The sequence below is a fragment of the Uloborus diversus genome, chromosome 1 (genome assembly GCF_026930045.1).
Source record: "Uloborus diversus isolate 005 chromosome 1, Udiv.v.3.1, whole genome shotgun sequence".
Taxonomy (NCBI): Eukaryota; Metazoa; Arthropoda; class Arachnida; order Araneae; family Uloboridae; genus Uloborus; species Uloborus diversus.
The window spans coordinates 46,686,249-46,974,606 of record NC_072731.1 but is presented as its reverse complement, the minus strand read 5'-3'; the positions used below and the strand labels follow the sequence as shown (position 1 = coordinate 46,974,606).

Here is a 288,358-nt window from a genome sequence, read left to right as displayed (position 1 = left end):
TAGTGCCTTAGACTTGGAACAACCACCGAGTTTTCGAGTTATTAAGGTTTTTAAAACATTACACTAGTAACTCTCACATTTACACACACGTACGCTATATGCATTTATATATGTACTATGGGACCACTTCGAATTACAATCAGTACAGTAGTCTTCAATATTTCACTAGATTTGAAATTTTTTAACTGTCGAAAGTGCACAGGATGATATTTTGAAATGAACAACAATTTGAACTTGGTTTCTTCACGTAAAACTTTAAAAAATCTCATTTTATCTTTAACCAGTAATCTCACATTCAAAAACTTCTCAACAGCCATTTTGTAGGAGTTAAAAAAGCTGAATGATGAAAATGAGGAACGCATTTTCCGTTTTCAATTGAAAACTGACGGACGAAAAATCGAACCCCTTTCCTCAAAGTGGACAACATGTTCGAGAGAAATGCACAAAGATTCTAAACTCGGGGAAAACACAGCACCTCCTTTATACCAACACTCCCCTATCATCTTGTCCTAATCCCCTATTCACAAAATTTCCAAGAAAAGGGATGAAAAAAGTTAAAAGCAATTGTCTCTAGAACTGGATTTACTACAAAAATTGCCAAAGCAAAACGACAATTGAAAATTGCTTCTGTGCAAAAATTTCGTCATATCAAAGTTTTGAAAAATAAATTTCGAGATAACTATGGAAAATACATAGGGGTTTTTATAGTAAATGCTGGGGAAAATTTTTATTTCGAGACATCGAGGGTTTTGAGATAAGGAGGTTCGAGAAATCAAGGTTTGACTGTATCACCAAAAGTGACCAAATTGAAACCAGATTAAAAAATAAATCTATCTTCTATACATATAATAAAATAAGATGTTTGTGTGTGTGTGTGTGGCGCGCATCCCGGAAAAACGGTAAGGCCTAGGAGGATGAAATTTGGTATACAGGTGTAGTTTTTGCTGAAGTTGTGAACCTCGGGCTTCGAATTTTGATATTTTAATTAGAAAAAAAGTTATTTAATGTTTTATGTGATTTTTAGCACTTTTTATTACTTTTAGCCTCACAGACCCCGAACCAATCACGCCAGACAAATATTTTTGGTACTATAGTGTCGGAAATTTAATTTTAAATATGATGAACAAAAAAATTTTGAAGATAGAGCAATTTTTGTATTTTTTATGAATTTTTGAAAAAACCTTTAATTTGCATGTTTTTCTGGGTTTTATTTTTTTCTAATATCATCCTGCGAGAAGTATCAAAGCCTCATTTCTGAAATTTAAGTTGGTAATAGTAAAAACATTTCGCCCTCTTCAGAATAAAAAAGTTCTTAAAAATACGCAATAGTTTTTTTTTTACAATTTTTTTAATGCTGAACACATCATGTCCTTTCACGCATCAGTCGAAAAAAGCGTTCTTCAATCTTTTATGCCTGTGACGTCACTACTTGGGTTTCGATTCGATATTTACGATGGAATCTTAATCGCAAGCAATGTTAATCTTTTTTTTTTACTATATAGCTTACTTCTACATTTTCTGACGTGATGAGCACTTGTTTTTTCGGCAGCGCTTGCTTTTTTTCTTTCCTTTTTTTTTTTGTTTTATTTAGGGATTGCATTTATTTCTTTTTCCATCCCCTCCCCCCAAGCTGGACCTTTCGCTGTATCTATATTACGTTACATTTCATAGTTGTGCGCATTAATTCAATAAAAAGAGCGAGATTTTTTTAATCTTTTTCAAACGCTACTTTTTGCACACTACGGGGAATTTGAACTTTTTTTTTTTTTCTTTTTGCTCTACTTAAATAAAAAAAGCGGTTTTTTTGAGTGTTCTTTTTTTTATTAGGAAATGGGTGAGGAGGTCAAAATAAATAGAGATGGATAAGAAAATGTAGAGATAGATTGTAAAGGTAGATAGCCGCCGAAGGCGCCAATCTTGGCGTAAAAATGTGAATGGCACAAAAAAAAGATAGAGATGGATTGATTAATACTGCTGCCAAATTTATTTAAACAACCGCCGAAGGCGGCAAACTTGAAGTAAAAAGGTAAATGACAAGTTAGCCAAACAGCCGCCGTAGGTGGCTGCTTGCACATTGGATGTCAATGCCCCCCTCCCTCCCCCACATACACCATGACTTTGAAAAAACAATGCTTTCACATAAAAGTGGGAGTGCATTTTGTTATTTTTCGACCAAATTTGCATGAAGAGTACGTCGTTTGTGTCTCCCCTCCCCCTCCTTTAAAAATATTCCAAACGACGAAACTGGAGACAGATCTAGAAAATATTTTATTCAAATTATTAATTATATAGATAGATATAGATTGATTGACACCGCCACGAAATTTATTTAAGCAGCCGCCGAAGACGGCACCCCTGGCGTAAAAAGGCGAATGGCGTAAAAAGGCGGACCAGCTGGTCGCCGCAGGCGGCTAGTTTTTAATATAAGTGTCAGATTTCAAATTTATACTTAATGATTTTGATACATTTTTGTCTATGGGATCATGTTTACTTAGGGATCAAGTATAACTAGTCTCCCCTACCGTTCTTGAGTTATGCGACATACATACGCACACACGCACATACATCATACATACATACGTACATACGGACGTCACGAGAAAACTCTTTGTAATTAACCTTGGGATCGTCAAATTTGATATTTTGGGTGTCTATACGTTCTTAGACATAAATCCGCATGTAATCGGGTTGAAAAAAAAATAATAAACTCAATATTCATTGGGGGCGAGCAAAGTGGAAATTAAGGTCGATTTTTGAGGGATTTTTTTTTTTTTTTTTTTTTTTTTTGCAAATACAATAATTCCTTCACTGTGTAAAAGAAAGTAAAAATGCATTTAACTGACACAGTTTTCTGCCTAAAAAATCCATTTAAAAGCAACTTCAACTTATTTATGAAAAGATGTATAAGGAGACGCTTTTTACTTTTATTCTCCGCTGCCTCCTTTCAAGAGAGACTGTGTCCGTTTTTGCCCTTGTTCAAGATTCCTATATGACAGAAATAAAATACTCGAAAAATTCTGTAAATTCACCGAACTTCAATAATGTTACAAGGTTCCTTCCTCGAGCAAAAGCTATGGTAGAATTACGAGCAGCTAACAACTAGCTGCAGGGACTAAAATACCACCTCCAAGGTAGCACCATCCTCGACTGGAGTAAATAGTACTGGTAAGAATTATCTTTTAATACAATGGCTATCTTGTCTTCACGCTTTTAGCTAAAATAGTAAGGTAAATGAATCTTATTTTGCATAAATATTATACTTAAAATCTATTTAAATGTTTTTCTAACTATATCACTAAAACGTTTGGTCATTTTAATATCAGACTGTGTAAATATTAATTAGAAGGGCAGAACATGTTTGAAAGATTATATAAACATGCGTAAACCCTTCTTCTCGGGTTTGAACCACATACTATTCCATACCATTCACAGTGTAACATCTTTATCTTTACTAATAATAAAGCTCAAAGTCTCTTTGTCTGGATGTCTGAATCTCTGTGACGTGCACAGCGCCTAAACCGTTTGACCAATTTTCATGAAGTTAGACACAAAATTAGTTTGTAGCGTGGAAGCGTGCACCTCGATGCGATTTTTTAAAACCAATTTTATACTTTTTCTATTCCAATTTTAAGAACATTTTACCCAGCAAATTATTATAACGTGGAAGAGTAAACTACGAAGTTGTCATAACGTGGAACCGTAATATGGGTGAGCAAATCAACATAACAAATTGGCGAGGAATTCATCATCCATTATTTGTAAATATACTTGTGAACCAAATGACCTTTTAAATTTCTACTACGGGCAAAGCCGTGCGGGTACCACTAGTTATAAATAAAATTTCTATTATACTGCGCTTACTTACTCCTGCTGATGGTACTTACATTTAAGCTACAAAATATTTTTAACAAATACGCTTTGCATTAAATGAAATAAAATAAAGTTATATGTATACAGTTGAACTTTCTTAATACGAACACGTTTAATACGAAATCACGGTTAAAACAAACATTTTGTTCGTTAAGTTTGATTTGCTATCTCATTAGATTAAAAATTTCACGTATAACACGTAGGGGAGACCGGGGTAAGATGACTATACTAACAATTGTCGTGGTTTATTAATTTATTTTTAAGGATAGTAAAATTAATTTTGCATGAGCTGTTAGAGTAGTCCTTTGTAGTATTAAATATATTGGCATTTACTTTTTAAAAAATAACGAAGGATATTTTTATTTTTTCATAACCTTAACAAATCGTCATCTTGCCCCAGTACTGGGGCAAGATGACAACGTTGAAAAAGGTTGAACATGTTTTAAGTTTTGAATATGTTAATTAGTTTTACAAATGATAACTGTGTTTCTACATCTAACGTGTTAAGTTGTGCAGCTAACAATAGACACAAATAAAAATACCATTTTCATGATTGGAACATTCCTCATGCCACCACTCTTGGCTTTTGCAGCTCTGGGTTCATTCTTCTGTTGGAGGGTCTCAAAACTTGGAGGGTCTTCCACTTTCCAAGCAAGGCATCTTAGAACACCATTCTCTGAATTTGATGTAACTGCCTTGTTTGGCATGAATACGGGTCCACAGTAATAGACTTGGGCCTACAGGAACTTGGTCTGAGTTTTTTACTCCCTTTTTAGCTTCACGAGCTTATTTTCCGTTTTTTTAAATATTTTTTTATTCTGCTTTGCTCCTTGTTCTGACATTTTTTTGATGGGTGTGCTTGTAAGAATGTTTCAGCTTCAGTTTTTGTTTTCTCGCATTGTGTTGCTTTAGGTAATGCATTAAAATCAAAAACACAAACATGCTTCTTTGGTTTATCGGAATCAGCATTTGCCATAACTTCTGCTTCGTCTGGAGGGTTTATATGTTGGTTTTCTACTCCCAAGGTCTGAGGATTAGCACTATTATTTAAGTTTCAGAGTCAACAATGTCATAGTCCGCTAAAAAACAGGAAAATTATGAGACTTGATACCTCATTCTTTAAACCCTTTATCGGCATTTCCAACTGTAGCTGCTTTGAAGCAAGCGGTGCTCAAATGCTCACCAATATTTTTTTCTGTGATAGTTTGACCTTGATGAATGATAAAGTTGTCACATGCTTGTCTATAGTAGGTTTTTATTGGGCAGAAAATTGACGCATCAGGAGCTATAGACGATGCGATGTGTGAAATGGCAACCCAACCATGATAATGTTTTTTCACGGCAATATAAGATAGCCAGCATTGCTATGTGAGATTTATGATTGTCAATAATCAGCAGAGCAGGAGATTCTTTGCTTGGTTTAATTCATTCAACTAGTCATTTGGCCAACTAGTTTATAAATAGCCCCTGGTCACCCGCTTTCGAACGATACCTACCTTGATTCAATGCGTCCCTTAGCCCCAGAAAAGAAGGGCAAGGTCGCGTGGACAAACAGACAGCGTTTACATGAATTTAATAAAATGGACAACATAGTTAGTTTAATTAATTCCGAAACCCGGGCAATAGGCAAGCTCGTCATCTTGCCCCGCGTTGCTGCCCGTCATCTAGCCCCAAACTGCCTGTTTGAACGGATTCTTCTCCATTGCCGTAAGAAAAGGCGATTAATTGACATTTATTCATGGTAATAGGTAGTATTTAAACTAAGTTACTAATAAATACTGAAGAAACACGATATACCCTATATGTATATGCAGCAGAGCTTATTTACACATGCATAAAAGTTATAACTTGGCAACGGTAAACAATCAGAGCATCAGAACTAACAAAAATATAGCGATTTCAGCGTCTCCATACCATTGCTGAACGAACAGCGGATATGAGAACCAGTAGCATGCAGTTATTGCAGTTACCTAGTTTAAAACGGAAAAATTAAGGCATTCGTCATTTTGCCCCGGTCTCCTCTACATAAAATCGAAAGTCTCGAGTAAGACGAAAAAAAAATCTGATCTCTTCACCTAAAATGTTCGTGGTTGAATAGTGTTATTTTCTTTTATAGATTTTTAGAAAATTTTCATCATTTTTTTAGGCAGTAGAAGTCTTACAGTGATTGCGTACAGCAAAAAATTTTTTTTAGTATTTTGCATAGAAAACAAAGCCTGTACATTTGTTTACCTGTGGACATTTCAATTTCTCGGACTTAAAACTGTTTATCTTACCTTGTGGGTTACAACTTATTCCGTGATCGTCGATATATTTTTCCTTTTTCAATATTTTACAAAAACATTCAGTTATAAGAAATAAGTGATTTTTTTTGTGATTGTACTAATTGTTTGATTACAACGTGTATATTAGAAGTAATGTTTTTTTTAAATATAGGTAAGCATTTCTTTGTTTTTTCTGAATTACCCATTCACGGTTGTAACGAATAACGGCTACTTCGAGCAAATTCGTGAATTTTTGACATTTCGTATTAACCGAGTTTTTTAGAATAAGTAAAAACGTACGATTTATTTTATCACGAAACTTCACTTTCTTCATTCCAAACAACCTCTTAATAGTTTTTTTACTTGCAGCATATGATTTGCATCTTTGAATTCTACTACTTTACATATGCAACATTTTTAATCCCAATACACTTTCTGTTGTTTTAGCATTTTTGGCACATTTTGTATTCCAAAAAAAAAGAAAACTATTTTCCTTTTGTGATGACAAATCCTTTTATGAATCTCATTTACAACTTAAACAATTTTAAATTTTTAAAATGTTTCGTGGTTTTGGAATTTAGGCGTAAAATAATTTCCAATCATTTTTCTTAGTAAACAATATTCACTTATTCACCTAAGCGTCTATACAATGAGTAAACATGTCAAATTGCTTTAAAGCAAAAATGCATCAAACTACAAGTGTGTATATTTAAGAAGTGCTTACTTTCGATTGTGGAAGATATTAAGAGAGTACCTTAACAATTTCAAACAAAAGATCTGAATATCTTAAAAACCATTACTTTCGTCGACTTAAGAGTTTTCTTGTAGTAGTTCACTTGTTTACTTGTAGCAAATACGACAATAAAAACGGGCAAGTTGTTTACTAAAAGTAGCTATAATTTCTTAGAATATAGTTTATGTAACGTGACTCTTAAGGTTGTGTAACACTCCATTTTACTTGAAAGAAATTGCAGATCATGCTACTAAAACACTCCAGTAATGAAAATTGTTTGTTTAATTTTTCAAATAATGCTGTTTTTTCAAGGAATTTGTTATTAAAATAGAAGGGGAACTAACTAAAGCTTTAAAATGTATTTTCCCCCATACTTTCAGCTTCGTGGATATAAAACTGATTGGTACTTTTATAGTAAGTTTTGGTGTAAATATGTAAAATTATTCGAAAAAAAAAAGAAACGATCACTAAATGTTTATTCACATGAAAGCAATACCTGTGTTAAGTAAATTACATATAATTTCTTATCATCTCTCACGTTTTCAATTGCTGTATTTTATGAGATTGTTGGCGTTAAATTTGTTTTACAGCACGTTTTTTCGCTTTCTTCCTATTATTATTTTTTATTTATAACTTATCTCAATGTATATGACCTCCAGAATACATCTAAATTTCTTCTATCCACTTCAGCATGAGAAAATGTCTCTGGTTTAGAATTATCTATCTTTGACAAACTTCTCATGATCTAAAACTATACTTTATCTACTAAACTATGTTTTAACTATGAACAAATTAAAAATGATAAAACATAGTACTAAACTATGTTTTATCATTTTTAATTTGTTTACTGTAACAGAATTATTTAAATATGTTCAAGAAATCAAATACTTCATCCAAAACGACTGTCAACCACTTTATTACAAAGATTCTGAATTGAACAAAAATATCCTTTTTTCACATTTTAAAGCTTGATAATCTGGAGGTTGTTTACTGTGGACGGCCTACCCATTATAGACAGCAAGTCAAATTTCCCTTTTCCTTCTCCGCATCATCTCTACACGCCTCCAATCCAGAAATATATTTTTTAAGCATCCGGGAAAATCGATTTTAGGAGCTTTATGTCTATCTTTTGATTTCAGAAAATCTAAGCGAAATAAGCGTAGAGAAGAACAGTGATAACGGAAATTAAGAGAGAAAAAAAGTTAGAATGCCAATTTTCTCCCACACAGTACAATACAGTACAAATAACTTTTTTTTTAGTTGTAGACCTTTGGTACATTGTTTGTTACATAGTAAAAAACAGTCAGAGCACTAAGTACTCTTGCAGATCTTGGGGTGAACTTCAGATTCAAGTTTACTACGCTCCACTAGAACATGGCAGGACATGCCATACAGTTTAGTAACATTCACGTCATGTCCTGGTGTCGAACCCGGTTTCTATTCGCTAATTTTTTATATCCCACGCATCTGCCTCTCGATGTTGATAATTTTCACAACATTTATATGGATTATAAACAATACATAGACAGTCAAGGCCAGTAATTGGAATATCGTTTAAAAGAAAATCCCGCTTAATGTAATACCTTTTCAACGTACCAAACTGTTTAATTCTTTTATTTTAATCCCGTTTAATGGGATAACCCGCTTATTAGAATTATTTTTGTTGAAAACTGGCTATTCGAATTAGCGAGCTGGACTGTATATTGTTCTACGACGTGCGTGTAGGACAGCCGTATTCTTTGAACACAAGATCTCAAAACATGTAGTTAATGAAGTCGTTTTATATATTCCAGATGAATTATTGTAAACTTAAAGCGAGTGACGGACAAATAATACTGTTTAAGTATCGTGATTTTTCAGTTTTCGAATTCCACTACATCTGAATGATAATATCTACTCGTAATCTCAAACAAAAGTCATACTTCTAAAAAAAAAATTCAAAATTTAAACTTAAAAAATAAGCAAAAACAGCTTTGGGATAAAGGAAATAGGCAATGTTACGATTGGCTAGTATTAAGTAATATAATTAACGTATTGGAATGTAACGTATATGTGGGAATGCGCGAGTTGTGCGGAGATTACACAATATTATTGCGGTTGTCCTAACATGTCCTTCTTATGCTTATTTTGCTAACAGACAGTGATAAGGATTTTTGTTCACCAGATACCATCTATGGTAAACTGAGTTTTAGATTATTTTCCATTTTTTTAAATAATTAAAGCTTATGATAATGATTTAAAATTTTATTGAAAATAGTAATAATATCCTAAATTGATAAAAGCATTAGTTGTATTCTCAATAGTAAAACTTAAAATTGACCTCAGTTAAACTGCAAAACACTACAACTCGTAACCAAATACCTTTCGACGTATACAAAGCCGTTCTTTACAAAACAATCAACTTAAAATGAAGCAGAGAGAAAAAAAAGGCTTTTTTTTTCCTTCTTAAGGAAACTTTCTCCCACACTGTAATCTCATTGCGGAGTCTTAATGAAATTTATCGGTTAATTCAGATAAGGGAACTGCATTAATCACAGTCCTAAGACATTGTTTCCAGATAATAGATTGCTTTGAAAAAATACCTATTAAGGCGTTTTTTTTTCATTAGAAAAACGTGAATAAAAGCAAATACTCTCGCATTTGATTATTTAGTTTTATTTGTAAACTTTTTTTAATGAGTTTTAAGTTCAAACAAACATATTGTTCGGAAATTTACTCAATGCGTAACAAAATTAAATTCGCATGAAAAAGTAACCCGCTGAAAAATTTAGGGGATCGCATTGTCTTAACTCAATCGCTGAAATAATTATGCGAAAAATTCATATCTTAGTACTGCTCAGAAAGCTAAAGATGAAAATCGTTCTTCAAACGAATTTTCCTGACTTCGAAAAAAAACAGAAAAGTATTTAAGTACATAATTCTTAATTGCACAGAAGTTTTTTTTTTGCTATCTATGTAATAAACTTCAACATGTCAGAAATGGTCTCGAAAAATTGACTGGAAAATGTCACAACAACGTGATTGACCGAAACACACTGCTTTGCGTTTTAATGGGAGATTGGAAGCCTGGAAAACATCATGTGCAGCAGACGCTGTTGGATAAGCGAGAATTGCCTTTGGAAGAGTCTAGAATCGAATCCAAGAAACTGGAGACATAAATCTTTACTATGTGAGGCGTCTAACAGACTGAAAGCGTCGTAGACTTGTAAGGTGATCCATCTAGGTGGTTTGTGTATACCAGAGCCCGTCAATGTGTCTTTTTGTCTATAAACCTATCTCTTCCGACAGTCCCGCAAGTCAATACAGAATAGTCGGTGAAGTCCATTCCGCTTTGTTTCTTCCATTTAAACCTTGTCGTGCCCTAGATTTGCAATATTAAAACAATCAACTATCATCCTGGTTAGTGCCAATTTTGGTGACAGGATATGCGATTAGCGAAATGTGTCAACTTGAGTATTAAAAAGAGAAAATGACTTTCAAACAGGGCATGTATTATTTTTCTCTTCGTGGTAAATCAAACAGAAACCTCCAAAGCTTTTTAATAGTAGTAGTAATGCCCTGAAAATAAAAATGATCGATTTTTAAAATAAATAAATAAAAATAAAATGCTTAACGTTCCTTGCCATAGATTTTGGACAAAAAGCGTGTCTAATAAATTTCAAAATCCCATATCTATGTGCACTGATGTCCAAAATTAAAGTCACAAACATGTTTTTCAAAGTAATTCTAAATGTCTTCCGGTAAAATTTAAATAAATTATATTTTATACATTGTGAATGGCCGGTAACACGATTTTAACTTTCGTTTTGGAAAAAAACGAAAAGTCGCTCGGTATTAGTTGTGGATGAACAACTAAAATTGGTCCGTTTATACATCAGATAGTTTTTCCTGCTAGTTTGTAAACATTGCATTAAAACAATAAAATTAACCTGTTTCCAGTTGGAATGAGTTCTCATAATCATTTTCACAATTATTTGAAGTGGAGAGCCCTTGGCAAGCATGCAGATGGGTAGTCTCAAGCGGAGGAGCCACGATGGTTACAAGTGACACCGAAAGTGGTATACATGTTTTGGAATCAATTCCAAACAAGTGATACTGTAACCAGGAAGGCCGAAAGAGGCCGTTACAGAGGAACAACGCCTGCACAAGATCGCTATTTGGTTTTATGCGCACTACTAACAACGGCTCCTCAATTTGCTCGTGACGTTGCTCCTGCATCTGGAATAAGAATTTCCGGACAAACAATATACGGAGTCTTGCAGTGAGGGTCCTTTAGACCCTCACTGCAGTTCAGATTGTCTCTTTGACTGCATCCAACAGAAGTTTGGTTGTTGTGGATATGAACACATAAGTTTTCACAAATCAAGAATGGTTGCGTGTTCCATTCAGTGATCAGTCGAACTTCACACCACACAGAGTGACAATCGTCGATTCTTCATTTTGAGAGAGCGACGAGCTCGCTATCACGTACGTAAAAGAAATCCACATATTTGGAGGCAGAGAAACCCTTGTTTGTGGTGGCATGATGTTGGGCAATCCTTCACCACTGCATGTCTTTATTTCGGGTACTTTAAATGCGCACCGCTATAGGAATACGATCCTTGAAATCTATGTGATGAGGTTGTTCCCGGATGCTTTCGGCTCAGATTTCATAATTATGGACGGTAACTCGCTTCCACACAGAGCCCAAATCGTTGACGAGTTTCTTGAAGATGAGAATATTTGACGCATGGATTCTCCCTTAGAGATCTTCGGATCTCAGTCCTGTTGAACATGTTTGGGTTGGTCTCATCAGAACCATTTCACAGCGTAATCCCTCTCCTGATATATTCCAAGAGCTTTTGAAAGAATGGGCCTGTTGTCCCAAGCATTTAGTGACAACCTCACAAACAGTGTTAAAGCTCGTTGTGGAACTTGTATAGCAGCGCACGGTTGTCACATTCCGTATTCGACACGCTTTTCCCGAGACAAATGCGTTATCTCTGGTTCATAAATATTTTTCGATACACACTGTTTCTGAATTCAAAATTAAAATATTTTCCATTTCGTTATGTTTTTGTGTTATTTCTCTTATTTTAATTAACCTCTGTGCCAAATTCCGTCAGAGCACAGTGAACAACTTTTCAGTTTTCTCAGATTTTATGTTTGTGACCTTAATTTTGGACATGAGTGTATTTTACAATCGTTTTATATATATTTTTTCAATGCCTTTTAAGAGCATATTTATTTGCATTTTTTATACATTAGAGAAATAAGTGGAAAAATCGAACAGCAAGTATTGTCATTTACCTCAGGCTGCCTGATGAGTTTATCTTCAAAGGCTTTCCGTAGTAAAAACCTTGCTGTACAAATAGAAGAGTTCGATTTTCGCAAAATATTATTCGTAGAACCAAACATGCCGAGATCTTTGCCAAAAATTTTGCACAAAACGAATGCCTCATAAATTTCGGGAACCAATAAATTTACCTTTTACCAAATATTAGTATTACATTGCAATTACACAGTTAATATAGGACATACATTTTCAAATAATTCTTTATTCTACATGTTAAGATGGCATATCTTTTTTATAACAGGTTTGACCAGAACAAAGTAAAACTTTTGAGAGTACTAAGCTTAAACAGAAAAGAAATGTTTCTTTACTAAAAAGCATCAAGCGACCAACTTTTGCTCTGGCGCATACGCGTGTTACGTGCATATCCAAGCTTGTTTGTGTGGGCTGGTTTTATGACACCGATCTTGCTCAAAGCTCTTATTATCAGCATTAAAATTTTTAGATATTTGTGCATCCTGGGCCTTCAAATGCTTTACTCAACAGACGTGATCAACAAATAAACAAACAAATCATTCGTTTTATCATTTAAAATTTGATCCAGCCTTAAGTAACCTCCTGCATCACGATGACTTTTACCCTAAAGTTGATAACCTATCTTAATAATAGATGGGTTTCTTGTGGTGATAAAACACTTGCCATTTTTCTCCTTGGCACATTTGTATTTTTAAGCAGTAAAAAGAAAAAAAACAATATTGGGGAATTTGGCACCATATACAGTTAGTTTTAATCATAAAATCATTCTTAAAAAACTAAGTGCTTTTTGATGTTTTCTGTTGATAGATTTGAAAACAATGCGATAAAGTAGACAGACAAAACTCTATCGGAGTCACATCACAATTAATTTAATTATTTAGACTTACTTAACTTGAACAGATATTGCATTTGAAAATAAGCACTGCAGTAAGACACAACGTTAAAACACAGACTTTGAATGGGACATTTGGATGATATTAGTTTGTTTCTTGGAAAAATGTATTGTGAGATATTTCTACAAACATCATTTATTTCGAAACAATGTTAATGAAACATATCGAATAATTATGATAAGGAGAATCATTAATCATAGACCATTACGTAACGAAATCTATTAATGGAAACTGAAAACAAAAATTCTGTCAATTTTATGGTAGCTACCGAGGGAAAAAATGAAGATTATGCAAATTTCCTCGGAAAATTTTTCTTAATTTAAGATCATATATTACTGAGAAAGAAATGAAAAATAATTGATTCCAATTTCATGTCAGTTTTAGGTACATGAAACATGCATACAACTACTAGTAATGAGATAAAAAAATAATGATTGTAGGGGAGACCGGGGCAAGATGACGAGCCGGGCTAGATGACGAATGCCTTAATTTTTCCGTTTTAAACTAGATAACTGCATCAACTCCATGCTACTGGCTCTCCTATCCGCTATTCGTTCAGCAATAGAATAGAGACGCTGAAATCGCCATATTTGCTTTAGTTCTGAAGCTCTGATTGTTTACCGTTGCCACGATATAACTTTTATGCATGTGTAAATAAGCTCTGCTGCATATACATATAGGATATATCCTGTCTCTTGAGTATTTATGAGTAACTTAGTTTAAATACTAGCTATTACCATGAATAAATGTCAATTAATCGCCTTTTGTTATGGCAATGGAGAAGAAACCGTTCAAACAAGCAGTCTGGGGCAAGGTGACGAGCAGCAACGCGGGGCAAGATGACGAGATTGCCTATTGCCCGTGTTTCGGAATTAATTAAACTAACTATGTTGTTCACTTTATTAAATTCCTGTAAACGCTGTCTGTTTCTCCACGTGACCTTGCGCTTCTCCTCTGGGGCTAAAGGACGCATTGAATCAAGGTAGATCGTTCGAAAGCGGGTAACCAGGGGCTATTTATAAACTAGTTGACCAAATGACTAGTTGAACGAATTAAACCAAGCAAAGAATCTCCTTCTCTGCTGATTATTGACAAACATAAATCTCACATAGCTTTATAGGCTATCTTATATTGCAGTGAAAAAACATTATCGTGGTTGGGTTGCCATTTCACACATCGCATCGTCTCTAGCTCCTGATGCGTCATTTTTCTGCCCATTAAAACCTACTATAGTTAAGCATGTAACAACTTTATGGTCATTCATCAAGGACAAACTAACAGAAAAAAAGTATTGGTGAGCTTTTGAGCACCGCTTACTTCAAAGCAGCTACAGTTGGAAATGCCGATAAAGAGTTTGAAGAATGAGGTATCGAGTCTCATAATTTTCTTGTTTTTTAGCTGACTATGACGTTGTTGGCTCTGAAACTGAGAATAATAGTGCTAATCCTCTGAACTTGGGAATAAAAAACCAACATATAAACCCTCCAGACGAAGCAGAAGTTATGGCAAATGCTGAATCCGATACACCAAAGAAGCATGTTAGTGTTTTTGATTTCAATGCATTTCCTAAAGCAACACAATGCGAAAAAACAAAAACTGAAGTTCAAACATTCTTACAAGCACACCCATCAAAGAAATGTCAAAACAAGGAGCAAAGTGGAAGAAAAAAAAAAAGAATTATTTAAAAAAAACAGAGAAAAAAGCTCGTGAAGCTAAAAAGGGAGTAAAAAAAAAAAAAAACTCAGACCAAGTTCCTGTAGGCCCAAGTCTATTACTGTGGGCCGTATTCATGCCAAGCAATGCAGTTGTATCAAATTCAAAGAATAGTGTTCTAAGATGCCTTGCTTGGAAAGTGGAATTTTGAGACCCTCCAACAGAAGAATGGATCCAGAGCTGTAAAAGCCAAGAGTGGTGACATGAGGAATGTTCCAATCATGAAAATGATATTTTTATTTGTGTCTATTGTTAGCTGCACAACATAACACTTGAACATTACGCTACAACGCATTACGCTTAATTTGATACTTAGTAAGATGTAAAAACACAGTTATCATTTGTAAAACTAGGTAACATATTCAAAATATAATATATTTCAACCTTTTTCAACGTTGTCATCTTGCCCCTAGATCAAAGTCATCTTGCCCCAGTACTGGGGCAAGATGACGATTCGTTAAGGTAATGAAAAAATAAAAATATCCTTCGTTATTAATATTTGAAAAAATAAATGGCAATATATTTAATACTACAAAGGACTACTCTAACAGCTCATGCAAAATTAATTTTACTATCCTTAAAGATAAATGAATAAACCACAAAAATTGTTAGCATAGTCATCTTGCCCCGGTCTCCCCTACAGAACATGTCTTTGAGTTAGCGAGAGAGATAATAAACTGTTTTGATATTTTGAAGGAAAATATATTTATTGCTAGATGATGCTCCACGTACTTAAGGAGATTCAAGTGCAAAACATCAATGCGCTGAACTAAAACATCTCTAAATGCTTCTAAAGCTGTTTTTGCTGATTTATGTAAAATCTCATCCTAAAATGAAATATGGCAGTTGTTTTACCTCATCATACCCACCCTTTATTGAAAATGATGCCCCACAGCGATCCATTTTCGACGGTTTCATATCCATTATTTTTATTTGGAATTGGAGGGGGGCATTATGTCAACCATTCAAATTATTCTGAGCGGTTAGAGGGGTTGAAAGTTCAGAGCAAAAATATTTGTAGCCAAGAAGGAAACGCCTCTGGTATCTACCTAAATATTTTCCTTATCATGAAAAACGATCTTTTTCTTCTGTAATAGTATTTCATAATTTCTCCTTTATTTTATGGAGTCAGTCTTACTTATTACAAGCCCCATGTGCATGAAGAAATGGCACGTTGTATTATTACATATATATTTTTTTACAATTTTGCAAGCATTGCTGTTGCATCTGAGCTTCATCACAGTCCTTTGTAAAAAGCATTCCCGTATTATACATCGCTCGTTTGGAAGAAGAGTTAGACAATACGAAATTTTTAATTTTCTTTTTTTTTTCTTTCTTTTTTTTTTTTTTTTTTTTGCTTAAAGGGCTTGATTTTAGAAGAAATGATGACAGATTTTTTTGTTCGAATATTAACCACAGGAGAGCACATTAAACTTATTTTTCTTAATGTAAATTGCCTGAAGAGTTTAACTTCAAACGCTTCTTCGGTAAAATTTCATTTCTTCGTATTGTAAAACTCTTCTTCCAAATGAGTAATATGTTGAAGTAAAATTCGCAGATCAAATAAAACTATAAAAAATGAAATTGAGTACGTGTTTATATGAAAGCATTAGTATATTATGAGCTATTCCATTCATGCAAGCAAGTGTGAAAAGTGTCATAGGACTTTTTTGTGACAGTAGTTACGAGTTAGGGAAATATAAACTGTCCCCCCCCCCCCGAAAAAAAAATTGCAAGAAATGTTGTTCTTCATTATGGGCCATTTGAAAATTCCGCACAAATCCGACATTTTGAAGGGGGAAAAAAAACCCTCTATTTGAAATGAAGACTATTTCGAAAGTAAAAAACCTATATATGAATGACTGTTTTTTATCGACAAATAAAGAAAGATCAAAATATCATGAAGACACCGAAAATTTAGGTAGGTCTTTAATAATATTTTTTCAAAGAAACGTAAAGACATAAGGATTGAAAAAACAGTCTCAAAAAATTCCTTTTTAAATAAGAGAAATTGTCTCCAAAGCGTCCCAAAACTCCCCTTGGAATAAAGACGCAAATTCTCTAAAATTGACATCAGCTTAGATTATTCTTAAATTACGTTAAAACTTTAAATTTTAGATTCGGACTACATTTAATGCAACAGTAATTGACAGTTCAATTAAAAATTCAAAATAATTTTTTTTAGCGTTTGTCTTCAGACTGCACAAACAAATTAATAGTTAATTAAAAAAATCACTATGGTAAATAAATCTTCCACTACCGGAGAAGCCAAAAAACATTTGAAGACTTTTATTTCTCCAGATTTGGGCAACAAATGAAACCGATTTAAATGTCGTGTTTAAATTTGATTTCCCCTTACTTAAAATGCTTATAACATGCATCCTCGTTATTTAAGGCCATAGCTCCTTTAACCTTAGGTAAAAACTCTTTGATAGGAGTTTTTTTTCCTTGTTTGACGGTAAAACTAAAGATATTAGGATACAATAATTATATCGAGTAGATAGAAACATTTTTAGAACTTAAAATAAAATTTCCGACCCCCCCCCTATGAATCCTTTTTTTTTAAATTTTTTTAATGGTCTATAAGCCATCTCAGCATTAACCGATACAAACTGAAAATGTTAAAGAAATCGGTTTGATAGTTTCTGAATTTACCCCTGACGTACAAATTTGTAGTTATACTATCTTAACTAATAATAAAGTTGAAAGTCTGTGTGTTTGGATCTCTGTGTTACGCGCATAGCGCCTAAACCGTTAGGCAGACTTTCGTGGAATTTGACACAAACTTAGTTCGTAGCATAGGGGTGAGCACCTCGAAGCGATTTTTCGAAGATTCGAATTTGTTATTTTTCTATTCCAATTTAAAGAACATTTTACCGATCAAATTATCATAACTTGAACGAACGAATTACCATAACGTGGACTAACAAATTACCATAACGTAGGTGAGCAAACTACCGTATGCGACTATGGGTGAGCAAATTAACATAACAAATCGTGAGAAATTCATTACCCATTATTTGTAAATAGGCAGGCAAACCAAATGACCTTTCAATTTTCTACTACGGGCAAAGCCGTGCGGGTATCACTAGTGAGTAATAAAAGTGGATAAAGAATACAGGAAGGGATGGAATACTGAGAGTACCTAATTTTGTTCATAAATCAATCAAGAAAATCTTATATTTTTAAAGTTTAAATAATAAAATAAATAAATAAATAGTCCACTGAACCTTCTAAATCCCCTCAAATGTTTACATCAAATCCTTATCTTATGAATAAGTTAAGAAATCACTTTCTAGTGATACATATATAATTCAATTGATAGAGAAATGCATAAATAAAACCCTCCTTTGCTCCTTTCAATAGGTACTTCTGAACCGCATCCATTATCAAGCATTGTAGTAGTCAGCGGTCTAATTAGGATAACAAGTACTACACATTCCCTACTGCTAATTTGATCGTATAAACATAACCTCACGTACATCGAACATACTTGCGAAACATAATAGATAATTTTCGATGGGTATTGAAAGTGGTTTAGCTGTATGGATTGAGAATAAATCAGAGGCATGTAGAAAATACGACGAAAAGAAGGAACGATAACAAAAATGATGCTCTCCTTGCGGTAAAGAAATGAAACATCTAATCAACAGCAACACATTCCCTTGAGGGAATTTATTTTTTACCCGATGGATTTCAGTATGTGCGAACGCGGTTTCTAATGGTCGCAAATATTTTTTGATTAGAAAGTACTAAATCATTTGATTAATTAGTTTCTGCAGTAAGGAGTTTTACTGTTTTGCTGCTTATTCAAAAGTTTTCAGTATAAAATTATTTTAAAAAAAATCTGAAATCATACCGATGTGTAAATTTTAACCTTTTGAACACATTGTGAAGCGATTTGGAGGCATGCTAACGTAAGTGACAGAGCTTGAGTAATTTCATTGGTTTGAATATAGCAACTCTGAAGTTCATGAATTTTGTAACATTCATTACAAATGCACACTTTTTTTTTTTCCAAAGAGAAAGGTTCCAAAAAGAAAAAAAGGAGCATTATATGGATTCATAATTCTTTTACCCAATAAAGAATGAAATCTAATGCTCTACATAACTAAACACAATTCTTTATACTAAAAACCTACTTCTTTCTTTCTCTCATAAATTATGTTTCTGTAAAACTCTGTCCTACAAGCAATCAAAAGGATGAAATCAATATAAAATAATTAGGAGTCCGTGTTCCGATAACATTAAAAGTCATACAATCTAAATACAATACTTGAACATTACTCCCTAACAGGCTGTCGACATGATACATTTTTTATAGCTTCTGGCAGAAAAAATATACATTGACAACTGACATTTTTATTTCTACTGTAATATTAAACAGAAACTGTAAGAAATATGGATAGATAATTCTAACATATTTTTCTCTATTTCTGTACTTCCTCATAATTTTAAAAATTGTATTTAATGATGTTTTATCTATAGAACGATATTTTTATTTTTTACCATATTTTTCTGTGACATTTTAATGTCTGGCCCACAAGGAGAGTAAAACTAAAAGCATAATACACCGGCCATAAAAGTAAAATTTACGAATTTATGGCTTTAATTTTGCGTAAAACAAATGGGATTTTGAGAAAAATTAATTGTATTTCAGTTTAATTTTTTATGCCTGAAGTTTATACTTGAAATTTACTTTCACACATTTAGAGAGAGAAAAAAGAGCAGAAATTCTCTTAAGAAACCACACGTGCTACTAATGGCTTATTTAATGAGAATCGTGAAGAATTTATAATTTTACATCATTGTCACAATTTCGGCACCTAATTTTAATGTGTTGAAACCACCTGACGAGATGGAGTATAGAAATACTTTCTTCGAAAAATATTTCAATGTAATGAGCGTTAACGCATGCAAATGGATTCAAGAATGCATAAATGAATTGGTGTATTGCTTTTCTGAATAGGAAGGTGTTTTTAAGAAATACAACAGTCCTTGTTTGATTTTATGCTTTTATTAAAATAGTTTTTGAGCATATCATAGAAATATATGTTTTGAAAGTAAAATCTCGAACTGCACATGTAAATATGTAAATGATATATATATATATATATATATATATATATATATATATATATATATATATATATATATATATATATATATATATATATATATATATATATATATATATATATATATATATATATATATATATATGTGTGTGTGTGTGTGTGTGTGTGTGTGTGTGTGTGTGTGTGTGTGTGTGTGCACTGAGGAGACCCCACAGTACCTACCGACTTGAAATTTGGTACAAAATTGTGTGAGCATGTGATTGACGTGTTTGTGTAAATATGCATGTGGATTTTTTTCCGTGTAAGTTCCGAATAGAAATTCATTCTACACTGGTACGATGCCTTGAAAGGGAGGACGGAAAAGGAAAGTCACGTAAGAGGAAGGTTGGACTTTTAATAGAAACCCAGAGTGTTCTATGTTTGAATATATAATTAAAATCAACGTAAGGGACATTTCTTTACGAACGAATTGTTACATAATTTTGAAATTTATGTCACGTTACTACCCGTAAAAAACACATCAAGGTTATTCGTCCGAATTCTAAGTGGTAATTACGAATCTTAGAATATTTATTTGTATATGCTTAACCCGGAAAAACTTGGCCGCGAAGAGAAGGCCGAATGACCTTGAAACAAACACATCATCTGTATTGTTTGTAATAGGTTGATTGTTATTACGTATTTTGTAATATACAGGATCAGTGAGAACGACTCTTTCTTTTCGGTGCTTTCTGGTTGATTTCATCTATTACAAATGATACAAAACAAGTTTTATTTCAAGGTCATACACCTTCGTTTCGCGGTCAAGCTTTACAACTCGCGTGTAAACTGTGAACAAAAAGTCGCGTGGAGTACCTGTATGACCTCGTCTAATTATGTTTGCTTATTGTAATTTATGAGGGAAAAGGGTACATGTGAACATGGTATGTTTTACAAAGACCACTTCAAGCAAAAAATCTGGAAAAAATTTCAAATAAGGACAGTACCAGTTGTACTTCTTGAACAAACATTTAGAGCAGTTGGCCATTTTATGTTTCTGTGGTAGCAACTTATTTATTTTAACAGGTGTTAAAAAAGTTGTATCACTGTCTTCTTCACGTGAAAACATTTTTAAATCTAAAAACTTTGAACCTAACCAGGAAACATCACGATCAAGGAAATTCAAAAAAATTCCAAATTGGTGGCATTCGAAAGAGCATTGGAAAACATGTTTATGACACTGAAACTACGTGCCCTCGTGACCACGTTATCGAAATAAGACGTCTTAAAAATTGCCGAAATTTTTAGTAAAGTCGCCAAATTTAGCGAGTTTTGTTCAGAAATGGAAGGTACGGCGCGAATTCAACATCTGCATCTGACAAGACATTTCACTTCCATATTTGGTCACCACCAAAGCACGTGAGAAATATCGCATTAATTCTTCACTCGGGGTGACTACCATGGCGCGGGGTATCGTGGCACAGACTGCGGCATTGAAATTTTTAGGGACTTGTGTTCCGGGATATTAACGTGCAACTGTATAGGGGAAAACGCCACAGCCCGAAATATTTGTTTTATTTTACTGTAAAAACAATGGAATTTTTTGTTATTCTTAAGACTGTCTGTTAAAAAACTGATGTTTAAAACTTTTATGCTTCTGAGGGTGAAATAGTTCCACTGAAAGAGTTTATTCGATGATGAAACTGTTTTGAAAAAAATATGATAACCGTAGAAAAACGGTAAACACACTTTAAAGTCTTTTTTTTTTTAAGTCGTAAATCTGAAGTCTTCAACAGTATCTAAATACGAAGAAAACGACATTTTTAAAGATTTCAAACCATGTTCTCAAATTTAAAAAAAAAACGATTTCTGTCAGTTATTTCCAGTGTGCTTTTCGTTATGTGTATCGTTTTCAAGTTATGTGTAAACCCTCTAACAAGTCAAATAAAAAAAGAAACTGTATTAATTTTTATTTTGCTCGTATTTGAATTCCCTTTTAACGTGAAACATAATTGGTAAAAGTGACTTCAGTATTTTTAAAAATGACTAAATAACAAGCAATATGATGTGCATTTACGTTATAGCGACTTTCAGTTGCAGTGACAGACTTTTTCGAACTACAGGGGTTGTTGTAATGAACGTCGACTATAAAATTTTTGATAAGAATCTGTTATGAAGTAATTTCCGACATCGTTAGTTTTGCTGTGCAAATTTTTGACATTTACTATCCTTTGTTTTCTTGTTTTTAATTATTATTTTTTTCGTATTTTAAATTAAAAATTAAACATTTTCGCAAGCAGTGGTCAGACAATAACACTTCATGAATGATAATACCTTTTGAAAAAATGAATAAGAGCTGGGATACTACAATCCATGATCATGTTCTTTCAACATCAAAAACTATCCATTTTATTTTCAATATATAAGCTTTAATAAGCATGTTTTTTTTACTTATTCATATAAATTCTCGTACATAATTATTAATTGCTTACAACACATTTCATTACAAGAGTACAAACTTAAATTAGTTAAGTAAAACACACTTGAAATCCACTTAAATTCTGAAATGCATTATTATCACGATTACAAAGTTAAATCCTACGTTCAATTTCGTTATAAAGTTGTAGCTCCTCTGGATAAAACTCTCTAGTTTCCATTTCACAGGCTGCATAGTTACTTTTTAATTTTACCCACACAAGTAAAGGGTTAATTCGAAACATCGTTTACGCGCTTTGCAGATGACCAGAAATGGAAATGAGAGTCTTGCTAGACGCAGGCGATGAAATCACGTGGTATTTTCCATTTCTTGCCAAGTCTTTAAATTTGGCGAATTTTCGTACGATTTCGACAGACTTTGACCCCCCATGTCTCAAAAACAAAAGGACGAGGGCACACAATATTTGGGTCAAATTTTTTTCTAAAGATACTCTTTCGAATGCGACCATTTTAAACTTTTTTCATGATTACTGAACTCGTGATGTTTCCTGGTAAGTAGTAGACAGTCGTTTCACGCGGGGGTCACGTTCCACGGAAATGCCGCCTAAATCGACCTCGTAATAAAATCTCGTAAATTAAAACTCAATAATAGTGTTAAAATAGGGGTTTGGTTTCATACATAACAAATACTTCATCCTAGAGATGACTAATTGTATAATTAGTTTAATGTGTACTTATTTCGACTTTTATGCGCAACAAGTATAAAGAAACCGTAAATTAATTTCGCATACTGTTTATAGAAAGGAGCTGACTATGATAGTCTTTTGGCAGTCATTAAGAAAATTTCTCTGTAATTATTCGCAGAGCATTAACGCATCCATGATCGCTTGCGTCATTTCCATGATAAAATCTTCCTTCACTAACAAATCAGAAAGATAATTTCTGTTGTCTAGGAATGGCTCAAAATTTTCAATGTGAACGTTTTTGGTTGTGCGTCACCGACGTTGGTACCCTAGTTGGTTTTGGACTCCTTTGTCACTTCTGAAAGCTTTTCTTCCAGTGAGTTCTGAACTGTGTGAGTTTAATTACTTTACTTGTGGAAAGAGCTCTGGAACCAATCCCATAAAATGTCTCCAGTGGCCTAAGCTCGATTATTAGTACGTCAAAATGCAATTGATTAAGCGTAGTTGCAATCTTTAGGAGTTTTGATTTTGAAAGATGATTTTGAAAGAGATATGATCTCTTTGCATTGCCGCATCCGAGTAAAACCGAAACTCATTCGCGTAAAATAAAGTAAAGGTGTCAGATCTTAAACCGCGTATAATCGAAACCGCGTAAAACGAATGTCAACTGTATTACAAATCATTGTAGGAATATTCAATTAAATTTATGTATATTTTTTTCAATTAAAAATTCTTTATTTTTGCACGCTAGCTCTTAAGTAGACGATGGGGCACTTGTGAACACAACATCTAGGGGCACAAGTGAACAGTTCCCATAGTCGCTCTCCTTAATATTACTATTAGTGCAGGATATTGTAAGTGTTAAAAAATGTATAAATATTTATATTTATTATTATCTTATAATCAGTTAGTGCATTTATTTTTAGTTTTAATGATTGATGTCAAATATTTATTTATTTAGGTTTATAATTTTAATTTTACTTTTATTTTTTTTTATTTCTTTTGTTATTAAATAGTTGGTCAATAATTTAGTTTTATATAATACTTACCGAAAATGAAAGAAGCAAAATATTTACATTTGATTAAACACTGAAGTTCAAAATCATTCTAAAATACATTATCAAACAATATATGAAGCTTAAAAGCCAAATATATATATATAGGATAACCCTTACATAGTAAAATATTTTGTATTATGTAGTCATATAAGTATTTGTCTGGTCTATTTAGTGATCAGAACAGGCTATGATACTTCAAAATTCGACAGTGAGTAGTTATACACTCTTTGTGAAAATTGCAACACCATGACGGAAGCATCATAGTTGAACGAAATTTCATACACAGTTGTGTGCTAATGGTACAAATAAATGATTACATTTTTAAACCAAGCAAACAATAAAAAGAGATAGAAATTAGCATCTTATATGGCCACCACGCGTCGCAATAAGATCTGCTACATGACTCGGCATAGAGTGAAACAAAGTTTGAATATCTTCCTGCGAAAGAGTATTCTATATTGTTTGTATGCGCAACCAAAGTTCTTCTGTCAAAGGAACAGGATGAGGATCACGAGCAAGACGCCGCCCAACAAAATCCCACTCATGGTCAATCGCTGACATATGCGGGGAAGAAGCTGCACCTGCTGCGAACAGGGTAGGATTTGACAGTCCTGGCGAAATGTGGACGGGCATTATCCTGCTGGAATACAGCCCCTGGCAATCCTTGCAGGAAAGGAATAGTTTGGGGCTGTAAAACTTCGTTTATGTATCGGGTACTGTTCAAATTGCCAACAATTCGTAGCAATAGTGATCGTCCATGATATGCTATGGCACCCCAGACCATTACTCCGGGTGTTCGTCCGCTGCGGCGTTCGATAATGCACTTCGGAATGTGCCGTTCACGGGCATAGCTCCTGACACAAATTTGGCCATCATGGTGCCACAAATTGATGCGGGATTCGTCAGAAAAGACGATCTGCCGCCAATCAGCACGCCAGCTCCTATCAGAGTAGAGCATGATATGCAATTATAATCATTTGCATATCATGCTCTACTTTATATTTCCTGCAATTTTCAGCTCACTCGCGTTAGTCCTTCGTGGTGTTGCAGTTTTCACCAACAGGAGTGTATATTCGGGAAAAAGATCTTCTTAGTGGAATAATTACTGTACAATTTAAACTGGTGCAGTATAGGTTACAAACCATTCAACGCATTTTTTATTTACAAATATGTTTTATATTGCAGAATTTTTCTTTAAAATATAATGCTTCTTCTGCATTTTTACCCGTGTTCATATGTGCCGTAAGCCTGTTAACTTGTCCCCCACCCTCTAGGGGCACATGTGATTAACTGCAGACGTTTTTTAAAAATACCATAAAGTAAAGAAATATATTTTTTAAAAAATCCCTCCCCCCCCCCACAAAAAAAAAATCCATGACACAAAGAAGAGCGTATTCAATCCTGAAGACACTTTTGCGTTGAGAAATTCATAGCATTTTTTAAAAAAATAAAGTAATGAAAAAAAAATTCATATGTGCCCCTTTTTGCCTTATATATTGACGCAGTACATTTTACAAACCCTTCAACGTATTTGTTATTTAGGTATATGTTTCATATTGAAGAATTTTCCTTTAAAATATGATGCTTCTCCTGCATTTTACTAGTGTTACATATTACTAGTTACATATGTGCCCCAGGCCTGTTCACATGTGACATGTTCCCCCCTCTTGGGGCACATGTGAAGAACTGCAGACGTTTTTTAAAAATGCCATAAAGTAAAGAAATATTTTTTAAAAAATCCATGAAACAAAGAAAATTTTTAAACAATCATGGGGACACGTTTGCGCTGAAAAATTGAAAATATTTTTTTGAAAAATAATGAGATGAAAAAAATGTTCACATGTGCCCCCTTTTTCCCTACATGTAAATTTTAACAACAGTTTATTGTCAATTTGAAAAATAGATAATTTTACATCCAAATAATAATATAAAAAACTTTAAATAGATTACTACAACAAGTTTTTTTTCTTCAAAACTTACTATTATTGAAAAAAAAATTTAAAAAAAAAAATAAACGAAACAAAGAAAAACTACTAAAACGACACATGCATGGTAAATAAAAATGTGTTTATCACATTCTTAATTGGATTGAACGTTGCAAGTAAGTTGTTCACGTTTAACACAAGGGATTTAGTTTTTTTGACTTTGACTATCCGAAGGATCTGATTTTCAGTTGCAGATGGCCATATCAAAGATGAATGTGGTTTCTTAGCAAATAAAAAACGCCAACTACTTGACCGGTGCTCTTGATAAAAATCACTTAGAGATTAAGCTACTGAAGATCTGGTTAACAATAGTTGAGTTGCACACTCAAAGTAGAAAGTCTCAGGACCCCGCGTGAGTTTTCCTGGGTTTATTTAAAGATACTCAGCTTAAGTGGTTTCAGATTATCAACAATATTAATAACATAAATGAATCGTAATTCAGTTAATGAATAATGTTTTAATAAAGAGTCATTTTAAAAACACTATCGGAAGATTATTATAAGTATAAATTTAACAATAGGAGGTAATGCAATATTTTTTTCTTAGTTGAATAGAAAAAAATGCTTTTTTTTTTACTGTCTTAGTTTCTGTGGAAGTGTGGTTTTATTTTAGACACCGGGGGTTGCCAGGAAATAACTAAGCAATTACTTACAATTGATATCCAAACTAATAACTTTAGAGCAACTAATTAGTGTGGTTTGGTGGAATATTACACTCATACAATTTAAACATACATTAAATAATCAAATAAAAAATCTAAAATACCGAAACATTCATAAACGGAAAAAAAATATATGCTTTCTATATTTTTAAGCATTTTATTAAAAAAATTATATTTTAAGTAACACACTCGATCTCAACGAAAAAACTAGTTGACTTTAATCTTACATGCAAAGTAGAAGAAGATTAATTTTATTTCAATATCTTTGGAACACATGGTGCGGGGCGAATTCTCCTGCTCAGAAACCAGTAACAAATCCTTCCCTTATTCAAGATTCTAATTCAAATCCATGAAATTTGAAGAAAACAAATTAAGTCGGGAATACTTGAACAAACATAAATCGATTGTTCTTTTCCTTTTAGGATTTGTTTTGGAACAAATGAGAATTTCATTCTAGAAGATTTTAAGGTTTCGTTTTGTTTTCTGACACGAGCTGAAATTGAAACTGAAAAGGAAATCAATTTTCTTTCCTGTTTTCTGTCTTCTAGATTTGTGTCTTCTAGCGAAGAAATTATTCATGGTAGTCTCTCGCAGAAGTTTATCCCCTAAACAAACATGCATTGTGTTTTACGAAGTGTGGTTTAGATACTACGTATATGCACGGAAACAAATTTAACTGGGTTTAGCTTCGGAGCATTCAGGGCGGACCGACCAGTAACTGAACACCTATATATAAGCCTAATGTTATCTTCATAAATTCTCATCATCGTTACATATTATTGTAGTAGGGGAGACCGGGGCAGGTTTTCGCTCTTTTTTTAAATTACTTTTTTGTCTTTTATTTATTTACCTAAGTTTGAAAAAACTGTACTACACCATTCAGAGAAACCTTGGCTACAACGTGAAATTACTTACATCAATTAATTAAGCTTTGTTTTACAGAAAAATAGTTTTAAGTGTCGTTATGTCATGTGCGAAAATGTGCCCCGTGACCGGGGCAAGTTTTCGCATACCTTATTAATAGACAGGGGCAAGTTTTCGCATGCACTTATATCAATATAATTTAGAAAATCAAACAAAATGTTTTCAAAGTAGGTTATTTATTGATTTTCAGTAAATATACATTTAAAAAAACTCATCACCAACTTGGCTACTTAATAATTTTAATACATGTAGGACTGTTAAAAACACTAAACGTCATCGTCACTGTCACAATTAATGTATACAAGAACACAGGGTTTCCCTTGATGCAAGACTCGGGGGGCCATCTTTTGCAGCGAGTGCACTTTACTCATATCTCTTTAACCTTAGATTTACTGTACAACTCTAAGCAGTAAATGCAATCAGAGTCTTCTTCCTCTTCATCACTTGATTCTTCATTTTCTTCGGGCTTGTTAGGTTTTCCAATTTGTCTCTTAAATAAACTCTTTTTACATTTTTCTTATCTTTCTTTTCATTCTCATTTTTCATTTTTTTTCTCTGCTTAGCTTGTTGCTGCTCTAGTCTAAGCTGCTCTTTGACCGGAGTGTCGGTCAAAATGGCCGACTCTCTCTTCTTTCTTCCTTTGCCGGTCTGTAATCTGGGACCCTTTTTTTCCAGAAGTCTCACTTCTTCTGGGGTGGAACAACCAACGTTTTGCTGTGTTTAAACTTGAGTATCAGTCTCTTCGTGCTGCCCTGTTATAGGTCTGTACACCTCTGCCTGCACTGGGGCAGGTCTTTCGGTGAAATAGGCTGGCATGTAGTCGGCATCTGTAAAGATATCTGGGTTCAAGGGAAAAATCCCTGACACCCTGAAGTCAGATATTATATTGTTTGGCGTTAAAGTCAGAGGCGTTGCTGTTGCCATAATTGATGGGACATCATATATTTTCATAGGCCTTTTTTTTGTGCAAACCCAAGCATCACAGGCAGTATTAACGTGCTTCTTCAATGGCCCATACACGCTGCGGTCCAACGGCTGAAGTTTGTGGCTGCAGTGAGGTGGGAAAGAAAGCAGGGTGACACCATTATCTTTTAAACAGTCTAAAACTTCAACAGATAAATGGGACTCATAGTTGTCTAATAAGAGAAGACAAGGACATTCTTGAGAACATCGAGCATGGGCTACAAAGTGGTGAGCAAAATTTAAAAAGTTTTTTCCATCATCCAGCCTGAAGGATTTGCGGCCCTGCACTACCAGAAGGGCCATCACAGATGAAATGTTCATGAAAATGAACCCTCGGAAAAAAAAGAAAGGCGGTATACTATTTCCAGCTGCATTTACAGGAAAGGCAAGTGGACTAGACTACCTCTAAATATTTAATTATTTATGCTTCATTTAGAAGTAAATATTCTAATAAACATCGATAAATAATAGCGGTCGAAGGGGTCGGGGCATATTTTCGATGTGACGGGGCACGTTTTCGATGCGAAAATATGCCCCGCTTGGTATTCGAAAACGTGCCCCGTCGCCATGTTTTTCCTTTAACTTCACGCAACCGGTCAAAAAAGGAATTTTATGGACAAACTATCACATTACTGGTAGCTCCTAAATGTGCTCTTTCGAAACATTATAACAGATAAAAACTTAACTTAAGACATATATGTTTGTTTTTAGGTTAAATGAGGTCATCAAAATTTACTTCCCTGTATAAAAACAAGTGAAAATGACGTTACGCAGCGATGTGAACAGCCATCCAACTGAAACTCTCGTAGTTGTCGTCTAGTGGCGCTGCCTTTCAAACAGTGTGGTCGGTGCTTCGCTCTACCGGCTCGCTAACGGGTTAAAGTCAAATCGAAAACGTGCCCCGCGCGAAAACCTACCCCGGTCTCCCCTATTTGGTACATGGTAGTAAAAATATTTTAGTTTCTAGGGAGGAGAATGTAGGGCAAAGTGAAATAACTACTCAGTGTTTACGACCACTTATCTCGTACTATTTTAAGTATGTGGTAACACTTGTTTTCTAATCTAGGAAGGAAAAAGTCACTTCTAAAAATAAAAGGCTACGATAAAACAAACATTTTTTTTTAAACATTTCTATTACATCGATTCTTTTAAATTAATTAGTCACTTATTTTTACCCCTTTTTACATTTACTATTTTTCGCATGAATTTACTGTTTCTCGAGCACTAATTTATTATTTTTTATTTATGACAAAATAATATTATTTTAAATACTCATTTTAAATTCAGTTATTCATTTTTGACTTTATTTACACTCATTTAATTTAAAAAAAAGAACATTAAATAGAAATATATATATATATTTTCACTTTGTCCTATAAAAAATGAAAATGTTCCACTTTCTTTCTTTCTTTTTTGAAGACACATAATTAAACTGAAATGAACTGAATTTTAAAGACTGCAAAATTTTTTTAAAATAATGTTTTATTGTTTTATATAATTATTAGATTGTTCTTTCTTTATTGACTGTCATATTAAGAAATTCTGTCATTTCCAATTCGTTCAATATTAAAAAATTAAATTTTATTAACCATTTCCTTTTTCCCACATTGCCTTTCAATGAAATTAGAGGCACAATGAAAATGCGTTTTTCATAAAATACGCTTTATCGTAAAATTCTTGTTTTTTTTTTTTTTTTTTTGGTAGGAATCTATGTGTGGGTTCAATTGATCGTCATTCAAATGGACTGAGTATTGACAAGATTTTTTCTTCGATAATAATTTGCCTGCTTTGTAACTGTAACAGATATGAGAAATAAATTCCTTTGTGCTGAACAGTAAAGTAAGAAAAAAACATCAAAAAGCACAAATTGCTGATTACTGCAAACACGTGTTTCGGCGTTACAGGGAACGCCTTTTTCAATGCAAAAAGTAATGAGTTTATGGATTAAAATACATCCGAGACAAAAGCCAAGAGCAGATAAGCATGCAGCTTAAAAGATAAAAATAGCGGGTTAGAAACACCAATGAGAAAATCATAAACCGATAAGGAACCAATAGGAATGTAAGATTTTTGTTTCTCGTACTGAAATTAGTTTTGGAACTACTGTTTATCGCAAACCTTTTGCTGTTTCTTTACCTCCTCATATACTATCGTCTCATCCTCCAAAGCAAGAATATTCTGCTTTCAATTCTTTTGTTTATTGTGCAATTAATATTTGTTCTTCATCGGAACTTCTTAAAGTGGAACTTAATTATCTTAAAGCTGTTGCAATTGATAGAGATTTTCCGCAAACTTTGATTGATTCATTTTTAAAAATATTCAAATAAATCCCAAACTAATGTTCTTAACCAAACCTTCATCAGAAAGAATGGTTGTTTTGCCATTATTTCCATCTGTAAGCTATCAGGTTGCTAACATTCTAAAACGTGTCCAATTCCAGATGGTGTTCTCTCCTATTAATAAACTTTCATTCTCTCCTCTTAAATATCCTATTCACTTACTTAATTGTTGTGGAATTTATAAAACTAATTGTAGTTGCAATCTTGCCTACATTAAACAGACTCGGCGTGCTTTAAAATTTCGCTTGAAAGAGCATCAAAATTATGTGAAAAAACAACAAATAAGTCTACTATTGCACAACATCGTTGGGATTCGAATCATTCTTTTGATCAGATTATTCAAAAATGCCCCAATTCATCAGATCTTGACTTTTGGGAATCTTTCCCTATTTTGGGAACAGTTATAACTTATTTAATGATCTTAAAGCAGTTCCATATTTTTTTAACTTTTGGCTCTCATATCTTTAACACTGTCCTTTCCTCATACACTTTTTATATTTTGCATACTTTTTATTTTTAAATTCATTTTTATCTATCTTGCTTTGTTTATTTTTACCTTTTTGTCTTGGTTGACATTCCTCCCTTTTTCTTCTGTTTATCTTTATTTTTCCTTTTTCGGAATATTTTTGTTCCTGTTTATTTTATTTCATGGTGTTTTTTTCTTCCATTCAGCTTTTCCTTTCTTGCGGTTCACGGTTATTGACATTTTCTTTTTGTTTAAGCTTTGGCTTAATCTTTGTCTAATTGAATTCTTCCTTTCGAGTTTACTGTACCTCAGAGACAACTCTTAGCCTTTGCTTGCATTCCTATTGGTTCCTTATCGGTTCAAAATTTTCTTATTGGTGTTTGGTTAATCCGCTATTTTTATCTTTTAAGCTGCATGCTTATCTGCTCTTGGCGTTTGTCGGATGTATTTTCATCCATAAGTTCATTACTGTTTGCATTGAAAAAGGCGTTCCCTGTAACGCCAAAAAAAAAGGATCTGTAGTAATCTGTAATTTGTGCTTTTTTTGACGTGTTTTTTCTTACTTTACTGTAACAGATATTTCATTGAAATACCTTTTTACCAGAAGCGGCACGGATTTTCATTTGGGTTGGGAGATTTTCCCTTGATTCTGATTCAGCAAACAAAATTATTCGTTGTGGTCACATTGTCTTATGTCTTACGTTTGTCAAAATCTACATTCCTTGCAATTGGTAGATAGCGAGTAACGTGATCATTGTCTTATATCTTACGTTTGTCAAAATCTACTTTCATTGCAGTTGATAGATAGCGAGTAACGTGATCATGTCTTATTTATTTTTTGCATGTACACAATATGTACGGTTGACCGGGGCACGTTTACGCAGGGACCTTTTTTCAAAACAAATTATAACTAGAGATGCAACAGTCATAACAGATTGATGCTGCTCTCTAGCACATGTTCTCACAAGTTTGAGCATTAGTCGAGCTTCGGTCTAGCATGCAGAAATAATAATTTGTTTTATTCCAAGTCGAGTAAGTTTTGTGTTGAACTTTGAGTTCAAATATGAATTTAACCATATTGCAAAATGGGTATTAAAGGCAATAATAATCGCAAGTGTTTCATCTTTTTGTTAATGTTCTTGAAATTTTGAGATATTCGACTTTTGCATTTTACTTTTAACAGAGTTTTTATATACTTTTCTAAAGAATATTTCAAATGCACGGCTTTGGTCGTAATAGAAAAATTAAAAGGTCCTTTGGTTAGCCTGTATATTTACAAATAATGTATGGTGAATTTTCTCGCCAATCGGCTTGTACCCATGTTACGGTTCCACGTTATGATAATTTCGTATCTCGCCAATTGACTTGTGCCCATGTTTTTGGTTCCACGTTATGATAATTTCGTAATTTACTCGTCCATCTTATGATAGTTTTGTTCTTAAAATTAAAATAGAAAAAGAACCACATCGAATTGTCGAGAAATCGCTTCGAGGTGCACACCCCCATGCTACAAACTAACTTTGTACCAAATTTCATGAAAATCGGCAGAACGGTCTCGGCGCTATGCGCGTCACAGAGATCTAGACATCCAGACATCCTCCGGACAGAGATACTTTCAGCTTTATTGTTAGTAAAGATAAAGAAGACGACATTTTAATGTTAAAGTTAGATAACACTTTTATTTTATCCTCATTTTCATGCATGTTCATGAAGTCAAACTTTAAGTAAAAAAATAATAAATAAATAATTAAAAAACATTCTAAATTTCATAAGGATCTTCTTAGCTCTGCCCATCGCCTGTTTTGCTTGCCCTCTTGGTTTCAAAAATTCTAATGTAATCTTTACGGAGATTCAATAAGTTATCTTGTATTTTTACAATCATCACTTGAGTACAATTTCTGTTCAATGTATTGCTTCATTCTGTAGTTAACAAATTTCGAAAATACAAAAGCAAGGCGAGGTGTGAAATTATATTTTCGGAATAAATCGCATGTTGCTTTCTGCTTCTGAAATTAAATTATTTATTTCAAAGGTTTTCTCAGTAAAAAATAGAAGAAAAGTAAAATAAAAATTCTAGTTATTCTCCTCTTTCTGACTTCCTCGTAGGTCTGATATTTTTTTTCAAGGAATGCAATCGAATTTTCAGCTTGCAGCAAAACAAGTCTCCAAGGAATACAGGATAATTTCTAATTCATTTTACTTTTCCTTTACTCCAAATAGAACTCAAAGAATTTTTACGACTTCTTACATTTCGTTTTCATTTATTTATTTATTTATTTTTACATTTTTGAAATCCGACATTACATATTTAAAAGGAAAAGGACTCTCTCTCTCTCTCTCTCAAATACAATTTCACTGGATAAGGAAAATGAAAAGTGTATAAAGCAAACAATTCATGCATTTTATAAACTTGAACAAACGTATTTATATTCGTTAATTTGCTTTAAATTTATTCAGTTTTCCGTGTAGTGAAAATAAATATATCTAACGTTGACTTAGATAGGATATGTAAATTGCATTACATATGATGGATAAAATTGTCATATATATTCATTGTCACAACAGAAGTTACATTGTTGTCAAGACTTTTAATGCAAATCGCACTTTAAAAGGAATAATGTGAAAATATACATGTGTTTTTAACTGCCTTTTGTGTGCAAGATTTTTATATATTTTTCTTTCACAATTCATTTTATAATAAAGGCCATGTATCTAATGTACATATATATATATATATATAGCACACACACACACATATATATATATATATATATATATATATATATATATATATATATATATATATATATATATATATATATATATATGTATGTATATATATATATATATATACATATATATATATATATTAGGGTGGTCCTTATTTTCGAAAGTTCATATTTTTTCAAAATTATTTGTAATTTTGTTCAGTTACACCAAAACATTAAAAATACAAAATTTCAGCTCAATCCGATAATATTAACACGTGCCGCATTGGCCTTGAAGTTTCATGCATCTGACTGTCTAACATGCTACGACGAGTCGGCGCCAAGTGCGTTCGAATTCGCTACAAGCGCGACTACAAGTCTCGACAAGTCAATTTTGTTTTTACATATTATTTGTTCAATGCTACATTCGTTTTAGTTTCGTACTTGAAGTGCATAAGAAAAGACGTGCTATATAAGTAATTGATAAAAGTGCTGAAATGTCCACTTTGCGGAACAATATTTATCTAGTTGGAGTGATGAAAAATCAAATCTGCGGTAGTAAATTACCATGTAAACGAGATGTTTTGAGTGTACTTTTTTATAACATGAGAGTGGTAAATTTAAATCTTAATGACAGCAGTGCTTTAGTTATTGATGAAGTGGTCGTTTTTTGGAAAAAAGCAAGAATCCCAGTTCAAAACCGTTCAAACTGTATTTCGAAATTAAAATCTTTGTACGATAATGTCAGAAATTTAGAAAAATCTAAAAATAGAGATACTGAACGGCAGAGAGAAAAAGAAAATGATTTTAAAGAAGCTTTAGACAACCTTTTCGATATTGCCACCTTAAATGCGTTAAATGAGATTAAAATCGCCGAAGATAGAGAATTTTTAATTAAGCAAAGGGGGAAAGGTAGAGTAGGTTGTATGTTGGGAGTAGATATCAAATTATTACGTAAGGAAAAGCGGAAAGAAGAACGCACAGCTGCAGAGTTGAAAAGAAAAGAAGATTTGTTGGAAAATTCTAGTTGTTCGATTGGACATTTTGAAATGGAAGATAAAGAACACGAAGATTCACAGAAAAAAGTGATAAATCAAGACAACAGTGAAGATGACATGTATTTCATATCGGAATCTCAACAGGGTCCATCTTCAAACAAGAGAGGACGAAAGACGTTAATGACACCTCGCCTGGCCGCTGCCTTGGACAAATGTAAAGTGAGTGACAGGGATGCAATGCATATTATTTCTGCCGTCCTAGAAGCTCTTAATATAGATATCACCGAGTTTGTTCTCAATAGATCGTCTATCAAAAGAAATAGAGAGATTTTGCGGAAAATAAAATATTCATCAATAAAATCGGTAGGAAATGATGCAAATTTTATTGAAGTGCATTGGGATTCCAAATTATTGCCTGATATCACAAAAAATGAGAAAATTGATCGGCTTCCTGTGATCGCGGTTGGTTTAGATTTTGAACAATTATTAGGAGTACCTGGAATTGCATCATCAGGAGGATCGGAAGTTTGCTCTGCTGTGTTCCATATCACTGATGAATGGAATTTAACCGAAAAAATTCAAGCCTTTTGTTTTGATACTACAGCATCAAACACTGGACGTATAAAAGGAGCTGCAGTTCTGCTTCAACAAAGGTTAGGGCGAAATATTTTGTATCTTCCATGCCGACACCATATATTTGAGGTCGTTTTGGCTGGTGTATTCACGAGGACAAAAGCAATTGTAACATCCGGCCCTGAAATTGCTCAATTCAAAGCACTTAAAGAAAACTGGAAGAATATTGATAAAATGAAATTTTTAGATTATACCAGCGATGAAGCCGTTTATAATGCACTGAAAGATGTAGCGCCCGAAATCATTTTTTTGGGAGATAAAACAAATGTGAGTTTTAGGGCCCCCGGTGCATATCATTTAGCGAGATGGATGTCTAAAGCGATTTATTGTTTAAAACTTTTTTTATTTCGCGATCAAATGAAAATGAGAAAGGATAATTCCAAACTGAATGCAGAAATTTGCGTTTTCGTTGTATACTGTTATGTAGAGGCCTGGTTTTCAGCAACGAATACTACAGGAGCTCCCCTAAATGATATATATTTTTTGAGAAAATTGGTTAAATTTAAAAATATTAATGAAAACATTGCAACCATTGCAATAACAAAATTTTTAAACCATTTATGGTATCTAAGTGAAGAGTGTGCTGCCATGGCAATATTTGACGATAGAATTGAGAGAGTTGAAAAAATTAGAATGGCTCAAAAAATTATGGAATGTGCAAGTAAAAACATAGAAACTGTGAATGAAAAAGAAGAAGAAAATGAAGAGACAGAAGTCATTGAGAAAAAACTATCGTTGCAAATCCGAGATGTCCAAAATTTTGTTCAAAAAGATCTACCAACTGAATTATTGTCCGCCAATTCACTTCAGTTATTTAAACGATTCGGTATTTGTGTTGAATTTCTTCAGGACGATCCGCTGAATTGGGAAAAGAGAGAGGATTATCGCACAGGAAAAAATATCATTTCAACCTTAAAATGTACAAATGATATTGCAGAAAGAGGAGTCAAGTTGATTGAGGATTACAATGAAAAAATGACGAAAAATGAACATCAAAAACAATTTTTGATACAGGTATGTATAAACAAATTTAATTTTTTGTTATTTTTTTCTTGAACACATTATATAGGCTAGGTTTAGAAAACACATTCAATATTATTTTTTTTTATTCAGGTTGTTCAGGAGTACCGGAGAGAGTTCCCAGTCGCCACAAAAGGAGGCTTACTTAAATCCAAAATATGTATCTGAAGTGGATGTATCATTTCAATAAATAAAAAATATAGTATTAGGATAAACTATATCTTTATTTTACGTTTTCATTTTAATTAGTATGTTTTTATACTAAAATTTAAAAAAAATGCGTAATTTTATGTTTACAGTCGAGCGTACATTGTCGTTCTTATAGGTAATAACTGCCTTACATTGAATCTCACAACTTCAGCGTCGATGCGGCACGTGTTAATATTAACCGATTGAGCTGAAATTTGTTATATTTTCATGTCTTATATAAAGGTACATTCTGGCAAATAATTTCTAAAAAATTCGAAAAAAAATTTTTTTCCTTATAAATAAGGACCACCCTAATGTATATATACATATATATATATATGGTGGTATTGAACAAAAAGGCTCAACTTTTTGGCCCGAAAAATGGATGTAGTAATTGTTTGTGACTTCTTGAAATTGGTGGATATGTTACGGCCAAAGCCCGAAATCGGCCAGTTCGCGAATTGGCTGGCCAATTCGCGAACTGGCCAACATTATCGAAAACGTACCGGCCAAAGCCCGAAATTTTCTTCATTTCGGGCTTTGGCCGGCCAAATCGCGAAGTGGCTATGGACGATCGGCCAAAGTACGAAGAGAGAAACCAAGAGCAGATTGTGTTTCACTGTTAAAAATGTAGCATTTTAAAATCAGTTCTTTTGTGTTCAGTTTTTTTTTCTTGAAGTTCACTTGTTTCACAAACGAGTTCAAATATAAGTGATACCTCTGTGTTAAAAATGAACTTTTAACACATAAAAATATGATCTGGCGTCATTCTGTTTCTATATTAAAGTCATAATAGATATAATTCAATGACAGTAAATGATGTAACAAAGTGATTGCGTAAAGAACATTGGATTTGCCCCCTTCAAATGAGCGAATTACATCTTAAATAAATGCGTTGTGTAAACTGTGTGAATACAAAGGTAAATTGAGGCAGTGAGAAGCATGGGATGTAAGTGAACATTTTCTTTGAGTAAACGGACTATAAAGATAACGTCCTAGGTAGGCTTTCATTGATTTTTTTTTTCTAAATCATGCTATACAGCAGTATCTACCAGGGCTACTATTACTATCTCTTGCCCCAAGACAGAGGAGGGGCTCACCTACCATTTGTACGCGTTATCTCCAAATTTTTCATTTTGTCACTTATATCAGTTTGTTTCTTACTGCCTCTATTGAATTAAGGTCGATCGACAGTCTTTTTCTGCTCCATAGACCTAATTTTAAAGATCCTAGATCATATTGTGCCAAGAAATATTGTTTCAAAAGATTTTAAAGTATTTTGCAAAGCCTCAATACTAAGGGTTCATTAAGACAAACATAAAGGAAAAATACCTTTCTTGTTAATATTATTTAAAGACATTACTTTAATGCCGCGTTTTCTCGAAATTCCCCTACATGTCCTTATTAATATTTTATACATAAATGTTATTATGTTTATTTTTTAATTTACACTTAGTACTGTTTTTTCCCTTTGTAAAACAGTTCGTATTTTTATGAATCAATACTTCGGAAGGGAATTCAATCTGGAAAACTTAGCATATTTTTCTTACTTTTTTCTTTTTACATTAAGGAAAGGTTGTTTTTACTGTCATAGCATTCATTTTAATACTTCCTTTTTTTTTTTTCAAACGTTTTTACTCCCGTTTTACTGCATTTATTTTATGCTACTCTGATTGTGTGTATTTTAACTGATTTTCCTTTCGTCTAGCTGTACTTGCAATGCGCATTTTAATTTAAAATTTTTTCTTCTAGAGGATGCGGAATGATCATTTACATAAATTGTGTTACGTATTTGAGCTAAATTCTTTTTTTCTAAGGGGGATGGAAGATTTTCCTTTTGTTCTAGATATAACGTGTTTTTAATTACCCTCTTTTTTCCTGCGAGGAAGGTGGAAGAGCGGGATTATCGTTTAAACGCTTTCGTAAGAAAGGTATCATTAATCCATGCGAGTTCGCTTCGCTCGCTAATCGACAGGGTTACGGTAGCGTTGTTATTTGGCGAGTTTGGAGAAAAAACTACGGAGTTTTTTCATTATTTTACATTTTAAAACAACTGTTTATGTAATTTAATGTCTTTTCATTTAGTGAAATATTTTAAATTTCAGATATATATTATAATTTTTTTAGGTTCTCTTAAAAAGAGGACGCATTTTAGTATAAGAAAATTATTATTTTGCATCAGAGAGATAGGATGGGGTGAATTTTCATTTATTCAAGTACCTTCCTTTAAATTCTTTGTACAGGCATCGTCATGTAGATATAGCTCGTAATTAATAAAAGTACTCGCATAATTTTTGAAATGGCTATCGCACCAACGCAACGGTGTGAATAGCCCGTGGGTACATACTAATTTCACGCGGACTGGGCGAAAAACAGGCTAAATTTCTCCTCTTCACTATCTCGTTTTTAAATTGTCAATTCTACAGTGAAAGCATTAAAAGTTCTAAGTGAAAGCATTAAAAAAAATAATAATAATAAAAAAAACATTTGTAGCTTTCCAAATCTCAAACTCTTTACTTCCAACAAAGTATATATTTCAAGAAAAAAAATCAGACATGGATATTTAATTAATTTCTAAATGGAAACAAGTCTATATTATTCATGCAATAAGTCACTTACAAAACTTGTGCTACCGACAATTAAGTATATATAGCCGAATATTTGGATTTTTATCACTATTTTATGGCTTTTTTTTTAGTCATGATTGATTTTGACTTGGAGATTTTCTCTGCGATATGGTTTTGTAGAGATTTTTTGAAGTTTCTAGAGTAGTAGAAAGTAATGATCATACATCTACCGTTATTGGGGGTAAGGGTGGTAGAGGGATCAGAAATGGAATTTATTTTAAATAGAATTCTGAGGAGGGGAACACACAATAAATTAATTACTGGTCATTAGGTTTGGTTTCGGAATGAAAATTATACTATTTAAAATTATTGTCGCAAACACTGAAAGGTTGAGAAACAGGGCCTTATGTTTAATTTTAGCTGGGTCGGTCAAGTATTATGTAAGCATGAAGGAAATATCCCGAGGGCTACTTATTTTCTCTGACAAGAGGTGAGGGGCCACAAAAATTCTAAGGTAAGCATTAAATAACGAAGCAGTTACAGTGCAGCAACAAAAAACGTGGGGAAAGAGCATCCTGCGACGTACAAAATGTCATAAAATCTTACGTAAGCAAAAGGGGAAGGGAGTATAGCGTATGTTTATTTTTCTCACAAGGTGAGAGTGGGGGGGTACAAAATGACCAAAAGTTGCTTAGACAATACTTAAATGACCCCTCATTAGCTATCAAATATGATATCAACTGAAAGTATTCAAATATAGAAGTGCAAATACGAGAAATACACACTCATAGCTCAGTCGAAGAGCTAACGGCAAGTAAAAAGCGATCAAAGTTTTTAATAACCATTGGCAGGACCTTCACAGGGACGTGGTAGCACCCTCCGAGCCCGACGAGATGCCATCATGTCAGCCTAGTCCGAAACTAGGGACCCAACTCGGAATCAAAGTAGTATTAATTTTCCTAATGTTGTGAGGGGGGGGGGGGGCAGGTGACGATAATGACAAGGGGGTCGATTTGATTCTCGGCGGCCCTGGACTAACCTCCTTCCTAGTTTCTATCACTTGCACGTCCCGCCGTACCTTTGAAAGTGACAGATGTGTCATCTACCTGTCAACCTAAAATCTACCGTAATCATTTCGGGCTTTGGCCAAGGATTCCTGACCACTTCGCGAAATGGCTGGCCAAAGTAGAAAATGCAATATTAATTGCAAGTATTTCGGGCTTTGGCCAAGCCTCTTGGCCAGTTCGCGAATTGGCCAGCCAATTCGCGAACTGGCCGAACTTCGGACTTTGGCCGTAACAGATACAAAATTCAATTTTGTGCTATCTTTGGATGCGGTAAATAGATGGAGTTATAAAGCGAACCATGTTTGAAATTACTAGTTTAATATTTGACTTGTTTTTAATGTTGTTTAAGAACTGTGTCTTTATTTGAGGGGTGTCCGTTTGGAGAAGTTTTACTGAAAATTATAATTTTTTGAGACTTAGAAAACAAATCGTTCAGAAACCCTAAACTATTTTTTTTAATGTATGTAAACTTACATTTGCTTTTAATAGTATAGTTATAGTACAAACAAACCTAGCAGTACCAGAATGGTGTGTTTAGCATCACTGTAGCTGTCGTAAAGCTGCCCGGTTAGGTTTTCCCAACTATAGCTATCTTTACAATCATTTTAATTATTATTGTGTTTTTAATTATTATTATGTTTTTAACTATCAAAATTTATTTTGCCTCTTTATGAAATGACCAGAGTAATTGGAGTAAATGCATTATTTAATTCATTTACCCATCAAGTTAAATAACGTTTTTATATTAAATGTTAATTTTGCATAAAGATACTGATGTTTAAGTGCACAGTATGTTCTAATTATGCTTGAAAATCATGAAATATTTGCGCTTTAAGGAATTTTATCTTTAAAAATAATTCAATAAGAAGGATTTTAATTAACACGAATCAAGATACTCAAACACTTAACTATAGTATTATAATATCAAGAAAACACTACGGAAATAAGATATTAATACAGCAGAAACAACTTATTTTAAAATTTATGAAACACCTTTGAATCTGCAATTGAAATTACAATTGAAGTGGAGAGACAGGTTTTCTTTTAGATTGATGTATCCATACTTGAATACACTCACGCGTGAAGCACTGATGGTGTAAAGCCGAATGTTTAAAAATGCATCTTGAAAAATGAGGGTATGTATTACAGCATAAAATATATTTCAAAACTAATTTACTTCCTTTCGACACAAAGTGCATTATTTATAGCGCAGAGCTTTTGAGAAAAGCCTTTGTTTTCACTTATATTTTTCTTTATTCTTAGCACGTTATTTATCGCAGCTAAAAATACGAAAAAAAAATATTTTTAAGCGTAGAAATACACACAAAAAATAAAAGTACATGTAAAGAAATTATGCAAGTTGGGTTACGTAGTGAAAGGTTTTTCTGCTTCGTTTGAACCGGAAAAAAATCATTCAATCTAAGAGATATTTACCACCATCGGTAGCTATACCATTTATTTATATACTAACATGAAATCACAAACGAAATACAAGTTAAATTGTAATGTGCGATCCAGTTATCATAAATAATAAATGTCCAGTAAATTCCGCGAGCCAGAGTATTTTGCAACAGTTTAGTTATTTCTATTAAAACACACACAAAATTCTATTAATTAACGTGGTAAAAATAAACTTTAAATATAGGTAACTATAGGTTAAGCAATAGGTAATAAAAACAATACCTATCGTTTCAGACTTCACATTTTTATACTTACGACTTACTTCGCCTTTTTAACCTACACTAACGACTTCAAACAAACTCTGTAACCTATTTGTTTGGGTTAGTTTATGCTGGAACCTCATTATATTCATTGTAACTTAAATACTTGTACAGACCTCTCCAATGTTGAGTTTTGTGATGGTCTCCTTACCACCCTCAATAAGAAAGAATGTGTTCCTGAATTTTTTAGACAACTGGCCTTGGAAGTCATCAATAAAATATCTCCAAATGATATTACAATATATTCAGAGGGCAGCAGAATGAATATTCAGGCAGGTAGTGGAACTTACATTAAAACTCCTCAAGAGAAGTTCTTCCTAAAGCAATGAAATCCAGATTTTTGTTCAGTTTTCCGAAGTGAATTAATTGCTATTCACATAGGACTGGAGAAAATTATGTGCGAAAACAACTTCGGAGATCTTTGGATACTTTCTGACAGTAAAAGTTCAATTCAACGTCTCAGAAACTGGTCCCTCATAGAAGACAAAACTAGCCTATCAATCCTACGTAAAGTAAAGCTCATAGCCCTTCAACATAAGGTTCACTTTTAATGGATCCCTTCCCATGTCGATATCTATGGTAACGAGCTGGCCGATACTCTTGCCAAAGAGAGTCTTGCCCATCCAACACCTTTCACCTCGAAGCTCACCTATCTAGAACTGTTCTCCAAGCAAAAAGCCAATAATAAAGAAAAATGGTTAATACCTCCATCTCACAATTAGTACAAAGGCAAAAGGCCAGGATAATCTCTTGCCCTTCCCTGTGACAGGCAGACTAACACCCTTCTGTCTCGCCTCGCCAGTGGACATTTGAAAAGTCTCACTTTCTCTGGAAGCATCAAGAGGTTCCCCATCTGCCCTAAATGCCAACAAGACCAGGCATCACCACAGCATATCTTGAGCTGCCTGGGATTGGACTGGAACGACATATTCGACAGTCCACTGCAAGTGTCAGATTTCATAAGGGTCAACGGCTTCATCGATTTGGTCTAACTCCGTCAGACCAAAGGGAATTTAAAAAAAAAAAAAAAAGTTTATGCTGTTATAAACTTTTACGCCAAAAAATATGTCGTCTGGATTTAAAACATATACTTCAAAATCTTTTACATCACTTCCATTACAAAAAAAAGAGCGATAGACCTGTTTATCGGTGAGCTTATCTGAGAACTAATCATCTGCACTTTGTCTTCATAATTAAAAACTGTAAAATCTGCTATTACAGCTTTTAGTTAAGTGTTATTAAATTTCAAACTTCCAAGTCAAACTAGTCAAAAAATATCATATGTCATAATATCACTTATTTTAAATTTTTTATTTCATGTTTTTAAATGGTTTGTACCAATATAACCAACAATTAAAAATATATTTTACCTTTTTTTAAATCTTAAATACAATTTAACGGTGTTAGAACTTTGCAAACAAGAGAATGCATAAATGGAAAAGCGCATTTAAGGTTAAAATAAAATTCTATAGAAACTTACTCCGGTTAAATGTATTAGTAGCAAATGTGGGTCAGAAATGTGGTTTGAACGATATTGAAAAAAGGGTAGAGTGTGGCTTTTGTCTCGAAAAAAAAAACTATATTGCCATGGGATGGAAAAGCGCAGTATCTTCAAACTTTCCATTTTTTATAAAACATTTTTTTTTAATACAGTGAAAACTCTCAGTTCCTGAAAAAAGTGGTCGTTAATGGAGGTTGGTCGCTCTTAGAGGTCATTAGGTCATTTTTTAACATGCAAAGGTAATGTAACACTTATGGAAATTATTCATATTCTTCCTGCAGGGTAATCAAAAACAATATAATAAGAATGTTTAAACAAAGAAACTTTTTTTTTGTTGAAATTTTTAATGTAAAATATACTTTTTACATAATTTTTACATTTAAACACTATTTAGTAGCGCAAAAATATGTAAAGAGCCTGTTTCAGGCTTTTTGTTTTCTCTGAAACAACTTTAGATTCTATTTTAGCTTTTAGTTGTAAAAATAAATTATTAATGTCCTTATCATTAGTGCAATCTGAGTGCAACATAAGATTATCTATCTCTGTTAAAGTTTGTTGAGCTGACAGCCTTGGTCGTACAGCATCCGTCAACTCCACGTTTTCATCACCTTCATTAAATGTATAACATCAATACGTTTCTCGAGCGTGAGATAAACTTGCTTTTTCGACATTTTTACTGCGATGTTGATCAAATGCAGATCCAATGCAACACTGAAACCAATACTTTAGCTATTCGAATGAGCTGTAGATTTTGTTCACTCTAATGACCTAGGATTGGACAGTTCCAACACTCCTCTCCCGTAGTAACCAATAAATTCCAAGAAGCAATCCTTTAGAGAACTTCTATTCTTATCACCCTTCCTCAATGATAATTGACGCACCGCCTGACTTGACTGGTGATATACCTGTGCAACCTTTTAACTTTCCAAGGATCCGAAAAACTACGCCTTCCTTTTTGTGACATTTTTGAGGTTTAGAACAGGAGAAGACAAGAAAAAAACGTGTTTGAAACCACAGGAGAATAGATTTTAATCCCTTATTCTGGTTTCTTTCCACTTTTGTTAACAAGAGAAGACTGATATGTGTGTAAACTAAATGTTCTATTGCTTTTCATTTGTTCTCTCTCTCTTTTTTGGTTTCTAACGAAAAATTCCTAGCATTTGTTACAGCTGAAGTTTTCGATATGCCGGTCGTTGTGAGAGGTTTCGATGGTCTTTCCCAGAGGTATTTTAACATTAGGTATATACGGGGGAAAATCGGTGCCATAGAAAATTGGTCGTTAATAGAGGTGGTCGCTGTATAGAGGTGGTCGTTCATAGAGGTTTCACTGTAGTACAAATAATATTTTTTGTCAGGTTATTCTATATATATATTTTGCTTTCAAGCTTCATACTCTGTTTAATACTGTCTTATAAAATGATTTTGAAATTCAGTTTTTAGTTAAATGAAAATATTTTGTTTCTTTTTATTTCCTGTAAGCATTATATAACACTAAATTATTGATTTAATTAAAAATTAAATTAAATTATTAATTTAGCAACGAAAAAAATAAAAATAAAAATAAAAACATAAAGAGATAAATACGTAATAGTATTAACAACAATGAACAAAAAATTTACGAAATAATTATAGGAAAATAATAATTAAAAATATTTACATGGGCATGCACGGGGGGGGGCAGGGGGAGGAGGGAAACCTGTTGGCCCGGGCCCAAATCTGAAGGGGGCCTAATATTTTTAAAACAAGGAGTGAAATAGAAAGGTAAAGAACATGGAGGGGGCCGGAAAAGAAATTTGTGACGGGCCTCAAATTAGGTTCATACAATGTTTAGTAATACTTACGTTTTGAATTGCAGTTAGTTTTGAAAATGTTTTCCCGTGAAGAAATCAGTGAAAAGTTTTTTTTCTCAACACTTGCTTAAACCAGGAAGTTACCACCAGAGACACATAAAATGGCTCATTGCTTTAAATGTTTGTCCAAGAGGTACAACTGCTACTGTTAGAACCCCTATAACTGGAGAGGCCGACGAATCCGCCATTTTCGTGCAACAGGGAAAGCTACCTTTATTGGCAATCATTCGCCAAATAGGGAACGAGAGAGTCGGAGAGCGACGGTTAACATTGGTGAAATTTTGGAAACAAATGGCGTCGTTTCTAGGCTGCCAGTCACTTCGCGGGTTATTATTTATCCATTTCTTTTTTCTTTCTGCATCTGTTGGAAATCTGAAGAGCTGAAATCCTTTTTTGGAGCTGTTTGCACAATTAACAGCCGAACAACCACCCATTTGACTCAATTTAACACATGCTGAAGAAAGGCAAACATCAGCAGCAATGCTATCGATACGAAGCACTGGATCAAATTTGATCCAAAATGGCGGATGCGTCGGCTCCTCCACTTTAGGGACCTTAGGTACTGTGTTTATTTGAGAGTATTTGCTTGAAGCGATCTTAGTAAGACACACCATGTTCACATGAGCCTCCTTTTCCCCTATATGCTCCTAGCTATTGTGTGTCTTCTCTATTTTTCTTTCTTGTTTTTTATTTAGAAACTTACTTTTATTCTGAAACTGAAGTATTTTGATAATAAAAATTTGACTCCTTAAAAATTTTTTTTCTTATAATTTAAACAACATATAAAGGCCAAAAAATGAAATGCTTTGACAGGGTTTCAATTTAGATAGAGCTATTTTTAACATAGAGTAAGTATCACAGTAGATAAAACGATGAGTCATTTTATTAATTTTTTTCCAGATCATTTTTTTCAACTTTGGGAACTACGATACGTTGTATTTTCTTTATTAAAACTGCAGAAGAAGAAAGTACAGGTGTAAAACAGCAACTGTAATTTAACTATAATTATGACTAAACAATATTACAAGAATATATATATATATATATATATATATATATATATATATATATATATATATATATATACACAAAAGTTCACGCTATTTTATTTAATTTCATGATATTAGGTTAAAAATACGAGATAATAAAAAATAACCACTTACCTTGCGTTGAAACAATTTGATATTTTAATTTCCAATTTCTAAGTATTGAAAATATTCGAAATTACGTTAAGCATATCATCTTGATACATAAAACTATTTTAAAAAATCCCGTATTTTACATCTTATGAAATAAGGCAGCTTTTCTAATATATCTGAAAAAATGGATATCGGGTGCATCAAGGAGGAAATCTAGCTACTTAATATCTGATTACTTACCCGAGGACGATGTAAAAATTGTTGATATAAGCCAATTTCAGATTTTTGAGTTTCATCAAGAACAATTTTCAATCGATATCCTCATGTGGAGAAATATAAGAAAGAAAGCTGGTCTTATTATCTGTCTAGCTCTTCATAGGAACGATTTTTAACTTTTTACTTTTTTTTTTCTCAACTTCTCGACTTCTACATTTTTGAAACCAATCTGAAAGCAGTTAATATCGTCTTTCTCGTAATGTACGGAAATGTTCCAGATCAGGAAATTAAAGTTGTCTAACCCCAGGGTTTCATGATTGAGGTAAGACTGGTACTAAAAGAAATTGCGCCGAGTTCCATTTTACATTTTTAACAATAAAATTCATTCCTTGGTAGATTTAGAATTTGATCATTACGTGGAATATATTACTAAGATATTCCGATTCAGTTACAAAAAAATACTTTTCTTTTGACTTTTAGTGCATCAATATAGTTTGTAACAGGCGAAAATTTTATTTAAAATTGGTGTAAAAATAATAAGTTTTTTAGTCGATAAATCTGGAAATTTAATTTAAGGGAATTAAATACTATACTTTTCTTCTTATTGATTCTAAAAATATGCATATTATCATAGGATACAAAATAAGCTAAATTTCAAAATATCCCTGAGATTACAAATGCATTATTTATTATTATTATTATTATTATTATTATTATTATTATTATTATTATTATTATTATTATTATTATTATTATTGAAATAAAACGCTGTTTACAACCTAAGCAAGCATATTTTTAATAAGTTTTTCCATTTGTAATTGAGGCAAACTTAAATTAGCAGCATTGTGAATTCTCCGCGGATCCTAATTAGAGCATTAGGACATTTACAGGTTACTTTTGCCGTTATATAGTTGCTCGTTTTCAGACGTTGTGCAAAAATATAATAAACTTAAGAACGGTGTCGCTAGGCCTAATATACACGTAACATATAAAAAGAAAAAGTATTGTGATGCGTTTGTATTACTTTGAGAAACTATGTATTGTTTTTCTACCAGGAAGCTTTTATAATGCAGTAGAGATCGAACTGTTACTCAACCAATTGTAATCTTTATTCCCTCTCTCTAAGAAGTCTAAAAATTTCTTTGCAATAATCCCTCCCACCCTTCATTGCGTATTTTGAATATCAATCAGCGCATGACAACTTTTTAAATTTCAGACTCAATTTGTCAATCCCATTGGTTGATGATTTGATTGAAAACGAATCACGATTCAACACGAGATGTAAATATGATATTCCATAGCATATACTTTTAATGGTTTTTTTTACTGTCTGGTATGTATAGCTTTTTCTAGCGGAAGAGAGATCCCTGCAACACAAATTTTCCTAAAGAATTGCCGCATCATAAAATCACAGTCTCTGCATCACATATTCAAAGTAATGTTGTAATTTATAAGAAAATAAAAGTTCAATTCTAAATATATCTTCGATATGGTCGAAAATGTAAATGCAGGCACCGTTTGTGCAACAAAATCTTTTTTTTTCTTTTTTTTTTACTAAAAAGAAAATCTACAATAAAAGGATTTTTTTTGACTAACTACCTCTGGTGGAATAAAAAAGAAGCCTTCAAAAATATAAGAAAAAAATTTTTGGATAGGCCAATTTTCGATTTTTTCAAGAGCTTGCCTATTAGTGAGAAATTTTACTGAAATAAATGTCCTTTAAGGAGCCTCTACCGGTAAAGTATGTAACGCTCTGTTTAAATGACCTTCGCTCGTAAAGATTATAAAAAAAAGCAATCCATACAAAATAACCAACCCTATAACAAAATAACAGAACCGACTAAAAAGACAAAACTAAAAATCCCGAGTAAAAAAAAAGAAAAAGAAATCATTATCTGAACAAAAATAATCCCAAACTGCGTACTGCTAGCAATACTGCATACATCTGTTAGATTGCTGAATATTTTATTACTTCAGTAAATGATAAAAATGCTGATAATGTAAAATAATAGTAGTTAAATACATGAAAAACTCAACATAAACGTAAATGTGGTATTTTTATTTACGTATAAAAATAACTTTGCTCCTTTATGCGCAAATAGTGAATTTTCTTTTTCCATCTCTATATCAAATAGCTGATATAAAGAAGAGTTCTTTCGATTGTAAAGAATAGAACGGGTGTCAAAAGACGAATTTTATGCAAATATTTTCGATATCAAATAACACACTTTAGTTCGTTTGGATGTCCGTATTCATACGTTATTCAACATTGCTTTTATACTAGAAAACATCAAATATTTGATCGCGCCATAAATATTTAGAGTTCGTGTATGCTCAAAGTTTACATTTTTCTATCACTGAGATATGCTTGCGGTGTAATTCTACCAAAATACCTAACGTTATTATATGAATTAAAGATTATATATCAAATTATTTAAAAACACAGTATTGTTACATTGTTGCTATTTTATTGTTGACGTAAATGAACGATATGTATAATTTTGGTTTGAATTTTATCATTTCCACTTACATTTAAGATTTTCTACGCTATTAAATTAAGTTAATTGAACAATATTGAATATTTTTCATTGAATACAAGGCATATATTTAAACCATTTCCTCAAACATTTTTTGCACTATTCATTAGAATGGGAGTGTCATTGCCTTCGAAGAGATTGTGCGTCTGCATGTTTGAACCACGGGAGGTATTTTATTGCTCTCCTACCACCAACAAGACGATCCTGTGGAGGCACTCCCCCAACTGAGGACGCTCTCAGTGTGGGTTTCATGCTCTACAACCAGCATTTCAGTAAGGCAACAGTCCCCGACCTTCACTGCCCAGGAAATCTCCCTTCTACAATAGCTAGGCTACGTACTGGACATTTTAAGGGCATGAAAACATTACCATCTAATATTAAATCTATCCCATCTGCAAGCACTCCTTATTCACAACTAACCTTGGATTATGTTTTTTATTGCCAAGCAATTATTCGCTTCCTCTTCCAACTTGGAGCACCACGAACTGAAATTTTCTACAGCCACCGGGCTCCAGAATTGGCAGATCTTGTCATCAATACTTTTGAATTAATTGTTAACCAGTACTTTAGGGTGGTTTAAAAAAAACCTTTTTTCAGCTAGAGTCCAAGAACCCCCTATTTTTTTACACTTACTAATAGTATTATGCTGTAAAAGTTTTAGCTTCTTACTCAAATTTTAAGACGGTGCTCAATGACCCCTTTATTTAACATTAGCCGAATAATAGGGAATGCCACAAATTAAGAAATATTTTATCTCCCTAGCTGTGTTTTCTTTTTCTTTTTTTTAATAAATAATTGTTTTATTGCAATGTATATTCACATTTCTAGTGTATATTATAATATGTAAGATTAATTGTTCAGTTCGAAATATTTTTTAAAACCCCTTCCCATACTATTGAAGTTTTTTTCAAAGAGAGTGTACGTATTTCAGTTTAAGAATATTATTTTGTGTTACTTGTAAGAAAGGGAAGGGTGATTTGTTGATTTGTGTTTTCTTTTATAGCTTTTTTTCGTTTTTTTTTTTTGGGGGGGGGGAGGTATTTCCAATTAAATGTGTTCCTTAAAAAATAAATAAATAATAAAAAAAAATAAATAAATAAAAAGCACATTGCTAATCGGTTGGGGTACGATGACCTTTTCATTTGTCAACTTGGGCAAAAACATTGCATTTTTTAAATTTATTTAGTGAAATGTGATGCATCGCAGTAGGATTTTTTAAGGGGTGTGTGCATTTCAGTTAAATAATGATTATTTTATATGAGAGGAGAGGGCATACAATGTCGGTGTTCAATATTAGAAGCTATCACAGGACATCAGTCGAAGTACTTTTCGCCCTTTGCATCTGGCAGTAACTTATCCCAAACTACAAAACAAACAAAACTTAAGTTCATTTCGAATCGTTCATCTCCGAACTTTACCTTATTGCTTTCTACATTGGGAAGTACGATGGACTAAAAAATTTTCGGGATAGATAGCAAAGTTTAAATTATCTGCTTCTACACAACTGTTAATAAATAAAGACCCTCTCGATAAACAATATAATATGTGTCTAAAATATTTATTGTTATCAATTTTTCCTTGACTATGTTGAGAAAACGCAGATGTGAAAGCAAATATTATAACCAATTTGGAGCCATTAGGTTATTTCGCAGATGCAGCATCAATAAAATTAAAAGTGAAAAGTCAGAAATGAATACCAAGAGTTTAGAGTTCAAAAATCAATACCATGTCTCTACATAAGATTATGGGAATGATGTGCGCAATAGTTTAATTGATTTTCCTTTAACGTATTTGCCTGAGTGTGGATTGATGTATTACTTAATTTTTGCATAGAAGAAATGGATCAGATCATCACTGATGGTAGCAATTTACTACTGTTATTAATGAAATTTTAACCCAAAATAACAAAATGCTATAACAAAAATAGATATTCTTCCTTTTCTTTTTTTTTTTCAGTTTTTGTTGTGACTTTACCTGGCAGCTCTGATTTTTTTCTCTCTCAATTCATGGATTTCTTAGAGATTCGATAAACGTCGATAGCCCAATATTTTAGAGCATAAACATGTAAACCTACCAAGCACCAAGATGACTGCAAATAACCTTATTAAAAAAATAAAAAAGCAAGAAATTCGTCCAGAGCTTAACAAGTCTGATTTCCCGCGTACCAATATCGACTTTCTAGTATCTGATCGATATTCTCTAGATTTGCCGAGGCTGCAAATTATTATAAAAATTCCTTTTAAACACTTTCAACTGATTTTTTGAAATAAAATTGGACTCGTTCATCTATTTCTTTAATAACTTAAGAAAAAGTTTAAATTAATAAGCTCATTAAAGAAATACATTACATCAAAAAATATATTTTGATTTGCTCCGTTGCCAAAAACAAAAAAATAAACAAATAATGAATAAAATGTACATTGAAAAATAAATTAGAAAGTATAAAATGTCTACTTAAAGAAATAATTTTCATTTTTAAAGAAAAAAAAATCGTCTGCATTTTTTTTTTAAAGATTGAATTCCGAATTTCGCTTTATTAGACGCTGTCAAAAAATTTTAATACATAAATTAAAACGTTGGAATGAAAAAAAAATATGTCGTCAGGGGTCGAAGGCTTTAAGTTCAAGTACTTGAATTCTGATTCGGATATTTTCCTTTAAGTCCGAAGTCAAGAATCGGTGTTAGTCATTCTCCCCAACGTCGAATTTTTTGTCAAAGCTACGAAGTTGGAGTTCGATTGATTTTGCGATACAGGAGTCAGAGTCAACGGCCCTTAAATTCCAGTAGTCGGAGTCGGGACTTGGTCGTAAAAAGCTATTTCCAACACTGTTAGTTTGAAGCGAATTCACCTTTAATTTCGGCATCTGTATTGACATTCCTTGTAGGTACCAATGTTAAAGTAAAGTAAGACAAAACAACGTAGAAGAAGATGTTAAAGTGTTTGAACTGTTCAACATTGAGAGGAAAATTGTTCAAATCAAAAAAAAAAAAAATAAATAAATAAAAAATACTTATACATGTTCTCCAGTAAGAGCTTCATTAAGATCCAACAAAGTTTGTTTGAGGCAAATTCGCATCTAAGTTCGGGATTTATATTTGCCCTAAATGTCCCCGTCAGCGCTAACGTTAAGTTATTTTGAACTGTTCAAAATTAAACAACAAATTCTTCAAATCAAAGAGTGAAATGTGGAAATGAGTTGTCTTCGCCGACATCTTTCGAACGAAAAAAAAAGTTTGTTCAAATCAGATTATTTGGTATTAAGGTTTCAGGAGGCGTGGGAAGACATACAGACAGATGGACCGAAGTACATATTTTCCCTAACTCGATACCCTATTTCGCAATAATAAATTTTCCATTATTTCTTTCACTATTTTTTTATGGTGGATTTTTATTTTTGTTTTTAGCGATATTTTTCAGATGCATCAAGCCTTCTTTCATGCTTTCTTCTTTTTTCTCGTTGTTTTTATTTTTACGGGAACGTAGGCTAAACAAAGATTTTACTTATATCCCAAAAATTATCACTTTTACATTGGGAAAACACGTTTTTGAAACTAAATGACTGATCTAGCCTAAATATATGCATTTAACAAACTTCATTCGCATGGCTGAAGGAATTTAATACGAGTATGGTACCGTGTTTTATCGAACATCCCTTAAGTATTGAATCTTGAATAACAACGTTGCGCCAAAAAAAAAAAAAAAAACTGCTATTTGTTTAAAAATTTTATATTTTACGTAAATTCTAGAACTTTTTAAACATGTATTTAAGCCACTTATATTAAGTGAAAATGCGCTGCTTAAATTTTCACTCAAACAAAATGCTATTAGAAAGGACATAACTTATTCCTTTGATCAACTTCGTCCAGCACTGTTAAATGTACAAAAGCTGTTCTCGGAAATGCTCCGTATGTTAATTTTATTAGCATTTACTCCTATGGAGTATCTTCTGTCGCGCTAATTTAGTGCAGTGAAGTAAGAATGGAATGCTAAGGGAAATGGAAAACGTAATGTCTCATTCAGTGCTATTTTATTCAAGTAATGTTTATGCAGTAAGTGATTTTTTGATTTGCTACCATTACACATTTTGATAGCTTAGCAAGAAATATGGAGAACATTACTGACTTAGTGTTATTTGAACAACAAAAAAGAGTTGACTAAAATTTTATACAGTCAAAAAATTTAGAAGAGGTTGGGAGTTCCCAAAGCCTCTTTCAAAACAAGTATTATAAGATAAAGTTTTTAGTATCTGTATTTAACATCTAAGAGGATTTTTCGTTCTAAAGGCTTAACTATTTTGATTAACGAACGTTACATTTCTTTAATAACGTAAAATGTAGACACACACAAAGTAAGAGTTTGAAATAACTGATGTTGTTGGCTTTACATGAAATAAATTTAGAGCAATTCAAGAGTGTTATTGAAACATTATGCTCGAAAATTTGTGAATTTTAGGATGGAATATACCGTATTTGTTAAGTAGGCAGAACCAAACCATGAATTTTCTTTAAAAAAAATATGTTCAGGTGTTTTTTCTTTCATTAAATATTTTCATGTAATACTTTCAAAAATATCTAAATGTAGCTATTTTTTGAGCCTTACAGCAAACATGGCTTACTGTTATAATCCAAGAAAATATGACTACTGAAATATGGACTGTATGTGAATATGAACCATATTTTAGAAGATAAAAATATTCCATTTAGTGCTGAACGTAAGAGGTAGTTTAACTGTAGGTAAGTTCATAATAAAATTAAAATTTTATTGATACATTTAATAATAATTTATTTCTAAGGTTTTGGTGCTGAGAAAAACAACATAAATGCAAATTTTAGAAACCTCAGAGTTCTCACAAGACTAATAATGCATACCTCCAATTAAAACTATTGAACGAATTTAAACCAAGGAAACGAAAATTAAAAAGACCTTTCGCCTTGCGGCACTAAATGTAAGATTTGTACCCAAAAGCAACAAAATTAAAGGGGCGGTAAAACATTTGGTTACTTTTAAAGAAGTTTCATCCCGGAAAGGTGTAATTTCTCTTCAAGTCACGTACATGTTAAATCTTAAATTAAGGCAGCAGTTTAAAGATTTATGAGTTACTTTTTTGAAAAGTTGTCGAGTAGCAGAAAAAATCAAATAAGGGCTTGAATAATTTTTACTTCTTAATTCAGAACAATGCAAGTTTGAATGAAATTTATATATATATATATACATATATATATATATATATATATATATATATATATATATATATATATATATATATATATATATATATATATATATATATATATATATATATATATATATATATATATATATATATATATATATATATATATATATATATATATATATATATATATATATATATGAGATGGCGACCACCCCGGGGTGGTTATAAAAAAACCTGAGCTGTTTAGAACTCTCTAGTAAGTGAAGTATAGGACGAAACATTGCCAAATTTCATGGGCGTACACGCTAGACCATGGGATTTCGATTTCTAAAGTTAAAAAAAGAGTACAAGAAATCGTCACCAGGGTAAATTTAGGCGTTTAAAAGGTGTATTATTGTGAATATTGAAAGATTGAATGCGAACGATCAAATTATGCATCAATTTTATTCCCAAAATATGATTTTTACTAACAAATGAGGTTCAAAATGACCAATATCGCGGTACTTTCCATGTACTGCATACAATGCACAATATTTTTCGCACATCCGGGAGGGAGGGGGATTAATTTCATCTACCTACAATGTTATTCGAGTTTTCAAAGTTGAGACATCGGGAACATGTCGTAGAAACACACCATTAAGAAATCCCCATGGCGGAACGTCATAAGGTGAAAGATAGGGCGACCACGGTTGGCCATACCGTAGGAAGTGCATGACTAATAAATCTGCTATCAAAGAAATGTTGTTGCCTTACACTTAGTACCTAAACCTCAACCTAGAGCGGAGGGGGGGGGGGGTACCATTTAATATAAATATTATTCAAGAAGAAATTCTTGCTTCCGCTCCAAAATTTCTTCGTGACGACTTTTGGTATTATTTTTCTCTCGTTACGAATTGAAATTTCTTGTTGGTTTTATTGAACCTTATTTGAAAGCAACAAACATTTGTACTTAAAACCTTAATGTATAATGATTTTTTTTACCATTTAATTCTTCAGTATTTGCAAGTAATACACTTTTGCAGCACCAAAATCCCCCTGGTGGTGAATTTTGGTGTTATTTGATTTTATTGCAGTAATCAAAATCCCATAGTCTGCAATGTACGCCTATGAAATTTGGCAATACTTCGTCCAATGCTTCACTTGCTAGAGGGCTCTGAACACATCACGTGATTTTATAACCACCCTGTATGATAGCAGGTAGCTAGTCAACTATTTTAATCATTTTTAACTTCATATTTGATTGGCAAAGGTACTAAATCACAATTAGTTGAGCTGATCCGCTTTGGGCTTCCTGGTAGGGCAAAGCGGGTTTTTAAGTATATGTAAAGTTTGATAATAAATAAATATTGGGTTTTAAAAAATACAAACATATCTTTTTAGCCTACTTTCCCAGTAAAAGTCAGAAAAAGAAGAAAAAAGCATTAAAGAAGACTTAATGCATCTTAAAAATATTGCAAAAAACAAAAAAAAGTCAAAAATAAATAAAACAATTTAATAAATATCGAAAAATTAAAAATTGGAAAGTAGGGTATTGGGGAAAAATGTCTGTCGGTCCGTCGGTCTGTCGATCTGTCTGTCTGCCCCCCCCCCCCCCCAATAACCTTTGAATGAATAGTCCGATTCGAACAAACTTTTTTTTGTTCGAAAGATCTCGGCGAGGACACCTCATTCCCATATTTCACTTTTTCATTTGAACAATCTTTTGTTCAATTTTAAACAGTTCAAAAAAACTTAAAATTAGCGCCTACGGGGAAATTCAAGGCAATTCCTCACTGTGAGGCGAATTTGCTTCAAACAAACTTTGTAAGAAAAAACTTTTGATGAAAAACTTGTATGTAAAATATCTTTTTGATTTGAACAATTTTCCGTTCAATTTTGAACAGTTCAAATCCCTTAACATTAGCGCCTACGGGGAAACTAAAAATCAATGTAGATTCCGTACTTGAAGGCGGATTTTTTTCAAGCAAATTTTGTTGGAAATAGCTCTTGACGTCAAACTCCAGACTCTAACTCCGAGAATTTTGGGGCACTTGACTCTGAATCCGACTCCTGTGCCCGACAGTTAATCGGACTCCGACTCCCCGACTTTGACTCTGACTTCGTAGCTTTGGCAAAAATTTATACACGTAGGATAAATGACTGACTCCGATTCTTGGATATTCGTCTCTGACTCCTTTATCACAAAATGAGATTGACTCCGACTCCGACTCCGCAGCTTTGGTTTTAACTGTGAATTAATTATTTTTGATATGATTTGTTTTTATTTTCACACTAAAATTTTAATTTAGGTATTCAGTTTTCACGGATAAACTCGAAATCATTTATGTTTCTACAATTTAAGTCATTTATGTTTTTTTGACAATGAAAAGTATTTCTTTAAGTTGACATTTTATTATTTTTATTTATTTAATTAAGTGCATTAATTCATTTAAGAAATTATTTTTGACAACAGGAGAAAAAGAAACGATTTTTTTTCTTGATATGATGTATTTATTTTAATGAGCTTATTAATTTTAATAATTATTTTTTCGTTTTGAAAGCTGTTAAAGTTTTCTTTTTAATGGAAAAAAAATGCTTTGTTTAAAAGGTGCTGCTATCTTTTTTCACGCATCTAATTTTTTTTTCAGATGAGTGAGGAACATTTTATCTCTAGAAATAGCTTAAAATATTAAAAAAATATATTTGAAACGATTTGCGATTTTAATTACTTTTGAGAATATTGATGAGGTACTAGAAAGTAGTATGGGTATACGGGAAAGTAGGCTCGTGTAGTTCTAGACGGAACTTCTTCTTATTTTGAAGTTCAAGAACTCTGCTAGGAAAAAAAACAGCGATTGCTGCGATAAAAATTCGAAAACTACAATTTTCGAACGTTCTTTGAAAACCTCCCCGTTTTGGGCCGCCATTCCCTATATATATGCTGAGCACTTTCATTCGTACTTCAGTCATGTGTTTTTAAATACTAAATCACTGATTTGGTTTTATTGTTTTCTTCTTTAATGGACAGTTGACGCATATACAGTCAAGCCCGCTTAATGGATTAGACAATTTTCCACGAAAAAATATTCTAATAAGCGGGATATTCCATTAAACGGGACATAATAGAAAAAAACGGTTTGGTACATTGAAAATGTGTTACATTAAGCGGGATATTCTTTTAACCGATATTCTAATAAGCGGGTTCGACTGCACTATTGCATTTGCATAACTTGAAACTTAGTCATAGCCATAACTATTCGATTGTAACATCTATAACATATCACTACCCATTTAGAGTTCAACGTTGACATTTTTTTAATTTGATATGATTTCATTTATAACTTATGATTAAAACGTGTTTAAAATAAGTAAACAAAGGGTTTGTATAACAAAGGATTAGCATGCAAAACGCAGTCATTTACGGAACATATGAAGTGCGATACTTATCTTGTATATTTGTTCTCAGAAAAACTGCAAAAGTTCGAATGCTGCACTCTGCTGCGTAATTTTTAAACATTTGAAATCTTTAATTTTCTGATTCAAAGTTCAACTATTTTTTTTAAACCGAATGTAATATGTATTCCACTTCTCACATGGTTTAACACTAGAATTAGGAAAGTCTTTGTATACCTAGCACTACGAGTTTCACCTCTGAGAAGAAATCTTTATAGTTTCCTACATAATGTTATGTATTTGTAATATATAGTTAAATCTAAACATAATTGTAATAAATTCAGTTTATTTTTAAATAATGCTTACAGGGGAAGGATAGCTAATAAAATATATAAACACTGCTCGAAAAACCCTTTAATTAATCAGCGCTGTTTCAATTAATACTAAAGTGCAGTTCAGATACTAGCGACTAATGTTCTAAGTAAGGTCCGTTTTGTTCTAGACACCAGTAGTTCACGCGCGTACCGCAACAAACAATTGTGTCGTGTACCGGCATGCCTCGGGAACAACTGTGCACATTTTCAGCTCTTTATAGTGCAGTTCTGGTTAGTTGAGCGGTGACCTTGACTATGTTTACCTGTTTTAGGGGAGTTTAGAGTGAAAAATAGACATGTTTTGGCTCGGATTTTAGTAGGAATATTTTTGAAAAACTACTAAGAAAGTTTCTGAACTCAATTTAGCGTCAATTATCCCTCCCTATTTACCAAAACAGAGGTAAGCATTGTCAGAGTTGGAGCTCAACTTCTCAGAGCCTCACAATAGCTAACCTGTACGGTTCTTTTCTATGATTTCATAATGTTTAAGACTATCAAGGCTCCCGCGCATATGAGGTTCGCTCAGTGACACGCGTTTTGTTAGCAAGAGACCTCTCTGCTTCAGAAGTTCATTGACAGATTGGCGAAGTATACGGTGATACTGTTATGAGTGAGAGCAAAGTGCGTAAATAGGTAAGATAATTCAAAGACGGCCGTGACAACATCCATGATGAAAAGCGCTCCGGTTGTCCTTTTGTGATTACAGACGATTTGATGGCTTCAGTGGTAGTGAAATCTTCGCAAATCCGTTGTCGAATTTCTGCAGCAGACAGGTTCCTTTCTGACAAAAAGCGTGTTACTGAGCGAACCTTACATGCGGCGGGCGAGTTGATAGTCTTAAACATTATAAAAGCGTAGAACAGAACCGTACAGGTTAGCTACAGAGCTGAAAATGAGCACATTTGTTCCCGAGGACACGCCGCACGTGTTCGTTGTAGTATGCTCGCGAACTGCTGATGTCTAAAACAAAACGCACCATATTTAAAAACATGCCTCGTATTTTCATTTTCTTTTCTGAAACGGGTCAAAATACATATGCCCACACTTCTGGGAAAAGACCATTCATTAGTTTGGCCTCTAAAAAATACAATTTTCTTCAAAACTTTATAATGATGCACAATACGATGATTTAGGAAAAGTCAAGGAATGATTGAGCTTTAAATTAAAATATACAGAAGCAATTAGTAAAAAAAAAAATAGTTCGGGTCAAAATATAGCCAGTAGTAATTATAGTCTAAACGTTGTCTTAGTTGCAGGTTAACGTTGATCCTAGCTACTGTTTGACCACTGATTGTATGGAAAGACAAATAGCCGTTTTACAGCCGGATATGGCCAAATCTATTATTTTTAGCGATGTCAGCTTTTGCAGAAGCAGAGTCTCATTGAAATAAACGGAATACGCTCATCAAATTTTTACTTTTCCCCCTCATTCAGATAGATTCGTCTCATCTGGACGTTTGATAATTCCATACAATCCGTGGTTGGACAGTAATTCTTCATTTACACGAACGTTATTATTTCTCAATTGCAGATAACACTATACAATGCTTCAGGTTCCCCCTCCCCCCAATATTATGCCAATAGTTTATAAGTTTATAATAACACTATTGTTATAAACAGATAATTGGATCAGCAAAAAATAAAGAGATTTTCAGGTTAAATGCACCTATGACAACAGTACATAATGTGCATTAAATTCCTAAAATGCAGTTGAATTCGTAAAAATAATTGAGTTTAATAAATAATGCACTAAAAGGATTTCAAACTGTTAAAATTTCATGTTTACCTGATGTTGAAATACTTCATGTATTACGAATTTTTGTGTTAGTATTATCATTTTAATTTCATGATCAAATTTGCAACAAAATTTTCATTTTGTTTCACATGTTAAAGCAATGCAACTAAGGACATGCGTAGGAGAGTACGAAGCATCCTAGCGGAATTTAACTGTCATTTTCACTTTTCTTTACAGCTACAGAACTTTTGCATTAACGATGCGTTTTTTTTAAGTACTCACCTTTAATTGTTTATAAAGCACCAAGTGAGTTGAAGGGTTTTTGAAGCAATGCAAAAAAAAAAAAAATCTGAGCTACAACTTTTTTCAAACTAGAAAAGTAAGATGAAACGAAAGTTTCATTTTATGCACCATAGTCTAAAATATTTAGAACATGTTTCATTAAGTTGCAAAACGTACTTTCATCTATTGAAAAAGAGTAAAAATAAAAACACTTCTATTCAACATTTTTCACTATATCTGTCGATATGCAAAAATATTCGTAGGGGAATTGAAATATATTGATCCATTAAAAATTCCAACAAGATTCTTCTCTTTTTTGTGTTTTTCTTTATTTCTTTTGAAAATATTGATTCCAGGAAACAAGTCTATTGTTATTATTTATGACCTGGAAAGTTAGGGCGATTTTAAAAGCATAAACATGTCCCAACCCATGAATAATGCATCGTTGCATCTTAACTTGCATGATAAAATCAGTACAGAGCGTAAAATATAACAAAAAGTATTCAAATATTTTGCTCTTTTGTAATCCCATAAAAGAGATAAAAGACTGAATGTTTTTAGATAATTTCAAATGTATATTATAAATACAGATGCTTTTCTTAACTTGGCACTGGTGTTTTATTGCGTTGTTTACCTATGTTAAAGTTATATTTTATCTTTACACTAAAACACCTTTCATCAATTTTCTTAAAGTTTGCGAGGAAAAAAAAATAAAGAAAGAAAGTTTTGATTTGTACAGCAAAGGTTCTAATTTCATACTTTATTATTGTAATTTTTGTGCATAGAACATACAATAGAAATGCGTTAACTAAATACAACGTAATGTATTCATGTATTTTGCTCTTTGTTTAAATCGCTAATTCTATATGCATATTCATTATTTTCCCATTAAAAGCTTAAAAGCGCCTGTTCCGTATTTTATGCTTTTTGGAATCATTTACCTAATTAAAATTATATGCCACACACACTCAAATTTGAGGATTTAGTGTAAATGAATAAAATATAAAATCAAACACTTATTATTAGCTAATACCGAAAATACCGCTATTTTACCTCAGCAAATACCGGTATTATGAAATTGCAAAATTTCTCGAAATACCGGTATTCGGTATACCGGTATTGCAATCCCTAATTAGTATGTATTAAGCAGATTGGAATTTCTTTTGTTTCAAATATTTCAATAGCATATATATTTTTAGCATATTACATAAAATACGTTGATCAATATAAATATTTGAAAAAAAAAATGGGTCACAAGCGTAATTGTGTTTTGCATCACGCTGTAAAATATCTTGTAATAACACGTTCACTTTAATGTTCAGTATCAGTGGCTGATGTTTCATGGAACTGAACATGTTAAGCGCACTCATGCCATTGTGCACATTGTGCATAGTAGTGTGGCTAGTGTGCACTTGGTCGGAATGAAAAAATATTTGTTTTCAGGTCCCCATTGAACCAGTTTAACAACGCATATGATTAATACGGGGGACCCAGGAGTGTATTGTGATGCTTGTCAAGATTTCCGAACGTGTAATTCTTGCCGTTCATAATGTTATCTACATCTATGAATTAATTTTATGTAACTAATAAATGTCTTTTCGGTAAAGAAGAACACAAGATAAGTGTCAAATCTGCGAGAAGAGCAAAATACGTTTTTTAATTGTTTTTGTCTAAACTGGGAAAGTAATTTTAAATACATGTTTACTGTTGTTGTTTTCAAGGTTTGCCATTTAAGGGAATCAAGAAGGAGCAATTGCCCCTAATAAAGAAACCACGCAACTCCGTATGTGTGGGAGTGGTTTTCTTGTTAATCTATATAGGGGAGACTGGGGATATTTGATCTCTACTTTAGTTTTCAATTTTTTTTCTCTGATACAAATTACCACTTAAAAAAAAAAAAAAATACATCAAGAAAGGTAATTTTTTTCCTCTATCTGACAGTACCTTTTTAGTTGAAATGAAACAGACAGTTTTGGTAAAAAAATTTTTTTCAAAAGTTTCATAAAGGGATCATGTATCCCCACATCTAGGGATCCATGATCCCTTCGTGGGGGGATACTTGATCCCACTGAAAAAATACGTAGACTTTTTATTAGATCGGCAATTTATTTATGGATTTTAGTTTTCTACATAAGTATAGGTACATAGTTATAGGTTTCTAAAAAAACACAATTTCTAATTTTCCTTATTAGATTATAATAATGTGAACACAAAATTCCATAGTTTCAAAATTAACTAGGCATTTGTAAAAAAAAAAAATGTACACAACTTTCATGAACTCATGATGCTTTCGATCAGTTACGTATTATCCAATACAGTTGTGAACAATACTATATTTCATAAATAAAACTATTTTTTTTTTAAGTAGCGTAATCAAAAATTACAACAAATAAAAAAAATAGGATGACAAGCACGAAAATCATTTTATTTGCTTCTTGTCTTGCAATAATAAAATTAAGTGTTTCATCATTTGAATTATTTTTTTTAAAGAGGAAAGTAAATGTAAGTATCAGTGTACTCATAAAAAAGAAAGCCTAGCTTACATGTTTTCAAAACCTGAAAAGTCAAATGCAAACAATTCGTTTGTTGTAGATCTTTAAGTTCCACTCAACCCAACTGGATGTGTACAGTTTAACACATTTTAACATTTTTTCAGGAAAAATTGATTGATTAAACATATTATCTTTCCGCTTCAGAAAATTCATTTCAAATTTTAGAAATTCAACTTTACATTCTATCCGCTAATGCGTCAACATAATGGGCAAATCACTTTTTTTTTGTTTTAAATCAAACTATATTAAAATCATTTATTTTTTCTTTAAAATAAAGATTTAACATCGATTTCAACTTGTTCAAGCTCATTTGTAGTAGTTAGTCTGATAAACCCGTTACTATTCAAGTAGCATTTCTTTAAACCCTTTCTAATAAATGAACATCTTTCCTGAGATAAGAAGACCAAAACCGAACAGCATACTCCAAAGGATGTCTTACCAAACTTGTTTAAAGTCATAAGACCGTATGTAACTAAATTCTCAATAACAAGTACATATACACGTTAAGCAAACTTGTTTCAAGGTTTAAAGTACAAAAGATAAAAGTACTGTACGAATTCGTTTATCCGATCGCCTTTTTATCCGGCCCCGTTCACCCGGAGCTCTAGTTTCTCGGGAACAAATTAGTCAAACAGTTATAATATATATATATATTCATTTAAATAAAACTAAATCGTGATTCCAAGATCAGAACTATACATTTTCAAACCGTTTGGTCTTCATTTTTATTAAACGTACAACTCATACTTACACTGTAAAAAAAATCCGGAAACGTTTTTGAGTATATCGTGCAGCTGTGGTTCATGAAAGTTTCAAAAACGTTTCTGAGTATTTCGGAATCCTCTTTCTGTAATGTCCAGAAACGTGTCCGAGTACAACGTTTTGTCCAGCCTGCTCAGAAAACTGGACGTTATGTCCTAGCTGTCCAAAAATGTGGACGTTCTGTCCTTGGACCTTTTGTCCGTCGGACATTGTGTCCGTTGGACGTTATGTTCATTGGACGTTATGTCCGTCGGACGTTTTGTCCCTCGGATGTTTTGTCCGTTGGACGTTTTGGTCATGGATGTTATGTCCGTGGACGTTATGGATCTGGACGTTATGTCCGGTTCCCGAGTATTTCGGAATCCTCTTTCTGTAATTTTCAGAAACGTTTCTGAGTATTTCGGAATCCTCTTTCTGTAATGTCCAGAAACGTGTCTAAGTATTTCGGAATCCTCTTTCTGTAATTTTCAGAAACGTTTCTGAGTATTTCGGAATCCTCTTTCCGTAATTTCCAGAAAAGTTTCTGAGTATTCTGTGCAGCTGTGGTTCATGAAAGTTTCGAAAACGTTTCCGAGTGTTTCGGAATTCTCCAAACAATTTTCAAAAACGTTTCCGAGAATTTCGGAATCCCTTTTCCGTGATTTTTTCTAAAATATAATTCTTTATTATAGTATTGCATACCATATCAGTTTCAATTCTTTCATATCTAAGAGCAATAATACAAGCAATTTTAGAATCATTCGTGGATTTTTTTTTTTTTTTTTTTATTTCTAATGACAAATAGCATGGTTAACAGCATAACATATGCACAGTTATAAATTTTTGAAAAATTATGAAATAATCTAGTAGTTTCATTCCTAATCACAAAATCGTCGGGGAATTGGAGTGGGGGTACCTTCTGAAAAGTGGGGATTGTTTGTTAAACAATCTTAAACTTCAGTTTTTCTCTCAATATTTTCAAGACAAAACTATCAACATATTGTATTTTTAATGCAGAACTTAAAAACATATCTTGTATCAAACTTGATAGCTTTTATCTTCGGATAAAATTTGACAGGACTTACCTACCCTTCGCGTTCCGGAATTCGTTCACCTCAAGTCAATTTCTCTGACGAACAAAGTGTACCGAAAAGTACCAACAGAGAAATTGATGAATTTAAATATGACACCAAGTCTCCCTGCTGGAATCATTCGGGTTGATTCTTCTGTTCTTGCCCTTTTCCAGCTCATCACAAATATAAATACTTATTCAAAATAGGTTACTGATTTTATTTTTACAGTGTGCGCAAAATGCATTATATATTTCATTTATTAAAACATTGAACTCTATTACATGATTATTCCATTTCATATATACGAGAATCCCCCCCCACCATAAGAGTGATGGTGCACCCATAAAATGCTATAAAGTGCCCCCCCCCCCTTGAAAAAGCAACATCATATACATTATAAATCAATCATATACATTATAAATCAAAGTATCATATAAATTATAAGTCAAATACTTTAATATGGTGTAAAAATACAAAATTATTTTATTAAGTCTTTTTTTTTTGCTTTTGGTAAAATTGAGGCTTGTAAAACGAAAACAATGAAGACACTTTTAAATACATATATGTATCTATTTGTTAAAGAAATTAATACACATTTAACTAATTTAAAGCGTTTTGCTAATGCAAATATTTAAAGAGATATCGTCATTTAAATAATACTGAAGCACTATGTTCCTAATTACAAGAGATAGTTTTTTTTTTACTTCATACAATCTAGCTACACTGTTTACAAGAGAATGAAAACATGCAACCTTAAAGACGAACTATCAAACCTGACAATTTGCATATTAGAACATTTAATTCATAATGCTTGATACATAAATGTTCAACCAAATATTAACTGAGATTGACACATAAAAACAAAGTACACAATAACACTTATTTAAAGTTTTTTATAATCTTCTATTCATAAATTTTACAGAATAAAACTAGACACACTTGCACTTTAAATATGTGTTCTATGTAATGTAAAATATTTTCAAATTGCAATAGTTCACAACGAAAAAATGATACTGAAGAAAATAGTTTTTTTTAACGAGATTTATATGAACTAAATCTCTTTAAAGTAATAGAGTTGCAAAGCGACTTACCTATTCGTCGGTGGTGGTCTTTTGCAGGCTTTGGTCTCCAAAAAGGGGATTTGTATGACAGAATAAAATTCTGCCAACAAAAATTACCCATTTGGTAGAAAGAAGAAAAGTATCCAAGAAAAAAGTAAATTATCTACACAAGTTATGCGACGCAATGAATTTACATGGCGTCCTCTCGGCAGTTATTCGGTTTTTAATTTTAGTTTGTATTCCTTCCGCGAGCATGCGTCGAGAATTTGAACTTCGTACTTAAAAATAAGTGATATAGCTTCAAATTCAATCTCATGACGATACATATGCAAGAAAATATAAGACTTTAAAATTATCTTCAGTGAATTCATGCGAGGAACAAAACTTCTACTAATCCCCTTGATGAGTGTTACTTCGCATACATGAGTCAGCACTTGTTTTCATTGCGTGCTTTCGAAAGTTTCAGTTTAGATTTGCTGCTGGACTATAAAATTGCCGTGTGAGCTGCGCATGCGTCGACTCTTACTTTTTTGCTAAACGGGAAAGGTTTTTGATTATAGCAGAAAACTGCGGAGGGCGTACGAATCTGTGTATTACAGAAAACTTTTTTGTATATTCAGAGAGTTTTCCGACATTTTTTACAGTGTATGTCGTCCAAAAAAGTATAGTAATTTTGTAAACAACATGGCGCATTTAGAATGTCAGTCAGATTCCACTGTAGCTGAACTTTAATTAATTTTGTGTTTGTGCGTAACAATCCTACGTAATGTTGCTACAAAGAATCTTTTTTGCTGTTATAAAAGGTATGTTTACTTATTTAAAAAAAAAATGTATTACTTATCATACCCAGACTATCCGGGTTGTCTTTGGTCCCAGTTAGTCCGGATAAACGAGGCTTTTCTGCACATTTTGGTAAAAGCCCGAAATTTAAATCCAATACTGAAACACTGAAATTTCAGAAATACTGTACAAATAACAATACTTTCTGCTTAAATTAATTAATTTACTAAGCAAATTGAAAATGAAACCACTCTTTTTTTTTTTACTTTATCAACATTATCAAATACTTTACGGACCGTTACAGTTTGAGTGTAATGTTTTTAAAAGGTGAAAATTTAACACAAGAAAGTCTGAAAATTTCTTGTGAACTAGAAAGACTGAAGGGGCCAATGTGACCCCTACCTATTTTTTGAGTTAATTCTTTTAAAAATTCTTTCTGAGTGAGTCCACATGCCCGATGCACCTTCTTATATGACTAAATAAAAACTTAGTACGTTATTATTTTCAGTTTTTCTGTCGTTACTTGCCAAAAGGTAGAACTAGTTTATATTCCCAAGTTTGTCTAGTAAGCAATCAATACTGTTTATAGCATTTGGATATTCAACAGGTTGTTTAAAGACAAATTCACAGGCTAAACTAGAATAAATAGCATTTGTATTATTGTACAACAATTAGGTGGAAGATTTAAGAAAATCTCTTTTTTTTATATAAAATAGCTTGGGGGGCCACTGTGGCCCCTACCGTCTTTCTAGGAATAAAGTTCAAGATTTACAAGACTATACAGTCTGAGTAAAAACTTTAAGGCCAGTGAACTTTTTTAAGAAATTAGACCCATCTTTAACTTAGGACCAAAGAATCATTTGAGGGATAATTATTAACCTTAAATACAAGTAAAAAAGGCCAAAAATTTCGTTTGTAAATATTTCTTTATCATAAAATGTTACAAATCAATATTTGAACTTGAGTAAAATCTTTAAAACCAACACAGAAAAAAGCAAATCAAAATAAAAGTTAAAACATTTCTGAGCTTTTTAGGAGTTATTTCTTCAAATTGCTTCAAATATTCTTGTTTTCGTGGATGAAACTAGTTTTTGACAACGTTTGGATCTATTTTATGCCATTCATCTTCGATAGTAAATTTCAGTTCTGTTTGACGAAGCAAAATGTCTCCCATTGACATAAAATGATCTTTTCAAGTCACCCCATAAGTTCTATATTGGGCTAAGATCTGGAGACCTCGTTTCTCATTTCAAAGTTTTAACATTGTTGACTTGGAACCAATTTTTTGCACTCTTACTCGAATAGGTGCACTGTCTTGCTGATATTTCGAATTTTCTTTCGCAATAAGTTTAGCATTTGGTAAAAGATGACTTGCGAGGACATTTTGATTTGCTTGTGAATTCATTTTACCTGTAACAAACATAACCGAGTCCACACCATTATACGCAAAGCACTCTCAAGTCATGCTAGAGTCGCCATTTAATGTTCGCTAGGAGAATATTTCCATTTGTTTTCGTAAATCATGCCAATAGTGCTTGCATCTGTCTTAGCCATCCAAATTCCACTAATTTTCGTCAGAGAAATTATTTATAGCCATTGGTTACCCCAGGTTATGATTTCCTGGCTCAAGTTCAGATGCCCTATGTTGTGCGTAATCAGTAACTTAGGTTTAGGCAATTTTGCTGCATAAATAGAACCTCCACACCTGTATCTGCTTATACATTGTTCTTGACAAACATTTTTGTGTGTGTGTGTGTGTTTTTTTTTTTTTTTTTTTTACCAGAACTGGGTTTTAATTTTAAAAAGTTGTTGACTTCAATCTTCAATCTTCGTTTTTTTTGCAATAGTACGGCTAATAATCGCCGCTGAAGAAAAAAAAAACAATCTGATCTCTTTCATGAGCCGTTAACTTTTTACCTTTCGATAGCTTCATTATGAGAACCAAAATTTTGAAGAAATTAGTGACAAAACTACAAATTGAAGTATTTCCATAATTTTGGTAACTGCGGTCATATTTTTTCCAGTATAATGTACCTGTAGTTTAAAAAAAAAACTAGTTTCCTTAAAGTTTTTACTTAGGTTAAAATACTAGCAATGAATATACCACTGTTTTTTTTTTTTTTTTTTTTTGATAATTGCATACTTTACAAATCCTGTCTGTTGAGCTAATTCTTACCAATGAACATTAATAATTAATAACATAATAGTATTAAAATGCATTTAGTTTTATTTTCTAATTTTCACCAAAAAATGTGCTGGCCTTAAAGTTTTTACTCAGGCTGTATATAAGGCGAATGATAAAATGATTAACCAATCATTCAAATAGTGGCATATAATGAAATGTCAGAAAGTTACATTAATATCCATTAGATATTAATCGAGTTATTGAACAGCAGACTACGTGAGGGGCCAGATAGGCTTCTTCTTTCTAGTGTCAAAATATTTTTTCAAATTTTGTAATTATGTATGTAAACTTCTAAATATATTAGTAAAAGGCCCCGCTGCAAAAAAATCTACCAACGCATTGGAAATAGCAACTATTTTGCAGTGTCTTAAAAAAAGCTTGAGTTCCAAAAAGACTACGTCCATTTAGAACTTTGGACATTATAATAAAGCAATTAAGCATGCTTTAAAGAGAACTGCAGTTGTTTTACATTTATCTGACTTAATTAAAGTAACATACTTTCCTGACATCCTAAATTACTTGGCATCAAGTAAATCTGCTCTCAACAAGTTCAAATTATTCACAATAAATGAGCTTGGAATTTTTGTTGCTTTTGCAAGTCATTTAAAATAAAATGGAGGACATTTTCTAAGAAATATATTTAAGCAAAAAAAGATAATTTAATGCATAATAATTAGTGGCATCCTCTTGTAAAATAATAGTATAAATTGTAGTATAATCATAAATTGATCAAAAAATAAAGTATTTAATTGTATCAAAGGTTGGAAGAAAATTTAATACTTTTGAGAAGTTCAGAAGAAAGACGAGAAGGTCAGCGAAATATATTTTAATACATAAGTGGATTTACTTCTGGACACTTTTTTTTCCGCGATAATGGAATATACCGCCTAGTAGAATATTTTTTTTGTGGCAAATTACATATTGCATTAAGCGGAGTCGACTGTATTTGACTAATAACTAAACTTTAACTAATATATATATATATATATATATATATATATATATATATATATATATATTTTATATATATATATATATATATATATATATTTTTTATATATATATATATATATATATATATATATTTTATATATATATATATATATATATATATATATATATATATATATATATATATATATATATATATATATATATATATATATATATATATATATATATATATATATATATATATATATATATATATTAGGGTGGTCCTTATTTATATGGGAAAATTTTTTTTTTCGGAATTCAACAAGTGACGCCCCTAGTTTTGTGACACTATAATAAAAAGTAATCGGTGCAAAATTTGAGCTCGATCGTTCAATAATAACACGTGCCCCTAGGACGTTGAACATTAACACTTTTGATAAATTTCTCACAAATCTTCGAGTTTTTACTTCAGACCCTGTACATCGTTTCTCCTATGTTTGCAAAATATTTTTACAGCGAAGTAGCACTAAAATTAATCTTTTTAATTACTTCATATCGTCTAAAGATTTTGCGTTGAATAAGAATGAAATATTGCTTTAGAAACTTTACCTTAATCGTACGCTTTTCTCAATGTATCTCTATCGTGTGCATTTTTTCCCAATAGTCTTGGAGTGTCTGTAAAATCCCAGATTGCTTTTGTGACTCATATTTGGTAAATTGATTGTGAAATTCTTCGATTAATTGTGCTCCTCTTTCAGTTGTATCATTCACAACTTTCAGCATTTTAACGATATCTCTTCCCTTTAAATATCTTCCTTCATATTGCCATGAATCAGGATCAAATAGGAAAATATCTTTTGGTGTTTTTAACTTATCAAACAGTTTTATTGACTTGTGGTTGATTCTATAAAGAGTAGGACTCGACAGATGCATCGGCCTGGCCGATGCATCGGCGCCGATGGTTCAACGATTTAGCCATCGGTATCGGCATCGGCGGCCGATGCTAACTTGCAGGAAACATCGGCCCATCGGCCTTAAAAACATCGAAAAGCCGATGGAATTGGCCGATGTTTTTGAAAAAAAAAGACCTTCGTTTTACTTTTTAATGCAAAGTAAAGGGAGTTATTGTTTTCAAACAAAATTGTTTACTTAAATTTCAGTCTGAATTTCTATTTTAGTCACCCCTGAAAGAGAGAGATTTTAATACTGCATTCAGGTACCAAACACGTTAATTAGTGCGTTTGTTTCTTGCGGCTGGATGTACGTATGTATCTCTCATAAGTCATAACTAAAATATGGTAAGCTGTAGAAGGCTAAATTTTCGCCTGTGGGAAGTGCGCACGTTCCAGTTGTGACTTTCCCTTTTTGTTTTCGATCGGGTGTTCTAAAAAGCCTATTAACTGATTTTTCGTGGCTATTAATTACTTATTTCAATGCAAAACTAATATAGCGTCTCAGACTGACGATCATTTGGTGATATATTGCCGAATTGGAGACTATGGAAACAAATATGAGATGGCGAAACCGGTTTTTCGGTAATTTTATTAGATTCCCGTTGAACCGACTGTAATTTTTAATTTTTCGATATTTTTAATATAAATCACAGTAATGCAGTCTTTTCTGTATCGCTTCGGCGGAGTTACAAGTTTGGGGCCCGTCGAAATACATTTTGGGGCCCTATTTCTCTATCACAGAAGTTGTAAAACATTTATCATAAGCATTTTTGTAACTCCTACGATGCATCTATGGTTATGGGTCCTCTCGTGCAATTGTAACATTTGCTATATTTTAAATCCGCCACTGCACGTCAAAACAAACTCGGGTGCAAGTTTTAAAAGGGTTTTTCCGCTTAATGTTTATGATTATTTTGAACTCTATTTTTTACGACTATTTTTTGTATTTCCGAGAACACTTGCGTGCTCCTCCTCCCACTCCCTCAATTTCTGAAATTAAACTAAAGTTGTACTTCCGAGTTGTTTAAAACTAACACCATTCATAAAATTAGAGATTTTTTTTTTCAAGTTTTATCTATTGTTTAGGAAGAATTTAGAGCATTAATTAGAAATTGATTAAAGACGTTTTGAATGGTGACATAATTCGGAAAACAAAGGGATTTTGAATTTTTTCTTCGGAAGTGCTGAAGTAGATTCATAAACTCTTCCGAGGCGTTGGTGGTAGCGGTTTTGAACTAAAAAAATTAAATTGGGGCCGAAGTTTAACATTGTGAGTTACTCCAAAATCAGAGGGTGACCCCCTAATCCACCCTCGTCGTTTCAAGCATTTCTTAAATATTTAGCGATTATTTATTTTGGTCAAGAAATGTCATTTTGCGTATTTTTTATACTTGTTTTACCCATATTTTGTAATGCGCCACCTTTTCTGCATCATTAATAGCGATCGATTTTTTTTCTGTTGTAACTATTTTTATGTATTTATATAAAATCAATGAATAAGTTATTTTCGTTTTCATCATATGCTTAATAATATGTTATAGAAAATTTTCAAGGATTTTCTACTATGCAAATTTTTAAATTTCAGAAAATTATTGTTAAATTGAAAAATTTAATTTGAACGTGTTTGTACTGCTTCATAAAAGATTAATCAATCAAATTGTTCAATATTACGTGTGCAAACATCAAATCAAGTAGTATATATATGTATTCAGTTATTAACTTGGTGTAAATATTAAGTTTGTTTATTGTACCTGCGTTTTAAGAACCTCGCTCATTTCATGGCTATTTCCTTTTTCCGAAAAATTTATGTCACTGTTATATATTTTATGAAAAATGGCAACTTTTCTACTCATAAATTTTAAATAAGTATAAAAATATTCCTATTATGATTTAATATTATAATTTATCTGTTACCTTTTTTGTTTAACTTGATGACTAAAAAATGTCTACGTGCAATCTTTCCACTTTAATAGCGTACTTTGTTGACGGTTTCATAGTTTTTTTTTTTTTTTTTGAATGATTAAACAACATAATTTAATGCTTTTTAACTATGTTTAGTTTACCTAAATCCAAACATTATTACAATAATACTGAAATCTTAGTTATATGTTCAATTTAAAAAAAAAAAAATCAATTGGTTAAGACTGTCTCTTTGTTTCCCCTCCATTTTTTTTTTTTTTTGGCTGTTGTTCTTTGTCTTCCATCATACAGTAGACAAAAAAGGAGAAGCATAATTACACCCTATACAGATAGTACGTAGTACGATCCAAAAGTTCGAGGGAGAAAACCTTATAAAACCTTACCTAGAATAGTTCACATTACCGAAGCACATCCACCTACAAAAGGTCATCTTGAGGGACTATGTACTTCTGCCAGTGTTCATAAAACTTTTGGAAAAACTCCTGGAAGCAATTTTTCGCTACATTCTGTGATGCAGCTTTATCTTCTTCTGACGGAAGAAAGCGGCGTCCATGCAAATGTTTTTTTTTTTGCTGGGAACAGGTAAAAATCACACGGAGCTAAGTCCGACGAAACGTGATGTTATTGGTTTGTCATATCAGAGTATTGACCAATCGAACCGTGCATCCTCAACACGATAGTCGCCTTCTTCCCCACGATGAAGTCAAAACAGCAGCGAAAGAGGCCTTACAGGAGGTTGCGATAAATGTCTTCCAGGAGTCCTTCTAAAAGCTATACGAACGGTGTCAGAAGTGCATAGTCGTTCAAGGTGACTATTTTGCAGATAGATTCACGGTAAATTTTTATGCAACTTGTCCTCGAACTTTTAGATCATACTACCTACGTATGAGTTTTCAACTTACTATTTCATAACGTTTTTGAGTGACGTAAGTTTACGCGCATGAAAACATCACAAGAGAATTTGCGATAATTAACTAAGGAGACTTTCAAAATGGATATTTCGATCATCTATATGTTCTTAGGTACATATGCATGTACATATGCGCAGAAAAAACTTCTGAAGTTTAAATTGGATGATCGTAAAATAAAAATTTAGGTCGAAATCTGATTTTTGGGGAGGGGGGGATTACAATTCCTTGTTCGTAGAAAGGAAGTAAAGTGAAATGAATCAATAATCCTTTAAATCCCTGACAATCTTATCAATTTATTTCTGTTAGATTTTATTTTATTTATTTTTTTTTTTTGCCATCGGCCAACAGCATCGGCCATCGGCCATCGGCAATCGGCCATTTGGAGGAAAACAATCGGCCATCGGCCATCCTTGAACAATCGGCCAACAATCGGCATCGGCCCATCGGCCAAAAAATGCCATCGGTCGAGCCCTAATAAAGAGGAAGATCTTTACTAAGAAAGTATTCCAAAGCATCTACTGTTATTTGAAATTTTTCATCAGACAGGTCTTCTTATTCAGCAAGCATTTTTTTGAATAAGTCTTTTCTTATCTTCAAAATTAATTCCTTCATAGAATGTGCACAAAGCTACTAGTTCATCCCCTAAGTACCATAAGTGATTTATGAATTTTTCAATCACTGCTTCTGCTGAATGTTTTTCATCATTTTGTACGCTGCAGGTTTTTTAGACACTATACATATTAATTAAAAAGGTTGCGAAAAACTATATCTTCATACAACATTTAAATGTAAAACAGCATTTGCGAGCAATCTCTTCATGTAAGGTCAATTTTAATTGCTTCCTAAATATATGAATTTTCAAACAAGAAATTTCTTTTGCCACTCCTCTGGGTCAGGGATAAGCTCCAGGTTGCCGAAAACATATTAGATAAGTTATAAATAAATGATTTAGGGGAAATAAAAAATCTAATAATTTACTACACAATGTTAAATGATAAAATCTTTAAAAAAAATAAAAAGTGTCCATAATTAAGTCCATTAGTGTATGGAGATACATTTTTGTTATTTGTTTTCATACAATCTTTTGAGTGTCCGTTGCATTAGTATTAATGACACACAAGCCTTAATAGCCTTTACTACGATAAACAATATTTTAATTGCATATATTATTTTAATTAAATTAGTTATATACAACCTTTCAATCATTGAAGGAGACCAGGGTATGGATGGACAGTTTAACCTGTAAAAGTTTTGCTTTTCATATTTGATTAATTAAATGCTCGTTTTCTTTGAAAATACATTTTTTCTCGTATTCAACATCAACACAGTAACAAATGAAAGGGTACCATTCTTTTTCAGGAAAAATCCTATTATCCGAATTTTTGATTATATGAAAGGGGCTTGGTCCCAATTGTTTCATATGATTGGAGTTCTACTACAACAGCTGTGTGTTGTGTGAGTGTTTTTTTTTATGTTCAAAATTGAACAATTGGAACAATTTGGAAAATAAATCTATTTTTCTATAACTTATTGTAACCTGTAAGGTATATTGATCACCTGTTATATATATTTGCAAGTTACGCATTGATTTTTTAACTTAAGAATGTGGTCCATTGATGGAAACTCGATGGTCCACCCATAGCAACCGGCTGCCAAGAATGGACCACATGCTAAGGTATTTATTTTTAATTTTCATTCTTTTTTGTGTATTTTTATCATGAAAGTGAATATTATTATTAATAGAGAAATATACTGAGAAATTATAAATATAATTAATGTGAAATTAGAGTTGGATTTCCTTTTTAAAAAAATCGAAAACTGTTATGTGGTTCATTGACGGCAATATTCCCCTAAGCTAAAAATAAATTGGAAACACTAAATAGCTGCGTCTGTTTAAATTGTGCGAAGGATGAACTATCATACTGGAATTCATCCTCAAATATAACTCCAATAGCCTCTGCACCAGGCTAATAAAACCTCACCATTTCTATTCGTTCTTGCAACAGTATTTTTTTTTTTAATTGTACCATCAACTAATACTGAACGGTTTACTTATGATGTAGGTTTCACAAATACATAATCACCAACTTTAGCAGTTTTTATTGTTGAACTATCAATTCCTACTGGTCATCATAGTTCTCTTGTATTTCACTAATACAAATATTTAATCAGAGTTGCTTTTGATTTTGGAATTATCTTAGGGGGGCCTTTTTTCCTCCATAGTGAGGAGATCATCTTACTCCTAATAGCAAAAACTTACGGGTTAAGTGGGACCCCTCCTCTTAAACACGTACTAATGATATTTAATAGAAAAATTCTGGTTACTGTATAAACTTTAAGTCAAATTATACGGGAAAAATTAATTATCACAAAAAATAATAAAAACTAACCTGGAAACACTTTTAAAAAAATGTTGCTTGAACTCGCAAAAATAAATAAATAAATAAATAAATAAAAATTAAATGTTATAACTTAAAAAAAAAAAAAAAAATCCACGAAACCCCCAAATATATACAAAACCAATAACTCTGATGAGATTTAATATGATCAGTGTAAAAAAGTTTGAAAACTTTATTCATATTTCAGTTTTAGGGAGGTGACTCACCTACTCCAACGAGCCCTGTATTGATTCAGTTGGTTAATGCGCCGTTTTGTTAATAGAAAAGTCGTGTGTTAATTACCCAATGTGCAGTCGAGTTCTGATAAAAATGTCTATGAATATATAAATTTAACTCATTGCAGGAGTCTGAACTGCAATTCTGTCATAATTAAATCTAGAAACAAAACATTAATTTCAACATGATAGATTGCGATATTACTTTTTGAAAAATACCTAACAAAATAGAGCCACTGATTTCATTTCTGTTATTTTTTTTTTTTATTTGCCTAATGATTTAGTATATAAATATCATTCTGATATTTTTGCACATTCGTTTGGTTGGTAAAGAACTCATAATACTGCAGGGTTTTGAACCGCAGTTTTGTCGCTACATTGAATTCAGAAAAGAAAAAATTAATTTTAGCATGGTAAATTGCAGTATCATATACAGGGTGTTCCGGTTTAATCTCCAAGACCTATGTTTCCGCAACTGTTATTCCTAGATGCATACTTCAAATTTCAAAAATATTCAAAATCAGATGCAGAGTTAATATATTAAAAGTTTGAAGCAAAAAATAAAATAAGTCGAAAAATACAAAATTTAGCTTTTATACGGAGCTTAGGTCCTCTAACATATTTTTCCGGAAATAATCTTCATTGAAAAAAAATTCCAACCCAAAAAGTTTGACATTAGTACGACCAATGTTCACCGAGGTAGGAGACACAACGTTTTGTGACTTACACCTTTTTACACTCGCTATCCATAACACCTTTTAAGGGGGAAATATAGCGGCGAACAAGGTTTTAAAATTATATGTGTGTCTAGAGTCTGGTTTTCAAATTCTCCCAGGTTTGGCTGGATGATTTTGCGTATCACGACATAACATTTGCATGAATTTTTAAATAGCAAAGAAAAATAAAATACCTAGTTTTTTTTTCTTCTGAAAGGGCAAACGTTTCAATCGCATCTTCTGTACGGACCATTAAAACTTCGAACTAGAATATCGTCTTGAATTTTTGTCGAACAAATGCCAAGTTTTTTATGTTGGTAATATTTTCAATGGAGGTTATTTCCCTAAATATAAGTTAGGGGACCTAGATCCCAAATAAAAATACTTTCATTAACTAAACTCTGTATCTGCTTTTGAAATTTTTTGCAATTGGAAGTATGCATCTAAGATTAACGGTTGCGAAAGTAGATGTCTTTGCTGGTTAAAGCGGAGGACCCTGTATATTGTTTCCCATTGATGCCTGCCGTTAAACGCGAATGCTTCGCACTATTAGGCTATTATTAAAATATAAAACGAAATATTATTAACTAAAGTATCATTGCTATTTCTTTAGGACATTAAATACCAAGCTATTGTATATATTTATTTATTTTTCAAATTCTAAATCATACCAAAATATATCTTACCATTAAAAAACATAAAATGAAATAGCAGTAAAAAACGACCGGAGATTGAATTTATGATACTGAAATATCATATGTCAAGATAGGACATATGCTTTTTGATATGACTCTTTCTTTATAGAACCCGATAGCTTTATCACAGAACTACAGAAGATGCTAGAGAAATCAGAGAACTCTTTTCATAGGAGAATCCATGTCATTCTATTCAAATGACATTCAACAATTCCATTTTCACGCAAGATATAGAGTTTTTTGGAAGAACATAAATATTTAGCAGCGCTTCTAGTGCATGCATTTTTTATCCTATTTTGTAGGTGAGAAAAAGCGAATATTCGAAGCTTAAACACGCGCTTGGAAACGGGGACTTATCATATTCTTTTGCGTATTACCCATGACAGAACAAATTCTCGAGGATAATTAGGTATTGAATGTATTTTTTCCAGCTTAAAAAATATTTATACAAGAACCGCAACAGTGAAAATAGGAGGAAAATATTACTAGTTTTCAAAAGTATAGTAAAGTTAGTTAAAAAAATATATCTGACTAAATGCTTGAAACGCAATGACTATCAGTTAATATTTTTCTCAAGAATTTAACGCATATGGGCGGGCGGTATTACTGATACGTCAATATAAAACTATAAATGAACATCAAAGATAGTCTCGTTTTGTACCTATTAAATGTTTATAAATAGTTTTTTTTGTCCATAAACTCATGACATTGTACTAAATTCAAAGAATGACCTGATTTTGGGTAATGTGCTATACTCTAGGGCTGGACGATATCGTAATTTTAATACAGCGATATATCGCACTCCAAATATCGATATTTTCGATATATCGATATATTTAGGTCGATAAATTCAACATTTTATGAGGGGGGGGGCAAGACACAAAAAAGGTAACTTTTGACGGTTTTTTTTTCACTCTTACATGAACGTGTTACCTACTAGAAGTAATCATAAACAATGGCTCAGCTAAGTTCCAATTATATTACTTATAAATGAAAAAAAAGAAAGATTTTTTAATATTTGAAAATAAAGGCCAATTCAATATCAAAATAGTAATTTTTGTTAATTATACAAACAATCAGCTATTTTAATGATCAGTGGGAACATAACACTCTCTGAATTTAAAGTACGATTTAATTAGTAGTTTCAAATGTATGTTCAAAAATAGTATCTAGTAAATTTGAGACTATACTGGCAATTTATAATTTTGGTTGTATGTCTTTGATTGACGTTTTTCTCCTCCATCATTTATTTTCACCACAGAAATAATGACATTTATAAGGTCTGTCACGGAGGTAAAATTCACGGAGGTGAGGAATGTTCCATTAGTATAGGGCAAATAGATACATTTTTCAGGGAAAATGTTTTTTTCTTCGTTGCTACTATGCGCACATGTTAAGCATATGAAAACATCTTCACTTTTTGTTTACATTAATTTACATCTTTAAAAATTTAAGTTCACGGAGGTGAGAAATCAGAATAACCACACTAAGTTCTTAAAGTAAAATCTATCTTCTTTTTTTTTCGGCAAAAATCTCACAACTTCAACAAGGGCTGAAAATAAACAAGGGAGCTCCCTTGTATCATGGAAAATAAAATTTGATGGAATGACGCCTGCATAGAATGACGCCGCCTGACAATGACGCAGTACTGCCACGTGCTGATGAGGACTGGCATTTTGTGTTTAGGTAACGGAGGGGAGAATTTATTGTGTAACATGACTCCTTGTCCTCCTAAAACGAACTAAAACACAATATTAAAGAATTAAATATAGTTAAACAATTTAGTATTTGAGACACTTATGAAAGGAACGATAAATAAATAAGTATATACTTTTAATCAAACAAGTTATTAAGCAACATAAACAGTCACACAAGGTATGTGACATGCCACGGAGGTGAGAATTCACATGTTGTAAACATGTTTTTCACTTTTACATGTCACAAAATGTAAAAGTGAAAAACATGTTGATTTTCACTAAAATGAAAATTATTATTAAAAAAATATTGGAGGGAATAAATAGATATATTTTTGATGAAAGTAACAATCATTGTTAAATGAACTGTTCCTTAACGTTTTTACTGTAAAAGGCGTGTGACAGAAAAGTTACACTTTTTGAAGAATGACCCACAAGTATATCTGCAACAGAAAAAAGCAATCGGCCCTCTTGGTGGGTAAATATTTCAGCAATTTATTCTACTAATAATAGCGACAGCAAGGATGCTCAAATGTGTGTGCGGCGTTGGGGGAGTGGGTCATGAGGCAGATGGTACCGCAGAAACTTTTGGAGAAATTACTTTAGAAGAATTTACGTATTTTTATTAGTGGGTCACAATTCTTGTGGGAAAGTGAGGGGGTGGGGGGCTTGGTAGAATCGAGGGATTCTGCAGTTGCGGGCCGGGAGGGATTCCCTAGTTACATCATCTGCATATCAAGATCTGCAACAAAGAAACGCCATCGGACATCTTGATAAGTAAATATTCCATCGATTTGTTCAAATGATAATAACTAAAAGATGCGTTCCCATTTCGGGGGGGGGGGTCATGATGCTGGAGTATACCATTGAAATTATCAGAAAAATTATTTTAAAAGGTGTTTAGTTTCTTCAATAAAAGGTCACCTTTAGGGGAAAGCGCGATAAATTTGAGTGTGCCATTCCGCTTGGGCGGATGAAGCAATTCTAGCTATAGCATCTGTTTATTAACATCTACAATAGCGAAAAGCCATCGAACATCTTACAAAGTAAATATTTCAGCTATTTGTGCGATTAATAATAGTAAAAGCAGGAGACCCCTTGTAGGATAAGGTACGGGAGCAATGAGGGAAACAATGCCATTGAAATTTTTTGAGAAGTTTTTAAAAATTATTTTAATCTCTATAATAGATTGTGGCGTTTTTCTTTCAGGAGGTATTATAAATTTGAGGGGAGCTACTGCACTTGAGGAGGGAAAAGGGCACTCCTACCTGCATCATATACATAAGATCTGAATGACAGAAAAGTTATCGAACATCTTGGTAAGCAAATATTCCAGCAATTTAGTAGAATAATAATAGCTAGAGTAGGGTACCCAATTGGGAGGGGGAGATCCTTGAAGTTGATTATACCATTGAAATTATCACAGAACTTTTTTTTAAAGGATTTTCGTCTGTTAAGTAGGGAGTCTTTTTTGGGGGGAGGGGGGATGTTTGGTAAAATTAAAAATAAGGGGGCCATTTCTGTTATTGGGGGTTGACAGTCCTAGCATTATTCTCTATACATTAAGATCTGCAATGGAGAAAAGCCTACGAAAATCTTGGGAAAAAAAATATTCCGAAAATTTATTCTAACAATAACTAAAGCTAGGGTGCCCATTTGAGGAGGGGGGGGGCATGAGGCTGACTACACCGCTGAAATTATAATATAAGTTTTTTTTTTTAGATTTTAAACTCTTCAATTCGGGAGCCCGTTTTTTGGCCGGGGGGGGGGGGTGGGGAGACTCGGTAAAATTCAGGGGTGTCGTCGCACTTAAAAGGATGGGCTTCCATTACTATGTTATTTGTATATTGAACTCTGCAATAAAGAAAAGTCATCGGAGATTTTGAAAGGTAAATATTAAAACAGTTAATGCCAATAATAATTGCTAAAGCAGGGATATGCCCATCGGAAGGAGGGGGGGATGAGGCAGACTATATAACTGAAATTATCTGACATGTTATTTTAAAGATATTTTATTGTCTATAACAGAGGATCCTGATTTTTTTGGGGGGAGGGGGAGGGGCTGGGTAAAATAGAGGGGGAGAACGCACTTGGGGAAAACTGGCACCCCTAGCTATGAAAGTCATCAAAAATCCTGATCAGTAAATATTTCAGTATATTTTTCTTATAACAATAAATGAATTAGGGATACCCACACATGGGGGGCGGGGGGTGGTCATGACAGTCTTTACCATTGAAATTTTTAATGAGGTTATTTTAAACGGATTTTAATCTCTTTCATGAGAGGTCGTGTTTATTTTCGGGGGGGGGGGGACGTTAAACTTGTGGGGGTCATCTTTTTTGAGAGGGAACTTGGACCTATATCTATGCATATCATAATCTGCAATCTGCAATTGATAAAAGCCCTCGGACATCTTGATATAAGTAATCTTCCAGTAATTTTTTCGAATAATATTCGCTACAGTGATCCTCCACCGGCTCATTTGGTGAGAGGAGTCACAGCACAGACCAAATTGTTGATTTTTTTACAAATGGTGCTTGAAAAATTTCAAGTGTTTATGAAACAAATCAGTAAATCGCATTTTTAGGGGGGAGGGCAGTGTAAACTTTCGAGAGGGGTAACACCCACATTTGAATCATCTGCACATTGATTTTTTTTTTCCTTTACATGATTCGCAAAAACCAAACAAGCTCAGAAATGCAAGTTCATTTTCGGTTTTCTACGAAAATCGAAGTTTCCCCAAAAAACCGGAAATCCTAGTATATGTTACCCAATTCCGCAACCTATGTTTAATACGGCCTATAAAATAAACTATCATATCTTGAACGAAAAAAATATAACTCCGCTAGTTCAAACATCATCAGTAAAAAAAAAAAAAAAAAAAAAAACGCAATCGGTATTTCCTTGAAAGCAAACTCGCAATCGTCGAAATTGAAAGACATGCAAACGTCTTTTCTTCTCGAACTCCGTAACTAACCTACAGTTTCGGAAGTTCTCAGATGTGCGGAGTTATTCATTCAATCCAACCAATTCCGTCTCTTGGATTCTATCATTTCTAAACGCAACAAGTGAATTCTCTTATGGCAACCCTGGTTTTAAGGTTTCCACTCGGCGCGGTGCTGCATTCTAGAAAACGCTTGAAGCGACAATATTGGCGAGATACAGTTTTTTTTTTGTTCTGCAAAGCACGAAAATACTTGAAAATTTTCTCGTAATAAGAACAACGTGAAAAGACATAAAAATCCATAAAACTGCTCGGAAATCTGAAAGAGTTGGCTGGTATGATCCATTTATTAAATACAAAGAATTATGAATTAATATAAATTTTTAAGTCATTATTTCAATTAGTTTTAGGTAAGTCCGGTCTGACGATATATCAGACAGATTCAAATCTGAATATCGTTAACACGGTAATAAATATATATCGATATATTACGGTATATCGGTATATCGCCCAGCCCCATTATACACTTATCTGTACTGTGCATTTAACGATTTAGGCTATGTAGAAATCTGGCAACATTTTGTGAAATTTGGTGTAAAGACCATTTAGTTCCTTTAATAGAGGGCTTGTGAAACCTACTGTGGATTATTCCAAGACAAAGAAGATTCTAGTGAATAATGCTTATCCGATTCCATCACAAGAAAATTGCAGTAATTTTTGTCCCAATAATGCTTTTTGTGTTATGCCTATGTTGATTGGAAGCATATGATATAGTGGCTTTTACACGAAAAGAAATATGGTGGAACTTGTGAAAATGACTAGTTTAACCGAAACATTTTAGCATGCTTTATATTTTTCACGACCACAATGCTTTACCTCTGACCATGATTAGTTGTTACTTTGACAAGGTGAAAGGTACAACACGCTTTTAACTTTTAGGTTCGGTTGCAATATATATATATATATATATATATATATATATATATATATATATATATATATATTGGACTCTTCTTTCTTTTTTTTTTTTGCTTCAGATGTTCATAAAGAATATAATTTGATAAATTACTATAAGACTTTTTTAGTTTTATTTTTAGTTCCAGAAAAGTCCAAACGGAATGCCAAGAAGCAAAACAGGCATCAAAAGAAACAAAATGATAAAAATTTGGATAATAAAGGTGAAATTACATGTTGTATTTTTGACCAAGATACTATCATTAAAAAAATCAAATAGATCATATTAAAATAAAACTAGAACCTTGAAAAAATAACTATGAAAAAAATTTGAATATTAATTGCAAGAAAATACAGACTTGAATTTACTATCAATATTCAAGAAAAGAAAAACTAAATTTTTGCAAAGTGGTCAAAGGAACAACATCTTTTGCTATACTTACAGCTTTCAATTACAATAGCAACAACTACAAAAAGTTACATGAATTATGCTCATTATTAGTTGCTCATTAGTCATGAACTCTTTTAACTTTCATTATATAAAAAAATGGTAATGTGTCGTTTCATAGTTGAAATGACCATCGGGCTACAAAATTTAACTTCGTGTACCAAAGTGTGAACCAATCCAATAAAAAAATATCATTTACAGTTTTAAACATATAAATTAAGAATGTTTTCATGACTATGATATTAATTTTCTCAAAAAAAGACATTATTTAAAAATATATTATAGTTCAGTAAAAATGCAATAAAACGAAATTCTTTTAAGCTCTTGTATCAAACTTTTGAGTTGAAAATAATCATTAGTTTTAAAAATATGCACAAGACTTGATTTTTAAGCAGTGTAAGGTATCTTACGTCTTTTTGAAATCGGCTTTTCACACTTAAAGATATAGTGAAACATGAGGATATATAAACACATAAATAGATATACACATAGAGATAGACATATTAATCGCTTTCTAGAAATGGATTTAACATACATATATACAAGATAGATATAAATTTTCCTATTGATAGTTTGATATAGATTAAAAAAAATTTCCAAGCCTTTGCAAAAATGTATTTAAACGGCAAACAAAGGCGGCATTCTTGATGTAAAAAGGTAACTGGCATAAAAAGCGAATTGTAAAAACACGCACCATCGAGCCGCCGATACTACATGACTAAATCAATAACAATTTCAAAAGAAATAAGTCTAAATTGTCTTATCCAATTGGTTTCAGTCAATAATGTTTTGTCAAAATTTAAAGTTCACGGTTTTTAAAGTTTTTCGGTTTTTAAAGTTTCTTTTCTTTCTTCTTTCTTTCTTTTCTTTTTTTTTACAATCGGCATGATTTTTTTTCCGCTCAAACACTTTTATAACTTAAAAATACATCACGTTTGCGGGATGTTTCACTTCAGATAAATTCAATCTGCGCAAAAGACTGCTATGAATTGAAATATTGATCACGATGAATAGAGCTCGGTTACGATATTTTGTCAGTATTTGATTTTGATATCCTTTCTGAGAAGCAAAATATTAGACATCCGGTTCTTTTTTTTCATGCTATTGCGTTTGATATTTGATCCCTATCATTATTTATACGCATGACTTATTTTTCCTTTTGCCTTTTTTTATAACTCACAAAAGAAACAATATATTTTCTTTGAATGTACACATGTATTGAAGGGAAAACATGTTTGAAGAATTTTCAAGAAACAATAATTTCTTGCATACACGTTTTTTCAAACTATTGCGCATTAGGTTTGAAAAAATATGTATTTAAGCCATGATATTAATACAAGTTTCAAACCGAGTAATTAATGGTTGAAAGTAGTTAGTAGTTATCGTTGTGAAAGTTAAGAAAAATTAACTGTACAGTATTGTAAGAATCCCGGAATAATTTTAAATAAATGTTGTAATATTTTATGAATGAGTATTTTTAACGTATTCACTCATACAATAATCCAATTGATTATTAGCATTTATGACTAACAAATTACAATTAAAACACCAACTATTTGGTTTTCATTATCAAGTAAACATAAATGAGATTTTCTAAGCTACGGATTACTTCATAAATTCGCATTTTGTGCATTGTTGATTTCGAGCTTTTGCGTCTAAACGTGGCGCTGATTCCGCAGTTAATACCCATCTAAACTTAAAATGTCTGTGGCTAGATTGTTCGTCAAATAGAAGTTTGTAAGTGTAGGATTAAGGAAATTCTTGTCACGAAGCATGTCACTATAGCATTTTTCAGTTGACTTTAGTTCATGTAACGTATGTAAATTTATAGAATATATTTAGTTTGGTTAAAATTCAACAATTCGATTTCAATTTTGGGAAGTGCTGTATGCTCTAAACTCTAAGAGAATGCATTTGTTTTCCAACCATCACGATTTTCATATAATAAGTATTTTCGGCTTAAACTTACAGTACATACAAATTAGACTTGAGTGATGATATAACATATTTTTCAAAGGAAACAAAATAGTAAAAAATCATTAAAATACATAACATGACAACTTCTTTACCATGGTTGAAATACAAGTTGTGTTTTAGGTAGTAATAATAAATGAAGACGATCTGTCATCCAACTTGGTTTAATAATTTAATTTAAATGTTTCAAGAAAGCTTTTCTCTTTAACTTGCAGTAGAAAATATGCAGATTTTTAATATGTTACTAAACAATTTCGATGATATTGATAGATTTCTCTCCCATTAGATTAGGTGTCAAATTATTGCGTACAACCTAAAAACTCTACAATTATTAACGTTTTATTGCTTCAGTTTGTAAATGCAAATATTTAACGCAATTAAAAAACCACGCAATCTTTAGGAGCATTGCATTTTTATTTTTATTGCTGATTTCATTGTGAAACACGTATTATGTAATTAGTTTAAATGTTGTGTCGTACTTTTGTCATAATTTCCAGATGTTGAAATTGTTTTTTTGGTTTCAGAACAAGTAAGAAAAGAATCATAGAAATATGACTGTTGTCAAAGGTTCATTTTCTGTTTCCCTTCCACAACAGGAGCATATTGTTACGAGTCCGTCTGCCCTTCACTTGCTCCTGAAATGTGTATGAATCAGGGCTGTAAGCGACTCCATAGTTGCTGAAACTTTTTTTATCTAATCTGAAACAGTGCTCAAGCATTCAGAAATGGAAATATAAATGTAAAAACACAGAGAAAGCAACGATAAATATATTAGTTCATCCAAATACTATAAAGCACTACGAAAATATGCAATACTGAGAAAAAAACAAAACGAAAAACCACAACTTAAACATCACGTATGCAATAAAATACTTACAACAAGCATTTACTGACTAAATTGTTTCATATTTGTACCAGCAGAGGAAAATACTGCAATTTTCCAATAAACTCAAGGGTTATTTTCTACGTTCGAAAAATTTCTCGCAAATAATTAGTCGTCTCAGCAATATCTCACAGATCTCCATGCACATAAGACTATTTTTTTAAAACTGAAGTAAAGCTGTGAAATATTACTTACAGGCAAATCCTTCGAAAACTAATCTACGTTTTAGTGAAAATTACGTGATAAACATCAAATTTAGCAAGAGTAGAATCTTAAAGTCAGACCAAACAACGTAAGTAGAAGCACAAATTTGTAAATTTGTGCAGACACGTGTTTCGGCGTTACAGGGAACGCCTTTTTCAATGCAAAAAATAATGAGCTTATGGATGAAAAGAGCCAAGAGCACATAAGCATGCAGCTTAAAAGATAAAAACAGCGGATTAGCCAAACACCAATGACAAAGTTATAAACCGATCAGGAACCAATAGGAATGCAAGCAAAGGCCAGGAGCTTTCTCTTAGGTACGAACCCAGAAAGAAAGAATTCAATTGGACAAGGATTAAGCCGAAGCTTAAACAAAAGGAAAAGAAATTGTCAGTAACTGTGAACCGCAAGAAAGGAAAAGCAGAATGGAAAACCATGAAATAAAATAAACAGAAACAAAAATTTTCGAAAAAAGGAAAAATAAAGATAAATAGAAGAACATTGGGGGGGGGGGGGTGTCAATCAAGACAAAAAGGAAAAAATAAACAAAGGAAGATAGATAAAAATGAGTGGAAAAAAAGGGGGGGGGGAATGGGGAAAGGACAGTATTAAAGATATGGGAGCCAAATGTTAGAAAAATATGGAACTGCACTAAGATCGTTAACTAAGTTAGAACTGTTCCTCAAAATATGAAAGGATTCCCAAAAGTCAAGATCTGATGAATTGGGGCATTTTTGGATAATCTGATAAGAGTTAAAATCAAAAGAGTGATTCGAATCCCAACAAGGTTGAGCAATACTAGACTTATTTAATTGTTGTTTTTTCACATAATTTTGATGCTCTTTCAAGCGAATTTTTAAAGCACGCCGAGTCTGTCCAATATAGGCAAGTTTACAACTACAATTAATTCTATAAATTCCACAACAATTAAGAGGGTGAATAGGATCTATAAGAGAAGAGAATGAAAGTTTATTAATAGGCGAGAACACCACCTGGAATTGGAAACGTTTTAGAATCTTAGCAACCTGATAGCTTACAGATGGCAAGAATGGCAAAACAACCAAATTCTTTCTGATGAAGGTTCGGTTAAGAACATTAGTTTGGGATTTATTTGAAAGTTTATATTTTATCATAGATTAAATTTGTAGCGTTTAATTGATGGTTCATTTCTACTTAAATCTAAAATCTAGTTAAGGTAAGTATTTTACAGATTAGTTAAACTGCGTTAAGTTACCTTGCGAGACAGCTTTTAATTTCACTTATACATTAATTCGCCTGAAACTAAGCAAAGACGCCTGAAATTAAACAAGAAGTTTTAGCAATACTATCGCATTTTAATGAAACAGTTTTGTGCCTCTAGCGGCGTTATTGTTAAATATCAATTTTATAAGTAAGCTTATTTTGTTGAATACATTTAAAATTTACGTATATTATTAAAAAAGATAGATTAAAGCAAGTTTTGGTGTTAGTGTACACAATATATATGGACAATACTTGCCAATAGCACAAAATTATGTTTCCGTGCATTTATCACATGCATAAGTATCATTTTCAAAAACGTATATGAGGTAGATAAAGGTATTGAGCTCTTCCCTTGACATTGATGTGTAAGTTTAATTAAAGTAATCCAAATAATTCTAATCACGAACAATTAAAATAAAAAGTTATTCTTCTTGGGGCATTTTATTTCGCCAAAGACAGAAAAAATCGGATAACCTTTCACAGACGTTTAGTCCCAGAAGATGCAATTTCTTTCCAAGTCACGTATTTGTGAAGACTTAAATTAAGATTTATTTAAAAATGTATGTGTTACTCAGTATCCACGCTGAAATTTAAGTGCGTCCCTGAATAACCCCCGAGCTTAAAAATAAAAGAAGAAAGTCTTATTTATAGGTAATGACCTACCATTAGTTTAATATTTTGTTGGAACGTTTTTGATATTTACAAATGTATCATTTTGTATTTTTACCCACTTTGGTACGTTATTTTATTGAAACTTTTATGAAGCAAGTATTGTTTTATTCTTATTTATTGTTGCTCGAAATCTCATCTTGTACTTGCTTATATACTTCATAATGCGTTGTTCATTCAGTTGCACTCTGATGTTTAGGTGAATCCTAAATGAGCTAATTCCTTTACTCTGCGTTTATTCCTGTTCAATATATTGTCGCCTCAGAGCAACAGTAAGATATCTTACCGTTATTTCTGGGATTATATATCTTACTGTTGCTCTGAGGCGACGATTTTAATTTTGTGGAGCTAAGTAAAGAACTAGCTATTTTTAACGGAAATATGTTAATTAATAAATACATTTTGGTTAAAAATAGTTGGTACTTTAAATAGCTCTAAAATGTTAATATATTGAACAGGAGTAAATGGGAATTGTGACAACAGTTAGTTTATAATTGTAAGTTTATAAAACTGTCAAGCACAGTCGAAATATATTTGCCAGATTGTATTCTATTGCTAATGCTTTATATAAAAAAGGATTAGTATAGTTTTTTTTTAATAAAGAAATTATGAACAACTTTAGAGCATTACTCTTAATGATTAATTTGACAGATAGAAAAAAAAATGTTCGAAACGAGATAAACGTCAAATGTGACACAGCGTTCTTATACTTTTAAAATGCTTAACACTGCCTACACTATTATAAATTTCACTTAAAATTTGAATTAACATGATGTATAGCCATGAATCATATTTAAACAACAGCATGATGCACAAAGAATGTTAATCTAGATAGAGGAATTCGAAAAAAGTGAAATGAGCTGTTTGAAATGCAATGCTGTATTTATTAATTTTATTACCACTAGCTGCACTCCCCGGCTTTGCCCGGTCAACCATGTAAATAAAAATTGTGTCAAGTGACGTACATTCAGCAGTCAGGCATAAATAAAAAGGAAAAACTTAATGAAAATTTCCCCTACAAACATGGAAGATATATTAAAATACTTTTAAGAAAGTAAAATGAGAAAGATGTATTTAAAAAGCATAACCATGGAAACACAAAATACAATAAGTTTAATTAATTAAAATGAGAAACATGGAAATAAACAATGGATTAAAAAGGCTAAAATGAGATGATTATTTACCAAAATGAAATGGCAAATAACTTGAAGAAGCTTAGTTTTTTCGATCATAGCTCAAGATAGATCTGGAGTAAAAAATGTCACGCTTTCCAATGATGTCAAAAATAAAATTGTGGGTCAATTCTTTTACTATTTGTTGATATATTTAATGAAGAAAGAAGTGCCTAGATTTCAGTTCAGCCTAAAACAATTCGAGCTGAAACGCAAATAACTCCCGCCGTAGTTAAGTTAGAGCTCTGAAACAAACTGCGTATAACGTGGAAAATTCTACCCTTTACATCGATATGTCATATTAATATGTGCAAGCAATTTTTCTCATCCAAATTTGGGAGCTCATGTGAAAATTGGGCCTAAATTGGAATAAAAGAAGAACTACTCATCGTTTTGTTTTCGAAATGGTCTGCAAACCGTTTCGGTGCTGAAGGAAATAGACTGCGAAAATTTCTGCGAAATCGGCCTGGTAGTTCTCGATTTTCGCGCATTCAAACAAACAGACACATTTTGGAGACATCTTTTTATATTATGTAGAGAGGAGTAGGGTTGTTTTATTTCTTTACACGCCATGTCAGTCTTCTGATTTACGTGTAGAAATGAATTCTGTAAAACTTCTGAGAGCGAAACAGAATGCTTATGACGATGAAAAGCTAATACCCTTTGAAAAAGGTCCATAGGGTATGTTTCAAATGTTAAAAAATAAAGCATGTTTAAGAATATTTGATAAATATTCAAGCAGGAAAATGTTCACAAACAATGGATTTTTCCAATGTCTGTCTCTTATTACAAATTGTCCACTCAAGAACTACGAGATAAAAAAACTAATATCAAATTAACTGTAAAAATTCCTTTTCTTCTTCAATGGCCTGAAAGCCGAAGATGGGCCCATATCACTGGCTAGGCACATATAGTTTGCTGCTTTCAGAATGGTGAAAAATGAGAAGTTGGGTCTTAAATTTTCTCTGAATAAATGCACTTATACTTACGAAGTTACAATACTATGATCGATTTATGTACGAAAGTCGATCCAAAAGTAAGGTTCGCATCAATTTTACAGACCGGACTGTAATCAAGAACAGAGTGTTTTGTTGACTGTCATGTCCTACTCTGGCCGTGGAATTCTGTGACATTTGATATAGAAGTCAAGGCACCGTCAACAATAATGCACAGAAAAAGGTGGCGGTCATGCATAAAAATTGGGAAACTTTTTTCTTTCCAAAGATATAAATTTCAATGAGAACAGACAGTGCAGTATATTTGTCAAATTGATGAAAATCTTATTTTTGGGTCGACCCTCGTACATATGTATTATAAAAAATGGTAATATTTGTTTTCAGATGTTTTAATTTGTACCGGTTGGCCAGTCGACACTTTTCGGTCCTAAAGGAACATTTTTATGTACTTATCATACATCTCAGTGTGGTAAGTACACAAATACATTTTGAAAGCAGTCTCGCTGCAGTAAATAATAAAACATTGTTGCTATAAGTAATTGAAATCAATATTTTAAGAAGTTTCTCTTTTACTTTACGATAAAATGCCTGACAGTTTTCGTGTGTCTTATGACACTCAAAGCTGTCATTATATTTGCTATAAAAATAAAACAATCTTACGGATATTTTCTTGAAAAACAAAATTGATGTTCGTAGCGAAGTATTTCATTTATCCTTTTATAAAAGAAGAAAAAAACTTTACAAATTTACAGAACCATGCTTTTCTTTGGGGGAGGGAGATGGTGCGTTCGAAAATGTTAAGCAATATTTTAAAAACGTCACCATTTTCGATTTTCTCTCACATCTGCGTATTCTGAAATTAATACATAATACTCTTGCTCTTAAACTTGAAAACATGCCACATTCACTAAAACATCTTGACTAGACTCCGAATGCCGTCAACAGCTAGTTGGCATTTGTTTATTGTTTATTTTTACTCAAAGTTGATTTTTCAACTTTTGACTCTTCTCAAAGAACTGAGACTCAAAAATATTAGGGCACATGCTGGGGAAATACATTAAATTTAGCTATTTATACAGAGGCAATCTTTGCTTCAATGAGAAGATTGCTTCTTGAAATAGCAATCTCTGAATGCCGTAACGAGTTACGTAGCATTTTCTTGTACATCTGTCTTGACCAGCTTAAGGAGAGGTAACTCTATGGCTATTTAGTTACTAGGTTTTAGTTAGAAATTTATTTTATCAGGTAAATAAGTACTGTAAGTGTATTTTTTCTTAAATTCTTCCAGGGGGGGGGGAGCCCCAGTCTCCGGAGGTACAATAATTTATAACTAAAAAAAAAAACTTAGTTTGTAATTTTTTTCAGTTTTCTTATCTTTACAAGGTAAAATGTAGAATCAGTTTATCTTTCTTAGATCAATATCTACTGTTTGGCTGGGAAGCAATCGGTGCTGTTTATATCATTTGCATATTCAACCAGCTGCACACAGTGGAAGTTACAGGTTGAACTAGAGTGAATGGCATATTTCTTATGCTATAACAGTAGGGGACAGAAAATTGTATATTTTCTTACTGTAAAATAGCTAAGGAGCCACTGCGGCACCTCCCGTATTTCTAGGTATAACAATCAAAATTTACAATTATATGAGGCGAATGAATTAATGATTAAACCAGCAATTAAATAGTTTCACATGAAGAAACATCAGAAAGTTCAATTAAGCTTCATTATATATTATTCGAGTTACTAAACAACAAACAACGGGAGGGCCCACACAGAACCTCTGTCTTTCTAGTGTTACAATTTCAAATAAGAGTTTTAACCATTAATACTAACGTATTGAAATTGTTTCAAATGCACTAATGCACCGCAAACGGCAGTTAAACTGACAAGTCGGATTCAAGAGCAACTTTTTTTTTTCAACTATTGCATTAAACTCCCGATTATACACGGAATAGGGTGCACGTTAACTGCAGATAAGCGAAAACCACGGATAATACGAATAATAGGTAAAAAACGATACTTAGTGTATACGATAGCTAAAATATATTAATAACACTCACTGTATAACTAAAAACATCACTATATTGCACATAATAACATTAAATATAAAAAAAGGAAGGAAAAATCTACAAGCGAAATAATACATAAACATAAGTTTCAGAGAAAAAAAAATGTGAAAATACCCGCGTGTAATTCGATTACCGATAATCGGGAGATTATTGTATTCACATTTTGAAAAACAAATTATGTAAAAACTGATAAGATTTTATTTTTATGCAATTTTATTTTGAAGCATTTGAGATTCAATTAAATAATTGATAAAACTAAGTAACTGAATATTTTTAAATTCGTACTTCATTCGTGGTTTCTATTTGAGTCATTCCACGTCAAGTGAGTTAATTTTTCAAATCGTCCCACCTCGACCATCTCCGATTTGGATGAAATTTGATGGAGGTGTAGTCCTTTGAAACTAACCCATGCAAACTTTCAGCTTCGTAGATTAAAATCCTGATGATCTAGGATATCCGAAAATTGTGATCCAAAATGGCGGATCAGCTTTTTGTGCCAAATCGGCAAGTTTAGACTAAGTTTACAAACTATTTTATTACACTGGGAACCTGAAATTTTAGGCGCTTAAAGTACGTTTGACCGCTAATCTCTTCAAGTATTTTTGTGAATATAAGCTTGTTAGATTTTGTGTAGCATGAGCGTAAACTTGTGAAAAAGCGCGATGTAAAAATTTTTCTTGGATTTTAAGTTGTCAGAAAATCTGAACAAAAATAATTTCTGCGCTCGTGCTTCGTGATTGCATTGTAAAAATACTTGTTTTAAATAGATTACAGTTGCAGAGTTTAATAATGTATTTTATAAAAGATATTGTCATCCAAACTGGCTATTAAAACCGTTCAAGTGAAAAATAGTCTAATGTCAAAGTGCTATAGCTCTAGTTTCCACCTCGCATCTTCGTTTCGTTAAAACCATTTGAGCGAAAGATTTTTTTCGATGGTGTTTTTTCGTTTAAGGAAAAAAATGAACTCGAAATTCTGTCTGTCGGTAACGAGTTGCTATGTTTAAGAGCAGGTTGCGAAAAAATTTTATCATACTGAAAGCCTTAAGTTTTAGGAGCATACAGTTCTTTTGTTTTTCAAATCCAAGAAAAATTTAAACATTGCGCTTTTTCACAAGTTTACGCGCATGCTACACAAAATCTAACAAGCTCATGTTCAAAAAATACTTGAATATATTAGTGGTCTTTAACGGTTCTTTAAACGACTAAATTTTCAGGCTTCCAATGTGATAAAATTGTTTGTGAACTTAGTGTAAACTTGGCGATTTGGCACAAAAAGCTCATCCGCCATTTTGGATCACATTTTTCGGAGTTCCTAGGTCCTCAGGATTTGGATCTAGGAAGCTGAAAATTTGCAAAGGTTAGTTTCAAAGTGCAATGAAATTTTATCCAAATCGAAGATGGTTGAGCGGGGACCCCTAGGTCAATTGGTATGGAATGACTAATTTTGAAGTTTAAAATGGTTATTAAACTTATAATTAAGATGACTAAAATAAAAAAAAAAAACTTTCAATGTCATATTAATTTAAAAATTATGAACATCCCCCGTTATTCAATGCAATATTTATTTGCGATGTCTTCTTTATTCCAAACATACAAAAGAAAAAAAAGACTAATTTTGTTTACGTTTTTCACATCCCAGCAATATGCTGTCGTGTTTTAATATTTAACTTTGTTTTGTTTTTTAAACTCATGAAAAGAATTTCACATAAACAATTCATTTAAAAGCGACGTTAAAGAAAAAATAAATATTTATCTAGAAAAATGCAGTTTTCTGTAAAGAAGAAGAACTCTTTAATTTTAAATTTAATGCTTTCAAATATTAATTCCTCTCTTTACTATCCAGTAAAATAAAATTCCGAGTACAAAACAAAGCATTTCTCTTGCCTCATTTTTATCATCGTGCGTCGATATGCAAAACTGTGCCCAGGGGAATGGAAATATATTGGTCCATTAAAAATTCACACTATCCTTTTATGGAGCTGCGTTTGACATTTTTGTTCATGCTTATTCAAGGAAATTCTTTTATTCCTAATATCATTTATGACATGGGAAGTTAAGTAGAATGTAAAAGCGTAAGTATGCATCAACTTATAAATAATGCAACACTAAGCTTTAGCTATATAATGAAAAAGATTTGCTAAGTGAAACACATAAAAGTATGATAAATTTTCAAATACATATATTAGATTAAAAATGAATATTCGTTGTTTAAGCAAAAAAGGAGAGATTCTTCAGAAAAAATGAGCAAATACTTTGGACTACGTAACATTAACTAAATTTTCACTTAGTGTATTTAAGCATAACCTGCAAGTACCAGTACTTTTGAATCACTGTTATGTAAAACATAACGTAATCATAATATGAAGAACAAACAAATCAATTATCCGCTGCTAAACTAAACTACTTTGGCTTGAAAAAAGTTAATTTCCTATTTATTGCGATACAATATTTATTTTTGAAAACAGAAAGTTTTTGCATATATGCACTCCATGATACAACATTGTTTTCTTTTTTTTTTTCAATATTTCATTATTGATTTTTTTTTTTTTTTTTTTTGCTGGATTATATTGGCAACGTTTTTTTTTTTTTTTTTTTTTTTTTTTGTACAATTTTTTAATAAACGATTACTACTGCCTTAATATATTTTTAGGAAAAACCTATATTTGTATCTTAATTGCTCCTAATTGAAAAATGCCAATAAATCCGACTGAAAGTCGGCAAGATTTTATACGTGCAATGTGTTTAATGAGCAATTCCAACTCTGTTAATATTTTTTAAACAGACGCTTAGATTTGTATCAAAAAGTACTTGCAGTCGCACTATTCCTTCCCGAAAAACGCTAATGAACCCGACTCTCTACTAACTAATGTATCCGAAATCTCTTAAAAACGCGAATGCATCCGACTGAAAGGCAGAGTAGTAGAAACACTAAACACAGTTGGTTTATTTTTCACTTTAAGATACGTATGCTTGTAAAAACTAATATATGTTATAGACTAATCGACATTGTCATGAGTTTACATAATAAGCCGTTGAGATACTTTGGTAGAGAAAATTTAACGTATCATATGTTTAACATTACCAAATATGTTTGATATACATTATATATGATGATATATATTATATATGATGATGATTGAAGTATGATTACCAAATATTGCGAACAAAAAAAAAATCTTCCGTATTAGAGGAGTTTTACTGTACTTGTTAAAAAATGTTTTAAGGATTTTTTTTTCCTTTAAGGTACATTTTTATGTATGTTTCTAACATGCTACACATTTTTATCACTTTCGATTTTAATGACGAAACTTTTTTGCCCTCACTTTAAGTAATGACTTTTTTTTTTGTAACAATTGTTTCAAGGATTATTTTAACATGAATTGTCTGAAGAGTGCAGTTTAATAGATACATTAGATCGTGGTTCATTAAAAGGACAAACTGTTTTAACTTTTAAAGCAACTTCTATTACTCTAAAGTACTGTACTCCATTATTGTAAGGTACACATTTTTATTTATGTTTTTTTCATGTTATACATGTTTATTACTTTCGATCTTAATGACGAAGCTTTTTTCCCTCACTTTGGGTAATGATTATTTTTTACAACTGTTATTTCAAGGTGCTTTTTAACATAAATTTTCTGAAAAGTGCAGTTTCATAGATAGGAGAAGGTTGCCGTCAATTAACCGGTTCCCATGACTAAACCGCGAAGATATTTCCCGTACCAGAGTTTGAGCTGAAGCGTAATCAGTTTAAGAACCTTCTATTATTTGAAAACAATCTACTGCCGAGTCGTCCGTCAAGTAGCTAAAATTATTTAATCATATTGTAAATCGGTCAGAAAAAAAATCTTACCATTATTCCACTAATTATTGAGCTATGTCTCATCATGATTCGTCACAACAGTAATACCTATAACAATATTCAAAATGACGCAGTTGCTATCATTGGGCCCCTAGAAATTTCCATGAATGAACCACCATACAAAGTGTTTCATTCAATGGAAAATCTCAAATATTACTGTAACTTCAGCTCAATTACCTTGAATTGTTTTAAAATTAAAATTACAACGAAAAAATTAATATCAGTAATTTATGGAAACTATTATACTTTATTATAATTTCAAGAAACATTTTTTTTATAAAAATGATAAAAAAATTAAATAATAATAATACAGTTTCAAATAATTTTGCTGTTCCAAAAAAAAAGTACTAAAATATGGATGCCTTAATTCCTAAATCGATTAACTCCACTTTTAAAAAAAAAATCCTCATTTCTGCTTTAATAGTGCTTTATCATTGCTTAGCATGTCAATTTATGCTAAATTTTTGGTTCAGTACATTTCTGACCATGTGATGGCAGAAAATGTAACACGAGGGCCTATTCACTCCTAGGGATAACACCATCTTCTTCTTAACTTTTCTCTACTTTTTGTTTTATGGAGTTAATCGATTTGGCAAGTAATCATTCATAAAACCAGGGGACAAGTGAGAACATGTAACGTGCTACAGTAGCTTTCAGAAATGGTGGTATGGATCTTAACGAAGGCGAAGTCTGCCGACAATATAGGGTCCGGAAGGCAACTTTAAACAGTCGCATGGAAGATAAAAACCAGTCTGTTGCTACCTTAGTCACATATTAAAAATTTAGGCGGTAAGCCCTCCAATATAGGAGTGTGATAAGTGAATCATAATATCATCAAAAAAGGTTTTGGAATTACTTCTGAAAAATCGGAGGAATTGGCCTTTCAAGAGGCTGAGAAAAATAACATATCCCACAGATATAATTAAGACAAAAAGTCTGTTAGAACTATAGTATCTGGTAGTTTGAGACTTAAGTTTCTGGTTTCAGTAATTAAATGGTCAAAAATGTTTTCTGATATTTTAGAGAGCTAGCACAAGCTAGTACAATCTTGCGTCAAACGAAAATTTTCAAAATCGATTTAACAAAATTCACTTCAGTTCAAAATAAGTTGAAAAGATGCTAAGTGCTACCTGTGCTAAGAACAGTTTTGCACAGGTTGTGAAAATATCAATATTATTTTTAATTTTACCAGTTTAAAATACTACACATTAGAGTCTACAGAGAAATGCTTATCTTATGTAAATCAATATAGTAGCGCTGGCTGATTTTTTTCCGACAAGCATTATCGAAAAAGGCTTCCATACGTGTTTTTTTTTTTTTTTCCTTTACCTTAGAATTTTTTTATTTTCAAGACATTCTTTAATATCTAAAAGCTAAAGAACACGAATGACTACGGGGAAATTAAAAAATTTTCTTTTTTAACACTAATAATATTTTTGCTTCAATAAATTAAAGAAATAGCTGAGATTTTAAACATATGTTTATTTCTTTTATTTTTAAGAAATCGAAAAAATAATAATAATAACCAACTTTTATTTTATTTTTTTAGACTTGATCCAGGATGAACCTCGCGGGACAGAACACACACAAAATTAAAATATATTTGATTTTTTTCTCTATATTAGATGCGAAAATGCACGGAAGGGAGGGAAATCACAAACCAAATATTAATGTAATCATGCTTTTTTTTGTCCATACAACATTTCAATTGATTTTTTAGAAACCAGTTTCTGACTATTGGCTTTGAATTCGCAGCCATACTTATTATTAATGAATAAAGATGATCGGTTTTCTCGAAAAGTTCAATATCATAGTTTCATGTTCGTGAGATTAGACAAAACAACAAGTCTTATAGATTTGCCTTGCGGACCACATATGCCACGATTGCCGTAGGTTTGAAAACCACCGTATTGTAGTTGCATTTACAACTAAATTTATGTATTATGCTTATAGAATACCTTTCAGTTGCGTGTATCTGCTTAAATAACACCGAAGGTTAGTCACGTGTAAGTTTTTAAGTTACGAAACGCATTTTTTGCAGTAGCATGACACTTGTTCACAAGGCATTCATTGAAGTATAAACTATAGTGGAGATAAACCTACCTTAGCAACGTGGTAATGCTGTGATTATGATGTACTTCGCCTTAGCAATGTTGCCAGGTTAGGAATGCCCTAACTATGGTCAGTTTGAGTAGAGGGACGAAACTCTAGTGCTATAATCCTTTTGCTTTTTGAAACAGAACTATTGTTTTATGAAGGCTAGCAAGCATGAAAAAATCACTCTGATGGCTCTGCGTAATTAAACATGATGGAGTCGTTTCCAAAATTTTAAAAGTTTTTTTTTCTGAAAGAGCATGCTGAAAAACATAGGATCTGACCATTTTTTAAAATAATTTATTTAAGTTTAATACTTAAAAAAAATACTTAAATCGTTGCGCTTTCACTGTTTACACTTCTGTCGTGTGACATCACAAATGATGAAATGCCATTCACAGAACAAAATATTTAATTCGCATATTTACTCACGTGCATTGGCAACGATATGGTATATAGCAAGCGTAGAACGCAATTTGAATTCGCTGCTTGATTGTCATAACGTAGAAACGTAGTAGAAAGATGCGCCAAATTGCATCATTTGTGACGTCAAAAAGACCACGCCTTGTTTGAAAAATCGGACATTTTAAAAAATTAATTTAAAAAAAAACTGTAGGGAAAATGAAAGTATTTTCTAGGTCCATGATTTTTTTTTTTTGCTCATTCTATCCATTTCAATGACTAAAAGTAGTACTTTTGACTGATTGGAATCACACTATTGTATAGATGTCATCATTGTTTGTGATTGTTAAACGTTATTTTTTAAAGTTTAGTGATGACAAATTTTTCTCTTTAGCAGGTCTACAAATAGAAATTGTTTTCTATTAGTTTCCGTTGTCATGTAGAAGGTTACTAAAACTTTTAGTAATGAACTTTAACTTCCCTGCCGTGTTGGTGTCCCCATAGTTGTATCATTGAATTTTTGCTACCATTTAACCCAATTCAATTAACAGGTTTTTTTTTGTTTTTCGTATTTTGTGCTATATTTTCTTCTCTTTCTTTTTTTTATATTTCAATTATATTTTCTTTTATTTCTTCCTTTTTTATTCTTCCATTAAAAAAATAATTTAAAAAAGCATGTGAAGTTTAGGGAGTTAAAAGCTTTTAAACAAAAGAAATTTGATGCAAGAAGCCTTTGGCAGATGCAATGAATAATTTTCCAAGAATGATTAATTAAATGCAATACTACTTTATTTCCTTTCCCCAATACATCCAAACCAAGAAATTCCTCACAAACTTAATATCTTCGACTTTCAGGGAACGTTTCCTTTCAAATTTGATGATAAATATAAAAATGGTAACCCTTTTATTTAAATTACAATAAAGCGGATCAATATATTTTATGAATTATTGATAGCTTACTTCGCTCCCTCAAGAGTCTCCGGGAAAATTTTTCATTACTCATACGTCTCTGGAAAGAGTGAAAAGTATATGCAAGTACATTTGTCGAAGTATGCATGAGAAGAAAAACATTAAAGTACATATTTGGTATGCAAGTTCGGCTATGTGCAGTACGTGGCACTTTATTTGAATAGCTAAACCGAAATGCAGGCCAGAAACACGAAAGTCTTGTTTGATATCTCGATAAACAAACTATTCCCAGTTGTGTCACGTGCTCTTTGAATGATGTCACGTTTGGAAGGCCACTGGTGTAGTTTTGACAAATTTAAGGGATACTTTCCTTTATAAGCCCACATAATAAATACGTGAATTGGGGAATACTAAGCATTTAACTTGATTAGAAGAAATTTATTTTAGGTAATTTCGAATGCTTTGAAATAAAAATATGATATATTATATCGTAATAGATGCAGTTGTTACTTATTACTTTCTGAGCACTTAGGTATATAAACTAAAAAGCAACTGTTGGCAAGATAAATTATTTTACTATATACAGTTGTGAAAGTTTTTATTTATTTCTTTAGAAGTAGTGTTATGAAATGAACAAATACATTTGTGCTCTATATATACATTAGGAAGCACAATGTTGAAAATAACGTTTTAGCAACTAATTGCTGGTACGTGTTACAAAGTTTTAAAGAGCCTTTTTCTGATGAAAGAAAGTATTTTTGTGGGTTAGAGTTTCTGGCATTGCATTAAAGAATTATACTTTTTGCATTAAAAGTCAATCCTGGATACCTCAAAACATTCTTTCTGGATTTGTTACTCCGTACTGTTAGTTCAATCGCACCATGAGAAGGTTGGTTTTCTCCTCTTTTTTATTTGTTATTTATTTATTTTTTTTTTTACTTTTTTATGATTGAAGATAGGGCAACTCTTTGAATGAAATAATTTTTAAGTGTGATAAGAAATGTAATTTAATCGGAAAGTACTTTTAGTGATTCAGATATTGTGTTTTAAAAAGATGACATGCATCAATCGTCAAAAAATCTTTTCAACAGTGCTCTGAAAGTGTGCGAGTATGTGCGTTAAAATAAATACGTGCTCTGAAAGAAAAATCTAAGAAGTGTTCCGGAATCTGCTTCAAAAAAGTGTTCTTACACAGATTGACTAATGAAAGTGCTAAGAAAAAAAATGTCTATAATCAAAACTTGTTGTAGAATTTGCAATGCATACGTTAAGAATATATGTTTTTTTTTTTTTTTTTTTAACATGATTTGAAAAAATAACTAATAAATATCATTCAGTATACTTAACAAAAATCTTTAAGAAGAAAAAGTAAACATTTTAAACACTTAAACTAGATGAAAACTGCACTACTTTATTACTATTGCTAAGCGATTCATTTAAATTATTTTTTGGCCAGTTTTTTTTTTCTTTCTGCATGTTGTATTTAAAAAATCAAACATTTGAAAAGTCAACTAATTTGAGCAAAACTTCTTTTCAAGCTGAAAACTTCGTTACATATTTTTGTTGATATTTCTAAATCTGCAAAATGCTAGTAAAATCACGACTAGTGAAATGAGCTGCTACAAAAGTCATGTTTTTGCGAATACATGATTTTATTTTCCTACTTTTCAGCAACAATAAGAGTTCAGGAATGCAATGTGAATACATGTAAAAAAATTAAAGTTGGTAAGATTCTTAAAGAGAATTTTAAAGTTCAGAAAACATATCGAACAGATACATACGATACTTTTAGAAACAAATCGATATGTAAACGAACAAATATTTCAGACAGGATATTGAATTCCTAAAAACTCCAAAGGGATCGTACTACTAAAACCGTGTTTGACTCCACAGGGTTCGTTCGCTTTCTTTTATGTTTATCTAAAATGTTTCAAAAATTTGAAATACTTCAGGAGTATACAAAAGGACGTAATATTATTATAAGTTTGATAAAAAAAAGAAACATTATCCGTAGGTGGGCATTATACGTAGGGTGTATATATATATATATATATATATATATATATATATATATATATATATATATATATATATATATATATATATATATATATATATATATATATATATATATATATATATATATATATATATATATATATATATATATATATATATATATATATATATATATATATATATATATATATATATATATATATATATATTTTTTTTTTTTTTTTTTTTTTTTTTTTTTTTTTTTTTTTTTTTTTGCTCTACAAAACTGGTACACCTCTTACTGTTTTTTTACATTGTACCTTCTTAAGATATTACCAAAATTGAAAGTCCCTCCTTACATTAAAAGATGGTGATCTTTGCTGAAATAGTATTGTCAAGATATCTATTGTGCAAGATTTGTCTAGAAATGTTTAACTAACCAAATTAATTAACCATATTAACATAATTTATACCATATGTGTTCACGGATTTACAATGTTTGGAAAATTAATCTACATTTAAAGTTTCTTTACATTTTTAGTTTTTAGAGACGTTTTGCAAGAAAATGTTTCGTTGTCTGGGTAGGTACAACTTTTCAATTTGCTTCGATAACTAGCAAAATAAACTGCGTATCGTCCTGCTTATGGTTTTGTTGAATTCCTCCTAGCCGAACGCCTTTTTCAGCAGTATCATTTATCACTCGTATTTGTTTTATTTGCTTTCCGTCCGTTTTGCAGTTGATATTACCATTCCACTGGTTAGGGGGGGGGGGGGGGTGAGTGAAATCTCCAATGCTAGAAACAAGATTTCATAATTCTATTTGCATTAATACTCTTGCATTTTGCAAAGCGTTAGTTTCCTTTGTCTCCGCAACATTATCCCCATTTTTTTCAGCTAAAACTTTGTCCCAAAATAAGGACACCACCTAATTAGTCTGAAAGTCACCACAGGTGAGTTTCTAAAGCTTTCTTCGCTGCCACTTTAATTTCCAAATCAATTATTTTATATCCTAAAATCTATTTTTAATGTATAAGCGTTTTTACTCTCAATACATTCTATCATACATACAATACTCAATATTTGAATTGTAAAAAAATATAAAGTGAAATTTTAGTAATTTTAAGACAAAATTGTATGTTTATCTAATATACAGATAAGGTTCCTCAACAAAACTTTTTAATTTCAAAACACAATAAAACCTTCTTTTTTTTTCCATCGGAATGATTACAGTGAGCTATGTCTGAGTAATCCCCCGTATGTGAACACCCTTTTAATTTAAACACATTTTGATGGTTGTAACGAATGCATTTGCAGTCTACTGACTATCGCTACAATAAACACTTACAAATTCTTAGCACTTTTGTTTAGTCCAATGAGTGTAGAGTAAAGAAAATCTGCTGCAAGCCCTTATTTTTCATAATTTAACCACATATCCAAATTTTCGTTTTCAACAGTTTTCTTGCCTACCACATTTCCGTACAATGAAATATCCTCCTCCCTACCTAGGGCAATGAAATGTATGTGTTTGAAATTTTTTGTCCTCTGAAGAGAATAGCGGATCACACTTTAAGGGCTATAACGGCTGCTTTCTGGAACCATTTCGCAGTAAATGCGATTAAGAGTGCTCACTCCTCCGTTCCGATTTGACTTCCTGTATTTTCTTGTTGAACTTTTTGTAATCCTACATCATTTAACGGCCAACAGTTAAAAAAAATAATTAAAATACCAGCATACCTGATGCTACGTATAGAATTCTTTAAAAACGACATAAATATGATTAATAAGTGAACGAACAATAGTAGAGTTACCTGTTATGATTTTAAAGGTTGCAAAAAATTTAAAAAAATGAATAAATAAATATAAAAATGAATAGATATATATACATAAACGAAAACTTTCTTTTTCGTTTTGAAATCAGAAAGCCATTTCGAAGTAAATTGTAGCAAACTAATTGTATCAGGCTTTGATGAAAATTCAATGCAAACATATACAATCAATAGACAGTAATACACACATATTTTTTAAAATCAACTCCGAAATTGTTTATCAACTGGAACTATGTTTACATTTACACGGAATTCATATCGATTGATCAAAATTATGCTAAATACTTCCTTGTAACTGAAACTACGTATATCCATGCGTTCTTTCAGTGAATTACATTTAAAAGAGAGAATTTCGACATGTTTGAATTGAGTTTTAAGAAATACAAACCGAATAATGTACAAAAGCAATGGCTCGAAACTATGTTTGATGCGCTGAATAAGAATTTTAAATTTTACTTTTTATCGCTAATATGAACGGAAACTAATTTAAAATTCCATATCAAATCAACAATACTTAATTTACTGAAATAGACTTAGAAAAATATTTGATTTGAATAATCATAAGGTACTCCTATAATGTTTCAATTAGAAGAAATTTTAACGTGATACATATATTTTACTGAACATATTTGGCCAGAAAATATTGTATGATTGCGTTTCTTAAAAAGGTGCTTTGTGATTAATGGGGGGGGGGATCTGTTCCAGTAAGAATTTTCGCCGTAATTATTGAATTACATGTGAATCACTAAAAAGTATATGGTATAAGCAAAAAAGGGACTTAAAAGGAGGGGGGGGGTCTACTCTTTTTCAATCATTGTTCAGCATCTATTTTTCACAGATATGTTTTTTACCAAGTAAATGTTTATGTTATCAAAACGTTTCTGGTTCACATCAAATATTTTTAACCGACTTCTACGCAGGTTATGTATTTGTCTGAGACTTTTTATGTATGTTCTCTGATTTCCTCAAGATGCTTGGAACGAATTGAAAGTTTATTATTATTGTTTTTTTTGAAAGTGTAAACTTTCCAGATATTCCCATTGTAATTTCGTCCGGACGTGATTAGTGACCCCGGATAAATTTAAGAAACTTACAATATCATACGTTGTGGCTCGTTATCTAACTTGTGTTAGCCGAGCGATGTGTCACAGGCCACGTGGTTTTGCCATGAACGATGCATTTTCTAAACGGGAGGGTCTTTTCTTGAACAATATTTACTTCTCACGCCACCGGAATGTTTGATTTTCACGGCGCCGCCTGTAAGTTTTAATTATATTTTTACTAATGTTTCTATTATTGCTCATATATTAAATCAAATGTGTTTTGCTATAAAACTAGTTAGATTAATTAATTATTTTTTCTGTTAAATATCTTTATTTATTCATTAAAGTTTTTGTTTTTTAATGTTTTTGTATTTAAAATATTTGCGGTTTAATTCAAGGGGAATTGAATGCAAAAAATCCCCCCCCCCTTTTCCGATGAGGAAATTCATATTTCTTAATAAATATATCGTAACTGTTGTACGATTTATAAAGTTTGACAAGAATTCTAGATTTAATATTTCATGCTGCTGTCAGTTTAATTTTTACAGTTATATCAATACTAATTAATAGACTTCATCGGAATTTTTTCATCTAATATGCTCCCCAATTACTGGAAGTCGCCTGGACCGATTAAAACAATTATCTTTCTGTTTGAAATGGTATACTTCTCCCAGTCGTCTAATCGTCATCAAGTCCGGGTATGAGGGATTCTGAAGAAATCGAGGGAACTGTTCAAATTTCATACTCGCGCTTTATTGTTTGTAAATTCATAGCGTCTTAATTCGTGAAAGGATTTTTATGGTTTTTCAAGTTAATTGGATATGGTTAGTTAAAATTAGGTCCCAGACCTTTGCTTTACCATATTTATTCTTTAGAAAAATGTTATAGGCAAAAAACAATAAAGATTAATCAGGAGTGTCCACCTCGTGGCAAGGGGAGGGGCTGTTTTGAGGATATTTTCCTTTTTTTAGGTGCGCTCTTCTTTTGGTGTAGTCTTCAAGGAACATTGCGGGTTGTGTTATTTGTAAATATCGCCTCTATTAATCATTACTCGTCACATCAGAAATTTTTAATAAAGAGTTCTCTGAAGCAAGCAGGAAATTCATTCAATATCATTTTCTAGTAGTATTTTGATCTTCATACGTAAACCCTCACAGTAGATATTCTGTTTCTAGTGTGGTGTTGATCTATAACGGAGCCAAGTAAACATAAATGTGACTTTTATCACGAGCTACGTGACAGGTATTAATGTGAAATGCAGATTAGTTTGGGGAAAGATTACATTTTAATGGTTCTAATTAAATTAACACACAAATAAATCCTGGAGAGAAACAAAGATCATTTTTTAGTGCCAATGATATAAAATTTTATGCGCATTCAGATTTTATTTATTTATTTATTTTTTTTAACCGATTTCAAAAAAGGACGTTCTTAATTTGTCGGAATATTTTTATGTATCTCCTCCTATAGCTCAAACACGAATAGACCAATTTTAAAAACTCTTTTCTTTTTGTGTTTGAAAAGGTATACTTACCAGGTGATCCCATGGTCATCAGGTCAGCATCTGAACATGGAATCATTAAAAAGTCGAGGAAACTCTTTGAATTTTATGGGCAAAGTCGTTATGACGATTACTGTTGTTTTTTTGTGACTCGTGCATTTGCTTTCGGAAACATACTTTAATAAGCTCTACGTACTTATTTGATATTTACACCACTAAACAGCAAAAAAATAAATTATTTTTAAATAAAAATAGAAGCGACTTCGAAAAACGAAGAGGAACTAAAAAGTAAAAAATAATTGGGCATACATACATGCGATTTCCTACGCAAACCTATAAATCAAAGTTTTTTTTTTACAATTCCAGTACAAAAATCAACTGAACTAAACACCCAATTATATATCTAACTAATTATGTACTATCTCTTAATTTTTAATACACTTTTGAAGTCGGGGCTACCAACAAATTGCTACCTAACGTAACTGAGAACCCTCTACCCACCAAATCCTTAGTTGAACACTAATTTAACTAAACACGAAACGCAACATTTAAAGGTTATTAAAAATTAAGAGATCGTATATAATTAGTTAGGTATTAAAAAAATTCATTGTATACTAATTAAAATCAGTGTTTATTTCATTATTGAGTGTTTAGCGTAGTTGATTTTTGTACTGGAATTGTAAAATAGCTTTGGATGGGAAATCGTTTGTAAGTACTGCAAATTATTTTTTTTTACTTTTTACTTCCTCATTGTTTTTTGAAGTCGGTTTTTTTAATTTAAAAATAATTTGTGAGATGGTAAAATTTTGCATTTACACGTTGCATTTTTTACACGTATAGCAGTATAATCTGTTTTCAATAATGACGAAAAACTTGTTTTGGAAAAAAAAAAAAAAACAATCAAACAAACAAAAAAAAAAGATTTTGAGTTCATAAAAACATTTAATTGACTCTATTTATGTAAGAGAAAATGTGCATTTCGTACAATTTAATGCAGTAACGTTGTTCAAGGTAAGTACACAAGAAGAATTCACCGCTAGAGGGAGGTTCGTCGACGTATGCTCCGCAGTAACTATATTTCTGTCTCTGTGTCGATCTCGTTAACAAAACCTAATGTAAATACTCGTGTGTGTAAATATAATCGTTTATGTTTCTAATTTGTTTAATTATTGTGCCCACACCCCGCATGTCACCGTACATATTTCTGGTTCGTCGACAGCAGCAATAAATTAGTGGATGAAGCGCAATTCAATTGTCAACCAGTAGAACATTCAAACACTATGGATAACCTAAAGAAGAAACGGAGCTACCTCAAAAGTAGAACCACTCGATTAATTAATATTCTTAATGAAAATTAATTAAGATACTATTGATGAACTCGAAATATATGGCTCTGATTCTTGGGATTTATGGCATGAATTGCATGAGTTAAACACGGAAATTATCCTAGCTCAAAAGGATACGGAAATCGAGGCAAACGACAAAGAATATGATGAAATCGCATCTAAAATTGAGAATTTGAAGGTAACAATTTCTAAAGAAATTAAAACCAAAACAGCAGGGGAGACCAGTACGAATAATACTTCTCACGTATCAAATCAGTCTAATTCAGAGCATCATTTGAACTCTGTTAAATTACCAAAAATAGAACTACCGACATTTTCAGGTAATTTTTGTGAATAGCTAAGTTTTCGTGACTTATTCATTGCAACCATTTATGACAATTCATCTCTTTCTGATGCTCAACGTTTGCAATATCTCAAGCTTTCGATTATAGGTCAAGCATCTGTTCTAATTCAAGCTTTGCAAATCACGAATGAAAATTACGACAGAGCATGGAGATTAATCAGTGATAGATATGAAAACGTTTCGGAAATAATTAATGCAACTCTAGACCGATTATTTTCGCTACCAAATTTAAATTCTGAGTCATCTCATGGATTGAGAAAGTTATTAGATATTATTATATGTATATATTACTAATCAGTGTATTGACACTTTAGAAATACTAAAACAACCAGTATCTCATTGTGATACCATTCTAGTTTATTTCCTGAAAAAGAAATGGATTCTGAAACATTACGTCAATTTACATTGAGTTTGAACAAATCGGAAGTTCCAACATTCAAATCATTTTGCGAATTCATTGAAAAACGCGCTGCAGCTTAAGCGTGTCTGATTCATAACACACATGGCACCGGATCATTTTCGTCAAGAACACCGATTGAAAAATCTTTCTCATCAAAAAATAAAATTGAGTCAAAACATATCGCTGTTACGAACACTTGTTTATTCTGTAAGGATAATTCACATGCAATTTATCAGTACGATAAATTTAAAGAAATGCCAATTAATGCGAGAAAGGATTTCGTAATGCAAATGAAAATTTGTTTGAATTGTATAAGACCAAATCATTTTGCTAATACTTGTAAGAGTTCAAAGTGCAAAAAATGCGATCGTAGGCATAACACTTTACTCTATGAAGCGGAAAATTCCAAAAATGAAGAACATAAAAGTGATACGTTAGTATGAAATCATTATTCGGAATCGAATTTGAATGCACAAAATGTTTTGCTTCCAACTGCTATTATTAATGCACACGACAAATATGGAAATGTGCATGTTTGTAAAGCTCTAATTGATTGTGCATCTCAAGCAAGTTTTTTCAGAGAGGATTGTTTACAGCGGTTAGGTATTCCACGGCAGCGGGTTAGTGTTACAATTGCAGGGTTAGGTTCTAATGAATCAAATAAAATTTCGGGTGCAGCTCAAATTAAAATATCGCCAGTCTCAGATATTGATTTGACACTCACTGTTGATGCATTAACCATCCCAAAAATTACAAATAATCTTCCACAGAATAAAATTGATGATTCGAAATTGAAATACTTCAAGCATTTGATACTTGCAGATAAAAATTGTAATCAACCTAGCACAATTGATGTCCTACTGGATGCTGATGTGCTAGCAAACATAATGCTGAGTGAGCATATTGTTATTCAAGGAGAGAATTTGCTGGCTCAGGAGACAATTTTTGGATGGGTTATCTTGAGAAAAGTATCAAAATCTCAAGGCAACTCAAATCACGTTTACACTCACTTCACTCGTTGCGAGGAGTTTGAAGTTCAGAAATTGTGGGAATTGGAAGAAATTCCAAAAAAACCTCTCCCCTTCAGAACAGGCGTGTGAAAACCATTTTCACTCCACATTTACACGTAATGATGAGGGTAGGTTTATCGTAAGGTTACCTTTTTACAATGATAATTTAAAATTGGGTTCGTCTCGTGAAGTCGCAGAAAAGAGGTTGATTCAAAATGGGAAGAGTTTTGTCAGAAAACCCGAAAAAAATGTAATTATACACAGAATTCATACGCGAATATGAAATGTTAGGTCACATGGAACTGTGTTTAGAAAATTCTAATTCAGGAGAACATTTCTGTCTTCCGAATCACTCTGTTATGAAATCATATCAGTCTTCTTCTAAGTTTCGCGTTGTTTTCGATGCGTCTGCTAAATCGTCAAGTGGAATATCTCTCAACGAAAAGCTTATGATAGGTTCAACTTTACAGAACGACATAGCAACCTTATTATTGAGATTTCGCAAACATAGAATCGCTATGACGAGTGACATTGTTAAAATGTACAGGCAAATTTTGATTCACCCGGACGACACACATTACCAAAAAATACTCTGGAGACAATCATCCAACGAGGAAGTCAAGGAATTCCGCTTGTTGACAGTCACATATGGCACAGCTTCAGCTTCATATTTGGCCACGAAATGTCTGCAACAACTTGCAGTAGAAGAAACCCCAGTAGCACCAGAACGTTCAAATTTGGTACAGAAATCGTGTTATTGGTCAAATGACGGTGTTAAGTGTCACTTGTGCGTTATATTCGACGTACAAAAACAGTAATATTATCACGGTGCCATTCCCGTGCTAATATAACGTAATATTTGACGGCATCAAACCGGTGTTAACTGTACCGTTTAATTTTAGTGCTGATGCCACCTAATTCGAGCGCCCTCTATCTGTGTTTACCTCGGAATAATGTAATGAGCTAGAAGTTTCCTTGGGATCTTCTGTTCGATCGAATACATAAAATTCTGTAAAATTGGATGTTTCTTTGAAGATTAAAGAACACAGTAATGGATTAACTTTTGTCAAAAGTAAGTAAATCGAGTTAAATTAAGTTGAGGTAAAAATCCTAGCTACTTTGTAATTATTGTCATAGGTTAGGCCTATGCCGAAAAAAGCTAGCGACCTTCTCAGTTCTATTTATCAAATTACGTGGCAATTATTATAACTTTTTAAAATCTTCAACATGTAAATTCAAAGTCTAGTTTTATTTTATAAATTTGTTAAAATTTGGAGATGAGTGGTTGTCTTTTATATGTACTGAACTTTATCCATTTTTCTGACCTTCGAATATTCTGGAAAAAAAAGTTTATTCTGTTTAAAAAAATATTCATTACAAATAACTTATTTGATTAACAGAAAAAGTTCCTCGTTCAAATAGTATTTAAAAAAGATAGATTTATCTCAAAATAGTCAAGGTTACAAAAATGAGATTCATTGAATAAAATTTAATTATTCTATTCTAAAGCAAAACAAAATGGCGAGTAGCCATATGTTGCAGATTTGTCTGATGTTAACGATATCACCTGCCGCTTTGAATTTCCTCCTGCTCATGCTTCAACGGACAGTAAAAACCAACAAATTATGGAATTTTAAATAGATAGGTAGGAAATTAAAATTACTACTTTGAAAAATAGAAAAAAATCTGCCTATTATTCTACCGTTTTGGTTGTCGAATCGTAGAAATGTAGTAAAAAATAACCATTCAGGGAATAACTTACAGATATATTACTGCATTAATTGTTATTTTTAATGAATTAAGTTTTTGCTATTTATAATCTATCGTATTTCTGTGATCAGAACTAAAAAACTCGAACCCTCTTTCACGTTTTTTTTTTTTCCTTCCCTTCATACTTGATCAATATTTAGCAATTTATTAATACGATTAATTAAAAAAAAATCTTAAAAGAGCATTATATCACTTTCCGTGGGGCGAGTTTCATTGTTGGTGACACCAGGAGCGTTACTCGATCATTGGTTATTATGTATATATGCGGATTAATTGGGAATTTTGTCTTCTTATTTTCATTTTAATTTTAGGCAATAAAAGCCGTAAACGGGACAGATATGGTTTTTAAAATTTGGTTGTTCCAAAAATATGTGTAAAAATCTATCATGTAAAATAAAGGATATTTAATAATTAAATTTTGGTATTGACTTTATGTGTTTCTTAATTAATTTTTGTGTGAATATGTTATTTTGATTTTATTTAGTAACAAGTATACGAATATAATTCATATGAGTTATTTCTGAGGTCTAAGAAAGTATGGGAATGTGGGGTAAAGTGAAATAGGAGGGCAAAGTGAAATGGTGAAATATTTTACTCTGGCTTTTACCGCCATCTATCTGGTGTTATTTTAATTATGTAGTAGCACAAGTTGTCTATTCCAGTCGGAAAAAAAACCCACCGGAGATAAAAACAGAAGGTAATACATTCAATTTTGAAACACTGATACTCGTATTGTAATACTTTGTAGCAAGTAACAAATTATTTTTGTTGTTCTAAAATGATAAAGTAGTTCTTATTAACATTTAACATATTAATTGAGACCTTCTAATATTCAGTGCTGTATTTATTAGTTAATATTTAGCTTATTTGTATTTTGAATATTTTTTACAATTAGGCAAGTACATGCTGGGCAAAGTAGATGGGGCAAAGTGAAATAGTTTATTTCGTTTAGTCGCTCTATCCTTTACTGAGTCACTAACGTATTCATTTCTTGATAAACTCATTTGCATTCCTTCATTTAGTAATTCGATTATTTATTCATTCATTCACTTATTTTCTTATTAATTCTCTCTCTTTTTTATTTATTTTTCTTCATACATTAATTAATATTTAATTATTCGCTTTGCAATCCTGACTTTTATTTACGAAGTTATTTGATCAAAAATATTTTTTATAATCGAAAAGAAAATAATTCATTACTAAAATATTTTTTTCACTTTGCCCTATGAAAAAAAAGTGAACATTTTCCACTTTTCTTTTAAAATCACAAATTTACTGCCAAAAGTAACAAATACTGTTTTAATAACAGATTTATTATAAAATACAACGTTCTTACTTTATATACTATAATTTTCAAAACAAATCACCAATTTGTTCATTTTGTAAAAGCTCAGTCATCTTAACTGTGTCCCTGTATCCTATATTCCCCTCCTTGCATTTTATAGAGAAAAAAAGGAGAGGTAGTAGGAAACTAAGGGTTTTAATCAAAAAATTCTCTAAGGGCTATTTCACAGTATTTTGTCCAATTGTAGAGTTCGGAATATGATTTTTTTTTTTTGCCATAACTATTTAATTTGCTCTTTCATTGCACAAAATTTTATTCTCAGTTAATCCTAACCAACATATAAACTCAAAATAAAGCAATGTGCTGATCAAACAGCAAATTGAATAGCTATGGCAAAAAAAAGTTTTTTTCAAACTCTGTTCACGTATTCATGGGAAGTTACTATTGAAGTTCAGTTGTAATACACATTGCCTAAACCCAAGGGTCGAACCGTGAACCTATGGTGTGGCTGCATAAAGCACTGCTATCCAGTGTGCTAAGGAGCTTTATTGTATAGCAGTAAAGCCTTTACAAATAGTCATTTCGTCAGAATCTATGAAGTCATAGGTGTATTATTCATGTCTGCTGAATGCAGGCAAAAATGAATACACTACACATTTTACAGATATTGTAAACAATAGGTTGAAAAAAAAAATCTACGAAAAAAAGTGCACAAAATCTGAACATTATGATTCAAGAACGCATTTAAGAATGGAGCTGAAAGAGCCGTAACCACTCTAAACGCACCAACTTTGGCAAAAATCTGACATAAACTGGATTTTATATAAGGTTAAGGGTTTTACGCTCCATGGGGGGGGGGGAGGGGTACTCTCCTTTGTGAGTTCCTGAGCATCAAAGGACCTATAAACCAAATAGGCAAATATCCAAAGCAAACTGCATTTATAGAAGGAAAAATCCTCTATGGGAGCCCCCCCCCTCCATTGAAGTTAGCGAAAATACTTATGTTAATTCTTAAGTATCAAAGGATCTATGTGGCAAATTTAGCAACGATATGGGCGTAAAATCGATTCGCAAAAAGGAAAATGAGCTATGGGGGTTTCGCCCCCCTGGGGGGGGGCGGACGAAAACTTCCTATGTTAAGACTTGAGCATTCAATATGTCTTCTTTGCCAAATTTGGCAAAGATACAATATAAACTGGGTTTTTGTACATGGGAAATTTCTCTTTAAGGGCTTCCGCCCCCATAGGGGAGTGAAAATTATCCATGTGAATTCTGGAGTATCAAAGGATACCTGTGCGAAATTTTAAGAAATTTGAGGAAAACTGATTTTTATGAGAAAAGCCGACTTGGAGGGTTAAAAACACAATTATTGCGAAGATTTTACCCGTGAAAACAGAATATTCAGTATCGTGTTGTAAACACCAAAATGAAACGTCTTCCTAGCACTTAAACGTAACGTAATATTCCACGTTCAAAATTGGTGCAAAAGCGGTGGCACAACACCAGATTTAGACGTGCTATACGACATCGATCGATGAGACACATAGACGCTTTTTAGACCGTTCTGCGAGAACGTAATGTGAACGTGCCGGATGGTGTGCTCAGAACGTGTAATAGAACGAGCTTTGAACGCGTGTGTGCTGCTTGGGAAGCGAGAAATTTCCGCACGAGTCTCAGGTAGTTAAATCAGATTTTTATGTAGACGATCTCATTACTGGAGCCGAGTCCGTTGAAGAAGCAAGTCAATTGCAACAAGAACTAATTGAAATGTTGAACAGTGGAGGATTTGAAATCAAAAAATGGTCATCGAATGAAGAATTGGTACATGAAAATATTCCCCCAAAAAATTGTGCAACATCTTTGCCGCTGGAAATTAGAGATGATGTCAAGACCCTTGGAGTTCTGTGGAACCCAACAACAGACACTTTTTTTTTTCAGGTGGAATTTACCTCCTATGTCAGAATTTTGCACCAAACGTATCGTGCTATCCTTCATATCTACAATTTTCGATCCTTCTGGTTGAATTTCTCCCGTTGTTCTTAAATTCAATTTGCTTATTTAACACCTCTGGAAATTAAAGCTCAGCTGGGACGAAAATCTTCCGCCAGATTTACAGCATAGAATGGAAATCTCTAGTCGAAGGCTTATCTCAACTAAAAGAAATTAAAGTACCCAGGTACATTCTTCAACCTTACAGTAACATCATAGAATTTCACGGATTTTGTGATACGTCCGAAAAAGCATACGCGGCTGTAGTATACATACGAACGATTTCGATGAGTGGTATAGCTTGACCACGAAAAGAAGGCGGATGACCTTGAAACAAAAACATCATTTGTATCATTTGTAATAGGTGTTTTGTTATTATTTTGGAATAGATAGGATGAGCGAGACCATGCATCTTACTATTCAGTGCTTTCTGGCAGATTCTACCAATTACAAACGATACAAATGATGTTTCGCGTCAAGGTCATCTGCCTTTTTTTCGTGGTCAAGCTTTAACATTAACGTGCGACTGGTTACTAGCAAGACCAGAGTATCACCTATAAAATTTGTTTCTCTTCCTCGAATTGAACTCTGTGGTGGCTTTCTGTTCGCTAAACTTATTCATTTTACGTCTCGAGCGCTACAATTCGATTCAGTTAAGACATTATGCTGGGCAGACTCCACAATTGTTTTTTGCTGGCTAGCATCAGACTCTAGCCGGTGGAAAACTTTTGTTGCGCATAGAGTAGCAAAGATTCATGAACTTGTTCCTGAAGCTCTTTGGAACCACGTAGACGGCAAATTTAATCCAGCAGACAGTGCATCACGGGGAATGACTTTTGAACAGTTACAGAACTTCCCGCTGTGGTGGCAAGGCCCTGATTTCTTGTATTCGCAAGAAGATATCTCGCACAAACCATTCCAGTACATTGAAACTGATGAAATTCGCGCAGAAGAAAAGAAAACCGTACCTGCAACCCACGTCGCAACAGCGACAGCAGAAAATAAAGACACTCTAAAATTATTGCATAAATTTTCCTCGCTCTCCAAACTGAAGAGAGTTACAGCTTATTGTTTCAGGTTTATTTACAATTTCAAAGGTTCAAAGGAAAAAATAAAATTTAGAACTGCTGACATCACAAGAACTTGATCATGCACTCAAATTCTGGATCAAACAAGTTCAAGAACATAATTTCCACCCAGAAATAGACTGTTTGAAATATTCTCGCGCACTACCTACAAAGAGTAAGATCTTGTCTCTAAATCCGTTCCTTGATAATGACGGTTTGCTCAGGGTGGGCGGTCGTCTTCGCCATGCAAACCTACCGGAAAATCAAAAATGTCCCGTTTTGTTACCAAAACGCAGTTTTTTCACAGACCTGTTGATTTCTTCATTACATGTAACAAACTTACATGCCGGACCTCAGTTATTTCAAGCGTGCATTTAAGGTGAATACTGGATGCTATCTGCTAGAGATACTATTCGACAATGCATTAGGAAATGCATGACTTGTGCCAAGATTAAAGCTCAAAGCGCTCAGCACATGTTAGGCTATTTGCCAGCTGCACGAGTAACGCCATCCCAACCATTTCTTAAATGTGGCGTTGACTATGGTGGCCCTTTCTCCATACGGATGTCAAACAGCTCCAGAGCAAAAACCTGCAAGGCATATCTATGTCTATTTATGTGCTTTTCAACTAGAGAAATTCACTGTGAACTAAATAGTGATTTGTCAACAAATGCCTTCATAACTGCCTTTAAACGTTTTATTTCACGTCGCGGTAAATGTTCTGACATTTACAGTGATTGCGGCACTAATTTTATTGGTGTGAAGAAGAAACTTGACGCACTTCATGCATTATTCAAATCACCAAACCATAACGAGAAAATAGGTCATTACTTACCTGATGAAGGTGTCAACTGGCACTTCAACCCACTAGCTGCTCCTCACATGGGAGGCATTTGGGAAGCGGGCATCAAATCTGTAAAATTCCATCTTAAGCGCATCATATCAAACGTAATATTAACTTACGAAGAGTTGTACACGATCATAGTGCAAGTTGAGGCATGTCTCAATTCTCGTCCTCTCTCACCTCTGTCAGGTGATCGAAATGATCTTTCAGTGCTCACACCAGGACACTTTCTTGCTGGTGGTCCTCTAAACGCTGTTCCAGAAACAGATTTTACATCTTCTAAACGCAACCATCTGACACGCTGGCAGTTGACGCAACGTCTATTGCAGCACTTCTGGAGACGTTGGAGTTCCTAGTACGTGACCCGTTTACAGCAACGACCAAAGTGGTTTTCCAGAAAACCCAATTTGAAAGTTGAAAACCTCGTACTGGATCTGGGAAAACTTACCCCCGCTAAAGTGGCGTCTGGGACGCATCTCAGAGGTTTTTCCAAGAAAAGACGGTTGTTTTAGAGTAGTAGCAGTAAAAACTTCTGACGAACTGCTTAATAGACCCATTGTTAAGTTATGCAAACTGCCAATGGACAATGATTGACTTTTAAACTTTATTTTACATTTTATTTTAGTTAAATTGCTAGTTTTTATATTCATAATTGCATTATTCATATTTTAATTACTTTTTGTATTTATAGTAACATTTAAATATTTCATATTGAAACAGCAGTGTTTCAAGGTGGGAGGAATGTTCGAGGTAAATACACAAGAAGAACCCACCGCTAGAGGGAACGATCGTCGACGCATGCTCCGCAGTAACTATGTTTCAGTCTCTGTGTAGATCTCGTTAAGAAAACCTAATGTTAATACTTGTGTGTGTAAATTCTTCTAACGTTGTTTTGTCTTACTTTATAGTTGTTTATGTTTCTAATTTGTTCAGTTATTGTGCCCACACCCCGCATGTCACCGTACAAATGTTATGTTCTTAATGTTCAAAAGTCAGCTCCAAGTTACTTTAAAAAAAAAGGCTAAGTGTTCACACACAAAAAACATAATAACAGAACATAGCATCAAAGTAAATTTTTCCAAAATATAAAAAAATATTTTATGGCAAGTAGTATTCTATAATACATTGCAATTTGAGGTAATTTTAGAAACTAGGTAGTAAAATTGTGAAGAAATAAGGTACATACTTTATTTTAGAGTATTGCTCAATTTCAAGAACAATTAAATTTTGGTATATTTTATAAGAAAATATATTGTTAATTAATATAAGGACACACACACACACACACACACACACACACACACACATATATATATATATATATATATATATATATATATATATATATATATATATATATATATATATATATATATATATATATATATATATATATATATATATATATATATATATATATATATATATATATATATATATATATATATATATATATATATATATATATATATATATATATATATATATATATATGAAAAAAAAAACAAAAAAAACTTTTATTGGAAACCTACCTAGAACCGGAAGTTAAAATCCGTTTTGCTTAAATGCATTTTACTCATGTCCACTAACATCCCTTTGCTTCTCGCAGCTTCAAGTATCGATTAAGAAAAAATGGTTCATAAAACCGATTGAACATAAAAATATACACATTAGTAAAACACTTAAACCAAACGGTTTTTTCTTTTCTTTGGCCTATATGTGTACCCATCTTTTTTTATCACCAGATTTGGCATTTAGTTTTGCAGTTTTTTTTAATTTTTTTAGAATTGAATGCCCCTCCCCCCCCATCATCTTTTTTTACTGATCCACATTCTATAGATTATCTTTTTACCGAATTAGGTTTAGCAAACGATCGAAAACACATTTATCTTTGGTTTTCTTTGACTCTACGATCGAGAAAATAAAATACATAGAAGTGATCATGATTTCTTATTATGGTTACAGTTTACTGTATTTAATCTCGAAAGAAAACAATTGATATTTATTATTGATACTCGCCGACTTCCAGTAACAATAAAACAAGGGCTACGCAGCTGGGAGAGCAAACAAAATCAGAGAGAACGGAGAACTGGATGAAATCGCGTTGCTGAAGTATATTTATGAGCTTTCAGCAGGGAGTTAAATTATTTAGTTTCAATTTTCCAAGTCAAATACGAACTTTTCTTGTTGGTTATTCTCCCAGAGTATTTCTTCTTACGCTTTATGCTATTGTAAACTTTAACAGAAAACAAAGTTCAAGTTTACGTCTCCATTGCATTTTGTTTATTTCCGTAGTTATCTTTTATGTTTTTCTCCCTTCCAGAACCTTTCAGAACCTGAATCAAAGATAAATATCTTGAAGAGAGTATTTTTAAAACTCTCGCAAAAAGTATTAATTTTTGATTTGTGTACTATCTGAAAAACTCATAATTTTATATGTGTGATGAGTTTATCAAATTATAATTCATTAGCATGAATTGCTCATAATGTAAAAAACAAATTTTATATCTTCACGCATATTTAATATGCTTGAAGATATGAATGGACTTCTTTCTTGAACAGATGGACAATGGGCTATGTTGTCCAAAGAAATTGGACCTCTTGGACAGCCGTTGTATGAAAAGTTAAGCGAGGTTATGCTAGGGATACTGACAAACCCAAATAGTAATGCCACCTGTGAGCGCATATTTAGTCTTGTTCGGAGGAACAAAACTGTTTTCAGAAGCTCTATGAACATATCGACCCTGCAAGCAATTCTCATTGCAAAATCTCAAATTACTGATGCTTGTTACTTGCAAAATTATGATAAGGAGTTTTTGAACAAAGCAAAATCAGCTACAACAGTTGCATAAAATTTAAACAAATAATTTAATTTGATTAATATTTTTTGTGATTGTGTGTTTCTTGTGTAATTGCATAATAATTTATTTCAAGTTAAAACTGATTTGACTTCAGGTAATCAGATCATTGTAATTTAAAAATCTATTTATGCAATAGGAAAATTAATAGTGCCATTAGAATTGTGTTTTTATGTTTGGATTTTTTGCTGTGGCCTATTATGCAATATTACCTTAAGTTAACAAAATTCCAACCATTTGAATTTTTAAAATGAAAAATTCCAGACTTGCTTGTAATTTCATGGAATGAAATTAATTCATTTAAAAATGTATGTAACTGCATAATCTTTTTAAATGAAAATTCTTTTTTGATTTTTCCGAGTTGTAGTTTTGTTGAAAATCGAGCAGAAATATTAAAAAAATACGCATTTTAGTACTTCAACTTCATGCTCCTATTTTAACCCTCGGTGCTCCTATTTTTTTTCTTCGGTGCTCCTATTTTTTTGTCTTAAGGTTGGCAGCTATGATATTAAAACAAGTAAATTGTTAGAACTTGACAAAAAAAAAAAAAAAAAAAAAACAATACATCTTAATAATAAAATGTGGCTAGTTGCGTTTTGTGATAAAGAGATAGTTGAAAGCAGAGCGGTTTTAACTGGAGGATCCTCAGGAAGTGGAAAAGGTTATGCTTCGCTCCATTAGTCCCAATTAGTGTTGAAGTTGCTTACTTTTTCCTTCAAATTTCACAGTAAACATTTTCTGCAGTGTAAACGTTATATTTTACAGTAGAATTTACCACTTTTTTTTTTCTGAAATTCTAAAAGTGTCGAATCATGCGCATTAATTTGCTTATAATTTTTGTTTAGAAAAAAAATAATCGAAACATTGTGCATCCTTATTTGGAATATCTCTGAACCCGGAGTAAGTTTTAATATAATTTATATTATTGTTTTTTTTTCTTTTTTTAACCAACGATAAAAATACAAGAAATTATTTTTAAAAAATAAAAGACAAAAGCTGTTCTTCAAGAAAATGTATTACTTTTTCTTCTTATTATTTTTTCTTTACATTTTTTTTCTAAACATAGGAATCAATATTAAACACAATTTCGAAAGTTTATTAATACTTTAATTTTAACAGCCTAACTAAAGGCGACGCATCTAATTAAGTATAGAACTTTAGCAGGAAGGGTAGATACCGTAATTACGGTCAGAGTATAATAAGGCGCTTCACATATGATTTAATCATTATTTTTAATTATAATTGCGTTATTTTATGCACTGTTGGCACTTCCTTCGTAACCTCTCTAATTAAAATGGGTGTCTACTTAACATCTCATTTCCGTCATAAACTATTTCTCAAAGCGGTGTTTAAATTTATGACATATTTCATTTACAATAAAGAACTTGCCTCTTGAGAATTTTAACACTACTGTGGGCAGAATTTTCCGTCACTTGCCAAATTTACCTAATTGGTATTATCCTTTTTTATAGCTTACTTGCTGATGGAAAGCAAGGGCACAATATATTCTCCTTCTATTTAGGACTGTATAAAAACTTTCGAATTCTTTTCAAATGTTCAACTATGTTTTGTAAGTGGACGTGAATATTTCGAAATTTAAATTTAGGTAACTAGTAATATTTTAAAGAAATCGGTAATAATTCAGTCCTATTATTGTTTTCCGAAAATTGGAGAATTGAAATTTCTATTTTTTACTGTTCTACTTCAAATCTAATATCATTTTTCACATAAATTTAATAATATGGCAGATGAAAGGGTATTTTATGCACTTTTTAAAATTTAGTCATTTGAAAGCTGGGAATTTTTTGCATTAGATAAAATTTCTTTCTACGTGCATTAGCAGAGCTGCAAGAATTGTTTTTAGAAAACCGGAATCCGAGGCATAACATGAGCAAGTCAATTGATTTTTAAATAGGGTAAGTGCTCCAGTAGTCAGAAACAAGGACACAAAACTGTTTATAAATAGGATACATACAAATCAAAATCGGATATGACGCATTCCCACATTCCTTTATCTGTCCCCAATTATCATCCAATAACAGTGAAGTTGTAAGTACTTTTAATCAAGTAGTAATAGGTCATTTTATTTTAAATAGTGTGCTCATCATCCTTGTTTGCGATTCTGCTTATTTTTTTGTTAAGAAGGTACATCGTCTTTAAATGTTAAGAACCGTTCTTTTGTTCGTTCTACTGTAAATTTGCTTTTTCTTATGTTTTAATAGACTATATAACATAACGAAATGAAAAATTATCATATAAGCTTTGTGCTACAATATGATTAAGGTCAAAAAACAACGTAAATAAAGCACAAATATTCAAGAAAATACAGCATATAGCTATTTCAAGGCTACAATGGAGCCTCTTCATCAGTGCAAAAAGCTCACCAACACAACCAGAATTTGCGAGAGTTCTCTCGCAACTCGTCTTACTCCAGTTCGTTCAAATCAAGCATCTTGCTTTTTAAAAAATTATTTTAGATATGCCATCGCTTGCCAATCTTTTAAGTTCTGTTCGAAAGGATTTTTATTTGTTTTGTTTTGAGGTGAAATTGTTTCCGAAAGTACAATTTTAAATTTATGTTAAACTAGTGGTACTCGCACGGCTTTGCCCGTAATAGAAAAACTAAAAGGTCTTTTGGTTCGCCTGTATATTTACAAATAATGTATGGTGAGTTTTCTCACCAATTGGCTTGTACCCATGTTACGGTTACACGTTATGATAATTTCGTAATTTACTCGTCCATCTTATTATATTTTTGTTCTTAAAATTTGAATAGAAAAAGAACAAATCGAATTTTTGAAAAATCGCTTCGAGGTGCAAATCCCCATACTACAAACTAAATTTGTGCCAAATTTCATGAAAATCGGCCGAACGGTTTAGGCGCTATGCGCGTCACATAGATCCAGACATCCAGACATCCTACAGACATCATCCGGACAGAGAGACTTTCAGCTTTATTATAAGTAAAGATAATGATCACGTTGAAGTTTCGTACGAATGAACATTGACCAATTTAGTATCAATAATATCGATCAGTAATTCACTCTTCATCGATCATGAACTCGATCAACTTTTTATTGAGTCCTTATTTTAGCAAACAGAGTTATTCAGATTTGGGGGGGGGGGGAGGACGAGAGGGGGAGGGGGAACACAGTTTTTTTCTCATGCTCTCAGAATTCCTTTCCCCAAAAGCACGGGTCTTTTCCATTCTTTAATTTATGTTTTTGCACTATGTGATACTACTGTAGTAAGTGATGTAGAAAGAAAGTATTAAAAAATGTATTGCATGTGATGCACATACAAACTTGTTGCTAAATGAAAAAAAAAAAAAAAAAACATGAATATTACGAAGACATCAAAAATGCAGAATTATATCGTAATTATGGGAAAAAATAATTTTGTAAGTACAATGCTGTGCTGTAAGTTTAGCATTAAATTTTGTTTAAATTAATTCAATCATACCCATTAGGGTGGTTCGAAAAAAACGTTTTTTCGAATTTGGTATCCGATTACCCCTCAAAAGTTGCAGTTTTGTACCCTGAATTCGGGAAAAATAATAAAAAAATTCTAAATTATCATCTATAGTTCGCGCATGTCGCCTAAAGTTACGAAAAAAATCAATTTTTTTCAAAAATTTTCATAATGTTGAAAAAAAAATTCTAATTATGTTTTTTTTATCCAACACCAAAAAAACAACAGTATGTAACATACATTTTATTTTAAAAATGGTTTTATTGCTGTTTTAAAATAATTTTGGTTCGCAAAAAAAGTTATAAAATGGTAATAAATCGGTGAATTCGGACATTTTTGACTATATTTAAATCACATCGTTGTACCAAAATTAATAGTTAAAAGGTTTTAACTCCACTTAAAAATGAAAGTGTGATCGATGCATGTATGTGTGCAGCAGCTCTTAGCTCGTCTCAAAGACATTGAAACTACCCAGAACTCACCACGGGGAGGTGGCTGCACTTCGAGTTCCACCCACTCCCTACCAAACCATCCATCCAAATGTAGGGGTGTTTTTTACAATATTTACATATTTACATTCACCAATTCTTGGCTAGCATGATAGTGAATTTAAGTTTACTTATCATCTTTAGACATTGTCTTGAATTCACTTTTAAAGTTAAACGATGGCATGACTGATCTTGAGAGCAGTGTTGCTCTTATGAAACCATCTCTATTTTCTTCCCCGCAAACTTTTGTACAAGACTCAGTTACCAGTTTTACTATTCTTTCCACACTTTGAGTATGGCAAGGAAATTTCATCGGGTCAAACTCCGGAAAAACATTACTACCAATCAGTTGTTCTAAGCTCTCATTTGACACATGGTTCATTGCTGGAGGAGGTGAAAGTTTACACTGAGACCAGTCAATCAGTTCAATGTAATCTGAAGCAGCAAAATTGATGGTCGGAGGTTGAAATGTACGCACGGATTTCCTTTTGGGCTCTTGATTTCTAGCTTTTAGCAACCTTCGAAAAGCTAACTGCCGAACATGGATTCTTTCGTCTACTGCCATTATATTTTCCGGATGACAAAAGAAAGCATTCCTCTGCATCACAGGATCAATGATATGCTTTACACTATCGGGTAGTTGACGTGACCACTGAATAGCTTTGAAGATGTGCTTGAGTCCAAACTTCACTGATGGATGCCTTTTGATTTCAAACCAAACTGGGGCGTATACTTTCATAATGTAGTCTACAAGCATCTTAAGTCCTTCAGAGGGTGTCACTTCAGATATGTATAGCCTTAGTGTCCTATTTGCACATGTCAACCACCTAGAATGACTAAGAGGACCAGGATCTTTCACAGCAAGATCTGAAGGACACTCTCCTGTCTTCACTGCTTGATATATGTCAAGTAAGTACTTTTGGTCCTTGCTCAAGTCAGTTTTTGTTATGTTTATATCTTCACCAGTGATTGTTTCAAAATTAACAACCGGGCGTTTTTCACAGTTCAATAAAAGTCTGCCAATTGTTCCCGAGAAACTTGTTGGCCCTGAAGTCTCACCATCTACACTTTCAAACAAATGTCTCAGCGGCAGTTCATTGAAATGAAGCAAGAATATGAACCATTGCACTGGGCGGCCAAGTTTAATCTCAAGATTACGTATTGCACCGTTTTTCCAACCTGTATTTGTTGCTGTGCCGTCACATCCAACAGCAACAAGCTCATTATGGTCAAATTCCTTACTTTCTAAAAAACTCAAAATGGTTGATGCAATTTCGCTTCCTGTGCCACTTACTGGTGTCAAATGGCCTATGTACGTTCCACCAGGCTCTTGTACTAAACTTATGTGCTCTTCCTTCTTCAGTCTCCGATACATTTTATTACCAATTTTTTCTTGGAAACAAACATTGTCCTTCCTCCCATCAAAATATACCCCATATATCTTAGCACTGTTATTTTCGGTTTGTAAGGACTCTCGAACTATATGTTTTTCACGTCTGATCTTGCTCTTGTCTATTACAAGCGATAAATCTCCTTCATTGATTAAGCCGATGTCTTGTAAAACACTTGAAGCGATAGCGGCAGTGGCTCTATCTGATATCCCGTATCTATCACTCATCAATGCAGTCGCAGGAAGTTTAATTCGCATTTGAGAGGTCGATGGTAAACTGTCACTGTCATCTCCGCAATTCTCGATTAGAATGTCATGTAAAGGTTCAATTGTAATATCTGTTTTACTGGCATTAACATCAGGTTCATCAATTTTAGGTTTCTTACAGATTTGTAATCGTTGATCTCTTTTAATTAACTCATTTGTCTCTACTCTGTCCAAGGAACCAATATACCTTAACTTCATATTTCGTTGGTCATAGATAAATTCTCTCTCAATAATAGGGATTTTCTTTTCCTTATCACACCTACAATCCATAACTATTTTACAATTACAAGAGTTTGGCCTCTTACCACATGAACACGTAAAATGCATAACACATTTGCAGAAAGCAATGTCAAAAAGTTTGTTATTGGCTTCACTGACAAACTCGTTAAGCTTTTTCTTAAAGTTAGGTTTTTGTTTATCACGATTGAATGATTTTTTCAAAGTAAAATACTTGTCATGCAAATCTTTAATTAATTTTACAACACGTTGATGACTTACAGTTGGTATAGAAGCTATACTGTAAATTTTTTCTATTTGATTACCAGCACAATGAGATATCTCGGAAAAGGGTACATTTTTCGCAGAATTTGATGTTTCCTCAATGCATGCTAACAAAACATCTTTATGTGTGGGGAAAACACTTTCACTAAAAGGTTTTGACTTACCAAGAATTGGACAAAGACTCAAACGCTTAGAAGTTTTGGTAGACGCCATGTTGATTGTTTAGGACTGACTGACTGACTGTGAGGTGAGGAACGGGTGCGGTATGGTTTCATGTCAGCACAAGCTCGGCCAGTGTGCTGCATGTCGCGACAAGTAGGCGCGGTGGCTTAGTGCGTGGATCACGGCCTTGGCGAATAATTTAGTTTAGTTTTGACTTTTATAGAAACATACATGCATCGATCACACTTTCATTTTTAAGTATAGTTAAAACCTTTTAACTATTAATTTTGGTACAACGATGTGATTTAAATATAGTCAAAAATGTCCGAATTCACCGATTTATTACCATTTTATAACTTTTTTTGCGAACCAAAATTATTTTAAAACAGCAATAAAACCATTTTTAAAATCAAATATATGTTACATACTGTTGTTTTTTTGGTGTTGGATAAAAAAAACATAATTAGAATTTTTTTCAACATTATGAAAATTTTTGAAAAAAATTGATTTTTTTCGTAACTTTAGGCGACATGCGCGAACTATAGATGAAAATTTAGAATTTTTTTATTATTTTTCCCGAATTCAGGGTACAAAACTGCAACTTTTGAGGGGTAATCGGATACCAAATTCGAAAAAACGTTTTTTTCGAACCACCCTAATACCCATAAGAGTAATGAAAATAAAACGGGTGATTACTGTGCTCATACATGGCCGAGCACTGGATGTCTATGGCCGACTACTTGAGCATTTTATCTTCTCGCATTAACAAAAGTTTAGTTTTTAAAATAAAAAAGTTTTTATTTCCGAAACAATTTATTGAATCATTATGAGAAAAGTATACCCTAAAGTCTTACTTGTTTTTTTTTTTTTTTTTTGATTGCTGAAATTTATAGATTAACGAAGAACAGAAATCTCTCTCTTAAATGGCCGAATACTGAAGCCTTTACCCTATTTAAGCTTCAGAAAAATAAAATGAAAAATATAAAATAAATAAAAATCACTTTTCCAACTAAATTTCGAATTTTTACTTGATGTATTTTAGTCCCGTTGTTCGTTTCGTTTCCTTTTTATTTATTTATTTTATTTTATTATTATTTGTTTTTCTCAAAATTTTTAAAGAATGTGCGTCATTTTCTGCGATTCCAGTCCTGTTGTGTCATAAAAATAAATTCATTTTGAACATTGTCATTTAAATTGCATTCGCTTTTATTTCTTGCGGAACTATGTTCAGTAAATCATTTAAATATCGTGTCAAATAAGCTCTATTGCAACGTTCTTTCAAAAGTGTTACATTTTGAGAAAATGTGTTTCCTTACTTTTTAAGCAAGGTAGGAAAATTTTATTCCACTTATGAAAACATTGTAGGGCTGCTACTGGTTTGTGTAAGAAATTTCTTTCTTTCTTTCTTTTCTTTTCTTTTTTTTTTTTTTTTTGCTTTGTCTTACTTTAAACTTTTAATGAAAAAGGGCAAAAGTATAACTAAAATTAAAATTTCTTGAATTGTACAATATCGGGTTATTACTACTTATCACTACTTGTCTGTATACATTAAAAAATAATTGGGTACAACGGGGCACGTTTACGCATTGGATACGTTTACGCAGTGCCCTTTTTACCAAACGAGTTATAAATGGAGAGCCAACACTCATACCAGATAGATGCTACTCCCTAGCAAATATTCTTACATGTTTTTGAGCATCAGTCGAGCTTCGGTTTAGCATGCGGATAGAAAAATCTGTTTTCTACCGTACCAAGTAAATTATGTATTGAGCGTTTTGAAGCTAATTGTGAATAAATAATACTTTGCTATAAACAAATGAAGATATAAAAAATAGCAGAATGTTATCCTTTTTTTGAGAATTGTATTTGTATAGACAAAAAAGTTATTAATTTTTTTTGCACATTGAAAATAAATCCAAACTTGCTGACGGGGCACGTTTACGCATTTTCATCTTGGCATAGTTACGCACGTTCTTACTGTGTCTTACTACTCTGTCTTACTTCTAAACGGGCCCGGACGCTTTTTTCGCTTTGTACTGTCTCAAACGTTTAGTATTTTCAGGTTATTTATAGGTTTGAAAATCACCATTCATTTTTAATTAAGTAGCAGATTCGTAGCTTATAGCTTACAATCATATAGTGTTGTCTTTATGCCTGTTCAGCTTTAACTTTATACACTATTCAGCCAGTAATATTTTCTTTTATCTTAAAGATGGTAAAACATTGCGTTCAAAACACTAACAGAATCACGTTAGATGTCAAAATAATAAAAGGGCTTATCGATAATCCAAATATTTATCCCCATAGGCCATTCACATCACCACCTATCGACTACGCCAACTGAGACCATTTGAATAAGTAGGACCAGAGATTAGGAACCAATAAGGATTGTGAGCATCCTCTTTTTTTTCCTAACTGATACTCTAAATAAAAAAACTCTCAGACAAGAGCACATAAAGAAGCTACGAAGAAAACGAGCTGATGACTTCCTTAACGAGCTGATGACATCACATGACTTCCTTTTACTCCAATTTAATATCATTTCTAAATTACTGGCCATTTTAATGTGATTCAATAGTTTACTCTCTAAATATCATCAACAGTGACCAAATTAAAATCAGACAAAAAAAAAGTTAAATCGCCAAATTTGTCGCCAACTTGGCGACAAAACTTGGCAGCCAAAAGACTGCAATACATCGTCAAGTGTCCGCCAAATAATAACACCACTTGAGTTTACATCGAAATTAACAATGATTTCCCACTAAAAAGGGGTAAAAGACCCCTTTAGAAACACACGAATGCAACCAAAAGAGGGGTGTGGGTTGTACAATTAGACCCCACTAGGAGTATACGTACCAAATTTCAACTTTCTAGGACATACCATTCTTGAGTTATGCGACATACATCCGCACATGCAGACGTCATTAGAAAACTCGTCGCAAATAACTCGGGAATCGTCAAAATGGATATTTCGCGTGTCTGGACGTTCTTGGTCACTTATCCATGGGGGTCGAGTCGAATAAAAAACTCAACATTCATTCGGAGGTGAGCAAAATTGAAATTAAGGTCGATTTGAATGAAAGGTCGATTTCGAAATAAAGGTCGATTTCGAATGAAAGATCTTGTTCTTGAAGTAGAAAATTGCTTGCATCTATTGTTTGAAAGCACACAACCAAACGAAAAAAAGGACAAGACAAGGTTTAATGTCTTCGATGTCAAAACGCAATCCCGTGAGAAGTATGCGAAAAGGTTGTTTGTATAATCTAACACTGATGAAGAAGGAGACTAAATATTTTCTGTTTTTAATTAATAATAAGTCCAATGATTTTAGTTTAGCATATAAAATGTTCTTTAATTAATTATTTGTATTTATAATTTTCCAAGTGTTTTAAGAGAAATAAAACATTTAAATTTGATTAAATATCTACATCACTTATTTCTTGTTATCATTTTTATAATGCGTAAGCGTGTCCCATTAAATGCACAAGTTTACGCAACCGACTTGGACTCAGAAAACATTTTTTTTTTTTTTTTTACAGTTCAAAATCCAAGCTGAGCAACAACTGAATATACAAATTCTGACTTCATTAACTGCTTTATAATGTCTAAAAATGTCCACGATGTCTAAAATTTCTTATGTTCAAACATAAAAATTAGAATATTCATTGAAAAAAATCCTCGTAAATGTGCCCCGGCCTACCCTACTATTTTTTTTCCTATGTAAAAGATACTTTTAAACTTACATTAACACATGCTGCCATGTTTTTTTTATTTCTTTGACTTTTTTTTTGTTAATTGTTCAAATGACGCCCTGTTCCCCTTCCAATGAAAACGTGAGCTATGAAACTGTCAGAAATTTAAAAAATAAATGAATAAATAAATAAGCAGCATGAATAGTGTCAGAAGCATTTTGAAGGTTTTTTTTTTTCTTCTACCGCGTTCTATAATTAGTATGTTTTTGGGTGCAATACGTTAGTGAAAAAAATAATTTAAAAGCTCAAAATTGGAAAATATAAACGTTAAGAAATAAATTCAATTTCTTGTATCTAAGAATCCACAAAACTTTAAAACCAAAAAAAAAAAAAAAAAAAGCACCGAACAACATAGAAACTTACATATTTTAGTGTAATAGCATCACTTAACAGACAAAACATAATATGGATAAAAATACAATTGCACTTTGTCGTTTTTCTCACGTTAGCGAGAGCAACAAATTATTTCTTTAATAATGTTTTTTTTTAAAGATATTTGATTCCATTATTCACAAGAAAAGATGTATACTCTTCTATTTTTTTCTTTGCAATCACATCAAAAACTGGTCATTTTCATTTTTTAAAACATTTTAATTTAATTGCCGTTTTCAATTGTTTTTTAAGTTTTCAAAAAATATATACGATAAATATACTTTCTTTTGTGTGTGAGCTTTCTGAACTCCATAGTAGAGTATACTGTTTATGCACTGTTTTTTGAACATTACAAGTTTAAAATACTCTATTTTGTGTGACTCTGGAATGCTTTTGACTGTTTAAGTACGTCATAATACGCAGGATTTTGAACTCTGCTGAGCACAAAGCAACTTGTTTGTAATGCTTAATTTTCCAAATTTGCAGGCATATAACACTATTTGACAGAGCAAATTTTGTTATTGTCTTTGAAAAACATAACTTTTATAGAATATAGTTGGAATTCAAGAAATATAAATCTATAAGATATTTTGTTTGGATTCGATGACTGAGGAGTGCGTAGTTTGTGGGTTTTCATTTATATTTACTGAAGCGTACGCTATACCAAGTGTACAAGTATGAAATGTGGAATTAAAACAACAGTCGATGCACCAATGCAGTTTGTTCAATAAATATTTGATATTGCGTCATTGTTTCGCGCCATTATAAAGTTTTAGAGATGCATAAAGGATATATTAGAAAAGTATGTGGATAGTGTTGTATTGTTTTATTTAATATGGAGAAGTTCATACCGAAAAAATATTATTCACGGACATCAACAATTTCCTTGTGTACATTTAAAGAACATGGCTGCCGAATCATACCGATTACTAGGAGCTTATGACGAACATTTTAAGCGTAAGATAGGGGAAGACCGCCTATATTGGACCACTTCTTAAATTGGACCGGGGGCTTAAAATCTAGCGTAGAGGTTTGTGCTACAGTCTACCGGTGGAAATACAAAGATTTTTGTCTGAAACCTTTGAGGATGAAGTTTCGTCACATTTCGATCTGCATAGCTTGAGTTACGATGTGATTTGTGTTGAAAGAGTGTTTGATCTTATTTTGAGAACTTGTATTTAGTAGAATAATACGAACATTTGTGAACGGATAAAATTGTTTTTATAGTATTATAAACAGTATTTAATGGGGATTACAGCATTGTATTTACATTCACGATTTGGAAACTCGTTGACAAGGTATAAATAAAATAGTAAAAACAAAATTGCCATGTTTTCCCTTATTGGACCGAAAAAATATCCCTATGTTGAACCGGTCGTTCAATTTTTGAATATGAAATTAAGCAAGCCTATTTACTTATCAGGTTGTAAATTAAGTAATTAGTGCATTTTAATAGCGTAGTTATTATTTTAAGCATATTTTAAGACTAATTCAGGAAAAGTTTTGACTTTTACTTTTCAAGCACACTTTCTAGAAGCTGCCACCCATAATGCTAGGTGCGTATTCAATAAGCTTCAATTTCAGTTTTTTTTTTAAATATAGTTTTTCAATTTGACTGAAATTTGCGCTTGTTCACGTTACTTATTGACTGATTACTTTAGTAATTTAAGGACCGTAGTCCAGTTTAAAAACATGAAATTCAAACAAAATTTTATTTTTTTATCAAAAATAATTTAGTGGTGACATTTAAATGCGCATTTAGAATTACTGAAAATATAAATTAAGGCTTAATAAAGCATTCACACTGATTTTTATTGCGTAAATTGCTTAGAAGCTTCAATCTCACAAAATTGATAGTTTTTTTTTCTTTCTTCTTTTTAACCAGGAGCTTCAATTTCAGTTTAATTAGGTAAAATTCCGCATTATTATTTCTTTTGTTTAACTGAAATTTGTGCCCGTTAATCATTTTTTTAAGCTGATTCCTTTATTAATTACAATCTACGTTAATTTCTAACATTTTTGGTTTAAGAAGATGTCTAAAAAAGGAAATGTGATTCTTAAGCGGGAAAAATATTTAAAAGAGCCTTAGCTGTTTGTAGGAATAATGATATGTGGCTATGCTCAAAACTTGGCCAACGATAAAGATGCTTCTTTTTCCGCTACATACTAAGCATCGTTTACAGCCCTTAGACGTGGCCTTTTTCATGATTCTGTCCACATATTTCAATTGAACTTGTGATACGTGGATGCGATAGCATCCAATGAAGTCCATTACCCAATCTATACATATAATAAAATAAGATGTTTGTGTGTGTGTGTGGGGCGCGCTTCCCGCGAAAACGGTAAGGCCTAGGAAGCTGAAATTTGGTATACAGGTGCAGTTTTTGCTGAAGATTTGCACCTCGGGCTTCGATTTTTGATATTTTAATTAGAAAAAAAATTATTTAATGTTTAATGTGTTTTTTTGCACTTTTTACCTCACAGACCCCGAACCAATCGCGCCACACAAATATTTTTTGCACTATAAAGTAGAAGATTTAATTTTAAATATGATGAATGAAAAAATTTTGAAAATAGAGCATTTTTTGTATTTTTTTATGAATTTTTCAAAAAACCTTTAATTTGCATTTTTCCTGGGTTTTGTTTTTCTTTAAATATCATCCTGCGAGAAGTATCAATGCCCCATTTCTAAAATTTAAGTTGGTAATAGTAAAAACATTTCGCCCTCGTCAGAAGAAAAAAGTTCTTAAAAATACGCTATATTTTTTTTTTTTTTTTTTTTAATGCTAAAGACATTATGTCTTTGCACGCATCGGTCGAAAAAAAGCGTTCTTCAATCTTGTATGACTTTGACGTCACTACATGGATTTCGATTCGGTATTTACGATGGAATCTTAACCGCAAACAATGTGTATGTTTTGTTTTTACTATACAGCTTACTTCTACATTTTATGACGTGATGACCACGTGTTTTCCGGCAGAGCTTGCTTTTTTCTTTCCTTTTTTTTTTTTTTTTTTTTTGTTTTATTTAGGGATTGCATTTATTTCTTTTTCCAATCCCCCCCCCCCCCCCACAAGCTGGAACGTTTTGCTGCATCTTTATTATTTTACATTTCATAGTTATGCACATTTAATTCAATAATAACATATTTTTTTTTCTTTGTCAAACGCTACTTTTTGCACACTATGGGGAATTTTGAAGATAACTTTTTTTTTTTTGCTCTACTTAAATAAAAAAAAAGATGGTTTTTTTTGAGTGATCTTTGTTTTTATTAGGAAATGGGAGGGGAGGTTAAAATAAATAGAGATGGATAAGAAAATTTAGAAAAAGATCGTAAAGGTAGATAGCCGCCGAAGGCGGCAATCTTGGCGTAAAAATGTGAATGGCACAACAAAAGATAGATATATGATTAATACTGCTGCCAAATTTATTTAAACAGCCACCGAAGGCGGCAAACTTGAAGTAAAAATTTAAATGACAAGTTAGCCAACCAGCCGCCGTAGGTGGCTGCTTGCATAGAAAGGCGAATGGCGTAAGAAAGCGGACCGGCTGGTCGCCGCAGGCGGCTAGTATAAAATAAGAGAACTATTAGGTGACTCTTATTTATAAACTGCAAGCATGACCAATATTCTATGAATGGAGTCTCTAGAAAAGGAGTTTGACTTGTTAATACCATTATGTTAAATGACAGCAACTTTGCAGCAACCGAGTCAAGTTTGTAGTCCAGATGAGACTACCAAATTACACATGCTACGTGTACGGTGTCAGCTGTTCAAGATGCACAAGAGCAATGTACAGATAAAATTTCCGAGGAATCAGTGGTTTGTTTTCATCAATTTATGATCGTCGGTTCTATTGATGGTTTTGTGAACGTGGTACACATATTATCTTTAAATAAAAAATAGAAGCCAGAAGAATGACTTCGGCAAAGATTCTAACGACAACGTCACAGAAAAAGGACGCAAAACAGAAAAAGCCGCAAAAGAAAAAACAAAAAACCGCACAAAACTACTGGTATTGCAATATTTGCAATAGTGATAAAGCGCAAAGCATGATTTAGTACACGAAATGCCACCCATAAGTTCATCAACACTGCCTAAGTTAGCCCAAAGCAAATTGTATTGCAAATCCTGTATAAAGACTGCACAATTCAAATGCAAGTTATTATATCATTTACTGTTCCGGTCCAATTTAGAAAGCGCATGGTTCAATATAGGTGCACATATTCCTAAATTGAACTTCTGCAGGTTTGCTAAAAAAAATTCAAAAAAAAATATCGCCATATTTACAAAAAAAATGTTATTACCTGTAGCGGTTCCTAATTACATTTGGCCTTAGATGCCCTATTTTTTATTTAAATTTTGCTTCTGATTTAGCGACACAGGCCTCTTGTTCTTAGGAGATCCAATATAGGTGGTATTTCCCTACATGTAAAGACGCATCGTAAGATAAATGTCTATCGTTAGGTACACGATTTCGAGATCTCAAATGTAGTGAGCAAGAAAGAAAGCCGATCTCTGTGTTTGGTGGGATAAAAGGGGCATGATCTATGATGAGCTGTTAAAACCCAGAGAAACTGTTATTACTAAAGTTATAGACAAAACGTGACTGATATAAACACACGACCAACCCGAGAGCTTAGGGAAAAAAAATGATAGAGCTGAAACAAAAAACTACAACAGCATAATATGATAACTAAGATATTTTCAGCTTTACAGTTTGTGCCGTGGTATTTATGTTAGTTAAAAATCATTTGAACTATTACAATTTCATCATACTAGGATTTTAGACCCGTAAGTCAGATTGTTATTGAATCATCATCTTAAAATAAAAAGTATTTTTGACGTTAAAAATACATTATAATTTTCAAAATTAATGCTTAAATTGACAGTTTTGCTATTACTAAACATCGGTTTTTATATCGATGTAATAAGTTCATTAAAATTTAACACTGATTTCGAGGACAAATAATTTGCGTTTTACATATTTTTTTATGGAATGCGAGTGAAATACCCTTCTATTTAGTCTGTGAAAAATCAAAGGTTCAAGAAAAGTATATTTTTATAAACGTTGATACTTTGTTCATATTAGTAATTTAATATTCAGTATGTTCACAGTTTCGTTCCTAAAAAATGCAAACCTTTTTTCCATTAATCAAAAAATATAAATAATAGCAATAAATAAACTATATTTTAGTTCGACAAATAAATGCAGTAAACTTTTACAGTAATCAAAAAACATAAATAATTACAATTGGTAAACTATAATTTATTAGTTTTTAATCACCTACCGTTATTGCTCATCTATCTGGCAAATCGAACGAAACAGAAACACTATCGACACATTCTTTATGAAAATATCACCTATTTCACTTTCAGAAACTCATTCAGTGCTATAAAAGGGGAACCAGAAACTAATTTAATCTTAATACCAACGTATCCAGTTGTAACAATAGCAGCTCAATTTCACATTAAACCGATCAATGTTCTTGAAAGTTTGAAGTTCTAGTTGAGGGGGAGGGGGGGGGAAGGCGTAAGAGAATACTTCAAACTGACTTATTCTCTGAATAATAGCACATACGCTTAGTGAGTGACTTACCGTTCCCTGCCCAATCAATAACTCAGCAACTTTAATGGTTCCATTGATCTTGCGAAATGTGTTATTAATTACTCACAGCTGGCTAGGAAATTAAGTTTGTCTATCGTGGCAGCGGTCTGCTATGTTCTTCCTATCTTTCTCATTAAGGCTTCGTATTTTAATGACTTCTTCACGCCTAAAGTATTCCTGTTATTCCGTGTTTTTTTCCTTGCCTTTTACTTTAAAGAAAATTCATTTTTTCCCCTGCTTTCAAATTGCTTAGGCAATTTCGTTTTCTTTTTCGTTCTTCGCTCGGTATTTTTTTAATGTTGTACTTGGTTCTTCTTTAACTTGATTTACTTCGATTTCAGCGTAAAGTGATGCAAATCTTTCCTCCTTCAGATAGTTTTAAAGTTTATAATTCCCATTCTTTGTTTACTTATGCTTTTTTTAAAAGCTTCCTTATTAACTTAAACGCTCTTAGCTAGCTAGTAATTGTCTGGAGAAGTTTTATCTCGAGCTTCGATTTTAAAGAAAAATATTACTTGATATCCAATATGGAAAAAGTCTCTTTGACGTGTCTCGCTTTTTCTCGAAGCAGATGCTCGCTTTTTTATTGTTGTTTCGTTAATTATTTCGATAATAAAATTGAAGCTAGCAGCAGTTAAAGTGTTTTTTCGCCTTTCTTATTTAGCATTGAATTTAATGAGAACAGTTTTACTTTAATTAAACCGGATTTACGTCTCCCTCAATCGTTCGGTTATTAGAAAGACGAGAAGGCTGCTGCCAGATTATGTTAGTTGAGATCTTGATTTCTTTTTCAGTTTTTTTTTTTAATTTTTTTATAACCACGCTAACGAAATGTTATTATAAGAAATCTAAATCTTTAATATTTCAAAGAAAAGAAGCTAAAATTCATAAGTAATACAATATTCTCGACTATCTTGAGTTTTTGTGAAAGAAGACAAAATAAAATAAAACGTTTCAGCACTCATGTATAAGTATTGAATGTTTTTCTTAATGTATTTATTTATTTTATTTTTTTAAATCGTTTTTACTGGAAGTGAATATGCGATGCAGAATTGTAGGAAAAGTAGTTTTTTTAAAACCGAAAGATAATATAATGGTGACAAAAAAAAATCATACGCAAAAATTTTTTTAAACGGCATCTTTATCTTTCTGATGTGCAAATTGAGTTGAAATTTCGCAATTTAAATCATGCATAGCGTTTTTTAAGTAAAGCGTTTAATTTTGCACAGTTACCTTAGTTACTGTGCACAATTAAAAATAAAACACGTGCTTTTAAAAATTTGAAAATCCTAACATAACGATCTCTTTTAGTTAGTAATTTTGCACAGCAATTTTTTCAATTTTTTAAATCACGCTTTGAAAATATAAGTAGGTATGTTATTCCTCAAAGTTGTGTTTTTGTGATAGCGCCATAACTTCCTCAATAAATCAACTCATACGTCAGGCATCATTTTTAAAATTTAATTCACTGCTTTCAGAAAATAATAAAGATAAAATTCACAATTTGTTTATTTATTTATTTATTTATTTTTTTGCAGATAAACTGATTTATTGTTTTAAAATCCGCATTGATTTAACGCATATCATTTAATATAAGAATTTATTGCCGGTTTAATAAGGAAAAATATTCCATTTTTTTATGCTTCTAATTATATTATGTTAACAAGGTTCCTCACCTAGTATGTAAATATATCAATATAATCCGTATTAAATACCCTTTATAATATAACAATAACGATTACTTCAGTTTCCAAGTGTTTGTTGTATTCAATTAAAAAGAAGTAACTGAAACCAAACTTTAAAAGTTTTAAACACAATCATGTTGTAACAACATACTCAATTCAAACTCATATGCAACTTCATTATTAAAGTCTTCATACCTAAAGAGTTTTTTTTTTCGGTGACAAAATGTAGCCCATGTCTTTAGGATTTTGCTGAGCCCAACTTTGGTAATGGTGTTCTCTACAGACACAGAGGCAAAGAAACTGGTGTACTTAAAAATGGTAAAATGTGGTCATCATATTTCAAAAGTTGAGATTAGAAAATTGAAAGTAGTCACAAATGCATTGTTTTCCGTTTTTTAATTTACGAACGCAGAAAAGTAAAACCAAGATAATAAAGTGCAAAAACTTTTAATTAGGTTAAAAACTAAGCATTTTTTAATTAAAAAATAGGGTAGCATCAAACCAGTTCGCGGTTTTTTCGAATCAATAAATTTTCGCCTACTTTGTGAGCATACGTGTGCCATAAACAGGTTTAATGAAACAAATCGAGAACCCAGAAGAAGAAATCCATAGTTGAAAATAGGAAGCAATTCAGCTGTTCGCTTTTTTGAATTGTGTTCATGTTAAAATTTATTGGAGTACTGGAATGACTCTGCGACGTTTGTACTGTCTTTGGATGTATGTACCAGAGCGATTGCGTGCTAGAGCAATATGATTATATATGGCTTCTCAACATCGGAGTGGTTCAGAAGAAGTGATTTCCCAAATCGTGTAGTAAATAACACCTTAATAATGAATTGCTCCCTAGGTTTGGAGTAGAAGACATTGAAAAAGTAAAAAATAAAAAGCAACAACAGAAACAAATTAAAACATGATCCCAACCGCAATCGAAAAAAATACATCTCCACAGATCGAGATCGTTGATGGAGAGCATGTGGATCTACTTTTTACTTTCTTCTATATCTAATGTATAGAAGAAAATATTGGATTCGTGCAAATTTTCGAATTTCGAATTTTGACGGATTCGAAAGTTTTGAGGTGTGCTGAGTCCATTTCGACCATTTTTGGAAAATGTCTGTCTGTCTGTGTGTATGTGTGTGTGCATGTGTGTCACGTCTGTGTGTGACCGGTTTTTTGTGGCCGCTCTACAGCAAAAACTACCGCATGAAATTGAACGAAATTTGGTACACATATGTGCCCCTATGTGCCCCTATGTGAACTTGTGCCCATTGGTTTTTGGCGCGAATTCCTCCAATAAGGGCGGAGCAATGGGACGTTTTTTGAGTTACGCGTGCTTGCTATTCCTCAGGAAGTAACAGCCGGAATCAAACAAAATTTGGTCCACATGTTGCCCCTAACAGGAGCAGGTGCTGATTCAATTTTGGTGTTAATAGCTCAAACGGGGGTTGAGTTATAGAACGTTTTTGTCGTCAATTGTGACTGCTGTATCTCAAGAAATAACGAACGGAATCAAACAAATTTTTTTTTTGACAAGTAGCTCTTAGTGGGTATAAGAGCTGGTTTTATTTTGGTGTCAACAGCTAAAAAGGGGGTAGTGCAATCGCCCGTTCGTTTTTTTCCATTGTGAGTGCTCTATTTCAAGAAGTAATGCTACGTTCTGGTTGAAATTTGGAATATATGTGAATCCATACGTAAACAGGCTTTGGTTCAATTTTGACTCCAATCGCTCCAAGAGGTGTCGATTTTTTTTTTTTTTTTTTTTTTTTTTTTTTTTTTTTTTGCGAATAAAAATAGCTTTATTAATGCAACAATAAGAAAGATAAATCGTAATAGATTGTCGTCTGCGTATTTCTCGTGATTTTAATTGTATGGAAATGATCGGAAATATTATCTCAATGATTTAAAATTTTTAACTGTTGCCATCTTATGTTTGTTAATAAATAAAATATTTGTAATTAATTCAAGCAAGGCTTTTAAAATAACTTTCAGTTTTCGCTCTTTGCTTTGCTTTTACAATAATTCAGACATTGGGATGGTCGTCAAGTTTTTGCATGTGTAATTTTGTTTTTGTTAGGAATATTGCTTCCTCGTCAAGCATGGGGAGGGTTCAGAAAAAGGAAAAATATAGAAGAAAGTTTCGTGATGGCCACAACATACTAGTTTTTTTTTTTTTTTTTTTGCTGTTTATATCTTAAACATTCAAAATATTTCCTTTTCAACCAATAAAAAATAAAATAGCTCTTACATTCGTATTCTTTTTCACAGTTTAGTAGTTAGTGGATGCGGTACCACATCTTCGTACGTCTGACTAAGAAAAGGAAAAAAAAAGCTGAGCTGTGTTTTTCAAACGAACCGGTGTTTGGACGATCAGGCCAACATAGCTTTCCTTCTTGAAGTAAGCCACGAAGCTGTAGAGATGGAGCTAGTTTATCTGTATGGATATGAGGTATCCACCGATATCCTGCTACAGTATTCAATTCCAACTGTTCGTCAAAGTATCTTGTAATGCAACTGTGAACCGTCTTGATTCGTCTTCAGCCAAACGAGTAGCTTCATTCTATACGTAACGCAGGTACCGACAAGTAAACAAGTGGTTGGCAGAGGAGAAGGATGCTTCAGAGTGAAAATTGTTGAAGACCAACATAAAGTTTGAGATTGGTTCGTCACCAATCGCAACATTAAACGAACCAACCTCACCCGTCTTTTTCAGATTTCTCTCATGTTTAAACAAGAAGTGATATATGGGAGTATGTTGTTGCTGCATAGCTGGTCTTAGCAGCCCAGTTTTGTGCAATCTGTCATTTCAAAAGACTTCCCACAACATATTTGTCTTCCAATTGACAAAAATGAAAAAAAAAAAAAATAACAAAATGAAAAAAAAAAAGAAACATCACAATCTTTTTTTTTTTTTTTCAGTTTATTAGTAAGATCGTACCAATCAAAAACACCATGAAAGCAAGGCATTAAGTGTAGTTAATCATTAAGATACGTAACTAACATGGAAATACAGTTTCAAACTTTTGAAATCATTCTATTTTCTTTCTTTTGTCCAGATCTCTCTTCTATTCGAAAGTTTTTAAATTCTTTTGTTCAAAAATATTACCTATTCAAAATCAAACTCGGTAGGTAAATTTCAAGTCGAAAAACGAAATACGGCCGAAAGTTCTTCAATGTGAAAGGAATATAGGTACGTAGGGGAAGGAATGTTTGCGCTACCTGAACAGAGTAGTCAAGTATTGCCGTATTTTATTTATTTGCCATAGTGTTTTTCCAACACACATAAGTTAAATAAACACACATTAGAGTCTTATTATACAATTCTTTGCCCCGTTTTTTTTTTTTTTTTTTTTGATAAGGATCCTCAATATTGTCTTGAAAATTGTTTTGTCTCATTTCAACCAAAACTGAATTTTCAGATAATGATTTTATTTTTGCTACTGTAAAAGAACTATTGAATCTACAGACTTCGTTTTTGGGCTTGAATGAGAACCCATTAAATTTTCTGTAACAGTGTACCCAGTTTTTTTTTTTTCTCGTTGAGTAGGAATTTATGTCGATACTTGGCCGACAAGATCGAAGCCTACTTTTTTTAAAATTTTTTCACCAAAAATGGTCAATTTTTGAAGAACGATATCTCCTAAACTATTTGTCGTAAAGAGTGCCACTTGAGCTTTAATTGATCAAAATTTAATGCACTTTAAAACGGTTTGCTATATTCACGATCAAAAGTTGCATAGCTTCGGAGTTGGAAAGAAAAATCTAAAAAAAGTGCGAAAATTTTGCAGTTTTTCGTGAATTACGCAGCGAGCAAAGGTTTTTAAAAACTGCAAACTTAGATTTACACTACTCTAACTGACCCAAATAACATATTAAAAAAATCAGAACTACATCGTACTTTGCGATTTTAATGTCTAATATGACTGGACTAAGAGTCATGTGACCGCGGAACGCAAAGGTGAAAAAATAACACAGAGCATAAACGCTTTAAAGAGATGAGTACAATTGGAGGGAAACTGAATACTTAATGGATACTGCCTCAAAACATTGTGAGCAACACAACAAGTTGGATTTATCAAAAAATGCATCATGTACGAAAGCAAAGATTTAAATGTATATTTACTACCTAATCGTGCCATCTGTTATGTTTATTATTATTTACATGGTAGAAAACAATAGTACATATTTGTTGAATTCATTTGAAAACATAAAATGAGTTTCGTGTAACTTAATTGAACTTTAGTGGCAAACAGTAATTGCAATACATGATTTAAAAATGGAAAAAATTCATTAATCAGTTTTTAAAATATTTCTCCCTCGTTGTTGGTTAATTAATAAAAAATATAATTAACTATTTAGGGTTATTTTTAACGTATATGGTAGAATTCATGTCAATTCAACAAGGGGCGTAACATGATGGTCTCGGATTTTTTGAAATTTAACGTATGTTAAAATTCATAAAAATTTTAAAAAATCCGTTTTTTTTTTGGCTCCCCCCCCCCCCCAAAAAAAAAAAAAAATCCTGAGCCGAGATGCAAGCCGCATAAGATGACGGTGATGACATGTTTTCTCACTTGGGATTTTCGTCAAAATTTTTAGTTCAATTTCTCAGGAACGGTAGAACATATTTTGCTTCGATTTGTTTTATTTAAAAGGATATTTTTTCTTGTTTAAATATTATGCAACTTTTTGAAATGTGTGCTTTAATTTTTTTTCCAGTCTTTTGAAAAAAAAAAAACTAAAAATAATGTTTTTGATTTTTCTCAAATATATCAATTTAAAAAATTTAGTTAATTAGTACCACTGAGCACTACGTTCTTTTAGGAGAGCTTCCACTTTTTTGTTTAACATATTTTAGAGGCATTTGAAATAATGAGAGTTTTTAATGAACTTTTAAGTAAAGGCAAATCTGAAATTTCATTTTTTTTTCGCAGTAATGGCCAGAAAACACTTTTAACTCAGTCATATAGCGAAACTTTCATTTTGAGTTGCCATTTTATCCAGGATGTTGAATTTAGTGAGAACAAGATGGCATTGCGCTTAGTGATTCTTTCGGCACCACGCTAAAGGATTGCGTGGGGAAATCCAGCGAATCGGCTGGAGATCGGCTTTGTTTTCATAAGAAATAAAATTTCTGGATAAAGTGGAGATTCAAAATTAGAATTTCGCTATATAACTTAATTAAAAGTGTTCTCTGGCCACTTGTTGAGATTTTTTTTTTTTTTTTTTTTGAATTTTCAGGTCTGTCATTACGTAAATAGATCCTCAAAAACCCTTATTTTTTTCAAATGCCTCTAAAATCCGTTAAACAAATAAGTGGAAGCTCTCTTCTTCAGGGAAAGTAGTGCTCAATGGTACTAATTAGCTGAAAAAAAATGAAAATTTTTAAAACTGACATATTTGAGAAAATTATTTTTTTTTCTTCAAAAGACTGTAGAAAAAAACTGAAGCACACATTTCAAAATGTTGCTGTATGTTTTTAAACAAAAATAATATATCCTTTTAAATAAAACAAACCGCTCCAAAATATGTTCTACCGTTCCTGAGATAATGGCTTTTAAAAATTTTGACGAAAATCCTAAGTGAGAAATCATGACAGGACCGCCATCTTTGGCGGCCTGTATCTCGGTCCAGGAATTTTTTTGGTAAAAAAAAAAATCTTAATTTTTTATGTACTTTGATATATGTTAAATTCAAAAAAATCCGAGACCTTCATGTTGCTCCCCTTGTGGAATTGACATGAATTCTACTACATAATTGGAAATGTGTAATAATAAAGATTTTAATATCAAAAACAACCTACGTTTATATTTGTTTTTTTTTTTAATAATATTTATTGTATTTACCAAGGGAAATCGAAATCATTTTATTATTTACAGCATATTACAACTTAGTCTCCTGAGGAGTGTGTCTAATCAGAAGTCTAGACACATTTCCTTTACTAACGTCGCTAACAGGTTGTGAAACAAGAATTACGCCTGATATGTGTTCCTATCATCTTGTATTAATTTCAATATAGTGTAATTTGGTTAGGAGTATTTCTTTTAACGTGACGAAATGTATTTACTAAGATACGATGCATGTAGTTGTTGACTTTCATTTCCGATCCAAATCTAAATTACTCTTATATTTATCTACTAGCAAAAATACCCGGCATTGCCTGGGTTAGTAATAATTGTGAGAAGCATCCTTACTTTCTTCCGTTTTCTGTTTTAACTGAATGAGCTCAAAACACATCACTTTGACGTGATAAAAAATCGAGCTTCTTCCTTACGCGCAAAAGTAAAATAGCAATAAGTACAGAGAACGAACGAGTATTCATTTAGAAACGAAAGCATGAATTTAAGCATATAAAAATTTTAAGAATTTCCAAAACATGAACTAACAAAAACAAAGATCACTAAAAAAACCGTGCGCTTTATTCAATTAAATAGTACACACACAGAAAAAGAGAAAAAAAAAAGCTCTCTAATTTGTTCCTAAGTGTGCAAGAAGTAGAGATTTCAAATGTTTAAATGACTTTAAACTAATATTTGCTCCGAAAAAGCCTTTAAATTTTCATTATTATTACTTTTAATACTGCTGTTGTTAGCAACGAATTTTAGCTAAGTTGCTCCCTGATAATGTAGCTATCTAAGGTGAAAAAATGGTTAAAATCCGTCTAGTAGTTTTGAAGTTTATCCCGGACATATGCATACTTATAGAAATAGCCATTTATCTATAAAGATGAGGATACAATTCGTAAGAAAGCAATAAATGTCATGCTTGCATCAGCGAAGCCTTGATTCAAAATTTTCATTATGATTACTTTTAATATTGCTGTTGTAAGGCAACGAATTTCGTAACAGTGGGTTTTATATTTAATCATTCTATGTGGAAATTACGTGGCATTTACTGTTTTCCATCATGACGTTTTTGAACGTAGTTTTTTAGGAATAAATTATAGCCTAAGTTGCTCCCTGATGCAACTTATGGTAAAAAATGGTTAAAATCGGTTCAGTAGTTTTGAAGATTACCCCGGACATACACTCATACATACATATAGAAGTAGTCATTTATGTATAAAGGTGAATAAGTAAATGCTCATGCTTTTAACTCGTCGCAAAAAAAAAAAAAAAAAAAAAAAAAAAAATATAGGTTTAGGATATCTGGTGTATTCCAGGAAAAAAGGGAGACATGACACTTGAATTTTTAAATTAATATTGTCACCTGCCATATAGGGGAGACCAGGGCTAGTATGCGAAGGGGTAAGTGTGCGAATTTTAAATAATTTTCATGATTTTGGTTTGACAGCTCTGAGTGAGCTGTCACGTAACCACGTAGATGGCTCGCTACTTTCACTGTATTTTAAGTGAAATCTGCGAGACCAAACGTGTTGCACAAAAGAAAGTTGGTTTTCCCAGAGTCAAGTAACTTTTTTCATCCTTAATTATTTTCTTATAAAACATATAATAGTAGAGTAACTTACCAAAACTTATTAACATTGAATAGCCCATGCTTCTGTGCAGGAAGTGATGTCTTATTCGGATTATTTAATGAACCTATTTTAAAATCAGTGTAACTCAATTTCAATACGGCAACTTGGGGCTAGTTTTCGGCGACTTTTTTCGGGGTAAATGTGCGAATTCGCATACTTGTCCCGAGAAAAGATTTTAGAGTCAAAACATTAAACAATTGAAATTGCAATTCTGTAAAATATCAAATTAATGAAATAATTGCATAAATTACACTTTCATTCTCTTTTCATTTCTTATATACATTCCTATAAATACCCAACATGCGTGCTCTTCTTTCAAGAAATAAGAAATTACAATAGAAAAACCAACAACGGGAAAACCTCAACAGATGTAACTCTGCATGTACGGTGCATTCTCTAGTGGGTAGATGGCATCTGAAATGTTTCCAGATTTCTTAAAGTATTTTCTAAAAACACTAGATGTTCAAAGAAAACCCTCTGGTTTCCTTACTAGACATTTACGACTTCCACGTCAATAGAAGTGCTTGATTTTTGAAAGGAAACTATTACACTACTAAAAGTAATAATAACACTAATCTCTTTCCCGCCGTAGCCATAAGTTTCTCCCTCTTCATCACGGGACGCGGGAGCGTCCCGACCGCCAAGAAAACCAAATGCCTAACGCCAAGGAAACCAAACGTCAGCAGTCAACAAAAGCAAATCCACCGCCAAGAAAGACGAAAAAAAAAAAAAAAAAACGCGACTAAGTACAGTTTACACGACAGAACTAGTTAGTTTTTTTTCTGGGTTTTTCACCCCTCTGTATCTCAGCCCCATGACGACCCCCGGAGTTGACTTTTGGTATACTCAATCTCTAGTGGCCCCTGATGACGTAAATCAAAATATAATCCCCTGGACAATCAGGGGGAGGAGGAATTTAAGATAAAAAATCGATGTTTAAAAAAGTTTTTGCTTTCTTGGACTGGACTACAGCCCAGACGAAAAGAAGAATCAAGATGAGATTTCGCACACACATTCCTTGTGCGCTACTGATGTGGCATTTAGCCTCCTCTCCCCCCCCCTTGTTTTTACCCCTTTAATTGTACCTTCCCGGGGTTCTGTCACAGCCCCCGGGGGGGGAGGGGGTATGGGAATGATTTTCTGCATGTATATTATTGGGGGAGGGGCAGTGAGTACATGTACAAAAAGTCAACCCCCAGAGGCATCGTGGGCCGGAGTAATTAAAGTTTGAAAATCACTAATTTATCCTAAATTATTAAGTACTTTCTCATAGCTCATAGGGTTTGTTAATCTCTGAGTGCAATTGCAAGGTTAGAACAGATCTAACAGTTATTCAAAAGCTGTCTTAGGAAATGAAATTCAAGCAAGACTAAAACATATCAATTAGTAGCAACTGGACGTTAAATCGCGGATAGCTCAAATTTACCGCAGCGACTCCGCATGCGCGCGGACTTGGCTCATCGAGCTTTCTGTTTTAAGATTCTATGTTGTTTGTTTATATTTAAGCAGAGAAACAAGTTAACGAATGAGATTATAATGCTATCCTCCCCCCCCCCCCTCCTAGCTTTGCTGATACAAAACTTCCTCCACCCTGTTTTATCAGTTTTGATATATTTAAGGGGGAGAGAAATATTAAATGTTGGGGCGAAACTGGAGTTAGAATATTTTGCGTGACATATTATATGAAACTATACGCATATGAATATGATACATCTAACTTGATAATTGAAAGCAAAAAATAGCACTGTTTTATGGGTTTGCTTATTTTCTAAATTAATGCATTTTTCACAAACATAACACATCGCGAATTAAAAATATATGAAATACGTGTGGATATCCGTGTTTTGCAGTAATTTGTTAACAGACAAAATTTTTGCAATTAAGTTAAGCAAGACTTTTAATGAGCTAAGTCTGCGCGCATCATGCGCAGTCGCTGTGGCAAATTTGGGGTTTCAAATTTGACGTCGAGTACAGTTGTATGGATCTTCTGACAGATTCAAAGTTTAAAATATTTAAGTGCTTAGATTTTTTTTTTAACTTGGTGATAACATGCGTTATTTTGTCTTTTTAATGAACTTTTAAACAAAACTAGGTATTAAACAAGACAAAGACTTCCATCAAAAGAAAGATAAATCACCAAACAATTGAAATAATCCCATTAAAAGTAAAATATTCCACGATTTAAGAAAAAAAATCATTAAATATAAAGAGAAAAGCTAGATTAAAACATTATAAAAAGAGCTTTCATGAAAATGTTAAATAATCCGTCAAATAAAGAAACTAATAGAATTTATAGCGAAATCGTAAAATACTCGAAAACAACGTAATTTGAAATATAGTATTTTATTATCCAAGAAGTTTTCTTTGCAGCAGAAAGGATACGGGATTGCAATAAAATGTAAACGGCCCAATTCTCACAGAACGAACATAGAATGTTAATGGTCAAAAAATAACTGGACGAAAATTTGGCTTGCCACTAGTGTTCCTTAAAAACACAAAACAGTGTTGTTTCAATTGAAAATTTTCTGACTTGAAGTTATCAATTCCAAAAATACAGACAAAGTAATAATACCAACGCAAAAAGATGTGATATATCATCAAACAAAACCATGTTGTAAAAATTTTCCCGCCAAGAAAACCTTTAACTTTTCCGCACAAAAAAAAAGGCCTTAATACTAAACCCAAAAACCGCCAGCCTTAAAAAGTTATGATATCTTGTTTGTCCGCCAAGTATTTGCCAAACTATCATCTTCCCTCTTCTCTTTTTTTATCACACCTACTTCCATTAGAACCTCCAACCACCTTCAACTAGTCAGAAATATGTATAGATCCTCAAAATTGTTTATCTTGTTTGGTGGGAAGGTTTGTGCTCACCAAGCAACCACTTCACTTTGAAAAGCTTTCCGCCAAAAAGGATACACAACTTAAAGGATCTATCAATACTTCTGAGGAGTTGAAGGTGAAAGGAGGCTCTGATGGAAGTAGGTGTGATGAAAGAGGAGAAGAGGGAGGATGATAGTTTGGCAGATACTTGGCGGGCAAACTAGATATCATAACTTTTTAAGGCTGGGGGGGGGGGTTTATGTTTAAGATGAAGGCCTTTTTTGTGCGGAAAAATTAAAGGTTTTCTTTTCGGGTAATTTTTTACAACAGGATTGTTTTTGATGAGATAAGAGTCAACATGGCTCATTGAAAAATTGTGTTAATTCCGCCTGTGATTCGTGGATTGTGAGTAATTCAGGAAAGCCAATGACAATATGACGTACAAACGGTGGCGGTGGTAACATCCGCTTTTCCACAAGAAGCAATCCCCATAAATATTGTTAATGGTTTCAAAAACTGGTGTGTGCTTCCCTGCAATTCAAACAGTTTTCAGGTCTGGCTTCATGCCAAGTTATATCACAGTTTTGCCAGACTCCCAATCTCCTGGATCTATGATTGAATCTGTTTGTTACAGCATCAACCATGTTGGAAGAAAGAAATAAAACTGAATGTACCTGTCTTACAGCAGTTTCAGTAGCTACTTTATTGAATAATTCAGATTTAGAGTTTCTCACTGAAGATAGCGCTATATCTCAGCTAAATGTCTCCGAGCATTACTCCCGATCATATACGACCTTATCCTAAAGCTGGAGATGGTCAGATCAAAAACGGATGGAAACGGAAGAGGTCTACAGCAATACTCTTTAATACTCCAGTCAAAAAGACTCTTCAGGCAGAAAAACGCAAATTATTACAAAAAAGTTCCAAAAAATTAGAACAAATCTATGAATCCAAGAAAAAAGGGACGTAAACCCAAAATAAACATTAAAAAATAAACAGAGGTAAATACTATAATTCATTTCAAATCATGTTTGTATTTTTCAGCATTTACTTCTAAAATCAGTTAAACCTTTTATATGGTGTAACGTACTTACTTTTAAAGGAATTTCAGTACTAATTTCGCATTTTTCCCATTCATTGGTATGATTTACTTGCTTATTTAAAGCATCATTGAGGCTTTATGTGAAATTTTCTATGTCTATTATGAGTTTTTCTAAATTCGCTTACTTACCCCAAACGGCTAACCAGCTTCCCCGTGGCAGGGCAAGTGTGCGAACTCTGCAAAGGCTCACAAAAAATTATGTAAAAAATAGACAAAGCATAGTACTGTCAAAACAAAAATACGACTTTATTTACAACCTTTAAAAAAATGAAGTTTGAAAAGTTCGTCAACCATCCCTGGTCTCCCCCACCATTCTCTTCAGAAATAATCGAATGTCATGATCCTTAATCTGTTTTTTCCCAATAATTTGATGACTTTTAGAAAATCAAGTGCAAAATCAAGTTTTCTCCTTGTGTTTTTACAGAGCAAAAAAATATCTTTTTTTGATCATACTGTTATTTCAATATACTTGTTATCAGCATATAATATTTAAGTTAACTTTTATCTTTTGAATGTCTTGTTAAACTTTTTTCGGTAAGCAATTTAAAACTTTATTTTTTTTTCAACCGTGAAATTGGTTTATTACTAAGATGACAGTTTGCTGTCCCTTCGTTACCAAAATACTACATCTCAGTTAGTTCACCAAGAACCTATTGGGTATAGAAACTAATGTTTTTTTCTTTTTTTTTTAAATTTAAAGCAGAATTACGTTCTATGTCAAGGAGGCTCAGTTAAAACTTTAATATAGATTTAATTTACATGGTTTTTAATGGTAACGGAAGGACACAAAAATACGGTAACGGAAGGACATTTATCTATAAGCTCATACAGAGTAAAATTTTAGAATGCTAGTGGAAAACAAACTATTGTTGAAAGTTAGTAGTCACATTTAAAGCATATATAAGTAATATTTGTACAAAAATAATGTGTGCTTTCATTTAAAAAATAAAATTTTATTTATTTTTTTTTAAAAACGTTTTGTAATTTTTTAAATTCTATTGTATGTGATAAAAATCATTAAAACTACACTTAAAAGTTCCTAAGCATGTGAAAATATTGAAACTGCTTTCAGATTTGTTAACACTAGTCACAGGAGAGGACTCTTCTGAGCATTAGTTCAACCGTTAAGCATACTGAGTAGAGATCAATGAATTCAAAGATCAATTTTCAAAAAGGAATGAGTAATATGCATTCTTTTCCTGACACACAAAATATGCGCTATTTGAACCCTGTAACAAGTTATGTTATTGAATAAAGTCAGTATTTTATCAAATCGAAAAAGATTTCACTTCAGGCTCACAGTCAATAGACTAACAGTTATAAAAAGTACATTATATTAAAAAGAAGATACAGCTGAATCAAAAGCACCAAATAATGAAAATATGCGCAAGGGTTCATAACATTTGGACAAGTTTTGTTAGTTCAATAAACGGGAAAAAAAAACAAAGGGCAATGTTGGACAGGTACTTCATATAGAAGATGAAGGAATAGAAATATCTTATTTGAGAATGCATAATAATGTGGGAATAATCTTCGTATTCCCTGACAAATAAGATAAATGTTCCATGCATTCCGATAACATTTTTGAGTATTTCAAGAATTCAGAAGTGTAACAGATGGCTCAGGCATTAGATGTCATTGTTTCAGGCTGCTGTATTAGCTGAATAAATGTTTGTAAGTGGAAATTTACTAAGTTATTTTTTTTTCATCTTGTCCTTCCGTTACCCATAACAAATACATAACTTATATGCTTAAAATAATTATTTTTGAAAACTAGAGGTGAAATTGTAATGACTGAATACTCCCGTATGTGCTCTAATTTTTATAGAATTTTATTTTTTATAATTTCGCTGAAGTTTTGGGGAGAACATGATTGCGTAAATATCATGTCGCAAAAATGTCTTCCGTTACCGCTTTTTAAATTTATTAAAAAAAAGTTACTTGCAAAAATTCCTGGCTTTGGCTTTTTTAGCAACTTACTATAACGTGTATAAAAGTCTACGCATCAGTTTTTGAAAATATATGTTTTTTGAAATGCTCACAGACAGAAATACATCGATATTTTTGTTCAAACTGTCCTTCTGTTACCGCTGGAATTCACCATCTGTAAATATGACCCAGACTGATGTAAGTCCAAATTTGCGATTTTCTGTTTATTAGTACATTTTATGTAAAAGCCTATTTTGCATCGGGCCATGTGAACGCATTTCTTTAAAAAATATATTTAAATTTTTTTTCCTAGGTTAAAAGAGCGCGCGTCCCATCCTTTTCATGCGGCTGAAAAAAGTGTTCCTGTAAAATTGTCATGATGTGACTTACGTCCTTCTGGCTCTCAGGAACAAATGTGTTAGTTAATATTAGATGTTGTTAAAATATTTCTAAATTTGAATGATTAGATTAACATGATAAAACTGATTAATAGCTTAGTGACATTCACTGAAATTTCAAAACTTTATGATCATCTTCACAATTTCCAATGAACTCGTCTGAAGGATTTGAAGGTTCATGTGAATACGTTGGAATGCTATTTAACTCATGTCAAGGAATGCAAGAGATAATTTTTGGATTTAGATTTGATAATAATTTCAAAAACAGCCGACCTAAATGATTTTATGAAGGGCATATTTCCGTTTCGAAAATAGTTAACATTTACCTTTAATTTTTGGTTTTATTATCCCGCTTAATCATTAAGAATATTTTGCTTTTCTTTAGGTAAGCCTTGTATTAAACGATGCCTACAGCTATTCTAATCATCGTAGAAACGTTGAACAAACTTCGTCTGATGCAAAAAATTCCGAAATATTGCATGAAGTGAAATTTAAAGGATGAATGAAATATTTATCTCCCATATTATCAAATGTATCGAAGTGCACACCTCTAAGCCACAAACTAATTTTGTGCCACATTCCATAAAAATCGGCCGAACGGTCCATGAACGTTACTGCGATCCAGACGTCCTGAAATCAGGCTTTATTATAAGTAACAATAATAAAGATTGCAGTACAAATAATGTACCGTTTAGAAGAAATTTATTTATGTGTCTTTTAATAATAATAAAAACTCACTTTGCCCCTAATATAGATGCTAGTAATTATTTGAGATCTCCTGTTTAAAGGTTGTCCGTAAATGTAACATCCAACCTCCCTTTCATCAAATTTTCACTTCTTTTTACTCCTTTTTCTGTTTTCACATGTCCGCTGCTGTTTAAAAGCGCATTTTTATTTAAAAGTACTAGAAAATCGCCCGTCAAGGTAGGGCGGGTGAAAATTGCTTTTACATTTGAACGAAACCATTGCATGTTTGGTGATATTTTGATGGTTGAAATTGTAATCTTAACTCCAGTGGATTGCTCCAGTAGGTAGCGTTCATTATTGACCATTTTTTTCGTTTTTTCTTTCCCCTGAAATGTCTTACCAGTAAAACAGTTAAGTGACCGGATCGAGCTCAGCCTTCACTGTAAAAAAATTCCGAAACGTTACTGAGTATTTCCGAGTTACGTTTTGGGATTTTAATGGTTTTTACCCACTTCCTGGAAAAATCAAGTATCCGCATCAAAAAGTTTCCTGAATTGCTACACGTCGCACGAATGCAGACTTTTCACTGTTGTCAAAAATATTTTTAGCTCCCAGTTTAAAGATTAACTGAACGTATTTATAAAGTGCATCGGCTTCAGTTCAATTACGGCCTATCCATGCTAATTAAGCTTCTAAAGGGAGCGATTAAGTGTGGACTACTTTGCTCTGAAAGAATTGCTGACGGGTAAAATTCTCGTCATTTACTTGCAGTTCTGGCTTAGCTTTGGCCATGTTTCCGATAATGCTCTTGGAACTGCCTTGGTAAATCAGGAAGATGCCGAGTTATTATACTATACATTCCTAAGTTTAATCTAAAGTTTCAGAGACTCGACTGGCTTCTAACGGGAAGATTTCTGAATTTTTCAGGAAGCTTCCGGGATAATTTCAGGAAGGTTACTGAACTTTAGCAAAAAACGTTCCTGGTCTTTGCGAGTTCTGCTATTGGCAGAAATTAGGCACATCACCTGCCCATTATTTTCCAGGAACGTTTCTGAATCGTTTTTACAGTGTTGTAACAATAAAGCCTATCCCAGCGCGTTACTCGACCATCGGCTATTGCATATATGAGGATGCGATGTCGCAATTCTTGTTGGTCACAAACATTCATAATTTTACGAATATTTTCCTCTCGAAATGGGGTATCCTTTGTAGGAGATCCCTAATAGTAATAACATGGTGACTATGCTGTCTTGAACCGCTTAACTCACCACACTGTAAAAACGATTCAGAAACGTTCCTGGAAAATAATGGGCAGCTGATGTGCCCAATTTCTACCAGTAACATAACTTGCAAAAACCAGGATCGTTTTCCGCTAAAAATCAGTAACATTAATTAAAGTATCCTTGAATCTTTCCGAAGAACATGGAGATCACACCAGTTAAAGTCAGCTTTCAATTGAACTACCGTAGGTTTAATACAACTGGTTAGAACCTTCTAGAGTTACTAAGAAAGCTCCAGAAGCATCAAATGCAACCATGGCCAAAGCAGAATTGCAAGTAAGAGTCAAGCATCTCCCTTGCCTGCAGTTCTTGTCTTGCAAAGCTGCAGCTAACCAGAAACTTATTTGCTATTATTGAGAGCTTGGTCCCCTGGAATGGCCGTAAATGAACTTAAGACGATAGACTTAATAAGTATACTAAGTCAATCTTTAGACTTGTAGCTAAAAGTATTTTCCACACCAGAGAGGAGTAATCGTTTGTTCCACTTGCAGCAATTCAGGAAACGTTTTTGCGAAGATACTTGATTTTGCGGGGAAATAGGTGAAAACCCATGAAATCCTATAACGTTTCACGGAAATAATCAGCAACGTTTCGGAATTTTTTTACAGTGCATGAGTATTCCAAAAATACTCAAATTAGTTTTGACAACAAGTTTTGGTTGCTGGTATAGATGCTTAAAGTAGAGAATGAGAATGCTGTCAAAATGTCACACACTTTGGAAATTAAAAATGGCAGCTTCTTAGCAATAGAACTCCTTACCTTATTTTTTCTTCTTAAACTAACGATCTTTTAGAATAATACTATTTTTTGTGTGTTTAGATTGAGCTTTAAATTTAAGAAATAAAATATTTAAATAAAATCAAATACTTTAAGATTTTTTAATAGATGATTTTTATTATGTTAAATTTTCAAATAGTCCTTAATCGCACACTTTACGTAATTTTTTCACCATAAATATACATTTACGAGTAAATTGAATTTATTTTCTAACAGTGATGAATTATTTTCAAACCATGTTTTGACGCTCACATACATAATAAATATAGTAGAAAGAGTTCCATTATGTAAGGAATATTTATATCGAAATTCCAAAAAACTTCAGAGCCAAAGCTTCAATTGTTTATATATCACATAATAAAATGCTTAACATGAGAGTTTAAAACTTTTTTTTTTTTACAGAAAACAGAATTTCCGAAAGGTGGTCAGAAAACTCCTTGGTCCCAGATGATTTGCTCTTGAGAAATAGGATCACATTAAAAGCGAGGGATGTTAGCTATGGAGTAGTGGCAAGAGAACTAGTTCTGTGTCAGCGAAGTCCAAGGAGCACGAGCCCATGGGGATTTCTTTAGTATATGGCCCGTTTCAAGCTCTTTTAATCCACATCGCAGTGAGTGGACAAGGCAATCTATTCTCATAGTGAAGCAAATTGTTGTTTTGTTCTTCGAAATGGATAAAAGCTTCCGAAAGAACCTTATGTGGAGGATTACTCTTCATTCAAGCGAAATTAAGCCAGAAGATGGTAGAAAGAGATGTAGCATTTAAGAAAAAACGAGCTGGGTAATGCATGAAAAGTCTTATCTCACACACAAAAGTTAAAGCTTACCACCGAATAATTATGTCTAACTAGTTAATAAAGTTAAAGTTCTAAGACCATTATTTATAATAATAGACGAATGCTTTAACTAAGAGTTTTTGTTATTAGTACTGCATTTTTTACAGTAGTTATATATATATATATATATATATATATATATATATATATATATATATATATATATATATATATATATATATATATATATATATTTATTTATTTATTTATTTATTTATTTATTTATTTATTTAAATTAATGGGCAATTTGGCTGTTTTAATTCGTGTATATGTGTATGTGAAAATCGTCTTATTATTTTTACTGATCATATGCATACTACATTTTAAGGACTTTTCTAATACTTTCAAAGCATAAAAGCATTAACACATCTTTAAAAAAATAGGCAGTGTACTTCTTTCAGATAGGAGGTTTTTTTTTTTTTTAATGTTTTAAAGTTTTTTTCAATAAATTCACATCTGCTCTTTAAAAAGAAACCCTTTTCACATGTCGAAGACGTTAAAAACAATCTAATATTTTTTGGCTAATATTTTTATTTTAAATCTCTTCTGCTGTTTTCGACTGTTTGTCTCTCATCCTATCTTATTGAGAATCGTCGGCCAATAATATTGTGTTGACCCAGTATCGTAAAATTCATTTAGATCGATCTCAGCTTTTTAAGTAATTTGTAAACATAGAGACTCAATAAAACTGCATTTTGAGTTTATAAGATGCTCTTTATACATGAAGTAATCGCCGCATAGTTTTGAACAAGGTGCCATTAAAAGCCCATTAAACATCCCCATTTGATTACATGCAATATACCAGACAGCCCTGTCATCGAATCCAGAGACTGTAGCTTCGTTCTTATTAGAACTCATCAGTCTGAATTAGTGATAAACCGATCTGGAGGCAGATGTCATCTCGTTGAAACTCAAGTGACAACATACTAGTAAATAAAAGAAATATATCTCACCAGCGAGCGTCACAGCATGGTGCGGTTCGACTCGTGAATAGGAGGCAAAGCTCAGAAACTTAGCAGTAAGTCACCGCCTCCAAGCCAAGGCAAAGGCAGAACTTCATGCAATATACTGTCAAATATCGATAACTCAAAGTCTTATAACTCGAATATTATTTGATCTCGAAATTTTCATTGGGTCCAAAAATTATTAGTTTTTTTTTCCAATGCAAAGTTCTGTCTATATCTCAAAGGTAACAACTTTTAAGAAGCTCTTATGAAAATTTTGTTTTTATTTCATGCACGACAATCAATTAAAAACATTCGAATTTTCTTTTTCTTTTTCCTTTTACACAATGGTTTGTTTTATCAGTTTTTGCATGAGAAAGGAATTCATTCACAAATACTATAGTGCAACTAAACGATCCCCTCCCCCTCCTCCCTAGACGAGTGTCAGAGTCGTGTCTTTTCCTCCAGATGTTGATGAGAAAGCTATCTACTGCCAGATTAAGCGAAAAAGTGCCGATTGGGCTACATTTTGCGATCTAAAACTTTGTTGAGTAGCAGCTGGTTATTTTGGGGCGAATTTGAATAGACGGTTTTGGGCGTCAAAATTTGAAAAAGGTCTTGATGACTTTTTTCTGAACCACGAAAATAATTGAGCGTTTATGACAATGCAATGTTTGAAAGTAATGTAATCACGAGAAATCGGGTGACCTTGTATTATCTCGGGCTATTTTCTCAACAATTTAAGTTTTTTCTAACAAAAAAAATATAGCAACTCTGCTTGGCCATTTCCAATCCAGACTTCAAGATTGAGATTTTTCTGTATGGTTATTAATTAGACTGATGTCAAAACGAAAATTAAATACCAAGCTTCAAATAAAATGTCGATTTCTTAACAAACTGAATGAATTTATCTGATAAAAATAAGGCAAAGAAGTAGTAAAGTGACAAAAATAACTTACTCTTTTTAAGTAAGTGTGTTAATATATATATATATATATATATATATATATATATATATATATATATATATATATATATATATATTGTACTTTACAAATAACTCTTTTTTATTCTAAAGTATAATCGTTATAGTCTACTTAACATGCAGAATTTCTAGGGGGGGGGGCAGTATTCTAAAAAAGACTAAGAGGGGATTTTCCGATAACTCGATCTTCTGATAACTCGATGCTTTTTGCCGATACTTTGCGACTTTGAGTTTATCGAGAGCAATGTGTACCTGGCAGCCCGGTCATTACATCTAGAGATTGCAGCTTCGTTCTTATGAAAACTCATCATTCTGGATTATTGAGTAACCGATGTTCTTACTGCAATGATATTTATTTAATTTTTTTTAGGATTAATTTTTGACTTTGTTTAGAAAATGCTGTTTTCATCCCAATGGCAATGTTAATGAACAGTTTTATTTTTCTTAAAACTGTCACGTGGTTCTGTTAGTTAATTGTAGGAAAGTAAAACATCAAGAAACAACAAATAATAATATGGTCAACGATCTTTAGAACGGCCTCCCACTACTGCGACCCTTTCGTTACAACAACCGATGAATGAAATCCCGTTTTCTATTCCATAGACATAACAGATTTAACATCCGTTAGAACATCCAAACAGAACCGCTCATTCCAATATAGCCTCTAAAATTAAATTTCGACTTTTTTGGGATTCTCAGGTTTATAACTTTGAAAACTGATAATTGACAATTTCATATGTAAAAAGTAAAAATATGACAGCCTGTATGCATGTGCAAATAAAATCATTAAAAAACGCTACACAATTAAAAAAAAAAGTACAAACTATATTTTTGAGAACAATCTCAAACAAAGCAGAAGCAAACCATGGTCTATAATTTAAAAACTAACGAATTTCTGTTAATTATTTTAGTGTACATTTCACTTAATGTATTTGTCCAGATGTAAGAAAGTATTTAAATATAAATATAAAAACATAGTTTTAAGTGCACTCATTAAATAGTTTCTTGGTTCTCTTTTAAAATGAAGAATAACTGGTAAAAGTTACTTCAGTGTTTCAAAAAATATGGCTAAAATATTTTTCCGCACCTTCTTTATTTACGTTATTGTGACCTCTCATTATAGCGACCTATTTTGTTCGGACGACAATGGTTGATATAACAAACTTCAACTGTAATAATAATAATAACAATGATAATTATTTAAAAAAAGCTCAAACATATTTGAGATCGTATTAATCCCTTTTAATAAAATTTAAATCAAAATAATATATTTCTTTTTGAATTGCACAATCATAGTTCTCTTCCAAAATAAAGTAGTTCTAGTATTTATTTATTGTGTTTTTCGTTTTAAAATACACAATATTTAAATTTAAAAAAAAAATCCGTTACCGCGCCTTATCCGGTCTTACGGTGTTTCCAGTGTACTTATTTAAGCAACTTAGAACGTAAAAAAAAAAAAAAATAATTAAATGAACGATAAATGTAATATAGTTGTCTTTTTCGAAAATACTACAAGCGCGTAATCCCGATTATCAAGAAACTCAATTATCAGTGCGCAAAGAGAGGATAAAAAAAGGATTTGCAGAATGAAAAAAAAAGGGTTATAGTTTTGAAATTTTAACAATTTTCTCGGTATTTTAGTGCAAAAATATTTTTTGGTTGATAATTTTTTATACTGAAATAGTTTACTTGCTGCTGTTGACCGAAACATAAAGCTTATGTACATGAACTGAAAAAAAAAGCCCTTAAACTAAAAAATAATGTTTTGTACCTCGGCGTAAGTTTTTACCTTTTTTTGCAGGATTCAAACTTTCTCGAAGAGTAAAAAATCAAAATCTTTCTGGAAAACCCATTCAAAAAAAAAAAAAAAAACAATAAATGAACCGTTGATACGATGTTTTGATGCCTACATCTCTGACACAAAATATATTTTTTTTTTTTTGTCAAATAAAATGATTTTTCGCAAGCTGTGAAATACGGGATCTTACAGACAGACGCCGTGTTAGTGCTATGTGCCACGATATGGTTACAGCGATATCACTACAATTTGCCCTGGTCATACGTCACAATGTGACGTCTCATATGAGTTACCCTATGAATTATTTGTGACATGTATCCTGCGATTTACTGCCAAGTCGCTGCTATAATTAAGTTGTCACCAGTCACTTTGAATTTCAATAGGTCACTGCAAACTAAAGTTCTTAAACTACTGCAACCTGTTGAAGGCTTTACAGTAACTATCGGTTATCGTCACACAGCTGTCACATTTTAATCACAGCATAAATCACAGCATAACTGATCCGTTTTCATTAAATTATGTGTTTAATTATTTTGTTTTCTCTTTTAGTAAAGATAAATAAGTTATTATTTTTCTTTTTTAATCAGAATTTCATTAGTGCAATGAAAAAATATGACTATATTTTTGTTGAATGCAGTTCTTGGCGTATCATTTTTGAACACTTTGCTTTATTCAAATATAATCGAGATATTATATTTCTGAATCTGGCTGTTTCTGAGACGTACAATCAAAAAATAAATGAATAAAAAACCCTTGGGATCCGTATGAAAAAGAAAAAAAAAGGTTTTTTTCTATGCAATATTTTACGAATATCAGGCATTCCTAGAAATGTAATATTTGGAGAGAAGAAATTAGAATATCTAAAATGACAAAAATATTCTCTGGGAAAAAGGAACTCTCCCCAAGAACGCATCCACGCTTAGTGGCAGAGACAGAAAAGAACGAAGCTACTTCCATTGCGCAGACTCTACATCCCCACTCCGAACATATAAGCACGTGCATTCGCAGCATCGCCTTTCACCCGATAGTCTTCATCGAACCATCCGGTTGCGTTTCTTAACGCTCCCCCAACAACTGGGGACATTCACAGCATATCACTTCACTTCAAACCGTTTGCGCGCTCCGCCTTTGGGACTGGGAAGTGCGAGTTAGTTTTATCTCGGAGTAACATTTTTATGGCGGGAGCCTACCGTTAATAAAATATGGTATAGCATAAGGCCGGGAGACAAGAAGGATTTCTCGTGTTATGTCAGAAATATAACTCGCTTGAAGAAATTGAATTTGCAGAGATAAAGTCCCAGAAGATGAATATTCAGACAATATTTCAATATTTATCATAATAACTACACAGCAATATGTAAATAAGTTGATCATTTTTCAAATATATTTCTTCTAATGTGAAATCGTTACTAAACAAGTTGAATGAACGGTTAAAAGTGTAAAAGTGAGAGATTTAATTACGCATTGGATCATGTTTTTGGAAGACTAATATTAACTAAAATGAAGATACTTTCGTAAAAATGGACACATTTGATTTCCATGGGATCTAATTGAAAATAACAAAAGGATCTTAAATATGGTTCTTGATTTTGGACTTCGTCAAAGTGGACTTTTTGGACTGACGTTGCTGGTATCCATAGGAATTGTGCAAGGTGGTAAGATATTTCTATTACACATTTTTGTAGATACTAACGATAAAACATGAAAGTTATATATATTATGTACTCTTAAATATTAGTGACAGTCACATCGAAAAGTTTAAAGTGTTTATAGTTTATCTCTTTGAACTGCAGCCATCATCTATCACATTCTTAAATAAATCACTATAAAAATGACGATTCATGCTTAGCATTTCAGTAGACTTAGGCCCTCATGAGTTGTTGAGCCGCTTTTAGTAATATGATATACTAGATTCTATTTCACAACACTAATGAAATAATCGTCAAAATTACTTCAGATTTGAGGTTTCTAATTTACTAATAAGTCAACAATTAAAACGCGTCTTCCAAAAAAAAAAAAAATAAATAAATCAGCATGCGCAATAAAAAAAATAATTACAATTAACTGTATCACACTGAAAGACAGTTCAGTATATTAAAGATAATTTCTATTATTTTCTTCCAAACTATTTTTTTTACTGACCCATATTTTCTAAAAATATATAAATATTGTTTTAAGGGCACTAACGATGAAAATATAATTGTCACTTATTTTTGAACCTTTTGATAAATAAACATAGTTATGATAACTTCATTTGTTTAGAACTTGAGATACCTAAAATTTTTTTTACAACTTTATTGACAGCTCAATAACTGTTGTACACACATGTTATTAGCTTGACTAGCACTTCAAATTCATTTGTATTACGTTATTTTAAATATTTGTTTATCTCCTGCGTTATTATGCCTCAAAGTACAACTAAATTACCCCAAAATTAACAAAGCTAAGAAACACCAACAAATTAAGTCTTTATCGACTAGTCCAAGAAGAGCTGTTTAAAAATTGTAAAGGTATGTATGTAAAAAAAACCTTTAACTCTCCGAACTGAAAATGAACTGTGATGAAATTCATTTACGCTATAATAATGTACTGTACGTTATTTTCGAATGAAGGTGTTTTGAAGAAGTAGAACGTCAATAATTAGAAACAACCTCTTTGATAAAATATAATGTTTTATTATTAAAAGATAAATGACCGTAATTACTCAAAATTGTCCAAAACTTAAGCTTTTAGCAATTCAAATACAGATAAATTTAGTTACTTTTTTTCTCTTAAAACTCGTTTGTGGTGATAAGTTTATAAAATAATCCATAAAAGTTTTTGTTTTCATTTTTAAAAAAAAATTAGTCGTTTTCAAAACAATCTAATCACACATAATATTATTTTAAGTTAATTTGAACAATACAACTATTTATGAAACACCTAAGAAAATTCTGACTTAGATCTTCAATGGCTAAAGACATGTTATATACAGCAAAACTGAACTTTGCTATTTAAGAGCTGTGACTGTAAATATTTAGGTGCTAATCTAACTTTTTGTAATAAACTGAGTTTAAAACTAAATAAATAATAATAACTTACTAATTAAGTTTGTAGAAAATATTGTTATACATATATTTTAGCATGGACTTCTTTGAATATTTAAATTTAGGTTTTATGAGTATCGACGAAAAAGTTTGCTTTAAGAAAACTAAATAAAAACACAATACATTTAATGCTTACTAATTTGAGTGGATATTTGTTCAGCCAATATCAAAGTCTAAAAACATAAAAAAAAGAAAATAGGATAGATGGATTCATTAAAACACGAGAAATACTGAAAGTAAATATATTCTTTTTCCTTCCATATAAATGGTACGAACATTATCTCACATTCAGTTTAACATTAAGATGCACGTAAGAACACAATGAAAATAAGCTTGCTTTGTTAGTTGCCTCATTATTTATTGGTAAAAATAAGGATGTGCTCTGCGATTTTAATATGAACCCACGCTCATGTTTTTATAAATGATAATTATTGAAATTTTCAAACAAACATTCATCGTTTTTGCATCTCATTTATTTATTTAAACATTACTGAAATATATTTCAGAAAAACACGAACTGTTACGCTTTACTTTTTACATGTTGCAGCTACTCCTTTAGATAAATAAATTAGCTATTAAATTCATATTATCTATAAAAAAAATTGTTAGAAAATGGTGTTCATTCACCCGCAAGTAAAATTACTCTCCTTTCGAATTGCTGTGGGCGACTTGAAAAAGAAAAAAATTACTCCTAAAAATATCCCGGAAAAATTTTTGTTGCATGCTGCGAAATGGTTCGTCCACGTTGGTATTCCTGCCGTCAAAGTTTTCATGCATGAAATATTCAAATAATCTTATGAATTTCAGCTTTTATTTTAACATCATTTGATGTAATATCACTTTGTAAACGACTTTTTTTCCGTATATCTTTTCTTAATGCTCAAGAACAGTGTTTCCCAACATTTTGCTCTTCGCGACACTTTTTTTGGCCAATTAAATGATCCGCTATCCCATATGTGCCCTCTGTGTAACGCAAGAATCGTAGAAATCAGCAAAACATAACTAATATAATTTTAGCGCATATTTCACGTTCAGAGTTATTGCACTCAATTTACTTTCCAGTTTACCATGCGTTTGTGGAGAGTACGAATCATGCAAAATCAATATTTTTTTTATTTACAAACACATAATACAATTATCCATTATTGGAATATGAACTGTAAACATACTTCGATTAGTAAAATAACCAGAATCGTTGCGAAGGAAAATAAATGATTCTTAATTTGTTTCCTACGTAGGGGTTTAAAATGTTTTGTAACATTATACGCTTTTTAAAAGTAGGAATAATGCACTGAATTTGAAAACTACGTATATTTAAAAATACACGTGCACGCATACGTATACAATGTGCACAATGCACGTTCAATATGTGTGCAATACTATTCTACTATTATGCTGTGGAGGTAGTTCATTTGTTTGTCTTTGAAAACGATTCCTAGTAATTATAGATTTAAAAACAAAAGACTAACTTAGAATGAGCAAAGTAAGTGCTTTTACAGTTATCAAATAAGTATTCATTTCAAACGCAAGGTTTTATAACAATAACATAATATGTTATAAATTACCTGCATTATGCATTAGAACTATAAGTCAAACAATAGATGTAAACAACTCTAATTTTCTCGGCTATAAACTAATCCAATTTGAATAAAGTATTCAAGACAATATTTATTCATGGACAGTTTTCTAATTAGCACGAATCTGATAAACGATTTCTAAAGATAATAGGCGTTGTTCTTGGAGGAAAATTAGAGCTAGGAAGCGGAAGAACTAAAAAGTGTGAAGGCTAAGAAACACTTTGGGTAGACAATAAGGTAATGCTGGATCAAAATATATTATAATCTCGAGTAAACTTATTTTTATCTCATGTAATACATGTATTCTAATTGTGGTAATTATCTAATAGAAATTATATTTCAATAAAACTCCTCTTTTTTTTTTTTTTTTTTTGAAAATTTCGTTTAGTATTTATGTAAATTAATCATAAAATATGAATATTTAAAAAAAGCACGATAGATAAATAATTTTCCGCACACATTTTCTGTTTGGAGATATTTCTATACCAGTTCAACCAATCATTAAATACTGCGTGTTTTGTGAGCATAACAAGTTTTATTTGTTTTGCGAGTAATTATAGTTTATTCACAATTTTTTATGTACGGATTAAAACGCAAATGTAAATTAAAGACGTTGTGCTTCACATTTGTTTCCGTACTAAAAACAAAATGCAAACTAAAAGGAAAATTTATACTAGCTAATGACTAAATAAAATGTTTGCAATTTTAGAAAAAAAATACAAATTTTAAGATGACATTTTTTTTTTTGAGCAATCACGGTTGCTAATGGTCCTCGTTTGACCGTCTTTGATGTCCGGCTCCTTTTTCAACCCGACCGTCCTTTGCAGGCACGGCTCCTCCGGTTCTGAGCACTGTCTCCCGAGAGCCGCTGCTCCTGGTCGGTGGCGTCCATGTCCAACACACACGCACGCTCATACACACCCACACACGCCAACGTGCATACACACAGGTCTACGCACACCCACAGACCTGCACATACACATGCATAACTGTATACTCGCAAGAAGAGGGACAAGAGCCGTTTCTAGAAAAAAGTGGGTAGGTTAGTAACCAACGAGTAGGGTCCTGTCGCAACTCGTGATTGCGAAAAACATAATTTGAATTCAAAACTTCTAAAATTCGAAATAATTTTGAAAATTCGAAAGTTTTTTTTTTTTCTTTTTTTGTTCTTGTTTCAGAGTAGAAGCTCAAAAACTTGAATCCCTGCGAAAGATTCATGACGTAATCTGGATGAAAAACAAGATAAAACAAGCATGATGTTGATTGCTTTAAACTGATGAAAACGGGAGGAAATTACTGATACTCCTATATATCCCACAAGTAGATAAATTGTCATTATTAGAACTTAATTACTATTTTTAATGCATGTCTTCCTTTTTTTTTCTTTTTAAAATAATTCAAATTTCAGAAAGCAAAATAAATGAGCAATGGGAAGTAATTTGCACATTTCGGAACTTTTTTAGTAGTGCAATCACGCGATCATATTGAAGATTTTTTTATCGCAATGCTCTTATTTTTCATTTATATGTTTTATTTTTTTCTAAAGAGTGAAAAATGACTTATTTAACAGCAGCGTACGCTACTCAATGGCAATACATTGAAATCACGTTAGAAAGAACTTCAAGGAACTGCAAATTGAGTTCCTTGTAATGGCAATCTCGTTGTAATGAAATTCAAGCAAGGTAATCAAATCAGGACTAAAAATGTCTTTCGTTAACATAATTTTACTCTATGTATATATTTCCGACAAGTACTTTCCGAATATGATGTGTCACAAAAACAGGCTGGCTACATTTTTCCGACGACGTCAGTCTTGTTTTCACACCAGAAGAACGAAAAGAACCTAAGTGACCTTTGCATAGCCTGTTGTTCAATAAACCGGATAGTTAAATAACTGGACGTAATGAAGTTTTGTCACAATTTGACCCTATTTGAATGCCCAAAAGCCAAGGACTGTGAAATTCTGAAAAGATGGGTTGGACTTGTGTGGTCCTTAAGGGGCCAGCGTAATTTTTCAATTTCGCTACTCGTTGAAGCAAGAAAAATGCTGTTTACTCTGGTTTTTAATTTGCAATCTTCTTTACAATTTTAAATAACTCAGAAAGTGCCACACTGACCTATGCAGCATTTCTAGGTATAAGGAAATCTTCCGTCTTTTGAGTGGTACAATTAAATCGTTTGAAATTTCACTGTAAAAATTGTATAGGACTTTTTAAAACGAATGTTGAACGGACCATTTGTAGGTTTAACTGGAAATATCCAACGTTGTTTAGCACAAATAAGCTGGTTACAGAATACACATGTTTCAGGGTTTCAAGAAGCCCCTTTTTCAATTCAAAGGTGTGAGCTTCTAGATGGAAAGACATCCAATAAAAGGTTTTACTGGAAACTACGGGAAGTTTCTTTACTGAAAATTTGCGATTTGACTTGCATGCAACTTGAAACACTTTCTGTTTAGTTTTATTTTATTATTATTTTTTTTTAAACTTTTTAAACCAGGTGAACATATTTTCAGATAATGGGGCTTATGAAAGAATAAGGCTATAAATGTGGTTCCACTCCGAAAAATAAATGAAATAAAATTATAAAGCAAAATTCTTTTGGTGGCTTAAAAAGTATGTTGATGGGATAATTCCCTATTTCTCCCTCCTTGCTACAAAACCGGAATTCCATGAAACGAATCGTTTGCGGTTAGGTGACTGAAATTTAAAAAAAAAATAACATTTTAAAAGTCTAAAGACTGAACTTTAGTTTTTGACGCATAACATACCTGTTTTCTACACGTTAATGGGAATATTTACACAGTGTTTTCCTTTTTATTTAAGACGCATTGTTAAACATGTATCACTGGACAAAAGTTTTTTTTCGGAGTGCAACGTCAAGCAACATAGGTAGATACATAAAATAAATTGTTCGTCGACACGTTTAAAGTTTAAACCTAATCTAGGACCAGATTTTTTTTTCTTGAGGAGAATTACAAATTTTGTGCTATATTGTGGCACTGTAGATTTAACTTACATCGACTTAAAATTTTGAATTTCCAAAAAATATTTTTAGTTATTCATTTGTTAGTGCATTAGTTTCCAAACTTACTAAAATGCCGTAAAAACTAACTTTTTAGCATAACAATACTTTTATCCGTCATTATATGAACTGCACAAGAAATGATTCAACAAAAGTTTTTTACATTGTTATAATGCCAGTAATGGTGATGTGGAGTTTTTTTTTTTTTCAGTTCGAAATTTTATCTCCTCATTTTAGTTCCTTAAAATAATTCAGAAGCTGTTTTCGCCTCCTTTTTTCGGTTCATATGATTGATAAAATATAACAAATCTACTTCTTCCCACTAAAACATCCCACAAACTGAAAGATATATTTATAAAATTGCTGAAATGAAAAGCGGAAAGATGTAATGAGAATAGACAGAAGAAGTGATAAACTTCGAACAAAACAAAGGCATTTGAAAAACAATCTCAGATAAAATTGAGCGCATTTTCTTCAGAACTCCTTCTCCAGAATGAAAGCATGAAAGCATTTACACTTCCTAAAGCATCAGCATTATATTATTCTTTAGCTCTCGAAAAAGAAAAAGAAAAAAAAAAACTTTTTGAACGTAATCAACTTTGTGAGGAATAAAGGAAAAAGAAAGAATCAGAATAAAACTTAAATTCGGCGAGAGCAAAAAAGACAAGCTAATGAGTGAGCACCGTTCTGAATTACTGGTTTCTGGAAGCAAGAAAATTCTTAAATTATGCAGATGAAGTTTCAAAAATTCCAGTCGCTGACCACCAACTATTGTAAAATTAAACTAGTACCTCTGGAAACTTCATTACTTGATTTTACGTTCTCTTTTTATTTAATTCAAACGGATAATTATTGGAATTGCATACATAATCAATGGATACTTAGAAAAAAAGACATAGAAGTTTCTCACGGCTTCCGTTTTTATTTTTTCTTATATATTGCATAATGCTCCCAAATCTAAAATTAGGCAATCAACACAAGATCAAGCGGGGTAAAATTGTAAACTTTTATCTCCCCCCTCCCTCTTTTTTTTCAATTGAAACAACAATGTTAAAAAAATACATGGGAAGCCTAGTATAAATAGTTAAGTTATATAAATTATAATATTAGTGAATGCTTCTCAAAAGTCTAAAACAATATGTACTCGTACAACTAGAAAATCGCCCGTCAAGGTATGACGGGTGAAAATGTCTTACACGAAGCAATTACCAGTGTAATGATATTTTGATAGTTGAAATTTTAACCCTAACTTCAGTGGATTAACCCTAAACTCCAGTAGATAGTGTTCATTGCTGACCACTTTCTCGTTTCTTTATTCTTCTAAAATTAGTCTTACCAGTAAAATTGTTAAATTACTATATCAAGTTCAGGCTTTCCAAAATAAGCATTTCACTGCCATGTCAAACAGTATAAAAACATATCTAACTATCATGCTGTGGCGCGTGTTTCATTGTTGATGACATCAGCGTTACTTACTCAGTGAATTCACTATTATATATATGAGGATAAGGTTTTGAGAAAAAACAAATAAGGAAACATATATAATTTATACACTAGGTAAAACTTGATTTGAAATGTATTTTGACTGTTTGTTTCCGAAAAAGCTAAAGAGAAGGCTAACATTTCTTTCTTTTAATAGTATTGACTGATAAAGATTCCTTACATGGCATTAAAACATGTATAAAAAGGTGAATATCATATTATTAAAATCAAATAAAACAAAGCATTATAAGGTTAAATGCCTTATTAGCTATGGAATGTATGAACAACCAATACAAAAAAACTGGTGTGTTTTTATCCGGGGGGGGGGGATTTAAGAAGAATAACAAGAAAAATATTAACTAAAAGATAATTTAGTCAATACTGCTGACATATATGTGAACATTTTAGACATATCTCCCCTTTAGGGGGCTTTGCTGTTTTAATCTAGTGCAGACCAGCGTTTTCTTCCGCACTGTGAATCTGAATTTTCAGCATCCTTATATAAAAAGCATTATTAAGTCGGCTAAGATGAACTGAAACTGACGTGAGGCTTACTTTGTCGCAGTTACAAGCCAATACTCAAAAGCATGTTAAGAATAAGCTTCGATGGTCCTATATGAATTGAAAGTTACTGGTTTTAAAAGTAACTAATCATGCCAATCCCACCTGCGTCCTTAAGTTAATTCGCATTCTTCAATACTTTGACTTCGTGTGTTCTACTAATAACATGTTCAAAAAAAATTTATGTAGTTTTTATGAAAAAAAGCACGTAATTATTTGTATGTTCATTTTATAACACACTTGAGTTTCAAAATATGACTGTGTCGAGTTTCTTGAACATGAATTTCCTCAGTATGATATAAAGTACATAGTGGTCAGTAAGAAGTGATAATAAAATGATTTCAATGTCAAGAATAAACAGGTTTGTTAAGAACATTTAAAAGTTTTGTGGACGAAGCTTTAAATTTATTCTGTGTAAAGTTATATCAGAAAATATCTCGGGACTAGTTTTTATTTTTTAATCAAGATTTAATCTGCTACTTTTGGAGTCAGGAGGAACAGAAAATATTGTAATTATATTTAATCAATATCCAGAGTTTTACTTTATTGTCAGTATAGTTGGAAATGAAGGTCTTGCTTGCCTCATTGCGCTTCAAAGGTAAAGATGTCAAAAGTGGTTGACCTTCAGTTCTGCCACGGCTTTCTGGTTGTTTTCACTGATGGAAAGACTCCATTGTAGACTTGAAATAGCTATGTGCTGTATTTCGTTAATTTGTGTTTTATTTACGTTGGCTTTTCAATTTAATTACAAAAGTCATCTTTCAAACGACTGACCTAATTGAAACATTCAAAAAACAACGGAAGCAAAAAAGTTATGTTAAGAAACACATTTACTTCAGATCAGTGGTTGGAAGTAGCGCGCTACAAGTATCGACACTACTGTAGTAGCTATATTTTTTTAGTAGTTTGTAGTGTAGCGTACTACTTTAAAAAAAAAAAAGTGGAGTAGCGAGTAGTTCGCTACAAAAAAAAGTAGTTTGTAGCGATTTCAAAAAACTACTTTTAAATAAAGTTTCAAAAAAAAATGTGGTTTCAAACAATTTAACTAGTTTAAATCTAACGCGAGTAAAACTTGCATCAAATCAGACTCGTAAGACTCTGAAAAATACGAGTTGACATCAGACATATTTTGACGCCATACTTTCTATCTGTTTGACACCATTAGTTTGTTTGGCATCGAAATGTTCGCATTTCCCCAATATTTGCCTTGAGTAGAGCATGGATTAGAAGAAAAAAAAGAAAAAGCGATTAACGCGTTTGTGTTTTCTGTCAGCAGAGATTGTCCCGTGGATGAACATTTTAGACGTCAATGAGATTATTGTGCCAATATCCTCCTAATATGGAAGCTACTGCAAATGTTATGTAAGAGGATAATATTGAACTGCCTTGGCCGGCTTACAATCTCAGCTAACGTGAGGGATGAGTTCCAAAACTTCTCGCGCAGGTTGAATTTTTGCTTTGTGGAAAAGGGTATCTATAAGATGTTTTTGAACATACGAATTACTTTAGACATTTGAAAACATCCTTCAAAATGTTTTAACCCATTTCATAACTTCCTATTACTGAATTTAAACATAGAGAACTGAAATTTCACTGCTCTGTTATTGAATAAAAATATGGTCAAAATGCCCAAAATCAATGGAAGAGCAAGGCATAAAATTAAACAGACGGTAGACATAGTATGTAGCGATAATAAAATGCAGTACTACAATAATACTGTACAGTAAATACAGTAATTATATTCGACACACTTTTTAGTTGTTCAAGCATATCGAAACTCTTTAAATTTCTTTAGTTACCTGAAACTTTCCATTTTACTTCCATTTTAAAAATTTAGATTGACAGCCCGCTTATGAGAAATTATGCTTCATCAACTTCATATTCAAAATGAAAAAGATGCGGAGTGGCGATTTGCAAATTAACAAAGCAATGTGTCGACTAGTACAGTGCCGGCTACTTTTACTTTCAGTGATGGTAAAGGGAAAGGGAATTTACGAAACTAATATTTAGTTCCCAATAAAAAAGGTGATACCTAAGTCTTGCGATTCCCTTCCGAAAACTTTCGTGTTGGGGGATGAGGTATTCGCATAAGCTACAAAATTCGTTACTCGAGAAAAGCTCTCTATTTAGCCATTTCGCGTAAGTCGGAGCGCGAGTCCACTGTAGTTTAAAATTGCACATTGAAGTAAAGTAAGCGTTCAGTTACGTTTCACATTTCGGATATTTATTAATATTTGATTATAAATACTAGTGCCGTTTGGGATATTTTCATTATTTCTTTATTTTCCTTTTTTACTAATTGAGCGTTGATAATATCAACAAACTAAAAGTCAATTATTAAATATTGTTAGTTTTTGAGGTCATTCGGTAAAATTGAAAACTGCTCTTATTTCATTTTATCAGTATCGTAAGAAAGGAGATGGTGTCCAGGTCCCAACCACTAGCTTGCAGTTCAAAATCAATTAACTAGTTCCTACAAAATATAATCTCCTATAAAATCAATTCCTATAATGAAAATTAAATTTTTTCTTCTTTGTTTAAAAGATGTTTTTCACCATCCTAAATCCATTTTATGTACATATATGTATGTCTTTCTTTGCACTTCTTGAACGAAATATTCACTGTCAGGAAAGGATTAAAAACATGAAGGTGAAAGTCCTTCAACTTTTTCAATCCTTTCTCGCAGCGAATATCCGTCAAAATTGTAAAAAATGTTTGGAATGATAAATTGGCTCAGTAAAGGAATGAAAGAATAAATAAGTCTTAGTAATATTCCATGTTCAAAAATGAGCCAATTTATTAGTATAAACCACTTTTTGATTTTTTTTTGTTTAATCTTCAAACGGTGTGCATGTGTATGCTTTTCACTTATTTATTTTTTAAAAAGTAGCGAAGTAGCGACTACTTTTCAAAAATAGTTTGTAGCTGCTACGTTTTGAAAAAAGTAGTTGTAGTTGTAGTTAACTACATTTGTAATAAAGTATAGTTGTAGTTGTAGTTAACTACATTTGTAATAAAGTATAGTTGTAGTTGTAGTTAACTACATTTGTAATAAAGTATAGTTGTAGTTGTAGTTCGCTACAAAAAAAAGTAGTTTTTCCAACCACTGCTTCAGATTCCTCTCTTTAAAACAACCAAGAAAGATTTTTAAACAGGGCTAGAATTTATTTTGCGTCATTAAAAGGTATAGTCGCAATTCACAAAACAATTCATCTTCCCTCATGCTGTAAATTTTACTTATAAGTGTAATATTTTTCTTGTTATTCTTCAATCTACATAATATTAAACTTAAAACCAATGATGAATATATCTCTTTAAATCCTGTCTCAATTTCTAGAGAAACTGAATTGATCATTTTATTCAAAATATTGATTTAATGGCACATTGTTAAAACTGTTATGGAAAGTTCTGTCACAAAGTTCCACACTTGATTCAAGAATGCATTTTGCAAAAATTACTAAGAGTTTCAAATGTCAATCCAAGATTAGCGGATTGAAATTTTTATGATAGAGTGCAGCATTGTTCAAAAATCGCTCCGCAGTACAAATAAGTAAACACAAATTTAAACAAAAGTCATACATAATAAAATGACATCAAATTTACTATCATTGAAAAGGTCGCATTCCAGTAACTCTTGAATACCATCTTGTGTCACTCAGAGAATGTCAAGTACAGAGCCTCAACCTCAAGATTATATTTGTTGATGTGAAGGTATTTTTTGATGTGAGATGTTTTTTTAAAAATAGCATAGCTTTACAAAAAATTTCTAGAAAAGCATATAATCCACCGAGTTGCTAAAATGTGTTTTTAGTACACCAGCTATATATTAAGTTATATTATGAGCATAAAATTTATGTAAAATGACATGGAGTTGACGCGTAAAAATTGCGCAGTCTCAATACTGTACAAGCATCTCATACAAGATTCACTGGCATAACATAGAGTACACAATTTTGAAATATTTAGCCCATATGAAGATATTACTTCTTCAGTTAAGGAAACCGTGGACCTTGAAAGCTTTTTTTTTATTTATTAATTTTGAAATATGAAACTGGGCACAAAAGTTAGCAAGTTTATTAGCATGCAAAATATCAAGCAAAAAGATGCAACAATATAAAAATTTAACTAAAATTAAAAATTTTGAAATTTAAAATAAAAATTTTAAAATGCTCCATGCGACTCAATTTTTGCTTTTTTCTCAAACAATTTGCATTTTATCAGACAACAGAACATTGCCAAGAACTTTGGGGATCCATTTAAGGATCGGTCCATTATTAACTGCACAGTATTTTTTTTCGCGTAAAGCAATAGTTTTTTTTTTGCGAATAATTACATAAAAATCAAAACTTTAATATTTTTAAGCAACATAAAATTCTATTAAACCTTAATGCATACCTATTTTTATCAAACTACTACCAGAGTTGCATATTCTGAAATTTGAAGCATATCGAACAAAAATTAAGTCGCATGCAGCTTTTTTCAATCTGTGTCGCATCGAATTTTCCAATCCGAGATAAATGACGTTAAAGTCTAATTTCACCTACATTTCATGATCTTCGTATTTTAATACCTCCCGAAAGATATTTTCATGATGACTAAATATTTGACATTAATACCAATGTAAGAATTTATTGAAACTTAGTTTACATGTTTGACAATTAGTTTTATTTAGTTTTTCGACTTTGTTTACATGTTTTACAGCCATTTTTATCGAAAACACGCTCTGTTTACTTTTTTTTTTTTAAACGCATATACCTTCGCGATAAAACATCAGATCAACAAGAGGTTTTTTTTTTCATACGATTCAGCACACTGCATATATTGTTACTTCCACGAAATAAAAAAATCATATTTTTGACCGATTTGAGCTATTTCGAAGGTCCACGGTCCCCTTAAGGCGAACAATTATTTTCCATCAGTTTTTTTTTCTTTCCTTCTGAAAATTCAGGCAAGTGATTTTCTAAGTTACCCGTTTTTTTATTATACTGTGTGAAAAATTTGAGGGTGCATCCTTCCCCTCTCTCCTCTCCTATTTGCCTCCCCTGGGTGAAGGGACAAGGAACAAAGTCTGAGACATGAAAACTCTCCGAGATAAAATAAATATTAAAACGATAAGCGACAAGTGTAACTGTCTATATTAATACAAATACAAATGTGACGAGCAGCAACAGGCTCTTGGCCCAGAAAGGCTGGTGCTACTCAATTTATTAGTCCTTAATGAAGATCAATGGCCTCAATTACCACTTCTTCCGGTAAGTGCCCACAAACCTACTAACACTAGAACGACTGACATTTTCTGTATACCTAGAAAGACTGAAGGGGCCAGTGTGGCCCCTACCCATTTTTGGGGTGAATTATTCTAAAAATTCTTCCTGAGTGTGTCCACATGCCCAATGCACCTTCTTTCATGACTAAATAAAAACTTAGTATGCAATTATTTGTAGTGTTGCTCTCTATACTGGCCAAAAGCTTGGATCAGTTTTTCTTTTCAAGAGCAATGGCTACCATTAGGCTGGTAAGCAGTCAGTACTGTTTATAGCATTTGGATATCCAACTGGCTGTATAAAGCGGAAGTTACAGGTTAAACTATACAGAATGGCCTTTTTTTATGCTAGAACAATTAGGAGAAAGGAGAAAAAAATAATTGTAAAAAAGCTTAGAGGCCACTGTGGCCCCCTCCCGTCTTTCTAGGTATAAGGATCAATATTCACAGTACTATGAGGCGTATGATAAAATGATTAAACAAGCATTCAAATAGTGTCATATAATGAAAAGTCAGGAAGTTACATTACGTTCCGTTAGACATTATCCGAGTTATTAAACAACAAACTATGCGAGGGGCCACACAGGCCCCTCCGTCTTTCTAGTGCTAAAGTAGTAGTTTTTCCTATTTCCAGGATAGCCTGAGATTTGAATAGCTTAAAACAATGACCACTCGTCCTGCTTTCGGGGCAAAAATTTAATCCATTAACATCATTCATTTTGATAAATTTAAACAACTGAATCATGCCCCCTCTGATCCTCTTTTGCTCCAGGCTATACATATTAAGATTATTAAGTCTGGTATCATAATCTAAATCTGAAAGTATCCTTACTAGTCTAGTTACCCTTCTGTGAACCCTTTCCAATACACAAATATCTTTCATCAGATAAGGTGACTAAAACTGCACAGCATACTCCAAATGGTGTCATACGAAACTCCTATATAAAGGCAGAAGAAATTTCTTAGATTTGTTTGAAATAGATCTATTGATAAACCCAACCATTCTGTTTGCTTTGTTAATTGCAATGCTGCACTGTTGATTAAACTTGAAGTCCTGATTTATTAAGATACCCGGATCTTTAACATTTTTTGCCTGCCTAATGATTGAACCCTGTAAACGATAATTCGTACGCTTATTTTCATGTCCTAAGTGTAACAATTGACATTTCCATACGTTAAATGCCATACCCCATTTAGCCGCCCATTTAGTAATATAATTTAAATTCTCTTGAGGCTGTTTTAACTGTTCCTCATTTTCTGCAACCCCCATAACTTTTTCATCATCAGCAAAACAATTCATTCTTCCAGAAATTTTCTCATGAATGTCATTCATGAAAATAATAAACAAGAGTGGCCCCAGGGGCGACATTTCAGCACTTCTTTTGGGGGGTCGAGTTTCTTAAATATGAGTTTCTTCAGTATGGTACAAAACACATACTGGTTAATAGGAGGTGGTCATAAAAGGGGTCTAATATTAAAAAAATAGTGTTTAAAAAATGATAACTTATTAAAAAATGAATTAAAATTTATGACAAAATTTTAATTCATTTTCTATAAAACACCCTACATAAGACATCTTAGAAATAACTGAAAACACTTGCTCGTGCCTGGAAATGTCATCAACTATTTCTGAAAACTAGAGAGATTTTTTAAAATGAACATTGGTTTGCGATTTACAAAAGTTGAATTTACCTATTTTTTATCATTCGGCTCAAAAAATTTGGGGGTGCGACCGCCCCCTCTCGCCCCTCCTATTTGCCGCCCCTGAGTGGCCCTAAAACTGAACCTTAAAGAACTCCGCTTAAAACTTTACTCCATTTAGAATGAATTCCCCTCATAACTACTCTTTGTTTCCTTCCAGTCAGTCAATTTCTAACCTAAAGTTTTTCCTCTTATTCCTATTTCAGTTAATTTGCTGAGAAGAGCAACATGCGATACCTTATCAAAAGCTTTTTGAAAATCAATATAAACAACATCCACACACTTTTTGTTATCTAAATCCAAGGTAATCTTGTCGTAGAAGTGCAATAAACTAGTAACACATTATTTACTATTCACGAACCCATACTGCAAACTAGTCAACGGACTATTAGTCTCTAAGAAATTCATAAAATAATTATTTTGATCAAATTTTGGAAAATCTTACAAACCACTGAAGTCAGACTTACAGTTCTATAATTCACAGCATAACCTTTAGACCCTTTCTTGAAGAGCGGCATTATGTTAGCCAGTTTCCAGTCCTCTGGCACTGTCCCTGAGTTCTAAGAAGCATTGAAAATATTTGAAATAGCATCCACTAATTCCACTCACATTCAACTAAAATTTTTGGATAAATATTATCTAGTCCCGGAGCTTTAGTTTCTTTATTTTCTTTAATTAAATCGAACCTCCTCCCTGGAAAACGCAAAATCCTCAAGTTGCATAATAGCTTGTGTCTTGCTAGTGCTAACTGTTGAGATACAGTTATCGTTAAACACACTGGAAAAAAAAAAGTTATTAAAAATATTTGCAATCTCCCTATCGTTTTGGATTAAAATTCCATGCTCATCAACCAATGGCCCAACTGGACTATTTCGTGCTTTCCCAGAATTTGCGTAAGCAAAAAATCTTTTAGGATTCCCATCAATGTTATCCGCTAGACTTTGCTCCAATTCCTTTTTCCGAATCCGTACCAAATACTTAAAATTTCGTCTTGCCTTACAATACTGGAGCCTATCTGCACTCTGACCAGTTTCCTTAAACTCACGAAAAGCCGCTTGCTTATAACTTAGAGCTTCTTTAATCTCCCTGGAGAACCACATGGGTCAAATTTTAGTACTAACACCTTTTTCTCCAAAATGGAACATAGTCCCCAAACGTTTTTGTCAGTTTTTCCTCAAAGTCCATTATTTCCTGATCTACGTCGCTATTTTCTAATGCTGACGAAAAAACTTCCTTAAAGCTCTGCCTAAGTGCAACAAATCAGTGTTAAGTAATATTAGTAGCATAAACTTTGTATTTTTAAATGTCGATGCATATCCAAAATACATGAAATGCGTTTTTTTTCTTCTTTTTCATATAATGTTTATAACTGAAGCAGTGAGAAGAAAAGGGATGTAGATATCAAAATTTAAACTTTGGAGATTACCACTACACATAATAGGGGAACTTCTCCCATACTTTGGGGCAAGAGATGGTACTAGTAGCCCTGGTGGGTGGTACAACATGATTTAGAACAAAAATAATGAAAACCTACCTAGGATCTGAATTTTAAACGCCTTGTATAAGGAACTTTCAAAAAAGTCCACTTACATCCCTTTACTTCTCCCTACCTCAACTTTTTTTTTATGTTTGTTTGTTTTTTTATTTTTCAAATTATGACCAACATACCCGTAAACTAAAATTCATATAGATTACTCTTCTTTACTAATAATGAAGCTGAAAGTCTGTTTGTCTGGATCTCTCTCTGTCAGGATTTCTGTCACACACATTGTGCCTAGACTGATCGTCTGATTTTCATGAAATTTGGCTCAAAATGAGTGTGTAGCGTAGGGTTGTACACCTCGAAGCGATTTTTGAAAAAATCGATTTTTTTTTCATTTTTTATTCCAATTTTAAGAACATTTAACTGAGCAAATTATCATAACGTGGACGAATAAATTACCAAATAATCATATTGAGGAACCGTAACATGGACGAGGAAATTGGCGAGAAATTCGCCATCCATTATTTGTAATATACAGGTGAACCAAACGACCTTTCAAGTTTCTACTACGGGTAAAGCCGTGCTGGTACCACATTAGTGTGAAAATAAATCTTACTATGCATGAAAAACGCATCTAGTATAGGCTATTTCGGTGCGCATTAATATAACAATAAAAAAGCGAATCCCTCAACATTTTGCTAAGTCATTTGATTTATAAAATCTTAATCAGCTAATAATGATGTCAAAAAACGGAATGTCGACCTCATATGCTAAAACTTAAAATTAAATTTAATTTAATATATTTAGCACAAAGCATTGGTCGTGTACATACATCGTTATCATTGCTTATTATTTGGAAAGTTAGAATATCGAGAACAAATTCAGGTAAAACCAGAACATAAGAGTGAACTGGACGTTATTCAAATTCCTATTTCCGCGTGAGAATTGCATTGTGTGAAGTGATCTTAATTAACAATAACGATCCCTGCATCAAAACATCCGTCCACTGAAATTTGAAATTAGACAAGACCGAGATTCCGTATGAAAGCCTATCTAATAGCTAGTGGTGAGAGAATTCATAAAGCTTCCTTATTGGAAATTGAATCTATTCTTCGCTTTCAATAGATTCCGAATGTCTTAAAGTTGGAAAACTTCGCGTTTCGATTAACATATAATTGATTAATTTTGTAACTACATATATTTCTTCACTTTTTGAGCCGTTGTCAAGGTAAATATAATACACTATAATGCACAATTTTGTTTTTCACCATTTGTAGCCTAATTAAAAAATAAACAGGTGATCTTAAACTGCAGTTTTATTAAAAAAAAAAAAAAACATTCACTTAAAACAAAACTCACAAAAAAAAAAAAAAAAAAAAATCGGTAAGACTTCGGAAATTAACATATTGTATATCTTATTACTTTTTAACAAAACGAAAGTTTAGACAATTGTTTTAATTTTTATTTTGTTTATTAGTAACAAAATAAACAATTTTACTCTTTTACTATTATTACCGGCCTGCTCAGCGTCTTGAACTAATAAGATAATGCATGTATCAAACATACAAATGCAGGAAGTAGAGTTATTCTCCCTTAAAATGGCTAGTATCAAGTATTATTGTTGTTGAGATTGGAAAACAAGAAGACGCGGGTTTCAACTGACAAAACGAAATTTTTCCAATAGCCACCAAATTTAATTTAGCATTAAACAACGGAATACTTCTCTATCATAGCACTAAACAACTTCAATTTCTGAACAAAGACCATAGAATAACATTTATTAATTGTGGTCTGTCCTTTTTCTCAACTCGAATAAAATCACTCAGTTCCAATAAATAAAATTTAATCGTATAAGAACACGAATCAACGACAATACTGAACACTGTCGTCACAAACTCAAAGCAGTTTAATTAAGCTAATGTGAATTTTAATTTGCTTGTGCAAATCATTATTCAAAATTACACATGTGCTGGATTTAGTGACGGATAAATATTCAACCTAACAAAATTTGCAAGGACAATGAATTAATAGGTAGTTATAAGTCGAAGCAGTTTATACGAGTGTCTGAAGTATATATGTCAGGGGCCAAATTTATTTGATTTTGGATGCTGTTATTCCTCAAATGTTGGTACAAAGAGGTGAAAGTCCAAATACATACAGTGATGTTGCAGTGAAGTTCAAAAAATTATCAGCTGAACAACTAAATGGACAGTGCAAAACAAAACAAAAATATGAACAATAACAGTAGAGAACAACGTTAGTTGAGTGCAAATCAACGATTTAGTGCAGTGAAACTCTGAAACAAGTGTCTTTATTTAGAATTATTTATTATTATTTATTTTATTTTATTTGATTTTATTTTATTTTATTTTATTTTATTTATTTATTTATTTATTTATTTATTTATTTTTTTTTTCATTTGTACTTTATCAACGTTGTTTAATGCTGTACTGTTTCGAAAAAAAAATATGTTTCTAAAATCAAATTATATTAGTTCCTCTTTTACTGATCAAAATTTGATATTTTCCCGCAGTCATAGAAACTAAATTTCCATTAAATATTTGTTGCAATTTCAAAGAACAGTTAGGGGAGGGTGACCCAAAGCGGGTAGGCCTTCGTATGCCCCCCTCATGCTTTATAAACGGCGATGCATACGTATGTCGCGTTTATGTAAACACCCCCGAATTTTAATCAGTTCCTGCGAAACAGCAGTGAAGCGGCATGGCGCAACCAGGCTTAAAATTAAAAAATGATACATATATATATAAAAAAATTAAACTTTGTAACTTGTGATTAGTCGAAGACCAGCTTATTTTGTTGCTTGTCAATAATATTACGTTATTCTGACACCATTCACCTACAAACTACGATAGTCATTTCGTTTGTTTCTTTTTTAAATTTAAGGTTACAGTTATTGAAACAAAAAAGTACCTTCGGGCAAAGCGGGTAAAGCATTTAATCATATATTTATTTATAATTTCTTGACTCGTGTGCTGGCTTAGATTTTCTATTTTAACAGGATAAGTATAACTTTAAAAAGTTATTTTTAGGATCGCAATTAATTAGTCTATTTTTTAAATCAGTTAGCTCTTTATGTTTTATAAACAAATGTGCTGACTTTAAATTCGAGTATCCGGATGACTGAGTCTCGCTCGGCTTTAATATATCTATATATATATATATATATATATATATATATATATATATATATATATATATATATATATATATATATATATATATATATATATATATATATATATATATATATATATATATATATATATATTTTTTTTTTTTTTTTTTTGTCAACTCGTATTTTTCTAAGGTTTTATACTTTTTCACATATACTTGAAAAGCACCAATTTAACAAAATATTATTGTCATTGCTAGTCGTTGGATATGCTCCCGAGAAACGAGAGATATACATGTAATTACTTCATTAGTAATATAATCATTTCAGCTATAAGAAGCCAACAACTGAATATAGACATCCCCCCCCCACACAGACATCCACCTAGGGAAACTTTGAGCTGATTGCCTGCAACGCACGTTATTGCCAAAAAAAGTGGTTTCTTAGACCAAACATAGCGACAGTAAATATGAAAAAAATGATTGGAGTGAAAATGCGCCGCGAGCTTCTTATAACACTGAAATACCAAACAAAGAAGATTCTAAATGCAATTACATCAATATTTTGCTTTAAACTCTCTGATACATTTTTGTTTACTTTGGTGAAATCGACTCTGAACCATATACTTCCTTCTATTCTATGTTGCGATTGACAATTTTAACCGAATCGAGATTTTCTTTCGGAATAAGTAACTTTTAGTTTAGTTGGTCACTTTGCGTCAGAAAACACTACATACAGCATGATATCCGTAAAAACTGATGATCCACAAACCACTCCAATAATTTCGAAACAGTCTCAAGACATATGTTTTTTTTTTTTTTTTTTTTCGAAATAAAATTTAGATGCGTGATTTAAAAAAACATATGAAACTATTTGAAGTAAAAAAGAAAATAAATAAATAAAATAAACTAAGTCAGTAAATCAATAGTTTCTCTTTAAAAAAAAAGAACACCTAACAGTGGCTTACATAATGCTTATGACTTTGTTTTTACCAAAGTGTGACTGAAATGAGCCAAAATGGCTAATCCAGCCAAGCCTGGCTACCCTAACCAAGTTGGAAATTTTAAATCGAGAAGAGACACATTTTTATTGTTATGATTGCAAATCTTCTGAATTATGTTCCAATTCACAGTTTTCTTAAGGCATAACTTAATTAGACAAAACATTAAAAACTATTTTTGTTTTGTAAAAAATCGCGGTTTTTTTTTTTTTTTTTTTTTTTTTTTTTTACAGAAAAACACTGATGTATCTGAACTTAGAATGCAAAACTACAATTAAATCCAAATTTACATCCAAATGGTTAGAGCCATTTACTATATAGGCTCACTATATATGATATATATATATAGTCTCACCTAACTATTAGGTAGCTTCAAAATTATTCCACAGTACCGATGAGAACAGAAAAAAAAAAAAAACGCGACAGTTTTTTAGATGGGGAAAATATAGACAGTAATAATCCTTATTAAAAATCTCTGGATACTGAATGTTAAATATGCGACTTGAAAGTCGCCAATAAAATTAAAAATAAAAAAAAGACAGAGAAACATGAGAAGAATTTTAACACGGAAGGGTGCGTGGGACTGGAAGTGTAAAATCCAAACATTTTGTTAGTAGCCTAAACAAGTTACACAAAACATTACTAATGGATACATTTTAAAATTGAAAATGAACTGCAACGGGTAAGAAAAATAAGGTAAGTAAAATGGTTCGAAATGAATATATTGTACGCACAAAAAAAAAAAGGAAATTTCAGATTGATTGATAGTTAAAAAATTACAAATTTGTGAATATATTTTTCTTTTAAAAACGCAGATTTATCACAAGTGCAACAGTACATTGTTCCAAACTGCTCATCGTTCAAAATAACAGTCGTTCATTTTTTACGTGAACGAACGGATCCGTTCATTTTAAAGATTCGTTCTTTTGACCCGTTCGTTCCAGAACGACACATCCCTAGTTTAAAGCGACACCTATCTATCAAGATTTGACTACGTCTTATGCATAGTGTTGATTCCAGTCAAAAAATATGTATTACTAAATATCAAGGAAAAAAATGGAAGTCATTTTCAAGAATTAAAATTATATTGTAATATTTTGAGGCTGTTTTTTTTTTTTTTTTTTTTTTTTTTTTTGTTACTAATAAAGTGGTAATCTTTTGTAACTAACATTTTAAGTATTAATTAAATGCCATTGATATCCAGTGTGGTACGTTTTTTGGTAAAAATTACGCATTTTTAAATATTTAATATTCAATACAATTTTTCAACTGCACGGGGACAAAAAAAATGGACCATTATAGTATGAGTTCTTTACTCTACCTTATTCATTCATTTTGTTTCATTACTGAGGTCATCATTAAATATATTCATTTATTTACGTTCTATCACTTATCAATGCAGTTTTTACTTCATTCATTTTTCTTCCGCATCTAATAACTATTTTATTTACTCATTTTTCATCATATGTTAATTACTTTATTTACTTTTTAATATATTATCGTATCAGTATTTATTAATTTATCCGTATCTTTATTCATTCGTTGGATAAAAATCATTTTAGTTTTTAAAAATGATAATTTTTCGTTAGAAAAAAAAATATTATTCATGTTGCCTCATACAAAAAAACAGAGAACACCCCTTCCCCTTTTCCCCTAATTTAAAGGTACACATATACAGCTAAAGGTGAAATATAATACAGTGAAACCTGCGTAAGTTGACCACTTGCGGTGTACTACTTTAGTGGTCAACTTAAATAGGTGGTCAACTTATAAAGGTTGACTTACATGACATAGATTAATTATGTGCTTGAAAATAGCGGTCAACTTAGACAGGTGGTTGACTTACATGGGTGGTCAACTTTACAGGTTTTACTGTATATAATTGCAAGTTTTATTTGTGTACTTTTTTTGGAACAAATCTCCAATTTGTTCAGTTTGTTAAATGTAAGTTATTTTAAGTACTTAACTAAGTCTTTACTTTGCCTCATATTCGCCTACATTAAACACTAACTTCTTAACAGGGTAACATATTATATAGTTCAAGAAAAACTCCACATCACATTCAGAAATATCTTCGATGGCATAAGCATAAAAACTAAATGACTACAATTATTTTAATTTTAAAATAAATCATTTCTTTCGAAACTAAAGTTTATCTATAACAGATTAAACAAAGAAAAATAAAGAAGACGTCAATTATAAGCAGCGCGAAACGATATCAAGTTAAGAATAATTGTCAAAACTGTCATTTAACTATGAAAAAGTGAAAACGGAGGATAAAAACGAAATGACATTTTCTATTAAACTTCGTTACACCGATAAACAGCAATTTTAACATACGTCAGGCATTGACTGTCAGAAACTCATTCAGCTAAATAGTTTCGTATACTGTTCCCCACAGTACAATTTTTAAAACTTTTTACGACCGAAAAATTGATATATTCATACAATGTTTTATTTGTTTCTTTGTTAAAAGCGAGACGGATCTTTAAAGTTGGTGATTTAATTTGATTTCTTCATTAAAAAGTGGAAAAAATAAGTTTTTGTTTTCTTTCACATATAAAACATTAACTTAAGGGGATATTCTAGTATAGATGCTTAAGTTTAAGGTGGTTTTATGAAAAAAAAAAAAAAAAAAAAAAAAAACAGCAGCTAATTTCACTTTCCATTTTTATCAGTTTTTTATTGATACTTTAAAAATATAAAAATGCATAGTAGATGAAAAAAATTCAAAAATGTAGTTGGAAGGCGGCTGGCAAGGTGGAGACTCTAAAAAAAAGGGGGGTGAATCCTGATTGACGTGATTCCAATCCTCCAGGTGATTTGAAACATAAAGTCAAGGTTATTCTTATTAAACAAGGATGTAAAACTGTCTGGATGTTAAATTGTCTCCAATTTAAAAAAAAATCCACAAAAAGACGTCCTTGTGTAAAAAAAAAAAAGTTCATTTTTGGCTCCTCTTTTGAAATTTGATATATTTTTTTTTAAGTAATAAAAATCAAAAATTTTAGAAACCCCTTCGTATGTATAATTTCCATAGTACTAAGAAAGTCTACCAAATTTCAAGTAAATCGGTGTATCATAACTTGAGATATCTTGTCAACCGTATCGAAAAAACTAGTTTTGAGAAAAACGCTTGTAAAGTTTGCAGTCTCATTTCAGCAAAAGAGTTTATTCCAGAAAAATTAACTGTAACTCCAAAAATAATTTGAATTTCCATAAATCCTCTTAGAAACTTATACTTAAAGGTCTAAACTCTAAATATATGAAGGAAAAAAATCTATTTTTATGAATTTCTATACTAGAACACTCTCTTAAAACTGTATCAGGTCTTTAAAAATGTGAAAAAAATATGAAAATACTTCAACTACTCAAGTGTTTAACCTAAAAGCAAAATAATTTGAATGTTAGGATTAAAGAGGTTTACCATAGACGCAAACTGCTGAACTCAGTCTTGTGTGCTTAAAACCATGCAGTCTAAACAATATAGGTTCCCTTACATAGAAATAGAAGACTATAATTTTATTAAATATTAAAATAAAAAAAATAATAAAAATAGTTCACGCATTCCTTTTTTTTTAGTTGAGAATATTTCCAACAAACAGAACACAGTTTCAGGAAATAAAGGACACATTTAAAACGTTTATTTTACACAGAGGAAGCAGAATGCCTGCATTAATAGTTACTGCTTTAAACATCCAGGAAATTAAAATTATCCATGTGAGATATATAAATATATTTTCGTTGATACGTTTTACGTTTATGGTCACCCATTCTACTAGAATGCACAATTCTAGTGGTGCATTACTGAAGCTAAGTTACTGATAATTTTATTTTGTTGGCATAAGTATAGTCCGACCGTGAACGAATGATACTTGTTAATCATTTAAAAAATCTAGTCCGTTCTTGAAAATAAGTAGAGAAGGAAAAAAGAAGCTTGCTATATTTTCGAGTTAAGCGTCCTCCTAGTATATTTTCGTTATGTAATTATTTAGATCTGAAATGTTTAAGTTTCAGCAATAGCTGCATTGAGTCGGAGAAAAAAATATAAATGACAAGCTTTGCCTACTCTCGCCAATTTTTTATTGAAATTAATTATAGGAGGCTTGGTCGAATATGACCAATGGCTGCTGAAAGAAGTAAAACCAAAACGCAACTAGCAAATTTCGTTTTTCAACTTTCCTGTCCGTATCATCCCTTCATAAAAATGGACACTTCTGAAACAAGGCGGAGCCAAAGGTCTACTTTTCGCAGTCACATTTAACACAAAATTATTCTTACATCATTTGTTGTTGTTGTTGTTTTCAATCCTTCATTGATCCAGCATCAGCTAGATCAGATTCATGATGCCATGAACCCTAGCGAAGTCAAGCACCATTAGTGGGCTAGCACATACATCTGCCAGAGTGAACCCCACCGTTTGATCATGTCTGTCACCCTCGAAATCTAACGAGCCTCCCGGGATCTTCCTGCAGTACCAGGGATGGGCGGGAGGGGTGATCCAGACTTGCCTGTCTCCTTGTTTCTTCATAGAGAAAATTTCCTTATAAGTTAATGTGAAGTCCATGTTGGGCAACTCTAAACAACCTCTTTTAGCCAAGATGTCTGCGGCTTCATTGCCATGGATGTTTACTTGAGAGGGAATCCATTGAAAGTGGACTTCCATTCCCTTGGTTAGGTTTTTGAGATGGGTGATAATCTGAATACCCACAAGGTCGCACGCACTGCTCCAGTTCTGTAGGTATTGAATCGAGCTCCGACTATCAGTAAGGATCCAAGTGTCACCATATTTAGTGTCGTGAAGGATGGTATTTAATCCTTTATTTATGGCAATTAATTCACTTCTGAATACCGAACAGTTATCCGGGTTGCGTCTGGAAAGCTGAACAGAAAGACTTTCGATAAAGACACCACTCCCAGTGTTATTCAATTCATCTTTACTGCCATCTGTGTAAATCAAAATGGCATCACTCGGGATGGCACTATAACTTCTAGAGCCAACTGTCTTAAATAATCTGGAGCATCTGTGTTTTTGTTAGTGACGGACATAAGTTCAGTATGGAAATGAACTCCGGGTAGGCCTACAATGGGGCTCACACAAGGTCTTAGAGAGGACTGCTCTACTGATTTAGAAATTATCTTCATATTATCAGCCAAACTAAATGGGCTATATTTCTTTAATCTTTGATTATTTATCCAAATACAAATATTCTGATGTTCTATTATGGTTTCCATAGCTGCGTAATTTGTTAAAATATTTAACCAAGTTTGAGTTTCTTTCACATCATTTGAAAAGTAGTTAAGCGAGTAGCTGAAAAAAGTAGGTAACTCCAATTCAAATATTTTCGCTTTTTTTTTCAGTTTTTTATTGCAATACTTAGGCAGAGAAAAACCTGAGCCAGTAAAATAATTTCAAAACGGTCTCTTAAATTATTTAAACAAAACATGAAATTTTTGCAATCATACGTTTTATATCTGTAAATACGTTTAAGATTTATTTGACTGATGCCACCGCCTACTAGAAAATATACACTACTCACATTTTTCCAGAGCAAACAAATCGATAAAATTCTTTGAGTAGCCTAAATTATATCGTTTACAGTTATGTTATTGGAAATATTGATTACTTTAATCTGAACTTTAATACGAGATGATTGTAGAGCGGGAAAAAAAATAAGTGCCATTTTTTTCATGTCATAATTTAGTTCTTGTTTTTTTTTTTTTTTTCAGCACACATCGTAATTGAACGTAAAATATCTATGCTCGCAAACACGCTACTTAAGAGAGCAAGTTTTTAACATTTATTTTCTTTGATTTGATACATAAAATATGATATTTCTTAATTATATGTGATTGTTTTAACAGTTATGAATAATTTCTACTCTTTAACACAACGTAACGTGACTATTTAAATAATTCAAGAGAAAGAAAGAAACCATTCTAACAGTTATCAGTGCTTGGTGTGAGAACAACATCTCTCTCGAATGCATTTCTTTAATGTCAATCACCTGATAAATATACTGTACAAAAACTAATTGTTTGTTAAGATATGTTTAGTATTTCATTCAAAAACAAATGTTCATTTTTTCCCTAAGCATTTCCTAGTATCATATGTACTTTTGAGAAATTTCATCACTTTTACGAATCATCTAATACAGTAGTGCTCAACTTATGGCCCGCGGTCTATATGAGGAGCAGGACGCTGGCCCGTGTTGCCCGTTGTTGTACTCAATACTACAAAACTAAAATATACAAAGTGTTTCTGAACTCTTGGACAAATCTTTAAGGGATGATAATACATATCAAAACAAAAAATATAATGGTAAAAAAAAAGGTCCCAAACGTCTTCCGAAGGAGAAAGGCGCCTTTACAATTTAGGGTCCAAAATTTCAAATAAATAATAAAAAACGGAAAAAATCAATCGATTCATTTGCGGTTTTCAGTAAGAATATTATTTTTATCAGTATTTTCTTGAAAAAAAAAATTGTTTTCAAATTCAGACCCAATAAAGGAAACAAAATCGTAAGTTTTATAGCAGCCTCTAGCAGCTGTACAAAACAAAACATATCATGGTCTGGAGTGAAATAGGTTACCTATTTCACTACCACTGGGACTAAATCGGGATTCATGGTTGAAGATAACATGGCTCCTGTCTGTCACAATCCAGTTAATCAAGTTCAGCGAAAATCCAGTCGAGGAAAATCCAATTCATTGCAAAGGGCGCCGGTTCGAGGATACCAGCATCTTTCAGTCTACTCAGGATTGTTTTTCTTGATACCGTCAGTTTCTTGGAAGGTGTTGCGCGGCATGGGACTAATGTTAGCGACCTTGTTGATACGGTAGTTGCCACTCTTATGATGTGCGATCTTCACGCTCATATCTGTTTCGAGAATGCCTTAACCGACCGCAATGGAATGGTTAATTTAAGTCTACCTACACTAAGATACTACCATATCGCTCCGACCAAGGTGGCGTCAGATACACACGTACAACCAACCTGCTTCTCTGATACCTACTGTACGTCCCTTTAGAAAGTCCAACAATTGTCCGTATAATCTAAACGATCGTCCTAGTCACAATAGCGTCCTTACAATTCGACATTTTCGTTTGCCTTTTGACACAATTTCACACTTTCAATCGTACCTATCTGCGCAACTTGTATTCGCAAACCTTTTCGTCACTGGCAACGAAATTTTAATCATCTCTTACCAAACTATACATTCCTGCCGAGTTCGTTGGTTGCAGCTTGATTTATTCTTGATGCATATATATATATATATATATATATATATTTTTTTTTTTTTTTTGACAAAGTGTTTTCATCCTATGAATACAGTTAAGTTTTCGCTACTTAATCACTGACAACAAATCAGATTTTAATCTTAAAATTTAGGTTTAAGTCCAAGCATTAGAAAACATTTAATGAAATTCAAAAACAGCGGTAGAAAGCAATTGTCTGTTACTACAAAGTCTAAACCGCCCTCGATCGGCATTTTTCAAACTACATCTTCAACATTTATATTCAAGGAAAAAAATGATAAAAAGAATAATTTTAGCGAAAACCGCAAACGAATTGACAAATTTTTCCCTTTTTTATGATCATTTTGGTCTAAACTTTAATGTCACTTATCTCCTTCGGAAGAAGTTTTTGACCCTTATTTTTGCCAGTATATTGTTTGTCTAGATACGTTTCATCCTCCTTAAAATTTTGCCCAAGAGTTCAGAAATACCCTGCATTTTGTAAACTTCCAAAACTACTGATCATTAGTTCTTTTTAGTCATTGTTGCAAATTTGAAGCCAAGTAGTCATACATTGGCTTTAATACAACGTAAGCAAATTTCGTCCCAATGAAAAAAGCAAGTAGTAATGATGACCGAAATTTTTGGTTAGTTTTTGTCTTTCGCTCTTGGTTTTAAATGCTATCTAGAAAAACATCAATGTAATAAAATTATATACTTGTTCTGGCCAGCGAAATATATCTCAAAATGAAGTACAGCACAAGCGTAAAAACAGATTGAGCCCCACAGATATAGACATTCAAATTGTAATTCCTATCTTAAACAGCAACATTTTTTGTCACTATAGAGTGCAGGGTGAGTACAAGTGATGTACCCTTCCTTAAAATAAAAAAAAACCCTCGAAACTAATCTGGATACCACAATAAGTGCTACATGCGCATAAACATATAAATATACCAAGCATTTTCAGTTACAAATTCTCGATGTGTAAGCTTTTCGTCACATGACAGACGTCTAATTTATAATCGTATTCGCACCATAAATCATGCGATTTCTTCTTAAAAGGGTGCGTGAGAGATGCCAAAAAAAGTTGCTTAGCATTTCTATAACGCCTTGGGTGACACTACATGTGGAGTACGAACTGGTTTACTCATTGAATGTTGTCGTATCACAGAACATAAGGCAACAGCATTGATAATTTGAATTAAAAAGAATGTGTGCGCACTCATTGCACGCTTGTGTAAACCGTGATTTATAGTTTCGGACACATGTATTTTTTTAATCGGGTCCATTATTGATCCCCTTCCATATTTTCTTACTTTTTAGCTTCAGCTATGCAAACATAAAGCATACACAAAAATGAGATAAATGCGCAGTCTATCATCAATAGGTATTTGAACACGTTACTTTTTTTTTGCAAATTTCTCGAAACATAAGAGCTATGGTTGTGCAGTTTTTGTCACGCTAGCCTCCGCTGAAACTTTCTAATAAAAAGGATTTACATATGTCCTTTATCACGCATGTCCTTATGAGACGAATAAAATATTAAATACTGATAAAAATGTTTTCAATCCTCCTTCATCGTCAACAGCATAGACTAAGCTGTCAATTGCAGAAATCAGTTTACTTAATATGCATAAATATTCTAAAGGGTTCGTGAAACAGAAATTCGTGGAAGTCTAATCATTTCAAACTGTTGCTGTATTATTGTATACTAGTGTATGTATTTGAGTAGGGTAGATTGGGACACGTTTACGCAGCGCCATTTTTTCAAAACGAATTATAACTGGAGAGCCAACAGTCATACCAGATTAATGCTGCTCCCTAGCACAGATTCTCACAAGTTTTTGAGCCCAATCGAGCTTCGGTCAAGCACGCATAAATAATAATCTATTTTCTACCAAGTTGAGTAAATTTTCTGTTGAAAGTTTTGAGGCTTTATGTGAATAAATAATACTAATATAATAAGGAAAAACAAATATATAAAAAAATAGCAGAATTTTTTCCTTTTTTGAGAATTGTATTTGTATGAGCTGAAATGTTATTAAGTTTCTTTGCACGTTAAAAATAAATCCAAATTTGATGACGGGCAAGTTTACGCATTGAACGTCGTAGCACCTTGACGATCGTTTCTAATGTGTCTTACTAAAACGTGTCCTTGACACTTTTTTCCCTCCGAACTGTCACAAACATTTTTAGTACTTTCCAGCTATTTAGTTTTGAAAATTACCATTAATTTTTTTAATTAATTTATGCATTCGTATCTTATAGCTTACAGTCATACAGTTCTATCTTCTTTGCCCTTCAGCTTTAGTTTTATACACCATTCAGTCAGTAATAAATTTGCTTTTTTTTAGATGGTAAGACATTATGTTCAAAACACTAACAGAATAGTTCCAATATTTTGCATATTAATGACAATAGGCTTTAAATAACATCTTGATCTCTGAAAATTAAAACAAATTATTAATAAAGCAAACGTATAACACGGTGGCGTAATTTCTGTACTCGAGCTACCTATATTGAAAACTGCTCAGATCGGTTGATGTAACGATGCTCATTTCATTAATCACGTGTAATCAAAATCACTGCTGTGCTAATTTAATTTGTAAAGCTTTGCTCAGCAATCGATAGCAAACGCAGATGTTAATCGTTATCGCAGTGTTTCTGAAAATCTAAATGCGTGTCAAAGTAGAGTACTGAATCATTTATCACCACGTGCTTATTATGTGTTAGATAAGGCTACATAGGTTGATGGGAAACAGATAATTTTAGCTATAATTTTGCTCTCATTGAAAATTTATAGATTTAACTGTCATCAGCTTTATTTATGATAATTTTTCATTAATGTTTTGTTTAATAACTGTTTTACGAGAAGTAGGATATTATTATTATTATTATTATTAATATTTTGTCATTATTTCAATAATTTTTACCTTTTGCAATCTGAATTTTACATGTAAAGCAGTGAGAAGCAAAGGCATGTGAGTGACAAAATCAAAAACTTGGAGACAATCAGTACAACTGGTAGGATAATCTCTCCTCTGTTTTAGGTCAAGAGTACAAGTAGCTCTGGAGACTTTTGCTACACAACATGATTTAGAAAAAAAAAATGAACGCCTACTTAGGATCTGATTTTAAATGTGTTTTGCTCGAAACTTTAAACATTCCACTTATATATCTTTGTTACTCTCGGCTACATAAGTAGATAACTTTTTTAAAGAATTTATGCATTAGATATTTTTTAGACATTCCTTAATTTTAAGCATCATTGCCACGTGCAGTTGAGAACTGAGGCAGTGAGAAGTAAATGATTGTAAGTGCCAAAATTAAAAATTTGGAGATAACCAGTACAAATGGTAGGTGAGCCTTTTTTCAGTGTTAAGATAAGAGGTGGTATTAGTAGCTTCAATTGGTGCTTCTATACGGCACGATGTAGAAAAACTTTTCAATGAAAATCTATCTAAGACCGAAATGGTAAACGTCTTTTACTCAAAACTTGAGACTGTCCACTTACACCCCTTTCTTCTCAATGTTTCAATTGTGTATGTATTTGATTGCGGTTTGTCAAGATTTTCACAACAATGTGAAAATACGCTTGATAACAGTTTTGGAACATCCTTTTAACTAATTCAATAATAATTCCTTCAGAAGTTTCGTTAGTCCTGAATTATGTTCAGCTTAATGGTCAAATACTTAAATTGTCCATGACCACCGTGTGCTAAAACAAAATATGATCATATTGTAAAGCAATTTGTAGTATTTTTATTTGTGATTTTAACTGAAAGGTACAAACAGACTCGCAAACTTGGTGTATGTGTGGTGTATTCTAAAAATATTAAAATACGGCAGGCAAACTTATGAAAAAAATATAAATAAAAATGAAAAGCGTTCAAAGTTTTCGAAAAATCAGTCTAGCATTTTGCAGATAAGTTTCCATTCCATAAAAATTGAACTTTAAAATTCCTCACTCGTTTTAATGAAGTGCAATTTCGCAGAACTTTATGGCATGGATAGAAAGCAATTGGGCCTAAGGTGAAACTACTTGAGGAAAACTTCGTTTTCTTAAAAGATACTTTCAACATCCGTTTTTTCCCTAACTCCGTGATAAAAATCCCTCTCCGAAATCATCGTGCAGCGTTTTATTTATAAATGTTTTTACATCTTGCGGTGCCTGAGGCGAGGGATATTTGGACAAAAGTAAAAATAGCAAAAGATACGGAAGCAATCGTATAACCGAATAAGATCGAAGCAGCAGCATCGTATAAATATTTGCTCAAGAACTAGCATTAAAAATTCCTGGCAAAATAAAATTATGTGAGAAAATATGGATTGAGGTTTCGCCAAGATTATGTTAAACAGCCGTAAGAGATATGAACGTTTCAAAAAAGAAATACTCGAGAAATGTTCTCCTAAGTTTCAAACAAGAACATCAAGAGCGTTAAGTAGTCTAAATTCTGGCATACTATACATTTCCTTAAATAAATTATAATTATACATTTATAGACGGCTAAGTTAAAATTTCTATTAAAAATAAAGCTGAAAACTGGAATGTATCTCTATATATTTGTGATGAGTATAGGACTCAGATCGCTCAGTTGATTTTCAGGAAATTTGGCTCAAAATTTGCTTATAGCATGGGGGTGAGAACCTTGAAGCATTTTTTTCTCAAAAACTAATTTGTTCTTTTCTATTCCTAGTTTAGGTTCATTTTTTACCAAAAGAATGATATGCGGGAATAATAACACTGTGTGGCAAAAATACTTTCAAAATGCTTTTGAGATAATTCTTGCTAATTTTTATGTAAAATGACCCCCCGGAATCCAAATATGACCACTGTTTTCCCTCTACATGTTCTACTTTTCGGAAATGGCACCCCCTATTTTTTTTCAGTTTTCGACCATTTCATAACAATTATTTTTATTTGGAGGGGAAGGCATAAAAATAGGCATTAATACTCTTCTGAGAGGCTAGTAAGAAGCGAAGTTGAAAAGTATGAACATTTATACCAAGCTAAAAGACTCACGGGGGTATTCTCCCTCAAAATGTTTCAAAAATCAGCAAAACCAATATTTTTTTTTTCTAGGGGGCTTGTTTAACATTTTTTTCACTGATTTTTTGGCATAAAACTAAAGTATAGAACTCACTTCTGTAAGCTACTTCTTTAAAAAATATTTCAAGTAAAAAAATGGAAGCGTCGCATTTCGCGTAGTCAGAGTCGCATTGCAGAACTTCATTAAAGAACCTTCCCGTATTATTCAACTTGCATTCCCTGAAATAATTATGAATAAGAATCAACTTTGGCATGCTTATAAAGTAGTATACATTTATATTTCTGGGGATGCACCGGCTCCATTGTTTATTACTTTTTGATGTAATCTAATATAATGGGATCAGTTCCCCATATACTTTTTTAGACATGGTTCACCATGTCAAGATTTCTAAAAATTAATTTTTTTTTTCCTTTCATAATTTCGGTTTACAGGAAAAAACTGAATCCCAGAGATCAAGTTTTTTTTCTCCAGATTTCTAATCGATTTTTTATTGTCGAGAACGATAAATAGCTATATTTGTTTGCGTTTAACCCAGAAAAAACATTATTTGTATTTAATTCCTTATTTTCCCACTTAATTGGTTCTGTGCGTAAGTTGGTTTGACTGATTGGCCGCATTCCTACCAATACATATTGTCGTATCTAAAAATTGTCGCATTACTCTTTGATTTAGCACGAGAGGAATCGCACGGGGCACACATAATCACCCCATTCTTATCCAAACGCATGTCGCAGGGTAAATATTTATCTGTCGTCTATCCCCCTTCTGTATCCTCCTATCTAACACTCCCTTTGGTAGGTGAAGTGTAATTTTTTTACTTTTTTTTTCCTTTATGCACGTGAAGCAATCATTTCTTGGAGTTCAAGAGTTAATGGGGTTTTTTACTCCACCCACGCGACTGTTAATGCTTCAAAATGTATCATTCTAAGCAGCATAGTTCTCTTTTGTATTTATATTGCTTTGTGCTCTCAATAATGGCGTGCAAACGTAAACTTACAGAATATGAAAGAATATAAAATGATGGTTTATAGATAATTTTAGGTAAAAACTTATTGGGATGACTCAGTCATCTCGCGCGATCTCTTTTGCCCCATTTAGGTGCGCTATCACTCTCGGGTTAATCAAGTTCTCTCACGTTTGAATACTGCATACAATTATACCATAAAATTTTCTTCGGGTACTTTAATCTAGTATCCATCCTGATTAGTAAAACAACGAAATGTATTCTTGCTTACTAAGAAACAGCTTGATATAAACTCTTCAACAGTGTTTTTCCAATTTCATTATTTAAAAGCGTTTTTAAATATTTTAAAAGCACTTAGCAGGATTTCCTATCAACTAATTTCAGAATTGTTCATTTCTTAACAGCAAACAAATACGAGAAATACACTTTTTTTTTTCAAAATGTCGAAAAAAATGCTCTTCTCTTAAATTGAATATGGATAATTTATATAATTTCCATCTGTTAAATGAAATTAAATGAAAAATAATTTTTTGTCTTAAAGATTAAACATTGAAATTTTATTTTTAAATTATAGAACAATAGATTGTTTGTTATATTTAAATCATAACATGTTTCCCTGTGTTAGAGTAAAATAAACATAAGAAAAAGAAAAATATTTCGTTTACAAAAACAACAGTGTGTGCATTCAAAAATTTCGGGTTTTGTCTCCGAAATCCTCTCTTCTTTTCATCCTCAAGCTCACTTATTTTGCATTGAAAAGTGGGTTCCCTGTGAACCCGAAACATTGTCATACACTAATCTGCATTTTTGAAAAATAAAACGTGTCAAAACTTTTTTTTTTTTTTTAAACAGTAATATTTGTTTGCAAGTAAAATAAATTCGTGTTAAAAGTAAGAAATCCTCATAGTGAGCAATCTTCATTGTATTACTTTCTGCAAAACCAATTTAGGGTATCTTGACCAGTCACTACTTAATTGTATCCTGTATACAGCAGTGACATGAAAAACAGATGAGCAATAATGCATCCAAAATTTATTGGCCAAAATTATCTTTTAAAAAGTAAATAATAAAAACGATGCCATAAAAATATTGTAATTGCTCTTATTTCAACGCTCTTTTTATCTTCGCTGAGATTTAAGGACCCACAATCAATCAACGCAGAAAAAATTGCTATCTGATCCATTTCGCATACTTTATTGCATCCCATTTGTTTTTAAGAGTCCTTAAGTGCAGAAAAAATCGCATTAAGGACATTTAAGAACAAGGATTTTTTTTTTCTTTCTCTTTTTTGGTTTCTGAAACGATGGAAGCAATCATATTGTGCGTAAAGAAATCGTTAATTATAATTACCTTCAGCTAAAAGAAATAATAGCTTAAAAATCCAACTAATTGCTAGCTATTCAATCGCTTCTTTTTTCTTGAACATTCTTTAACAATTGATTTTTTTTCCTATTATCTTCAGCATACGGTACGGCACAGTAGCGATTTCTGTTTCTTCTGAAATTTAACAGCAGTTACAAGAAAAATAATTCAGCAGCTATTTGTTATGATAGTGATTAAATTGACCCTATGGTAAAAGTTGTTTGAATAGAGCGTTAGGAATTGCGTGTAGTTTTCAAGGATAATGAAAAAACAATTTAAATAACATTCGCATTTAAATGAATTGTTTCTTTTACAAGGAGATTTTTTTTTCTTTCCGTTTCGACTGGTAGTTCTGTTTCTTATAATAATGATTTTATGGCAATGTGCTTTGTTTCAATGCAAGTTAAATTGGTTTCACTTTGTTTATGATAAACATAATTTTAATATTAAATTTCACAAATTATATCCCCCCCCCTTGTTTTTGGATTTTAGAAAAAGTTTGCATTTTCAAAATTTAAACACAAACTTAAGATGTTTCTTTAAAATTATTATATATATATATATATATATATATATATATATATATATATATATATATATATATATATATATATATATATATATATATATATATATATATATATATATATATATATATATATATATATATATATATATATATATATATTATAGACAAAATCACTGATCGAGTAACCCGAGCGTTTCAACAATGAAACTCGCGCTTCGGTACGATAATTTGATAGTATGTTTTGGTAATCTTTAACATGCAGGAAAAAGCTTTATTGCGACAAGGCTGAACTCGATCCGGTAACTTAACTGTTTCACTGGTAAGACTCATTTCAGGGGAATGAAGAAACGAAAAAATGGTCAAATGTGTGCACAATTTTATGTGTAGTTCAATTATACATTAAAGAAACATTTTCTGGAAGGTTTTCATGCGTGTCACTTTCATCTTTGAAATACCATCGAAGCCTCCGGGAAACTGATTCTTGTAAAAATTAAACCAAACAACATTTTTCGTAGAAGCAACCTATTCCGTAAAAATCGAATATTTGTTAAGTTTCGAGCTTTAAATATTGTTTTTTTTTCTTCTGTTCTGCCCTTTTTTCTTTTTTTTTTTTGCCTTGTGGTGTTCTAGAAAGTACACTAATAATCAATTTTACCCGAAAATTTTATCTCGATAAAATATTTTTATAAACCTGCAGTCATAACTGATTGTGAAAAAAATAATAAATTTGAACTATTTTATTAGGCCTAATATACCTGCCTTTGCCTTCAAAATTCGAGTCGAACCGAACCATTGTTTCGGTCACTCGTCTGGTCAGTGCTAATTCTGTATTAGCTACCAGTTTGTTCGGCACTCTTGGCTTTCTTAGAGGTTTTCCACCTCCAGCTCAGTCACTCCTATGCCGGGCTGATGAGTGCTAATAAGCACGAAACTGCAGTCCTCGGCTGGAGTTGACTGAGCTGGCGGTGTATTTCATATAAATTTGAACTAGTTAAACAGCATAATGTTCTTAAGAAAAATGAATTTTAAAAAAAATCAAAATTTTCTTCCTAGTTCCAATTTGATGATTTAAGAGAAAAATGAATAATGAAAACATGTGACACAAGTCCATATATTATATTTTTGAAAAAAAAAAGAAGATATTTTTTAATTGGACACTCTGAATTTAAATGTTTTGAACATTTTTTTTTCTTTAAACATAACTTCAAAACATTTTATCTCAGAAAACTTGTTTCTAAATCATGTTGTTTCGAAACAGGACTGTTAACATGGAGAACATTAACCCGTAACAGGGGAGGTGAAAAATTAGGACATAACAGGGGACGTGAAGTCTCAGAGACCGCTCTACTTTTAATTTCTTTAATAATTGAGTAATTTAGACACATTTCTGTAATTTCTCTTAAGTGCTCTTTGCACTTTTTTTGGCACAGGGAAAAAAAATTGAATTTTTAATTAAAATATTCCTTTTCCAACGAAATTTTACTAGAGCCTTCAGGTTTTTCAAGATAATTCATATGCTGCAGTAAATAGTTCGCTACTCGTAATAAAAATGAATCTATTATTTATTAACGATTTTGTTTTAATTGTTTAATATATACAGGACATTTTAATACCAGAAAATTGATTATATGACGTTGCGATAAAATTTTGACAGTCGTTTAACTTTTAGTATTTTGCGTCCTATTTCCAGGAATAATTCAGCCCTCATTGTTCCTAAAACATCATTGCGTACTTTTTGTGAACGTTTCAAACAACTCTCAACCTCAAGTAGAATATTTTCCATTTGTTCCGAAAATAGTAGCACTGAAGTGGAGGTGCGGTCTCACAGATCGCTCATAAAGAATGCAATGAAAGTTGCCAGATGCACTTGCCAGAATATGCTGATACGCAAGGGGGGTGTTCAAGGTCACAAAACAAAAAGTTATCGAGAAAAACCATTCATTTGGACTGGAAATGAAATAGGGGTAGTGGGATAAACTTTTGAATGGTCTGTGAGACCGCACCTCCTCTGTTACGGGTTAAAAGGAGTTCACCAATCTTTAAAATGTAAAATTAATTTTTGATGTAGGAGACACAATTTATTTGAGGTAATTGTGCGCTTTTAATTCTACTGATTACTTTAATCTTTATCAGGAGAATTCTTAAAGCAAACACAAAATGTGATGCATTAGGATCCATCAATTCAAATTCGTTGCTTTATAGTTTAAAGTTAAATAGATTAATGGCCGTACATTTAATAAGATCACACTAAAATACTGTCGTTTTTCCAGGATCTATTATAAACCACATTATGACAGCTCCTTTTAGAAACGTGAACCATTTTTAACTACGGTAAAAACAGTTTTAGTACAGTAAAAATAGGGGTCGGACCCAAACATCCAAAAAAAAAAAAAGCTAAACCTGGTGCAAATTGTTTATTACCCTCTCAATAAGAACAGGTAAAAAGTCCCACCCCATTGTGCGTCGGGTTTTTGAATGGGGGGCATCTAAAAATTGTTGTTTTGGGTATTTTTCCAGAATTTTTAGAGTAAATTTAAAGTGAGAATATTATGTTATACTAAATTTAAAAGCATGAAATTAAAGGTGTTTGACCCCCAAGAGGGATGACATAACCCACCAATGCTACAGAGCCCCCCTATCCCCGTAAAACGAAGCAGAACCCCCGAACCCCCCTCCATACATTTCATATGGAAACATTATTTTATGCTAAGTTAAAGTTAGAAATCGAGTGCGTCCATCCTCCAAGATCGATGGTGCACCTCAAAGCTACATCACCCCCCCTCCGTCAAATAAAATAAATCCTCACCCCCCCCCCCTTTTATTTCAAGTAGAAGTATTATTCCATGCAAATCTAAAATGCATTAAATCAGGACTGTCCACCCCATAAGAACATAGCTCATCTCCCAAAACAAAATTATATACTAAAATATTATCCTTAACCCCCCCACCCTCTCTGATGGTGCACATTCGATTAAATAACCAGAAAAATTACGCTGATCTGTTTTTTGCTTTCAAATGATTTCTCCTAATCTTGTAACAAAAAGTAAAGATGTTTTTTGGAATCTAGATCCTCAGCAAAATCGTTATTGTTGCAGCTATGTCTAACACAGTTTGAGCATATAATTGAGCACTTCAGTCCATTTTCAGACTTTTCAAACATTCACTATATCCAATGAACCCTTCAGAGCAAGCACAAGATTTGAGACGCAGAAAGTCTTCTAGAGCAGAAGGCTTGGCTGTTGTAACAGGACGCAGATTATATTTCTGTGTTGCTTTCTTTGCATCCATCAAAAATGACACAAGCTTTCTCATACTTACAAGTTACCTATACACTGCATTCCTGGAATATTTCCTTGAAGTTTACAGATCATTACCAAAAATATGACCAAGCAGGTATCTTCCATTTATTACATATGAGACAGTGAGAAGCAAAGGGATGTAAGTGACAAAATTAAAAATTTGGAGATAACCAGTACAAATGGTTGGTGAACCTCTCCTCTATCTTGAGGCAAGAGATGGTACTAGTAGACCTGGTAGTTGCTTCTATACAGCATGATTTAGAAAAGAAAATCAGTTAAAGCCTACCTAGGATGTTATCTTTAAACGAGTTTTATTCAAAACTTGAAAATGTCCACTTACATCCCTTTGCTTCTCACTGCCTCATACATGACACCAGCTGTTCGTTCTGTGATGGTGGATGAACCTTTTGCTTCAGATAATAGCACTTTAACGATAAAAGATTCCTTTCCTTCTGAAACCAGATTCATCGAATACTGATGGAGGATCAGCGCATAACTCGTACCAGAAGTTTTTAACAATTTGTTATTCCATCTTTACTGTTCATACCATTCGGTGTAAAAGATGGTTTGGGCTTACACATCTTTACAGATAGTAACTACTCTCGCAACAGAAGCTAAAGACATAACTGTTTACCTCCTTTGCAAAGAAATGCCACAAAATTGTTTCCCTTCAATATCCTTTGTACCCGTACGTTAAAGGTATCATCGCAACTCACCTTATCACCAGCGAGCAATACCACTACCAACTTGAGAGGGAAGAAACTTCTGGGGGCTTTTGAAACGGATTGTGATTTCCAAAATGGGAGACAAAAAGGTGTAAATATTTAGCATTCTATTGTTGTATTGCTCACTGCTCTCATCAAGACTTGTTCTATCGTTGAATCACTACAGGTTCTAGACCACCTGAATTTGTCACTGCGTTAGATCGTTGGATAGCTGATGTTTTAGCTGATGTTTGATGTGATCAAATTTTTTTTATCGCATAATGTACTCAAAAGTTTGAGATAGTTTTGCAAGTATATGTCTGCATATTTAGCATCATTCACCAGCTGCGTAAAAGAGAGGTAGCTCGGTGTTTGTCAATGAGAACCCCCACCGACTTAGAGGGTGCAGAATTGCAACATTGCCCGTCTCACTATTGGTAATTTTGGTTTGTCCCCCCTAACGGTGATGGCAAAAGATTGTAGAAAAGTTGAAGTAAGTTAATCAAGAAGTAGGGAAACTTTGGTCAATTTGGACTTTTTTTAAGCTGCACAGGAATTTTGTTTTCCAGCGCTCTAAACAGTTTAATAACTCCAATCACAAATAATTTGGTTATTGAGCTCGCTCAGATCTTTTAGAATTATCATTCTGACATTACCATATCATTGTGTGGCATTTTGTACTTCGGAAAAGTTTGAATCAGGGAAATTTTTTCGTGAACTTCACTGCAGCAGTTCATTTTAGAATTCAAATTCAGGGTCCCCCCCCAAAAGCGATGGCGCACCCCTTAATTGTGACGGAGTATCCATCCAGAATAAAAGCCCTCAAAAAAGAAAGAAATACCCCTTGAAAAAACTGCCTTAAAAATTTCAATGACGCAAAGCTGATCCATGAGCCCCCCCATTCTCTCCCCGCCTGTGCACCCCTCTGTTAATTAGAATTTTTTTCCGGGAGAGTTTATTATTTTACTATTATAGAGTGTGATTTCTGCGACTTTTGAATATTTTTTTAAACAATAGAAATTATTTTTATTTAAGTAGAGGATTATTTCGCCCCCCCCCTTCCCCCCAAAACCCGACGCGCAAAATGCTGGGACTTTTTACCCCTTCTTGCTGGAAGGGTAAGAAGTAATTTGCAACAGGTTTCACTTTTTTTTTTTGGATGTTTGGGTTTGGCCATTTTTTGGCCTAATTTTACTGTACTATTTCTGTTCTGAAACGATTAGTAACGAGCTGCTGTGTGCATCACGTGACTTCCTTTTACTCCAATTTAATTCGCCAATAGTTTACTCTCTAAATATCACCAACAATGGCCAAATTAAAACAGATTTAAAGAAAAAAAGCGCCAAATTTTGTCGCCAACTTGGCGGCGAAACTTGGCGACCAAAAGACTGGCGATATATCGCCAAATGTCCGCCAAATTAAAACACCAGTTGAGTTTACATCGAAATTAACAATGATTTCCCCCCAAAAAGGGGCAAAAGACCCCTTTAGAAACACGTGAATGCAACCAAAAGGAAAGGTGCACAACTAGATCCCACTAGTAGTCTACATACCAAATTTCAACTTTCTAGCTCTTACCGTTCTTGAGTTATGCGACATACATACGCACATCCGCACATACGCACATACATACATACGTTCATACAGACGTCACGAGAAAAATCGTTGTAATTAACTCGGAAATCGTCATTATGGATATTTCGCGTGTCTATACGTTTTTAGGCACTTATCCACGTGTGGTCGAGTCGAAATAAAAAACTCAATATTCATTCGGGGGTGGGTAAAATGGAAATTAAGGTCGATTTTTGAGTGAATTTTTTCTCGCGAATACAATACTTCCTTTTTTGTAAAAGTAAGTAGTAAAAGGGTATTTTTATACTCCCTAGCTTAAAATTGAGTTTAATCATTTTTATATTACATCTCAATAAACCTAGTTATGAAAAACACACTTCATTACTTAAATACATGAAATTCACAATGAAATGTATAGATTCCTATTTGTAGGACTTAGCCAAATTAGTAGGGTGGAAAGAGTTGGTAATTATGTATATTTGATGTCCATAACATTTCATCAAAGTGAGACTTTTTTACGTAATATTATGACAATATGGTAAAAATTCTTTAATGTTGATAATGTTTTTCAAGAAGTTTATCCAATACCGATATGTAAGGTAACCAGCATCAAACAACCAGTATAAAAATCTTTACTCACAGATTGATTTCGATATAAGAAGCTTTACTCACAGATTGATTTAGTAATAAGATTAATGAACTTTGTTCTGGAGAGGAAATATTTTCCTTACGAGTGAATTAAAAGAGTATCCATATTATTTCAAAAACTGTAGGTTTTATTACATTGTATTATGATAATATGATACAAATTCTTGAATAATGGTGATCATCTACTTCAGGAAGTTTACCCTATATGAACATGCAAGACAACCAGCATCAAACGGCCAGCATAAAAAGCTTTCATCACAGATTTATTTAATTATTAGATTTAATGAACTAGAAGATATCGAAAATGAAGTGCAACATTTAGTTGGATGTTCTGGAGAGGAAATATTTCCCTTAAGAGTGGGTAAAAAAAAAGTTTTGTATTAGCAATCGATGCAATGGGAGTGCATTCCAATTATTTACCCTCACCAACACTACGTAACGCTGGCAGGAAAAAGGACCATCTCTCAAGAGTCAAATTAAGTCCGCTCTTCGTTTGGCTTCGAAAGAATGCGGTTATTTGTGAATAATTTAACCCTCAGGGTAAAAGGAAAATTTTTTAAAAAGAGCTGTCTCAAGATAGCTAGAAATAACAAATTCAAAGAGCTCAACTAAGAGTGAAAGGAGGAAAAGCTAATGCGTTTGCAAAATGTTATCGATTTTATTTCGAGGATGGGAAAAAATGTTTAAGAAGCATCGAGAAATTTTTAAAAGAAATGTTTTGAAGCGGAGGAAAACATCGAAATATTTTCATGGATGGTTTTATGTTCCTTTTTCCGACTTCTGTGAGGCTTAAGTAATATTTTTAAAATGTAAGTATGAATATATATGGAATATTTCTGAAGATTCACTTATGCATGAAAATGGTTTTAGTGTGGTGTTGAAAATGTTTAACGGTTTTACGTTAAAATGAAAATTAAAAATTACTATTCACAAATACTTTAGATAGCTTATGGATACCATTAAATTTGAAAATAAATAAATGATATGCATATTATTTTTTCGTTACCAACGAAGCGTATTATAATCAAATAGGAAGATTGATTGTGCCAAAATACCTGAGTGTGACCGAAAAACATGAAAGGTATATTGGTGAAGTTTTTTCCTGTGTTATGAAACACAATGCCTTATTTTTGATACGTTACTTAGAAGAAAAAAGTAATGTGTCATGTATGCAGTGTTAGATACTTTTGCTCAAAAGTAAATGTTGTGTTATTCTTTTGTTTTTACTGTTATAACGGGTGAAACTCAATTTTTCTTCCGTTTTAATTGATCGGAATCTGTAACAATGAAACTTTATCTAAGAATTTTGTTAAAACTAGAATTACATGAATATTGTCTTGAGTTATACTATGTATACATGTGATACTGTAAAGTTAAAATCCAGAAATATAAAATTTGGTACACAAGTGTAATTTTTGCCAATTTTGTGCACATCGTCAAATATATTTTTTTAAATATTTATTAGGAAATAGTTAATTAAATTTCCACTCGATGTTTAGTACTTTTCACCCAACTGACCACGGACCAGTTGCTCTGCTTTTTTCAATGTATTGTTTTAAACAGCTAAGAAAAATTTTGCTAGCGTTGTAAGTGGTAAGAGTTCCAAAAATGTAGTTCAAGTTGAAAATCAATATAGGGTAGATTTGGTTTAAACTTCGTATTGTACGAGATTCCGTAAAACGTTGATCATCCCAACAATGTAAGAAAAAAACAGCTAGCCGATCAGTTGGAGTGAAGGCGCGTGCAAATTGAACGTATAATTACAGATTTGTTTGAGTAATAAGATTTTAGTAGTGTTTTCAAATGTGTTTGCCTTCTAGATTGCTCTGAAATATACTCTACCTCATACAACAACATACTTTACAAAGTCATTTTAGCCGGAGTTTTTATAGAAAACAGCTCGGTAAATATTAGTAAGTTCTAAATGCGGTTTACTATTGTGTAATGGAGCTCATCAACCTTTGTTGCACGATGCTAGGCTGATCGGCGTTTTGTCAAATGCCTTTGGGGAAGATTTTTTTCTTGGGGGGGGGATGGAAATATGCCATAGTTTTCTGAGAAGTCCTAAAGAAGAAAAAGGTTCTACTCCAAACAAAATCTTAAATAAAATTGCACCGTAGCCATCTCACAAGAAAATAAATCCAAACAAGTGGAGACAGAATGCGCAAGAGCTGACATTCTCAGCTGTAAGAAAAGGAAGACTTGAGAAAAAAGCAAAACGGACCGACGGAAAGAAAGCCGCGAAGAAAAAACGACCATGCGAAGAAAAAATCATACCAAAAATCAGAGGGTGAGGTGAGCGTAAATGAAAACTAGCGTTCTGGGGGCCTTGAAGAATACAACAAATTTTCCAAAAGATAATGTGATTGGATAATGCATTGTATGCAGGAGTTGGTTCCTTGAATCTTGTTCTACATTTTATAACAAGTGTGCGTGCAGTCTGATAAAGGGGAGAAAAAGTCAGGGGGCAGTCTAAAAAGGCGCTGTGGAAGGGTATAACTTAAAGAGAAAGGAAAGTACTTGAAAACATATATTAAAAACGATAGTATTCGAATGTGCATGGCATATCAATTACAGTATTTTGTTTCAACAGATTTGAACTAATTTAATAGCTCTGTGCATTGATTTTTCATTTGGTATCTTACCCCAAATGGACCATTTATCTTATCCCAAGGTTGAGGTAAGATGCCAAAATGCAAACTTTTTCATTTTTTAGATAAAAATTTAAGCTTTCAAACCGTAAAAAAATCGCCCTTCCCTCAATCTACCCTACACTGTTGGGAGGTTTGATATGTGTGTGTACCTATCGTGTTTATGTAGATAAACACGTTTTTTATTCTGACGCGTATATTATTCGAGAAGCTGCCGAGGGTAGCATAAAAAAAATAAATATCTACTAACACAATCATTCAGACATAGGTGTGAGTTTTTTTTTTTTTTTTTTTGAGCAGTCACGATTGCTTATTGTTTTCACTTGACTGTTTTTGGTGTCTCTTGATTTTTCCCACCTCCACCCTCCGCACCATCGCCGTCGACGGGCTCCTCACAATGCTGCTCCTCTAGCGAAAGCCGTTTCCAGGTTGCATCCATGTCCTACACACACGCGCATACATACACAACTACACACACGCACGCACACACACACATACAAACACATACGTCTATACACACATACACAAACACATACAAATACATACACACACGCACATATACAGACACCTGCACATACACACACAAAAACATACACACACACACACACAACTACCCACACATTCATGCCTGCACACAGGCACAAACACATATGCCTACACACACATACTTCCCCCCACACACACATTCATACACACAACTACCCACACACTTATACCAGCAAACAGACACAAACACACACATACACAAAACTCCTACACACAAACACATACCCCCACAAACAAACACACAAGCCTACATACACACTCGTGATTGCGAAAAACATAATTTGAATTCAAGATGTCAAAATTCAAATTAATTTTTTTTAATTATTCTTAAAAGGCTTTCTAACTTAAAAAAAAAAAAAACTCTAAAAAATTGTTTTTAAGTAAAACGTAAAATAATATTAAGAAAATAAGTGAACTGAAAGTTTTTTTTTTCTTTTAATGTAAACATTTTTGCGCGTTACACTTGCTGATGCATTTTTGAAATTGTCTATGAAACAGATTTTTGTGGCATTGCTAAAGTATTAAATTTTCATCGTTCTTGAAGCTACGTGTTGAAAAGAACGTGCAAAACGTTAAACGCAGTTTTTTACCATCAGGGATTCATCCTCATTAGTCCCTCGTAGCTTTGAATAAGCTTCTTTTTTTAACCGTAAGTTTTGAAAAACACAAGGTTTAAAAAATTTTTGAGCTATCTACTTATGTAAAAACGAAGCATTTAATTATCATCCCACCGCTTCAAAAATTACATTTCTTGTCGCATAAATAATTACGAAAATATCACATTTCTTCTTTGAGACAAATTATTATAAACAAGTGGTACATGTTATGAAAAAATGGTTACATACATAAACGAATACAGTGGGTTGCATTATATCTGCATAATTTGGTAATATCAACTTTCAAAATTATTTTCAATATAGTTGTAGTATGTAACGGACGAGAAGAACGGATGAAAATAAGGAACGAGAAATATTCATGTTAGGAACAATATTTTTGCCTGTTGCATTGTGTAAAATTGTTTACAAAATTAATAACGTGCCGGAAGTTCATAAATGAAAGTAAAGAACATATTAACTGTTGAAAACTTTTCATTTATTTTATTATTATTATTTCTTTGTTCATGTTTTTCTTTGATGCTGATTTTGCTTAAAGTTTGAAAGCAACTACTTGTTGCTTGGAATTTATACGTTATTTAAAGAAAGCAAGCCTTCGTAAGAAGAGCAAAACTTTAAAAAATATCCAACCGGTAACTTGCATAAGTCCCCATTAAAATTATTCCTACAATAGAAAAACCAATATCTTATATACTGTAAAGAATCCCCATCAAAATTTAGCTTTAAAATATAAATTTTCAACATGTAAGTGACGAAAGCAATACTTTTCAGCCTCATGCAATTTAGAAATCAGAAACGTTGCCAAGCTCCTTTAAATCGCTTTTAGTGTTGGCAACAGAAACAAACCAGCATATCATTTGTAAAACATCTGAGCACATGACAGTAAAAAAAGAACAGTTTAAGTTTATTGAATAAATGTATATTAGCAATTTCAGTTAATATGCTGCACATATAAACAAACATTAAAATTTGGAAGTAATAAAATGAAATAACCTCTTGGCTTTAGCTTTCAATAAATGCTTACTGTCACTTGATACTAGATACTAAGGGCTAACTACTCTTTTCGGACTTTAATAAAAGTCTGACCAATCCCTTGGTGGCACTCTAGTCCCATGTTCCATTAGTGAATGCCCTTCGTTTCCGTCGTTACTGATCAAGAACGGGTGGAATTCAATAGACTCGTCCCAGCGTGATGTTTTGAAACTGGAGTATCCTTTGGGGAAAACGGTAAGAGGATTTATATCGATATGGTGTAAGATGAAGGCCTTTATCTCTGCGTGTATTTTTTCCTTCTTTTTTTCTCAAGCGTTTTAGCGGAAAAATGATCTAGACATGTATTTCATAACTTTTATAAAAGAAACCAAAATGTGAGAAGTTCAATCAAGAAATTTTCGTTTGGAGATTTTCTGAGGAAGTATAGAAGTTGGATAATTTTTTTTTGGTATATTCTATTTTTTTTAATTTTTAACAGCTTTCTTGTTACAATAATATAAAAAAGAGAAACAGCTTTTTTCAATACTTTTGAATGAAAAAAAATGTAGACAAATGCTTACGAAATTAATAATTCATGTTCAGTTATTTAATTTATTTTCCAAATAAACAGAGATGCAAACAATATATAGTGGCGGACAAGAAAACTGCTTTACCGGCAAAAACTTACGTCAAGGAATTTCTCGAAAACTAAGAGAAATATTGTCCTTTAAGTATTTTCTTTTCACATAAAAGGTAAATTTCAACTGACATTTTTCATTAAAAATTAAATCGCCCGTTCATTTAGTGGATCATTAAAACTAAATAAATAAATAAATAAAATGAAAAAACCGTAAAGTATTGTCTACATATTGAACTACAGTTGAAACTATATATATATATATATATATATATATATATATATATATATATATATATATATATATATATATATATCGGCAGAACGATTTTATATATTTTCGTAAAAGCAGAAACAACCTTTTTTAACTATTTTTTAAAGTGTTCACACTTTTTGCCATATTTGAATTTTTGGCTGCCTACCTTCATGTAATGAATTTCATTAAAATGAAAAGATATGTTTCTGTGACAGAATATGTGTTTCATGACATCTTAGAGTTGAATAAGTATTTTTCAAACTTTTTTTTAGCCTCACCTATTCGTCGTGCTTACACAATGTCATACCTATATCGCTAAAGTTTACAGTTAATGGGAGAAATTTATCTGTTCTGTGTTTCCTTAGTCAAACACCATGCAATTATAGCTTTTCGAAAAATGTGCTTTTAAATATGTGATGAAATTAAATGCAAGTCCCTACGGTAAGATTACTTACATATCACTTAAAACCTAAACACACTCTTTTTTTTTTGGCTTAGAAATTGGGATTTCTTGTTACCATGAAACACTTGTTTTCCTAAAATCAATTTATTTGCTATTTGTTGGTTTTAAACGATCTTTTTTAAAGATAAAATGTTTTGCGTGCCAAACTGATATTTCGGCATAAATCCTTGTTAAGTTTTCTTCCTCTAACTTTGTATGTATTTTAAAACTAAACTTGATGCATTTTTGTTTTTTAAATCGCATTCCAATCTAAAATGTATCTTCAAAGCACACTACAGCTTCGTACGTATAGTTCTACGTTAATCTTCTCAATCTAAGATATGCTGATAAAATTGGGGAAATTTTCCTGTGTCGACTTTTTTTGCCTGTGCCGTTTTATCTTATACTAACGTATTCGCTCTTACAGAAAAAATTCTAAGTTAGTCAAAACGTACTTAAAATTATTCGTTCTCAGTAACCGATTCCATAAACCAATTTTCACTTGAATCTTCTTTTTAAAAATGAGTTTATTATCTCTCTCTCTCTCTGTTTTTAGGATTTTACTTCAAGGCTAAACGTGTGTCTACTTATGTTAGCAAGAAAGTAATGCAAGCTGCAATAATATCACATACAAATTTGATTTACAGTCGGATCCCACTACAACGCGATCCGACTTACGCGAAACGGCTATTACGCGAGTTTTTCATAAGTAATGAACTTTTTATTGCCGACGCAAATTGCTCGACTACAACATGTAATTTTTTGGAAAGTAACGGCGGCGCGTTAGAGAATGGGCTTCATTGACACTAAATATTGGTTTCGTGAATGGACTTTCATCCCTTTAGCATCACAGAAAGCGGAACTTCGCACACTGTAAGTAACACAATGCTTTGCTTTTGTTTATACCAATAACCGCTGCGATTCTTAATTCTTTTTTTCATTGTACATATGCACGTTGATAAAATAGAATGGCTCGCAAACGTGCTTTTTCATCTAAAGTTGGCGATAATGGAAAGAAAAAGAAAAAGTTTTTGACCATTAAAGAAAGGGTCCAGATTCTCGATATGATTGAAAAATTAAAAAGTGCTTAACACGACGATTAGGTATGAGTGAATCTCGATGCGTTCAATATAAAAGTCATAATTCGTAAAAATCAGAACTTTTGATGCTGAAGCTCGCAGAGTAGTGTCAGAGCAAAATAAAAGGACGTGGAAATGGAAGCTGATCTTTCATTGTGGCTTAAAGAGGCCAGAAAGAGGAGTGTTCCCACACTGCATATACCACCACCTTCATCATTTTAAATGTTATAACTAAGTTTACGATATCTACTGTTTAGTGCTATTATAATGCACTCATGTACTTAATGTAAGTACCGTACTATTTTAATGCATGCCTCTCATTGATCATTGATTTTGTGCTTCATCACAGTAGTTTATATTAAATAGTAACTCTTTTTCTCAAATACGGTAAGAAGTCAGTTCCTTGTAAAAGATACGGTAATTTTTAGTTAAGAAATGATTTAAAACAATTTGAGGGATTTTAACACATGTCTGAAATGATTGGGTATGCTTATAAAAAATTTTTCTAAACATAGGTTTTTCCACAACGCGAAATTTTAACTTGCGCGATGAGTCTTGGAACGCATCCCTCGCTTAAGTCGGGATCCGATTGTAATCCTATTAGATATTCTCCAGTTAACATTTCTTCTACTATATATTGAAAATGAACTAAAATCAGTTTGAAAGGTCTTTTACTAAGTTAATGTTTAATGTGTATAAGATAGTTACGTTTTACCAAAGTGCATGATTAAGTGTTTACCAAACTCATTCTAATGTTATCATTTTGTAGCAACCAAAGCATTTTGTACTCATAAGTAATTTTTTTTCTTTCCGTTATTTTAATAAACTTCTTGGGCACAAGTTTCCTGAATTCATTCGGCAATATATAACTAACATTGCAGTTGGTACTTGTTTTAGTTTAAGTCATGTTTACCGAATAGTAGTTCAAGAGAGTAACTCTAGTAGGAAATAAATAATAAGATTAAATCATTGAGCTAGAGCATATGAAACGCATTTCTTTCTCAAAAGTCATGACTGCTTTTCAGTGCAGAAGGGCATGTTAATAAAAAGTATTCGCGCCGAGAAACTGTTATTGATTTTCGAATTAAAAAAAAAAATAGAATTCAAATAATTACTAAAATACTATGACTAGCATTCTCGTGGGTAAGTTGTTCCCTTTGAAATAACTCAATGAAGATAAATGGTACAGAAATTTTGTTAATACCTTGTGAAATAGAATGTTGCGGTGCACAAATGGCAGCCATGTTAGTCGGGCCAGTGTGCGGTATATGAAAAGTAGAGCACTTGCTTCGCTGATTAACTTTCGTAAATATTTTTGTTTTTAAACTTTTTTATTCTAATTCTAGAATTTAATAGATTGTGTTTAGTTATTTGGTGTTTTAGTGCAAATATGGATTGTGCATTCTAATATGCTTCGCTGTAATAATTTACGTTTCGATATCTAACCTATAATTTGATTTTTCAAGGACATGTGCGTATGGGGCTAATTATTCCTCTTTTTTTGCTGGGGCTAGTTGTTCCGATAAACAACTTGCTGCAAAAAAAAGGAGTTGCTAGCTCAAAGTAAATTCTTGCTCCTTTTCATCTGTATCAGCAATGCAGTAAACAAAAAAATATAGAGGAGGTAAAACACCAGTAATGGCCAGTGCTTCAGTAGTGGCAACTTCGAGTTTACTTTTGTACTTTGAAGAAAAAAAATGAACAGTAAAAATGTGATTTTTTGTTGGTACTTAATGTAACTATCATACTGAATCAATGTTATTCATCAGTTATTTGAATTTAAAGTAGGTAATGTACATACTTTGGACGGGAGAATGTCAGATGGCAACTACGGAAATTTTTAGATTTTGGAGTAGCCACTGCTGGATCAAATTTGAGGTTTGAGAAAAAATTGAACAAATTGAAATTCTGGTATTTTTAGAAATTGGGAAGATTTAGAAAGCGCTGGGCTATAAAACGATCATTTAGTTTCAATAGGGGCAGATAATATTGTACGCTTTAAAACTTTTACTGGTGTTTTACTTTAAATATTACATGTATATATTTGTTACCGTGAACGACTGAAATTGGAGAATGTCGTCTTTCGCCGATGATTCGTTGGAAATATTCGATCTTATAGACAGGTTGAAATCATTGACATTTTAGAAGATCAAAATATCTTTCTTACTTTGCTATCAAGTTTTGACTACGCCACCTTCAGCGGTTATAAAGGAACTTAATAGGCTAAGAAGTTCAATTTTGCTCAGACAAGGCAGAATCATAATCGAATTCATAATCGAAGGTGTAAATTAAAAACTCAATTAATGTTTTTTTTCGTAATCTAGAGAAAGGTAGTTTTAACAGTCATTGAAGATAGCAAATAGACTACCATGTATGCACAGTAAACTCCCGATTATCTACGGAATAGGCCACCACGATGATCGCAGATAAGCGAATTTCGTGGACATGCGTTTGATATTGCACACTAGATTTAAAAAAAAGAAAAAATATTAATAATACTGACACAACCAGCAACACTGACATACATTGAAATTCTCGAATAACGATACTAGAGACGAACATTTAAACTAGTACACTAAAATCGATAACCGTACGATTTAGATAATGTACGTAAATACAAAAAAAAAAATATCCATCATTCTTGCACATGGACACGGCAAATTATGCAAACGGTTCAAGTAAAACAAATCACTTTAGGTTACGCCAAAAAAGCGTAAAGCAGAAGAATTTTTTTGGAAAAAAAAAACTGTTATGATCAGTCTTTTACAGCTGTAATGAGTGAAGATGTGAAAATCGGGTTTCAATAATTCAGTTTTTGGTGACCTACGAAATTTAAGTAAATCTGCAATAACTATATTTGCCTGTGGATAATCGAGAGTTTATTGTAATGATTTTCTTTTTTTTTATAGATCGTCTGCGAACTATCGTATAATTTAGTCATAGATTTTTTTTTTCTGTTATGATTGAAGACTGATTTAGTTACCATAGCATATTAGATACTGTCAATTATTTTACGTAAGTTTACTATATTATTCCATACTTACTGTATTTTATTGTGTTAATATGTTATAATATTACTATAGTTACTGACTCTTCCAAATATATGCATTTGTTATTAAATATACCTTTAACAAAAAACTTTTTTCGAAACATTGTTAATATAGTAATTATCATTGTTAGTCATCGTCGGGTTGATATCAGAACAACTTGCCCCAAGGCATGGCAAAACGTTTCTGTTTGGTTTTAGATACAATAAATTCAATTATTAAAAAAATATTTATTTTTAAATACAGCTTAAAAATAATCAAAACATCAAAGGGCAAATCATACTTTTGTTTGATTTTGGATTAATAAAAAAAAGCTTGTTTGAAAAACGAAACTTTTAACTCGCTCTCGCCTACAGTAGGCGTCTACAGTAATGAAATTTTCTGTACAAACTATTATGTATTATCTTGCAAACATTTTAAGAAGTATGCTTTGAAGCATTTTTTGTTCTGTTGGTAACAAGTTTTTTTAAACTCTTTGAGCAATAAAAAAAGAAGAAGGTGTTAAAAAACTGCAACAAAAGCCAAGTTTAAAAATTACAAAAATGAAATATGAGCTACATTTTCCCGATCATTTATTGCTGGAAGGTTTCGTGCATGAGATCAAAATTTTACGCTTGGGATTAATAATTTTCTACCTCATTAACCAGTGACGCTAATTAAGTTCAGGAAAAATTCGAGTATCTCGAATAAATGTTTTATGGTATTTTTTCATAGTTTATCAAAAACGAAATATGCATTTGACAGCAAACTAATAACTATAGAACATAAATAAATGGTTTAATAGTTTTTGCTACAACAGTGACATTGTTATCGAACAGACTGAAGATTGGATGAGTGTTTGCCTTAAGCCACACTAAACATAGAATTTTGTCTAGTTAAATGCCATTTCTTATTGGTTATATTTCTTCTTCTAAAAAGTCCAGTCTTATGTATCTTAAAATAAAGATTGCTTTGTAAATTACAAGGTTGGAAAATTAACAAATTGAGAGGCAGTTTACTTTTCTTTGTATCGCAAGTGAAAATTTATGACGTAGTATGCGCTGAAGGGAAGGATTGTTTGACGGAACTCATATTTCATCTTAAATACTTGGATTAGACAAATCGATTACGAGAATATGGCACTATTATGTTACGGTAAAAAGAAATTAAATGCACAGAAACTGGTTTTCATTTATTCAAAACTATAAATTTTCATTCTTTAAAATTTTCCAAAAATAAAATGCAGCTTTGCCAGTTAACCAGTGATGTATGCACAATTCAAGAATATTCAAACTTTCATCAAATGAGGAAAAATCTATAAGTTTAAATTTTTAGAGCGGATACAGAGTGGTTATAAAGTCACATGAGGTGTTCCGAGTCGTCAAGCGAGTAACCTCACGGTTGAAACACACTCAAATTTCTTGTTAATTACAGGAACAATTTCTCAGCATCATTCTCTTTTAATAATAATATTCATTTTAATCATGCTATCATCATAACATCCACAATAAAGAATGAAAATTAACAATAAATATTTTAGCATGTGGTTCATTCATGGCAACCGGTTGCTATGATAGACCATCGAGTTTCCATTGATGGATCACATTCTCAAACTGGTTTTTTTTTTTTTTTTTATTTTAAGAAAGGAATTTAACTCAAATTTCCTGTTAATTATAGGAACAATTTCTCAGCATCATTCTCTTTTAATAATAATATTAATTTTAATCATGTTATCATCATACCATCCACAATGAAGAATGAAAATTAACAATAAATATTTTAGCATGAGGTTCATTCATGGCAACCGGTTGGCGTGGATAGTCCATCAAGTTTCCATTGATGGACCACATTCTCAAATTAAAAAAATCGGTGCGTAACTTAAAAATATCTATAACAGGCCATCAATAAACATTAAAAATAAGAATAAGTTATAGAAAATATATGTATTTACTAAAATGTTTTATTTTAGGATAAGAGGAACATAAAATAAACCACAGCACTCACACACCACCCATTTGTTGTCATCACATCTGGTTCCATACTTAATACAACTGTGCAACACCGTTCTTCGCTAATATCTTTTTTCGGAAGTCATTCCAAAAAACATCTTATTTAGTTTCAAAATATGATTCTCTAATTATATTCTTGTTTCGGAGGGCTTATCTCCTAAATTTCTAATTAGTGACCAAGGTAACAACAAACCGGTTTTTATCTTCCGTGCGACTGTTTAACGTTGCTTTCAGGACCCTATATTGTTGGTATACTTCGTTAAGGTCCATGCCACCATTTCTGTAAGCTAGTGTAGCCTGTTACATGCTCTAATTTGTCTACTGGCCATATTTTACTAATTTATGCAATTTTCTGGAACAGCAAAAGTATTTGAAACTGTATTATTATGGTATAAGTTTTTAATATGTAAAAACACATCTATAAAAAGAATTTAGTTGAAAATATAATAAGGGAAAATAATTTTCATGAATTACTGAAATATATTTTTTCTTTATTATCATATTTATTTTAAAACAATTGAGCAATTTTCAAAGGTAACTGAGCTGAAGTTTCTACAATATTTGCAATTTTACGTGAATGAACCAATTTCTCAGGTGGTCCATTCGTGAAAATACTTAGTGGTTCAATGATGGCAACTGCGTCATTTTGAATATTCTTATAGATGTAACTGCTGTGACGAATCATGATGAAACATGAAGTATGGGGTTTTTTACTTTAAAAGGCAATCTTTTGAGTCAATGTTCACGCTTAATTCATCAGTGATATTCAAAGCATGCTTTTACTTAATGGAAATCTCAATAATTAGCAAGATAACGATGGAAATCTTATGCGACCGATTAGCAATATGATGAAATAATTTTAGATACTTGACGACACTGCAGTAGTCTGTTTTCAGACAAAGGAAGGTACTAAAACTGATCACGAGTTTGCATAAACTCTGGTACGGGAAATATCTTCAAGGTGTGGTCATGAAACTGGTAAATTGACGGTAACCTTCCCCTATTACTGCAATACTGAAAGATTAGATGCAAAACACATAAATTTTATACGCAACAACCGATTGTTTCCTACAAATCACATTCAGTACAACCACCATGAAATCATTGAAAAGTCTTTTTCTATAAATAGAAAAGGAAATTCGCATAAAAAGTAGCCACATGTAAAAAGTCCGAGCTGTAACGAAGAGGTTTAAATTTGATTATAGTCATGCAAGCAGGATGGTGCACCATCCCATACTTCAAATGCAATGTGTATTAGCTGCTACATTTCTCTTATAGGGAAGGCATTAGCTATGAATTTTTAACGGTATTGCCATCGAGGTTGCCCAATTTGATCCTTCCAGTCTGAGAACTCCTGGGAGGCCATGTTTCTCCAGGATATTTCCGATATCGCAACTTTAAAAATTTAAGTAAAGTAATAGGGGAAGCAAATAATCGGAATACCTTGCAAGCATCAGTGGAAAATGTATGACATGAGGTCTTGGAGCATCATAATGTGAGGCGCATTGAAATTCATGTGTTAAAATCAGTGTTCTGAATCGAATAGTAATCAAGGCTTTAGTATTTTCAGGTAATGCACATTGCAGCTCCAAAACTCTCCCTGTTGGCGAATTTCAACCCCCCCCCCTTTTTTTGTACTTTTAAAAATTGAAATCCCGTGGACTGCTATATACGACCATTATTTTGATGCCTATTTGTCCCAAACGTTACTTGCTAGAATGATCTGAAAACATCCTTTTATTTGCCATTACCCTGTATATTGCGCTTAATTCGCTTAGATTTGATATTTCTGCTGATTGTTGTAAAGTCATCTAGTATTAGCACGCAAAGAAAAGTACATCTTAAAATACATATACCTAAATTATTTGCAACTTAAACTTGTTGATACAGTGGTTTCGATGATGACATAAAATCAAGTCCTACTCTATGTGTTTTTTTTTTTTTTTTTTTTACTAAATTTGTTTAATATAAACGTATCGTATTAAAAATATAGATTAAAAAAGAAATTCCGCATTTCAACTTATATTCCTTTAGCAACGGAAGTAGCTTTTTCCTTTTCCACAAATATAAAAAATTGTTTTGTGAAAGCTCGAAGTGTCATACGGTTTCATCATGATTGATTGCTTGACCATCAGGACAGCTTCCATTATTTTTTTCCTGCTAAGGTGCCATCATTTATCAATTTATCCCCTCAAGTAATTTGTGTCGAATGCCACAACTAGATTTCAACATTTCCGTCAAATCACGTAAAAAAAGAAATAATTCAGTAAAAATGTAAGTATTTCCAACATAAATTTAGTTACAAAAAATATCGAACGTGTTTTACTAATTTCGCAATAAACAACAATGCATGCATGCAAATATCGTGCATTATAGACTACTGAATTAAAAAAATAGTAAGCAAGCTCCTTAAAGAAAATTGTTTCGTTGACAATGGTTTTGGACATTAACATATTTATAAAATGCGAAAAATACCAACAAAATGGGTTCTTTATTATCTTACCTTGCATCAATCAATCTCACGTTTGAGCAGTTTTAGGGTAAATTATTTTTCTTGAATCCAAATCTATAATATTTATTATTTGTAGATCATTGGGTAGTTATACCTAAAACGCATTTTTTTTTTTTTTTGACAGCAGCAATATTGCTGGTCTAGAAAAATGTCTGAAAAACCATTCAAGCATATTTTAAAAAAATTCAAGTTTTCATTTTGTTTGAAAATCGTGAAATTTGTTTGAAATTTTTGTCGTTTTTCCTGCGTAAAACTGTGCTGTAGTAATTTCAATCCTGTTTGAACTTTCAACTCTTTTTCCATAGGCTTTAGTTACGGAGTTCTGTCTACATACAACTTTTAATGGATATGAAGACAATTTGTCTGAAAATCAGGAGTCATAAGAGGTTTGATCAACGAAACCTATCTTGATGATCACCTTACGGAACGAATAAAAAGACTAGCGTGCGTGTGGGGTTTAGATTTAATTTTCTCCAATTAAAGGTTCTAGTGTAGCATTTTTCTATAGTTAATGAGAGCAAATATCTGGTTTTCAGCAGCCTTAGAGGATACTTTGCGATAAATAATTCTATCAGTTACATGTTGCGACGTCGTAAGCTCGTGCAGTTAAAAGTTGACGAAATGCCACTAGCAGGGAAATTATCTTTGGGAGGATCACTAATTTAAAGAATTGCGTACAATCAATTTATAGTATATCGTTTCAAAAACATTGAAAGCCTATATTCATATATCAATGCTGTTAAAAGCAACAAAGGTTATATTTCATAAAATGTGTATAAATAGAAAGAAATATGATATTTGTAGTACTTCATTTAGGTATTTACTTTGCCTACTAAAAAAGGTGAAATTGAGGTAAATTTTAGGCAAACCAGAACAATACATTTAATTTTCCGAGGTTTCGTTTTAATGATACAAAGTTCATTTTGTTGTTTATTAATGAAAAATACAAGTAATGATTCCATTAATTTTGTTAAGAAAAAATATTAAGAGTTTGTTCAGTTATAAGGTCTTGTCCATGTTCTTGTACAGAATTGTAAACGGGAAGGTGTTCTCGCTCTTTTTGTTTTCAACATTATTTTGGTAACCGTTGAATGTTTTTTAAACACATATACTTTAAAGTCTTAAGAATCACAAACATTGACAAAAAACTATCTACTCTCGGTGGCCACAAAATGAGAGACACTCTCAGAGCGAAAGTAAACCAATCCGCCAGTGACATAGAGGGACCGCACGACAGAAAGGTGGGTATACATGGAAAGCCTAGCTTTAGACGACGTAGTTAGCGTGAAGTTTAAGAGCGAAATGGGTAAGACAAACGATTTAAACGAGTTTGAAAGAGGCATGATCGTCGGTATGAAAATAGCATTTCTTAAACATCCCTGCTTTTAGGAGTTTCACGTGCTACAGTATTTCGTGTGTATCAAAAGTGGCAATTAAGCACATAAACTTCCAGCGCTAAGGACAATTCAGGTCGTAAAAAAATGGTGAAAGGTGGAGGTGAGAGGCGAGTGGCACGCATTGTCCACAGCCACCGAAGAGCAACAACACGGCAATTTCCAGCAACATTCAATACAGGTGCATCGAAAAACATATCCCAACGCACATCGTGACATAAAAGTCGCAAAAGAATGGACTTTAGAAGCTGGAGACCTGCACGAGTACCTTTGGTTTCACAGACGAATCGGAAGCGATGCCTCTTGTGGACCCGGAAACGCCAAAATTCGTTACTTGAGGACTGGAAAAAGTAGCTTGTTCAGATGAATCCGGTTTCTTGCTCCATCATGATCACACTATAGCGTTAACAGCACAAATTCATGGACCCCTCTTGCCAAATGACAACTCTTCAGGCTTTTGATATCTGTTGGCCCATTTATGAACAGCACCGAGTACAGCCGCATAGTTGCTGATCACGTGCACTCATTTATAGCTATAATGTTCCCTGATGGATATGGTCGCTTTCGGCAGGACAATGCACCATGACACCGTGCCCGAACGTTCTCCCAGTGGTTCGAGGAACATCAATCGGAGTTCTACCTACTTCTCTGACCTGCTCAGGCCTGTGATTTAAATCTTATAGAGCATTTTGTGGGACGAAGTCGAAAGATCAGTTCACAGCTTGAAAACGCAACCATCCACTCTGACCGAACTGCGAGCTGCAATTATGTCGGCATGGTCTGACATCCCTCCGCAGCAACTTGTGGAGTCCATGCCACGAAGAATAGTGGCTGTTATCAAAGCTAAAGATGAAGATGAACCAACACGTTATTAGGTGGATGTCTCCAATTGTTTTGCCACTGAGTGTACAACGTAACAGAATTTATTTCTTTGCAATGTTTTCACATATATTTTTGTAAAAACGCTTTTGAATCTCCAAACCTCCACCAGTAGAATAGATAGAAATTATCTTCTGGGTCAGAGGTTTTCAAGCATTTCTGAGTCGCATCACCCTTTGAAGAATTAGAATTTTTTTATTGCACACTATTCCAACTCTTTGTTTTGAGATAAATGCATAAGTTGACCAAAAAAGGCTACCCTAAGGTTCAAAACCTAATGTCTCGCTCCGTGATGGTTGAACTGTACCAATTTTTGGACATTCATCAGATGAATCATAAAAACAAAGTAAAATAAACTCAAGAGAAAATTCAAGTTTTAATTATGTTTTTCGGCAGTTTTCACAAAAAAAGGACATTGTTAGGAACATGGGCCCTAATACAGGGTCTGTATAAAAGTAATGAGACTGAGCTGTGTTCTAAAAATGTATTGTAGATATCAATACTCACACTTAAAATTCTTTAACATAAGATCTTTGGCCTAGCACACCCTATTCCCAGCGAGTCTTCTAAGATTTGAAGGCTGATGCCTTATAGTCTGCTTTCAGAATGTCCATTAAAAGTCCTGTACTAGCGCTTTCAAGGCATCCAGAGTTCAATGGGGAAACTCTTTTAGTGATGTTTTTATCTTCGGGAATAGAGAAAAGCCTGCTGGAGCTAAAGAATAGCTGTAGGCAAGCTAGGGTAGCGTTGAGATATCATTATTGACGCAGGATGGCTTGGAGTCCAACTTCATCTGCAATCATTCTCACACTTAACCGGCGGTCCGAATTAAGCACAACACGCACACGTTCCACATCTGTGTTTGTTCTGCTAGTTGACGAACACCCTGTTTGAGATTCATTTTCGACACTCTCCCAGCCATCTTTGAAGCATTTGTGCCACCGAAACACATGCGTCTTTAAGGGACAATTATCTCTGAACACTTGCTTACACATATCTCAAGTCTGTGCGCCCATTAATCAAGTTCCACACAAAATTTAATCGCGTAATGCTGCTCAAATGTTCTCTGCATTTTAGAGCTGGAAGCGACGTTTGCAACAGAGGTACACTATAACGACGATGCTGCCCAAGCAAAGACTCCCAGGGGACTGCGGACCGGAGTGAGTGCCACCAGTAACCCACACCACCGATCTATCCAGTTTACGCGCTTTTGAAAACTACAGTCGCATCAGGAAAAATTGCGTCTCATTACTTATTACAGATACCCTGTACAGCGAATTTTTACTACACTACATAAAAAATTGGGGGATGGATTAGCTGGTCTGTATGACCTTATTTTCCAAACCCACAGAAGATATTATTGGTAACATGGGCATTTTGCGGCACTCCTCGCATTTTTCTACGTCACCCAGTTTAATAACTCCTATTCTAGGTTCTTTTGTTTCAGTCATGACTCCATTTATATGCATATAAGCTGTCTTATTAGAATTGACAATATGCATGAAAACCAATAGTTATGGAAGGTGTTTTTGATCCCAAAACTTCTCTACTGGCTGCTCCGCCGAAAACACCTACTATAATATGATGCAGAATTCAACTGTGCGACGACTAAGATGGTGTTCGGCCATTGTTTATGGTTCTCAATACTTCAAAGTAACTACGTAAAACGATTTTTAACCATAATCAGCATAATATGCAAAATAAAGGATAAATACCCTACTCCTTCCGCTTCTTTGGATCACTCTGTATACTAACGTTAACAACTGACGGAGTCAGTTCGCCCCTATCGTTTTGCCTAAATTCCCTAGCTAAAAACACATTTTTTATTGCTCGTATTTACAAGCCCATGTGAAAACGTTTAGTTGGACTATAAGACATAGCATCTTTTAATTATTTTACACATTTAGTTCCCACTCATCTTCAATATACGTAGTTTCATTCATATCATTGCTATATATATGTACAATCTAAGATCACACGTAAACTAATATATATATTTTTTAAATTTTATTAATACATCGAACGTTTTTTTTTTTTTTCGCTAGAAGTAATTGCTTTGTAATAACTGAAAATGTTGTTTCCACAAGAATTACTGAAACATTTAACTCTCAATAATGTATCAAATGATTTCCTGAATTTGGAGAAATTTTGAACAGTCCATTTTAAGCTATAAAATATTACACTGTTAAAACATGTCCATGAAAATACGTAATAATCTCCTGAATGTAATTTATCAGGATTGTGATGTAAAACCACAGTTAACTTAAATAATAAAAGCTACAGAGTTTTTTTAAAAAGGGAACACAGAGAGTTTAACGCAAAGAATAATTTAAAAAATAAAAAGGTTTTTATTTATTTATTTTTTCTTTTGTAAAACGATGAAACGAAAAGAGTTGAAATTTACGTAAAGAAAATAGCCAATCTGTAAATTGACCACAAGTAAACGCTTCAAAACTCTGTAAGATGGGATAAATAAAATATGAGATTGTGCATTTACAGAATCCGCAATGTATCAAGCAATTTTTCCATATCGTTACAAGGGCATGTCCTCTAACCGTAGAATAACTATCTAGTAATAAACAGTTAATTTTACCGAAATCTGAAGACATAATATTTATATTTTAAACTGATCATTGGCCTAGAACAGACATGGCAGATCCAGAAGCAACAAACGTTTCATATAAGCGGAGATTATCTTCAAACTGGGAGCTAAAATATTTTTGTATATAAATGAAATGCACAAATGTAGATGAACTTTTCTGAAACACTTATTCAAAAAGCTTGATAAAAAGCTTTTGAACGAGCATTTATATAAGCATACAAAACTTTTTCTTCTCTTAATTATGTACAATGCGGTCAAAAACCTGAATTCTTGTGACATTCAATAGAGTTTGTTTTCTGTATTTTTAAAAAGGAGTGAAAAGAACATGTTTTCTGTAAGACTGTCATCAAGACACTTGATTTTTTGCGTTTGAAAGATAACAAGTTTTTTTTTAAACTTCATTTACGCAACTAGGAGCTAATTTACTATTAACATACGTAATTCATGGTATTTTTGCTGTACTTTTACAGAACATTTTGACAGTATGCCTAGAAACTTCCTTGTCGGAAGTATTTCGGAATTATGGTTTTTTAAAAGTGAAAATATTAGTTACAGTCATTTAAAGTATTAAAAAAAAAAAAAAAACTTTTGACATAACAATATTAGTTTTGTCTTTTACTTAAAAACTATTTTAAGATATTATTATACCTTAATTAAAAGTCCATGGATATATTTTATTATCATAGTTCCTTTGCAAACAACGCTCAATAAAATGACAATTTTGTTCCAAAAAATATTTACAATTGTACACTTTCAATTTATTACTCTAAATATAAGTATTTTCTGAATTTAATCAGCGTAAATATGCTCTGCTCATGTTTAGAAAGTGAATTTATTCATGAATAACTAGATATTGCATATGTAATTAACTCGACTTTATACTATACTAGCGATGCTATGCTCACATGAATCACATTGTAACACTGCCCAGAAAAATATTATTAATAACTTGTGAATTTGAAATGTTTAAGATAAGTCACTATGTAAATGTTTTGAATCAAATGTAACTAATTTCACGTTAAAATTAAATGCCTGAAATTACTAAGTTTTCCAAATTATTTCTTCCTTTAATTTTCTATAACAATAAAAGCTGATTTAAGAGTTACTAGATGCAAAATACACTTTTATTTTGAATAGATTTATTTCATTACAAAGTACAGAATAAATTATGTGTAGTCCGTTTTTTAAAATGAGAAAATAAGCCACTCATACAAGCATCTAAATTTGTTTTCATATCATAGTATCATGGGATGATATATCAGACCTGTGATTATTGTTGATTATCTCAAAATACAACAGTTATTACTCACCACCTGTACATAGCCAATTCACTTTTGAGTTGTCCCTATTTGATGGCGCGACCACATCAAGTCATCAGCAAGCTTTTACCAACATTATACTTCGGTAGGGATAAAATGTGCATTTCATATCTGCTTTATTTGTTAATTTGTTTTGAACTGAAATGTATTAGGTTAGAATTATATTTTTTGGAAATGCTTTCTTAAAATATTGGCTTAAACCGTTAACTTTGATTATTTCTTAATAAAATTTACTATACAGTAATTTGAACGACTATCACATACACGCTATAATAACAATATTACACAAAATACTGTTATAAAATAACTGCTGAATATGTGAAGCATTTTTTTTCTGCACATAATCAACCATTTTTAGATTTTATGGTTGTTAAACAAACAGGTAAATTGTGTTCTTTTTGCAATATACACTGTTCTGTAAATAGCATGTTTCACACACAATCGAAAAGTTTTGTTAAACAACCGAGCTAATTCTGCTTACATCACAAATTTGTATCATCTAAACAAAATATTTTCGCTTTCAATATGATTTTATTGAAATAATATTCACTCAGGGAATTCAACCAGTTTTCGTTTATACATATTGATATGCATTAAAATTTTAGTTACAATTCCTACTTTCTCGAGCTAGTAATACACCAAAGTTTGTTATATTTATTCGCCATGAAAGAATATAATATCATTTGTTGCGCTGACTTTAGGCTTGCAATGCCAATTTAGGCTTTCATTTCAATAAATAACACTGCTCAGAGAATTACGTTTTCGAGATGACATTAATTCAAATTCTTCAACTAGTTTGTCGAATGCCCTCTTCTTCAATAATAAATGAATTCAATAGCAGTTTCGCCCCATCTTGTGACGGATACCTAAAGAGCTGTACTTCAATTCTCTGTAAACGATTTACCAGATAACTTAGAATCAAAGCAATTTATTGCCTTAATCCGAGAATTCGCTTGTAAGTTACTTTGCCCTTTTCAACATTAATAGCCTGAAGTCAAATAAATTCCCTTTCTAGACAGGATACGAATTGGTCTATGATGAATAGGAACGATTGTATTACCCATTTAAGTCCTTCTCAGCTCTCGGGAGAATTCTGTCCCTGATTATATTGAACCCTGGAATGAATTTAAGTTTATCCCGCTCACAATCAGCGGTCTAGAGGAAAGTTATAGCATTTTTTTTTCTGAAAAAATCTCAAAACAAAGAAAAATAATGTTACATGAAACATATTTTCTTCGGGGATATTTCGATAATCGGGAATCTGGCGATTTTTCTTCATTGGCGTCAATTTTTGGCTCCAGCGCCTGCGCGAAGGGTATTTTTCTTCTCACATCAATAGAAATAGATCTTAAACATCTATTCACATAGGATTACTATAAATCAGCAGGGTTACCAAAATTAAATTATTTACGCCAAAAATAAGACGACTGCGCCAGATTCCCAATTATCGAAATATCCCCTTATCTCCTTCTAAATTCTTAAATTTGTAATCAGGAATATTTTAATTATTAAAGAAAATTTTCTGATCGTTTGCATGGAAAAAGTTTAGATTTTCAATTTAAAGCATAATACATGTTTCTTTTCAAAGACAAATGAACTCGATAAATCTAGACAGCTCTAAACCGGAAAAATCTTCTCTGAGAATCCCCACAATTCCCACTTGATGATATTTAAAACGCTTTTATGTTTGAAGTGGAGGAATGTAAGACAAAGTGAAATGGTTAAGATGACGGCGTTTTTTTCTAAATGACCAAATCGGAAACTTGTATTTTATAATAATATCATTGTATTTTATAATAAAACTTGCGTTGAAACAGTATTTTTTATTTTTGACGGTAAATTTAAGTCTTCAAAAAAGGGGGGAAATTTTCACTTTTTCATGGGTCAAAGTGAAAAATACAATTTGTTTGATGAAATATTTTCGATGTGATTATAAAACCTTTTTTTTTTTATTTTAATAATCAGTAAATAAAAGGTTGAATGAATAAATCAATTAATATATAAAGAAAAAGTAATGAGCAGATAAAATAATGAATGAATAAGAAAATAAGTGATTTAATGAATAGATATTAGTGAATTACCAAATAAAAGAATGTAAATGAATTAATAAATGAATGAAAACGTTAGTGATTAATATTAAATAACAGAGTGGAAAAATGAAAAAAAAAAAAAATACTTTGCCCCGTATGTACTTGACTAGTTGTACAATTTATTCAAAATAAAAAATAAGCTTACTATTAACTAAATTAATAATACATTAACTATTAGGAGGTCTCAAATTATATTGAAAATGTTAATAACAATATTTTTATCATTTTATAGTAACAAAACTGATTTTTGACTTACAACACGATATTACAGTATGAGTATCATTTTTTCAAAATTGCCTGTATTACCTAATGCTTAAACCTTCGCTAGTATTTTTTCCTGATTGGAATAGACTACATAACATACACTACTACATTATTAAAATAATACTAGATACTCGGAGCTAAAAGCAGAGAAAATATTTCACCATTTCACTTTGCAACGCTATTTCACTTTACCGCATGCTCCCCTACTTAAATTTTGTGATAATATATTTCTATTTCTGAAACTTCCTTTTTTATAAATTATTAAAACCTTGGTTTCCCCTAAGAAAATAAATTAATGAAGATATTTTCATAGACCCATTCAATCTATGAATTACTTTGAAACATTGTTTGAATTTTCAGACTCAAGCTATCTTAATATTCAATATTTTCCAAAAATATTTTCTAAAATTTAAAAGTAATTTATTTGATTCAGGCAGGTTTGAGCAACCAAATGTGCTATACATGTAAATGAAAAATATGTAATTTTGCCTGTATTAAGAGAAATATGTTCATCTAATTGCATTTGTTTAAACTATTTTCTTTATTATAACTAACAAAATTATTCGCGTATGTGAAACACAATGGCTTATATTTTTTTTTTTTAACGACGCTGATATTAATTACGCATAGAGGAGAAGGTGTAAAAACGGGCACATATGTTAATGTGGACACTCCTCCCTAATGGCTATGGGGCATTTTAAGACTGCGCAACCGTCCATAAACAATTAATCATTTTAATCAAAAATTCACGTTCGCTATTGGACCGTAAAATAGAGGGAGCTCCTATTATGTAAAAAAAATATTCGATAACTTATAAGAGAATATATGTATATGAAATTTTATTTGAATCACTGCTGATTTGTCGAATTGCGAATAGCATCCATATATTCCCCGATATAGCATATATTTTTTCATATTGCCTCCATATCAGCGGAATGGCATTATCGACAGAATTTTGCGTGCAGTTTCCCTACCAGATGGATACACCTGGGCTCAATGTCACTGCGGATTTAATTTCGCCGAGGGCATTTCAGAGCCAACCGAAATACCCAAGGGCTATTTTACATGCCGCTGAATCATACGACATTGACGTTAGAAAACCCAGCGACCAGTCGAGCTCGGATCAGAACCCAGGACCACGTGAACAGGGCTCGATCAAGATATCGGGAGGCGCTAGACCAAGCACTTTTTCGAGAGGAGTGTAGTCAATTCTTTCAATTTTAACTATTGACTGAAACAATTTTAGCCATTTGGGGGTTCCGAAAAGCGGATGCACTAGGCCAAGACCTAGTTCGCTTATTCAGTAATCAGGATTTAAAAACTAGCTCAACTGATACTTGGGTAATGAACTGGTTGTAATTACCGTACTTTTATTTTGCTGTTTATTAGTTTTCTCCAAAGTTCGAAATGATGAGCTGTCTAATATAAATTAGATCGTATGTATTTCATTTTATTGAGAAATTTTAACGTAATATATTAATTAGCAGTTTTAAAACAGTTTACAGTCTATTTCAATATTAACATTTAAGTTCAAGGCATAATCATTGTGTTTAAATCATGTTATTGTGTATTTTAAATAACTAATTGAAGCAGTTGTCAAAAGTTTTCTGCCAGCCAAAATATTTTATACTCTCACTAAAAATTTTTTTCAACATAACATGTTCCTTAAATTAGAAACTTACTACGCGTATAACTGAATGAACATTTAAAAAAGCAAACAAATGTGGCTATCCAAAAGACCTACCGAAAATATAGTTCATATTATACAGTTCTAAACTATTACATTTTATAAAAGTTTCTCTTATGTGCCATTTAATTTTTTAAGTTTGTTACAGGAATAAGTAGAAATAGTCATACACTATTTTAATGTTTAATTTTAATTAAACAAGTTAATCAAACATGAAAACATGTGAACGTATTTCGACGGCTAACGATTTAACTGCAATCTACAATCACATTATAAGCTATTCCGTAAATTTCAGACACATTTCTGGTGATGAGTTTCAAGTAAAGCGCGATTTAAGGGGCTTACTTCAAAGTGACACTGAAAAATGACTTAGCGTAATGCCTATCGGTCATTTAAATGTGTCACGCAAAGCCTTGAATTCTCTAATTGCCCGGAGGATAACTGTAAATGCATCCATCATGTGCGCATGCGTAGAGACTATCATTGCATACGACGTGGCTGTTAAAGCTTAGGTCTGCAATTTTCAAACAAGCATTAATCATTTAAAAGAGGGATGCTACGAATAGCATTTCGGTAGGTATTAATAGTAGCACAACTGTTCATCTGATACTAGTTGCTGTTATTTTTAAAAGATAAACAAATGCATTCCTGAACTTGCATCTAGGTTAATAAAATAAGACTAGTTAATATTAACATGAATTGTGTTTCTTAGTATGGTTTATAAGCAAATTTAAACGAGTTTGTCACAAATTTCTAAAAACTGATTAGAATAAGTTTGACATTGCATGACAACTGTAAATTGTATTTGTTCCCAAAGAAGTAAAAACATTTATATATATATTGTATAATATGTCTATATAAATATTATAATTAAAACTAACCTATTTTCTGCAGGGTCAGAAAGACATAAGTTGGTAGCTTTAAAAATCTCTAGAATTCGTTCCTCTGTCCTGTATGAGATGACATTTAAGCGACAATTACTTTGAAAGCTAAGTTTGCCATCTGTAAATAAAAATGTTTACTTAAGAAATCCGATAAGATACACTGTACAAAGAAAAACGTTTAATGTTTCATCAATATTAAGTTAACTAAACATATTGACTTATAATTACTTGATATGGCACTTGTACCAGCTACTCCGACCGATCTAAAGGAAAGCGTATGACATGATGATCTTAAATTTATAACAGACGTGTTCCTTTCAGGAGTAGATTTATTTATTTATTTTTTAATTTGAAATGACAGAGAGCTTGACAAATTGGTAACAATACAAAAATGTATATGAAAACGAAGAGCAAGAAACAAAACAAGTTTACGTATCGTTCGATTTCTTGCTCCATAACCCTGTTGCTGGTACACTACCTCCTTGCAAGACATCTTCTCATCCTCAAAGGCATAAGTTAACCTCATTGAAAGTTTTTCTTGTTGTATGCTCTAAACATCTGCTATTTATTCTATCATTTAAATGATGAACATTCCTCCCCTAAAAATGTGGTTTTAGATCGTTGTTACGATTTTAACTTCCAGGATTCTTTCTGCGAAAAATATTTGATGATTATATTTACGATGATTTTGATATTTATTCCGTACCTGGGTGAGAAGATTTATTTAGCCTTCTCACTCAGGCATGGACTCAATCGGCATAAGCAGGAATCGAGAGCAGTAAAATAAGAAATAACAACATCAAATAGCACAAACTGCATATTACTTAGGACTCGTGTTTCGGCGTAATAAGGAACGGTTTTTTTCAATGCAAAAGAAACAAGCTTATGGATGAAAAGACATCCGACAACAGTTTCAGTTTTTTCACCTATTTATACAATTTTTTTGCCATTTTAACCAAAAATCACTCATCAGGTTTGAAGAATTTGAAAAGTTTGCCTTGACATCACGCAAAAACGATGGAGTTTATTAAACTTAAGTTTTTCATTGATTGCAGTAGCAACTGGGGTATTTGGCATTTCTTGCACATGTGGCCTTTTTACGTTGAGCAGTTTAAACGTGCTCTCTAGCACCGGTAGAAAGTGCATGGCAATTATGTTAAACATAAAGAACGTGCACGTTTTGTCATTCCTCGGTATTAATGAACTTACAGTCATTGTTTTTTTTTTTTTTTTTTTGCTAGAATTTTTAATGAACGTTCTTCAATCTATGACCTCGTTTTTTTTGGGGAAGCTAACCAGTTTAAAAATTACACTCTGCGGCAAAAAAAAAAAAAAAAAAAAAAACTGTAAATACTTTTGACATTTCGTCGGCTGAATCTTATGTAAAACGACCCCTGAATCCGAATATTACCTTCATTTCCCCCCTGTACATACCAATTTTTTTAAAGCCCCCCCCCCCAAGTTTTTTTTTCAATTTTCCTTACTTGCAGAGCAATTATTATTATTTATTTATTTTTTTAGAGGAAAAGGAGCTTTACATTAACTGCTAACATAGTTTTGGCGGGCAAGAGAGGTTCAAAGTTCAAAATCATGGGCACCGATCGCACAAAAGGGGACTTGGGGGGTGGGTTACCCCTCCACTCCCCCCACCCCTTAAAATATTAGAAAAATCACGAAAAACGATATTTTCATTGTTTTTTTTTTTTTTTAAGATGCTTGTAAAAAATATTTCGGTGCAGAATGAGAGTACAAGACTTGCTTCTATGACTCCCATGCACCAAAAAAATTTTGCGATGTAAAAATATTAAATATATATATATATATATATATATATATATATATATATATATATATATATATATATATATATATATATATATATATATATATATATATATATATATATATATATATATATATATATATATATATATATATATATATATATATATATATATATATCTTGTGAATGTCGCACGTTGCATGCGAGTTGAATCGCAGGTCTTCATTCAAAAAGACATTCTTTTGGCTGGTTCTTATGTAAAATGAACCCTTGTTTCCAAATACGAACACCTTTCCCCCCCATTTTAGAACCTCCCCCTCCTCTGATTCAGAGCCATTTGTTTTAATTTGGAGGATGAAAAAAGCATTACAATAACCGTAAACATTATTCTAAATGACCAGAGATGTGTAAAGCTCAAAATCTTATGCATATGTAGAGTTCATTGTATTTATTATCCACCAAAGTTGAAAACCTACGATTTTATGACCACTTTACCCCACCAGACCCCACCACTTAATCAAAAATTATTCTTCAGCCACATGAAACAAAATATTTTAAGATTAAAATACGCGCCAAAGTTGTTTCTAACTTTACTCCAGCTAATCGATTGGTTGTACGAAACTAAATAAGCAAACTGAGAATAAAATTCTTTCAAAATGCTTATTCGATAGAATAGCGTGACTTTAAATAAACAAATGTTTCACAGACACATATTTGAATCTTACTGATATTTGCATTTTCCGATGAAGAGCACAATCTTTCTGATTAATGTCCAGTGAAGGTACCCGATGACACGTTTTGAATGTACCGTGATTTAAGAGACTTAGCCCAGATATGACACTGAGAGGTGATATTGTTAATTCCTGACCGTCCCTTTAATTAGTCAGGCGGAGTGATGAATGCTGTAATTGCACACGGGAGTGGAATATGAATTCATCTTGGATACATGCATGTAGATGAAAGCACGGGACGAAAGGAAGTGAGGGGCTTAGGAGTACAATTTTCTAACATCCATTAATCATTTTCTAAAGTAGCGTTGCGAATTATAAATTGCAGGTTAAAACGATTATTGCGATTGTGTAGTTCAAAGTTCGCTTTAGTCTCACACTGTTAGGAGCGATTCCATGATTAAAATTATTCATATGATGTGAGTTTTGTTCTTAATTGTATACAGATTTATATTTAAAAAAATAGATGATGGTATAAATACAATTATTTTCGCTTCTTACTTTTCATTTTAACCAAACAATTTGAAATTAAAATACATAACGAATTTTCTTTTTTTTTAAAATACACTCTATAACAAAAACGAGCTGATGTGTGCATCACATGACTTCCTTTTACACCAATTTAATGCTATTTCCCTATTATTGCAATTTTAATGGGATTCTCTCTCTAACTCTTTAAATATCACTAGCAATGGCCACATTGAAAGCAGATTTAAAAAAAAAAAAAAAAAAAAAAAATCGCCAAATTTTTCGCCAAGTTGGCGACAAAACTTGGCAACCAAAAGACTGGCGATATATCGCCAAGTGACCGCCAAATTATAACACCACTTGAGTTTGCATCGAAATTAACAATGATTTCCCCCCAAAAAGGTGCAAAAGACCCCTTTAGAAACACCCGAATGCAACCAAAATAGGAGGTGCACAACTAGACCCCACTACGAGTCTATGTACCAAATTTCAACTTTCTAGGACATACCATTTTTGAGTTATGCGAGATACATACGCACATACACACATACGCACATACATACAGACGTCACGAGAAAAGTCGTTAATTACCTCGGTGATGGTCAAAATGGATATTTCGCGTGTCTATACATTCTTAGGCACTTTTCCGCATGTGGTCGAATCGAAAAAAAAACTCAACATTCATTTGGGGGTGAGCAAAATGGAAATTAAGGGCGATTTTTGAGTGAAAATTTTTTCGCGAATACAATACTTCCTTTTTTGTAAAAGGAAGTAAAAATTGACGCACCAAAAAGGAGTGATCCGATTGAGATGAAAAATAGTGGATAGGAAGACAATGTACAGAATAGTAAATGATTAAATTCTCACAACAATTGAATAATTTATGTCAGAGTTACAGTAACAAGTTCAATAAGGCATTGACCCGCTTCGAGCCTGGATACAAGCTGAAGCACGGCGTAGCAAACACCGATAAAGCTTCCGGAGGGTGTCCAGCGGTATTTCCGACCAAATTTGCTCCAATTGTCGGACGAGGTTATCAACATTCCTTGCCAGATGCAATCGCCATCCCATCATATCCCAGACATGCTCGATGGGAGAGAGATCTGGCGATCTGGCAGGCCACGGAAGATGTTGACAAGCTTGCAGACAGTTAATACCAACACGTGCCGTATGTAATCTGCCTCTTTCAATACAATGATACGACCTCTTTTAAACTCTGACAGTTGCTCGTAATGAGCACGAACCATGCGGCGAGACATTTTTAAGTTGTTGAAAGGTAATCTGAATCGCAATCAAACCGAAAGTTTTACAACTGTTGAGGAACTGCTCTTTATATACATCTGCTGGATGCGCAGTTTTGATGTGCTGGAGATTGAACTATTCATTCATTGGACACCAAATGTTAATCATTTGCATATCTGGTCAAAAAACTCATGCATGCAAAATTTCAAAGCTATCGCATGATTGCTTCTTGTTGCGTCGATTTTTTTTTTTTTTTTGTTATAGAGTGTATTTCAGACATCTAAACAACATGTCGTCAATAGTTCATTCACTATGTATTATTTATTAAGGTATGTTTTTTTTATTTCATAACAACAGGTAATATCTGTTATCTTTTTGCATTATCGTGCAAAGTAGTTATAAGTAGTGATTTAAGGGTTATATTATTCATATGGTGTCAATAGAGGAAACTGCGACAAAGTGATTTGATCAACATTTTTGATATAACCGTATGATTTTAACTGTAGTGAAATATTCACTGTGTCATATCATTGGAGAAAATCACAAGTTATATGTCTATATACTGCACTTACCGTTCTTAACGTTAAAAAAAAAAAAAAAAAAAAAAAAAAGCGAAACCTCAAAAGTTTTCGCAATTTGCGACGCTCCGCGGCTGGTCTAGTAGGGATATATATACTTGGAACACATTGTATGAGTGATTTCAGAACTATTATTATATTTTAGCAAGATAAAATATAATCGTCTTTTTTTTTCCTGGGACACCTTGGAAGAGTGTTTTTATTGTCTTTCCGTAAACTTTGCACGTTGAGAAAGCCCATGTTATATAGGTTTAAAAATTTGTACAAAGTTTACTTTCTAGCTTTTCTGCTATTAATTCTCATCTCTCTCCTGCATTCTCTCTCTCTCTTTCAGTTTTAATCTCTTAATATTTTTCTTCATTTTTTTTTACTTTGCCGTAACATTCGCATACGTTCTGCTGCTTTTTTTTCCTGTCATTTTCTCTGTTTACCTGCCAGTTATTGCTCTGCTTGAACTCATGTTTTTGAGATGCCATTTAGCCATAACATAAAATGCCCCAAATAAGTTTTAAAAATCGAGATAATTCTTGTACAAACTACAAAATATTGTACGGTGACACTCAAAAAAAAAAACTAAATTATTTCAAAATATATATTTTATATATCTCTTCTTGAACTAAAAGTTCGAAAAAAAGAAGATTCAGTGTTTGTTTAAAACGATTACGTTCGTCACAAGCAATTTCTCACGTCAATAACTCTAATTGTTTAAATATTTCAATAACAAGTCAACATTTTTAATGTATTTTAGCTCCTGGCAAGATAAGAAAGATAAATTTTTTCCTTTTATAGTGCCATAAAAAATGTGAAAGGGAAAATATGACGATTTGGGACGAACGTAACAACCCTTTCAACACATAAAACAAACTAAGCTCATCAAGAAAAAAATGTAAAAAATCAAGGAAAGAAATTAAAGACACTAAAGTTCAAAATGAGTTTTTCTCCCACGGTGCATCTCAATGAATGCCCTCCGAAGTTATGAGAGATTGTTACTGTATTTTCGTAAGGTGTGAGACATTAAATGTACAGCTTCTGTTACATGATGAATTCAATATTTATAAATAATTCGTTTGTTACACACAACTTCTGGTACTTCAAAACATATATTTTGCATGTGCTATATTGTAAGAAAAAGACGGTATAACTGAGACGGAGGGATGAATTGGGGACCTGTTGCGAAATAAAATGTGAAAAGTATTTTGGGCTTGTCAGTTGATGTATCAACAACGTTCTTGAGCCACTCGAGGTGCTTTAAAAATGTTCAGTTTGTTAAGAAAAAAATGAATCGCTCTCGCATTCCTCCTGACTCTTCTCAACTTACACAACCTTTACTTTAAAATTAGTGTTTATTATGACAATCAGCTTGTACTAACATTGCACAGACTTTGACTGTGCCATCATATCTAGAATTTGACATATAGTAGTTGCTTCATTAATTAAAACGTTTTAGCCGCTGTTGTTACATACGACCAACCGGAAATGAATCCATTGAGATGTGTAGTTTAAATATACAAGGGCAGAAGATAAACATAGTATATAATTGGACAAACAAGACAGAAAAATAGGGTTGAGTTCAGTAAAAGCTAATTAGATTTCTGACAGTCGAATATAACTTGGGTGTTTTAACAATTCTGAGCCACTGATTCCAAGCCTTAACACTAAAGAAGGTGTTTGACATTAATAGGATCCATTTTGCAGATTTCACAAATGTCTTAGGGTAGTTTACATATTTTATTAAGATGTTGTACCAAGTAATCATGCCTTTTGACTGAGTTTCGCTACGAATTCCTTACATGGTCCATGGCAGCACGTTTTCCAGCCGTTTTTAGTATTGACCCCCAATGCACCTACTGACTTCACAGCTTGGTCTGACTTCAGAGTATCTATAGTTTTCATGTAATCATATCTATTACAGGAATATGGATGAATATGCTTGTTATTTCGTTGTTTTAAAGATCATCTCCTATTCAACGAATATGTCTTCACATTTCCGTGGATTCTTGCATGTAAATATATCCATTAAAGAAGGATTGTTCTCTCTGATTTCATGGAGTTTAAAGTTTGCTTTCATTTTAATATGGTCTGAGTTTCCATATAGTGATACGACATATTTTACGGCAACAGACTGAATGAATGCTTTTGTCGTGAGTTTTTCCAATGCAGAGAAGCAGCAAAGATCTCGGCATCAAAATGAATTATGTACCATCCTACAGGTGCATATTGCAGGAATAATATACTGTACACACCAGCTGCAGCATTATATTGAATCACATAGCCTTCCGTGTATACTCTAAACCGTTCGCGCGTCCATCGGGGAAAAAATCCATCTCTTGATCCTCATAGCGAGCAGTCATCACCAAAAGTTAAGTAAATTGCATTGAACACAATCGTATAAAATCTGGATGGTGAAAATTTATATTCATATTTAATTTTTTAAAATTACATATTACATACTTTTACAAAATCAAATTTGTAATTGGTTTTGGCAAACGTTAGGATTTTATACTTTACCTAAAGTATGATTAATCGATTAAGAAGACATGATTTTTTAACTATATCGCATTAATGATTTGTTTTTAAATTTTTTATTTGATCATAACGGCCTGTATATTGTTTAAAACTGACAAGCGGTCACAAACATTAAAAAAAAAAAAAACTTACAATTATGACTTGGTTTAAAAAAAAACTTCTACGAAATTTTTTTTTAAACCAAGAATTAAAATGAAACTAGCTGATGTGTGCATCACATGACTTCCTTTTACCCCTATCTAATGTCATTTCCCCATTACTGGCAATTTTAATGTGATTCAATAGTTTACTCTCTAAATATAAACAAAAGTGGCGAAATTGAAATCTGATTTAAAAAAAAAAAAAAAAAAAAATTGGCGACAAAACTTCGCGACCAAAAGAGTGGTGATATTTCTCCAAGTGTCCGCCAAATTATAACTCCACTTGTGTTTGCATCGAAATTAATAATGATTTACCCCAAAAAGGAGCAAAAGACCCCTTTAGAAACACCCGATTGCAACGAAAAGGGTAGGTGCACAACTAGACCCCACTAGGAGTCTACGTACCAAATTTCAATTTTCTAGGACATACCGCTCTTGAGTTATGTGACATATGCACATACGTACATACGATATATATGCACATACGTACATACGATATATATGCACATACGTACATACAGACGTCACGAGAAAACTCGTTGTTTTCCTCTCGGGAATCGTCAAAATGGATATTTCGCGTGTCTATACGTTTTTAGGCACTGATCCACGTGTGGTCGTGTCGGAAAAAAACATCATCATTTATTCAAGAGTGAGTAAAATGGAAATTAAGGTCGATTTTTAAGTGTTTTTTTTTTTTTTTTTTTTTGCGAAATACAATACTTCCTTTTTTGTAAAAGGAAGTAAAAAGACATATATTCCTCTTAGATTTATTGCTCAAGATCAAAATTATTTTTAATGTTTTTTTCCCCAAACCTTAGGAAAAAGGTAATTAAGAATATTTTGTCACCGTTTAATAGTTTTAATATTCAACTTACGATTAACGTTCTAGTCGAATAATAACTACTTAAGTTGTAATGAATTTTACAATGTCATCAATTAAAAATGGTAAACGTTGTAATTTATTACATTGATCTAAACTATTAAAGTATTTACATTAGGTTTTAATTCTTCGGGAAAGAAAGTCATTATAATGCTATTCATTAAGACTTAAAATGATTAAAAATTGTATTTTTGCTTTATTTAAGATAAAGAATTAAAGTAATGAGTACAATGATTCCTACTGCTGCGTTAAAAATGGAAGACACATTCTTTTAAATCAATTTCCCAATCTATATGCATGTTTTTTTTTTCAAAGAACGAATTGTTATTAGGCATTGCTAATTTTAATAAATGTAAAGATTTAAAATATCGGACATAAAGTTATATCTTTGGAGAGCTAACTTTAAAGTATTGAGTTTCATGAACAAGGTTTTTTTTTTAATGAAAATTTTTGCTTATTATTACCTCCTTTTCAAAAAAGGAAGTATTGTATTCGCGAAAAAATTTTCACTCAAAAATCGACCTTAATTTCCATTTTACTCACTCCGGAATGAATATTAAGTTTTTTTTTCGACTCGACCACACGTGGATAATGTCTAAGAACGTATAAACACGCGAAATACCAATAATGATGATTCCCGAGTTAATCACAACGAATTTTCTCGTGACGTCTGTATGTACGTATGTATGTATGTATTTGCGTATGTGCGTATGTGCGTATGTATGTCGCATAACTCAAGAACGGTAAGTCCTAGAAAGATGAATTTTGGTACGTAGACTCTAGTGGGATCTAGTTGTGCACCTCCCCTTTTGGTTGCATTCGGGTGTTTCTAAAGGGGTCTTTTGCCCCTTTTTGGGGGGAAATCATTTTTAATTTCGATGTAAACTCAAGTGGTGTTATAATTTGGAGGACCCTTGGCCATGTATCGCCAGTCTTTTGGTCGCCAAGTTGTTGCTGACTTGGCGACAAATTTGGCCACTATTGGTGATATTTAGAGAGTAAACTATTGAATCACATTAAAATTGCCAGCAATGGGGAAATAACATTAAGCTGGAAAAAAAAGGAAGTTATGTAATGCACAAATCAGCTCGTTCTTTATTTCCTTTTACAAAAAAAGGGAGTATTGTATTCGTGAAAAAAAATTCACTCAAAAATCCGGCTTAATTTCTATTTTGCTCACCCCGGCATGAGTGTTGAGATTTTTTTTTCAACCTGACCACACCCGGGTAAGTAAGGCCTAAGAATGTATAGACCCCCGAAATTCCATTTTGACAATCCTCGAGTTAATAACAAAGAATTTTCTCGTGACGTCCGTATGTGTGGATGTACATATGTGCGGATGTGCGCATGTATGTCACATATCTCAAGAACGGTATGTCCTAGAGAGATGAAATTTGGTACGTAGACTCCTAGTGGAGTCTAGTTGTGTACCTCCTCTTTTGTTTGCAATCAAGTGTTTCTAAAGGGGGATTGCCTCTTTTATTGGGGGGGGGGAATTACTGTTAATTTCGATGCAAACTCAAGTGGTGTAATAATTTGACGGGAAGTTGGCGATGTATCGCCAATCCGTTACTCGCCAAGTTTGGTCACCAACTTGGCGACAAATTTGGCAATTTAAAAAATATTCATTTTTTTTTTTTAATTTGGTTTCAATTTGGCCACTGTCGGTGATTTTTAGAGAGTTAACTATTGAATCACATTAAAAGTGCCAATAATGGGGAAATAACATTAGATAGGGGTAAAAGGAAGTCATGTGATGCACATATCAGCTAGTTTCTTATCTCTTAGTTGTCGTTCTTAACGTTCATCGTTCGAGTGTTTTAAAATGATTGAGACAACGTTGGTAACCATTTTTAAACGTTTATAAAAGTATACGTATGCTGCATAGTATGTTATTATTTTCAAACATATCATGTAATTCATCTAATTAACACGTTTTCATTGCTCTTTTCCGTTTGTTTGTTTTTATAACCTACACTCATTTTTAAAAGTCCTTCTCCCTCTCTATTTTCTTTTGTTTTATTCTTTTTTTTTTGGCAAAAACAGTTTTCTTCAACAGCACGAGTCTGCAAGTAAAGAATATGTCTAAGATATTTATACACTTGCTTAGAGATTTCAGCGTGGCAATAAAGAGAAAACAAATCCATCCCGTCAGTTTGTTTTTGTTGCACTCAAGTTTTTTGTATTTAGAGTCAATTCCTCAATATTTTCCCCTAACATTTTGTAATATTTTTGGATTTAGAAATGTATATAAAAACTAAGACTTATCACTCTAATTTTACCAATTATTTATCTAGAATTCACAAAGATATAAAGAAACAACGTTAATGTTTGCAGTGAGCAGTGGGAAGAGCAGTGGGAAAAGTATTTCTTTTTTTAGAGAGAGAGAGAGAGTGTGTTAAGAGAAATAACGATCGTGTTAAAACAAGTAAAAAATTTATGCTGCGTAATAACACTGGTGAAATTAAAGATATTTCAAGATGTTATTAAGTGCCATGAATAAATACAGACAATCTGTCTTTGGCTGATTGTCTGTCCATCATTGGAAAAGCTCCTGCTATGGTGTTTATTCGATCGAGGTTGCCATAAAAACTAAGCTTACTTATTCTCTACAGACGTTTTTAGCTGTTACTAATTAGCCAATCTTAAATATGTCTGAATTGTTTGTATCCAAGTAAAAAGATTGAGTTTTCTCTGGCCCCGAGAAAAAAAATGCAATGCCTTATTTTAGGAAACAATGGAAGAAAAGGGGTCATGGGCATGGGACTTATTCAAGAATGTTGTGCAAAGGTTTTGAGGGACTACTAATTATCTTGACAACTAAAATAATGTGTAACATATGATGACAGCTTGTAACGGTGCGAGATAAGCTTTAAAATTCACTTTAAAATCAAGTTTGGATACAGGAAAACGCATTTACTACTTTTGATCATTTGAAAACTAATACGATATCAAATAACAGCGATTTCAAAACATGAGGTAGCTCATTTTCATATTAATTTTAGATTGTATGAAAATGAAATGCCTAGAAAAAGACTAAAAACACTGAATGGTTTATTTTGAAGAAAAAAAAAGCGATTCTACAAAAAAAATTCATTCATTCCATATTGTTTGGTGCACTCCCGATTATCAACGGTTGGATTATCCGCGTAAGATTTTCAATTTTCTTTTTATTTATTTAATTTTTTAACTGATGATTAATTACTGAATGTAGAAAAATGCACCTATTTTAACGTCGCGAGTGCAAAATCTACTGTTAGACATTCTTATTTCTTTCTCATCCTTTCTTTCAACGATGTCACAATTCCAAAATCACCAACCAGACTAGCTGAAACCTGATTTGTACACTTGCAATTCTCTGATGGATTAGACCAATTGTTCAATAAAAACCGTCGATTATCGATGATAAAAAAAAACCCTTATCTCCTCTGCACGACTTTTGGCCCAACCTAACTTATTCCAAGAAACTATGACCTCAAACTCCAACCCTATTCCAGGAAAACGATCGGTAGAATTCTGCTTCGAACTGACGTCATGTCGAACATTTTTTTTCGGGGGGGGGGTATACGTTTATTTCTCTTTCAGAATTCTAACCTGGAGTTCGAATGCTTTTCTAGTTTAGTGTGTTTTTGTTAGCATTTGCTAAAAGCAGAGCTTTTTATTTCAATTTTTTTTTTGAGCAATCACGATTGCTTATTACTTTCATTTGACTGTTTTGATGTGCTATCATTTTATTTTCCCGCAAGCACCCTCTGCAGCATCACCGTCGACCGGCTCCTCATGATGCTGCTCCTCTAGCGAAAACCGTCTCAAGGTTGCATCCATATGCAACACACACGCGCATACATACACAACTACACAACCACACACACAAATACCTACACCTACACACGCATACACAAACACATACACATACACAAACACATACACACACATGCATACATACAGACACATACACACCTACACCCAACTACCCACACACTCATCACACTCATGCCTACACACAACTTCCCACACACTTATAACACTCATGCCTGCACACAGACACAAACACATATGCCTACACACATACACATTCCGCACCACACACAAACACACATACCCCCCACACACATAAACACACATGCCTAAATACACACACACACACACACTCGTGATTGCGAAAAACATAATTTGAATTCAGGAGGTCAAAATTCGAATTATTTTTATTTATTTATCTATTTATTATTATTTTTTTTTTTTTTTTGCAATTTTATGCTTTAGAAAAGAATTTTTATTTGAGAACACTTTAGACTCGTTTAGCTTTGACTTTTCAGAATAAAAAATGTCGCAGCCTTATATTTTTATATTTCTTTAAAAGGGTACACAAATGACAAACTACGCGTTATTGTGTATAGAAATCATATTTCCTGTATAATAAATAATGGCCCACCAACTGGTCAACTTTTATGAATTGAAAATAGGTTTATTGTAGCTCTGAAACACATATAAGCAAGCAATTCCTAATGTATGCAATATAATACTGTTTTAAATAAATATAACTAAAGTGAATGCCTGAATTCATCTACATATTTGAAAATTAACTGATAGATTTCCTCACACGAAAAGAAGCTACATTATTACAACCAACAAACACAACAAAGCAATACCATTCAATGGAACTTCGCATACGCTTTCTTTGAAGGGGGGGGGGGGGGGGCGGCTCGTTTGGACAGCATTCAAACAACGCAGTAGACAACTGAAGATTTTGCATGCTAACCAGTTCGTTAAGGGGGTCCGGGACACATTTTGAAAATTTTTTTATTATGTACTTTAGAGTTTTGAAATTTTTTGAACTGATTCATCATTTATTTAATAAGCAAAATCATAACATAAATATGAAAAAAATATATTTTTTTATTTAAATTTAATTAGTTTTTTTCAAAAAAATGGGGTTGCTTTAAATTGCTATAACTCAAAATATTGTTGGTCAATTTTCAATTTTTTTTCAAAAAAGTATGCACAAATATCTAAGCTTTAATTTTTATTCGGCGATTTTAAAAATATTGATTCAATAAAAAATAAAAAATATTTGAAGAAAATTTTCGAAAAATTCAAAGATACTTTTTTTTTAAAAAATCATAATTTTTGCAGTAAACGTTTTTTTTAAATTCGCCGAATAAAAATTAAAGTAAATTGCTTGAAAAAGATATGCTCCAAGTTTCATTACTTTATCTCTATCGGTTCCTGACTTATAAGAGTTTGAATGCAGGAAATCGGGAAAAATTGCATCATGGAGAAAAACGCGTTTAAAGTTTTAAAGTTATGTACACATTCGTTAGATGCATGCAACAAAAATAACTATAACTTTCGTTCTATTTAAGGTAGAAATAAGATTCAAACGTCCTCTTAAGCAGAAAAAAACGGAGCAATTTTTCAAATTATAAAAAAAAATTGCAAAATTTGAGGATTTTTGTGTCCCGGACCCCCTTAAAGTTGAAACGAAGTAGTTTATTTCGGTTACTGATTGATTTTGATTGCCTCGGCGAACATCCGCAAAAATCTGAAATTGTTACCTAGCCACTTTTTCCTCTCTGCGATACGTAAAAACCTATGGATATAGCCCATCTTTATCGGCTTTAAAACCACCTGGTATTAGCTTCCCAGCGAATGTTTTTTCTCGTGTAACAACTAGAGTTAAAACTATGCCGCAAGCAAGGCTGTGCCCGAAACCCAATTACTAAAAATGAAATCTACTAGCTATGCGTGAAGAAAGACGTTGCCTTTTTATTTTAATTTTATTGAACGAGAAAAAAACACCGAATAATTTGAATGAAAATATAATTTTGTTTACAGCAGTATCACTTGAAATAAAAATTGCAACCCAAATTCAAATCCGCTCTCAGGCACACCGGAAAACCAGCGTTTTTGTGAAAGGTTTTATTTCCTTCTTCGAGAATTCAAAAACGTGTTTAAAGGAATTTTCGTGCGATTCATCAAAGCAAATACTAAGTCAAGCGATAAATAATTTCAAAGAATATCTTTACTTTGAAATAAATAGGACGCTTTCCCAAAGCAGAAAAGAGAAACGCATTTAAAAAAATGAATCAATAAAAGCAACAAAAGCTTTAAATATACTCAAAAAGAAATTCTAAACGAGGGACTTCTTTAAAACGTTTTATTATGTTGAAGAACTTTAAATAAAGCAAATTCTAAAATATGTATGAGTGTCTGTGAATTTATAACTCGCTTTGTAGCTCTTTAACCGATTTTCATCGATATTCGGTTATAAAAAAAATATGTGGAAAGTGAAAAAGTGCACCTCTTAGCAATTTTTTCAAAAATGCCGTTTTGCTCTTTATTGCTGCTGATTTTTAGGAAAATGTACACTACACATTTGTTAGTATCACTTTGAATAAATATTCTCCTCTTTGCAATTTATATCATTTTGAATCATCTTAATATATTGACGCTAAAAAAAAAATAAAAAATGTCGTGAACGATGGTAATAATTGTTTCCCGCAATGAAATCACAAAAGCATCGTCATATGTGAAGGTAGAAAAAAAAAGAAAAACTATGTGAAAAACACATATTTCATAGCAGCAAATATTCTTCGATTGCTTGCTATTGCAGTCATGATCAGAAATCCTATACATACTGAACTTAAGCAGTAATTTACAACCCTTAAGTCAAAGTTAAGACAGACCTAATGATTTGAAACTGCTGATCTTCAAAAAGCAAAATTATTTAAAATGTTTTTTTTTTTTCAATTCAGTAATTTTTCACAGTATTTTTATTTTTTATATCCAAATGTCAATGGATTTTCAAGATGCAAAAATTGATTGCGTTCGTGTTGCATGATAGCTTTTTGAAAAGAAAAAAAAAAAAAAGCGAACCGGACATGTTCTTTGTTTCCTTCTTTCTTTCCTAATCCTTCTTCCTCTCCCTCCCCCCTTAAAAATCCAATGCCCCCTTGCTTTCCGGATTGTTAAAAACATATGATTTTTCTACGTACAGGTAAAGTTATTTCGATTTTTTTTAAATAAACTTAAGGATCGTTAAATATTTGTGAAAATTTTTGCGAATGACTAAAGCTCTTTTTTGTTTTTATGTTTATGAAATATAATAATAAACATAATTGAATTAATAAATACTCGTATGATGGTGACGGAGAAGCTTTATTTAGTAATAAAGAACTGTTACAAAAACATTTAAATGTATAGAATAATGTAACTAGTTGTAATAACTATACAGAAGTAATAAACATTGCTGAAAAGTCATAGAAAATAATACAGTCGAGCCCGCTTAATGGAATATCGGATAATAGAATATCCCACTTAATGTAATAAAATTCCCATGTACTACACCGTTGGTGTGTGTTATTCTTTTCCCGGATAATGGAATATCCCGCTTATTAGAATAATTTTTCCTGGCAAATTGCCCATTCCATTAAGCGGGCTTGACTGTAATTCGCAAAATTCAAGTAAAATGTGTCGCTTAGGTTTTTTTTCTATTATAATTGTGTTACTTTTTTTTCCGGAAGGGATTTTATGCGTATTGGAGAAAAAATCTCTGAAGAGAGATCAAATTTTTGTGCGTACTAGTGCTCTCCACCGGTTGAGAATCGCAGAGCTAGATTAAAGACTATTTTAGTATATTTGGCACACACACCCTTATCTAGTTTAAATTCTCAGAGCATTTCTGCATCTAAAGGGCTCAAGTGCATCCATGTAGTAGGAAACTGAGAGTCAAAGTTTTCAAAAGTTAATGCCAATCTCCCAAAGGTGGGGCTAAATGAGTTTTGTGCATTGCAGTAGGCTCTGTAAATCAAATAGCGTGAAGTTAATACGCAACCTAATTGAAAAAGATGTATAGAATATATCTCAACATTGCTCTTTATAGCGAATTTTAAATACTATTCTTTATTTTAATTTAAATATTAACTTTTACAAAATCAAAAGCAGTGCATCAACTGCCCATGAGACCCAAGGCCTGCTTTACCGATCCCAGTTTTCCCAACCCAGTTGAGGTGCAAGGTTTATGTTTCCAATTAGGTGGTCAGCCAAACGCGGAACCCTCACTGACTTTGTTCCCAAGCACTTAGTTCCACTAAAAGGATGAACGGCTGAGTCGACCGTGTCCAACCTGAGAATCGAACCTGGGTCTGCGGCGTGGAAGCACGAAGTACTGGGCACTGAGCTATTGGGTTCAAAGATTGACTTTTACCTTGAAAAAATCTTTTAATGTAAAAATTCATCTTCAATATTTTTTTCTCAGACAATTTAAAACATTTTTATTTAAGAAAAATTAACCTAATGTGACTACATATATGCTACTAACATACTTTTTCCTCCACTATTCGATTTCTTTTTCATTTCGAACTTGATTTTGAATAAAGTCGTTCTTTCTTTCAGGAACTTCAAAACAGCAGTTTGTTAGTACAGATCCAGTTTTTGCCGAGCCAATACCAAATATCACAGTAACAGCAGGAAGAAATGTGAGCTTACCCTGTATTGTAGACAATCTCCAAAATTATCGAGTGAGTATAGTAGTCCATAATACAATGAAACCTACAAAACAAAAATAATTCATTGTATATCCCTGTATAGCATTCTAAACAATTGTGTGAATATTTATTGTACGACTATGTACATCTAAATTATATTAGGGAATATGCATTTTTCTAAGTTTGACATCTCTTCTTTAACTGTTTTATTTAACACTAGACAGACGGCGTTTTGCGTATACCTAGAAAGACGAGCAGCGGTCACTTTGACCGCCATACTTAAAATAATAGAAATTTCCTCCTTTTGGGATTTTCAGCCATAGAAAAGATTTGTTTCATAATATCAAAGTTTAATTTAACAATTTAATCCTAATATAGTCTGCAAATAAGTCTCAGATAGCTTTTTTTTATTTTACGTTCGATCAAGTGAAAGAGCTTTTTTCAAGCACACGTCAAGCACAAGTGAAATAGCTTTTTTCAAAAACACATGCTTTACACAATTGGCATTGAGAAAGAGGAAATTTGTAATGCATGTGTTTGATTTAAAAAATATCTTAATATCGCAAGATACCGTACATTACTATCTTTTACAGTATTTCGAAATACTTTTGTTATCACGTTACCTGTATATTAGTCATTAACAGTTTTTTGTTTGGAAGTTAGAACAAATGCTCGTAGTTTTAGTTCCGCATAATTTAATTTCACACTATTTTAATCTTTTTCCTGAGGTATTTACTTATTTATATGCAGCAAAATTGATCAGTGGGGATGACTTGGCGGAAATTGAAGAAATAGGAGTTCTGTTTTTGAAATTTTCTCCTTTTTTTCGGCGTCGGACCCTTTTAACTCTTTCTTTCACTACTTTTTAAATTTTGAGCATCAGTTTTTATTAGCGAGGTTTCTTCTCATTCTAACTCAGAAGAACAATCCTTTTCTGCAAATCTAGGCTCAAAAAAATATTCGCAATAATCTCATGAAAGCAAACTATTCTCATCGCTAGAAATATATTTCTCTTCAGATAAGTCAGACTGTTCGTTCAAACCATAATCTGTTTTAGATATAAATCTGCAACGTTTCAGGAGTTAATGTTCCTATAAGTTTTGCTTGTCAACGGTTCATCTCGACATCATGAAGATAATTATGTGACTGACCACTTCATTATCACCGAAGAAAATAAACGTCAATGCTTCAAGCAAAGCACATGTTTTGGTGCACAAAACAATTCCAGCAAACATTTTTGCAATTTACCTGTTTATATTTCCTTTTTTTAGACCCAAAGTAATTTCACGTGTCCAGTCACATGCTTTTCAAATTTACCTTTCCCAACTTTGCCCCCTGTGCAGATAGCAGAAAACTGAAACCATGCAACCAGCAGGTGTTTCGCATTTTCCTAACAGTTCAAGGAATGAAACCTGACCAACAGGTACTACTCAAGCTCAAAAGAACATTACTCACCCTGACAACTAACAATAGTCCATAGTACACACAACTGATAAGCGAAAAAAGAAGAAAACGGATGCATAAAGAAAGGTTCACTTAGCACTCAAAATGACCGTAGTCAGTCTTTCTAGGTATAAACATTTATAGCAACTATAATAATAATCCTAAAAGGAAAAAAAATTACTGTTGTAAAATCTTAATAAATAGTTAGAAAAAGTCAATGAAGGAAAAAGAGTTTGAAAATTAAACGCAGCAAATATAAGCATTTGAAAATCGTTTGCGGTCAAAATGACCGCTTCCGTCTTTCTAGTGTTAAAAAACTACGTCAAATAATCTTTATTCAACTCTCAATGTTTGAAAATTACTTATCTCAGAGTTTGATAAACAATGTGTCATTCTAAAAATAAGGAGTAAACGACCGTAGTATATTATATTATTATATTTTGCTGGTTATATAGTGTTTGAACGCTTGGAGGTGGTTGAAATGAGGAGATGGCTTGCTAGGACATCAGACACATTTGCGGATAATTTCAGGTTGGGTGTTCAAATTAACATAAACTCACATAGACCTTGCAGGATACGTGCTTTTCAAATTTGTGTGACCAAAATATCGTCTGTCAATGGGGTCCAGGACACACTTTGAAAAACTTTGTAAAATATATTAAACAGTTTAGGGTTTTGAAATTTTTTGCACTGATTCACCATCTAGTTAACAAGCCAAATCATAACATAAACAGATAAAAAATATGTATATACAGTGAAACCTGTGTATAACGATACTGTCTATAACGATACTGTCTATAACAATATTTTTTTGTCCCCAGCAAAATGTCAGCATTAGTAATCAAACTGTCTGTAACGATAACCTGTTTATTACGATATTCTTTTTAGGTCCCAACAGTATCGTTGTAGCATTTTTTTTTAATTTTTTAATGGGGTTGCTCTAAATCAATAACATTCAAAATATTCTCGGTCAATTTTTATTTTTTTTAAATATGCAAAGCTTTATGAGCTTTCATTTTTATTCGCCAATTTAAAAAATATTAATTATCAGTAAAAAATAGAAACTATTTTTTAAAAACATTTTCAGATATATATTTTTTAATCTAAGTTTTTGCATTATATGTTTTTTTTTTTTTTTCAATTTTCCGAATAAAAATTAAAGTAAGCTGTTTGCAAAATATATGCTTCAATTTTCATTACTTTGTTTTCATCAGTTCCTGATTTAAGAGTTTGAATTAAAAAAATCAGGAAATTTTGCATCATGGAGAAAAATGAGTTTAAAGTTTCAAAGTTAAAAATAATATTAATTAAATGCAAACAACAAAAAATAATATGTATATTTCCTTCTTATTTAGATAGACACAAGATTCAAGCGTCATTTTAAACAGGAAAAAGGTCGGAGAAGTTTTTTAAATGATTAAAAACAAATAGCAAAAATTGACAATTTTAGTGTCCCGGACCGTCTTAAACAAAATGCCGCCGGTGCAGGAGTCTGGATATTGTTTCCTTCCTTTTCAGTGTCTACATTATGGACTTGAAGATATCTGGTAGCTATAGTTCTGGATTGCAAAGTCGATTACTGTACAGTTTGGAAGTCCATCAACACACGACAATGCAAGCCTTCTTTTTAATATATAGTGCATTCCATGCACACAATAACGACAACTGCAGTGGAAATGATATTTTCGAAAAATATTATAACGGATTTAAGGTTCAGGCAAGCTCAAAAAGGGGGGGGGGGGCGAAAATAAACTAATTGAACAAACACTAGTTCAACACATCAAAAAATTAAAATTTTCATGGATCACAAACAGAATCTTAGATATGTTTAGGTGGTGTCTTTAATCAAATCTCGTATAGCACTACTGCCAAAACTTACAACACACATACGGGTATTTGATCAATCTACGCGGCCAAAAGTCAATTTTACAGAATGTTGTCTTTACAAAAAAATTAGTTGAGTTTCTAGACGACAGGTGTGAAAACATCATCCCACTCCTCTCTCCTCTTGTCTATGCGCCATTCAGTCGAAATTTGATCGTCGCAATCGGTACATGAGTGAGTCATCGGCATTGTTCCATGACAAACGCCAACTTTGTCAACGATAATTTATTACTGTCCCTACTTCTCGCAAATAAGTGTGATGGATTCTCATACAGCAGGTAATTATTGTTAAGATTAATTTGGGTTTCCTTTATTTTTGATAATTATTAAGTTGAAATTAAGTATTTCAAGAGTTAAACTTTTTTTTTGCTATTATTTTTGTGTAATTGGACATTTCATACACTAATAAAGTTAGATCATGCTATAAACCGTTATTAGTTCAAAAATTTAAAGGTCATAGTAACAAATAATCAAACAATTAGCCGCAGAAAAGCGCGGATAAGGATTGTATACATATTTTGAATGTTTTTGCTCAAAACAACCAAAAATACTTATTTATATTTAAAGCAATTTTCAAGACTGTATTTTGGCTGTAGGTTCCCAAGGCATCTCAGGGGTGAGAATTGTAACCCGTAAATACTTGTAAGATCGCATTCAAAAACTAAATTTGCCTAATTTTGAACAAAAAATAAATTTTCTAAGGGAAGAACTTCTTTCAAGTGAAAATGATACAGAAGATCAAACTGAGAGCTTGAAACGTAATTTTGCGGCATTTAAATTACAAATCAAACAACGGTGGTCAAAAGCTCATAAAAAGGAAGACATATTTTTAAAATACAATCATTCATGGAAAGAAGGAACGTTTGAAACTCCTGTGCTTACACAAAGTCGACCAGGCCGACCACAAAAGTTATTTCAAAAGTCAAGTAAAAGAACCAAAAGGAGGAAGACTCAGGATGTTAGGTCTACTGTGGAAAGAGACATTATCATACACGCTGCCCAAGTTGAGTTGCGGAAAAGTGGTAAGCGAGATGCTTCTGATATACTCAAAGACATCATCAAGCACTCTAACACGAGCAACAAAGAACAAAAGATCGTTTTCTGAATCAAGCAATGAGAAAAAGTCTCGTCTTACGCCATTATAAGCATTGTCAATGTTTGTTGAAGCCGATTTAACTCGTCAACAGTATGAAGTTATAAGTAATACTAATAAGAAGTTTTTTCCTTGTTACACCCTTTTAGAGAAAGCGAAAAAATAATGTTACCAACCTACAGAATCGTGCAAAACAACATCCACCAGTGCCGTACTTCAAACCCTCTTCTAAGCAGCATGAGAATGTTAAAAAGAAAAAAAACTGAACAGTTTTTTGCAAGAAACATTAGCTTTGATAATGCCTGCGGCGATGCCTGATTCCGAGTCCTCGGAGACCGAGGAATGATAAAAAACATAACTAACTAATTTTATAATTATACTTATGTAACATTAACTAATTCTGTAATAAAACAAATGTAACATTAATTATTTTTTTAATTATACAATAATTATGCCAATTATAAAATTATATAAAGATAATCATATTAATTGTTTTAAAATTTTAATTTTATGGTGTTTTTCTATTGTAAATTGGATATCTTAACAGTAATATATACAGTGGCTCCCAAAAGTGTTCGTACACTTGGAAATTTTTTAGTAAAACCAAAATAACTCAAAGCTGAATTCGAATATAAAGTCCAATATTTTTTCACATCATTCCTATGTCATTCTAAATATAACCCATTGGTTTTTTTTCAAAATATTGACGGATCTTCTTTTAGAAATGGGTCAGAAAACGAAGAGACAGAGAAATAACACGCCACAAAAGTCATCGTACACTTATATATTTTCGAATAAATTCATGATTAAAATTATCATATGCCGTTTTATTAATATTTTTGCATTGTGTTGACCCTTATAAGTCATTTGGATTTAATTTTTGGTTTATTTATTCCATAATATATTGCTTATTACTGTAAAATGGCTGATATTCGTAAAAAACCGCAAACGCCATTCAAAATTTGAATTTTTTTCCCACAGTAGTGGTAAATTGGTTTGAAATGTCTCTAAATTAGTTAATTTATTTGTTTGTATAGTAAAGTGCTTGATAAAATGCTTTATAGAAAGGAATCGGACCGAAAACAAGGTAAGAAAAGATCAACCGGCAAAGTTGACAAAACGTGATCGTAGATTTAAAGTTAAAAAATTTATGAAAAATACACATTTTAGTACTGTAAAAGTTTCTGCAGAGTAAAATGAAACATTTTACATTTACTTTTCACTTAAAATTGTTCGCCAAGTTCTTTGATTAGCTGGATTAAATGGGACCTCTTCCCGCAGAAATTTTCTTGGTCGTGCGAAAAACAGAAAGCTTACGCTTTTCGTCCCAAATCAATGATAAATAAGCTAAAAACAGTTTAGAATCATGTCTTACTTACAGATAAAAATTAATTTAACATTTTTGGTTAAATTGTTGTATAACTGTAAGTAGAAGAAAAAATTAGGAACTTAATCTTAAGAACTTAGTTGGATCAGTTAATCAGGACGGTGAAGGTGTTTTAGTGTGAGGGTGCATATCAGCATCAGGACTTGGTAGTTTGTAATTTTTTGATGAAATAATGAATCATGCTGTTCCTTTAAATATTTTAAAAACCAATTTTGAACTCTTAGCCAAAAATTTGGTTATTGAAAACAACTTTGTTTTTTATCAAGATAACGATAAGAAGCACACGGTTTTCAACGTTTGCGTCTAGTGCCTCGAAAATTGTCCTAAAATTTAGAAAATACCCCCTCAATCTCCAGATTGTAACTTAATGTAACGTATTTAGAGATATCTGGAGGCTAGATTACGAAAATAGGGCTTTAAAACGAAAATAGAGCTAGAAATAATAATACTCGAAGTGTGGTATAACACTTACTCAGAAATTACGCTAAAAAAAGAAAGAAAAAGAATGAAATCTATTCCCAGATGTTTAAAAGGTGTTATGAATACTGTATGATATTCTACTAATTAATAACTTAATCAAAAGTTAGATTAGTCAATAATATATAGACATTTTATAAAGTGTACGAAGACTTTTGTGAGATAAAATTTACGGCACTTTTCGGTTTTTGATTTTTAAAAAATTAAGTTTTAATATTTTTTAAATACTTTTCATGCAGTTTTGTTAAAAATTGATCATAGATCTTATAATTAAATACCTATTCCGAAATATTAATTCTAACCAATGATTTGGGGCCTATTTCGTTGAAAGTCGAAGGTGTACGAAGACTTTTGGGAGCCACTGTAGTAATGGTTGAGACATCCTTTTTTTTTCATTTAGCGTTGATATAAATCACAAAATAATTTTGGCCGCGTAGATTGATCAAATACCCGTATGTGCAACGGTAAGCAACAGTTATGGTAAAACTAGCAGTTATTTTTGTACGAAATGGCATAATTTAATAAATATTTCTTAATATGAAGTTCCAATAGGTTTCACTTCAACACTGCACCTATTAATATGGCGCTTTGGAATAGAAAATGATATTTTAGTTAGCAATTCAATATCCGATCTTTAGGAGTTTGCGGCAATTAAAAGATAGTGAAACAATTTTGTAATGAGGTATACTTTATCAATTTTCTTGCCTTTTGAAAAATATACTTTACTGGTTTCTTGTATCAACAAAATGGAACCTTTAAGTCAGCGGCTTTTTAATTTGTTTGTTTCTAAGTTATTCATTTATTCGTTACTTTTTCTAGAAAGAAGAATTAAGTTTCTACAAATATAAAGATCATGTTAAAGTCATAAAACCTATTAGAAAGAAAACATCCACACATTTAGATATTAGAGCTAAATATGTTTCGAGTGAGCTTTTACCGTAAATAATAGAAAGGTTTTTCGTAATTATATCTTTTTTCGTCACTTGCATTTTCATTTGGTATACTTATTCCTACTCCAGAATTTATTCAGTCTTCGTGCATTTACATGTAAAAGTATCAACTTGGTGGATATTTAAACCACTCAAATGCTATATGACTTTGTAACCAAGTTTTTTCGTTACATCGGATTAATTTTATCAAGAATTTGCAATTAACTATGTGTTATGATAATAGTATGTGAATTCCAACGGTAATGGAAGGACTGTTTTTACAAAAACATTGAAGGATTTCTGTCTGTGAGCATATCAAAAAATATATTTTTGTTCAAAAACTGATGCATGGACTCACGCATGCAGACACATCATAGTAAGTTGCTAAAAAGCCGAAGCCAAGAACTTTTAGTTCGTAACTTTTTTTTAAATAAATTTTAAAATCTTTAACGGAAGGATATTTTGCGACATGATTTTCACGCTATCATGTTCTTCCCAAAAGTTCAGCTAAACTGTAAAAGGGAAAATTGTATAAAAATTAGAGCACATACGGGAGTGTTCAATCATTACAATTTCACCTCTAGTTTTAAAAAATAATTATTTTACGCATATAAATTATGCATTTGTTAAATGTAACGGAAGGACAAGAAGACCAAAGCAAGTAAACTTGGTAAATTTCAACTAAAAAACATTTATCCAGGTAATACAGCAGTCTAAAATAATGATATCTAATACCTGAGCCATTTGGTACAATTCAGAATTTTTAAATACTCAATAATTTTATCAGATTCTATAGAACATTTACCTTTTTTCTCAGGAAATACAAAGATCATTCCCACATTATTATGCATTCTCAAACAAGCTATTTCTATACCTGTATCTTCTATATGAAGTACCTGTCCAATATTGCCCTTTGTTAATTTATTTCCCTTCCACCCAACTAACAAAATTTGTCCAAACGTTGATGAATCATTTGGCATATTTTTTTATAATTTGGTGTTTTTGATTCAGCTGTATCTTCATTTTTAACATTATTTATAACTGTCCTCAGTCTATTGACTTTGAAGTGACTTCCTTCGATTGTTGAAGTAGATTTGTTGAAGTACTATATTCAATAACGTAATTTGTTACAGGGTTCAAATAGTGCGTATTTTGTGTGTCAGAATGAGAATGGATATTACTCCATCTTTGTAAAAGTTGATTTTTTAATTTACTGACCTCTTCGTAGTACGTTGAACAGCTAAACTAGTGCTCTCAACATTTCTTTCCTGTGACTTGTGGCAACAAATCTGAAAGCAGTTTTAATATTGTGTTGCTCCAATATAAATTTCAATTTTGTAAGCAAATGTTTCTGCTTGAATTGCCTTGTCATATCACAAAGATGTCATACCAAAATGGTTTTCACATGCTTAGAAATTTTTCAGTGTAATTTTCATGATTTTCAACACATACAATGGAAGAAATAAAATCACAAAACATTTTGGCAAAAATTTGAATAAAAGTTTATTTTTTAAATAAAAGAACTTATAATTTATGTTCAAATATATTACTTATATATGTTTTAAATGTGACTACTAACTTTAAAGAATATTTTGTTTTCTACTAGCATTTTTAAATATTACCCTGTATCAGCTTATAGTTAAATGTTCTTCCATTACCGTATTCTTTTGTCCTTCCGTTACCATTAAAAACTATAAAAATCAAATATCTATTAAAATTTTAACTGTGCCTCCTTGACAAGGGACAAAATTCTGCTTCGCGTAAAAAAACATTAGTTTATATACCCCATAGGTTCTTAGTGAACTAATTGAGATGCAGTATTTCGGTAACGGAAGGACATCAAATTGTCACCTCAGTAATAGACCTATTTCATATGGTTGAAATAAAAGAAATTTGAAATTACTTACCAAAAGGTTTAAATAGACATTCAAAAGGTTAAAAGTTAACCTAAATATTATTTGCTCATAATAAATATATTCAAATTACAGTATGCAACAAAACAGATAGTGTTTGCTCTGAAAAACATAAAGAGAAAACTTGATTTTGAACTTGGTTTTCTGAAAATCATCAAACTATTTCGGAAAAACAGGTTAACATTCAAGAACTTCATTTTTTCCGAAGAGAATAATACATGACAAGTGGCAGAATATTAATTTTTTAAAATTCAAGTGTCATGTCTCAATTTTCCTGGAATTCACCAGTAATTTATATAATTTTTTAAACAATTTTAATCCATTTCACAATTTACTACACACCGTTGTCCATTATTTAAGCAATATTATTGTTTTTTTATTATTTTTACTAAACTTAGCTATCTGTTTCAATGAAAAAAATACGAAAAAAAAAACATTTTGCTTTTAGCTAAATAAAATTTCACTTTAGCAATATGAACTGTACCCAAAGAATTTCCTCTCGTTCTCCAACCACGAACATCTTTCCAATGCACATGTAAAAGAGAACCATAAAATGAAGCTTATCTCGAAGCATAAAATCAGTGAATATTTTTCCCAAACCTTAATGCAGAATAATGGAACCAACTTTACTACATCCCGTGATCTCACTTTAAACGCTTTACAAACCGCAATGAAAAGATCTGAAACAGCAACTGACTCTGGGAATCAATTGAATAAAATAGAAGTGCACGAAGTATGTTAACTTGGTTTGCTCCGAGGATAAAGTTTCAGGGTTGTATTTATTTATGGCATTCATTTGGTACGGTAAATGCCTGGTTCATCTCAAGCCCTCGCCTAAATGGTTTTCGTGACTCTAAATGGGGATAATTTGCATCGGAAACAACATTTATTCTACAATATATTCACATTTGTTTCAGTTTCAGGTACAAAGAGAGAGGGAGAGAGAGTTTTCCAAAAGTTTCTAAGTACTGAAGAAAATAAATAAATCTTATTTAGTTCTAAAATTGAAGAAAATTTTCCTAACTAAAATCTATAATGTGTTATGAGTATGATAGCATTTTGATCGAAGTGTTTTCAGGAGTCTTAACTAATGGTTCATCCCTCGATACGTTAAACCCGCTCACAATAAAAATTATATGGTATGTATTTCTTTAAAATAACGCGGACGTTTACATATATTTTACATTCAAAATGAAAATCACAAAAACAAGAAAGAAAAAAGACCTAGTTTCATAGATTTGAAATATTTAATGCAGTTGTAATTCATACAAAGTTCAACGAGTTTCTAATTAACAGATATAATCTCAGTAGACGCGATTTCCTCCCAAGATGAAACATTTTTATATTAACAATGCATTGAAGAATTTATACGAACACTTATTAAGAAACATAAACTGTTACGATCATTACAATGCACAGCTAGATATGGACGTATTTAATGCGTATTTTAAGCTTTCGTTAGAGTAATACTGTAATAAAGTAAAGCTGGACTTAGACAATATTGAATTCTTTCTTAAGTATTCCTCCTTAAAGTAAACCAAAAGATTTTTTTTTAAACTGGGATTTCAGTATAAATACCTTGTAAACCTGATACGAAGTCATTCAACTCAACTTAGTACCCATAGCACTTCCCTCATCAGTAACTGCCTTAAAAGTAACCATTAGCAAGGTCACACTTCATCATATTAGAGTCACAACGCTAGTAAAGCACATTTTATACATGATTTTGACTTTGACAATATTGGCTTCCTTTTTAAGTACCCCCTCCTTAAATTTAAGCCAAAAGATAACTTTTTTTTGACTGAGAGATAAGTAAGGTGAATTTTGAAAGCGTACTACATAGTTATTCAATTCAACTAATAGACCAAGAGCTGACCCCCGCAAAACGCGATTTATCTCTTTTATGGCTTGTGGCCGGTTAAAATAATAAAAAAATGCAATGAAAAAACTTTGGCTCTAATCCCCCCCCCCCCCACTAATTTTGGGTCACACGGCTGTGTAGGTGGATGAAAGGTCAAAAAAAGAAAAATATTAAAGTGATGAGTTAAATGGCTAAAAATTATATAATAACATTTAATTAATAAGAAAAAACACGTAGCAAATTTCTCCCCCCAGCTATGTTGGGGCGAACGTGGTGCCCCCACTGGTAAAGTATCGATTATCAAACTAAAAAAAAAAATGATCACTTTCGTGGGGGGGGGGGGAATTTTACAGGGTATTAGTTTCATTATTTTGATTGCCAAAAAAAAAATCCCCCCCCCCCAGTAACTATGGGTCAATTTGTCAAATAAAAAATTTTTTTGCTCCTCTCTATTTGGTCCAAGTCGAGTATTATTCGAACTTACGCATGACTGTTTAAGTTGCAAAAAAAACCGCAAAGTTTGAACGTTTATTCCTTAAAAAAAACTCGTAGCAATCTCCCCCCCCCCCCCGCGGGGGGGGAGATTGCTACGCGGTGCGCGGTTTTACAACGTGGTGCCCCCCCGGGGGTGAATTATCGATTGCTTAAATAAAAAATGATCACTTTCGTGGAGGGAATTTTACAGGGTATACATTTAATTGTTTTAATTGCAAAAACAAATCTCCCCTCTCCAGCAATTATGAGTCTACAAGCTGCAGTGCTCGGCGTTGCACGGTCTACCTCAAAAATGTACGTGTATTCGACGTTTCAAACATTTTATACAATTATATAAATTTTCCCGTTTTCATTACATTTCTTATTGCTGCTCCACTCCTATTAGTCAAAGCGCAATGTTATTATAGCCTATAGCCTTCCTCAATTCAACACAAAATGAATTTTTCAGTTCGAACCCGTTGTCCCTGTAGACCAAGAGCTGAGCCCCCCAAAACACGGTTTATCTGTTTTATGGCGGGTGGCCGGTTAAAATAACTAAAAAAATGTAATTAAAAATTTTGGCTCCAATCCCCCCCCCCACCCACTATTTTTGGGTCACACGCTGCGTGGGTGGATGAAAGGTCAAAATAAAAGAAAAATATTAACATAATAAGTGAAATGGCTAAAAATTATATAAACAACATTAAATTAATAAAAAAACCACGTAGCAACCCCCCTCCAGTTATGCTGGGGCGAATGTGGGAGCCCCTCCCCCCCCCAGAAGGGAATATCGATTGTTAAAATTAAAAAATTTGATCACTTTCGTGGAGTTGGGGATGGGGACCTTTACAGGGTATTTGTTTCATTATTTTGATTGCCAAAGAATCTCTCCCCCCCCCCCCAGTAACTATGGGTCAATTTGTCAAAAAAAAAAAAATTTTTTTTCTCTTTATGTGGTCCGAGTCGAGAACTATTCGAACTTTCCCATGACCTCTTAAATTGTAAAAAAAATTGCAATTATTTATTCGGTAAAAAAAAAAAAATCCCCCCCCAGCTATGTTGGGGTGCACTTGTTGCCCCCCTCAGGAGTGAATTATCGATTGATTAAATAAAAAAAAAAGATTACTTTCGTAGAGAGGGGGGATATTCTCGGAGTTTACATTTGATTGTAGCAGGACCCCCCCCCCCCCCAAAAAAAAAAAAAAAATTTGAATTAGAAATTTTGAAATATTTTTCAAAATGAAAAGAAACAATTCAGCGTCCGTACATCTGCTTCTACCATTGTGAGCTCAGCATGAAAAGAAGGAAAGGGAAAATATACGCCTGTGATGATTTCTTCTTGCTATTTCGAGGGCAGTTTCGTCAGTGATCAACTGTAGCCAACACAGTGAAGTCGTTATAGCTGTTGGTTTTTCTTTTCGGAGCACGCTGTACCGCATCCTTAAACTGAAATCGTAAAAAAATCCTTTTTTCAAAAATATATTTTGATGTTTTTATATTATGAGTGTTTTAAAGGGTAATTTTAAGTGTAGCCAGCCATTAGATAAAAGATTGAATGTTTTGAAAGAAACTTTATTTGAAGGAACAAAAGTTTCAAAGATTCGAAAACACTGAAAACTGAGATTCCGTGATTTAGATTTTTCCGAGTTCTTAACAGAAGCAGATCATCGAGATTGTAGGAACATTTTTATCAAACTATATAGACACTATCACAACCAATATGCTGAAGGTAAATAAATCTATATGAATTATCAAATTATTATTTTAAAAATTCATTTAACGCATCGGATTAACGCATTAAAATTTACAAGTAAAAAAAAATCGTTATTGCAATTTTAACATAAAATCACTTTTGTTTGTGAAATAAACTCATAATTACTGGGGTAGGGGGAGATTTTTTTCTGCAATTAAAACAATTAAATGTATACTCTGAAATTCCCCCACGACAGTTACTTGTTTTTTATTTAATCAATCGATAGTTCACCCCTGGGGGGCACCACATTGTAAAACCGCGCACCGCGTAGCAACCCTCCCCCACAAATAGACGGGGGGGGGAATTTGATACGAGTTTTTTTAACGAATAAACATCCAAGCTTTGTTTTTTGCAATTTAAGCGGTCAGGCAAAAGTTCAAATGGTACTCGACTCGGACCAAATAAAGAGAAACAAAAAAAAAAAAAAAAAAATTGACACATTGATCCATAGTTCTGGAGGGGGAGGGGGAGAGATTTTTTTTTTTGCAATTAAAACAATTAAATTTATGCTCTGTAAAATTCCCTCCACGAAACTGATCATTTATTTTTAATTTAATCAATCGATAATTCACCCCTGGGGGGGGGCACCACGTTGTAAAACTGCGCACCGCGTAGCAACTCCCTCCATAGGTGTGTGTGTGGGGGGGAATTTCTACGAGTTTTTTTTTTACTTATAGACGTTCAAACTTTGGGTTTTTTTGCAACTTAAACAGTCATGCGTAAGTTTGAATAATACTCGACTTGGACAAATAAAGAGGAACGAAAAAATTATTTTTGACAAATTGACACATAGTTACTGGGGGGGGGGATTTTTTTTGGCAATCAAAATAATGAAACTAATACCCTGTAAGATTCCCCCCCCCCACGAAAGTGATCATTTTTTTTAGTTTAATAATCGATACTTTACCCCTGGGGGGCACCACGTTCGCCCCAACATAGCTGGTGGAGAAATTCGCTACGTGTTTTTTCTTATTAATTTAATGTTATTATATAATTTTTAGCCATTTAACTCATCACTTTAATATTTTTCTTTTTTTGACCTTTCATCCACCCACGCAGCCGTGTGACCCAAAATTAGTGGTGGGGATTAGAGCCAAAGTTTTTTAATTAATTTTTTTTATTATTTTAACCGGCCACCCGCAATAAAAGAGATAAATCGTGTTTTGGGGGGTCAGCTCGTGGTCTATTAGTACCAAAGACGCGATATCCTCCCAAAGCCTTTCCCCAAAGTCCTTCAGTGAACTTCAACAAGTGGAGAAGTTATTACTGAGGTCAAGCTTCATCTTATTAAATCCACAACGCCAGTAAAGACCATTTCATACATAAACTTTTGACTTTGAATACATTGAATTCCTTTTTAAGTATTCCTTCTTAAATTAAAGCCAAAGGATAAAATGCTTGACTGGGATTCAAGTAGGAATGCCTTTGTAATCCTACTACAAGGTTATTCAACACAATACTAAAAACCCTTCCCTGATCATTGAACTCCCTAAATAGGAGTAAACATTGCCGAGGTAAAGCTTCATCTTATCTAAGCCAAATTGCGAGTAACTCACGTTAAATGTATTAATTTTACCCAATTTATTTCAGGTAGCATGGATTCACACCAATAGATATACACTTTTAACCCTCCAAAACAGAGTAATAACAAGAAGCTCTCGATACAAGGTAAGCCACAACAGCCATCGGACGTGGTGGCTTCACATTTCAAATGTTCAAGAACGAGACCGAGGGGAATACATGTGCCAAATCAATACAATCCCCATGATGACACAGGTGGGATATCTGGAAGTTGTGGGTAAGTAGTGAATCGATGATTCGGATTAATCATTTAATGATTTAACTTTTCATCTATTCTTTTATACTCATTGCTCTCTTTTGTATTTCGTTCTGTTCCTTTGCTGATTTTAAAAAATAACGTTGATATTAATTTGAATATGGTCTTACAAAAAAAAAAAAAAAATAGTGTTTGTGAATTATTTAAAAAAACAACAACAACAAAACGCAGAATGAGTACATAAAAATCTAATATGCTGCGGCTAGTACGTAACATGTTCTATGCATTTCATGCAAGTGTCGCGTACTTATTTTCGTAAGAACGAAAAACTGGTGTTTTAGAGGTTTTTGCAATACACGGTTTATGAACATCAAAAGACCCATTTTTTTGTCATGACTTTGGATGTGACTAACGCACTATCCTTCGATGAGCATCCTTTGGAATATAAGTGAGATACAAATTTGTTTTTGTACCAATCATTTAATAGGACTCTAAATGTAATCGAAAGAGTTTCTTTTTAATCTTGATTGCGCTATTTTAAGAAGTAATATAAATAATCAAACACAAGTTATTACACATGAAATACACCGCCAAATCAGTCATTTTCAGCCGAGGACTCCAGTTTCGTGCTTGTTAGCACTCATCAGCCCGACAAAGGAAAGTGACAGAACTGGAGATGGAAAACCTCTTAAGGAAGCCAAGATTGTCAAACAGACTGGTAGCTAAAACATAATTAGTACAGACCAGACGAGTGACCGAAGCAATGGTTCGGTTCAACTCGAAGATTGATGGCAAGGCATGGTATATTCATATGGCTGGGCTGATGAATGCTAATAAGCACGAAACTGCAGTCCTCTGCTGGAAATGACAGAGCTGGCGGTGTATTTCATGTATTTCTGCTTTCGCCCTGGCTAATGGGCGGTAATTTACTGAATATGAGCTTCCATTAAAAAGTGTTTTTTTTTTTTTTTTTAATTTCCAATGGCTGGCAGCAAGAAAAGTTACAAAGAACAAAATAGTAAAAACAAAAACAATACACAGAACAAAGAACAATACAGGAACAATAAAATGAAATATTTAGCTGCCCATACGCTCTCTTGCTTTCCAATAACGATCACACAGGCTATGTCTGGAAAGTTGGCAGCAAGTGTGCAGGTGGCGAATGTCCATTTCCTCGTTTGAATTGCAAAGATGACAATTGGGACTCATGACAATCCTCAAGCGGTGAAGATGTTTTGGTAAACAGTCATGGCCAGTTAAAAGTCGAAGCAAGGCTACTGACTCTGCTCTTGGTGCTGAAGGGACAAAACCACGGTTTATAAACCAAACTTTGGTTGCTTCTAGCTTTTAGGTCTTGCCAAAAAAAAAACTCTCGATTTTTTCCTCATATATAATTTTATTGCATTGAATGAGACTGTCTCATTAGATAGTTGAACAATAGCAGACCCCATCTTAGCCAAAGCATCAGCGAGCTCGTTTCCTCTAATCCCACAGTGTGCAGGAATCCACTACAACACCACTAAAAAGTAATAATTTAAAAAGGTTATAACGCATTTTTACCTAAGAAATCATACATACAATAAACATTTCCTAAGCAACAAAAATTGTGCTTATTACCTCTTTTAGTTATTTGTTTTTTTTAAATATATGAGGCGTCATATGAGGGAAAAAAATGTCAGTTTTATCGTGGGATGGCACTTAAGTTCATCAAACTCAAATAAAATTCGGCATTTATGAGGGTTATAATAAAAAACCTAACAATGTAAAAATCAAACTGCACTTTCACGTTAGTGTAATAATCAAAGAGATAAATATACTTCAATAAAAAGTGTAGTTAAAGAAATACTTTCACAAGTAGTATAATGGAGTTGTTTCCTTCAGTCAAAAGTACTACTTTTAGTCACTGAAATTGACAGAATGAGTAAAAAAAATAACATTAACCCAGAAAATACTTTCATTTTTCCAACAGTTATTTTTTTAATTAATTTCTTAAAATGTCCGATTTTGAAAACAAGGCGTGGTCTTTCTGACGTTACAAATGATACAATTTGGCGCATATTTCTTTTGCGTTTCCACGTTATGATAATCAAGAAGCGAATTTAATAATGCGCTCTACGCTTGCTATCAACCATACTGTTGCCAATACACGTGAGTAAAGATGCGAATTAAATATTTTTCTCCGTGAATGGCAACACTGAATGGCATGTCATCCTTTGTGATGTCACACGACAGAAACGTAAACAATGAAAGCGTATTTGTTTTTAAATATTTATTTAACTTGAAAAAATTATTTAAAAATGGTCAGATCCTATATTTTTAAACATGCTCTTTAAGAAAAAAAATACTTTTAAAATTTTGGAAACGACCCCATTGCATCCATGTTCAGAATTATCAATTTATTTTCCATCACTGAAACGTTTTTGCTGAAGTAAATGAAATCCGATCATTTTTTGAATGCTTTATGCGAAAGAAAACTCATTTTTTTCTGCAGCTGAACAATCATTTAATATTTGTTTATTAAAGTTAGTATATTTTAAACAAATAATATTTTTAATTAATAATATTTAATTAGTTTTTCCAGAAATCAGTTATTAATAGAGAACATATGATTTCCGGCTGAATCTGACAATTTTTATTTATTTTTTGTCACATATTAGTCTGCGAATAAAGGAGAAAAAAAACATGGAACAAACTATTTACCAAAATGTAACAAAACTTTTGTGAGAAAAAATAAGACCCATCTTTGTTTAGGCTGCCTAATTTTATTTATTTCCTTTTTGCACTGAAGTGCTACATTAGAACAAATGAAATTAAGACCTTTTAAAGTTTTTTTACCACACAAATGGCAAAAGTCAACTTTCCAGAAAATTTCAGCTCCATTTATTTAGAACAGTGTTAAAAATTACCCGGCATAAAAAAAGACAAGAAGAGTAGGAAAAACAACAAAAAAGTTTACTCTTTGGAGTTCACATAAGGGCAACTTCGCACAAAACCAATTTAATTACACAGACTTCTTAGTATTATCCGCTGGAAGAAAGAGACGAAATAAACTGTAAGAAAAGAAAACAATAGCAGAAATGGCTTCATAAGGGCTATAACACTAGCTCAGGAAAGCGCACAAAAGAAAATGTTTGGATGAAAGGAGTTTTACCGTACGCAGGAACTTGTATCAAAGAAAATAGTTTTTCAACGCAAAGTTTTCTTCCTTTTCATTGCTTGTTTTTAACTATTAAAGGAAATATTTCTTTTTACTTTTGTTGTTAGTTTCTCTTGGATTCGCCCTACTTTGAACGCAATAATAATAACGTTATTAGTCAGAAAATTGACTTCCATCTTTTATTAACAGAATGTTTTGTTGTAGGAAGAGTTAAAATACCTTAGTTTGTTTGTATGGTATTCACCAAATAAAAACGATTTTTAAAATGCTATTACAAGTGAAAATAAAAATTTAGTTCAAAATCATTGCGACGCTGGAAATTTAATAATATTAAACTCAACCGAGTGATAACTGCAAAATAGTTTTACGAAAAAGTGGTAATGGACAATATGTATACAAAAATAAAAATGAATGATTACGTGTTTTTTCTTTTTCGGTAAACCGAGTCAGTTTATTCTTATTCAGCAATTAAGAAAGGATACTAATTTCTAAACATTACATTAAAAAGTTATTTAAAGTAATTTTCCTCTTAACAACCATTATTCTCTAATTACGACTCGCAATGATTTCGACTATTAAAACAAAACCTGTCCCTAATTCTAGGTTATGTTACTTTTTATTACTTTCTTCTAAATCTAGTCTATAGAAAAAAGTCTTGGTTTCGTGCAAATTTTTAAGTTTCGAATTGTGTCGGATACGATCGTTTTCAGGTGTGCTGAGTCTATTTCTACCATTTTTTGAACATGTCTGTGTGTGTGTGTGAATGGGTATGGGTAGGTGTGGGTGTTTGTGTGCGTTGTATGTGTGTGACCGGTTTTTTGTGGCCGCTCTACAGTAAAACCTAGAGCATGAAATCGAACGAAATTTGGAATACATATGTGCCCCCTATGTGAAACAGCGCCCATTAGTTTTTGGCGAGAATTCCTCCAAGGGAGTGTATCAATAGCCGCGATCACAACACACTTTTCTAATCCGTAAATCCCCGTACGGCTCCGCAAAAAAACGATTGAAAAATTCCCCGTTTCTATGTAAAAAGAGGTTGTCCATTGCACCAGAGAAAGCGATTTTTAACCCAGCATCTTTAGCGGCTAGTGGACGAACTTCTTTCGCGTAATGCTTTGATTTCAGAAGGAAGCAGGAGGAGAAAAATTCCACATATACCCCACAAGCAACTAGAATGCGGTAAAAAGCTGTTTTTTTCCGGGGTCGAAAGTGTCCATGGAAACGGCCCTAATGGAATGTTTCTTGAGTTATGCGTGCCAGCTATTCCCCAAGAAGTAACTGGCGGAATCAAACAAAAATTGTTCCACATGTTGCCCTTAACAGGCACATGTTCCAATTCAATTTTGGTGTCAATAACTCAAACGGAGGCTTCGCTGTCAAACTTTTTTGGTCGTTAACTAATATATCTCAAGAAATAATGAAAGGAATCAAACAAAAAAGTATCGACAAAAAGCCCTTAAATGGTATAAAAGCTGATTTTATTTTGGCGTCAATAGCTGAAAAAGGGGTACTTCAATCGAACGTTCTTTCTTTTTCATTGCTAGTGCCATATTCCAAGAAGTAATGCTCTGTTCTAGATGACATTTGGAATAAATGTGAACCTATATGTAAATGGGAGTTGGTTCAATTTGGCGCCAATTGCTCCATGAAAAAGGGGGGAGCTGATTTTTTTTTTTTTTTGCGAATAAAAATAGCTTTATTAATACAACAATAAGAATAAATCTTAATAGACTGTCGTCTGCGTACTTTAATAGTTGGGAAATGACCGGAAAATCTGAATGATTTAAACATTTTAACTGTTGCCACATTGTGTTTGTTAACAAGTAAAATATTTGTAATTAATAAAAACAAGGCATTTAAAATAACTTTCAATTTTTACTCTTTGTTTTGTTTTTGCTAGATTTCGGAAATTGGTATGCTCGCTAAGTTTTTGCATGTGTAATTTTGTTTTTGTTGGAGCATTACTTCCTCGCCAAGAACGGAGAAGGATCAAAATTCATAAGAAAGATAATAAAAGAAAGTTTCGTGATGGCCACGACACACTAGTTTTTACAGGAAAGCGTATTTGTATAGAACTTTAATTATGTGAATATTCATAAAAGTAAACGTATTACACGAAATCGTATCAATATGAATTGAAATAAAGTATAAAGAATATGTGATATTAGATTGTTTACCTTAAATTTAATAAAGATAAGTGTCCTAGATAAGGCCAACCTAAGGTTCAAGGTCTAAAACCAGACGCATACATGATCCAACTCGCTCCATGTTTTTTACGTGCATCAAATGCCTTATAAATGATAAGAAAACGATCACTTCAAGTGAAAATTGAACTTTAAGTTACGTTTGCAATTACTTTAATTGATCTTCTATACATACGGATCACTAATAAAAAAAATCTATCAAACTAAATAAAAATAAACATACCTATTATTAAAATAGAAACGTATGAAAGGAGAAACTTCAATCGTCAGATGGGGAACACTAATAAATCATTATTTTCTGTGTTTTGGTCACTCATGCGCATATTTCGTGCGCATACATGCAACAATGCATAGCAGGATCATACTATCCACCCGACTCGTTTTAATAAGGACTAATAATACCTATTATACCCTTATTGGGCTACCAGTCTACATTACGGTACACAGCGACATTTTTCTTTTTTAATTCATCAAAGAAATAAATTTGGCTTTTTGGAGCAATTAACAATTTTTTTATGGTAGTTAACTGCAGTGAACTACCAAGAAGAAACAAAATTTACTGTAAAATAAGATCGGACCATTTTGACAAGACTCTTTTGCAATAACTGTTGCTACGGTTTACCCCAGTTTTGCCGAGATTTATCCCCCCACCTCGCCCTTAAATATACCATGGGGTATGATTAGAACTAAAAAATACGGCTGAAGGATATTTCGTGTCAGCGAAATTGAGGAAACACCGTTGCCACACTTTTGCCTGTTCATAGAAAACTGCTTATTAATTGATACAGTTTTCTGATGACGTTCAAATTACAATCTAGCGAGTTATTGCGATCATGTATTAAAAACTGGGGACGATGATCGTATGTTCTGCATGGTCTGATTTTACACATCCACTTCATATGCTATTTTCCATTGAAACAATACTAATCACATTAACATTTAAGCATATTTATTAATTAAAGCTTACTTCTTTACTAAAAATAAAATTGCATGAATTTTGCTGCATAGTATTTAGCTTCTTTGAGCCCAAACTAATTTTTATTGCTGTGTTATAATTATTTTTTTATAATTTGTTGGCAATGCAATGCGTTTTCCATCAAATATCTAGCGTAGCATAGTTCTGTTACCTCATTATCTTTTTATTTTTTATTGATTTATTTATTTATGTTTTGCTTTCTAAAATTATCTTTAAATAAACCTTTATCAGAAATTATTTTTTACATTAACCGTTTTCATTCTATTTTAAAAAATTGTAGATTTTTTTAATACCCAATTAATTTTAAATTGTTTATCTCCAATTTCACATTACAAAATTACACAATAAAGGCAATTTTCATCCTTATTAAGAAATTCCTGTTAAAGCATGGAATGCATATCTATTATGCTTTTTTTTTTCCTTCAACAAATGCTTTTCTTTTAAGACAAAGAAAATCGGACGCATTTAACTTTGTTATCGGCGTTTTATTTTTATTTACTCATTGCGTTCCTTTTTTGTTTTCAGTTCCTCCTTATCTGGACGAAGAGCTTACTAGTTCCGACACGGATGTGCGCGAAGGCACCGATGTGAGTTTGAGGTGCAACGCCAAGGGCTCGCCGGAACCGGAAGTCACATGGCGCAGAGAAGATGGGCAGGAAATTTCCCTTGGCAAAACTAAAGGTGCAGTCAATGTTTTAAATATTTGCCCTTTGGCATTATTGAGAGGCATAAAAAAGTTGAACGTAAAATTTTATATCGCTTTCTTAACTTTAAATATTTTATGTTGCTTGCTTTGCATATTATGTCACGTCTTGAGTATTGACTAGATTTTTAAAAGATGTGTTTTCGTTAGTTTTGTTATTTCACTTAGATCAGTTCCAAAACAAGGATTAGTTTTTTTTTTTTTTTATGTTAACCATTGACGCGAAGGAAGGGGTTTGCGGTTATAAATAAATAAAAAGTTTAGCAAAAGGTATTATTCCATTACCGTTACCGTTGATGTAATTCCGTTACTTCCAATTATGAAATTCGTTTTCAAACTAATTGAAGTATCTTTGTTTGTTAGAATCTATGTGTATCATCATTGTTTATGCAATGAACAAAATATTCTTTCATGACTTGCCCTGTTCATATTTATATGATGCCACGTTTCTAGTATGTGGAGCATTTTTAAAAAAAAATATCTCTTTTCTTTGTTTTTTTTTTTTTTTTTGCTGAAAAAATGTTGTTTACTGATTTAGTTTTTATATATGCAAATTGCTGATTTTTTACGACACACTAAACGATAAATTTTTATCTGCATTTTCAACTTTGAATAGCACAGTAACGATCCTTTTTTTTTTCTAAAATTTCTATTTTTTTCAATAAAAGTGCACACATGTTAAAGTTTTTGTAAAATTTTCATCGAAGATATTCACTGTATAAATATTTTCATTTTTTGTAAATTACATATGTTATTGAAGACGTTCATGTTTTATTGCGGATAAAGGTAGGTTTAAACACGTAACACATATGTTTCACTCAGACAAATGAATCTGGGGAAAGCTATGATGTCCGAATGTTTGCAAATAGTCCTCAATTTTTGGTGATAATGTGTCTTATTCTGATTTCATTATCTTAGATTTTCCCCCTATCTTTCGTGCAACAATTGTGGAAGTGAGATGCAAAGGGTAGACTTATTGAAGGTTTGAGTAAAATTGATCGAATGTTCAAACACCAGATTGACTTTTTTTGGAGTTGCTCCCAAAATAAATGAATGATTATCTTGACATTTATACTGCTTATCACCATAATTTAAATTTTGAAACTCACATCCCTTTGTGTTTCACTTAAATTTCAATCTTAGCACTCAAATCCGTTTGTTTTCACCGAAATTTAAACATTGCCATTTACATCCTTTTTTTTTTTTTACTGCTTCAGTTATTCAAAGACTTTTACCATGTATTGTTATACTCATATTATTTGGACTCATTTTCTTCGAAAGCATATTTAGGTTTTTTTCTGCTTGGGTTAAAATTAAACTCTTTTCAGTGCGAAATAAAATTTAATTCAAAACTAAGAACATTGATTTCACTTAACGTATTCCTGTTTTTTTTTTTTTTTTTTTTTTTTTTTTTGGCAGTGATAATCTAAATGATATAGGTAATAAAAAGTAAGTTTTGCCGATATCGAGTACAAACGATAAGAAAACTTCTCTGTTTTTGGATAAAATATAGTACTGCTTATACAAGATATATTATAAGAGGTGCTATACAGTATCATACAGAAATGTTTCTCAATAAAAGCCTACCGTAGGATCTGAACTTCGAACGCCTTTTACGATAAACTATAAAACGTCCAGTTGGATTAGTGTGCGTCTGACTGCCTCAAATCGTTATGTTTAACAAGTCTAATTTAAATTTATCATAAATCACAGAAATTCAATGAAAATGACTCATATAGCTATATGGATGAGTGCTTTCTTCAAACATCTCTGTTTTTAAAAAGTTCAAAATGGATAGGCTAATTAATAAATAAAAAAGCAAAATAAACTAAACTCTTGAACTATTTTGTTGTAGTTTAACACTAGAATTACCAAAAGGTGTCATTTTAACCCTTAACATTTTTTTTTTTTTTGCTTACTGCTCCTCCGCATTTTCATAAAAAGCTTGATCCTAAATAATCTTGCTGTGAAATATGTAATATAAAGTGTTCTAAATAATTACATATTTTTAAAACCCACCCGAACTAAAGGGTCATACCTAAAAGCGCAGGCAATTGTTATTTTTTTTCCCATTTGAGGAAAGTAGATGCAAACACATTTACTGATGTTGAAACAGAGTAGAAGCTAAATAATGACCCTTGCAACTTATGACTGCAAGAACTAGAATCATTCGTAATGCATAAAAGGGTGTATTAGCCGCTAGTTCCTGAAATGCAACTTAAACGGTACTTGTTATTTTAAGGGCATTTTTAACAATTTATAAGTACTTAAAAATTGTTATTAATTGTTGAATATAATTAAAGTATCTATACCCATAAAAAAACTAAATATGTTTATTGTAAACTTGTTATACAATATACAAGTGTATAACAATGTGTAGGGAATTATGCAGATTCATCAAGAAGATTAAGGAAGATTGATATGAACTGCAAGATAAATAACAGCAGCTTAAAGCATTTCATTTCATTAACAACGGGGTAATTGTATGTATATGTTACAGAATATTACACGCAACTGATATTCCATGTTTGTACTGCACTGTAATGTATGAAAAACATAAAATATTTTTCTTCTTTTTATTACAGTAACGACGATGAGAGGCAACTTTTTAAATATAACCAAAGTTAGCAGACTTCATATGGGCGCCTATTTGTGCATTTCATCAAATGGAGTTCCTCCATCTCTGAGCAAAAGGATATTACTTGGAGTCAGCTGTAAGAGTATTTCCCAAACCGTAACTCAATTATGTCACACAGCCTTGTATAGTTTGTGTAATTTGTATCTCGTTTTGTGGAGATGTTTTCTGCAAAGAGGGATGCAATGATAGTTTGAAAATTTACATTTGTTTTGAGCTCTTTTGCATTTTTGACGGTTAACTGATGGAACGATAACTAGAATAAAAGCTTTTAAATTTTGGAATTATCGTTATAAATATGCCTAAAATTCCCCATCTTAAAGCTTAAACGATAATAAATTTTAAATTGTTTTGAGATCTTATGCATTTTTGATGGTTAAATGGTGGACCAATAATTAGAGTAAAAGCTTTTGAATTTTTAAATTATTGTTACAAAAAATGCCAAAGATTTCCATTTTAAAGCTTAAATGATGGTAAAGAACGGAGTAATAATTTGTCTGTAAAAAGACAAATGGGTGTAGCTCAAAAAAATCGAAAAGTGAGTTATGACCACCACAGAAATGTCCAAAGTCGATTTTATAATATGACCAATGGGCGTATCTCTGGAATAAATAGTAAAAAAAAGTATAGTCCCTCACATTGGTGGCGGTTCTCAAGCGATACAGTAAATCTTTAAATCGGTTTTCTGCAAGATGCTTAAAACGCGTTAGGAAATAGGTATGCTCCTTGTTTACTGATATGCATTTAGAAATATTCCACTCGTGGACTTAGACCCAAAATGATCTAGTTAGTGATCAAGTAACGATTAACAATTTAAATAAAAGCACAGGTGACAGGTGAAGACTCTAGTTTAAAAATAATCTTACAATTTTCAAGATTTAATCAGATCTATGCTTCTTTGTAAATCTCGAAAATGTTTTTCAGTAGATATACTTCGAAGAAAACAAGAAGCTATTTAACAAAATGTATATTTGTTGTTTTTAAATGAAATATATTTCTTTCTTGATTGTCTTTAAACAATATTTGCGAAGTTTCAATTTACATGAGGAACTCTAGCGAAAATAAGTACTAACTTTATAGATTTCAAACTTTGCAGAAATGATGAGTTTATTACTGTGTCATAAACCTCTGAAATCTAATGCACATGCATTTTGGTTGATGTATAAATTGATAATTGGAAGTTAATGTGAAAAAATGAAGTTTTTCGCCGGAAAATTCAAGAATTTGGCTATAATTTTGTTTTTCGTTATTTACTTATTTGTAGTTTCGAAGGTTCATTGCATTTTACGATATCTAAGAAAAAGTTTTGGTATGAAACGTTAAAAATAGAAGAAACATTCATTACACTGGAAACATTCAGGATATATTATTTTAGAAAAAGGTTGATGCACACAAAAACAAATATCTCTTATTTGTTTATTTCTCTATATTTCGCCAAAACAGTTATTTTACGCTACTGTGAATTATCATGTTAGGTTTCCGACAGGAATTACATTTTAGGCAAAGAAAAATAATAAAAAAATTGGGTGTTTGCCTATAATAAAAATTATTCTGCTGATGTACTGAAACAGAACTAACTAATATATTTAAGGCTGGTACTAAAGATATGAGTTAAAAGTTTCATTTTTCTCATCGGAAAAACTTAATAAAATAATGCAATGTTCTTGAGAAAAAACATTTTTGTGAGATTTAAGTAGATTTTTCAAAGGTTATTTTTTCTAATTTTTTTTAAAATAAATTTTCTATAAAAAGTTATTTATTAAAAAAGTTGATTGCACGTCCTTTTCATGATGGATCAACGGCTACAAAATGTCATACTTCTGTTGGAAAAAGAAACTACCCTTACTGACGAGACTTTCATTAAGTATAAGTTTTACAAGAATTCCTTTTATAGGATTAAATTGTAAACAATTGATTTTCCCCCATGGAATGGATCTCATGTTTGCCAGTACTTCTTACTTCTTTTCGATCGGCACAGGTGCTATAAAATGTGTTACAAACTACGAAATAATGAAATCCATCCATCACTAAGTATAGAAATCTAAGACACATTTTTGTAAAGCCATTATATTTCGTATTTTGCTTTCTTCCGACCATTAACTGAACGAAATCGATTATCCACACTTTTCCCGAGAGAGGGCGCTATTGACACTGTTAATACAAATCTCTTTGCCTAACGATCTTGTTTGCAGACCCCAAGCCCTTGAAGCTAAAGCGGAAATTAATACGTGCTACTGACAGAAGAAGAAGAAAATCTTTCGAGTTTTGATAAGGCTGATAAATATATTATGAACCATTCAGGGAACATGTTTTCAGTCAATTCAGCAATAGAATACATTCTTTCACATGTTTCTTTAATTAAAAGCAACAATGAAGATAATGGGCTAGCATTAAGTTCTTGGAAAGACTAACGTAAAATAAACTGCAAGAGTATGTCACTTGCATTTGTTTAATCTTCAGTTATTTTCTTAATGTCTTGCTCTATGATTGTTTAGAAATGTAACATGTAGCTAAGTACAGAAGGAAGACAAAATTTTGCGAAAATAACGTGAAACGTAATTAGATAAAGTTGAATCAATTTAGAAGTACTGCTTTTTTTTAAGGATTCAAATATTTAAAAAAAATGTTTTATATTTTATATGAATCATAACAACGACTGTGTGAATACGAAGAACGTTTGTTTTATTAACATTCTCATTTTCTGAAGCATATTAAACAAAGAAACGTTTCCTTTCTCAGGATATTAAACATACCTATCAGCTTTAAAACCATTTTTTTTCGATGTTTTGAAATTGTCCAATTGAAAATTAATTTATCAAATGGGGAAATATCCATTTTCTAAAAATGTTCAGAAGGTGACACACAATAATAAAAAAAAAAAACTAACAAGATAATAGTATTTTTATATTTTTATTGTACAGAATTGAGCACAAAAGCATATCTGATTATGTCCAAGACTAATTTGGCTTTATAGTGTTTTTCCTGTCTTAAAATTAGTATTCAATGATTGTTAGTGAATACGCGAATCCGAAGCTATTATCGACATATTTCAGAACATTTTCTATTTTCCGTGTTGGTTTCTAATCAGAATTTACATTTACGAATCATGCTCGAAACACTTTTAAACATTTTACTGACCTGTATTAAGGTAATACTGCTTCAAAAAAAAAAAAAAGTTACCGGCCATTTCATAAATTTTTATCCCAATAAAGGCGACCGGTTTCTCTCATTGGACCAATGAGGCTTACTTATATTTTTCTTACAGTTACATAACGTTTTATAAACGTAACTACCACCCCTATAAGGTATGGGAAGAAGGAAAAGTGCTATTTACACTGACAAAAGTAAATTGATTGAAAATTTTGGAGATTTCAGGATCACTTTGTGCAAATGACTTATCGAAAACAACCTTCCCCTACACTGAAGGGCTTGTAACCTATACAATGTTACTTAGAATTGCACAGTAACTGTCTTATATTTTCAACCTAAATATATAAATCATGATAAATTAAAACTGTTTACGTTTTAAGTTCTGTAGAATGTTCTGATTGCTGGATAGACAAGAAAAACTCATAAGATTATATAGTACAACAAATATCTTATTGTGTAGATTTTTATAATTTCTTATTGCTTCTAAACTGCATGCATTGTGTTATTATGTATTAAACATTATTTTCAACAAGTTTTTAACAAAATGAAAATGTTTTGCATTTTGATTTCTTGTAAGTATTATTATAACACTAAAGTGTTGACCAACAATTTAATAACGAAACAAAATTTAAAAGAAAAATAATCAAAAAGAAGAAAGAAATGCTTAACAATAATAATTATAAATAAAAATAAATTAAACAAAACTACTTGTAGAAAAATAAAATATATAAACATTTACACATTTTTTTTTAAAAATCCTTCTAATATTCTACACTAATATTAATAATACAGAAAGGATATTGAAAGAGTTCACATGTGACCTTGGAAGTTGTGTTCACGATTGCCGTAGCAATGTTAGTCTAGCTTTGAACTAACATTGCTATAACTGTACTTGAATGTTCATACACTGGTTTGCAATAATTAAGTTTAGCTTGTTTGTTAGTTAAAAAATGTTTTCACAAGAAAAATACAGGGATAAATTACACACAACGGCTGCCGGTGGCGTCTTGTGCTTTGAACAAGTGAGGGGACCAGTTCAAGGGAGTACTCGCATCACCCGCACCTCTCCCGGTTTAAAAAACATTCAATAGTTTTTTAATGTTAAAACTTCCTTAAAATAATTATTTTTGTTAAAGAAATAAAATTAAATTCATTTTAAACACAGGCCAAGTTAAAAAATAATTAAATTACTGAGTAAATCACGGAAAATATTAATCTCATGTTTATGCCCATGACTGTCGGCAGGGTTGTGCACTTTAACACCCTGACTTTCAAAAATACAATTAATCATATAGCGAAAAACTAAAAAATACATCACGAAAATGAATTATCTCACATTTATGTCCAGTACGCTTTCCAGCGCTTCAGTACGCCTCCCTCGCAGCACCAGTGAGAGGCTGCAAAGGAGGCACTTTAAGCCCCTGGCTTTTCAAAATAAATAAATAAATTTTAAAAAGCAATATCAATCAAATAATTTCAATAGTAATATTATTTTTAATCTTTTAATAAGTAATTATTTTGAATGAGCAGAACGAATTTCATTTTAAGCAAAGACAAATCACAAAACTGCAAAAATACTGTGTAAATATGTAAAAATTATAAATTAATTTACGTTAACAGAGATAAAAATACAACTCAGTACGTAAATCTATTTTTTCTGTAACTTATTGTTATATGTAGTGTTTGTTTATTGATCCCCTGTTATACATATTTGCAAGATACGCATTGACTCTATAAATTGAGAATTTGGTCCATCGATGAAGACTCGATGGTCCATCCGTAGCAACCGGTTGCCATGAATGGACCACGTGCTGAAATATTTATTTTTAAATTTCATTCTTTATTGTGTATATTTATCATGAACGTGAATATTGTTATTAAAAGAGAAATATATACTGAGAAATTGTTCCTATAATAATCGTGACATAAGAGTTGGGTTTCATTTCTAAAAAAATCGCAAACTATTATATGGTTCATTGACGGTACTATGTTGCAAGAAGAAAATAGGGTTTATCACGTATTATACATATTTTATGTTCTTTATAAGAAACACATTTCGAGCCATATGTGCTAAAAGAGAGCACACCCGTTTAAATTTGCTGACAAATTTATCTCTTAACCTATGCAAGTTTCATTTAATTATGAATAATGCCTTACCCGTTGAATTGTTAGAACTCCTTAAACTGTTAGCGCATAATTACCTTCTGAGCATAAAATACGTTTCAAAGCTAAGGGGCTACGAAATAAGTTCACCTGCTTCGAGGCGCTGTTATAATTGCCTTGTGTGATCATGATAGCGTGAGATTTAACCATAAACTATAGTTCGAGCAAACTATTAACATAAGCGAACTGATTAGTTTACAAAATTAGTTACTTATATTAGCTTTATAATTTGAATCGATTATAAGCAGATATTTAACTTTAAGTATTTCTGATGGTACAAGATTGACAATTGCTTTAAATGAAATCGTTACATGTAAAATTAAGGAAGTGGACAGTTTGAACGAAAGCAGGTAATAATAGGGTATAAGGAAATTTTATCTGTTTGAATATTTCAATCATTATTTACATACATATAAGCACGATTAATTACAAAAAAATTTCAAGAGTTTGTGCATTAAATAAAGTTATATAAAATAAAAATACTGGAAAAAGATCCAAGGAAAAAACACCTGGAATAAGTAAATTCAGTATGGTATTTAAGAAAAGAAGATTAGTGATAACTCCATAGTTTCAAAATTCCTTTTTTGGTACATCAGGCTACATAAATAGAAAAAAAAAGAACAAACAATAATTCAAATGTTAGAGATTAAAAAATACATTCTTTGTACTGAAACCAGCGAGCGAGACAACGTGCCTTGGAACTAACGTATTGTTATTCCCTACTGAAACAATAAACACAACCTCTACTGAACAATAAACCAACTAACAATTGCTCTCATGATAGCTGAACTGGTTAGTTGAAAGCTTTTTCCGATACACTTTTATACTTTAGTCATGCGAAATTCGTTAACATTTTAAATGCATGTAAGCTAGTATAAGATCTTTTTTTTTTCTTTTTTTTTTTTTTTGTAAAAATCCATGTATGAAAAAACTGCTCTTGTTGATTATCAAATAAAATAATGTAATGACTGCTTTTAAATGATTGGAAGACGAATAAAACAAAAAATTTTAGCATGTTTTGTGTTCTATGAAAAATAAATTCTAAGTAGTAATGTTGAAATGGAAGGGAGGATGCATTAAATATGTTAGGCGAAATATAAAACATTACAAAAATAAAAGAAAATGTATATATTTCAGTAAATAACATTTTTTACCAACCTTTTCCCGCTATAGTAAGTGAAATGAATGCTTCATATCTCAGAATCACGCATGAAGGCCATGTCCTAAAAATATAACATTATAGTACAGTTCGCTCTCTGATTAACGACGCTCTTTTTAACGATTTACTCTATTTAAATACTGCTTTTCATGGTCCTGGATAATCGGCTGCGTTTTTAAAATCATTCTCTTTAAGCACGTATTCTACTTAAGGACGATTTCTTATGATCCTTTAAAATTCGTTAACTGTATAACGGATAGTTATGGCAATTAGATGAACGTTAAGCTTCAGCTATGATTTAATTAATATTGAAAAGCAGAAAAATCTAAAAATTGCTGTTTCGGCTTTCGCGTTTTAAAACCTAGCTTTGCCAAATAAATCTTGAATAAAACTATTGTAGTTCTCGAAGTTCTGAAGCGGACCCTCCCCCCCCCCCACCATTTTACATTACATATTTTTTCTTTCCTTTAGTTACACCAATGATTTGGATCCCAAACCAGCTTGTTGGTGCACCTGTTACAACGGATGTCTTACTTCAATGCAACCTAGAATCCCACCCACGTTCAGTTACTTATTGGATGAAAGAAGGTGGAATTATGGTATTGACTAACTTGAAATACAGAACAGAAGTTCAGCCCACTGTGCTGTATAAAGTTCAGCTGAAACTTTTCATAAAAAATCTGCAGCCGGAAGACTTCGGATCGTATACTTGTGTTGCGAAGAATTCTCTCGGAGAGACAGAGGGAACGATACGATTGTACGGTAGGTTTTTCGTCTCATTTTTACTTCCTTTTACAAAAAAGGAAGTATTTTATTCGCGAAAAAAAATTTCACTCAAAAATCGGCCTTCATTTCCATTTTGCTGCACCCCCGAATGAATGTTAAGTTTATTTTTCTAACTATTTTGTATTAATTGTTCGCCAGTTTGTCCAAATAACATTGCTCTAAAGCATTTAGCTACACTATAAAACATTTTATGGCTTGCTGCACCGAAAAATCGCGTATATTACTGACCAGTTAGAATAATTATGATTTATTTCATCAATCCTTTTTGGTGCAATACATAAAAATGATAATACTGAAAAACTGCAATGCATCTTTTATAATCAGGAAATTTCTCTATGTTTTCGCGTGCTTACCATTTGCTTTTCAGAGTAAATGCGATGAAAACATTTTTTGAAAATATTTTAAATTACAATACAAGCGATCCGTATTTCATAAGATTAAACTTCAAAATTTGCTCAAATAACTTTTGAAAGTGACCAACAGGTTTAAATTACATCAGAAACTTAAATGCATGTATTCGTAACACAGAGAAATTGCAAGAAGACTGCACTTGTACTCAAATATACTGTTAACTTGAATTTAATTACACTTTAATGGAGATTCAAGAAATCAAAGAGTGATTGAAAAAAGAGTGATTCAAAATTTTAGTGAGTGATTACCACTGCCTAAAATAGAGACGTGAATAAAACATAACTATCCCTTCTTTTATTTAAAAAAAATACATAATATCAAGTTTGAATGACATTTTCAGTTGATAATAACTCAAATGTCATTCAAGCTTGAGATCAAAATCGGAGTACTCCATTTCAATTATTTATCTTTGTTAATGTCCTGTACTTCCAGTATTGCCTGAGGATAGTTTCTAAAATTAATATCAGAAGTGTATTTTCCAACAGTAGGCAGAATGGCAACAGACAAAATTTAAATCACTAAGAACTAAAATCATTCATGACCAATCAATGGCAACTATTGTGAGTGAATTTTTGCTACTAATGTAGAACCACACTGAGATAAAAAATAGTTTTTACAAGTAGTCTAATTATCTGAATAGTTATAGTCTTAGAAAAAAAAATGAAAAAAATACGCTCTTTCAATTGGTTTAAAAGTATTAAACGATTTTTTCCCCTTTGTTTTCTGATATGTAACAAAAATAACCAACAACCAATTTTGAAAAGCAATGCTAATTTCACTTTGAAGTAATATTTCGTTTGTTCGTAGTGATCGATGACTCTGAGTAAATTGGTTCTCAGAAACATTAAATTATTTCATACCTACCCCAAAACTCGTGCCCATATATGAAAAGATAAGATGACATAATTGTAACGCACGAACATACCACTTGCTTGAACGATGGTATTTAAAAAAGATCGGAGCGCAAAGTGCGGTACAAATAAAACAGCAATCAATCCAGATTCTTCAAAGAAAATATGCTTCATGTTTTGTTTTTTCCTTTTCATTGAAAAAAATATTTATCTTAACTAACCAAACTCATTAAAATGGCTGGCAAAATTTAAATATTTCTATCCTTATTAAATTGCATTATTTTAAAAATCTAGAAAGAATTTTTATTTTTCATGTTTTATTTTACAACAATTCGGTTGCCATGCCTCGCAGAAGATTTAAGCAGTGTTTTGAGTTTCATTTCTCTTCTACTTTCCCGGTAATCTTATAACAAAAGCCCGTACGATATATTACACGGAAAGCTCCATGCATAATTTGTTACAGTCATTAACTTTGACTTTTAGTTTCTTTGAACTAAAGTTTTCCTTTCAAGATTAATGCATCCGTTTCAAAGAAATTCGAAGCTTTCGAGTTACTCGAACATTCGGAATTTTGAGTATCGGTAGGAATCTTTCATCGCATATACTAATATTCACTGTTTGTAAAGCAGTGCTCGGTTATTTTTATGACTCTACCGTCTCTTTCTTCTTTAGAAATTCCACCCCCGTCGTCAATTGTGAGCTCGCAAGGCGTCGACATATTTCTTTCTAAGTCAGAAAAGTTAAGAAATGGACACCAGCAGAACTCTTACAAGAAGCACGAAGATAAAGGTAAGAAATACTTCGAAATTTAAAACTTTCTGTTGTAGTGCTTGCTGTTGATTTATGGATTTAGAACATCGATGGTGTTCGCCATGAAATATCTACGATAATTCGTGTTAATTTGTAAGGTGTAACATTTCCTGCAGAAAATGGATAGCATAGTTATGTTGAGTCAATATTTTTTTTTTTTTTTGGTTTTCAAATGTTAAGTATTAGATAGATGGGTTATTCTCCAAAATTCTAACAATATTATGTACAAGTAGCCTAATACAGAAATTTTTTAACTCAGAAAGTGTTTTCCCTTTTTTAATAGTTAGAAATAACTTATCTGATGTTATTCTACTTTCATTAAAACAATAGCTCATTTAGATTTTTCTACAAAAAAATTTAAATTAACCAGAAAATCACACTTTTTGCGTGTCCCAGTCGTTTTTTTAAATGGACTTAAATTATTCTCTTAATAAGTTCCTAGCAAAGAGTCATTGTGGTTTTTTTTTCAGATTGTTTATCTAAAAAAATTGTAATTAGAAAATGTCCCTATTTTTGGAGAATCACTCATACGTCCATTAGATAATTTGATAATTATATTAGATAATTAAATTAGCATTAGACATAAGTGCGTCCAAATATATTTTCTTTTGCTTTTTAAACTTATGGGTTCTGAAAATGAACGACATGATGCATATACGAATCATGATCACTAGCATTTTCACTTTTGAAGCTGATAATGGTTAGAATAAACGGTAAGACATATAAATGAACTGTGTTCACAAGAAAACTAACATTTCATACTCATAATGGTTAGAATAAATTAAACGTGATTTATATAATTCGCGTTTTCTCTCATTTTCGTATTTTAAAATTATAGTGATTAAAATCAATGTGAAGTTGAATATATGAATCGATATTGCACACTTTTTTGGTTTTCCAATTGATGTTGCCTGAAATAAATAACACAATGCATATATCATTCGTGTTCACTCACATTTTCACTTTAGAATTAGATATTGGTCAGAATGAATGACAAGGCATATAAATGAATCCTGTTCACTCACATTTTAACTTCTCAAACTGATGCTGGTTAGAAAGAAGGGCACATCATTTATTTCATTCCCGTTCACTCGTATTATCTCGTTATAGACTGATTGCAGCTAAAAGGAATGGGGAAATTCTATGCGAATTGCACTTATTTTGAGTTTTCTATACTGGTAGTGTAACGAATGGTTTGCATGATGTGTATAAAATAGCGTTCAAATAGGCGTAACATTCGTGTTATATCAAAACCATGAAGTATTAAATTAAAGTTTCGAACCGCGTAATATCGAAACCATGTTATAATAATCGCAAATTTATTACCATGTAAAATCGACACTGCGTTGTACAAGTACCGTGTTATATGAGGGACGCCTGCACATTTTTCTCCGTGGTTCAAGTAGTTCCGGTTTACGGTAGTGTTATAGCAAAAAGATATTATTAATATTGAAATATCTTTCAAGATACCTTTTAAGAAATACATTAAAATAATTCATTACTTTACTTTATATTTTAATCACTAATTTTATGACAATGCGAAATGATGACATTTTGATTTTTCAATTCAGTAATAATTCATACAAACTACAAATTTTAAGCTCTGCTTAGCTAAAATAAGTATATTTAAATTATTTATATATATATATATATATATATATATATATATATATATATATATATATATATATATATATATATATATATATATATATATATATATATATATATATATATATATATATATACATATATATATATATATATATATATATATATATATATATATATATATATATATATATATATATATATATATATATATATATATATATATATATATATATATACAGAATAATATTCTTTGATATTATTATTTACAAACTACAAGTAAGAAAAAATCTTTAGCCATGTAATTATTTATTTTAGATTATTCGCCGCAGGATCCAGCAGATCAAAACTCAAATTTTCGCCCGAAAGAAGAATTTTCTCAAACCTTAAAAACAAAAGGTAATTTCCGCAGTATTCATTAAACACAGTTTTCTTCTTTTTAAAATTGTTTTCTTAACTGCCCAGAAATAATGTAAAAAATTTAGAAAATAATAATAACAATAAATATAATAATAAAGTAAGTTAGAAAGCAATTATGTTTCGTGCTCGAAGAAAAATTTTCATTCAAAATTTGACATGCAAAGACATTTGATAAGAATGAAAAAAATCTTAAATTATCATCAACTTAAAATATTTTCAAATTTATACCAAATATAAGTTTTTTTTTAAATTAAAACAGCATAGCTTTAGTTTAAAATTGTAAAATTGTAAAAGTTTTGAAAGCTAAAAATTACACTATGAAAGGGTGAAAAGCATGCATAGAGGAACTTAAAAACCTAAAAACGTAAACCAAGTTCACTCAGTTAGCTGCAAAAATGTAAAACAAACGATAATATTTAGAAGGAAAGGTAAATGAAATGTACTTATTAGTCATTTCAGAAAGGAAAAAGAATGAAGAAATTATGTTTAAGTTAGAGACGAATACATGTTCAGAAAAAAAAAAAAAAAAAAAACTACGCGTTATTTTTCCTCACAGCTCTTGTACTTGGTAAATATTTAATTGTAAAATAAATATTTGAAATCTTTGTTTCGTTTTAAGATTTTAACATGTTTATAGTCTTTAGTAGTTCACAAATTCTAGCATAATATACACTAACATTTTTGAAGCATAAAAAATGTGTTTGAGTTTATTAGTGTATGTTGTCAACGAGAAATTCCATGTCTTGAAAGGTCTATAAATTTTGACTTCAGGTAGTATTGAAAAACATCTTCCCATCATATCACAAAGATATTTTTTTTAATAAATAATTGTTTAATTAGTGGTATTTTCAATTCAAAACAAAATATAGGCTAAATATTAAACTGCTTAAAGTAATACAGTTGCATAATATTTTATACGTTTAACGCAATATAAAAGTGGGGATTTAGCATACATAAAATTCAAGGCGCAAGCCCACACCGAGGTATTCTTAAAATACAAGAACTTGCAACATAATAAGCCAATTAGATATTTTGCTTCCAAAATCTTAGCTTCTAAGACAATTAGTCTCCTCTTTGGGTTAAGAATAAAATACTTTCCTGAACATTATTTAGGTACTTCTGGCAATAGCCCTGTGCTATATCTCAGCATGGCGTAACGGGAAGTGAAATAAAATGCCCGATTAAAGTGCAATATGAAATAGGTGGAGACTAGCTGAAATGTAGAGGTAACGGTGAATTTATGATGCAATGTCAAATATTTGATAACGAAAATAAAATATTTTGATGAGCAAAAATTTCACCACTGAGCTTCAATATCTAAGTGATATGATATTTAATATGATAACGAATCCACGGCGCAGTAATTTGTTCTGCAAATATTGGTTTGGATGGATCCCCCAAAAAAGTTCAATTGTCGCTTTTGGTACAGTTTTAAGACTTTCAAAAAAAGAAAAAGTTGTAAAAAACTTCGTCAGTTGTTTTCAAAAATCATACGAGAGTAGAGAGCTTATTATGGGGGAAGGGGGTAGAGCTCCCGCCGAAGACACATCAGTCCCAGCTTCACGCATTTCATTTGGTCCCCTTTTAAGTTCTATGTTTTGAACATTTTCTGTTTCTTGATATTTCATGTCTTTCCTGATACATCTTATTGCATTACAATTAATTAATAAAACTCAAAACCGAGCTTAAATGTCTTCTTTCCTCTCAAGATAAAGTTGCAAAGGTATTTGTTTAAGCATTTGGTATAAATGAAAATAAAACAAAACAATTGATGTTTACTTTGCTTAATAAAAGTACTTTGTTGAATTTACTTTATTTTTTCTAGGATCAAGCGGTGCATCAGGGGACAGAGATCGCTGTTTTTTGCACTGGCTTTCCATGCTAACTTACTTGTTGGTGGTTTATATTCATCAGAGTTTTATAACTAACATATCGTGATTTTCTTCAAAGCTCAATGCATATGTTAAGACTGGTGTTACTGTTTTTGGAAAGTACAATAATGCATTATATCAAGTAATGAAAGCTAGTAATCCAAATAAATTAACTTATTCGAGATTTTTATATGTGTCTAATAAGTTTTCACTTCATTTTATGGGAAACAAACTCACATCATCAACCGCCAAATAAGACGAAAAAAACACGCCATTGGAGAGAGAAAACATTTTATCTTTCTATTTTTTTTTCGATTTATATATTAAAAGAAATTGAATTAATAACATCTCAACTTGGTTTTAGTTATTTCCCTCATTAATGTCGCAGAAATCGGTCTTTGAATCACGGATTAAACCAGAAACTTTCATTCCTATTCGAATTTGTGTGTCTCTAAAGAACTTCTTAGCAGAAGTGCATATCTCCCCGCCCCCCACCCCCACGAGTTTCGTAACTATAATTTGATTTTGTTTTTATTGTTAGAAGTTTTACATTCTATATATTTTTTTGTCACAAAAAAAAGGTGTTCAGAAAAACTCCTACAAAAATTGTACTGAAATTTAAAAAAAAAAGTAATTTTGTTCTTAACATATAAGAAATTTGTTTGCATCTGTGTACGAAGTACAGTCTGATGGCAGACGAGATGGAATGTCAACCATCTCGTTTGCTGGCGGACGCGTCTATAAGTTTTCAGAGAAACCAACTTTTGCATATGTGTGTTAGCCTCTAAATCGAGCATATTAAAATGAGATAAAAACTATGCATCAAAGTTTTACTTTCCTCCCGCTATTCAAATCGACTCGTCTTAACTAGACGTTTGTCAATTCCATAGCATCAGTGAGCAGATAAATAGCTTTTACAGCATGCGAAAAGTTCACACTCCAGTTTCTACCGAACTTTCATTTCAAGAAACCCTGACTAAATTATAAAAATGTAAGCACGAGAGTATGGGTGACCGAAATATTCATTTTCACCACTTCGTCGTCTTCATCATTTCGTTACCTATGCAGATAACTAAACAGCAAATTAACCCTAAAAAATCGTATATTCGCAGGAGACAGAAACCTCACTTCTAGAACCGGTACAATCACAGAGCAAGTTTTTGTTTTCGGTTACAAAAATCGAAAAAAAACCTCATTATTTGTTTTTGTGGTAAAGTAATGATATTTCTAGCTTATTTTTATAAACAATATATGTTGGTCAATGCAGTGCTCAAAATATGTCTATAAATAAATAAATACTTCCAGGCATTTGTTAAATAAGTGTTGGTTGCAATATTAACACAAAGTCACTCCGAAATGTCAAGCAATTATTTTACTTATGAACTTATTGCAATAAAATAATAATGCATATATTTTGCATTTGTTCTTGTACAGAAATTCTTAATATAAACACATGTACAAGAAGCAGTATTTGCGTCGGAAGTCTCGATATTCAAATTTCCAATAAACAGAAATGATGTGTGTTTATGTTTTCTCATACAAAATATTTTTTTTTTAGAAAGCTAAAGGCTTTACATTATTTGATATGCTGCTGAAAAAAATGTTTATCATTCTGTCAATTCATGTTTTAAACCAAACATTTAATGAAATCAAGTTCAACACCAGTCTTCAGAGATCTAGCTCAATATTTTCGAATGTCGTCAACATATGCCATGCTGATTAAAGACTTTTATTTCTCGAACAAAAACCTGGAGATTTCTAATCAAAATCACACATACGAAATTACAGACTTTAGCATATTTCAGTAGAAAGCGGCATCATAACGTTCTGACAATTTATAATCAATCTAAGAAGGTTTCATAAAGTAAGAATTTTCTACGTGTGATTGCTATACAATTTAAGCAAGTCTGTATCTTATGCTATATAATTACAGATAAAAATAAATTCTACAAAATATTGCAAATTATTGTTGCATAAGTTTCCTTTATCTATTTATTATTTACATAATTTAATGGGAGTGAGTTTGGGCATGCATTCTATAAACTGAAAGGCTTGACATATATTTTTTTAAAGTTTGCAATTATTGTTATTAACCCAGCGTAACCAATGTTATGAAGTCGTTACACAGATAATTGAAACGATGATATGAAATAAACAAAAACATTTTTCAAGAAAAACTAACTAAATACGCCAATACGTTTTATTGCAATTTATTAAAAGTAATATTATTTTTAGATTCATTCCGAATTTCCGAAGAAGAAAAATTTTATTTTTCAATTTTTTCTTTTTACTTATAACTTCAAAGATAATTTTCCACGTATTGATTCAACAGTTTTATCATTTTTTACAAGAATTAGGTAAAATGGGGTGTTTTTGCTCGGTTGCTTTCTTACAAAATTTCCCAGAAATCTATGTAAATATTTATATACTATACTGACTGAAATAAATCAGATATTGGTTTAAAATTAAACGTGGAAAAATCGACTATCAATATTCAAAATGATTGGATAAATATTTGTTTACAATCATTTAACCAGCTGATAAAGGACACTTGATTTGTAATTAAATATTATTATATAAATATAGTAATGTTGCCTGATATTATGTTGAAATAAAAAATGACTGAAAAATTTCTGTGCTCATTATTTGTGTTTGTTATTTTACTTCTTCTGAATACCGACTGTGATTCGGGGAAGTTTGAAAAGAGAAAAAAAAATCTCTTGAATCTCGCTTTAACATCGAATTTAGTTTCGTGAATATACAATTCAAGTTTAATTTTTTGTTGTCACTTACATGTAAATTAACTTGCAGTTCCAAAAATATTTACACAGTTTACCTTTGTGCAAAAAAGTAACGATTTGTGTTCTTCTTTTACAAGAAGTCAGAGTGAATTAAAATGGGTTTAAGATTGAATTACATATTAGAACGAACGTTTGTTTAAGTTAAACAACATAGTGTTTGTTTGGAATAGTTAACAAAAAAAAATGGTAGAAGTTAAAATTTATATGAAACTGTGAAGTAAAGTCTGTTTCGAACAGTTTACTTATTGTTTAATAATAACAATATGTAGATCATTTGCATGATGTTTCAAATAAATAATTACGTAAATAAATAGCGTTGGTAAACAACGATATTATCATGAGGTCTTTTTCCGAGATGAGTAGCGCGTTTAAACAGCGAGTGAAACACATTTGTTTGCTTACTTTATTGCGTTTTTTTCATTTTTTTGGTTTTGCAAATATTTCTAGAATAATTTTTTTAAAGTTTTATGTTTATGTAATTACATAAACATATTACTGTTTCTGTTTTATCATCTTTTTTTCTGATTCAAAAAGAGGAAGCTGAACATGGTTCACTTTGGCTATATAAGGCTTTTTTTTTTTCTTTTTTCTTTTTCTTTTTTTTTTTTTTTGTTATTTTCTTTTTTAAGGGGGTCCGGGACACATTTTGAAATTTTTTTTATTATATACTTTAGAGTTTTGAAATTTTTTGCACTGATTCACCATTTATTTAATAAGCAAAATCATGGCATAAATATGAAAAAAAGAAAAATTTTTATTTAAATTTAATTAGTTTTTTTATAAAAAATGAGGTTGCTTTAAATTGCTATAACTCAAAATATTCTTAAACAATTTTCATTTTTTTTTCAATGAATTATGCACAAATATCTAAGCTTTAATTTTTATTCGGCGATTTTAAAAATATTGATTCAATAAAAAAATAAAAAATATTTGAAGAAAAATTTTGAAAAATTCGAAGATACTTTTTTTAAAAAAAATTGTAATTTTTGCAGTAAACATTTTTTTCAAATTTGCCGAATAAAATTTAAAGTAAACTGTTTGAAAAAGATATGCTACAAGTTTCATTACTTTATCTCTATCGGTTCCTGACTTATAAGAGTTTGAATGCCAGAAATCGGGAAAAATGGCATCATGGAGAAAAACGCGTTTAAAGTTTTAAAGTTAAGTACACATTAGTTAGGTGCATGCAACAAAAATAATTATATCTTTCGTTCTAATAAAGATAGAAACACGATTCAAACGTCCTCTTAAGCAGAAAAACATGGAGTAATTTTTTACATGATAAAAAAAAATTGCAAAATTTGACGATTTTTGTGTCCCGGACCCCCTTAACTCTAAGTAATATTATAACAGTTTTACCATAGTATGATATGCTCTAAAGTTACATTGTCAGCCCTCTGAAATGTACTCAACCAAATTAAATTTAAAATGAAAGTTAGAAAGAAGTAGTTTTAAATAAAACACATCAAGTTTAAAAAATAACTAATCACAGAAAATGTTGTGGTCATTTTCGAATCTATTGGTTTATGACGGTAGTCATTCTTTGTAGTGTTAGTAAATACCTTTAGTGTCAAGAAAAGAAAGAAATAGAGCTTTTGGCCTTCTACACGTGAGGGGGTGAGTAGAATCAGGTTTTTGAAAATGGTCTCTGAACTAGGTGACTAACGTTTTTCGTTGTGTTCACACGGAGCAACGTAATTGAATTAACGTTTCTTCTATTAAATCGAATGCATTCGATCAGTTATTGCACAACGCTGTGAAAACTGAACCGAGTTGACTCAACTAGTTTATTCTTTTATAGAGCAAACACTTGGTAATGTTAAATCAACTATAACGATGATTGAACTCAATGGGCTTAGAATGATGCAAACGCATGTGTCTGGACTGTCTGACGATTTTTCTTATATGTGAAGAACGCCGGGCGAGTCCTTCACATATTTACCTGATTACACAGAATGATAACGGCCCGTTTCTCAGTTCATTTAACTAAGTTATCTCGTGCGAGAGAGCATTCCCGGAAGTTTTGATCTTGTAAATCATGATCCATGCAGTGTCTACGTTTCTCCTGACAATTGGGTGACTTCTCGTCCCAGAACTTTCAGAGATGAAATAGAGCTTGTAGCAGCAATATTAACTCATTCGGATTCTCAACAAGAAGTTCCGTCCAGAATTAAACGAGCCTACTTTCCCCCATACGAATATCGACTTTCTAGTATCTGATCAATATTCTCAAAATTAGTTAAAACTGCAAATTATTTCTTCTAACTTCTTAACATATTAAGATAATTTCTAGAAATAAAATATGCCTTTCCTATTTTAAGAAATTAATGCGTTAAAAAAATAAACGAACAAATAAAGTAGCGACACCTTTTAAACAAAGCAACTAAAAAGTTACATGAAATACACCACCAGCTCAGTCAATTTCAGCCGAGGACTGCAGTTTCGTGCTTATAAGCACTCATCAGTCCGGCATAGGAGTGACTGAGCTGGAGGTGGAAAACATCTTAAGGAAGTCAAGTGTGCCAAACAAACTGGTAGCTAATACAGAAATAGCACAGACCAGACGAGTCACCGAAGCAATGGTTCGGTTCAACTCAAAGATTGAAGGCAAGGCAGGTATATCCATAACAAACAGTTCCACATAGCAACTGTTCATTCATTGACAGACGTTCCTTACCTGATGAACGAGAATTTTGGGACTCAGACACATTTGCTTCGGAAGTTGAATCAAACTCTTCTTTTTTATTTAACGCCACTTCTCGACGCTTTATTTTCTTCTTGCTTATGTAACTAGCTGAACAGCCTTGGTACCATGAATACTCTTGTCTTATAAAGTCTGTTTTATACCACATTTCAAACTTTTCAGTAATATCGTCTTTTCTCCTATCTGTTGCTTTTTTGATATTAAGCAGCGGGCTTGATTTCAGTTCCTAAACAAAATCACTTGTTCTATCACAAAATAGGCACCATAAATCTTTCGGTATTTATTTTTCCAAATTTACTATTTTTTACGACATTGCTTCCGTTTCTTAGTAAAACCTACTTTAAATTAATGCTCAAATGTATCGAAATCTCAATTATATTAAGCTTATACAAAATATATAAATAATTAAATAACACTACGTGGCTGCGCAATAGACACTGAACTGTGCAGCACGCTGAGCTTATCAGCGGGTAATACTAGTACCGCGCAAAGGGGTGAAAATAGACCAAAAAGA

General features: G+C 32.2%; 2 protein-coding genes across 2 annotated transcripts; both read left to right on the top strand.

The window, feature by feature from the left end:
• Nucleotides 1-116,023: 116,023 nt before the first annotated feature.
• LOC129219765 (uncharacterized) lies at nt 116,024-119,329 on the top strand. Its single transcript, XM_054854101.1, has 2 exons — nt 116,024-116,819; nt 119,040-119,329. The coding sequence occupies exons 1-2, from the start codon at nt 116,024-116,026 to the stop codon at nt 119,327-119,329; spliced, it is 1,086 nt and encodes a 361-aa protein (XP_054710076.1).
• A 40,310-nt stretch (nt 119,330-159,639) lies between these two features.
• LOC129234403 (lachesin-like) lies at nt 159,640-282,816 on the top strand. Its single transcript, XM_054868398.1, has 9 exons — nt 159,640-159,715; nt 244,347-244,471; nt 259,243-259,450; nt 266,295-266,450; nt 269,058-269,186; nt 276,051-276,341; nt 278,300-278,416; nt 280,367-280,459; nt 282,321-282,816. The coding sequence occupies exons 1-9, from the start codon at nt 159,640-159,642 to the stop codon at nt 282,404-282,406; spliced, it is 1,281 nt and encodes a 426-aa protein (XP_054724373.1). The 3' UTR covers nt 282,407-282,816.
• The last annotated feature ends 5,542 nt before the right edge of the window (nt 282,817-288,358 follow it).

Coding starts and splice junctions, on each gene's coding strand:
- LOC129219765 (XM_054854101.1), top strand. CDS start 116,024: ATGCTATCTGCTAGAGATACTATTCGACAATGCATTAGGAAATGCATG. Junction 116,820..119,039: donor ATTGCAGCACTTCTGGAGAC/GTTGGAGTTCCT, acceptor TTTCTTGAACAG/ATGGACAATGGGCTATGTTG.
- LOC129234403 (XM_054868398.1), top strand. CDS start 159,640: ATGGTTCTTGATTTTGGACTTCGTCAAAGTGGACTTTTTGGACTGACG. Junction 259,451..266,294: donor GGGATATCTGGAAGTTGTGG/GTAAGTAGTGAA, acceptor TTTTGTTTTCAG/TTCCTCCTTATCTGGACGAA. Junction 276,342..278,299: donor GGGAACGATACGATTGTACG/GTAGGTTTTTCG, acceptor TTTCTTCTTTAG/AAATTCCACCCCCGTCGTCA.